The 288,358-nt window shown below is 39.0% G+C and overlaps 1 protein-coding gene and 1 pseudogene across 1 annotated transcript; both read right to left on the reverse strand.

The window, feature by feature from the left end:
* Nucleotides 1–57,541: 57,541 nt before the first annotated feature.
* On the reverse strand, nucleotides 57,542–193,355 carry LOC149167871 (uncharacterized). Its single transcript, XM_089433217.1, has 4 exons — nucleotides 192,906–193,355; nucleotides 192,685–192,795; nucleotides 128,217–128,285; nucleotides 57,542–57,931 (listed from the first exon to the last, which is right to left on the reverse strand). Exons 1-4 carry the CDS (start codon nucleotides 193,047–193,049, stop codon nucleotides 57,881–57,883), a joined length of 375 nt encoding a protein of 124 aa, XP_089289343.1. The 5' UTR covers nucleotides 193,050–193,355; the 3' UTR covers nucleotides 57,542–57,880.
* LOC149167872 (uncharacterized) lies at nucleotides 187,523–191,144 on the reverse strand (annotated as a pseudogene).
* Nucleotides 193,356–288,358: the final 95,003 nt, after the last annotated feature.

Genomic DNA, 288,358 nt, shown 5'->3' on the forward strand with positions numbered 1-288,358 from the left:
AGCATTTTTAAAACTCATCTCATGTTTTTTATAGCTTAAAACTTATTTAAAAATTAACCCCCAATACCTGTGCAACCACACTTTTATGGACAGGGCGCAACTGCGCAGTTTTTTCCGCAGAATTCCACGCAGTGTATGATTTTCTGTGTGGAAAATTTTATTGGCCTGCGCAGGCCTGATTGAAAAAAACCCGCACAGGGCCAACAGCGCATTTTTAAACAAAGTTTTTCTCTAAAAAAACAAATGAAAGCTCAAAATGAAATTATAAACGAATAAAATGAAATTATAAATGAAAGCTAAGTTAAGGAGAGATCTTCTACGTAGAATAAACGGTGCGTGATTTCATCCACTGGTTGGCCCGGAATCAGTCCTAGAATTTTGTCGGTAAAAACTCCTCTCTCTGATCTCAAATGGTAAAAATGCAAATGGTGAAAATATTTTACTTTTTCCCACTTTTATAAGTTTTTTGGAGCTAAAAAATATTGTTTTTTATGTTTAAAACCTTTTTTGAAAGGAAAACTATATTTTTGAGCAATTATGACGAGTTATTGAGTTTAAATGTGCAGGACCCATTACAGAGCGAAAATGAATCATTTTGACATTTTAGCAGACTTTTATCACTTTTCATGCTCTTAAAAAATTACGAAACATAAAAATCATGGAGTCTTATTTTAAGCCATTTTTAGACTCTTTCAAAACGAAAATATTGTCGAGTACTTGCTTGTTCGAACTCGTAAAAGTAAATGAACAACCATCGACTCAGTATAAGCTTACCCCTTTTACGTACTGAGCTAGGACTATTTACGAAAAGGGTATATGTTGACCGAACATGGTCAATAGAGTTCTCTCTTGTATTATTTTATCCTTTTTTGGACCTGAGAGACTAAACTAACGAAAAATAACCTGATGGAGTCTGCTTTGTTGAAAAGTGTGCAACAAGAAATGCTTGTTGAGAATGCAACAAGATGATGGAGCTTAGTGAAAAGAGTCGCCTTCACTAAGTGTGCCCGCAGGCAAATTATGGCGCAAGTTCTATTTTTGGATCCCAGTAGGGATGATCACAGCAGGAGTGACCACAGCAGGGATGATCACAGCAGGAGTGACCACAGCAGGAGTGATCATAGCAGAAGTGATCACAGCAGGAGTGATCATAGCAGGAGTGATCACAGCATGAGTGATCAAAGTCTATTTTTAGACTGGTTGCCAAAAAATAGAAAAGTCAAATATTATTGTCTCATAATAATATTTGGACTATAAACTTGATCTTATTCTCTTGGAGCACTTCAGTTTGAGCTACAGATGTGGCACATGCAGCCTTCAGAAGGAAGTACGCTTTCTTTGTGGGTCATTTGAGTTGTTGCATGCATGACTTCAGTTAAAACTCAATCAGTTGAGTTTGGTGGAGTTGATTGTAGAGTTGATGGAGTTGTGTTCAGTTTGACTTGGTTAAACTAGTTGAAATTAGCCTAACTGCAAATAGACTAATGATGAGTTGTTAAACTAATTATTAACTCATAATGCAACTATAGAATACATCAGTTAACTCAGTTGCATGTCAGTGCATGTTCAGTTCAGCAGGGACAGGTGTTAGAGGATCAGATTGCTATCAGTTGTGACTATAGTTGTGCATGAGGATTTGCACAATCAAAGGGATTGAGTATGCCAATGAATTAGCCAATACCAAGTATTATAGCCTCTGCTCACTTCTTTCCCAGTGTGAGTGATTCTTTGGAGGTTAAATACGAGTTTGGTAAACCATTCTCATTCATTCTTTAGCAAGTATTGAGCTGTGGAGGCAGGCAAGCAGCGGGGGAGATTTGGAGATCATATCTGAGCTGTATTGTGTGTAGCATGTGGAGATAGTACTGAGTACTTGTGAGGAGTATTGTACTATGTATTGTTACATGATTCAATCACTATAATATACAGATATTTGGGGTTTTTAGTGAGATGCTTTACTCGGAAAAATACTGTGTTGATATGTGTGATTGATGCTTCTATGTACGCCTGTGAATGTTTCTGCTTCTGTAAATTGATGATCAACGTAGAGGAGGTTATGTATTATACATGTTCTGCTTATAAGTGTATAATCAACATAATCTCTGTGAATATGTGTCATATTATTCAAAATTTCTACATGGTATCAGAGCTGCTTGATTTGTAGAAGAGATTTTTACAGGATATCAAGCGAGGATTGATCATCGGATCTATTATTCAGAAAGTGTTTACATTTTATTTCTTCAAGAAGAGTCTGTAATCAGGCCAGGTAGCCTCCGGATTCATCCTTCTTTTGGAAGTTTAGATATCCGGTGAATGCCCAGACAGTCAATCTCTGTACAAGAAATACTTTGTTCTCACGAATTCTAGATCGGAAGTGGTTGAGTTTTTGAGCTGGTGGAATTCGAATTTAATTCCAAAGCAAGAGATAAAACTCAGAAATATTAAGTGTGAGAATGGAGATAGTATGCCCTAGTATCTCACGAAGTTCACCCAATGCCGGGATGAGCTGGGAAGTGTGGGGGTGACTGTCGGATGAGGATGGTGAGTCTAGCACTCCTTGACCTTCCTAAGAGTTGGCATAGCTACTAGGACTCGGTGAATGGAAGGGAGAAACTGCCAAATTGGGAACGACTATGGTCGGATTTGATGCAGGAGGATATTAGACGGAACACCAGAGACAGTTCTTCATCTATGCATGATGAGGAGAACTGTGCCTTAGCGAGTAAGGCGAAGAAGGGGAAGGGGAAGGTTTCTCTTTCCGAATCCAGTTCTTCCAATGATGCGAAGAAGGTTGACAATTCGAAGGTGAGATGCTTTCATTGTCATGAGATTGGTTCACGGTCAGGAACCTATATGCTCTTGAGGTTCAAGATGCATGCAAAGCCTTGAGTAGTGAGGCAACTGATGGAGACTTGGTGGTTGAGAGGGAGCGTATATTACCTCTCAACATGCAGAGCCAGAAGAAGTCTCAGACGATTGTGGAGGAACCACGATTGGTGCAGTAGCTTCAGGAGGTTGTGGAGGAGCCACAACAAGGGAAGTTGTGTGGAGATGGAGTAGAGACATATACTCATGCAGAGACCTCCAGTAGGGGGAAACTTCGAGCTAGGTGGGTTGAGGGATCACATGCAGCCATACCTCCAGGTAGGAGGTGGGACAATATAGAGTGATCGTCCCAAGGAGGAGGGGCAGGATCCTTGAGGTACCCAACCTCTTGGATGAGACCTTGCTATGGGAGCCCCGATGTGTAGTAACAGGAACTGACTAATTGGGTAGAGACAGATGCGGATGGAGCGGCAGAGAGAGCGACAGTGCAGGGAATCCCAGGACAGCGCATAGCTAGCAGGCTGCAGCAATGCGAGAGGCACAAGTGTTTTTCACAGTGCTAGGTGGCACAGAGAGGTGTGAAATGGTGCGAGATGCATGGACATGTTGCAGTAGCGCAAATGTCAGAGAGGGAGCACTTGTCAGCAGCAGGTAGAGCTTCAGCATCAGAGGGTGTTTCTAGCCCAACAGGGAGGTCAATTGGGAGGTGCAGTGTGGATGCAATGCTGGGAGATAGAACTAGCAGCAGCACAGATGCAGACAGAGATCAAGTTGACAGAGGCAATAGCAGTCAGAGACTTTGATGACAGAGCAAGTGGACCGGCCAGATGTGTTGCATGGAGAACATTCCAGAGTTACAGGATCGGGTTTGAGAGGAAGCCTTTCTTGTTGAGAGGGAGTGTTGAAAAGTGTGCAACAAGAAATGCTTGTTGAGAATGCAACAAGATGATGGAGCTTAGTGAAAAGAGTCGCCTTCACTAAGTGGGCCTGCAAGAAAATTATGGCGCAAGTTCTATTTTTGGATCCCAGCAGGGATGATCACAGCAAGAGTGACCACAGCAGGGATGATCACAACAGGAGTGACCACAGCAGGAGTGATCATAACAGGAGTGATCACAGCAGGAGTGATCACAGCAGGAGTGATCAAAGTCTATTTTTAGACTGGTTGTCAAAAAATAGAAAAGTTAAATATTATTGTCTCATAATAATATTTGGACTATAAACTTGATCTTATTCTCTTGGAGCACTTCAGTTTGAGCTACAGATGTGGCACATGCAGCTGTCAGAAGGAAGTACGCTTTCTTTGTGGGTCAGTTGATTTGTTGCATGCATGACTTCAGTTAAAACTCAATCAGTTGAGTTTGGTGGAGTTGATTGTAGAGTTGATGGAGTTGTGTTCAGTTTGACTTGGTTAAACTAGTTGAAATTAGTCTAACTGCAAATAGACTAATGATGAGTTGTTAAACTAATTATTAACTCATAATGAAACTATAGAATACATTAGTTAACTCAGTTGCATGTCAGTGCATGTTCAGTTCAGCAGGGACAGGTGTTAGAGGATCAGATTGCTATCAGTTGTGACTATAGTTGTGCATGAGGATTTGCACAATCAAAGGGATTGAGTATGCCAATGAATTAGCCAATACCAAGTATTATAGCCTCTGCTCACGTCTTTCCCAGTGTGAGTGATTCTTTGGAGGTTAAATACGAGTTTGGTAAACCATTCTCATTCATTCTTTAGCAGGTATTGAGTTGTGGAGGCAGGCAAGCAGCGGGGGAGATTTGGAGATCAGATATGAGCTGTATTGTGTATAGCATGTGGAGATAGTACTAAGTACTTGTGAGGAGTATTTTACTATGTATTGTTACATGATTCAATCACTATAATATACAGATAGTTGGGGTTTTTAGCAAGATGCTTTCCCCAGAAAAATACTGTGTTGATATGTGTGATTGATGCTTCTATGTACGCCTGTGAATGTTTCTGCTTCTGTAAATTGATGATCAACGTAGAGGAGGTTATGTATTATGCATGTTCTGCTTATAAGTGTATAATCAGGATAATCTCTGTGAATATGTGTCATATTATTCAAAATTTCTACATACTTGTGTTTTTCTTTCGACTCTCTAAAAATAAAAAACACTGAGATTTACTTTCTCTGGGCTCGTTAAAATTTTATGGTAAAATGAATTGAATTTGTTTCCCTTTTGTGTCTTTTTCAAACTCTTGAAATAAAATAACATCGATTTATTCCTTTGTTGGACTCGTAAAAACTAAACAGTATAGGACTCGTCAAGCATGATAAGACTGAACCATTCCTTCTTAGGGTTCGTTAAAAATACTTCGATGGACTCATTCGAACGATGAGCTTACAATCCAAGCATATGTTATCCTCCTCAAGCTTGTCAAAAATGAAGAAGTACTTGCCAGTAATGGTGGGTGGGGGATTGGGAAAGGTGTCCATTTTACATTATCATTTTTAAAAGATAGCATGTCGCTCTTAAACATGGCACTCTATCACACTCATGTCCGGATTGGGAAATCCATTTTCCTTACAGTTAATGAAACCTCATTGAAAGTGTTCATGGTTTTGGGTAATATCGTTAAGTCAAATGTTTCCAAGTCATTTTCATTCCGTTATGTGTTCAAGAGAAGTTCAACCTCGGTTCAAAACCCCTTTGCAAATTTTATGCCTTCAATCGCATCAGCTATCCTTGAGTCAATCCTTACAAACTATTTTCAAAACTTGACACTATGTTTCATGTCGTAGGCTTTCCTATGATGGATCGCCTCCTGTCGACTTCAGCGCATTATCTAGGAAGTTGATTTAGAAACCTTCAGTACCTTGAAGCCTGATGCCTTAATGGCAAGTTTCTCGCTTTTGACAACAGGTTCTCATCACTAGACTTTGGTTGAACGATTCTATGAGTGTTCAACTTTAGATCACTTATTCACACTTCATAGATTGTATTGGAAGTACTTTGTGAACCATTGTCATTATTGGTGGTTTCTCTCGCACTTGTTAATGGTTCACATCATTGACCAGTAATCAAGTGGTATCTGCCTTGTTCGACTTCAAGACATTCACTTGCATGGTTAAATTCGTGTTGCGAATCGAGAGATGGATATCAAGACCCTGGATCTAGTTTCATCAATCCAGGTTGCAAGGAAATTTTATATTCATGATTATGTAGACAGATGATTGTGTCCATGTTGTGTCTATCATCTATATAACTTTAGTTTTTCCATGTTTGTTCATTGAGTTCACTTTACTCTCATTATGGGAATGCCTACCTCAAAGATGATTTTTGATATATATTTTCATTGTGTTCCTTAAACGTTCCCTGCAAGTTTTTGACCATTGCCTCTGATCAGATCCTTGGAATGATAAAGCGCTTCAATCTTTTAAACTTGTTTTTACAGACTTCGCACTTTAGGGGGCAATCTATTACATGTCAATTTTTTTCCATGACACTTAATCAATTTATGGATATTTTTACCATCTGTGAACATGTTTGAACAAGCTCCCTCAGAAGTCAAACAACTCAAAATATTTTGAAGTAGATGAGAAATTTGAGAAAAATAGTCGGCATACCTTGTTAAGTTGCACCTGTGTCATTTTCTCTAGAGTTTTCCCCAACTGAAAACTTCCAGGTGATGACTATTCAAACTGTAACCCTCATATGATGCATCTTCATCCCTTTTCTCATGGTAACCTAATCCCTCAATTAAGGAGTCTCATCCTCCTCTTGTGAATATGAAACTTCCTCGTCTGGGCCTATAAAATGACTAGAGAGTAGAAGGATTTAGAAGGTCAGAACTCAGAGAATACCAACTTATGATGTTGGTTTGATATTGGAAAGTTTTTCATCTAAGGAGGAGATTGAAGGCATTTGGGAGGGACCTCATGGCATCAAGGCGAAGGTTGTAAGGCTCCTCTTAATCTTTGATTAATACAAATGAACACTTTCTCCCATTGATTTGTCTTATTGGAATGATGCATGGTTTACAATTGTTCATAGTGTTTATTAAGGAAAATTCAATTCCTAATTTCCTTGATCATTAGGTTAAGTCATTTGGATTATTATATCACATGTGCTTTTGATCCTTTTATTGTCGATGTTTGCAAGTATTATCAAGCATTGAAGAGCTGCATCGAATCACAAGAATGGATATTCATCAATCATTTCGTGAAAGAGGTAAGATGCTCATCCATTAGCTTTAATTCTTATAATTCAAATGAGTTTGAATTATGGAAAGACTCAGTTCAATTTTCTTGCTTGTTTCTAGTTTCCATTAAGGATATAGGGAGATCGCTCTTGTCCACAAGAGGGATTGTCCGATGTAACAAATGGCATCACAAATTTTTTGAAAAAGGAACAAGAGGTAATTGTACCATTATGCTCATCAGATGTTCAAACATCTAAGTCATCCATTTCTCCATATCTCTAAAGAATCCTTGACAATCATTCCAAGTTATTTGAGACTCCCAAAGGTCTCCGAGCTATTCTCGATCATGATCATGCTATTCACTTGATTCTAGGGAGTGTTCCTCCAAACATCACACCTTACATATATTCGTATGCTCAGAAGAGTGAAATTGGATGTATGGTTGCAAAAATGCTAGAGGAGAGTATAATTCAACCTAGCCAGAGTTATTTCTCTTCTCTAGAAGTATTGGTGCGCAAGAAGGATGGATCATGGTGTATGTGTCCAGATTACAGAGACCTCAATAAGCTCACTATTAAAGATACATTTCCTATTATTGGCATTGATGAATTGTTGGATGAACTACATGGAGTAATTTAGTTCACCAAGTTGGATCTTCATTCCAAAAATCATCAAATTAGAAAAAAGACAGAATAAATTCTCAAAACAACATTCAAAGCATATGAAGGTCATTATGAATTTTTGGTCATGTAAGTTTTTCCTTACTAACGCACCTTCCACATTTCAAGGTTTGATAAATTCCACTTTCAAACCCTTAGAAAATTTGTGTTAGTATTTTTTTATGATAATTAATCTACAACAAGTCTTGGAAAGATCATGTTCAACATGTTTACAAGGTACTCAAACTATTGGAGGAGAACAATTGTATGAAAAACCCTTCAAATGTTTCTTTGGGGTACAAAAAGTGGAATATTTGGTTCATATTGTATCTCATGAAGGTGTTAAGATAGACCTTAACAAAATTAAAGCCATAAAGGAATGGAAAATCCCCACAACCTTATGGCATCTTCAAGGAATTTTTGTGTTGACAAGGTATTATCACAAGTTTGTTAAGAATTATGGAAAAATAGTAGCACCACTAATAACATTGTTGAAGAAAGATGCATTTTTTTGGACTCCAAAAGAAACTAAGGCCTTAATACTTCACAAAAACCTTTATTGTGGAATGTGATGCCTCAGGAAATGGCATTGGTTTTGTTTTAATGAAGGAGGAAGACCCATTTCTTTTGAAATTCATCCATTCAAGGGAAAGTATTTACACAAACCTATTTATGAGAAGGAAATGTTGGCAATACAACATGCCCTGAAGCAATGGTGCCCTTACCTAATGGGAAGACACTTCAAGGTAAAAGAAGATCATGATAGTCTTAAATACTTCTTCGAACAAAGATTATCTTCAGAAGAGCAGCAAAAATGGGTCATAAATATGTAGGGTTATGACTTTAAAATCAACTATGAAAAAGGGAAGAAAAATGTTGTTGCAAATGCACTCTCAAGAAAGGATGAGAATGTGGAAGCATTGCTCTATGTCATTTTTATTATCCAACCTAATTGGATAAATGAAGAAAAGGATGGAAGGAATAATGACAAAGAGGTGTGGACACTCATTCAGAAGTTGCAGCAAGATCTCAATGCACCTGGTACATTTATCTGGAAAAATGATTCGTTATGGTACAAAGATCGGTTATATCTATGTAAGAACTCCCAACTCATAAAGAAAAGGTTCTTTTGGAATTGGACACCTCTCCTATAGGAGAGCACTTAGGATTTTTAAAAACTTACCATGTGGTAAAGAAGGATTTTTTTAGGATGGCCTTAAATTTGATATTCATACATTTATGGCAGAATGTTTGATTTTACAACAAAATAAAGTTGAGATAATTAATACCTCAGATCATTTACAACCATTACCCATTCCAAGTCAACGTTGGAAGGAGGTCTCAATGAATTTTATTACAGTTTTACTCAAGTCCAAAAGAAAGAGTGTCATCATGGTGGTAGTTGATAGACTTACCAAGTATGCACACTTTTGTGCACTATTTCATCCTTTCAAAGCCAATACAGTCGTTATTGCATTTGTGAAAACAATTCAAAATTTACATGGAAACCCAAAGATTATTGTAAGTAACAGAGATCCTATTTTCACTGGAAATTTTTGGACATAATTATTGTTTTACCTTGGTAATCAATTAACTCATAACTCATCTTATCTCCTCAATCTGATGGGCAAATTGAGATAGTGAAAAAATGTTTGGAAGGATATCATCGTTGCTTTATATCTAATAAACAAACACAATGATAAAGTGGTTACCTCTAGAAAAATGGTGGTATAACACTTCTTCCATACCGTAGCAAAAATGACCCCATTTATGGCACTTTATTGATATCATCCATTGTCCATAACATTATCTTTAAGAGATGATTCTAAGGTTCAAGCAATGGAATATCACATCGAGCATCAACAACAATTTCTCTAACTCTTAAAGGATAACCTGACTCTAGCACATAATCGAATGAAACAACAAGAAGATCATCATCATAGAGAAATATTTTTTTATGTGCGTGATTGGGTAATTTTTTGGCTACAACCATGCAAAAAAATGTCCCTCAAGAAAGCTAAGAAGGATAATTTTCACCCAAGTACTATGGCCCTTACAAGGTGTTGCAAAATATTGGTACTATGGCATACAAATCGGTGTCTGCATCTTTACAAGTACACCCATTTTTCCATGTTTTGTGCTTAAAAAAGGTTATAGGTGACAAGCTCCCAGTTCAAACTATATTGCCAGACCTTGGCAAGGAACGAAAAATCATATTGGAACCTGAAGCAATCATGGAAACAAGAATCTGGTAGCTATGGAATTGAGAAATTTCAGAGAATCTCATTAAGTGGAAGAACTTACTTGTTGAAGATTTAGCATGGGAGGATGATTATTTCATACAAAAGCATCAAGAACTAATCAAGCATTGAGGACAACACTTTTTTGAAGGAAAGGGGAATGTTAGGTCCCTATAATACTAGTGTAGCCCCCATATTATTATTGGTGTGCCCCATAGAAAGTGCCCTTACATTATTATTGTTATGTAGGCCCCAGCTATATTTGACCATTTAGACTCGTATATATACCAAAGAGGTATTGTCATTTGAATCATCCAAGAATTGTTCTTTGTGTGATGTAAAGGTAGGTTTCCCCTTTAAAGTGGCTTATTATCAGGTCGTTGATATAACTTTTCTTATGTTTTTGTGTTATTTTGATATGGATACAAAGCAAGGATAGAGCAATCCAGGAGTCATAATGTTCTATATTTTATTTCGTTTGCATTAATCACACTCTGCTACATATTTTTTATTATATTTATCCATCCCTTTCCAAAAAAGTGATTGATGTACATTATAGAGGTTTTCAAGAAACTCAAATGTCTTGTTACTAGCGAATCATGAGATTCCTTGCGAACTTTTCACTTAATTTTTGAATTTGGGCTTAGGTAAATTTTTCCTTTATACCAAAAAATATCACTTTTCCATTAAATTTTTAAATTTTGAATAAGATTATTAATTATAGCGCATGTTTCTTGCTTTTTTTCATACTCACTTTGAATTTCATTGAGTCATTCTGGAACTACAATTGAAATTGCAAACAATAGTGACTCTTTGTATTTTAGGGAGAGAGCATTTGTTGTTGTGTTGTCTTTTCCTTTCTTATGTAATATCTCTGTATCAAAGGTGGCAAATTTTTCAACCCATTTATGTTGTTTTGTAGAAAGTGTTTTTTGTTGGAGTAGGTGTTGAAGACTATTATGATATGTTTGTATCAAAAACTTACTTCCCAAAAAATATTGTCTCTGTTTGGCTAGTGCATGCATAATGGGGAGCATTTCCTTGTCATGTGTAGGTTTTAGACACTCTTTTATTGAGTTTGTTTCTTTCAAAAGCTATAGGATATCCATCCTACATCAACATTACCCCTATTCCAAAACCTAAGGCTCCACATTTTATTACAAAAGATTTTGAACAATCTAAAGTTGATAGCACATGTGTAGTGGACATAACTTTCTTTAAGGTTTCGAAACACTTTACTACCTTGTCATCCCATTAGAATGAGTTCTTCATTAAAATGTTTGTTAGGGTGTGGATACATGAGCATAGCTTTGAATAAACCTTTGATAATATCCTAGCAAAACCTAGAAATCCCTCTTAAGTTAGAAATGTTAGTTGATCTGGGCCATTGTGTGATTGCTTTAATCTTGTTTGAATATACCTCCACTCCTTCCTATGATATCACATGTCTCATGTACTCTACTCCTTCCTTTATAAAGGTACATTTCAACATCCTTGTGTAGAATTGGTTCTTTTCCAAAAGAGTGAGAAATTGCTCCAAGTATTTCAAATGATCGTCAGATGTCTTACTATATATAAGAATGTCGTGAAAAGAGACTAACACAAATTTACTTAGGGGTGGTCAAAATAATTTATTCATAGTTGCCTGAAAGGTAGTTGGTGTGTTATTTAATCCGAATGGCATTAATTTGAATTCGTAGCACCCTTCATGAGTTCAAAAAGTAGTTGTATCCATTTATTCCAATCTTACTCTGATTTGTTAATATCCTGATCTCAAATCCAGTTTAGAAAAATACTTCGCTTTGTGTAGTTCATCCAATATATTGTCTATAAATGGAAATGGAAACTTGTTTTTAATTGTTATCTTATTCAATCCTCTATAACCAATACAAACACTGAAAGATCCATCCTTCTTCCGAACAAGGAATACAGGAGTTGCATAAGGAATTCTACTTTTTGTAATGATACCATACTTAGTAGGTCTTGGACTATCCTTTTGATTTATGTTTTTTGATGATGGGATGCCAATATGGTTTAATGTTGACAAGATGTTTGCTTTGACTTTGATAATGTGCTCAATCTCTCTTTTAGGAGGTATCTCCAGTGGAAAATCTTGGAATACTTTCTTGTGTTTTTTAATTAACTCTTAAATCTCAAGTGGTTCTTTGCTAACTAATCTCGAGGCCAATATTCCATCTAATTACATTGCACTATATATGTCAGTGCTCCTTTTTGGACCAACTTCACCAGCTGATGGGATGATACAATTTGATTGAAGTGGTTAAGAACCATATAACTTATATTTTTGTCCTTCCCATCTAAACTTAGTATTTTTGATGGTTGGAAAAGTAAGTGCCTAAGGTTTGTAGCCCTTGGACACCTAGGACTCTTGAAGAAGGTGTAACTAGGTTCGATCTTCATATTGACTAAGTAATTATAAATCCATGTAATGAAGAGACAAAGATAATAAAATGTATTTTGTAATGCTTGCCTCATGGGTTTCATTAGCAAGGAGTTTTTATAGGTCAAAGACTTCTTCTTGAATTATTTAGGTATTTGTCATCTTATCATAAATATATAACTTAGAGTCATGTATATGAAGTGTTGTTACACTTGAAAAGAACAATTTATTGAGGTAATTGTATGCTCCAAGACCTTGTCAAGAAGCCCATAGAAGTCGGCTCAACTATGATTGAATATACCCGTTGATGAAGTCGACCTGCCCACAGAAGTCAAGTCGGCCTAGAAGAGGGATACAGTCCCTATATAAAGGAGGAATTGCGGTCTCATTTAGAGACATCAATTCGGTCAAGTTCTGGGATTGAAGTGCGAGAAAAAGTATTCGTTCTGATGCGTAAGGAAGAGGTTATTCAGTGAAGAACAAAGGGAGTTTAGCGTTGTAATAAGGTCTCTCTGTTTTGGGTTTGTACCTACCTCGCATCTCTGAGGTAGGCCGAAGGTCACTTCAAGAGAGAACAATGACATAATGGATCTGCTATCTAATGTCGAAAATAAGTACGAAGAGGAAGGACCATACAGCAGGGAGGAAGGGACTGCAAGGTGTGCAAAAGAGAGACGATATTAGTCTTTGTCTTGATCTCATATATTTCAGGAAAAGGCCGAAATTATACATAGTATGAAGGAGGGTTTCCACAGCAAGAAAAAGACCTTGATGATATGTATCAAGTGTGTACAAAGAAGAACCGAAGAGGAATCTCTAGAAGGCCGAGTCTAAATTTAATGAAGGTTGGAACAAAAATTATTGTAAAGGGCTATTATACTAAGGACCGAGTTTCCTTAGTTCTGGTGCAAAGCGAAGAAAGGAAGATCAACATAAGGAGCCTAGAAGAGCAGTGACAAGGTCTTGGAGGTATACTAAAGTAAAGGGACTAGGGTTTGCAATTTGTCAATCGAAGTTTCAATAAGAGAAAATTGCAGAAGGGTTTTCCTCTCAAGGTGAGAGGTTTTTCCCTGGCTAAGAGCCAACATCTTGTGTTCTTGTCTCTTTTGTTTTGGTAACTATTTGATGAAGTAATGACAATACACACTAATAATAATAAGTAAATATTGTGATAACAAGAAAATGTAAAGTACCTCACAAATAGTTATCATCGTTAGAAGAATATCACTATAACCCAAATGCTCTAGATTCTTCAACATGGGATTGGAGATAAGGTATTGAAGCTAAAGGGAGGGCATAAAAGAGACATTCAAGGATCAAGTTTCAAGAAGGGATCCTAAATTTATGGTTACAGTGGCACTCAAGGATTAGTTTACAGTCATGAATGGAGATAAAATCACCTATATATACCCTTGACATATACCTTAGTTCGATGGTACACAGTATTAGTCTATGTCATACCATAGTGATATGCCATAAGAATCTTCAAGTCAGTGATAAGATCATATCACAATTCCACAGTTCAGTGAATGCTACTGATAAGAAGAATAGAATTCGGATCTCACCATTCTCGCATGCATGACACTACTTTTGCACATACGGTCATCGTTGCGACGACTTGCTTCACACACATGCATGCTTTCTCATTTTCTAAATCATGCACTTATTGTTTGCATGTATGATCATTCACTATTATTTTCACTCATCTCGCCATGCATTCATACTTCTCATGTTTTCAGTCGCCCGTCGGTCGGACTGGGCTTCTTTGGCCCAAACCATGTGTTTAGTCAATTTAGTGTTTCTAAATTGATGTCATTAATTGTCAACCCGGGGCTCGTAAGCTGATGAAGTGAAGGTGTACTATATGTACTTAAGCAACCTCTTAGATCTTTTTGTCGTTTGGGGGTGTTGTTTGTGGTCAATTTATCTTCCTAAGATGGAATGGAGTTTTTATAAACAGATGAGTGAGTGTGTGTGTAAGGTGATTTCTAGATGAGTGAGTGTGTGTTACAGGTGATTTCTAACTACCTTCTAAACTTGCAAAGAAAAAGCTTGAAAGAAATAAATAACTTGAAATGAACTGAAAGCAAAGAACCACTTTCTAATGGCACTAGACACCATTCATGCTGCTGCAAATAAAAAAGGTAAGAAAATCACTTTAAAAACCAATGATAATGTTTATCTCTTCCTAACTCTCTGCTTCCAACATATGGTACTATGTAAAACACGATTAGGAAGTAGTTAGAGATGAGTTTAAAAAGTGATCAAAAATAAGAAAAATCTACTTTAAAGACTAGTTATAATGTTCAGCTCTTCCTAACTCTCTGCTTTCAGCACATGGAATTATGTGAAGCACGATTAGAAAGTAGTTAAAGATTAGTCTAAAAAGTACTCAAAGCCAGCTGTAATTTATTAGTAATCTGATCTCTTAAAGATGAACAATTTATGATAAAGAGACCATCCATATGTTAACATACAACTTTGAGAAACTAAACTAGAAATCAGCTATGAAAATAGAGTAAAGGCAGCAACTTTGAATCTGTCAACTGAAAATACCATCAGATATAAAGCAAATACACAAAGACAAAAACAATCCCGGGTTAAAAACCTACAAAAGAACAATACTGATCAGTTTAAATGAAGGCTGGAAATGAAATGACATAAGATCAAATGGTACACTATCATACATGATGAAAGAAATAAAGATTGCTGAAAGCATGAAAATGAAACCAAACACTATGTACACGGGCTGTCATAGATGGGGGCCCTCCATCCATGCAACCAACTTAAAAGATCAGCTACGAAAAGGTGAACAGAACAGTCTTCTTTTTATAAAACCAACATGTCAAAATACAGTGAAAAGTGCTGTAGGAACAGCCTTCTAAAACAGAGTTTTTATAACAGAATCAGCGCAGCAATTACAATACTCAAAAATCTAATCTACAAGCGTTGGCACACACTTATTTATAAGCACAGAGGCAACTACTCTCTGCGTGAATTAAGCAACTACAGCCTAACCTATTAACTACGCAGCAACACGCAGTCTTAGCTAATTAGCTTGTGCAGCAAACACGTAGGTAACTCCGTGCACTTTTAAGGGAAACGGTCATCATGGGAGACAAATCTATGCTTGGATCCTGTCTTTAGCTGTCCTCGTGGCGTGGAGGAGGTGCCAGCTACGGTTCCGTGTCCCAACTGTTCACGGCTCTCATGCCACCGTTTAGAACTTGACCGTTTGACCGAGGGAGTACCTGCGTTGACCAAGGGCATACGTGACTAGTTTGGCTCAACCAATAGCATACGATCCATGTGTACATCCAACCCAACATGCCCATGTGGCTCGTTCCTTGAGAAGACACGTGGAACATATCAAACAACAAAAAGGCTGTGGAATCTCTGAACAGCTGCGGAATTGCTGAACAGCTACGGAATTGCTGAACAGCTGCGGAAACTTTGTTTATATGTCAAAAATCTAAACCAACAGTAAAACATAAGCAAAGTTAACTAATTATGCTTAGAGACATCAAATGTAATGATCTGGGTGGAAAATAGAGCAAAAGAGAGGGATAAGTGAAGAAAAGTTGTCGGTAATGATGGATAATCAAGTGCAAGTTTGAGGCTCTACACCATGCCTTACCTGGATAGCACTGTGCATTTCTAGAAGCTAAGGCTCTGCCTTCCCTCCAGAAATTGCGCAAGTCTGGACTAGCATTGACCTCGAGGCTTACATTGCACAATTCTTGGATGCAGTGTCATGCTAGCCCCAGAAACTGCACAATGCAGTTTGTTGGTTGCATGTCACTACAGACTGAAATTGCGCATTGCACAGTTTCAGTCCACAGCAGGTCAGGCTGGACTGTGCATTTCGTCGTTCTAGCAGTCAGTCAACCTCCTGACATCCCAGACTGTGCCTTGCGCAGTTTTGGCAGTCAGAATCCCAACCTCCCTGAGAAAATTGTGCAACTTTCACGTTCAATCACACAGGTATGTTGCAAGTCAGTCCTCTAGTTTGTTTTAGTTTTCGACTGACAGATTGCATGCCATGAGTGTTACTATGCCTCCAAGCATCACAGGTGTTCGTCAATCTCTCAACAGCACAAGTACAACGGCTTCCAAGAGATCAGAGTCAAAGACATTGGAGCGCAATTAGGGATGCAGTCAATCAAGTGTTTATGAACTCGCCTATCCACGAAGACATCAAGTTGTTCATGGACAAGGACATCAAGATCAATGGAAACAGTATCACAATGAGTAGCACCATCAGCTGCATCGAAAAGTAGCACACCTTCATGTGACAAATGCAAGAGGAAGGTTGTTGACAGCATAGAGGCAGAACAAAGCTGCAAGTTCAAAGCAAATCAACTCATGAAGAGAGAAACTTTGGAGATTGAGGCTATGAGGTGATGGCGCGACATGAAGATCGTGCGAAGGCAGAGAATGAAACAGATAAGTATTTGCATTTGTTGAAGCAGCAACTCAAGGAAGAACAATAGTTGCATAGGCAAGAGAATGAGTTGCAGCAGGAATAGGTACAGCAAGGGACGCAACATGCACAGACGGATGAAACTATGCCCGTACAAGTTATAGATCCATCCTAGCAGTTGGCACAAGGCAGACAAGGTGAGCAATGTTGTTGATCACATGCAAGGGAATTCAGCAGCATGCATGTCATTGTGCGCACGCATGCGATCCCACCCATTTGGCACACTCACCGAGGCGAAGACAAGGCTGTTGAACATGTATTTTGACAAGTTGATGCACACAACCACCAGCATGTGCTTGGAGATCAATGTAGACACTATGCATCAAGATGTTGTCAGTCTAGTCGAACCCAGGACGACCACGCCCATGCCATTAGACGAGTTGGACGGAGGAGCCATATCAGTGTACCTAGATGCAATGGAGGCAAGAGTTCGCTTCAGCAAGATGTCACCATTGAGCACATAGACACCATCACGAAAGACCAAGATTAGCATCATTTTGCCACCATCAACCATCACAAGGATGTCAAAGAGTTGGTTTAACCACAACAGTCCGAGTGTTAGTGATGTATTTCATGGCTTGCTCAAGCCATTTTGTCTCACATGGATACATGTGCAGTTTGTATGTAATGTCTTGTCAAGTGGAAGTTCAAGTGTCAATAGTTGGATGTAACAGTCATAGAGTAGATGAAAAGTTATGAGGGTAGATGAACTGTCACAAAGGGGAATGTCAAGGGCCACCCCACCCTTTGTAATAAATAGCCCCTCATAACTCATTGTAGAGGCTTTTGGTCAACTAAGCTTCCAATAAGACTATCTTAGAGAGAGCTTGGATAGTATTGTAATGTGCCTTGGCTTCTCCACTGCGCAGAGCTAGTATATCTCTTTGGAGGAGTAGGCGGTTGTGGTTGTAACGTTCTGCGATCGGAACTAGTGGTTGGACATGGATGTATTGTATGACTTGAACTTACACTTCTCAATATAACAGAGCCAGCATGTTTCATGCATATGTCATATTGTATTCCAGCTATCTTGTTTTGTTATGAAACCAACTCAAAAAAAAGATAGAAAAGATAGATCAACGCCTTATAATTCAGCCTCTTCGAGGGGGCAACCTCCTTTACATTACATAAATGAACAATTCTTGGATGATTCAAATGAAAAAACCTCTTTTCTATATATAAGAGTCTAAGGAGTCACAATATAACCCAGCCAACCTAACAATAATAATATAAAGCCACAAAAATAACAATAGAGGGATTCTATGGGGCATAGTAATAACAATATGGGGATAATAGGGGCACAACAATATTAATAAGGGGTACAAATACAATAGTAATGGGGTAATCACTAGTATTATAGGGACCCAACATGCCCCTCTCCTTCAAAAAATTGGTGTCCTCAACGCTTGAGAAGTTCTGGATGCTTCTGTATAAAATTCTCATCCTCCCATGTGGAATCTTCAGCGGATAAGTTCTTCCACTTGATAAGATACTCTGAAATTGATCGATTTCGTAGCTGTCGAGTTCTTGTTTCTGTGACTGCTTCCGGTTCCAATATAATTTTTCCTTCCTCGTCAAGTTCTGGCAATATTGTTTGAACTGGGAGCTTGTCGCCTATAACCTTCTTTAAACATGAAACATGGAAAACTGGGTGCAATCGAGAAGCTGCAGGAAGCTCCAATTTGTATGCCATAGTACCAATCTTTTGCAACACCTTGTATGGACCATAATACTTTGGTGATAATTTATTATCCTTCTTAGCTTGCTTGAGGGACATTTTCTTATATGGTTGTAGCCGTAGGAATACCCAATCACCTACATCAAAACTTCTTTCTCTACGATGTTGATCTGCCTGTTGTTTCATTCTATTATGTGCCAACACGAGGTTACCCTTTAAGAGTTGGAGGACTTGTTGTTGATGTTCAATGTGATGTTCCACTGCTTGAACCTTAGAATTTTCTCTTAAATATGATGTGATGGATGGTGGCTGATACCCATAAAGTGCCATAAATGGCGTCATTTTTGTTGTTGTATGGAAGGAAGTGTTATACCACCATTCAGCTAGAGGCAACCATTTGACCCATTGTGTCTGTTTATCAGATACAAAGCAACGAAGATATCCTTCCAAACATTTGTTTACTATCTCAGTTTCCCCATCAGATTGAGGATGGTAAGATGAGCTATGAGCTAACTGAGTACCAAGACAAGAAAATAATTATGTCCAAAAATTTCCAGTGAAAATGGGATCTCTGTCACTTACAATAATCTTTGGGTTTCCATGTAGCTTTTGAATTGTTTCCATAAATGCAGTAGAAACTGTACTGGCTTTAAATGGATGTGATAATGCACAAAAGTGTCAACTACCACCATGAAGACACTCTTTCCCTCAGACTTGAGTAAACCTGTGATAAAAACCATTGAAACCTCCTCCCAATGTTGGCTTGGAATGGATAAAGGTTGTAATAGACCCGGTGTCTTAATTGTTTGAACTTTATTTTGTTGGAAAACCAAACATTCCACCACAAAATTTTGAATATCTGATTTAAGGCCATCCCAAAAAAATTCCTTCTTAACCCTGTGGTAAGTTTTTAAAAATCCTGAGTGCCCTCCTAAGGGAGAAGTGTGCAATTCCATAAGAATCTTTTGTTTTCGCTGGGAATTCTTACAGAGGTATAAGCAATCTTTGTACCATAACGAATCATTTTGCCAGCTAAATGTATCAGACATACTAGAATCTTGTTGTAACTTTCGAATAAGTGCCCACACTTCTTCGTCATTCTTCCATTCCTCCCTTGCTTCGTTTATCCAATCTTGTTGGATAATAGAAATGGCGCACAACAATGCTTCCACATCCTCATCCTTTCTTGAGAGTGCATCTGCCACCACATTTTGCTTCCCTTTTTTGTAGATGATTTCAAAGTCATAACCCAACATCTCTGTGACCCACTTTTGTTGCTCTTCAGAGGATAATCTTTGTTCTAAAAAGTATTTAAGGCTATCATGATCCGTTTTTACCTTGAAGTGTCTTCCCATTAGGTAGGGTCGCCATTTCTTAAGTGCATGGAGTATTGCCAACATTTCCTTCTCATAAATAGCTTTGTGTAAAAACTTTCCCTTGATTGAACGACTTTCAAAAGCAATGGGTCTTTCATCTTGCATTAAAACAACACCAATTCCATTTCCTGAAGCATCACATTCCACAATAAAGGTTTTTGTGAAGTCTGGTGTAGCTAAGACCGGTGCTTGGCACATTGCCTCTTTAAGATGTTCGAATGCCTTTGTTGCTTTTGGAGTCCATGAAAATGCATCTTTCTTCAATATGTTGTTATAGGTGTTGCTATTCTCCCATAATTCTTAACAAACTTGCGATAATACCCTGTCAACCGGAGAAATCCTCGCAGATGCTTTATGGATGTGGGAATTTTCCATTCCTTAATGGATTTAATTTTGCTAGGGTCTACCTTAACTCCTTCATGAGATACAATATGACCCAGATATTCCACCTCTTGTACTCCAAAGAAACATTTGGATCTTTTTGCATATAATTGTTTCTCCTCCAATAGTTGTAGCACCCTGTCAACATGTTCAACATGATCCTTCCAAGACTTGTTGTAGATTAGTATATCATCAAAAAATACTAACACAAATTTTCTAAGGAATGGTTTGAAAATTGAATTCATCAAACCTTGAAATGTTGAAGGTGCATTAGTAAGGCCAAAAGGCATGACCAAAAATTCATAATGACCCTCATGGGTTCTAAATGTTGTTTTCGGAATGTCTTCAATCTTCATTCTGATTTGATGATATCCTGAATGAAGATCCAACTTGGTGAAGTAAATTGATCCATGCAATTCATCCAGTAATTCATTAATGACAGGAATGGAAAACTTATCTTTAATAGTGAGCTTGTTGAGCTCCCTATAATCTGGACACATGCGCCATGATCCATCCTTCTTGTGCACCAATACGGCTGGAGCAGAGAAAGAACTTTGACTTGGTTGAATTATACCAGCCTCTAGCATTTCTGCAACCATACGTTCAATTTCACTCTTTTGGGCATAGGGATATCTGTATGGCCTGATGTTTGGAGGAACACTTCCTGGAATCAGATGAATAGCATGATCATGATCACGAATAGGTGGGAGACCTTTGGGAGTCTCAAATACCTTGGAATGATTGTCCAAGACTTTTTGGAGATCTGGAGAAATAGATGATTCAACTGCGGACACATCTAGCGAACATAATTGTGCAATTACACCTCTTTGTTCCTTTTTTAGAAGCTTTGTCATACCGTTAGAGCTAATTATCTTTCCCAGTTTCCCTGCAATACCCCTTAATTCAACTTCCTTTCCTTCCGCAGAAAATTTCATGAAAAGTTATTGAAAACTAAAAGCTATTGTACCCAAGGATTGTAGCTATTGGACTCCTAGTACAACATCAGCACCTCCCATTGGAATGGAAAGCATTGGGCTAGTCAATACATATTCTCCCATGGATAGCTTGATATTATGGCACTTTCCCGAGCAATTTATTGTTCCTCCATTTGCAACCATCACTTGACACTCTGGCGCTGGATATAAGAAGCAATTCAATTCTCTTGCTATCTTACAATGAATAAAATTGTGGGTACTTCCTGAATCAATCAACACTATTACCTTTTTCTTCTTGATTTGTCCTTCTATATTGATGGTTTGAGGAGTGGTAATTCCCGCCAATGCATTACAAGATATGGTCGGATTCATTTCTTCTTTATCTAGGCTTTGTTCCTGGAGTATATCCTCTTCTTTTGACCTTTCTTGCTCCTTTTCTTCTTCCTCTTCACAATCTACGTAAAATAATTTCTTCTCAGCACACTTATGACCTTTAGTGTATTTGCTATCACAACTGTAACAAAGCCCTTTTGCTCTTTTTTCTTCCAATTGTTGTGGTGTCAACCTTATAGGTTGTGGAAGACTAGCGGCAACAACACTTCCGTCTTTATAGTTGTGAGTGGTATGCTTCCTGGTTGCCATAATTTTTCTTTCCATTTTTCTTGCTAACCTGAATGCCTTCTCTAATGAACCAGGTTCCCAAAGGCGAACATAATGATGGATATTATCCTTTAAAGACCCTATGAACACATCAATCCTATGCTCCTCTGGAATATCTTTTACCCTTATGTTCAATTTTTGGAACTCCTCAATGTGCTCCATTATTGAACCCTTTTGTTTGAGACTTATCAAATGGATAAAAAAAGTGTTGTTTTTTGTATCCTCATAATGTGTTATCAATTCTTCCGTAAAAATTTCCCAAGTGATAAATTGTTTACGAGAGCAAAGCCATTGATACCATACAAACTGATTTGGTTCCAAATATAAAGTTGCAATACGTACCTTTTGTGTGTTTTGCACATTATTGAGATCGAAAGATTGCTCCATCTGTAATATCCATGTTGCGGGATCCTTGCCATCAAACTTCCTCATATCGATTTTTGGAATATGTTGGGTCTTTGAGTCTATGGAATCATGATTAACATTTCTTTTGTTCTCATCATGAGTTTCCTTTACTACCCTTTCACCATTAGTGACCCTTTCTTGTAGCAACTTATTCATATTTATCTTCAATTCTTCCATGTCTGTCTTCAAATCATCCATCTTAGCTTCCACGTCATTCATCTTAGCTTCTACACCTTTCTTTAAACAATCTATCTTAGCTTCTACGCCTTTCTTTAAACCATCCATCTTAGATTCTGTTCCTTTTTGTGCAAGGGACAGTTGTTGCACTTGGTCTTGTAATTTCGATATATCATGTTGCATTTCTTCCTCTTCTTCATGAGTCATGCTAGAGCTTTCAGGTTCCTTACTAGGTGTTTGAATTTTCTTTCCTCGGGGCATTAGTTACCGATAATAATGCTCTATTATGCCCTTGGAATTCCTTTAAAATAAATTTTCAAACCAAGATTAAGCAAAAATTTAAGAAAATCTACACACCTTTTTTCACTTTGTAGGAGCTCGATATTGTCTCTGATGTATCTCTATACTTTCCAATCATCTAGATCTAAATTTGTGACCTGCAGTAGCCCTCTGTGTCCTCTTTCCAATGCCACAAGTCTGACCCAAATTGGATTCTCCAAGGAAGAGTTATGTGAAATCTCCCACAGTGACTTGACTATAGACTAGTTCAGTAGAGCGAACTTGTACGACGTGCCACGAGTCACTGTTTCAACCTTTGGATCTGAAAAATTCATAAAAGAAACTACAGTCCGTCCTCTTTCTGTACCTTCTTATGAAATTTCAATTCGATCCCCAAAGAGAAAGTTATGACACTTTTCCCCAGGTCACCTGTTTGGAATGTAATTCAGGAGTCTGCAAAAATACCAACTTCCTCAGATCATATCTCCGCAAATATAGAGCGAACAACTCTGAAATTCGGACCCGCGGTTAAGCACGATTTATTCTCAAATGGGTTTTTTTTTTAAACTTCTAAAACGTCGCAAAAAAAGTTATCACTAAAATTCCACGATGACCTGTTTGGAGCAGCGAAACCCTAGAATCCAAAACTCTGATACCAAATGTTATGAAACCAGCTCAAGAAAAATATAGAAAAGATATATCAACGCCTTAGAATTCAGCCTCTTCGAGGGGACAACCTCCTTTACATTACATAAATGAACAATTCTTGGATGATTCAAATGAAAAAACCTCCTTTCTATATATAGGAGTCTAAGGAGTCACAATATAACCCAGCCGACCTAACAAAAATAATATAAAGCCACAAAAATAACAATAGAGGGATTCTATGGGGCACAGTAATAACAATATGGGGATAATAGGGGCACAACAATATTAATAAGGGGTACAACTACAATAGTAATGGGGTAATCACTAGTATTATAGGGACCCAACATGTTTACTCTAAATGGTATATGTATCTGTTTGCTTACGCATGCATGTATGGACTATTTTTTATAAGTATGTATGAATCTTACTGAAATGTGTTGATTGGTTTAACCATCACTTTGGATTGTTAGCTAACTTGCTTTCCAGTTTTTTATGCATCTTTACTCGTGTGTTCCCTTCCAAGCCGCATGCTATCACAGGTTTCCAAGGGGTGCACTCACCCAACTCCTCGTGTCTTAGAACTGTTCATGCACCTTCCTTGTCTCACCGCAGCTATCACACCCTTGCTACCAACAGGGACATCTTACTTGCCTCTGTATGAAATCGTGGTTAAGGCATTACCGTATGACCCACTTCTGGGACTCCTACACCAAACAGTCTGAGGTCTAATTGGGACTTCTTACTGGGGAGATCCCCTGACAAGTTGGCGGGCCCAGCATCGTCAACATTTATGGTGCTAGAAGGAGCGCCAGATAACAATTTGTGTTCTCTCATCCTGTTTTTAACCTTTGCTTATCTATCATGGAGTCTTGCACTCTCCTCCCTCCACGATGTTTTTCGCATGCCGAATTTTTCACCATCACGAGGGAGTTATTTGATCTCTTGTCCACATACACGTATGATGGTGAAGGCGAAGTGGCCTAGCCTGTGTTCTTACATGACTTCCTTGCCTTGCTTCATGAGGAGGATGAATGTTCTGACGAACAGGCCAGTCTGTTGCTTCCATACACACTTCGCGAATCTCCACATCGGTGGTTGTGCATCCTACCAGCAAACAGTGTGCACTCGCTTGAGCACTTTTGTGATCTCATTGAAGATACTTTCTATCATTTTGATATAGAATATCTTGACCAAAAACTATTACAACAATGGAAGGCTCTGCATGAATCGCCTATGGATTTTTCGCAGCGCTTCCGCGATTTGTAGTTTCAAGCTCCAAAGAGCCAGATGAAATTTCCTTATCTTTGGGATAGATTCGAGTATTTCCTTAACAAGTCGACCCATCCCAAGAAGAAGTTCAAGCTCAAACCCTGCTCAGCATACTTCGATGATCGAGTTGCACAATCACAGACAGATACGGTCATTGTCACAAGTGATTGTCTGTCGTCCTCTCATCAAACAGCTCCACCATCACAGAGTGAAGTGGGAGAGCATGAACACACATTTTTTGAACCGTCATGACCTCCCGACATCACTCCTTCCGATTTTCGCGCAGACTTGGTTGTGAATCCCATACCTTGTCACATGTATTTTGTACCTCAACCTTTGTCTTCATATTATGATCATCCTCTGAATGACATTATCTTGTGTTCTTCCATTCCGGACTCTACACTTGTTTTGAGTGAGGATCGATCTATCGATGGAGTTGGTGTTGCACAACCAACATGCGTTGGAATTCATGAAGAGCATGACGGGGAGCTTGAACATCCACCGACAGCAGGGGACCATCCCTGTCTGTCCATACCTCCTCCATTTTTTCTTGACATCCTTAATGATCCTACCATCCCTGATTTTTCATGTGCATCTCCATCCACGGATGCGTCCATTGTTGATCTTTCGTATGACACATCGAATATCAGTCCATCACCTGACAACGAAGAGGACCAATCATTCATTGAAAATCCACTTGATCTTTCATCTGCATTTTCCAGAAACACAGAGGGTGAACATCTTTTCTTATCATCTAACCCTCTGTGTGATTCATCAAATCATGAGGATGCCAACCAACATCCTTAGTTTTCCGATCTTGGTTGTCGTGATCTCTTTACCTCATCATCTGATCATGATGTTGATTCATTTGTTGTTATTCCATCTAAGCCACTGGTCTATGATGATCTATCTATCCACGAAGTCGAAATCCCCTAGACTGTCAAGGCACTTCAGCCCAATCTGATGGTTATGTTAGGCCCTTGTTGCCTTGAGGTTGGTATCACTTCCGATCAGGAAATTTTTCATACACCTGAGGCTCCTCATCACTCATTTGTATGCACTAAAGAACAATCCAACACTCAGATTTCACTTCCTCCACTCGAACTACTCGAACCCATCGCTCATGCATTGGAGGAATCTTAAAATAAAAAGAAAAATTTCGCAACGTAAGTGGTCTACCTTTCTCACGTTTACTTGCATGTCACGGTTAAGGGAATTCATACACTCAACATCTGCACGTAGTGTAGCACAGCACCATGGAAAGTCCACAGAGTGCATGTCATGTGCTTTCACTCTTTTTTGTTTTATGGACGCTTGTAAGCTCGAAGTGTGTTTATTTTCGTTGTTGTATCTTTCACATTTGTTGGTTCGCACAACCGGGTTGCTTGTGGACCAAGCCTTCACCAACATGGGTCAACCAATGCGCTGGTGGCTGCATTGGAAATATCACTTCATGTGATTGGGCCCATGCACCGTTATCTTAGGAGTAGGAGTAGTGTTTACTTTTAGTTTGCTAGCTTGCATGCTTGTTTTCTCTCTTGCTTTGCATGTTTGTTTGTCTGCTTGCTTGTTTGATTAATCACTTTGCTTTCGTATTTACTTCTACTTCTACTTTGCTTTGTTGTTTGTTTGCTTGATTTTGTTCATGGGTTAGTTTTGCATGAAACCATGCATGACTCTTAAAACAAGCTGGGTAAAGTACCAGAGGCCTTGGGCAGCTATCACTACTTGGTTATCTGTTGTCCTACCTCTGTGTGAAGAACTTGTTATTTTTGGTCCATGTGCATCGATGGAAAATACGTATTGTTCAAAGTGAACCTTGGTGAAAACACAACGCTTGCATGCTAACTAGTGTCACCTACTCTAGTCAGTTTTTTTTGGGTTAACCCTTGTCAGCTCAGTCAAGTAGAGTAAGGTGAGGGGGAAAACCTTAACATTAACATCAAAAGTATATAATAAACTACTTCTTTGAAGGAACAACCTCTTCTACTCTCAATAAGTTGGGATCCCTCTTCCGCCTCTGAAATGAATAAGTGTTATGCATAGTTATGAAAATTGAAAAAATAAAGAGTGAAATTTTTCAAAAATGAAAAATGCATAAGGCGAAAGAAGAGAAAGGCTTCCTGTGTAAAGAGGTGATGCAAGTAACTTCGTCAAGGTACTGACCAGGCTCGCTAGCAGTGGAGCGATGCTTGTGTTCCTGGGTGACTCTGTTGGGGTATTGTTAAGGGCTGTTGGCAGCATAGCAACACTAGAGATGAAACTAAGACTTTGACAACTATACTACTTGTGCACCAATATACCCCTCAACCCCAATCGAAACAACTGTGTTGACTTGGCTTGGAATGTGTGTCAATCGACCAAGAGCTTGGCATATGCTACATATTACAATCAAGCAAGTGTGGAAATCAAGATGAACTGAGAACTGAACAATACTTCCGGAGGTGTTAGACTTGTTTTTCACGAACAAGGTCCATTCAGAGGGCTGGAGTTCTACCAGTGTGTCACCAAGTGTTGTAGTGGCTACAACCACTCTCCAAAATTTTTCCTTAGCTTCGTTTTGGAGCCTCCCTACCAATTTTTCACAGCAGTATGTCTTGCCTTGTCAAGTACACAAGCTTCAGTGATTTTCTTGCAAAATGACAGCCTGTCCATCAAATCTTGTTTCATCCCCCTTACAAGTTGTTTCACCGAACTTGGTCCAACTGCAAGCTTGAGCAGCTCCCACAAGAAATTGCGTAATTCTGGAGGGCAACCAGCCTTCCCTCTAGAAATTGTGCAATTATGTCTAGCAACCTGCTCGGCTCCAGAATTGCGCAAATCTACCTATCATTGTTCATTGAGAAAATTGCGCAATTCCTCCTAGCAGGGCTGCTCAACCCAAAAATTGTGCAATCCCTCTCAGCATCCAGTGCAGCTCCCTCCCAGAAATGCACATTTTTCCCCTCAGCTAAGAAACTGGTGCATGTGCAATTGAGTTGACCGGTTCCACCCAAGACCAAGAAATCTTGACTTGCATGCATGGATTGCTTCTCCCAAGGCAGCATGCAAAGGCATCCCTTAATTCAGGGATCTATTCAACCTCGATTTTATCAAAACTCATCAACCGGACGCTACAAAGCTCATTCCTCACATCAACCTTGCAGCTCTGACATCCCACATTGCATCTAGGAGTCCTCGGCACATTCAGCTCAGTTGTCTTTTGGTAAGCCCCGTTTTCATGTCATGCACTTCGTTTCTATCACTTTTTGTGTTTCGCTTTGTGTGAGTGTTTTCTACTTGATTTCAGTAAGCGTTTGTTGTCGTTTTGATGTATGTTAGCTTGTAGAAGCACCGTTTCAGTTATCGTTCACATCTCACCGCTGTCGCACACATGACACTTTTTTTGCACATACAATCATTGTTGCGGTGACTCGCTTCACACATGCATGCTTTCCCGATTTCTGAATCCTGCACTTATTTTTTGCATGTATGATCATTCACTCTTGTTTGCACTCATCTCACCATGCATTCGGACTTCTCACGTTTTCAGTCGCCCGTCGGCCAGGCTAGGCTTCCTCAGTCCAGACCATGCCTTGCCCGGCTAGCACTGTGCATTTCCGGAAGCAAAGGCTCTACCTTCCCTCGAGAAATTGCACAAGTCTGGCTTAGCATTGACCTTCAGGCTTGCATTGCGCAATTCTTGGAGGCAGTGTCCTGTTGGCCCTAGAAACTGCACAATGCAGTTTGGTGGTTGCATGTAATTTCTGACTGAAATTGCGCAGTGCGCAGTTTCAGTCCACAGCAAGTGAGGTTGGACTGTGCATTGCGCAGTTCCAGTAGTCAGTCAGCCTCCTGATAGCCCAGATTATGCCTTGCGCAATTTTGGCAGTCAGTCTCCTAACCTCCCAGCGGAAATTGTGCAACTTTCACGTTCAATCACACAGGTATGTTGCAAGTCAGTCCTCAAGTTTGTTTTGGTTTTTTACTGACATATTGCTTGCCATGCATGTTTGTATGTCTCCAGGCATCACAGGTGTTCGTCTGTCTCTCAGCAGCACAAATACAATGGCTTCCAGGACAGCAGAGTGAAAGACACTATTAAGAGCGCAATTGGGGATGCAGTCGATCAAGTGTCTATGAACTTGCCTATCCACAAAGACATCAAGTTGTTCATGGCCAAGGTTATCAATATCAATGGCAACATCATCACATTGAGTAGCACCATCAGCAGCAGCAAAAGGAAGAACACCTGCGCATGATGAATGCAAGAGGAAGGTTGTTGATAGCATAGAGGCAAATCAAAGCTGCAAGTTCAAAGCAGATCCACTCATGATGAGAGAAGCTTTGGAGATTGAGGCTATGAGGTGACGGCACAACATGAATATTGCACAAAGGCAGAGAACAGAATAGAGGTGGAGTTGCACGTGCTAAAGAAGCAAATCAAGGAAGAGAAAGAGTTGCATAGACAAGAGAATGAATTACAACAGGAACAGGTACAACCGGGGGCGCAACATGCACAGATGGATGAAACTGTTGATGAGCCCCAATTTTGGTACAATTTGGCCTCATTTTGGCCTATTCTACTTGCTCAAACCATTCATTTTTTTATTGCTTATGCATGCATTTCTTAGTTTATTCATGTTGTTTGTAGGAAGAAGGGTAGGCACTCTATCTACGTGACTAATGCATTGTGATTCCAGGTTTTGGCATTAAAAGGGAGCAAGAGACAACGAAAAGGGAGATAAGGAGACAATGAGGTGGCACTGCTGGTTTGTAGGAGAGGATGTCCACGGTCTTGGGACATTCCTCGTGATTCCCACCAAGAACTCCGAGCTCCAATCCATCTCCCCTCCGAGCTTAAGAAGCAGCCAGCTGTCCTACAGGAACAGCAGTTATAACTGTTCTACAGGAACAGTAGTTATGACTGTCCTACAGGATCAGCAGTTAAACTCGAAGTTGGACAGTCGAGCTCCTAAAATCAAGGATATTTGTTGGATCATCATTTTTGTATAAGTATAGAGGCCTTAGCCTTGGATAGGTTGTTGAAACTCTCGTATTGCTATTGTAATTTTGGAGCACAGTTCAGTTTTCGTTCCTTTTTGTAAGCCAATTTGGCATGACATCAGATTATGAATAAAGAAGGCAGTTTGTGATCTAGTTCTGAGTTTCTTAAGGAGACTATAGCTCTCAGGTTAGGGCCCAACCTGAGAGCCATAGGTCCCCTCTGCTGTAGTGTTGTTTCCATTTCATTTCAGCACTTTGAGCTTTTCATTTGCACATGCAATTCGAATTACAGGTTGTTAAGTTGGTCTTTTTCATGAGTTAGATAGGAGTTGCTTATGGTGAATTTGTTTCCACTTGCGTAGTGTAGCAGAGGATAGATATAATCGATTGGAGCTCCAACAAAAAGGTTGTTAAGGCTCACTGCCGTCTCATCTGGGATTGGAGTGCAGTCCATGACTAACCACCAAAAATACGCATTTCTTTATTCCATGATTGCTGCAAACACAGTCACGTTATGTTAGATGCTTCCACATGATTCACACCTGCACCACACTCCTTTACCACAGCTTCATGCACATTCTCCTTCGCGTTTAAATTGCTGTTCATTGAATTTATAAGCACAGATAGTTAGGTTGATGCATTTTCGGTTTGGTGACAGTCATAAGCATTTGTTTCACTTACACTGCTCTCTCTCATTCCATTACTTCATTCTCCATCTTGATCCCGCATGCACACACATCTTCGACCCCTGCTCTGCTCTGTTATCTCCCAAAGTCTTTCACTCCTCACGTACTTCCATTCTCTAGCCCCTTTCATTGACCTAGCCCTCTATCTTCCAACCTACTCCCTACATTCACTCCCTATCCTATCCCTCCACTTCTATAGCCATCACCAGCCTCATTCCTACCTTACACATCTCCCCCTACCATTCCATTACTCCTCCATCACTCCAAACACTCACGGTAGGTCATCCTGTAGCCATTTGTAGACATCATGTAGAAAACAGAGTATCCTGTAGGATCCTCCACAGCCATCCTGTAGGAGGCCACTCTCTCGATTGCTGAGCATCTGAATGCGAGGAACCTCTGTGGATGGATGCTAAGGATCCCTAGGGACCTCTCCTAGCCTCCCCAACCTATCCCACGCTTTCCTTCCTTCTCCATCCCATCTGCACAACCAAACCCTTGTTAGCACAAGATCACAATCATTCCACACACTTAAAGGAAAAATACAAAAACATATCTTTCATGATGCAAGTAGTTTAGATCCATGCATTTGCACTTATTAGAGGTAACAGCAGCATTGGTAGAAGTTTCATTCACATTTCTTGCATTGTAGAGGTTAGACTAGTTAAATTAGGGTTTCCTAGGTTTACATGCTTTGATTTGCTTTCAGTTCATTTTTGTCAAGTAAAGTAGCTTTCCTTTGAGATTAGCTTTCGTCCATCAATTAGCAAGCTTCTTCTGAGAGCCTATAGAAGTTGGCTTGAGCCCTAGCGGACTTGTGCCGGCTGACCAAGTGACAGCTGCGACAAGAGCTAGTACTTGTGCATATAGCACTGTCGCTTCCAAGTTTGTACGAACTACCGGGTTGATAAAATGAGAGACAGGAAGCCCCAGGAGTTGTAGCATTATTGCTACAATACTGGAGCTCACCATCTTTTTGGCGCCGTTGCCAGGGAAGCGTCAGAGTATTAGTAATTGTTGCTTTTCTTCTACTTTCGTACTCTTACTTCTGCTCAGTAGTTTATTTCATTTCCATTCTGCAAAAATAGCTTAGCATTTCCTGCTTTCCTAGATTAGCATTCCCTGCTTTCCTAGATTAGCATTTCCTGCTTTCATAGATTAGCATCTCCTGCTTTCATAGATTAATATTTCTTGCTTTCCTAGATTAATATTTCTTGCTTTCCTAGAGTAATTTTTCTTGCTTTCCTAGATTAGCTTTCCAATTCTGCAATTTCATTTGAGCAATATAGTTAGTTGTAGATCACTTTGTTTCAGTTTTGCAGGTACCAAAGAAAAGGCAAAAGCAATCAAAAAAAGCAAAGTCCTTTCCATTTCATGCCTCGTAGGAACCGAGATAGATCAGGAAAATTCCTACCAAACACCCCCACCACATCACTGAGTCACCCTTCTCTCTTCTTTGGTGACAGTGACCCAGAGGAACCTATAGGTGAACATCCTGAGATATACCAAGACCCTATAGAAGAAGAAGAGTTAGAGACCACTCCATCCGAAGCTATGGCTGACAATAGAGAAGATGAGAGAATAGAAGGAGCTTTCCCCATCCGAGAGACCAATGGAGAGATGAAAATGAAAAACATTAGCCCCTCTGCTTTGCCTCACTTCCATGGACTGACCACTGAGGATCCTGATACCTTCCTATTTGAGTTTGCTATCCTCTGTAGAACCTATGACTATACTGAAGATGAGCAAAAGCTGAAGCTTTTCCCTTCCACTCTTAAGGATGCAGCACTACGCTGGTTCATGGGATTACCTGGGAATAGCATCGCTACTTGGGCTCAGATGAAGCAAGCCTTCAATACCAAGTATAGGGATTATTGTAGGTCCAAGGAAACCAAGGGAGAGATCTTTCGAATGACCATGGGGAATGATGAGTCTTTAGAGGACTATGAGGAGAGGTTCCAACTTAGCTATAAACGGGCCAGGTGCACACTTGACCCTGAATCCCTCAAGTTGGTTCTACTCCGAGGAGTCCCTGAAGATCTCTTAGACACCCTTCACATGTTAGCTGGGGGGGACATTTACCAACTGCCTTATGAGGACATCAAGACTGTGTTTCGAAATCATTCCAGGGCAGCTAGAAAACGAGGTAGAGGAAATCTCCTCTCCACTGGTGTCCCTTTCTCCAAACATGAGTTTACAAACCAATTAGAAGATCTTAAGAGTGAGGTGAGACAGACCATCGCCATGCAGCTGGACACATTCAGGATCCAGCAGAAGAAAGAAGAAGCTGAGAGAGCCTTGGCTGTCTTCTGTCCTAGGTGCACCAGAAGACACCCTAAGAACGAATGTCCATTGCATTCGGTTGAAGTGTGTTTCGTTTGTGAGGAGGACCACCCAACAAATCAGTGTCCAACCTTACCTGGGTTTAAAGCCATGTACCAAGGAACCGAAGCCCCCACTGAACCTCTCTACTTCATCAACCAAAGGAGGCCTCAAGGATCTAGACCTTATCAGCAGGGGATGCAAGGGGCATCTCAAGCTTATTACAACCCCAACCAGTCAACTCCTCTGCCTTCCTGGGGTCCCCCTGCTCATCCTTCATGGTCCATGCCTCCTCCATGGTCTTATCCACCTCAGTACCCTACTCAACCTACTTCTCATCCATATCACTCACACACCCAGTCGCAGCCTCAATGGAGTGCACCTCAGTCGGGGTGGAGGCCCCAGTACAACACTCCTCCCGCCATTCTGCCCCCACCTCCAGTTCAGCCACAACCATTACCTCCTGCTCCTCCAAGGCAACCTCAGATGCCTGCCCAACCGAACCCGAACCCCAACAATAGACAGGCTCAGCAGGTATATACTGGGGAGACCTCATGCCCTACCTATGCTGTGGAGATCCAGGAGATCAATCTTAGATCTGGAAAGACTCTTCCAGATCGCCAACCTCCTCCCCCAGAGGATGAGGAAAACCATCAGGAGAGTGAACCAAAGCCTATTCCACCCTTTCCTGAGAGACTTACAACCACCACACAACCCAACCCAGAAGAAGATGAGCTTCTGGGAGAGCTCAAGCAGTTGTGTGTGAAGATACCCCTTCTCCAGGCCATCAAGGATGTGCCAATCTATAACAAGCTGGTTAAGGAGAAGTGTTTCAAACATCCAGGCAGACAGAAGAAAGATGCTTCAACTATCAATGTCATAGGACAACTGTCTGACCTTATGCTAGGACAAGTCATCTGCCCAAAGTACTTAGATCCTGGAAGTCCTGTAGTAGATGTCCACATCAATGGCGCCATCATACCCCACACCCTGATTGATCTGGGGGCTGCCATTAATGTAATGACCAGGGATACCATGCTCAAGCTCAATCTTCAAGGTTCCTTGAGGAAGACCTCGACAGTACTGCAATTAGCAGATCGCTCCACTGTGACTCCCGAAGGGATTGTGGAGGATGTCTTGGTCTCTATTGACTCTTGGGAGTATCCTGCAGACTTCTTGGTTCTGCAACCAAAGGCAAAGCTTACTGGATATCCCCTCATTTTGGGAAGGCCTTGGTTAGCCACTGCAGATGCCTATATCAGTTGTCGTGCCGGAAATATGACCATCAAAAATGGTCCTATGTCCAAGCAACTTGTCCTATACCCTCCTGCCCAACCCTCTTTGGAGCATGACTTACCACTCTGGTTGGAAGAAGGAGAAGAAGACGAGGTGTATTCAGCACCTCTGTGTACCATAGAAACCAATAGAAGAAATCCCCCAACCGAGGATGATTTGATCGAGAACTTGATCCAAAACCCACCTACCAGTGCCCTACCTTTAGAAAAATTGGTGGAGGATGCCCAAGCTAGCACCTTAGTGGATCTTTGTACAACCAACCCTGTCACTCCCAGAGTTAAGAATGTGGAGTTCGGCCCTGAGAGAGCATTGAAAATCAGCTCCTCCCTATCTCCTTCTCAGGAAAAGGAGCTGTGCAACCTGTTAGCCAGCCACCTAGATGCTTTTGCTTGGAGCTATAAGGAGATGAAAGGAGTCCATCCCTCGGTCTGTACTCATCATATATACATCAAAGAGGACTGTAAACCGGTTAGGCAACCTCAGAGGAGAATGAATCCAGCCCTTAAATACATTGTCAAGGAAGAATTGGAAAAACTGTTGGATGCCGGATTCATCTACCCCATCTCAGATAGTGAATGGGTGTCCCCTCTAGTGTTGGTTCCCAAGAAGAATGGGAAGTGGAGGATCTGTGTAGATTACCGTGAGCTGAACAAAGCTACCAAGAAAGACCATTTCCCCCTACCTTTCATAGATCAAGTGTTGGATGGACTGGCAGGAAAGAAGTTCTTCTCTTTCCTGGATGGGTTTAGCGGGTACAATCAAATCGAAATCAGCCCGGAAGACCAAGATAAGACCACCTTCACTTGTCCTTGGGGTACCTTTGCCTACCGAGTCCTTCCCTTTGGGCTATGCAATGCTCCTGCTACTTTTCAGAGAGCTGTCTTGAGCATCTTCTCGGAGTTGGTCCATGATGCAGTGGAAATATACATGGATGACTTTACTCCCTATGGGGCCAACTTCCAGGAAGCATTGTCCAACCTGGGGAAAGTCCTAACCAAATGCATTGAGATGAACCTGTCCCTCAGCCCTGAAAAATGTGAATTCCTAATGACTGAAGGGACCGTGCTAGGCCATACCATTTCTTCCCAAGGATTGCAGGTCGATCCTAACAAAATTGCTCTCATCAAGAGGGTTCCACCTCCTCAAAAAGTAAGGGATGTCCGGAGTTTCTTGGGATTAGCAGGATACTACCGGAGATTCATTAAGGACTTCAGCAAGTTAGCCTCACCATTGTTTGGTCTGTTGGCAAAAGATGTGGAGTTTAAGTGGACTGACGATTGTCAGAGGAGTTTGAATGAGTTAAAGGACAAGTTGGTGTCAGCACCAATCTTGAGGGGTCCAAACTGGGCCCTACCTTTCCACATCCACACTGATGCCTCGAACAAAGCTATAGGTGCAGCTTTAGGACAAGTTGAGGAAAAACTTCCATATGCCATTTACTTTGTCAGCAAAAACTTGTCCAAAGCAGAGCTGAATTACACTGTAACCGAGAAAGAGTTCTTAGCTGTAGTCCATGCACTGAACAAGTTCCGACATTATATTACTGGTTACCAGACTTTTGTACATACTGACCATGCTGCTATTAGATATTTGATGAATAAACCAGATGTAAATGCTCGTATTATTAGATGGTTACTTTTATTGCAGCAGTTTGATCTAACCATTGTTGATAAACCAGGGAGAGAAAATGTTGTTGCTGACTTCTTGTCTAGATTGGATTTGTCTGCAGAAGAAGATGGGACGGTGGATGACCAGATGCCTGATGAGCATCTGTTTGCTATCTCAGTACTCTCTCCATGGTTTGCTGATATAGCAAACTACCTTGTTTCGGCTCAGTTCCCTCCGCACCTCTCTTCAAAAGAGAAGAGCAAAATCATCAGAAAGAGTGCCTCATTTACATGGATTGGGGGCAATCTGTTCAAGCTTGGCCCCGATCAGATCTTAAGGCGTTGTGTAAGGGAAGAGGAAGTCTTTGACATCCTCCTCACCTGTCATGATGGGCCTTGTGGAGGACATTTTGCATCAAAGAGAACTGCCTTCAAGATCCTGCAGGCAGGCTACTATTGGCCCACACTTCATCAAGATGTCAGAAGATATGTCAGCCAGTGTGACCAATGCCAAAGAATGGGGAAACCGACCCAAAGGGATGAGATGCCTCTCCAACCTCAAGTGACTCTTGAGCCATTTGAGAAGTGGGGCATGGACTTTGTGGGTCCAATCAATCCCTCTTCGAGGCAGAGATCCTACATCATTGTGTGTACTGACTACTTGACAAAGTGGGCAGAGACTAAAGCAATCAAAGAAGCAACAGAAGAGAAGGTGGTCGAGTTCTTAAGAGAGAACATCTTCTACAAGTTTGGCTACCCAAGAGAGCTGGTGACCGATCAAGGGAGCCAGTTCACATCCAACTTGATTGAAGATCTTCTAGCTCATCACAAGATCAAGTACAGGACTTCCACCCCCTATCACCCTCAAGAAAATGGGCAGGTGGAAGTCACCAATAGAGCATTAGAAGGGATCTTGACCAAAGTGGTGAGCAGCAGCAGAAAGGACTGGGCAGATCGCCTGGTTGAGGCCACATGGGCTTACAACACCACTTGGAAGACCACCACCGGCTTCACACCTTATGAGCTGGTCTATGGGAAGAAAGCTTTGCTGTCCATTGAGTTTGAGTATAACACTTTGAGGATGGCAGCTCAGCTGGACCTAGATCTCAGCCATGCACAGCAAGAAAGGTTATTGCAGCTGAATGGACTGGATGAGCACCGCATGCAGGCCCTCCTTCACTCAGAAGTGGTTCAACTTCAGAGAAAGGTGTGGCATGACCAACATCTCCATGACAAGCAATTCCAGCCGGGAGATTGGGCTTTGTTGTATGACTCCAGATTCAAAGATTTCAAGGGGAAGTTGAGAACCAGATGGCTAGGACCATATGTAGTGGAGCAGTGCCATGACAATGGATCTGTCCTCATTCGAACCATTGATGAGGAAGCCATTCCCATGCTTGTCAATGGGCACCGATTGAAGATCTACAGAAGACCTCTCTCAAGACAAGAGTTTATCAGCACTATGGAGAAATCTGTTTTGGTCATAGAGAAGGGTTCTGCCTCCACTGTGGGCATACCCTGAAGAAAAAAAAAAGAAAAAAGAGAAAAAATAAAGATCCTTGGGTGAAAACCTCTCTGAGGCGCCCAAGGCAGGCAGTAGGGGTGAAAACCTCATTGAGGCGCTCCTATTGTCTTTCAAAAAAAAAAAAAAAAAAAAAAAGTTTAAAAAAGATCCTTGAGTGAAAACCTCTTTGAGGCGCTCAGGGCAGGTAGCAAGGGTGAAAACCTCTTTGGGGCGCCCCTGCTATCTTTTCAAAAAAAAAAAAAAAAGAGAAAAAAAAAAAAAGAAAAAAACAATAAGCACAATAAAAGTTTTGCATGCAGATGTTCTATGGAGGAGAAGAAGCCTCTCCACTCCAAGCCAGGGGCCTTCATCATGCTATCAAAGGATGTCATCAACACCTCCTCCAAGAATAACAATTTTTTTCAAGGTATGTGCAATTTTTAACATGATTTGGATCTTCTACAGGAAGATACAGTTTTCTACAGGAACAGACAGTCTTCCTACAGGAAGACGCGGATCTTCTACAGGAAAGTGCAAAATTTCTACAGGAAGCTCTGTGTTCTACAGGAAACTTCCTGTAGAAGGTTGCGACGGCCGAAATGTGTTTCAAATGAAGATCTAGCGACTGAGGAGTGGATTGAATGCATGCATGCCACTGATGGCACCCCCGAACATTGCTACTATCTTGCTCCACCATCCTCGTCGCCATGCAACCAAGATCCCTGCAGCAGCACAACAAAGCAATGAGTTCTCGTGAAAAAACATCTGTCAAAGAAAAACCAAGCACCGAGAGCCATACCACATCCCCGTTATGCATCAGAAGCGCTGGGATCGTGATCAAGAAGCCAGAACCGCCAGCATGCAGCATGCACCCAAGGAGAAAGGACTGTGACAAGACCCCTCGCGGGGATCCTGTAACAGTTCAACCTGCTCGAGTGAATACCGTCCACAGCACCGCCATCCGAGATAAAACACGGGCGCATGAACGCAAAACCATCCACTCCAGCGTCAGAAACCGGTAGCCATGTGCCTCCGGGTCTGTGTAAGCCGCGTGCAGCAGGTAAATCCATCGTCCACAAACTAGAAATCATGTGCAGCCGCGCGCAGGTAAGTGTTCTAATCCTTCTCTCCATCAAATCGCATGGATATTACTTTGATTTGTTTTGCATGGCATAAAGGTGAATGGTTGAGCGGCCGTAAGGCCAGTTGACTGGCCACATCAGCTAGTGAAGGGATAGTCAGATGATGAGGTGGCAGCCACGACAAAAGACACACGTAGCACGCACGTGAAGATTAGTCCCGTCAACCGTGAAACGAGTTTAACCGAAAAGGGCGGCGGCAGATCTGTGGGAATGAATGCGGCAGCATGCGAATGTGCAGGCGGATGATGGGTGACGTCACCCAACGGTCCGGCGGGGACAGCTCACCCCCCGCGCCACGAGCTGCGCCGATTCAAAATCTAATCGGCTCGATTAAGCGTGTATATCCATCAACCTCACTTCAAAACTCGAGTAGCTCCTCTGATTACCTCTACATGTTGATACGCCAAGCTCTCGGCTACCTGAACGCTGGTAAGGCACCTCTCGACCGCTGTCCAACTATAGCTCCCCCCGAAGTCTGCGCACTGCTCCTACAGGAACAGTTTCTACAGGAACGCAGTCCTACAGGAAGCAGTATCTACAGGAAAGCAGTCTCTACAGGAAGGTGAAGTCTTCACGTAAAAAAAAAAAAGGTGGCGGAAAAGAGGTAACCCTGAAACTCCTTCCGCAATTGGTTTTCAAAGGTGGCAAGGTCATTATTCACAGTCTGGTCATAAAAGATATTGGATTGCCGTGCCCATACTATCGCTTCTACAGGATAGAGGTATAATTAGACTGTGGTCTGTGAATTCATTGCATGCTCTGTCTATAAGACCGAATTTCCTTTGTATCTACCGCCTTTGGTCAAAACCACTGTGTTCATCATGCCTGGTGGGTTTATCAGGCGAGAGCCCACTGATTCAACCACATTGAGGAGAAATCAGGCAGTGGTAGAGCTCTTTACACAAGCACATTGGATGTCTTTTTGTGATAAGTTGCAGGGGTACGATGAGGAAGTGGCCGAGGAATTCTTGCAGGCCCTGAGGCCAAAATCCAAGGTGCTGGCCACGGTCAATTTCAGAGGCCTAAGCCTCAAGATAACCCCGCAGTCCATCAGTAGAATCACTGAGCTTCCTATGGGTCTCCCGTGGGATAAAGAAGAACGAAAACAGAGCCAGCAAGCAAAGAAGGAATTCTTTCCACCTGAGGAAGAATTCTCCGAGGATAAGAATGGAGTACGAAGAAACAGTTTGACACCACCTTGGAACGAGGTCAGCTTACAGGTTATGAAATATATTACATGTGAGGGGCGTTATAGCATCGTCTACGGGTACCATTTCCGATTGCTGAACGAATTAAGGCACCGAAGTGAGCTTCCTGTAGAAAAGAAATTAAGCATTCCTTATTTCCTGTTGCAATCTTTAATGGAATGTGCTACGAAGCTGAAGGGTGGCGTCCCAGATCAGGTGGCACACCATGGACTGATCAAGTTGCTTGTAGAGGATGCACTGCACTCCTATAAAGTTCCCCTCTCCTGGGAGTCATTTAGAAATCTAACACGAGATGGGGACATCAAAATGCTGGTCGAAGATAGTGGTCCTCCAGTAGTGAAGACAAAGAGGCAGTGGCCAAAGAAAAGAGGAAACCAGGTCCGAAGACCCCTGCCACGGTGCAGAGGAAGGAACAAAAGAGGAAGCAAGAAGAAAAGGAAGACGAAGAGGAGGGTGACACACCTGTTTTGACAGCAAGAGAACAGAGGATGAAGAGCAGAATGGACAAAGCGGAGGTGGTCCCTGTCAGCCCAAGCACCTCGTCAGCTCCTGCAGTCAAAGCCAAAAGCAAAATCCATGCAGCCAAGCAAGAAAAGGTGGTGACAGTTGCATCTACAGGGAAACAAACGCAGGCTTCTACAGGAAGCCCAAGAACAACGCCTACAGGAAAGCAGACGAAGGCTTCTACAGGAGGCTCAAAAACAGAGAAGGGATCTTCTACAAAAGACCCACAGAGCGTAAAGAAAGGGTCTTCTACAGGAGGACCGAAAGTGGACAAAGTAGGGTCTTCTACAGGAAGCCCGAAAATCACTAAGGAACAGACTTCTACAGGAAGTCTGGAGACAAAGACAAAGGCTTCTACAGGAAGCCCAAAAATTCAAGAAAAAGGAAAAGCTCCTGCAGGAAGCCCAGACGTGCTAAAAGAAAAGGCTCCTACGGGAAGCCCAAGAGCTAAGGAAGATGCTCCTGCAGGGAGCCCAAAACCGGTCAAGGAAGGGTCTTCTGCAGGAAACCCGAAACCAAAGGAGGAGGGACCCTCTACAAGGAGCTCTGAGAGAGCAAAGCACAAGAAAGAGAAGTCTAGCATCCTCGAAAAGAAGGCGGCAGCGGCACTGGCTGCCCTCAACACACCGGCAAAACCCAAAGAAAAAAGAGAGAGGGAGATCCCTCTACCTTCCGAAGCAAGGAGGAGTCAGAGAATGAAAACAGACAAGTCGCAGCCTCCACCCAGCAGCCAACCCACTTTAGGAGACATCCCTACTTCACCCAGTACAAGAACTCCCTCTAAAACACAGGCCACCCCTGAGAAGGGAAGCCCAAAAGTCACTTCCTGGACGCGGAAAATAGGCCAGTCGCCTTCTGAAGCCCGGCTCAAGGAAATGAAAAAGGGGGAAGAAGCACCACCCTCGTCTCCACCTGAGGCAGAGAAAACAGAGGCCCCAAAAATAGAGAAGAAGGAGCAGGTTCTGGGCCCCAGCTCTCGGCCAAGGACAAAGAGCCGGGGCAAAATTGCTCAAGGATGAGCAAATGGTTCAGCTGGGGGGTGATGATGAGCCCCAATTTTGGTACAATTTGGGCTCATTTTGGCCTATTCTACTTGCTCAAACCATTCATTTTTTTATTGCTTATGCATGCATTTCTTAGTTTATTCATGTTGTTTGTAGGAAGAAGGGTAGGCACTCTATCTACGTGACTAATGCATTGTGATTCCAGGTTTTGGCATTAAAAGGGAGCAAGAGACAACGAAAAGGGAGATAAGGAGACAATGAGGTGGCACTGCTGGTTTGTAGGAGAGGATGTCCACGGTCTTGGGACATTCCTCGTGATTCCCACCAAGAACTCCGAGCTCCAATCCATCTCCCCTCCGAGCTTAAGAAGCAGCCAGTTGTCCTACAGGAACAGCAGTTATAACTGTTCTACAGGAACAGTAGTTATGACTATCCTACAGGATCAGCAGTTAAACTCGAAGTTGGACAGCCGAGCTCCTAAAATCAAGGATATTTGTTGGATCATCGTTTTTGTATAAGTATAGAGGCCTTAGCCTTGGATAGGTTGTTGAAACTCTCGTATTTCTATTGTAATTTTGGAGCACAGTTCAGTTTTCGTTCCTTTTTGTAAGCCAATTTGGCATGACATCAGATTATGAATAAAGAAGGCAGTTTGTGATCTAGTTCTGAGTTTCTTAAGGAGACTATAGCTCTCAGGTTAGGGCCCAACCTGAGAGCCATAGGTCCCCTCTGCTGTAGTGTTGTTTCCATTTCATTTCAGCACTTTGAGCTTTTCATTTGCACATGCAATTCGAATTACAGGTTGTTAAGTTGGTCTTTTTCATGAGTTAGATAGGAGTTGCTTATGGTGAATTTGTTTCCACTTGCGTAGTGTAGCAGAGGATAGATATAATCGATTGGAGCTCCAACAAAAAGGTTGTTAAGGCTCACTACCGTCTCATCTGGGATTGGAGTGCAGTCCATGACTAACCACCAAAAATACGCATTTCTTTATTCCATGATTGCTGCAAACACAGTCACGTTATGTTAGATGCTTCCACATGATTCACACCTGCACCACACTCCTTTACCACAGCTTCATGCACATTCTCCTTCGCGTTTAAATTGTTGTTCATTGAATTTATAAGCACAGATAGTTAGGTTGATGCATTTTCGGTTTGGTGACAGTCATAAGCATTTGTTTCACTTACACTGCTCTCTCTCGTTCCATTACTTCATTCTCCATCTTGATCCCGCATGCACACACATCTTCGACCCCTGCTCCGCTCTGTTATCTCCCAAAGTCTTTCACTCCTCACGTACTTCCATTCTCCAGCCCCTTTCATTTACCTAGCCCTCTATCTTCCAACCTACTCCCTACATTCACTCCCTATCCTATCCCTCCACTTCTACAGCCATCACCAGCCTCATTCCTACCTTACACATCTCCCCCTACCATTCCATTACTCCTCCATCACTCCAAACACTCACGGTAGGTCATCCTGTAGCCATTTGTAGACATCCTGTAGAAAACAGAGTATCCTGTAGGATCCTCCACAACCATCCTATAGGAGGCCACTCTCTCGGTTGCTGAGCATCTGAATGCGAGGAACCTCTGTGGATGGATGCTAAGGATCCCTAGGGACCTCTCCTAGCCTCCCCAACCTATCCCACGCTTTCCTTCCTTCTCCATCCCATCTGCACAACCAAACCCTAGTTAGCACAAGATCACAATCATTCCACACACTTAAAGGAAAAATAAAAAAACATATCTTTCATGATGCAAGTAGTTTAGATCCATGCATTTGCACTTATTAGAGGTAACAGCAGCATTGGTAGAAGTTTCATTCACATTTCTTGCATTGTAGAGGTTAGACTAGTTAAATTAAGGTTTCCTAGGTTTACATGCTTTGATTTGCTTTCAGTTCATTTTTGTCAAGTAAAGTAGCTTTCCTTTGAGATTAGCTTTCGTCCATCAATTAGCAAGCTTCTTCTGAGAGCCTATAGAAGTTGGCTTGAGCCCTAGCGGACTTGTGCCGGCTGACCAAGTGACAGCTGCGACAAGAGCTAGTACTTGTGCATATAGCACCGTCGCTTCCAAGTTTGTACGAACTACCGGGTTGATAAAATGAGAGACAGGAAGCCCCAGGAGTTGTAGCATTATTGCTACAATACTGGAGCTCACCAACTGTGCCCATACAAGTTATAGATCAATCCCAACATCTGACACGGAGCAGAAAAGGTGAGTAGTGTTGTTGATCACATGCAAGGAAATTCAGCATCATGCATGTCATTGTGCGTACGCATGCGATCCCGCCCATTTGGCACACTCATCGAGGCAAAGACAAGAAGCAAGTCCAAATAGAGTTGAACATGTATTTTGACAATTTGATGCGCAAGACCACCAACACATGCTTGGAGATCAGCGCAGACACTATGCATCAACATGTTTTCGGTCCGGTCACACCCAGGACAACCATGCACATGCTATCAGATGAGTTGGATGGAGGAGCCATATCAATGTACCCAGATGCAATGGAGGCAAGAGTTCGCTTCAGCAAGATGTCACCATTGAGCGCACGGACACCATCATGGACGACCAAGCTTGGCATCAGTTTGCCACCATCAACCATCACAAGGATGTCAAAGAGTTGGTCTCACCACAACAGTCTGAGTGTTAGTGATGTCTTGCATGGTTTGCTCAAGCCATTTTGTCTCACATGGGTACATGTGCAGATTGTATGTAACGTCTTGTCAAGTGGAAGTTCAAGTGTCGATAGTTGGATGTAACAATCATAGAGTAGATGAAGAGTCATGAGGATAGATGAACTGTCACAAAGGGGAATGTCAAGGGCCACCCCACCCTTTGCTATAAACGGTCCCTCATAACTCATTGTAGAGACTTTTAGTCAGCCAAGCTTCCGATAAGACTATCTTAGAGAGAGCTTGGATAGTATTGTAACATGCCTTGGCTTCTCCACTTTGCAGAGCTAGTATATCTCTTTGGAGGAGCATGTGGTTATGGTTGTAAAGTTCCACTATCGAAACTAGTGGTTGGACACGGATGTATTGTATGACTGGAACTTACACTTCTTAATATAACAGAGCCATCATGTTTCATGCATATGTCATATTGTATTCCAACTATCTTGTTTACTCTAAATTGTATATGTATATGCTTTCTTACACATGTATGTATGGACTATTTTGTATAAGTATGTATGAGTCTTACTAAAATGTGTTGATTGGTTTAACCATCACTTTGGATTGTTAACTAAATTGCTTTCCAATTTGTGATGCATCTTCGCTCGTGTGTTCCCTTCCAAGTCGTGTGCTATCACAGATTTCCAAGGGGCGCACTCACCCAACTCTCTGTGTGTTAGAACTGTTAATGCATCTTCCTTGTCTCATCGCAGCTGTCACACCCTTGCTACCAACAAGGACATCTTACTTGCCTCTATGTGAAATTATGGTCAAGGCATTACCATACGACCCACTGTTGGGACTCCTACACCAAATGGTCTGAGGTCTACTTGGGACTTCTTACCGGGGAGATCCCCTGACATGTTGGTGGGTCCAGCATTGTCAACAAGGTCTCAAAGAAAGTATGATTTCAGTGATGTCAAGGAAATGTTAGTTCATCAATCAAATCTAGCAAGGATCTCATCCTTACCCAGTAAAGAAGATCATTCAAGGAAGCATCAAGGTGAAGATTTCATCTTCACTTTCCAAGTAAGTATCTTTCATTTTATAATCAAGTTTGGTTAAATGACTTCGTATTTGCAAGGAGATCTATAAATTGGTTGGGTCATCGAAATTTATTTCATAATAAAGGGGGATAGATATAGTCCCTGAAAAACAATTCATTGATATGTATGGAAAAGTCTCTAAAGGTCAAGCATTGTTTGAATGCATGGAAAAGGTTCAAGGGAATCATAAGATTCTTATGAAATCAGTCAAGGGTCCTCTCATCTCTATGTAGCAGAGGAGACATTAAGGAGATACTAGATATATTCTCTGAAAATGTAGTAAAGAAGGTCATATCACTTAAACATGATCTACACAAAATTGAAGGTATCAAAGAATGAAGGAATATCTTTATAATATCTCAATTGAGAGATATGGGAGAGATGGTAAGAAGATAATCATCATTGTTCTTAAATGAACTAAAGTTACCTCTTCTGACAACTTGTGGTCTCTATGATAAATAGAAAAAGACAAGTTGAGGGAAAAAGTGTTGAAGCTTAAAGGAATCAAACATTTGCAGAAAGGAAAGGGAGGTTTGCTCCTCAAACAAGACAGAACATTATAGATAAGATTCAATGTTATGGAATGAAAGCTCATATCACTAGAAAGATGGAGGATGCTGAAGAAAAAGGCCAAGGAAAGAGGGAGTAACAGATCTCTACTATGATTGAGATGGTATCCCTCACAAAAGGGTCTTATCATAAGATCCTAAATCTTTTGTTACAGATATGACCATGATAAATAATAAGATGCATTATGGCATCATGGAAGCATTAGAAACAAGATATCGTGACATCACCATGGGAATCATGAAGGACAAAAGGAACAAATCCATGGTAGCCAAACATGAAGGATATAGCTATTGGGAACCTCATTAGACATTGAAGGAAAGGATGAAGTCATCCAGGTCAAGGTTCATCATGCATCAAGTCAAAAAGGAAACATCTGCAAAATGGGGATATGCAAGATCCTCAATATTCTCTGATGGAATCCTCATCAGAGGGTTCATTAATCTAGAGAGGAAGCAAGTGCTCATCAGGAACTCCAACTTGTGGAATTCATGGATGATGGTATAATGACATAAGAGATTAAGCAAATCAAGGGGTTGAAGACACTTCAATCAAGGAAGTTGTTGAAAGAGGCCTAGATTACCTAATGATAAATGAGGTATGTATGCATATGTTTAATATTACAAAGTCATGACGTATGGTTGCAGGTAACATGGATCACTACTTCTATCTTGAGAAACATGATCGAATAAAGGAAATCTCCTCCTCTAATAAGATGTGGAAAGGCATGAGTCACACGAGATGAAATCAACATAATATGTCCTCATTTGAAGTATGAGGTAGTTGACTACAATTAAGGAACTCTGGTTGGAAGCTCCTGGCAATGGAATGTGTAAGAGAGGAAGAGATCCTGAGATATGCAACCATGATAAGGTGATCAACATCCAAAATACCAAGAAGATTTGACTAGGAAGTCTCCTAGAAAGATATGGAGACTCTGATGAGAGTCTGAAAAAGATGGAGACCCTTGACAATAGATATATTTTGGAGATGTGTCAACATATGTGCAGGATGTTGATACATATAGGGAGATGTCATGATGAAGATCCATCCCGTAAGGTACTATTTGATTTAATGTTATGTTTTGATTTATTGAATAATATCTGGATAAGTTCATGCAGGGATACTGGAACAAGAGTTGTAAGTACAAGTACAACTAACATTCATGTGGTGTGGAAATTCCTTAAAGAAGCATGATGAGAAAGAATTATCCATATGAATAAGGTTCCAGATATATACCAAGAAGGCCACTTTCCATGAAGAAATGAATGACATGACGAACCAAGAAGGAAAGAGATTGATGGCTAATACCCTACACGGAAGAAGCTCGACTGAATTTCATGACATCATAAATTGATCAAGGAGCTAAAGGACCCACAAAGAAGTTGTTAATGAAAAGGAGAGACCCTAGTTAAGAGGGAGCTCTGACAAGTCCCTAATTAAGAGGGAGCTTGGGCAAGTCCCTAGCTAGAGGGAGCTTGGGTACATTCCTTCACAGGAATGGACATATCCTCCCTAGATGAGAGGGAGAGATAGACGCAACATTCTTGTCTTCACTTGGGAAGAAAGAATGGAGGATTAGGTAATCAACTGGAATTCAATGCTCTTTGAGGATGTGTAGGGCATCCAAGATAAGAGTAAGCAAGAGGACCGATATTCTTTGAGGGTTGGGAACCCAAGATAAGAATAGTCCTAGAAGGTCATACTCAGTGAACACCCGGGTGGGTATGTACCTTGAGAGACAATGATCAAGGTGTCTATAGTCATTAGTCTCACCAACATTGTGCTCTGATCTAATGAGATATAGAGCTTTCATTCAAGGCCTTGTTGTGGAAACAATGTTGGTTATTACGATTCTATATCAAATGGATTGCCAATTCAATTTCTCTTATGTGAATTCTTCAGATTGAAAATGTCCAAACACCTTGTAATGATGTATGAATACCTCCCTAGTTAAGAGGGAGTGTTGAAGAAAGTGTAACAAGGTTCAGTCTTCATATTGACTAAGTAATTAGAAATCCATCTAATGAAGAGACAAACATAATAAAACGTATTTTTCAATGCTTGCCTCATGGGTTTCATGAGCAAGGAGTTTTTATACGTCAAAGACTTCTTGATGTCTTTAGGGATTTGTCATCTTATCATAAATATATAATTTAGAGTCATGTATATGAAGTGTTGTTACACTTGAAAAGAACAATTTATTGAAGTAATTGTATGCTCCAAGACCTTGTCAAGAAGCTCCATAGAAGTCGGCTCAACTATGATTGAATATACCCCTTGATGAAGTCGACCTACCCACAAAAGTCAAGTCAGCATAGAAGAGGGAGACAGTCCCTATATAAAGGAGGAACTGCAGTCTCATTTAGAGACATCAATTCGATCAAGTTCTGAGATTTAAGTGCGAGAAAAAGTTTGTGTTCTGATGCGTAAGGAAAAGGTTATTCAACGAAGAACAAAGGGATTTTAGCTATGTAATAAGGGCTCTTTGTTTTGGGTCTGTACCTACCTTGCATATTTAAGGCAGGTCGAAGGTCACTTCAGGAGACAACAGTGACATAATGGATATGCTATCTAGTGCCGAAAATAAGTATGAACAGGAAGGACCATACAGCAGGGAGGAAAGGACTGCAAGGTGTGCAAAAAGAGAGATGATATTAGTCTCTATCTTGATATCATATATTTCAGGGAAAGACCGAAAGTATACATAGTGTGAAGGAGGGTTTCCACAGCAAGAAAGAGACCTTGATACTGTGTATCAAGTGTGTACAAAGAAGGACCGAAAAGGAATCTCTAGAAGGCCGAGTCTAAATCTAAGGAAGGTTGGAATGAAACTTATTGTAAAGGGCTATTAGACTAAGGACCAAGTTTCCTTAGTTCTAGTGCAAAGTAGTGCAGAAAGGAAGATCAACATAAGGAGCCTAGAAGAGCAGTGACAAGGTCTTGGAGGCATACTAAAGTAAAGGGACTAGGGTTTGGAATTTTTCAATCGAAGTTTCAATAAGAGAAAATTGTAGAAGGGTTTTCCTCTCTAGGTGAGAGAGGTTTTTTCCCTGGCTGAGAGCCAACATCTTGTGTTCTTGTCTCTTCTATTTTGGTAACTATTTGACGAAGTAAAGGGAATACAACTAATAATAATAAGTAAAGATTGTGCTAACAAGAAAAGGTAAAAGTATCTCACAAATAGTTATCATCGTTAGAAGAATCTCACTATAACCCAGATGCCCTAAATTCTTCAATAAGGACCACATCCACTCCAAGTGGTACGGTGTAAAACAAGGATTCTAAATTGTAGTCCTGAATCTACAATTTAACCTTATGGCATTTTCTTATTCCTTCGATTTTCTTTCCATCTGCTACCATCACTTTCATAATAGGCACCGAATATGTGAAAATATTTTACCTTTTTGCAAGATTTGTGTCAACAAAATTTTGAATGCTTCCTATATCTATTAGAACCATTAAATTTATCTTTTTGATATGCCCTTTTAACTTTAAGGTTTGGAGCTTGGTTATTCCTATAATGGTTGATAGTAATACTTGTTTAACATTGTCATCATCTGGGTATGGGGAAAATTGTTGAGAATCCTCAACTTCTTCAATGTATGATTCTTCACTATCTTAGTCATTTTTTGTTTCACATTTATATATATTCTTGGTATTATTTCCCTTAAAACATTTGTCTCTGGGGTCCCATTTTGTCACCACATTGTTTGCATTACTTTCTATTATTCTTTGGACCTCTAGATTAGGTTTTCCTCCTCTTAGATGTGGTGGAAGGTATTTTGTATTCTCTGTCGGTAGTTTGGGAAATCCTTCGCATTGAATATACTCTTTCAATTTTCGACAATGGTATTCTTTGGACTATTTTTTCTATAGCTTTTGCTTTCTTCTTCCATAATTGTAACATCATGAAATTCAAGTTCATACTAGAGATACAATTTAAGTCCAGTAATATATGATTGATTAAGGCATCATGTTGATAATCTAGGTACTTGTGTAGCCAGTTTTTCCCATTCTCGAGTATACTTTGTCCACGCTTTTTGATGTAGTTTGGTGAGTGATGTAAAGAATTTTTCTTCCTTGATACCTTGGAATCATTTAAATAAGTTATCTTTGAATTTATTCCAACTAGTTGCAAAAGCTAACTTCTTTTGCCACATATACTTGTTATATGCATCGCCTTCAAGATGCATGGATGCATGCTTAATGTTTTTGTCATCACTATAAATATTGTAAATTTCAAAATACTCGTATGCTTGTTGAAACATACTACACGATGCTTCTCATTGTTGTCAAATTTTGAAAATTCAAGCTTTGCCCTTTGTTGATATGTGAAAATCGATTGGTTGGGTTATGGTGGAAATTGGTTATGAATCATTATATTATGAGGATTCAATATATTGATTTGTGGATCTAGTATGGTAGATGAATGCGGAGACTTGGGAGGGCGAGGCGAGCTTTCCAAGTATGTCATATTTGAAGAGTCTTGTTGTCAATTCGTTGTGTCATTCATTGATTGCATGTGTCGACTTAAAACATTCATCACTTGATTGTGGTTTTGATTAACCGAATTCTACAAGTTTGCCTGCTCTATTCGAATGGTGTCATAATTTTGATGGAGTTGATCTTCTAAATAAATTTTTTTCTTCTGTAGCTCTTCATATATTTCATAATTGTGGGTAAGTTTTTCAAATTCGTCCAATCTCTTGAATTCGCTCATCATCATAGTTCAAGTAACTAATGATGTTTTTCGATCTATCTTGACTTACTTTTGAGATTATTATTTTTTTTAAATTATCTATATATGTGTGTGTGTGTGTGTGTGTGTGTGTGTGTGTGTGTGTGACTTAACATAAAATGTGATTGCAACAGATTGTTGCAGGCGGCGAATCGGCATGGCAGCAGGTAGATGAGAAGCGGATCAAGGACAACGAACAACGAGGCAAGGAAATGTTGCATAGCAAAGACAACAAACAATGGGGGCAGGGAAAATATGACGTAGCAAGATAGTTGAATTTTTTTTTTTAATTGGACAATCGTGGCAGTGTCGAGAACCAATAGATAGTGAACAAACAAACAAACAAGAGAACAATGGAGCCAGCGGAGGGTGGAGTCAACCCATGGACAAAATTGTGGGAAGCATGGAGCAATGGGAATGACATTGACAAACAAACTAGGTGGTGTCATGGGCAAGCAAAACAGTGGCAATAGGAAAACAATAATGGTTGTTGCAAGGACTATAGCGAGGGCACCCGACGACAAAGTTGCTCCAATACCAGAGTTAACACATAATTAATATATTCGTATAGTTATCTTATTTTATTAATTTTATACATAACACAAACATAATAAAAGGAGGCAATACCCCTTTCTTAATGGTTTCTTACAAAGTAGCCATTGAAAAAGAGGCTTTACCCTCTTTGCCACAATCAATATTATTTACATTTATTTATTTATTTATAAATATCTTCACCATAATTTAATAAAAAAATTGCATATATCAAACAATGATTATTTTTTGAAGCGAATCTTTAGGAAAATTGAGACAAATTTTACAATGTCTTTCACAAGAATGTTTCAAGTGGTTTATCTCCTCCACAAATTACTTGAAAGAGTTACTACACTAAACCAAAGAATACACAATACAACATCAAGAAACATCTAGCAAGTAGCATGCAAAGGTTTCTCGAAGTAATTTAATGACTTTTGGTTAATGTTAAACATTATTACCAATTAAATTAAAACTTTTTAGATATCTCTACATTCCTAAAGAAATTGACAGGGATATATTTTACCCAAGCTAGATGTTCTCTAATGTCAAGGCGTTTAACAAATGCATGTCTTCAATGACAATTTTTAAGGCCATACATAACATTATTGTGTTCTAAACAAATTCTAAAATAACCCTGGCAAGTTTTCATTATGATTACTCAAATTATTTTATGGAATGTTAATAAAAGAACACACTTCATTGAAGGTCAAATTCCAACCTTTAATAGAGTAGAATAGCACAACATTGTTATATTAATCTTCAAAAAAAATTGATGATTGTTTGTAACCTTCAAATAAGATTCTCAACAACATTCGCTCAATCACAATCTTCAACTCAAATTGCCCAAATCATCACCATTGGCTTCAAGAACAAATGTGAACTCTTGTGCCACACCATATTAAGCAACCAGACATATCAAATATGTCGCACTTCATAAATTATAAAGGCAAACACCCAAAGATAGGACACAATCTTGGAGAGAGATTATCTAACCAATGATATTCCCTAATAGACAAAAGTGTACAAGTGCAATATTCTTCGAATCTTATAATTCCATGTTAGTGTTATTTTGCTCATGCATCTGCATCTTCCAATGCATATGCAATATTCTTCGAATCTTATAATAACTCACTCCTTGGTGTTATTTTGCCCATGCATCTACATCTTCCCATGCATATTTTCTAAATCAAGTGAACAATTTTTGGTTGTAAGCTCACATAAGATCTCTCCTCTGTCCCAGTGTGATAACTATCCATTGTACATCTTCCGTTATTTATATATAGAGACATTCTCACATATTTTTAATATAATAATCTAATAGATTATCATCTATTTTCTTGCATATAGAAGATTTTGGTTTTTTTGCAATTATTTTCCAAATTCTAAATACTATTTTAAACTTTTTCACTCCCTAACCATCAGCAGTTGTAACTCCCCTCAAGATAAAATTTATCAAAAACATTTACCACAACCATGCACTATTGATGTAACTCCCTTGTACAATACATTTATAAAAATATTTATCACAACCACACCTTATAATATTTCATCGACATTCAATATTTGAATATTGTACTATGTATAACATGGAAATGGTTGTACACAATTACCCTAACCATGCATATTTCCCTCTGAAGTCATATTCTCCCTTGCTTCTTGAATACCCCGAGATATATATCCAATCTTGAGCTTTCCCAGATATTTCATAGATCCTTAGTGAATCTAATACCAAAAAGGAGCAGATCAAGTATTTGTACAAGATCTATTTCAAATATGTTTAAAATTGATATTCTATGCACGTTCCCCGCCCCACACACACACATATTTTGGAGAGGAGTTGCTTACACTGTGTGGGGCTTTCAACTTAATTATTTGCAATGGTCTAGATAGATGGAAAAGGTCTAGGAACTTCACTTGTAACACATACAATGGGGCAAGTGTCGTTGACTATGTGATGTGTTCACAAAGCTTAATAGAAAAGATAGACAAAGTTAGTATTGGAGAGCATATTTCGGACTTAAAATCAGACCATAACCCAATTTATATAAGGTTATCATGGTTAGAAGAAAGGCAACATAGGATGAAAACCCAATGCTTTCAACAATCACTATCAAGGGGCAAAATTCTTCTAACACAAGAAAATTGTACTATCTTCAAGACAATGTTAGAGAGAATAATTCGGAAGGAGAAAACTGGTTTCAAAAGCTTCAACCGTCATGAGTTAACAAATATAATTCAAAGTGCACTTGAGAAGTGCAAAAGAGCAAAAAATAGGAAATCAAAATCAAATTGTTTTCCTGTAAATGCTTGGTTTGATTAGGAATGCAAAATGGCAAGGAAAACCTTGAAAAAGGCAGGAAAAGAGAAGATGAATGTAAAGTTATATAAGCAAATACTAAAATGAAAAAATGATGAGTTCATGCAAACAAGGAGAGAAGAGTTAATATATTTAAGCAAGAATAATCCAAAGCTTTTTTGGCAAGAACTGCAACCAAGGAAGAAGCAAATTGAAAATAATATTACAGCCAATCAATGGTTTGAATATGCAAGCAACTCTATGAGAAAGAATCTGAGGCAGAGTCCCCCCTAGGATCAACACAAATTCAAAGCTCTTCACATTACAAGAGATGGAGAATGGAATTAAGACGTTGAAAACAAGAAAGGCAAAGGACTTGGTTGAACTTCAAGCACAGTATCTAAAATGGGGAATGAACGCTCTTGCACCACCCATCATGGAAATTTTCAACATCATCATTCAGCAAGGATTCCCAAGAGACTTGATAACTAGCCTAGCAATACCCCTTTTTAAAAGTGCAGACATTAATAATCCATCCAACTATAGAACAATTATGATCAATCCTTTGTTTGCAAAGTTTTTCAGTAGCATGGTAAAAGACAGAATTAGTAAGTGGGCATAAAAGAAAAGAGGGCAAGAGGACAAGCGGGGTGTAGGCCGAAACATCCTACAATAGATCATGGCATCACGTTGAGACACATTGTTGAAAAGGTTTGGGAGGACAAAGAAGAAGTTTTTTGCTGTTTTGTTGACTTCAAAAAAGCATTTGATAAGTTGTGGCGTAGAATGGAAGAACTTGAAGTTCATGTGCATTATAGAGTCATTGTCCATAGACTTTATGAAGAAGTGAGTCAAAATTAGAACCTCGGCAGGTATTTCAGAAAGCTTTAGAAGTGACATTGGAGTCAAGCAAGGGTGCCTCTATCTCCTACTATTTTTGGTCTATATATTGATAAATTGGAAGAGTGGCTAAATTTACAAGGTGGAGATGGTGTTCGGTTGGGGGAGTTTGTGATAAACTTCTTTTATATTCTGACGATATTGTATTGATTTCTAAATTGGCCCATGGACTACAAATGCACTTATATGCCCTTAAGCATTTTTGTAGAGCAGTGGAGATGCAAGTCAATATTAGCAAGACCAAAATAATGATTTTTTCTAATAAAATGAAACAGAGTCGGCATATTTTCTTCTTTGAAGACAACATTCTTGAAGAAGTAAATGAGTACAAGTACCTTGGGATTGATTTCAACGACAAACTTCATTGGGAGCACTGCAGAAAGAAGAGAATTTTAGGAGGGTGGAATGCATTATATGCTCTTCAAAATAGATGTAGAGAAGCAAAGTTATGGAATTGGAAAACGATTAAAGTGCTTTTTGAACTCCTAGTTTGTCCAGTGATGCTATATGGATGTGAATTGTGGGCTAGCAGCACTCTCTTCTCCAAAATGGAAACAAATTGAAAAAATCCAAAAATGCTTGATCATAAGCAAGTTCAAAATAAAAAAAGTCGGTACCTTATGAGATAATGTTGAGTGAAACATGAGCAACACCCATTGAAGCAATTGCTATGGTGCGGCTCATAAGATATCTAAAAAGAATTGAGCAAATGAGAGTAGGTAGATGGTCTAATGTTATATTCAATGAAGGCATGAGTGAAAGAAAGAAAACATGGATGAAACAAAACTACACATGGATGCAAAAATGGAATATCTACCTCAATGCCTGTCCCACATATAGCAAGGAGCTAAAGGATTTTGTTATGGAGAAGTTTCGTAAAAAGGTATGGGGAAAAGAGTTGGGTAGAAAGAAGAAATATTACATCGAGGAATTCAACCCTGTGTGTGATCTAGAACAAAAAGAGTTCATTGGAGCTAGCATTTCGTGGAGGGTAAAAGTTTTTATTGCTCAATTAAGGACCAACTCACATCAACTTCGGTGTGAATCAAGACGGTGGAAAAGACCTAAAGAAGCTCGGGAAGAATGGGTGTGGAATCAGAAAAACATTTCATTTTGGAATGTGATGCATTCAAAGACATCAAAGAAAGTTATGAGAACATGTTAGCATCAATTTCTTGGCATTGTCTTTTTAGCGAGGGGATTGTTGGAAGGTGGGGCCAGCTCATCATCAATCTGAATCGGAAAAAGATTGAATTGCAAAAAACGAAAAACAAGGAACTAATGGTCTCATAGACTATTTTTAGTCTCGTAAACCTTAAAATTTCATTTCATATATATATAAGAGCACATCGCGATATATATATATATATATCCAAAAACAAATGCAAGAATTTCAACGCAATATATGTCACAACCACATAAACATTTCTACATAAGAATCCAAAATTCCTAAGTATCTCTCACAACTACATAAACGTTCCTGCATAATAATACAAAATTCCTGGTTACTTAGGATTAAACTTGACAACTCATTCTGCTTCACTGAATCTAATTTAAATCTAATATCATATTTTAAAACAAAAAGTTCAATATACATGTGTGCATCATGCCCAACCGTATGATATCCAAAATCTTCTATAAAGCTAATATATTTGTGGTCATCCCTATATCCGTTTTTGTATCCTAGTAACTTATTTTCCTTTTACCGAGGTCCCTGCTTGTGTGGTCAGCATTAGAATCCAGATTGCTCGTCTGCATCACCGGGACTGGACCAACCGAAGGTGCACTTGAGTAACAAGTATTTACTTAAGAGGAACAACTGGTCTCAGGTTTGTCCTGACTACTGCCAAAACATCCGAGATATCCTTTGCTTCAATGATTGATTTATCATGTCACACCATTCCCTAAACTACTTGCATTATGCTATGATTTTCAAATTATAGTAGTTCTAGACGATGCATTTATGGTTACTTTTAAGAATATTACATCTTTCGCGGAATTGCTAACCCACGAGTTCAGTCATAAATGCTTTGCCGAAGAACCTTAAAAATTATCCTCCTTGTCATGATGATAGTAGCATACCTTACCTTCATTATTTTCTTCATTCACACTCATCCTTGATTAAACAGAATTGCATTGAACTGAGATTGATGTATTTTTTTGTTTTTAAGAGTCTTTAAAATGCAAGTTTCAAAATCATAAAAAGCTTCTCTATAAAACACTTACTAAAGGAAAGGGTGAGATGAGCAAAATGATTGGTAATGCCTGGGTTTGAAGAAATTAATGCAACACCCTGGATTTGAAGAGTCACAAGCAAGAGGAGACCTCTCTAATCTTTCTACTTGCACTGGCGCTCCTTTGAACAGAACATGCAAGCATCCCTCGGGCCTCATCTGATTTATGATACTACCCAGATAGATATCACTTTAGAAGATATATCACATTTTAATAGTTTTTTTCATCTTGGAAAAAATCCTTCAGATATTATCATGTTCTTCAAATAATACACTTCATGGATGGCACAACGCCTTTGATGATTCTTTACTATGGAATGAATATATCTTTATGTGCTGCCCTGGGATAAGCTTTAGTATGAACCTACATTTCAGCTTTGACACTTCTTGGATCTTTGGTATACCCTCGTTACAGTGTTATCTGCTTGAATTACTGCCACCTTCAGCCTTCTTACAAAAGCATTATGACTACTGTTATACAATCTCGTGCAATGATCACGGCATCTTTTCTCTTTTACAACAAGCAACAAACCTGTAATGTTCGAAAGCAGCGACCAATTGTGCTCCTATGTTTGAATTTATAATTTAACTAGTAACTAAAAGGGTTGCGAGGGCTTTGTTACAATAATTTTCTCCCAAAGCAATAAGCATTAAAAGCAAACAACATAGACCAACTGTGCTCCTATGTTTGAACTTTGAATTTATAATTTAACTAGTAACTAACGCTTGTGAGGACTTTCTTGCAATAATTTTCTCCTAAAGCAATAAGCATTAAAAAACAACATTAAGGCAATTTTTCTTCCCTTCTGCACCCACATTTTGATAAATTATTGAAAACAAACTTGCATGATGAGTATGGTGAATAAGAATTTCATGATATCCAACCTATTAACATGGCTTGTTTTCCTTTGTTATAAAGTAAGCTGGCATGCATTTATGGGAGGATAAACACACAACTAAGAAAAAGAGCATATTGTCTTCCATCACAAGAGACTTTAGTTAGTGCATAGAAATGGAATTTATGAGTCATTGTCGCAACAGTGTAAATTCTTGGAAATGTCCCAGCATGAATGCATTTTCAGATAGGTCAATAACTCAGATTTTTACACTTGAGACTTCAATAGAAGAGGCTATTATAATAAGACAGTGAAAGTACTTTCTTACTATTTGCAGATGACACTCAAATCCAGCTCTTCAACAAACCTCGAACTTATGTTTAAGTTGTACGGCATTCAAAAAAGAATAACATTTCAGAGGTTTAGAGGACAATTTGAGGCCCACTGCAGTGTACGGTGCACGGATAAATTCCCAAACAGCAATATAGATTGCTCAGAGAGATGGGGATTCTATTGAGTACATGCAGACCTGCACCCCTTTGCTCTTAATTAGCTCCAAATAGTTCTCTTGACTGCTTATATATGATTGGCAACAAGAAACAAACTTTGCATAAAAAATGAGAATCTTTTGAACTACTGATAAAAACTACACTTGAACTCTTTAGTGTCATTTGTATCTGCAAGAGATTACACTTCTCTTATTTTTTATTTACTGCTATAAGTTGAGTAGGTGCTTGTAGCTATGCAAATGTGAATGAGCATTTGGAGAACCATTTTGTTCCCTCTTTGTCATGTGGCCTTCTATTTAGAAAAATTAGGAAATGGAAGGTGATCTGTTCTGCACATGTTGGAAGCATATCTTTAAAGTTTAGACCCGTGTATTTAAATCATATGAATCTACTACACTGAATTTTTTGGCATACTGAAATCTTTTCATTTCGTATCATGTTATCATTCAATTCTTGACAACATTGCACAAACTCAAATCACGATTACATTCCCTCTTGTAATCACATATTTTCTAAGAAAGTATTCCATGGCAGTATGGCTAAAGATGACTTGTAGCTTGTCAAAACCACAATAAAAATCTCATATGTAATGCACATGTTTCATGGTGACAAGGATGCCTAGGCTTAAAATGACTACCTCACTCAAGCCTTGCCAATACAAAGTAGATGCTAAAATTGTATATGTAATCTATCGGTCACCGAAAGGTGCATTCATCAGATCAAACGCTGAATCAACAAGCTGCAAAACAACCAAAAAATGTATTCAGTAAGCCTGCTGATTTCCACCAAACCATTGAATCAAGCTGCAAAAGGAAAAGCCTTGCCAGTTCTAAAATCACATCTTAAAGTGTTTATGGACTTCAACATCTTCCTCAGATATTCGGGGGTATGTAAAAAGTTCATAACCAAAAACTAATTTCTCTAAAAGACACGGCAGGATAAGCTTTACCGAAACTGTTAAAAGTTATGCATGTATAATCCTTATTTCAAACTTCAAGCATCCAATGGATGATTGTCATAAATTATGTGTTTTGACTTGCACAACCAAGGATTTTCATGCATGCCTATATTTTTAGATTGTACTTGTCAATTTAGTATCTGAATAAAAATGTCTTCTTACCTGACATCCTCGTATCTTGACAAAGTATGAAATCTATTGTGAATATCTACCGAATTGGACTCTTCTGTCCACAAAAGGTACGAGTCTTCTAGTTGCAATGCTTTTATTTTAATTTATTCCTTGTCCACCCTTAGTGGATTCCAGCTAAAATAATAATCTAGCTGGTTGACTGAATTCTTTGTTACAAACCTGAGCTGATAACTGCTAATAAGGTGACTAAAATTTTCTCTTCTAATTGAAAAAGATGCCTGTAACTTAAATTTGAGAATAAAATTGGAGAACTTACAGGTGAAACAAAAAACATAATTTTCTGGACCAAAATTAGAAAACTATATCTCTAAATCAATATTATCAGAACTGGCCCAGAACTGGTTGAGCCGACCAGTCTGACCATTATCAGGCCCTAACCGGTCCAACCAGTGGCACCGAACTGGTGCTTTTTCACTGAACCGCCCAATTCTGTGCAACTTCATAAGACATCACTAAGGACCCATGAAACTCAAATTTGTTAAAAAAACAATAATTTACGAGTGGAAGCAACTTAATACTCAACCCTAGGACCCTACTAAAGTCTAATACTATGTGATTAATGGTAATGTTAAAGTATTGAAGTAAAAGTGATTTACTTAAATTAACATTAACATCAACTCTTTCAGAATGTTTGAGAGTGGTTCCAACTTCATTGGATTTCATATGGAGAAAGTAGAATTTTAGTTCCCATTCAAAATTCAGCGACTTTAACAGTTTTCAGGATTGGCAGGATTGCAATGTTTCCATTGTATTCTGTCATGTATGAAGGTGTGGAACTAGCATTTAATCAAGAGCACCAAGCTCTAATGTACCTTAATGTTGGTGGCATTGATTGTTGAATTCCTCTGTCATGGTCTTAGTAAAAATGTACACTTCACTCAAGCAAAATCACTAATTAGGCATGTTAAGCTTTTTCTATCTTATTTTAATGCTTAGAAGATGATATTTGATGATGACGATCCAATAAAGGATGTAGCAGGATTTTTTCTGGACTCTAGAAGCCATTTAGAGCCTCTTTGTTAATGTATTTTTGGTTCAGAGATGGATTGCACTCAATGTATTTTGGTTATATGCACCCTTGCTATATATATATATATATATACATGAAACTTTGCATATTTGTGTTTAATGATTTGGGTTTATATGGATGTACATGAATATAACTTTTATCAAAATTTGAATATTTTATGTATTCTTTGGTCAACCAGTTTTTTTTTCCAGTTCCGGTCTGGTTCCTGGTTTTAGGGTCAACTGGTTTGATAACCAGTCCGATTCTGATAATATTGCTCTACATATAAATCTGAAAATCCATCAGCCAAGAAAACAATGCTAAAAACTGGAAAATAGATTCAGTCGCTTTTATTATTTCAGACAATTACAAGAGATAAAGTAACTTGTCTGGGGATGTGTAGGTGCCAACTCAAGCCTAAGTCTCCAAGGCAGTATGGGCACTACACTTGGCCAGAGAATTAATCTACTATAGAAACCTGTAGAATAGAATCTCCAAAATGCTCCCCTATCTTTGTACTGATGTTTTTAAATAGATTCTTATTCCTTCAACATTAGGCAAAATAACAATAGGACAAGAATAATTCTGAGAATAGTACTCGAGGATATAAAATAAGGTAAAATACTATTTTTGAGAAATGAGAACACAAATCTAGAAAAAGATGAGAGAAGATAAAACAAGATATGATAAGATAATGTTATTAACGTCCAGCTAATGACCACAAATAGGATGTACTGTAAGAACAACAGTTGCGATACAAAGTGGGTGTGCAAAAGGCCCTTCCTATAAAACGCATGATAGAAAAGGATATGCACTATGCTAGATAATATCTATATCCTATTTTCGTTAAGATAAAGTAAGACACTATTTTGAATAAGCATGCCAATTTAGAGAAAATAATACTATCTTAAGAGAAAAAGGGAAGAAATAGTATCCTTAGATGTTCATTATTTATATTTTATCTCTTAATTAGCGTGTCACTCTGATGAAAAATCTGATAAAATAGGCCACAAAACTCATAGAATTGGGATAGGTAGAAATTGGAGGATGAGTAACTCACAAGGACAAAGAAGACTGCCCATCCTGGCCCCAACTGGGTTCAGTGCATTAATTTGTGTACCTCATAGTGTTGCTTGGTGGCTCATGGAGTGTACACTACCCATTTTCTCGTGTGATTCACAGGTTTACATCTCTCCTTCACCTGCATGTATTCCCCTCAAGTTGATCCATGATTGCATCTAGATGTTCCCTCCTCCAATGTGATAGGTACTTGCCTTTGTCAGGCTGCTATGGGTTCCTACAACTTTGTTTAGAGGTTGTTGTGAGTTGGGATAGTGGTTGTAAATGAGTATCTAGAACATTTTGAGGTTGTTTGATACAACAGAGTCATAGCTCTCTCGTGCCCTACCTTGCTCTTTGTTGGGACAACTTCTTGTTTTGTGTTTTGTAGTAAGATTGGGGCTTTGCTAGTAAGTAGTAACCTGTTTCCCTCAGAATTGATGGGGCAGCTTTTACTATTGTAACAGGGCCCTACTTTTCCTTATCGCAGATAGTAGAAAGATGGTCAATCTAGAGGCTCTAGATTCCATTATGACATACATGACTGTGCAAGTAATGGATGATATCAAAATTTAAAGACAAAAACTTGATAGACAAGGTCAATGCTGTTAAGGGGATTTAAATGCTGTCAAGAGGATTTAAATGGCCTATGGGTGATCTCCAGTTTATCACCAATAATCCTTTATCTGGAGTTTAGTACAAAGAAGTGGTCTTCGAGGCTTTTCAAACCACAGGGATTCAAGCAAGTTGAAAGAAAGAGCTGAGAGGTTTGGCCCAACAGTGGGAACAACATCAGGAGGCCACCCATCAAAAGAAGCTTTTTTTTTTATTTCAAACGGCGCACTAGCAAGTGTAATGGGCACCTTGTTGAACCTCCACCTAGGAAGGCAAAGCAAGTGTTGGTTCTTTTTGATGTGAGATTTTCATCGATTGTTAGGGATATTCCTCACTGCTGATCCCTAATCCTCCCTCGCAATTGTGAGAGTTTGATACAGATTTTTCAATAAATGTCAAGGTTAAATCTGTTGCACGACTGAAGAAGAGGGTTGTCATTCTTCACTCTTATGGCGGATGCCCTTGGAAAAGGAGTTTTACAAGTGGTACCCTGATAAGTGGGAGCTTACGCATTGGATGGTGGAGTCCTTCCGTATTTTGAGAAATGGGTACATCTATGTAGTGTTGTACAAGGAAGATGCAGCACAAGCAACGTTTTGAACAGTGTGTAGATGATGATTGGTGATTTAGCATATGTACAAGCCTAGTATGAGTCCATTTTGCATCCAACATAAATTTCTAAGTTGCACAGGGACCCGTTCCCACCAAAAATACCTATGTACCCTGCATTCCTGTGTTCCTGTGTTCCAGGGACTTGTGGACCATCAGGAAATGTCCCCAAACTGCTGGGGACTTCATCACAGGCTTGGGGACTTGTTGGCTGTCCCCAGGACTTCCCAGGCAGATTTCAGAGATGTTTTTGGCAGATTTCAATGATTTTCTGGGCAAATTTCAGGGATGTTCTCGACAGAATTCAGGAATAATCCAAGCATATATCTTCAGTTTTGACAATCATGGCCATTGATGATTGAACAATATAATCATTTGTCCCATCCATCATTTTTGTATTGCATTGAATCTTAATTTGTTGTACAAGTTGCAGCCCAAGGTATGAGTTTTGTATGACGGGTTTCAAATTAGGATTTTGGTGATTGAGAGATCATATTTTCAGTAGCAAAATCACAAGAAGCAGCCTCAATATCAAGAAAATATAAAATGTCAAGTGGGTGTAGCTCGGGTGCTAGGGAGGAGTCGCTCTTTGGGAGTAATTTCTACATGAAAGATAACTGGCTTACCTAGACACGGGTGGGTTTTCCATTGATGTAGTTAGTATCGATCTCTAGTACAGTGAACTAGACCAAAAAAAAAATTAAAATGCAACATTTAAAATGATAATCCTTGTGGTTATTACTTTTGTTCATTCTTATTTATCATATCATCTCAGCTTTTACATATTGTGCATGAGTTTCCAAGTTCAGTGCTTCCACCATCCCAACCTCAAGCATTGTGAAAACAATCAAATAACAGTGACTTGGATTGGGTACTAAATGTTTGAATAAATTTCTATTCAATCCCCTTCTTAATCTGAAATATGAATATATCTCTTTACAGAACAAAAGTATTATATTGGTTTTATATACAACTGTAAAAGTCTGCAAAACCTGTTGAGAAGACAATGCCTTTAATGTTTAACATAATCATCATTAACAATAAATATAAGGAAGAAAACTGCTATAAAGACAGTTCTCTATGTGATAGATCTTTCATGGACCTTATTTCAAATTGAAAATAGTGACACTTAAGTTTTCTAAAGCTAAACCTCATGTCTAGCAGGGAATAATTGAAAATAGTTACATGAATTTCCTAAAGCTAAAGCTTATGTCTAGTGGCCAATAATGGAATATCACTCAACTCTTTTTTAAATTGCTCAAAAAATTCCCTGGGATGCATCCCCCCGTCCCTATCATTCCCCTACCCCAAAAACCAGTGCAACATAGATAGATTGTCCATTTGGTTGACTTTCTTCAACTTCTCAAACACTTCCAAGCATGAATTGATAAGATTGTACAACCTTTAAATTTACTGCTTGTGAGAGAAGCATGGTTCTCACTAAACACCCTAATGCTCATGCTCGTGTGGAGGTGAATATTTTGAGGAATCTTCCTTCTGAGCTAAGTCACGTGACACGAGGACACAAGACACGAAGGACACAAAAATACGAGTATCTGACACCTGACACGGTGACCTCTTGGAGCATAACACAAAGGACATGTTATATATTATATAGTAAAAAATATAATATGTATTAAAAATATAACAAATTAGTGAATTACACAAAATATGAAATATATAAAACATTTACATGGTGATACAATTCAATCATATAACTAAAATAGCATTGAGTGCAATCCATCTCTAAACCAAAAATACATCAACAAAGACGCCCTAACTGGCCTATAGAGTCTACATATCACAAAATCATTGCCTATCTTGGGATCTTCATCATCAATATTTGTTGAAAAATGTAACTAGATTTGTTCTTCATAATTATGAATGTACTTGTATCAATATGTATTTCATGCAAAAACAAAAAGAATGAAAAGAAATTATTATTATTATTATTATTACTAGTTTCTAGTCAAAGCATGTTCTTCATGCTTCTAGGATTTATTGAGTCAAAAAAAAAACTTGTCAAATATGTTGCAGGAAACGGCCCCCAAGGTGGCATCCCTGTACCTGAAATTTCCCGAAACGTCGAAATGCAGCTGAAACACGACTGAACGTCTGGGTGGCATTTCCTTATTTGGAAATGTCGCTAAAACGTCTCTATGGCATTTCGGCCCAATTTTGCCCTGTTTCCGGCCAATTTTGACCCATTTTCGTGGTTTTTTTGCTTCTGCGGGCTCACTCAAGCACACAAGAAGGTCGTGGAGCCCTTCTATGGCCAAAATAGATTTAATATAACACTAAATTTTATGTCTAATCACTTCACAAACTAATTTATCTCTAATCAATCCATGCTCTAGTTCTGCCAAAAGAACAACTTGTTCTATTTTTGTTAATGAAGATGAAGATTAGAATTATAAGATATGTAATTGTACTTGTCATTAGCATATGTCATTTTTCATTTTCAACACATATATAGTCATATATAAAGGCTGATTTTGTATGTAAAGCCTCATGTATAAAGGTCGATTTTCGAATCTTAGATGTAAGGCCTCATTTATAAATGATAATTTTGGATTTTGAATCATTAAATAATCTATGAGAGTTAACGTAGACTGGGTTTTCCTTCTAAAATGTCATTTATATGTCTCATTCTTTTTTAACTTATTTACAAAAAAAATTACACACATCCAAATATATATATATATATATATGGCGTTTCGCCCAATGTTTCCATTTTTTGGGCGCCGCATTTCCAGTCATACCCATTTCGGAAACTTCCAGGCGTTTTGTGCAACTTAGCTTGTCATGTGTCAAAGTTCCATTTGGACTATTTGTAAGAAAAAGAAAAAATTATTTTTGGGTCATTCATTTTGTCCTCAACAAGACCAAGTCGGCCTAACTGGACAAGTCGGCCTAGAAAGTGTTGAAAAGTGTAACTAGGTTCGGTCTTCATAATGACATGTAATTGTGATTTTTGTAAATGATGAAAAGAAAAAAATAAAATTATTATTGTAATGCTTGCTTCATGGGTTTCATGAGCAAGAGATTTTATTTTCAGATGGCTCCCATTGAGAGCCTTTAGGATTTGTCATTAAAGTCAAAGAGTTAATTTCATGTATGAAGGACCCCTCTTGGGCATGTTACAAATGTGTTTAAGTCTATAGGATTGTCTAATTTCCCTCCAAGACAAGCACATGCTTCTCCTCTTCAAGTCAACCTCAAAATGAAATGAAAGGACTCATGTCGGCTCACCTTATGAAGACACACCTATTCGGATTTATAGATCGGCTTATTTATGGACAGACTACTATATATATGAGCGTAAGGTCTTCACATTTCCACAGAAAATTTCGACATCTCTCAAAGATTTTGGGTGAACAATGGCAACAAAGAAGTTTGGATCACAGTTCGGTGAGAAGTCAAGGGAATTTGGATCCCTCTAAAATTTGGATCACAGTGACAGCGAAGAGGATAAGAGACAAGTTCGAATGTCAAGGTATAGAAGGAACTCGGATAGGTGAGGAAGGGACAGCGAGAGTCTTTTCTGGGCTAATCACAGAAACAAAATTTTGGATCTATGAAAGAAGGTCTCAGTGCTACATAGTTCGGACAAGTATATATATAGTAGTCACAGGTCTGTGCTAGTTCAAGTACTATAAAGGAGCTATTATTCAATGATGTATCACAGTGGTTTGGTACTATACCTATGTCATCACAGAAGTAAGGTCTCAATAGTATGACAGCAAGGAGGTCTCACAGTAAAGGAGATCTCAATATGAAGACAGTGATAAGATCTCAAGTGGTGACAATGTCCCAATGCTCAGAAGATTGAAGTGGAAGAAAAGTCAAGAAGAAGGTTGACTGTCAAGAGAACTTGTGTCTTGGTCTTGGAGTGGAAAATAGGTCAATGGTCTTGGTCTTGGTATTTGTCAATTGGAATCTCTATAAGAAGAATTTGTGTTGGTTTTCCTCTTAAAGAGTGAGACGTTTTGGCCCTAGATGATAGCCTACATTATGTGTCTCTTGTCTATTTATGTTCATGCATTGGTACTATTTGATGAAGACGAACACTAATAACGTAAGCAACAAAAAGATCCTAATCTAATGAACTAAAAGGCTCTTACAAGCAGTTACTAATTAAGAGAAATCACCTAATTCATGATGCCCTAGATTTCTCAACATGGTATCGAGTTTCAAGAAAGGCACAAAGCAAGTTGAAGGATATAAAAGTGAAGTCGAGATCTACATAAAAGCATCAAACCCTAGATCGAAGTCTACACCAGCAAAAGTCTTGGGATCCTCTAGTCATCATAAAAAAGACCACATGACCCTCATCAAGTTGAAGAGATCTACAAAGCAAGGTAGCTCGAAGTATAGACATCCAAGAGAAGCACTTCAAGGACAAAGATCACATCATCTTGGAGAAAGTCGAAACCCTAGAAGCATTTATGGGATCTACACTGATTCACCACCGAAGAAGTCGAAGTATCGTGAAGGCTAATTATCCAAAGAAGGCTAAAGACATTGTCATCATCTTCAAAAGACTATAAGGCAAGTGCCCTCTCATTGAAGCAAGGACCCCTCCCTTATCCTTAAGAAGATCATTCGAGGAAGCATTAATACATCTTCATCAACCACCATCAAAGGGATCAATTTGAAGATTTCATCTTCACTTGTTGATCACGTAAGTATCTTTTATTCTATAATCTAATCTAGTAAAATGACTTCGTTTTGCAAGGAGATCTATAAGTTGGTTGGGTCATCGAACTTCTTTGCATGGAAAAAGTAGGATAGATATAGTCCTCGAAGAAAGTGAAGTCATGGATCATATTAATGGAAAAGTCTCCAAACCATCTGAAGGTGAAGCATTATCTAGATTTTGAATACATGGAAAGGGATCAAAAGGCTCAAGGGATTCTTATGAAATCAGTCAAAGGTCCCATCATTCCCTATATAGCAAGATTGGAGATATCAAAAGAGATATATGATAAGTTGGTCTAACTATTCTCTGAAGATGCGATAGGAAAGGTCATATCACTTAGATCTGATCTACACAAATTGAAGATATCAAAGGATGAAGGGATATCTTCATAAGATCTCAACTATAAGATCTAGGGGAGATGATTTCAAATAAGGAAATGATCTCCTTTGCACTAACTGATGAACAAGATAACAAATCTCTACGAGAATAAGAAACCTATTCCATTCCGTTGAGAAATCTAGGGCATTAACAATAGGTGATTTCTCTTCTATTAGTGACTGCTTGTGAATGCTTTTTACTTCATTAGATTAGGATCTTCTACATGTTAGATTCATCAAACAGTAACCAATGCATAAACATGAATACACAAGAGACACAACATGTAGACTATGAGCCAGGGCCAAAACCTCTCACTCTTTGAGAGGAAAAACCGCACAAATTCTTCTTATAGAGATTCCAATTGAAGAATACCGAGACCAAGACCCTTGACCTAGTAGCAACTCCAAGACCAAGACACACGTTCTCTTGTCAAACCTCTTCTTAACTCCTCTTCCACTGAGATCTTCATTATTGCTTTGGTACCGAGATCTTCATCATTGCCTTAACATTGTTTCCTTTAACGAGCCTCTTATCACAGAGATATGACACCTTACTGCACTTTGATATGACACTGAGACAGAGGTACATATCACTGTAAGGTAGCATCTAGTTGTCCCTTTATCTTCCTTCGACTGATTCATTCGAGCCTCTTCACTGCCACTGTGATCCGAGCTTCTGTCTCTCTGTCACCTTAGACTTGTTGCCATTGTGATCTGTGCTTCTAGAGGGATCTGATTCCCTTCAACATTCAGTCACCCATACTGTCTGAAATACAGAGAGACCTTTCTGTGGAGATCTGAAACTGTCTTGTTGTCTTATCCATCCAAAATACAGAGGGATCTGTATTCCCTTTGACTGTGATTACATCCGACCCATTTACTGCACCCATCTGAATCCTATCTGAATTCTTTTCTGCCTTCTCCACCGAAAAACTCAGAGACATGCGAAGTTTGTTCTGTGGTAATGCAAGGAGCCTAGCCTCCTATATATAGTGATTCATCCATATGCTTATGAGCCGACTTGAGCTTTGAATAGATGTGTCTCCTTGAGTGAGCCGACATGAGTCATTATTTCATTTTGTAGGCCGACATAGGAAGAGGACTGTGTGCTTGTCGTTGGAGGGCTATTTAGACACATTATAGAGTCAAATACATTGTTATATCCCCAAAAAGTGTTCTTCATACATGGCATAGACTCTTTGACTTTTAATGACCAATCCTAAGGCTCTCAATGGGAACCATCTAAAATAAAATCACTTGCTCATGAAATCCATGAAACAAGGCTTACAAAAATAATTTTATTTTCTTCATTACATCATTTACAAAAGTCACAATTACATGTCATTATGAAGACCGAACCTAGTTACACTTTTCAACACTCCCTCTTAACTAGGGAGGTATTCATCATGGTACTTGGTCATTCTCAATCTGAATAATTTCTTATAAGAAGAATCAGATTGGTAACTCATCTGTCTAGCATCATATCAACCAGCACTGTCATATAGCAAGGCCTTGACTAACAGCGCTATCCATATGATCAAAGCACAGTGTTGGTGAGACCAATGATTCATAGACACAATAATCATTGTCTCTCAAGGTACATACTCCACCCGGGTATTCACAAAGTATGACCTACTTCGGACTATTTTTATTTTGGATAGCCAGTCCTCAAAGAATATCAGTCCATGGCTACTCTTATCTTGGATGCCCTATCTCATCCTCAAAGAGTATCGGATGCCAGATGATTACCCAATTCTCCATTTTGTCTTCCCAAGTGAAGACCAAAATGATGTGTCTATCTCTCCCTCTCAATTAGGGAGGACATATATATTTCAATAAAGGAATGTACTCATTCCTACACAAGGATTGTACCTAAGCTCCCTCTTGGCTTAGGAATTTCCAAGTTTCTCCCAAGTAAGAAACTTGCTTCCAGGCTCCCTCTTAATTGGGGACCTACAGCATCTCCTCAACCAGCTGCTTGAAGAGCTCCTTCCTTCTATGTCATGAATTTCTTTGTCCAAGAGTCTTCGTATTTTGTGGCTTCTACATAGAGCACAGACCATCCATCACTTTCATCCATTAGTCAATCATGTCATCATTCCTTTCATCAGAAAGTGATCCATCAGTCTTCATCTGACATTGCTTCATCTCATGCTACTTTCTTCATGCCATATTTTCCGGAAGGATCTTACATCCTTTTATATGGTCTTTTTGTAAGTCATCCATAGTTCTTCCCTTTGACAGTCCTGCGTAAGCCCATCCAGATATTTGTTCAAAAATAAGAAATGAATCACTTAAATCAAAATTACCTTTATGATGGTCTTTCATCATGACATCTTCCTGTAGGTATCAACATCCTGCATACATGTTGACACATCTCCCAAAGATATCCATTGTCAAGGGTCTCCATCTTTTTCAGACTTCCATTAGAGTCTTCATATCTTTCCGGGAGATTTCCTAGTCAAATCTTCTTGGTCTTGGATGTTGATTGCCTTTATCATGGTTGCATATCTCATGATCTCTTCCTTCCTTTCTTCACACATTCCATTCCCAGGAGCTTCCAATCAGAGTTCCTTAATTGTAGTCAACCACCTCATACTTCATATGAGGACATATTATGTTGATTTCATCTAGTGTGACTTATGCCTTCCTGCATCCTTTCAGAGGAGGAGATCCTTTTTCCCTTGATCATGCTTCTCAAGATAGTAGTGATCCATGTAATCTGCAACCATACAACATGACATTATAATATTAAATACAAGCATACACACCTCATTTACCTTTAGGTCATCTAGGTTTCTTTCAATAGCTTCCTTGATTGAAAAGATCTTCAACCCCTTTATCTGCTACATCTCTTATGTCATCATACCATCATCCCATGAACTCCACAAGTTGGAGTTCCTGATGAAACACTTGCTTCCTCTCTAGATCAGTGAACCCTCCGATGAGGATTCCATCAGAGAATCTTGAGGATCTTGTATATCCCTATCTGGCAGATGTTTCCTTTTTGACTTGATGTATGATGAGCCTTGTCCTGGATGACTTCTTCCTTTTCTTAAGTTTGCAATGAGGTTCCCAAGAGCTATATCCTTCATATTTGATTGCCATGGATTTTGTTCTGTTTGTCCTTCATGATTCCCTATGGTGATGTCACGAGCTCTTGTTTCTAATGCTTCCATGATGCCACGATGCATCTTATTATTTATTATAACCATATCTTATTAAAGATTTAGGAGCTATGACCAAGCCTTTTGTGAGGGAGACTATCTCAGGATATTAGATATCTCTTAATTCCTCTTTTCTTGGACTTCTTCTCTTTGGCTCCACTTCTTTGGTGATATGGGCTTCTTCTCTTCCTCTTTTGATAGTGTTTCTCTAGGACAATATTTCATGTAATGTCCATGATGTTTACATCCATAACATTGAATCTCAGCTATGCTCTTCTTTCTTTTCTGAGGACCAAAATTTTCAAAACTTCCCTTTCCTTCCTACAAATGTTCGATTCCTTTAACCTTCAACACTTTTGCTCTCAACTTGTCTTCTTCTATCTTGCATAGAAACTACAAGTTGTTGAATGAGGTAACTTTCTTATCCCCATGGACATTTGTTATTTAGAACAATGATGATTATCTTCTTATCATCTCTCCAAGATCTCGCAGTTGAGATCTTATGAAGATATCCCTTCATTCTTTGATACCATCAATTTTGAGTAGATTAGATCTAAGTCATGTGACCTTTATCACATCTTTAGAAAATATTCTTACAAGCTTATCATATACATCTCTTTGATGTCTCCAATATTGCTATATGAGGGGACCTTTCATAAGAATCCTTTTCCATGAATTCAGAGGAAACCTTTTCCATTGATGTGTTCAATGACTTCACTTTCTTCGAGGACTATGTCTATCCTCCTTTTTCATGCAATGAATTTCGATAACCCAACCAGCTTCTAGATCTCTTTGCAAACATGAAGTCATTTTTACCAAATTGATTAAAGAATGAAAGATGCTTACTTGACAAATGAAGATGAAATCTTGAACTTGATCACTTTAATGATGGTTGGAGAAGATGTATTAGTGCTCCCTTTTGGATGATCTTCTTCCAAATGAAAAACCCTTCTTCAATGAGAGGAGAGGTTAGGTCCCTATAATACTAGTGATGCCCCCATTAATATTGTAGTTGTATCCCTTATTAATATTGTTGTGCCCCTATTGTCCCCATATTGTTATTACTGTGCCCCATAGAATCCCTCTATTGTTATTTTTGTGCCCTTATATTATTATTGTTAGGTCGGCTTGGTTATATTGTGACCCCTTAGACTCCTATATATAGAAAGGAGGTTTTGTCATTTGAATCATTCAAGAATTGTTCATTTATGTAATGTAAAGGAGGTTGCCCCCTCGAAGAGACTGAATTCTAAGGCGTTGATCTATCTTTTCTATCTTTTTGTGAGCTGGTTTCATAGCATTTGGTATCAGAGCTTTGGATTCTAGGATTTCGCTACTCCAAATAGGTCATCGTGGCATTTTCGCTATAATTTTTTTTCTGCGACGTTTGAAAAGAGAAAAAAACCCATTTGAGACGAAATCGCACTGAACCTCGGGTCCAAATTTCAGAGTTTTCGCGTTATATTTGCGGAGATATGATCTGAGGAAGTTGGTCTTTTTGCAAACTCCTAAATTAAATTACGCTTGCTTATTGAAAGCGCCTACCTTCGCACACCTCCGTTACTCTTTAGGAGGCATCCGCCCCAGATAAACTACCCACCTTGCAGTGTCCCGCCCTGAGAATCAATCTAGAGAAAGAAGCGGTTAGGCATCCTTAGACGAAAGAGTGGTATTCCAGGATTGATAGTTCCCCACCTCCCACCTATCCCACACATTCGTAAGAGGTTGTCACTGCGAAGCTATAGTCAAGGTGCACGATCCAAACTGGTGACCTGGGGAAAATCGTCATAACGTTCTCTCTGAGCATCGGATTGAAATTTTGTAAAAAGTTACAGAAAGAGGACGGACTGTAGTTTCTTGTATATATTTTTCAGAGCCAAAGGTCGAAACAGTGACACGTGGCACTTCATACAAGTTCGCTCTTCTGGAAAGGTTTATAATCAGGTCATCTTGGGAGATTGTGCATAACTCTTCCTTGGAGAATCCAATTTGGATCAGACTGGTGGCATTGGAAAGAGGACGTCGAGGGCTACTACAGATCGCAATTTCAGAACTGGATGATCCGAAATTATAGAGATACATCAGATTCTAAGTCACCTGACACGGGGATTCGAGACACGTAGGATTCGGGATTCGTGGTGTCGAATTCGGGACACGCTGACCCCCCGGAACAGGACACGTTATATATTATTTTATTAAAATATATATATATAATATATTTAAATATATATATATATATATATATATATATATTAAAAATTAGATATTATCATATTTCTTACACAAATTTTAATTAATGATACAATTTTATTGATTTCGAACATAGATCTTCATCTATAGCTATTAGCATGCATAGTACATACAAAATTCAAATAAATGTCAGTGGTACTGGTCACATAAATGATAAATCTATTAAAAATTTAAATCATGATTCATAATTCATAACTGAAAGACAACTTACAACTACAAGATAGTAAGATAAACACATTGACAACTGTAGTTTTCTCATTAAGTCATCAAATCAAAATGTGTTACATTGGTAGTGTTGGTGCAATGCCAATGACAAATAGAAATAGAAAATATAAAACAACTACAGGTATACAAGCCTCAAGGCATCAATCAGCATCACTGTCCCCATCATCATGGTCCCCACTGCTCTCCTCTACATCCTCCTCCTCCCCTGTATCCATAGTCGCCTTTGCATCTGCTGCTATGGAGGTTGACCCCTCTAAGTCATCAAATCTAACAGGCTCTAGCACTGGATCATTGAGATCCATGTTGGCCAATGCCAACTCAACAATGGTGTCCAGACCCATATCATCAGGAACAGTGTTACTTGGGAGCGGGAGCGAAAGCGGGGAGCGGGAGCGAAAATGGGAGCGGGAGCGACATATTCAGAAGCTCTTGGTTTGGTGCTCTTGATTAAGTACGAGTTCCATACCCTAATACATGACAAAATTCAATGGAAACATTACAATCCCCTAATCCTAAAATCCTGAAAAACTGATAAGTCTGCTGGATTTTGAATGAAATCTAAAATTCTACTTTCTCCATATGAAATCCAATGAGGTCGGAACCACTCTCAAACATCCTGAGTCATTTCATGGTAATGTTAAAAATTTAAGTAAAAGGATGAAAATGAAGATTAAGGAGAATGTCACTTTTACTTTAAGAATTTAACATTACCATGAATAGCATATCAATACTAGGGCCTAGACTTGATTATGAAGCTGCCAAAATGCTCTACTCCTTGCTGCAACAGCACAAATCACTTACCAAATGAAAATATTAATGAGCAAACACGCCCTTTTCATACCCGCGCTGAGCTTAGCAAGTCCTGGAAACCGAACACGTGTCCTAAAATCGCGACACGCCCCTGAAAATCGCGACACGCCCTCGGACACGACGTGTCCTGTGATTTGGACACGAATCCGGACCGAATCGTGTTGGATTCGCCGGATTTGGGATTCGCAGGGGATTTAGGACGAATCCGGTTTCCTAGATCAGATTCAATATCAAGCTCCTACAAAGTGAAAAAAATGTAGTTTTTTTTTTTTTTTTTTTGCATAAGCTTGGTTTGAAAAATTAGTTTGAAGGAATTCAAAGGGCATAGTAAAGCATCATTATCAGTAATTGATGCCCCGAAGAAAGAAAATGCAAACACCTAGTAAGCAACCTGAAAGCTCTAGCATGACTCATGAAGAAGAGGAAGAAATGCATCATGATATATCAAAATTACGAGACCAAGTGCAACAAGTGTCACTTGCACAAAAAATAACAGAATCTAAGATGGATGGTTTAAAGAAAGATGTAGAAGTTAAGATGGATGGTTTAAAGAAAGGTGTAGAAGCTAAGATGGATTGTTTAAAGAAAGGCGTGGAAGCTAAGATGGATGGCATGGAAGCTAAGATGAATGGCATGGACACTAACATAGATAGCATGGATGATAAGATGGAAGAATTGAAGATAAATATGAATAAGTTGCTACAAGAAATGGTCACTAATGGTGAAAGGGTAGTAAAGGAAACTCATGATGAAAACAAAAGAAATGTTAATCATGATTCCATAGACTCTAATGTTGGATCGAACACCCACCATATTCCAAAAATCGATATGAGGAAGTTTGATGGCAAGGATCCCGCAACATGGATATTACAGATTGAGCAATTTTTCGATCTCAATAATGTGCAAAACACACAAAAGGTACGTATTGCAACTTTATATTTGGAACCAAATCAGTTTGTATGGTGTCAATGGCTTTGCTCTCATAAACAAATTATCACATGGGCAATTTTTACAGAAGAATTGACAGCACATTATGAGGATACAAAAAGCAACACTTTTTTTAGCGAATTGATAAGTCTCAAACAAAAGGGTTCAATAATGGAGCACATTGAGGAATTCCAAAAATTGAACATAAGGGTAAAAAATATTCCAGAGGAGCATAGGATTGATGTGTTCATAGGGACTTTAAAGAATAATATCCAACATGATGTTCGCCTTTGGGAACCTGATTCATTAGAAAAGGCATTCAGGTTAGCAAGGAAAATGGAAAGCAAAATTATGGCAACCAGGAAGCATACCACTCACAACTATAAAAATGAAAGTGTTGTTGCCCCTAGTCTTCCACAACCTATAAGGTTGACACCACAACAATTGGAAGAAAAAAGAGAAAAAGGGCTTTATTACAGTTGTGATAGCAAATACACTAAAAGTCATAAGTGTGCTGAGAAGAAATTATTCTACATAGATTGTGAAGAGAAAGAAGAAAAGGAGCAAGAAAGGCCAAAAGAAGAGGATATACTCCAGGAACAAAGCCTAGATAAAGAAGAAATGAATCTGACCATATCTTGTAATGCATTGGCTGGAATTACCACTCCTCAAACCATCAAGATAGAAGGACAAATCAAGAAGAAAAAGGTAATAGTGTTGATTGATTCAGGAAGTACCCACAATTTTATTCATTGTAAGATAGCAAAAGAATTGAATTGCTTCTTATATCCAGCACCAGCGTGTCAAGTGATAGTTGTAAATGGAAGAACGATAAATTGCTCTGGAAAGTGCCATAATATCAAGCTATCCATGGGAGAATATGTATTGAAAAGCCCAATGCTTTCCATTCCAATGGGAGGTGTTGATGTTGTACTAGGAGTCCAATGGCTACAATCCTTGGGTACAATAGATTTTAACTTCCAAGAACTTTTCATGAAATTTTATGCGGAAGGAAAGGAAGTTGAATTAAGGGGTATTGCAGGAAAACCGGGAAAGATAATAAGCTCTAACGGTATGACAAAGCTTCTAAAAAAGGGACAACAAGGTGTAATTGCACAATTATGTTCGCTAGATGTTTCCACATCAAATTCATCTATTGTTTCAGATCTCCAAAAAGTCTTGGACAATCATTCCAAGGTATTTGAGACTCCCAAAGGTCTCCCACCTATTTGTAATCATAATCATGCTATTCATTTGATTCCAGGAAGTGTTCCTCCAAACATCAGGCCGTACAGATATCCCTATGTCCAAAAGAGTGACATTGAATGTATGGTTACAGAAATGCTTTAGGCTGGTATAATTCAACCTAGCCAAAGTGATTTCTCTGCTCCAGTAGTATTGGTGCACAAGAAGGATGGATCATGGCGCATGTGTCCGGATTATAGGGAGCTCAACAAGCTCACTATTAAAAATAAGTTTCCCATTCCTGTCATTGATGAATTATTGGATGAATTGCATGGATCAATTTACTTCACCAAGTTAGATCTTCGTTCAGGATATCATCAAATCAGAATGAAGACTCAAGACATTCTGAAAACAGCATTTAGAACTCATGAGGGTCACTATGAGTTTTTGGTCATGCCTTTTGGCCTTACCAATGCACCTTCTACATTTCAAGGTTTGATGAATTCCATTTTCAAACCCTTCCTTAGAAAATTTGTGTTAGTATTTTTTGATGATATACTAATCTACAGCAAGTCTTGGAAGGATCATGTTGAACACGTTGACAGGGTGCTACAACTATTGGAGGAGAAACAATTATATGCAAAAAGATCCAAATGTTTCTTTGGAGTACAAGAGGTGGAATATCTGAGTCATAGTGTATCTCATGAAGGAGTTAAGGTAGACCCTAGCAAAATTAAAGCCATTAAGGAATGGAAAATCTCCACATCCATAAAGCATTTGCCAAGATTTCTCGAGTTGACAAGGTATTATCGCAAGTTTGTTATGAATTATGGAAAAATAGCAGCACCTCTAACAACATTGTTGAAGAAAAATGCATTTTCATAGACTCCAAAAGCAACAAAGGCCTTCGAAGATCTTAAAGAGGCAATGTGCCAAGCACCGGTCTTAGCTACACCAGACTTCACAAAAACCTTTATTGTGGAATGTGATGCTTCTGGAAATGGAATTGGTGTTGTTTTAATGCAAGATAAAAGACCCATTGCTTTTGAAAGTCGTCCAATCAAGGGAAAGTATTTACACAAAGCTATTTATGAGAAGGAAATGGTGGCAATACTACATGCACTTAAGAAATGGCAACCCTACCTAATGGGAAGACACTTCAAGGTAAAAACGGATCATGAGAGCCTTAAATACTTTTTAGAACAAAGATTAATCTCTGAAGAACAACAAAAATGGGTCACAAAGATGTTGGATTATGACTTTGAAATCATATACAAAAAAGGGAAGCAAAATGTTGTGGCAAATGCACTCTCAAGAAAGAATGAGGATGTGGAAGCATTGTTGTGCGCCATTTCTATTATCCAACCAGATTGGATAAACGAAGCAAGGGAGGAATGGAAGAATGATGAAGAAGTGTGGGAACTTATTCTAAAGTTACAACAAGATTCCAATACATCTGATACACTTAGCTAGAAAAATGATTCGTTATGGTACAAAGATCGTTTATACCTCTGTAAGAATTCCCACCTCAAACAAAAGATTCTTCTGGAATTGCACGCTTCTCCCTTAGGAGGGCACTCGGGATTTTTAAAAACTTACCACAAGGTTAAGAAGGAATTTTTTTGGGATGGCCTTAAATCAGGTATTCAAAAGTTTGTGGCTGAATGTTTGGTATGCCAACAAAATAAAGCTGAAACAATTAAGACACCAGGTCTATTACAACCTTTATCCATTCCAAGCCAACGTTGGGAGGAGCTTTCAATGGATTTTATCACAGGTTTACCCAAGTCTGAGAGAAAGAGTGTCATCATGGTGGTAGTTGACAAACTTACCAAGTATGCACACTTTTGTGCATTATCACATCCATTTAAAGCCAGTATAGTTTCTACAACATTTATGGAAACAATTCAAAAGCTACATGGAAACCCAAAAATTATTGTAAGTGACAGAGATCCCATTTTTACAGGAAATTTTTGGACAGAATTATTTTCTTGTCTTGGTACTCAATTAGCTCATAGCTCATCTTATCATCCTCAATCTGATGGGCAAACAAAGATAGTAAACAAATGTTTGGAAGGATATCTTCGTTGCTTTGTATCTGATAAACAAACACAATGGGTCAAATGGTTGCCTCTGGCTGAATGGTGGTATAACACTTCCTTCCATACTGCAACAAAAATGACCCCATTTATGGAACTTTATGGATATCAGCCACCATCCATCACATCATATTTAAGAGAAAATTCTAAGGTTCAAGCAGTGGAACATCACATCGAGCATCAACAAGTAGTTCTCCAACTCTTGAAGGATAACCTCGTGTTGGCGCAGAATAGAATGAAACAACAGGCAGAGAAAGAAGTTTTGATGTAGGTGATTGGGTATTCCTACAGCTACAACCATATAAATAAATGTCCCTCAAGCAAGCTAAGAAGGATAACAAATTGTCACCAAAGTATTATGGTTCGTACAAGGTGTTGCAAAAGATTGGTACTATGGCATACAAATTAGAGCTTCCTGCAACTTCTCGAGTGCACCCAGTTTTCCATGTTTCATGTTTAAAGAAAGTTATAGGCGACAAGCTCCCAGTTCAAACAATATTGCTAGAACTTGACGAGGAAGGAAAAATTATATTGGAACCGGAAGCAATCATAAAAGCAAGAACTCGACAACTACGAAATCGATCCATTTAGAGTATCTCATCAAGTGGAAGAACTTATCCGCTGAAAATTCTACATGGGAGGATGAGAATTTTATACAAAAGCATCCAGAACTACTCAAGCGTTGAGGACAACACTTTTTTGAAGGAGAGGGGCATGTTAGGTCCATATAATACTAGTGATGCCCCCATTAATATTGTAGTTGTATCCCTTCTTAATATTGTTGTGCCCCTATTGTCCCCATATTGTTATTACTGTGCCCCATAGAATCCCTTTATTGTTATTTTTGTGCCCTTATATTGTTATTGTTAAGTCGACTTGGTTATATTGTGACCCCTTAGACTCCTATATATAGAAAGGAGGTTTTGTCATTTGAATCATCCAAGAATTGTTCATTTATGTAATGTAAAGGAGGTTGCCCCCTCGAAGACGCTGAATTCTAAGGCGTTGATCTATCTTTTCTATCTTTTTGTGAGTTGGTTTCATAACAGGAGATTGCTCCTTTTATAAAGACAACGCTTTTAGATCTAGCTCTCTTAATTATCTTCTCCTTCCTCCTTTCAGTTCTTATTGAGATCATTTCCTTTCTGAGCATAATATGATAGCAACGAACTGTTGACACACTTGAGATGGCACTATATTACTGTCTTGACACCAAACTATCCTTTCTGCAACATTGGCAAGACACTATAATACTTCTCTTTGTTAGGGTCCTATAATAATAGGATTCATAATTTTGAATTGGCTATGATTAGTCTTGTAATATTTTACATACTTTTGCTTTCTGCAAATTGTTTTTCCATATTAAAAATAAAAAATGTAAAGAGGGTAAGTCCTAAAAGAAAAATCAAAGGACTAAAAGAAAAGGATCAAAAAATAAAATAAAATATGAACCCCACCAAAAAGAGATAAAAAAAAAAAAAAAAAAAAAAAATTTTAAAAATGATGCAAATTCAAATGCCACTACTTTTTACTTTGCTTGCAAAATAAGATTGTATGCAGCTTGTCAAAAATGCCACAATCCATGATGGTCAAATAGTTTAATCTTGATTCGTTCATGCTTTAAATTTCATGTTGATAGATAGAGAATAAAGATCTAGACAAACTGTTTAATCTTGGTAAATCAGTAGTTAGGTAGAGAATAATAATGAGCTCATCGGTTTAATCTGAGCCATTGGAAGTTATAAAACTAGAATTAAATAGTTTGTTTATCAAAGAAAAAGAAATAGAGGGTCAGCAAGCTCAAATGCACTCAATAAATGAAGAGAAAATGCTAGGGTAAATAAAGGGTAGGTAGAGGAGATTTTGGAGTGTACAAGGTTGCAAGCTCAAATGCACCTTCATTATGCTTATTCCTATGTTTCATGTGTAGGAGGAATTATCAAAGAGAAAGGTCATTCACTCAAGCTCATTCATTAATTTCTTCTCATTTCATTAAACCCATTACATGTATAAATTATTAATTTCCCTTCATTACCCCTTCATTACTTTTCATTCCCTAATGTTTTTCCCCTTCTTGGTTCCAAAGGACCTTTCCCTCTTCATTTCCCCTTGTAAAAATACCCCTACCCCTTCATTTTACCTTTCCCCCTATTTCATCTCATTTTCCCTTATAATCCCACTAACACCCCCTTATCCTAAGTTTAAAAGGTTAAATGTATCGGGCCCCATTGAAAACCCTCCCGGAGACCCTTTTAACTCAACCCTTATATTATTCTAAAGTCCCGCATTTTATTAACCCATCACATATATTGAATCCCGTAATTACTTTTAATTAATTACATTTCATTTTAAATAAAACCCGACCCCACACTCCAACTCAATGCTCGCAACTCCGCCGCACAATAGCCCTCTGATCACCCACTTTCAGATCCAACGGCCCATACCCATATCGCACGCTCCGATCGTCCGACTGTTAAACTCTCAAAAGCACGCGAGATTCGCGGTTTGCTCTATTCCCTTTTAGCTACGAGACAGCCTGACGTTATATCGCATGCTCTCAAAAAATACCATCCTACACCCAAAAGCGGTGTGATAAGCCATAATACAGCCTCCCCGCGTAGGATGAAACCACCTACTGTTCATACATTAACTCCGCGCCCAAAATTAACCATTGTTGGTTAAAAACCAAAAAGCCGCCCATTTTACCCTTTTCACTGTTATTCTGTTACCAAGCAACCTCTACCTACCAATTCTAAACCCCAAAGTTTTGCTTAACTGTTTTAACCCCACTTACAACCAGAAGACGTTGCAGACTCCAATTTGAAGCAGCATAAAGACTATTGAATCCTTAGAAAGCCTCCGTTGCTCCCACAGAACCCTAACTGCACACCAAATCTTCGTTTTCCAAGTATTCTTGAAAGAACCAGAACGGCCCTGTACTTAAGCTCTGCACAGTGTTTATAAAAGGTTAATCAATTAAACTAATTAAAAAACCTTGCCAAACTAAAAAAACCCACTGTGCATCCAAAATCCCTTTCCTGCAGACTATATTCACCTTTTGCACTATTCCAAAAGTCCTGAGCTTACTCCTTAAGCCAAATAGTCATTAATTCAATAAAATAAACAAAATTATGGCTTCCTAAAGCATTCTGAATGAAAAACCCCTGCAAACCCCTCACCTGGATATTGACCACCTCCCATTGGCCGACAAAGATTTTCAAATTAAAGACACAGTTTCCCCTAGCCATCTATTGAAACTCCACTGCTAGAGTAAAGACAAATTTCTCAACCACAGTGATGATATTCAGTTATGGGAATCAAATTTGCCCAAATACTTGTTCCCACAAGTATACCAGTTCCCTGAAATCATCCACTTATGCCAAATCTGTTATATCCCAAGCCAAAAAGCCATAGTCTCTCCTAACCAGCAGATTTTATTTACAATCAAAGCAGAGTCAATAAACCAAATGTGGCAGGTCCAACCAAAGCCAAATGAGACCCCATTTTCTATTGAAAACCTACTTGAGTTGTACATAAAGCTAGACCTTCCCAAAAGATCTCAAATTTTCTGAACTTTCATCCTAGAAGAGGCTCACATTCCTACAGACAGTCCTCCATACTCGGCCACCATTTTCTCTAAGAGGGCCAGACAAATTGTAACCATGCTCTCTTGTATTCTAGGGTATACCATTGATGAGCATGTAGATGACCCTATACTTGCTTTCCTCTCTATTTTTTGCCCAAGAAAGCCTCCAGCTACAGCGTTCAATTTTGACTAGTTCTTAGCAGACAATCCATGTTCAATTGATCAGATTTCCAAATGAAAGAGTATTCAAATACTCTTTAGTATTGTTCCACATGTTCTTATATTTCCAGTCAACATCCAAAAGCTGGACACTAAGGGCCATCCTAGATCTGTCATCTTTTGAACACCCTTAATCCAAAAGTATTCCACTGCTTTCAGCTACAAGGAGTTCATTGATTCCTTTGTTCACCCAATTGTCAATATGCTAAGCAGTAGCAATCAACCCAGGATCAGTGAGGAGATAAAGAAAGTTTTACAATTGTCCAAGAATAGTATAATAGGGGACTGGTGTTTATACCAAGACCACATTGAAGGAAGGGTGTATGGATGCCAGCTCACTCCCTATAAGCTGCCCAAATATTTCCCCATGAGAATATTTGCATTAGAGTATATCAGGCAGATTATAAACTCAGATGATGTGAATTTTCTATCAGCTAGGAAGAAAACACAGTTCAAAATAAAAAACCAACTTGGTCCTTTTATCTGTAATAATAAGGAGGCTGGAGAAGAAGCAGAAAAATCTTTACAGGAAATGAAGTTCAGTAGGAGTTTCAAATGGCAGTATGACCCTTTAGGAGTCATAAACAAACTAAGACTCAAGTTTAAATTGAGCCCTTTCATGCATGAGTCCAGGCCAGACATTGAAAAATATGCCAACCAGTTAGAGTGGTTGGAAAATACCTTGATAGATATGGAGAAACAAATGGATACTAGTTCCATTCTGCGGACCAGGGAAGAAGGTTCTTGCTTAAGCATAGAATACAACACATGATAGATTTGAAATCATGTATAGGAAGAAGACTAAGCTTAATCCTGTAAATGAGCAAGAAGAGACAGTTGAGACATTTCAAATCATTGATACAGGTACAGTGTTCAGAGAGAACACAGCTCCATCAGTTTCAGAGGAAACTCATCAGCCTTCCACCTCTAATACTTAGAGTATTTACAAACAGCTTAGTATTGAAGTCTCTTCATCCAGCAAACCAATGGATAAAGAAAAAGATATAAAGGAGAAGTATAAAGAAATCAAGTTGAAAAATGAAGCATCGAAAGCTGAAACCTATGCCCAGTGTTTCAAACAGACTCCTAGCAATCAAAATAGGTTACTTTCAGCTTTTGACATTAAAATAGGTAAAATGCAAATGACCTTTTTGCAGCCCACAGTACAGCAGCCTAAGTCATCAGCAGATTACAGAAAGACAGAATTTGAAGTTTTGGCCAGGGATGTTCATCCCATAGATCAAATTGAATTTCATAAGCAGGCAAGAGAAATGATATACTCAACAATGACCAACAAAGCTATGAGTGTACAAAAACTTCAAAATTCTCTAGACAATATCACAGCACAGTTTAAACTAGAGAAGGCATCCTCACAAGCAAAGGATTACAAAATTAAATCATTAAAAGAATTGGTTATTGAGATAGGCTACAATCCAAATGACATCAAGGCAGCAGAAAAGCTCATAAAGAAGAAAAATGAAGACATTGTTGCATTGAAGAAGTAACTAAAGTTGCCTCCTTCTGAACATCCACAGACCAAGGAAGTTCTAGAGAGCCAAAGCCAGAAAGATGAGATGATGGACCTCATTCTCCAATTAAATTCTCAATTAAAAGAAATGGAGAATGAAATGGACAAGTTAGTACAGGAGAAACAGACCAGCATTGAAACAGCCACTGCCATTGTTATCCCTATAGTTACTACAACAGTTCCTTCTACTCTGGCAGCTTCATTGGCCCCAGCAGCTCTAGTAGCTACAGCACTTTCAACTACATCAGCAACAGGTTCAACAACAGCAGCAGCTCATCCTAGTGATGAAGCAAGTAAACTAGTCAAAGCCATGGAGGATATGTCCATCCAAACCACTGAAATAAATAGACTTAAGGAACAAATAAAAATTCTAGAGGATGAAAAGAAACTGGCTCAAATCATGCATAAGAATGAAACACAGAAATCAAACAAGTTGAATGAAAGGTTACAGAAGTTGGAGAAAGAATTAACACTGAAAGAGCCACTAACCCAAGCAAAACAATTTTTATGGGCCAATATCATTGACTCAGTCAATGATATTTGGCCATCTATGCAGGTGATATTTGAACAGAACAATTTGGTCAAAGAGGATGGTGAGGCAATTCAAAGGGTTAGAGTCGAACTTGGAAATATGCCAGAAGAGGCCTCAAGAATAATCCAGTTCCTTAACTCAAAGAAAAAGTATGAATTGCAGGAGCTTGGAATAGCTGATAGAACTGGGACCATACTAGAGGTAAAAAAGGTAATCACCAAGAGGAACCTGATGACACAACTTGAGGATAAATGCCAAACAATGGAGCTAGCAATAGCTAGGTTTATGGTAAAATTTGATGCTTTGAGGCAAAAAGGTCTGCCTAATCCATTGATGATTAATGACATGTTGATGCCACATGAAGACTATGATAAGAAAATCAGGGAAGTGGCAAAAGAACAAGCCAACAATTCCTCTATGAGAGGTATGCCTACAGGAAAAGTCCTTTACCAAACTTTTGAGAACCTCTTTTACCTCCAGCATGAGGTAAAACGTCTTTTTGTAAACAAACCCACTTTTGCAAAATACACAGAAATGATGAAGTCTACAAAAGAATGGTAAATATTTAACTACCAGATGTCGAGACTTAGGAAAAGTTGAATGATTTACTGTAAGAATGCAAGGTAAATAGTGAATACAGAGCAGTCAAAGTAAAACAGCAGATCAGCTTAGTCAATATCAGATGAAAGACAGAGGTTAAAAGTCAAAGGCAGAGTAAAAGGACAGCCAACGTAGAGCAACAGCTAAATAGAGAAAACAGCAAAAGATCAAAACAACAAACAATAAAAGAAGGACAGCTTGCATCAGTTACATATATGTCTCTATCTTCTTGCATGAAGATATTTCTTTTTCCTTGAATAATTCCTTAAACAATTTAGGATATTTATAATAAGTTTTTTGTATAAATACTTCATAATTCGAAGTATAGAGGGGGGATTGTTGAACATTTCTATAGTTATTATTGATCTAAAAACCTGAGGGTTTATTGTAACATTTTCAAGTCAACAGACTGGACTAAGTAATAAAGGCATTGCATTACAGGATTCATGTGTTGGGCCATTTCAGTGAAGTATCTTTCATTTGTTATATTGTTATCTTCTTAAGTATTTCACATACATACATGTTTTCAAATTTGAATGAAATAACTAGAATTTTATTACAGAATTTGTTGAAGTACACTCTGCCTTGAACAGTTATTCATTTTGATGTTTTCTCCTGATATGCAGAGTAGGGAATTCTTAATTGCTCCCTAGTTTCGATTGGCCTCTTTCATTTCCCTCATTATCCAGATTAATGAATCCTTAATTGCTCCTTAACCCCGATTGAAAAACCACTTTACCATCCAGCCTAAAAGATCTGAATTTACTCAGCTACCTTGCCCTGTGAACACTATCATTAGAACTTGATTCAGTCCTGTTTTCTTGACATTTGGACTCCATAGCCCAATGGTAAAAAGACATTTATCTATCCATCTAAATCAAAGATTCCACCACCAAATCAAATCAAAATCCAACCAAGCTTAAATAACTAGCCTAAAATCAATTAATCCAACAAAGTTAAAGCATTGAGAGAGAGTCCTCTCTGAGCAGAAGGCTAGATCCTAATCACAAAAGTAGGTTTGTGGTTACCTCTATCATTTCTTTAAACAACATGACAACCCTAGGGAAATTTTAGAGTGGTAACACTCTTAATGGCAGCTCCTGCACATCACCAAACCGTGGCTTTTATACATCATCTAGCCGAAATTATATAAGAACTTCTTTCATTGTGGAGATCCGAACTTTACCCTAAACAAACCTTCGCTTTCACTTCTATTTAGTCCAAAATGTATACTATGATATGACATCCAAAACTATCCATCAACACAGAGATCAGAACTGTTGTGTGATTGTGATAGGAGTCTGAATTCATCACTGTCCTCTCCAAGATGATGTAATCTTCAACTTTAAAGTACTTCGAGCTACCTTGTTTTGTAGATAACTTGATGAGGATCTTTGTGGTATTTTTATGATGACTATAGGATCCAAAACTTTTGTTGTTGTAGATTGCCTCTTCGATATAAGGTTTGATCCTTCAATGTAGATCTTGTTGGCATTATGAGACAAGTGTTGTCCTTGATGGCAAATCACACAGATGACAGATCATAGTGCAGCAGGTCAGTAGCAAAGAATTGATGATCAGACTACAAAGAATGAAGAAGAAGAGTATATATGCAGGCTCAGAGTATATACGCAGGTTCACTATATACCAAGTAGGGTATACACACAGGTTATACGCAGGTTCACTATGTACCAAGTCGTGTATATACGCAGGTTCACTATATACCAAGTAGGGTATACACGCAAGTTCATATATACAAAGGAGCGTATACACGCGGGATTTCTGATCAAAAGTCGCATATGCGTATGCACGCACTTTCATGCACAGAAAAGCGCGTACATATGGGAAAGCTTATTTTTGGGTCCGTGGTATTTAGACCTATGGTTTTGGTCCTTGGTATTGCGTCCGAAGTGTTGAACCCAGGTATTGGGTCCCTAGTATTGGTTCTCAATGGTTTTGGACCATGGTATTGAGTAAGGCCTAAGACTATAAAAGGAGAGGAAGATCATTAGGCAAAGGCATTCAGAAAGTCTTGAATATCTGATGAAGCATGAGATCCAATATGCAGGTTATGGGTTGATGATGCATTGCTTGATCTGAGCTAAGGAGGAATCTCATCGGTTGATGGAGAACAAGATCTAAGGATAGATCGGGATCAAATGGTTTGAAATGAACTATCTCTATATGGTTGATTATGTTATTCTAGATCTGCATACTAACGCATGTAATGTTCTGAACTGAGTATAATTTAAGTTTGAAATAGCTGCAAGTCATGATTGAATATTTATAGATCTGTACGCGGGTTGGCTTTGGTGAAAGCACGTATGTACGCGGGTTTGATTCATCGTAGTAGCGTATACATTATGAAGTATGATGTTTGAAGTTGCAGTTGGGTCTGATTGTTATTGCAGAGTTTTGTTGTCTGCTCTGTGTTCTGGTGACTGTGTTGTTGATAGGGTTTCAGTGTTTCAGTGATTCAGAAATTGATGATGCTAGTATTGATTGTTTTGTGCTTCAATGATATTGATGGGTCCAGTATGAAAATTGGATGAAACGTGGCCTTCATATTATAGTGTTTTGCTTCAGGAGTATCCAATCTGAAAATGTATGAAATGTGGTCCCTGGAGGATGAAAGGAGATTGTAGGCCGGCGCCTACGTACTAGTACATCAGCTAGTACAAGAGCAAAGGGGGTGGTAGCTCCCTTCCAGTAGCAGCTAGAGAACGAGTAAAGATTGGAGCATTCAGTAGGCAGGCACCTACGTACTAGTAAATGGATCAGCTAGTACAAGAGCTAAGGGGGTCGTAGCTCCCTTCCAGGAGAGTCTAGAGAACGAGAGAAGGTTGTAGCCTTCTGCAGGTAGAAGCCTGTGTACTGGTATAAGACTGCACCAATACAGAAATATTGTAAAATGAAGTTTCTTATTAAAGGAAGATAGAGATGACTTGCAGCAGGTGGTTTTCACCCACATTGGGTTTCCACCTTATATCATGGTGTTCATGTGTGCTTCTTGTGTGTGATGATCTGTTCTGTTTTACTGCACCTGCTTACTGTTCATATGGTTAATGAAGTTCTGATGCACTAACTAAAGATCAACATTTAATGGATTAACTGAATCATAAGTATTCTGGATATATGCTAGTTGCATTAGACACAGTTGTGTATACACGCGGGTTCCATTAACTGAAGTAGCGTATATGTATCTAAGTTGGAAACGAAAAAGTTTTATTGATTTGATAATACTGATTCACCCCCCCCCCCCTCTCAGTATTATTTCCAACAATTGGTTTCAGAGCAGGTCCTTTGGTAGAAGCTTGATCGCTTGAAGGAGATCCGTGGAACAATGGGAAAGAAGCTTAAGAAGAAAGCACCTAAGAAGAAGAAGACATCTCAGAAAGTCTATGACAGTGGGAGCATCGATTGGGGATTATGTGGAAGAAGCACTTTAGGTTCAGAATCACTTCAGAATGAAGATGAACAAGATTTATCGGGTATGAATTTGTTATCCTCTGGTATCCATCCATGTGAAGATGATGAAAGTGATAGCAAAGCAACTGAATTTGCTCTTATGGGTGAGGAAGAAAGATATCAAATAGAGGCAGTATTTAGAAGGCTTACAGACAAAATTAGAGAACAACAAGATCTATTGAACAAAAGGGAATGTGCTTTCAAAGAAGAAGTTACCAAACTAAAAGCTCAGCTAGAGGAAGGAAACAAGGTAAGGAAGTTACTCAAGGACAAGGAAAATCAATGTCAAAAGTTGCAGGATGAAGTGACATCATTAAGAAATGAAGTAAATGAAAGAAGCACAACTATCAAGAAACTCATAGATAGATCCAGTTACTATGAAAGGCTTGAAGCTACGATCCTCTCGCTAAAAGAAGATCTTGAAGAATCAAAGAAGCAGAATAAAGAACTACTCCAAGCTCTTGAAAAACAAGAAAACGTAGTTCTTGAACTAAGACATCAGTTGGAAGAAAAAAGAAAAGTTGAAAAAAGCATGAAGAAGCAGCATCTTGAAAGGGAAGAGCAACTTCAGGGTGAGGTAAATATTCTAATAGATAAATTAGAAGAAAAGGATAAGCTCTTACGGTTTCAAGATAGTACTAAGATCTTGGATGATATTCTTAGTAGTCAAAGGTCTCGTGCTATCAAAATTGGTCTTGGTTTTCATGAATCTATTGAAGGTGAATCTAGTTCAAAAAATAAGACAAGGAACTCTAATGCAAAATCTGAAATGCTCAACAAGGAGATGAAAGGTGGACCCCATCAACAACCAAGGAAAAAAATTCTTCAAAGAAAATCTTTTACTCCTCCAATGAATAATGTTGAATGTTATGTATGTCATAACCTTGGACATGTTGCAGCCAGATGCAGAAGAAGAATGGTTCAATACCGTCACACAGAAAGATCATCATGGTCCAGGTACTTTAAGGGATATTGTTTCTCTTGCAATATGTTTGGTCACAAAGTTGTTGATTGCTACAGAAGGAATATGAAACAGGTAAGATGTTATGCCTGTAACAAGCTTGGACATATAGCAAAGGAATGCAGGAACAAAGTACGGGCACCATACCAAAAGGAGAAAACATCATCACGCTTGAAGATATGGAAAAAGAAGGAAGTTTCGTCAAAAAGATATGGCACCGCACAGACACAGCACAACACAGACATCACAGACTCAGGGGGAGCTAAAAGTGTAAAACTTCAATGTCTGAAATATCATACGCAAGTTTCATAAAGGGAAGTCGCGTATATACGCGAGTTAGACACTGCAAAGTCGTGTATATGTCAGTCTGAGGAAAAGCAGTGGGGACAGGCTCAGAAAAAGGGTCTGATATGATTCAGTCCATTATTTGCTCTATTGGTTAATAGTTGCAGTCTGCTGAGGGTGTGTGGAAATGTCTTGATACTTGTAAGATGTTTAGAAGTGTTTCTATCCTAACTTGATGCTTATTGCTGATATATGCATGACCAGATCTAACAGTAAACAGATGGCACAGGTTGAGGGGGAGCATATGCCTTTAATAATGCATTGTTGGCATTATGGTTAATAGTCCTTGGTGATGATGCTTATATGGCTAAATGATATATCTTGCTATGATGTGGTTATGAGTTGTCCATGATAAAATCTCATATGATTCTTGGGGTTACATAGTTGATGTTCAGATCATATTTGTGGATCGATTCTTAGATGGTGCATATATGATGCTTACATGGTGATTTTCATAAGGATAAGGAGAAGTACAAAGGTTGAATACACAACTTCATTACTTGATGATGAGTCACTCATATGCTACTGTCGTCATATGCATAAATATCATATAATACAGTTATGATGCAGGATTCCTATAGTTCTTGGTGCTCATGTGGATGAGGATTGTTGAAGTTGATGATATAAAGAAGCCTTGACAAAAGATCTTGAGCTCAAGATACATAGCGTTGGATACATGAATGATTACTCAAAGTTGCATTGTTGGAGACATGATGATGATGAGTTCTTACCTATATGTTGATAGGTTGATACTTACATATGTTGATTGATGCAGATATTCCCAAGTGATGATACATGGATGATCTTGTTGATAAGATGGCTATGGTGTTTTACACATATGATATAATGTGAATGATTTTATGATGATGAGTTGATATCTATATGCAGACATACCCTGTCATAGGACATTTACAGGTTGTTGATCTGGAAATGGTTGTACACGAGTTTCATAAGGAGTATCCACGTATATACGCTTGTTTCTGTGGATACAGTCGCGTATATGTTAATTTGAAGGAAATCAGTGGGCCAAACTCAGAATGAGAAGAGTCTAATATGGGCCTGACAGAAACCATCTGGCACAGATGGAACAGGTATAGAGGGAGAACATGATTGCTGGTCTAGATGTTGTTGAAAGATGCTTATGGAGCAGATCATACATTATGTATGATAGTTGCTAATGACTATCATGGTCTTATTTAGATGTTTGGTCTCATGTAAAGGTCATATCAAGACTCATGATGTAATAGTGTGACTCTATCTATTGTAGTCATTTGATGAAATCTCTTCTGGTCGTATAATGTAATCTGTACCCCCACTCTGCATAAGGAAGGATGTTGAAATATTTCAGTCATGTATTTCTTTTATTATCAAGGTCATGTAACGGCCTATGTTGGTTTCCCCACTATGCCTGGGTTGGATGATGTAATGTTCTTGTTTTATCATGTGTAAACTTTTGATGTATCCCCACTTGGTTGGGTGGATGAATCAATATTGGTATATCCCCACTAGGATGGGAGATGGATGTATGTATGAGTCTTTGGTGATAGGAATGTCATTTATGATAGAGTCATGTTCTTTCCTGTAGAACATCTTTTTGCAGACCTTGCTTACAGTCAGGGGGAGCATGAACAACACACTTCAGCAGAGCAGAGACTTCAGCATGTACTCAAAGGGAGCATGGACAGATTAGTACACCTTGGCATATACAAAGGGGGAGCTCATTCAGAAATTTCAGCAGGTACTCAAGGGGAGTATGGTCAGCGGGATGTTTATCAAGGAAAGTGAATATCTTGGTCCGCCCTTTGCCCTTGATGTCAAAGGGGGAGAGTGATTTGGTGTTGTTGCCATCAAGTCCAAAGGGGGAGATTGTTGGCATTATGATGCATGTGTTGTACTTGATGGCAACCCACTCATAGAAGAACATCTCACTTATTTATAACTAGATGAATCTTCAGAAGAGATATCAGATGTGACTGAATGCATGGGATGCAGGATAGCTCAAAGGAATCAGATGATAGTTCTAAGTGTGACAAGTTAGCTTTGCCATCAAGTCCAAAGGGGGAGATTGTTGGCATTATGAGACAAGTGTTGTCCTTGATGGCAAATCACACAGATGACAGATCATAGTGCAGCAGGTCAGTAGCAAAGAATTGATGATCAGACTACAAAGAATGAAGAAGAAGAGTATATATGCAGGCTCAGAGTATATACGCAGGTTCACTATATACCAAGTAGGGTATACACAGGTTATACGCAGGTTCACTATGTACCAAGTCGCGTATATACGCAGGTTCACTATATACCAAGTAGGGTATACACGCAGGTTCATATATACAAAGGAGCGTATACACGCGGGATTTCTGATCAAAAGTCGCGTATGCGTATGCACGCACTTTCATGCACGGAAAAGCGCGTACATGTGGGAAAGCTTATTTTTGGGTCCGTGGTATTTAGACCTATGGTTTTGGTCCTTGGTATTGCGTCCGAAGTGTTGAACACAAGTATTGGGTCCCTAGTATTGGTTCTCAATAGTTTTGGACCATGGTATTGAGTAAGGCCTAAGACTATAAAAGGAGAGGAAGATCATTAGGCAAAGGCATTCAGAAAGTCTTGAATATCTGATGAAGCATGAGATCTAATATGCAGGTTATGGGTTGATGATGCATTGCTTAATCTGAGCTAAGGAGGAATCTCATCGGTTGATGGAGAACAAGATCTAAGGATAGATCGGGATCAAATGGTTTGAAATGAACTATCTCTATATGGTTGATTATGTTATTCTAGATCTGCATACTGACGCATGTAATGTTCTGAACTGAGTATAATTTAAGTTTGAAATAGCTACAAGTCATGATTGAATATTTATAGATCTGTACGTGGGTTGGCTTTGGTGAAAGCGCGTATGTACGCGGGTTTGATTCATCGTAGTAGCGTATACATTATGAAGTATGATGTTTGAAGTTGCAGTTGGGTCTGATTGTTATTGCAGAGTTTTGTTGTCTGCTCTGTGTTCTGGTGACTGTGTTGTTGACAGGGTTTCAGTGTTTCAGTGATTCAGAAATTGATGATGCTAGTATTGATTGTTTTGTGCTTCAATGATATTGATGGGTCCAGTATGAAAATTGGATGAAACATGGCCTTCAGATTATAGTGTTGTGCTTCAGGAGTATCCAATCTGAAAATGTATGAAATGTGGTCCTTGGAGGATGAAAGGAGATTGTAGGCCGGCGCCTACGTACTAGTACATCAGCTAGTACAAGAGCAAAGGGGGTGGTAGCTCCCTTCCAGTAGCAGCTAGAGAACAAGTGAAAATTGGAGCATTTAGTAAGCAGGCACCTACGTACTAGTAAATGGATCAGCTAGTACAAGAGCTAAGGGGGTCGTAGCTCCCTTCCAGGAGAGTCTGGAGAACGAGAGAAGGCTACCTTCTGCAGGTAGAAGCCTGTGTACTGGTATAAGACTGCACTAGTACAGAAATATTGTAAAACGAAGTTTCTTATTAAAGTAAGATAGAGATGACTTGCAGCAGGTGGTTTTCACCCACATTGGGTTTCCACCTTATATCATGGTGTTCATGTGTGATGATCTGTTCTGTTTTACTGCACCTGCTTACTGTTCATATGGTTAATGAAGTTCTGATGCACTAACTAAAGATCATTTAATGGATTAACTGAATCATAAGTATTCTGGATATACGCTAGTTGCATTAGACACAGTTGCGTATACACGCGGGTTCCATTAACTGAAGTAGCGTATATGTATCTAAGTTGGAAATGAAAAAGTTTTTTTGATTTGATAATACTGATTCACCCCCCCCTCTCAGTATTATTTCCAACAGATCTTGATCTTTTGTTTTGATAACCTTCGACTTGCTTTGATGCCTTTCTTGAACTCGATACTTGAGTGTCTCTTTGATTAGATGCCCTTTCTTTGACTTCAGCGCCTTAGCTCTAATACCATGATTTCTCTTATATTAGTGGCTGCCTGTGAATGCTTTTTACTTGATTAAATTAGGATCTTCTACATGTTATATTCATCAAATAGTAGCTAATGCATAAACATAAATACACAAGAGACACAATATGTAGGCTATGAGCCAGGGCCAAAACCTCTCACTCTTTGAGAGGAAAACCCGCACAAATTCTTCTTATAGAGATTCCAACTGGCGATTACCAAGAGCAAGACCCTTGACCTAGTGGCCACTCCAAGACCAAGACACACATTCTCTTGTCAAACCTCTTCCTGACTCCTCATCCATCGAGATCTTTATTATTGCTTTGGTACTGAGATCTTCATCACTGCCTTAACATTGTTTCCTTTAACGAGCCTCTTATCGTAGAGATATGACACCTTACTGCACTTTGATATCACACTGAGACAGAGGTACATATCACTATAAGGTAGCATCTAGTTGTCCCTTTATCTTCCTTCAACTGATTCATTTGAGCCTCTTCACTACCACTGTGATCCGAGCTTTTGTCTCGTTGCCACCTTAGACTTGTTGTCATTGTGATTTGTGCTTCTAGAGGGATCTGATTCCTTTCAACATTCAGTCGCCCATATTGTCCGAAATACAGAGAGACCTTTCTGTGGAGATCTGAAACAATCATGTTGTCTTATCCATCTGAAATACAGAGGGATCTGTATTCCCTTTAACTGTGATTGCATCCGACCCCTTTACTACACCCATCTGAATCCTATCTGAATTCCTTTTTGCCTTCTCCACCGAAAAACTCAGAGACATACGTAGTTTGTTCTGTGGTAATGTGAGGAGCCTAGCCTCCTATATATAGTGATTTGTCCATATGCTTATGAGTCGACTTGAGCATTGAATAGATGTGTCTCCTTGAGTGAGCCGACATGAGGCATTATTTCATTTTGTAGATGGACATAGGAAGAGGACTGTGTGCTTGTCGTTGGAGGGCTATTTAGACACATTATAAACTCAAATACATTGTTATATCCCCAAGAAGGGTTCTTCATACATGACATAGACTCTTTGACTTTTAATGACCAATCCTAAGGCTCTCAATGGGAGCCATCTAAAATAAAATCACTTGCTCATGAAACCCATGAAGCAAGGCTTACAAAATAATTTTATTTTCTTCATTACATCATTTACAAAAGTCACAATTACATGTCATTATGAAGACCGAACCTAGTTACACTTTTCAACACATTCTATAGCTTGTGGTATCTTTGCAAGATAGAAGAAGACAAGTTGTGGGAAAAAGGTGTTCAAACACTTGCCAGAAGTAAGGGCAAGTTTGGAAAATTTGGTCCTCAAAAAGGAAAGAAGAACATAGCTAAGATTCAATGCTATGAGCATTACAAGAAAGATTGACCTAAGCTCAAGAAAGGCAATAACAAGAAAGAAAGAGAAGTCTATTTCACTAAAGAAGTGGAGGAAGTTGAAAGAAGGAAGTCCAAGGAAAAAGAAAAGCATTAGAAGTAAGAGCTCGTGACATCACCATAGGAAACATGAAGGATGTCTGATAGTCAACTATGAAGGATATAGCTCTTGATGACCGCATTAAAAGCTCAAGTAAAAAGGAAGAAGTCATCCACGACAAATCTCATCATAGATCAGTCAAAAGGAAACCTTTGATGGATAGGGATATGCAAGATCCTCAAGATTCTCTGATGGAATCCTCATCGCAAGATTCACCGATCTAGAGAGGAAGCAAGTGTTTCATAAGGAACTCCAACTTGTCGAATTCATGGGATGATGGTCTGATGACATAAGAGATGAAGCAGATCCGGGGGTTGAAACTCTTTTCAATCAAGGACGCTGCTAAAAGAAGCCTAGATGACCTAAAGGTAAATGAGGTAAGTATGCTTGTATTCAATATTATAAAGTCATGTTGTATGGTTGCAGGTAACATTGATCACTGCTCGATCTTGAGAAGCATGATCAAAGGAAAGGAATCTCCTCCTATGAAAGGTTGTCGGAAGGCATGGGTCACACTAGATGAAATCAACATAATATGTCCTCATATGAAGTATGAGGTGGTTGACTACAATTGAGGAACTCTGATTGGAAGCTCCTGGGAATGAAATGTGTAAAGAAAGGAAGGAAGAGATCGTGAGATATGCAACCATGGTAAAGGCAATCAACATCCAAAAGACCAAGAAGATTTGACTAGGAAATCTCCCAAAAAGATATGAAGACTCTAATAGAAGTCTGAAAAAGATGGAGACCCTTGACAATGGATATCTTTGGGAGATATGTCAACATGTACATTGGATGCTGATGCCTACAGGAAGATGTCATGATGAAAGACCATCACAAAGGTAATTATGATTTAAGTGTTCATTTCTTATTTATGAACTAGTATCTGGATGGGCTTATGCAAGGCTACCAAAGGGAAGAACTGTGGATGTCTTCCAAGAGAATCATGTAGAAGGATGTAAGATCCTTCCGAAGAAGAAAGCATGATGAAGGCCGCATAACATGAAGCAAGGCCAGAAGTAAACTGATGGATCACTTTTTGATGAAAAGAATGATGACATGACTGACTCGTGGATAAAAGTGATGGATGGTTTGTGCCCTATGAAGAATTCCCAAAGATGAAGACTTCGTAACAAAGAAATTCATGACATTGAAGAAAGGAGTTCTTCAAGCAACTAGTTGTCCCATCATCTCCACCTGAGGAGCTGTTGTAGGTCCCTAACTAAGAGGGAGCCTGGAAAGAAGTTTCTTACTTGGAAGAAACTTGGAAATTCCTAAGCCAAGAGGGAGCTTAGGTACATTCCTTCTGTAGGAATGAGTACATTCCTTTATTGGAATAGATATGTCCTCCCTAATTGAGAAGGAGAGATAGACACATCATTCTAGTCTTCACCTAGGAAAATAGAATGGAGGATTGGGTAATCATTTGGCATCCGATACTCCTTGAGGATGAGATAGGGCATCCAAGATAAGAGTAGTCATAGAGGACCGATATTCTTTGAGAACTGGGGAGTCCAAGATAAGAATAGTCCTGATGGAACACACCCTGAGAACCCAAGTGCGATATGTTCCGGAAGAGACAATGATGAGTGTCTATAAATCATTGGTCTCGCCAGCATTGAGCTCATATCTTGTGGAGAGATAGAGTTGTTAGTCAAGGCCTTGCTATGTAACAATGTTGGTTGATATGATGCTAAACAAATGGGTTACCAATCCGATTCTTCTTATGATAAATTCTTCAGATTGAGAATGACGAAGTACCATTATGAATACCTCCCTAGTTAAGAGGGAGTGTTGAAAAGTGTAACTAGGTTCGGTCTTCATAATGACATGTAATTGTGATTTTTGTAAATGATGAAAAGAAAAAACTAAAATTATTATTGTAATGCTTGCTTCATGAGTTTCATGAGCAAGAGATTTTATTTTAGATGGGTCCCATTGAGAACCTTTAGGATTTGTCACTAAAGTCAAAGAGTCAATGTCATTTATGAAGGACCCTTCTTGGGCATGTTACAAATGTATCTAAGTCTATAGGATTGTCTAATTTCCCTCCAAGACAAGAACATGCTTCTCCTCTTCAAGTTGACCTCAAAATGAAATGAAAGGACTCATGTTGGCTCACCTTATGAAGACACACCTATTTGGATTTATAGGTCGATTTATTTATGGATAGACTACTATATATATGAGCGCAGGGTCTTCACATTTCCACAAAATATTTCGACATCTCTCAGAGATTTCGGGTGAACGGTGGAAGCAAAGAAGTTCGGATCACAGTTCGGTGAAGGCTACAGTTCGGTGAGAAGTCAAGGGAATTCAGATCCCTCTGAAATTCGGATCACAGTGACAGCTAAGAGGATAAGAGACAAGTTCGGATGTCAAGGTATAAAAGGAATTCGGATAGGTGAGGAAGGGACAGTGAGAGTCTTTTTTGGGCTAATCAAAGAAACAAAATTTTGGATCTCTAAAAGAAGGTCTCGGTGCTACACAGTTCGGACAAGTATATATATATAGTAGTCAAAGTTCAGTGCTATTTCAAGTACTATAAAGGATCTATTGTTCAGTGATGTATCACAATGGTTCGGTACTATATCCATGTCATCACAGAAGTAAGGTCTCGATAGTATCACAGCAAGGAGGCCTCGCAGTAAAGGAGATCTTGATATGAAGACAATGATAAGATCTCAAGTGGTGACAATGTCTCAATGCTCAAAAGATTGAAGTGGAAGAGGAGTCAAGAAGAAGGTTGACTATCAATAGAGCTTATGTCTTGGTCTTGGAGTGGCAAATAGGTCAACGGTCTTGGTCTTGTATTCGTCAATTGGAATCTGTATAAGAAGAATTTGTGCGAGTTTTCTTCTCAAAGAGTGAGAGGTTTTGGCCCTGGCTGATAGCCTACATTCTGTGCCTCTTGTCTATTTATGTTCATGCATTGGTAGTTGTTTGATGAAGAAGAACACTAATAACTTAAGCAACAAGAAGATCCTAATCTAATGAACTAAAAGGCTCTCACAAGTAGTTACTAATTAAGAGAAATCACATAATTCATGATGCCCTAGATTTCTCAACAGAAAGGCACATATTCAACCTCCTGGATGTGTATATATAGAGAGTTGTTCGACTTCATTTGAGCACTAATTCATCTCATCAATTTTTGTGCAAAGAAAGAGAGAGAAAACCAGCGAAAAAGTCAAGAGAAGAAGAGCGAAAGTCAAAGGAAAAAGAGCAAAGTTCAAAGGAGAGAAACTTTGTGTTTTTTTGCTTTAATTTTGCCAAACATGTGAAATTTCAGGACTATTACAAGAGCCAAAAATTTCAGAACTACTGCAAGGCCGAACTTTCAAAGTTTGACCAGATTTGAAGAGCGTTGACTTTGTTAGATTTCACTTGGTTGATGAAGGTTTGAAGGAGGGTTGACTTGGGTCTTGTAGCAAGTCTTAGTCTTGGTTTTTGGGTCTTGGATATATCACTTTGATCTGATTCTATAAGAAGAGAAGTTGTTCGGGTTTTCCCCCTTGTGGGGTTTTGCCCTGACTTGGAACCTACATCTTTGTGTTCTTTGTCTCTTGTGATCTTCATGTTTTATATGTTTTGGTAATTGTTTGATGAAGAGAACATAATAAAAGAAATAAGAAGCCAATAAATATTCACAAGCAATTATCAAGTAAGAGAAATCAATCCTAGTTTGCTAGCCTATTGGTTTCTTAAAATGGTATGAGAGCTAAGATAAAGAAAGGGCAGCTTGAAGATCACTTTTGTTGGCATAGTTGAAGGCATCTCTACAATAGTCATCTCACTTTCAAGACATATCTACAAAGGAGGACACTACTTGCAACAGCTATATTTGACAAGAAGAAGGCACAAGGATCAGCATCATGAGCAATCATCATTTTTAAGAAGACCATCATCTTTGTAGCAACAATCTCTCTCTTTTGACTCTATTGAAAAGTTCTTGCTCGTCACTCATCTTTGAAGCCATCATAGCAACTTGAAGACATTTCTATAGAAGACATCACCCAATTATATCTTTGAAGGTTTTTGGAGGCATCAAGATTCTTAAAAGAATCATCTACATTCTTGGAAGCATCATCATCATTCAAGCACTCCATTGTTTTGACAAGTACTTTACTATACTTCGTCTCTCAAACTTCCACTCAAATGGCATCTATCTATAAGGAAGGCAACAAACTCGATGGAGCCTTTAATTTCAAAGCTTGGAAGAAGAGAATTGATTTGGTTCTCATAGAAAATGAAGTCATGGATCACATTCTAGGCAAAGTTCCAGAACCAGACAAGGACAAGACTCAAGAAGTGGCCAAGTACAATGAGGGAGAAGTAAGGGCTCAAAGAATTTTCATTGAGTCCATTAAGGATCACCTTATTCCCTTTGTTGCAGATTTGACCACATCAAAAGAAGTCTATGACAAGTTGGTAAAATTATATTCTGTCAATACTACAAGTCAGAAAATATCCTTAAGGAATCAACTTTACAAAACAAGGTTATCAAAATATGAAGATTTGGTCTCATACCTTGTGAAAATATCGAAATTGAAAGATCAACTTCAAGGACTTGGAGAAGTCATATCTGATTCTGAGTTAACTACTTGCGTACTCAATGCTCTACCTTCAGATTGGAGTAAGTTTGTGACCAACATCTATTCAAGAAAATATACTCCGACATTCAATGAACTGTGGGCTTTATGTGTTCTAGAAGAAATGAGATTGAAAGCCAAGGATGACACTGAACCCAACAATGAACAGTTTCAAGCTTTTGTTGGTAGATGAAAGAAGTCTGGATGATTTGGAATATTTGAACCTCATCAAAAATACAACAACAATCAGCCACAAGGAGACCGAGACATGTCCAAAGTACAATGCTTTGGTTGCAAAGAATATGGACACTTTAAAAGAGATTGTCTCAAGGATCCTAGGAACAAGAAGAACAACAAAAGGAAAGAAAGAAGTGGAGCTCACATTGCAGAAGAAGAAGAAGCTGAGAAGAAACCTAAAATTGAAGACAACAAGGACCTTTACTATTGAAGAATCTAATGAATAACACATTTGCAAGTAGTTCATTTTTCATAGCAGTTAGAGTAGTAGTTATAGTTACACTTAGAAGATTCTTGGATTCGCAAAGTAGTTATTGTTGAAAAGTGTAACTAGGTTTGTTGTTCATAATGACATGTAACTGTGACTCTTACGTAAGAGATGTAAAGAAGAAAAATAAAATTATTGTAATGCTTGCATCACGGGTTTCGTGAGTAAGAGATTTTATTTTTAGTTGAGGCTCCCATTGAGATTCGTTAGGGATATTGCCATCTAGTCATAAAATTCTAAAGAGTCATTGTCATGTAATGAAGGCATGCTACACATTGTAAAGAGTCATACTTGTCTTTGTAAGTAACCCTCCAAGACCTTGTCACTAGCCCTCGCTCAAGTCAGCCTACAACGAAGAGATAAATCTAGAAGATGAAGTCGGCCTTTCTCCAAGGGATCATGTTGGCCTACTCTAGAGATCATGTCGACATAATGAACATTGACAAACAAGTATATATACCCATACTCAGCCTCATTTGGAGACAAGCAATTTGGGAAGCAAGTCTAAGAAGAAGTGCGAGAAACATACTAGAAGAAGCCTCTACATCAACGAAGCAAGAAGGAAGGATAGTAAAGATTGTCGTGGACTATTTTGGGCTAGTTAACCCTCTCACGTGCGAAGGTAGCAAATCCGAAGGTGTCAAGAGGAGGTCAAAGGATTGTAGCCACATTGAGGTGATTTTGTTTGGGTGGAAGATTTTGCTAGAATAAACTGAGTAGAAGCGTAACGAGTCTCTCTCTTAAGGAGACTATTCAAGGAGCGAAAGTCATCTAGGGTTTCTGTGGTAGAGTTGCAGACCTACAAGAAGAGGCCAAGAATCTGAAGGAAGTCGAGAAGAGGAAGAGGAAGAGCAACGTTGAAGAGGAGGCTAGTGACTTGGTCTTGGGAGGACTCTAGTGTCAAGGGTCTTTGTCATGGTCTTGGTATTCGTCAATTGAAGGTTCTATAAGAAGAATTTCGTTTGGGTTTTCCTCTCAAAGAGTGAGAGGTTTTGGCCCTGGCTGACAAGCCTATATATTGTGTCTCTTGTCTCTTTATTGTTCATGATTTGGTAATTGTCTTGATGAAAATAACACAATAATAACTCAAGAAGAGAAGATCATAATCAAGAAGTAAAAAGTCTATCACAAGCAATTATCATAAGTAGAGAAATCACCTAACTATTGATGCCCTAGATTTCTCAACATGGTATCAAAGCTAAGGTGCTAAAGTCAAAGAAAGGGCATCTAATCAAGGAGACACACAAGGATCGAGTTCCAAGAAAGGGATCAAAGTGAGTCAAAGAATACAAAAGCAAAGGTTCAAGATATACATCATACCGAAACCCTAGATTGAAGAAATCTACTTCAGTAAGAGTCTTGGAATCATCAACAAGGAAGAAGTACAAAGAAAGTCAAAATTCTAGAAGCATTTCTAATCTGCACTCCTTCACCATTAAAGAAGTCGAAGTATCTTGAAGGCTAGAAGGCTAAAGGCATTGTCATCATCTTCTAAAGGTTCCAAGGTAGACTCCCCCTTATTGAAGCAAGGATCTCCTTATCCTTAAAAGAAGACCATCCAAGAAGCATTAAGATATCTTAATCAATCATCATCAACAAAGGGATCAAGTTGAAGATTCTATCTTCACTTAACAAGTAAGTACCTTTTTTCTATAATCTAATCTAGTAAAATGACTTCATGTTTCAAGGAGAACTATAAGTTGGTTGGGACATCGAACTTCCTTGCATGGAAAAGAAGGATAGACATAGTCCTCGAAGTAAATGAAGTCATTGATCATGTCCATGGAAAGGTCTCCAAACCATTTGAAGATCAAGCACTATCTGAATACATGGAAAGGGATCTAAGGGCTCAAAATATTCTTAAGGAATCTATCAAAGATCCCCTCATTCCCTATATAGTCGAGTTGGAGACATCAAAAGAGATATATGATGAGCTAGTAGAACTATTCTCTGAAAGTGCAATAAGAAAGATCATATCACTTAGATTTGATCTATATAAATTGAAGGTATCAAAGGATGAAGTGATATCTCATATCTCTCAAAAGAATCTCAAATAAAAACTCAACTGCAACATCTGGGAGAGATAATATCTAATAAAGAAATGATCTCCATTATTCTAAATGCATTGACTGATGAACAAGGTAACCTCATATCTAATGCCCGTTAGGAAGAGGAAGCTATCCCATTCAGCAACTTGTGGTCTCTATGCAAGACAAAAGAAAACAGGTTGAAGGGAGAAAGTGATAACGGATCAAGTGAAAGGGGTCAAACAGAGACAAAAAGAAAAGGGAAGTTTGGTAAATTTGGTCCTCGAAAGAAAAAGAAGAACATGGCTAAAGTTCAGCGCTATAAATGTCAAGAATATGGGCACTATAGAAGAGATTGTCCTAAACTTAAAAGGGACAATAACAAGAGAAACAAGGAAGAAGCCCATATTACCGAAGAAGTGGAAGAACCTGAGACGAAGAAGCCTAAGAAGGAGGAAGTGAGAGATCTCTACTATGACTGAGATAATCTCCTTCACTAAAAGGTACTCTTCTGTTGTGTAAATTATAGATAGGAAGCATTGAAAATAAGATAGGATGCATCATATTAGAGTATGGCATCATGGTAGAAGCATTAGAAGAGCTTGTGTCATAGGCAACATGAAGGATGTCTGGAACAAAACCTATGGCAATCAACTATGTAGGATATAGCTCTTGGAAACCTCATTGAAAGCTCAAGTGATACTTATGGAAAAAGGAAGAAGTCATCTAGGAAAAGGGTCATCATACATCTATCAAAAGGAAACATTTGTTGATGGGGATACTTTAGATCCTCAAGATTCTCTAATGGAATCTTCATTGAAAGGATCACCAATCACGAGGGGAAGCAAGTGTTTCATCAAGAATTCCAAACTTGTGGAATTCATGGGATGATGGTATGATGACATAACAGTGAAGCAGATCAAAGGAATGAAGTTCCTTCATTCAAAGGAAGTTGCTACAAGAAGTCTGGATGACCCAAAGGAAAAATGAGGTATGTATGCTTACATTTGATATTATGGGAGTCATGTCATATGGTTGCAGGCAACATGGATCAATGTTCTATAATTGAGAAGCATGATCAAAGAAAGGATCTCCTCCCTCAGTTAATTAACAACAATTATTTGAGAAAGGTGAGAATGCTCTAAAGAATCACACGGATTGAGTATAAGATGATCTTAGGTGTTGATGGAGATCTAATCATGGTCGTTGGTTCTCCAATGAGAGATTATAAGAGAAACATGTCGGGATGGAGATAAATACACTTATGATGTCGAGTTCCTTGGCAGATCAAGCTATCCAACTGCAAAGATCAAGCAGGGAAGAAGAGTTCGAGCCAGAAGAGACACAGGAGTGAGAAGGCGCAGTATAAGTGAATTTCGGAGGAGTATCCAGTTCTCGAGAGGCAGTAGCAAGAGGTCGAGTTATTCCACTAGACGTTGTGCAGGGACTGCACAGGTAGCTTCAGAGGGCAATTTAATTTGACTAAGGAGGAGGTCGATTCAGGTGTCGGAGGCCGAGATAATTTTCCAAAGGGTCGGATAATCACTTCTAGCAACAACAACAAGCAAGACGTCTAATTCGGAGGTAATTATAGGCAGTGTGAGTTACAAGTTGCACAAAGGTATTTTCGGGCCAATTTCTTAGCAGCAGTGTGTTGTAGGATTGCTTGTGGAGAAGGGAAAAATTCCCATGATAATTTTGGCCAGATTATTTTGCTGAGGATTGCCAGTTTGGCATCCAGGTTGTACTTAGAATTTTCGTTGTTGCATAATAATAATAAAACCCTTGTCTACTGCAGCGGTTTTCCCACATTGGGTTTCTCTAGGGACTATTGTCCGAAAATATTGGTGTCATTTTATTGTGTGCGCTCTATTTCTCAGTTCCAGTTTTTACTTTCCGTAGTGTTTTTTTGTGAAGAAATTGCAATGTGACTTATTCTTTATTTTGTCGTAACAAAATAAACTGCATAATTTAATCAGTTAGAAGAATAAATTCCAGTGGTTGCATTTCAAGAAAATTTTCACATTGTATTCGTTGAATTTCATGGTTACTCATGTGTTTTCTTCTAGCGTTGCATATTCCGAAAGTAATCGTCTAGCAGTCTATTTGGTTCAACAGCTTCTTGATTTACCGTGGTTTGATTATTTGTAAATTGAGGAAATAACGGTCAATGACTCCTTCTGTTGGTTTCCCTAGTGTTAGGGGGACCAAGGTTATGATTCTCACTACCTCTCGTGTCAGTTTTGTTGTTGCAAGCAACATTTTCATTTCATATGAGGTGAGTCACCAGCTAAGCAAGTTGTTATTGTCCTTGGGCCAATGTTTGCATCAATTGTTGTCCTTGTTGTTGCCCCTGTAATATCAAGTTTGATATTTTTGTTTGTCCATCTACCAGTACATGTAAGAGCTCCTTGGTGTCTGGATCTCCTCGTTCTTCCTTACCCGCCATGGTTTCCCTGTGATTAACCTTATTCTTCCTGACTGTAACATTACTTGTATCTCCCAGAAACATACAAAGCTCATAGGTTTCCGGGACTCCAACGCTCTAATACCACTGTAGCAAGATAGGGCAATTTTTTTATTTTGCAATAGGGTTTCAAAAATTCTTATTACACTACATAACCCATACAAAGTAACATTCTTTCAATAAACAGTGCTTACTACTTCAAGCTAAATAGGGCAATGAAATTCACAGTAATAAACACGATGTATTTGTTCACAGGCTCATCAACGATAGGGTAAAATGATCCATATTCAACAATCTATAACAATTGACAAAACCCTAACCAAAGATTTAACTTCTAAGGATATGCTAAACCCTAAATGAAACCTAGATTTTTCAGTGAATTTATGAGTTTTCCTCAGGTTTGGAGTAGTTTTTTGTCTTAGCTACAAGATCCTTCCTTCTATTAAGAAATCTATGGGGCTATAGTTAGTATGATTTCTCTTAAACTTGATCATTGCTTGTGATGTTTTTTTATCTTTCTTACTTATTAGCTTCTTCTCTTATTATTATGTGATTCTTATCATCAAACAACAACCAAAACAAGAAGATCAACAATACACAGAAACACAGGATATAGGTTGCAAACCAAGGCCAAAACCTCTCCACTTGAGAGGAAAACCCACAAATCTCTTCTCTTCTTATAGATTCTTCAACTGACGAATTCTAAGACCACTAGACCAAGACCAATACCCTTCCAAGACCAAGTTCGACCTTCTTGATGATGTGCTTCCTTTGTCCAAGTCAAAACCAGTCAAATCTCTTCTAGCGGCACAACTTCGACCCCCAGCGACAGAATTTCGGCCTCTACTGCAGGTCTGAAATTTTTGGCCCCTTTAACAGCTACTGCCTCCACACATGTGAGCAAATCTAGGGCTTCGAATGGTTCTCTTAACCTTCGCTTGAGTTTCTCCTTCTTCTAGTGCTTGAAGATGACTTAATAGACCTTCCCTCGATCTTCTTTCTACAATTTCTCCAAGTTCAATCTTGCAACAGCAAAACACTAGTTTCCTTCCTTCGCACATGTGAAAAGAGAGAGAGAGAATAACCCAAACACTTGTCCTTCGTCCTTCTTCCTTGTTTGCTAGCCTTCTTCTTCTTCTCCTTCGCTTGAATGATGAGAGAATGAACGATATCCATAGCAAGTCGAGTTCCCTCCTATATATAGGCTTCCAAGGTGGATGAAATGCCCTAATTGACACCGACTTGGCTTGGAGGGTATTATGACACTTTTAAATACAAAAATAATTCTTTTTACAAGTTACAATGTTCCCGATGGGGTCTTCTTCATATGACAATGACTCTTTTGACTTCTTGATCCTAAGACAAACCCTAGAAACACTCAATGGGTGCTTGACCTCTAAATAAAAGACCTTGAGCATGAAACCCATGCTACAAAAAGTAACAATAATAATTTTTCTTTCATTTACAATATACAATAATCAAAAGCACATTTCATATTTATTAAGACCGAACCTAGTTACACATTTTTCAACACTCCCTCTTGCCTAGGGATGTATTCATAGATGGTACATGGACATTCTCAAACTGAAGATATCTCATAAGAAGAGTCGGATTGGTAAGCCATCTCTTTGTATCATACCAACCAACATTGTCACATAGCAAGGCCTTGACTAACGGCTCTATCTCTCCACAAGATCAAAACACAATGCTAGCAAGACCAATGACTGACAGACACCATCATCATTGTCTCTCAAGGCACATACCCCACCCGGGGGTTCACAAAGTATGTCTTTTTAGGACAATTCCTATCTTGAAATAACACATCCTCAAAGAATTTTCTCTTCGACTACTCTTATCTTGGATACCCTACCCAAGGTTGCGGGGGAGCGGCCCCCCCCTCGATCCCGCTCCCAATCCGCGCTCCGGTCGGGAGCGAGTTGGGAACGCGCTCCCTAACAAAAAAAAATCGCTCCCTGTTTTTTTCCAATTCGATTTAGGGAGCGTCGCTCCCATCACCGGGAGCGGTCGGGGAGCGATCGCTCCGGACCGCTCTCGGGTTGGAAAAAATCACTCCTGTCTAGCGGTGAGCGACGCCCGCAGAGCGTGGGACAAGCGACGGCGGCGTGGAGAAAGGGAAAGGGAGGGGAGGGAAAAAAGGGAGAGAGGGGGGGGGGAATAAATAAACCCTCTCCCTCTCATTATTCATTTCATTTCTAAGTGTGAGAGAGAGCAAGAGAGAATTTGGAGCAAGGAGAGGAGTTTGAAGAGCTTGCAAGGGGAGATTGGAGGCCAAAGAGGTAGGATCTACACTCTAATCTAGCAAAAAAAAATTATGTTCATTGCTAAATAAATAAATTTCTCTATTTCCCATTCCCAATCCATTTTTTTGCAGATTCAAATCTTCAAATTTCAAACATCATGGTTATATTTCTTGGCATTTTCTTCTTCTTGGTTCCTTTCTTGGTTATTATGGTGTTGGGGAGTAGAAAAAGGAGGGATGAACATGAAGAAGAAGGGGATGAAGAAGTGGGTTATAGTGGATTTGATGAAAACCCCGGAGAGGAGTACCTTGGTGAGGAGGAGTTGGAGGAGAGTGAACATGATTCAACTCAAAAAACTAAACAAGACCTAACCCCATTGTGGAAATATGTTACTAAGCCTGAAGAAGGGAAAGGGGGTGGAACCACTAAATTTCACTACCCCCATTGCAACAATAATTACACAAGTTCATACACTCGTGCCAGAAAGCACCTCTGCGGGAAAAGGCCATGGGATGGAGATAAACAAAAAGGAATCAAAACTTGTACAAGTGTGTCAGTAACAGAGAGAGCCAAATACATAAGGGAAGAGGAGGAAGCCCAATACCAATCTAAAAGATCAAAGGGTTTCTTTGAACCAAGCTCACAATCACATGCACAAAGAACTCCTTCAGCATCCTCATATGGCAGTGGATATGGAGGCACAGGCTCACCAAACATCTCCTTAAGGCTTAGAACCATATCAGATTTCCTTGATGAAGGGTGTAGGAATGATGTGGATTTAAAAGTTTACCGGTTTCTCTATGCATGTGGGATACCATTCAATGTTCTTCGATCACCTTATTGGCATGAAATGGTTTCTGCCATAAATGATACCCCTAAAGGATACAAGAGCCCTGGGTATGACAAGGTTAGAACCGTTGGACTTGATCATGAAAAAGCAAAAATATCACATTCTTTGAGTAGAATGACAAATTCATGGACTGAGCATGGGGTGTCCATTGTATCAGATGGATGGACAAATGTAAAAGGCAAGCCATTGATAAGTGTTCTTGCTGTGTCCGTTAGTGGTGCCATCTTTCTTTCAGCATATGATTACTTGGACAAGTTAAAGACCGGCATCAACATTGCAGAACCATTACTTGAAACAATTGACCGTATTGGGCCATACAATGTCATCCAAGTCATCACTAATAATACTGCTAATTGTAAGGCAGCGGGAGCAATTATTGAGGATAAATACCCAACAGCGGGAGCAATTATTGAGGATAAATACCCAACATATTTTGGTCTGGGTGTTTGGTTCACACAATGAACCTTTTAATGCATGATATTATTAAGAACAAAAACCAACAATACAAATGGATTGGTGATTTGTACAAGAGAGGAAAAAAATGATAAAATTTATTACAAATCATAGCAATACCCATGGGCTTTTCTGCAGTCACTCAAGATTGCAGATGTTGAAGATTGCGAAGACTAGATTTGTTAGCTATTACCTCACCTTTAGGTGCCTTTTGAAGGTAAGAGAGTCATTGGCTAGCATGGTATCAAGTCCACACTGGCAGATATTAAAGGAAAGGGCTACAAATGCAGCTGATAGGCAAGGATTTGAACAGGTAGAGGATACAGCTCTTGAAGGTCAGTTTTGGGCACATGTGAGGCAAGTATTGGAATTCACCAAGTCCATTTTTCACATGATTCGTTTTGCAAATACAGATAAACCAGTGATTGGGGAGGTGTATGAGAAAATGGATACCATGTTGGGGCAAATAAAAGATGTTGTTCAGAAAGATGATCCCAACTTGTATACACTGATTCACAATTGTGTGTGTACATGGTGGAATAATTTTAATGTTCCACTACATGCCTTGGTGTATATCCTTATGCCAAAATACTACTCTCCAACTTGGTTGGGCCAACCTGCACCTGGGGGTGGGGTTAGGGTCAAACCCCATATGGATCTAGAGGTAGCTACAGGATACATGGAAGCATTAGACAAGTTGGTCCCTGACAGGGAGGAATGTGCTAATCTGCGTCTTGAATTAGGCAGATACTTCAGTTGCACTGGTTTGTTTGGTTCTTTGCATGCAATGGAAGATAGAGACAGATTTGATGCTCTCACATGGTGGGAAGCATATGGCGGCATGGGACTTTTGCCAAAATTGGCAAAAAAGTTCTCTCACAAGTTGTAAATACTTCTTCTACAAAGAGGTGTTGGAGCACCTACAACTTCATACATAATGTGAGAAGAAACAGACTCAATGAAAACCGAGCAAAAATCTTGGTTTATGTGCACTACAACTTGAGGTTGTTGAGTCATTACTGTGATCGGGCTTATGAGGATCCAACATATAAAATTTGGGACAACCACCCAGAGGACGATAATTTGGAGGATGGCACTATACATCTTGAAGAACTGGAAGCAGAACTTATGAGAGAGGAAGATGAAGCAACAAACATGCCACCCCCACCATCAAGTAGCAGTGCTTGAGTTCCAAGTCTTGTTGCTTTGCTATCGCCACCTCCATGTACATCCTTACCTGGAGGGCATGTGCCTTCTGGTTCTGGTCGTGGGACTATGCAGGAGGAGACTCCTAGAAGACCACCATGACCTGCTTAGAAATTAGACATTACTCGTGGTGGCAAGAGGAAGATGTAGATGATAGATTTACTTGTCTTTTCTAGTTTCTAGTAGTTTTTATAACTATTGACTCTTTCATATTTATTATGATATTTTTTGTAAACAATATATGACAATGTAAGTTTGAACTTTGAACTTTGAAGTTTGAAGTTGGCAATTATAACTCATTAGTAATGAATTATGAATATGATGCTTCGTGAAAGTTGAAAGTTTTTTCATTTCATTTCATTTTATAACATTTCATTTCATGTTAGATATTATTTGTTGTAATGGTTACACTTAGCTTACAAGTACAACTTTGGTGATCAATGATGATAAATGTTATATATTGAATTTTGAAAGCTTGAAACTTTAAGATTGATGAATCATAATTCATGAGACTCAATATGTTGTATGTTACTAACTTGTGGACGTGGTTGTTGAAGATTATGACTTCTAGATGATTGTTGTTATATGATTCAATCTATGTTTTTTTATGTCTAATTCATCATTCTACATGTTTTTGTTGACATATATGCATCAAAATATAAAAAATATATATATTATATAAAAAACACTCTGGGATTCGCTCCCAAACCGGGAGCTTCTGAAAATGTCAATCCCGCTCCCGCTCCCCGTTTTTGCTCCCACTCCCAAGTAACCTTGGCCCTACCTCATCCACAAAGAGTATCGGAAGCCAGATGCTTACCCAATCCTCCATTCTTTCTTCACGAAGTGAAGACAGGAATGGTGTGTTTGTCTCTCCCTCTCAACTAGGGAGGTTATATCAACTAGTCCAAGCTTGTCTCTCAAATACACAAGTTTCTTATTAGTAAGAGAATTTGTCAAGATGTCAGCTACCTATTCATCAGTGGAGATATGGTGTAGCTGCAACACTCCATCTTGCACCAACTTTCGAATGTAGTGATACTTGTTATTTATATGATGTGTCTTTCATGAAATATTGGGTCTTCAGACAACCTTATACAACAGGTGTTGTCACAATGTATCACCGTAGGGTCCATCGGTCCTTCAAACAAGTCAGACCGCAGCTTCCTCAACCAGACAACTTCTCTACTTACTTCACAGGTTGTAATTTATTCAGCCTCAGCACTACTCAAAGGAACTGATTCTTGCTTTCTACTCATCTAGGATATCATGGAGAATCCCAAACTAAAACATCTTCTCCCATCCATCTCACTGCCTCCCAGTCAAAATTTCTATATCCAATCAAGTGGACATCATTCCTCTTATCATACTTCAGGCAGTAGTGGATTGTTCCTCGTAAGTATCTCAGTATATGCTTGACTTCTATCCAATGATCATGCTTAGGCTCTACCAGGAACTGATTGAGAACATTCACTGCAAAACAAATGCCTGGTCTAGTATTTACCAAATACCTCAGTGAGCCAATTAATGTTCTATACCTTGTCGGATCCACGGGGCTTGATTCGAAACTTCTTAGCCTTTTCAAGTTTGTGATCGTAGGAGTTGTTATAGGTTTGCAATCCATCATGTCAAACATTTTCAACATCTTGATCACATACTTTCCTTGACCTAGATAAATCTCATCAGGTCAATCAGGTCCTTGCCAAACTTCCAACCCCAACTAATAGTGCATTGGCCCTAGATCCTTCATATTGAATTTTGCTTCTAGTTGCTTCTTGCACTCTTGAATACGACCTTCTACACCTGCCATGAGGAGATCATCCACATATAGAAGAATGATTACGGGCTCATCCTTCACAACCTTGATATAGATATTCGGATCAGCAGAAGTCTTCGAGAAGCCCAGTCTTTGTAGGTATGCATCCATTCTTGCATACCACACCCTTGGTGCTTGCTTAAGGCCATACAATGCCTTCTTCAACCAGTATACATAAGTCTATCTTTTACTTCAAATCCCAAGGGTTGTTCTATATAGACTTCTTCATCAATAGTGCCATTCAAGAATGTTGTCTTGACATCCATTTGATGGATGTTCCATCCCATTGATGCTTCCGAAGATACCAACGAACATATAGTTGTATTAGTATACCTTGTTGTCGGTGCAAATGTCTCTTCATAATCGATGCCTTCCTGTTGAGAGAAGCCCCTAGCCACAAATCTTGCCTTATATTTATCAATACTTCCATCTACTGCATGTTTAATCTTATAGATCCACTTGGAAGTTACCACAGATTTGTCTTCAGGCCTAGGTACGATCTCCCAAACTCCATTTTTCATTATTGATTGATACTCTTCATTCATGGCATCTTTCCATTCTTAATGTTTGACAACCTCTTCAAAGGTGGATGGTTCTAATTCTATTAACTTCGTCATATAGATTGCATACCCTGAATATCTTTTGGGCTTCTTACTTTCACTTAATGTGCCTTTGTCTGCTCCATGTCCTTCTGCATCTAGAAGAGTGGACTTTAACCAATTAGGTCTCTTTCTGCTTTTAGGGATGATCACAGGTTCACTAGGACCTTCATCTTTATGATTTGACTTCTCTTCCTCCCTGGAGCATTCTTCTTCAAATATTGAAAGTTCTTCATCATCAGAGTCCATCGAGACATCCTTTGACTTCTTGAATGCAATACTTTCATCAAAGATCACATCTCAGCTTATTTCTATTTGGTGTCCTTCCTTTATGTAGATCCTATATGCCTTTGAAGTATTACTATAGCCAACAAATATTCCCTTCATGCATGTAGGATCCAACTTCTTTCTCTTATCCTTCAGAATGTGAATATAAATAGGACAGCCAAATATTCAGAGAAGATCCATGCTTGGTTTCTTCCCAATGAATGCTTCTTCAGGAGTCATGTTGTCTAGTGATCTTTGAGGGCTTCGATTTTAAACATATACAGCAGTCTTTGTTGCTCTGGCCCACAAAAATTTTCGCAAATCTTGATCATGTAACATGGCTCTTACACGTTCTTCAACAGATCGATTCTTTCGTTCAGCAACTCCATTTTGTTCGGGATTATATGGGACTGTCAGCGCCCTCTTATTCCCAACCTCATTACATAAAGCTATGAGATCCTTTGAAGTGTATTCTCCTCCATTACCGGATCTTAGTATCTTTATTCTCCTTTCTGTAAGGTTCTCTACATCAGCTTTGAATTCTTGAAATTTTTCAAATACTTCATCCTTGGACTTCAGCAAATAGATCCAAGTTTTCCTTGAGTGGTCATCAATGAATGTTACATAATATAGATGACTTCCAAGAGACTTTGTAGACATAGGACCACAGGCATCAAAATGGATGAGATCCAGGATTTCTTTTGACCTTGAAGCACTGCTTCCAAATGGTCTCTTAACATTTTCACCTAATGCACATCCCTTGCATACTCCATTATCCTCCTTGAGTTCAGGGATGCCATTCACCATTGAATTTAAAGTTGGTAAGATTTTGTAGTGAAGGTGACCAAACCTTCTAGGCCAAAGTTCACATGGACCTACTTCAATGTGAACCAAAGCTTGAGAAAGAGGAGTCAGCAATTTGAAGAATCTTCCTTCATGAATCTCAATGATCTTTGCATTTTCAATGCTAGAGTTTTTATCCCATACTACAACCTTTCCATCTATAAAAGTGACTCTATATCCCTTATCTTCTAGACATGAAATAGAAAGTAGATTCTTTTGCAAACCTAGAACAAATAGTCGTTGTTGAGATGAATATTTCCTCTATTCTCTAGCTCCAGTGAAATTGATCCAATTCCTCTTACAGGATAGCTCATTTTGTCACCAAGCTCAACAGAGTAGGAAAGATCTTCTTCTTGATAAGGTCTTTAGTTGTTTGTGCTCACCTATCATATGTTGTGATGCTCCACTGTTGATTACCCAAATATTCTCATCTTCAAATGTGCCAGTAAGTGTTGAGAATAACCCTTCGTCCTTTGTGGAAGTCTTGGTCATACTATTCTTGAAGGATAATAGGAGATTCCATAATGCCTTCATTCCTTGCTTGAGATGACTGCTACCATGGAACATTGCTTCAAAGACTTCTTCAAGGATGTAGTGATCCTCATCATGCCCTTAGCCAATCTTAGCTCTATACCATGTTGAGAAATCTATAGGGCTATAGTTGGGATAATTTCTCTTAAACTTGATAACTACTTGTGATGTTTTTTTATCTTTTCTTAGTTATTAGCTTCTTCTCTTATTATGATGTGGTTCTTATACCAAAACAACTACCAAAACAATAAGATCAATAGTACACAGGAACACAAGATATAGGTTGCAAGCCAAGGCCAAAACCTCTCCACTTGAAAGGAAAACCCACAAATCTCTTTTCTTATAGATTCTTCAAATGACAAATTCCATGACCTCTAGACCAAGACCAATACCCTTCCAAGACCAAGTCCGACCTTCTTTATGATGTGCTTCCTTTGTCCAAGTCAAACCCAATCAAATCTCTTCCATATGTACAACTTCGACCCTCAGCTACAAAATTTCAGCCTCTACTACAGGTCCAAAATTTTCAACCCCTGCAACAGTTGTTGCCTCTACACGTGTGAGCAGATCTAGGACTTCCAAGGCTTCCTTTGACCTTCGCTTGGTTTCTCCTTCTTCTAGAGCTTGAGGATGACCTAATAGACCTTCCTTCGACCTCCTTTTTGCAATTTCCCCAAGTTCGATCATGAAGCAGCAAAATCCTAGCTTCCTTCCTTCGCACGTGTGAAAAGAGAGAGAGAGAATAACCCAAACACTTGTCCTTCGTTCTTCTTCCTTCTTTGCTAGCTTTCTTCTTCTTCTCCTTCGCTTGAATGATGAGAGAATGAATGATATCCATTGGAGGTCGAGTTCCCTCCTATATATAGGCTTTCAAGGTGGACGAAATGCCCTAATTGACGTTGACTTCTTAGTTGCCATGTCGACTAGGTCTTGGAGGGTATTATGACACTTTTAAATACAAAAATAATTCTTTTTACAAGTTACAATGTGTAAGATGGGGTCTTCTTCATATGTCAATGACTCTTTTGACTTTTTGATTCTAGGACAAACCCTAGAAGCACTCAATGGGTGCTTGAACTCTAAATAAAAGATCTTGAGCATGAAACCCATGTTACAAAAAATAACAATAATATTTTTTCTTTCAATTTACAATATACAAGAATCAAAAGTACATTTCATATTTATGAAGACCGAACCTAGTTACATGCTTTTCAACACCTTCTAATCCATAAATGGTAGCCGCAGGATCCTGTTACAGGATCTATCCCAAACTACCTTTGTGAATGTGTTGTGCGACTTCAGAAATCTACAAAATGGTTATAGCGGGTCATGCTCCAGCAAATCCCGCTTCAAGGTCAACACTTTCGATCTAAATTTGTCTTTAGTATATGTCAATAACCCAAGTTGCCCCAGAATTAATCATCCGCCAATTTTCAAACCCTTGTGTAGCCAAGTGTGTACCTGACTTATTCTGGTCAACTATAAGAATGTGTCTGGACTCTGCTTCAGTGTTAGTCCGTCTATGCTCTAGATCAATTCACAAGGTTGTACCAAGCTAACTACTCCACAGACATTATGGGATTGCCCAGGAAATACCCTAGGTCAATTCGGGGGTCCCTTCTAGCTTCACAACTCCAGTGTCTGCCACAACATTGTATTTCCAGAATCCAAACCACAGAAGATTCGTCTATCCTGATATTATGGATATTCTATAGGAGAATTTGATCTTCCTTTCATTGTGTTACGTCTCCAATCTAGGGAGTCGTTTTCCCTCAAAAGGATTGGTCCTTGTTGTGCCAGAACAAAGATAAGAAAGAAGAAATGAATTATCAACTATGGTGGAATCTTTCACCACCGGAATTGATAGGAAAAAAGGGTCTTAAAACCCTCAGGGCTAATGCTCAAGAAACAAATGAATTGATTCACACTCGATGATCCAAAATGAATTTATCCCTCTTATATTCATAGATTTCCTAGAGGGGTCTCTTCTTCTTAATTGATTGTGTAATATCCCTAACTCGGAATATTCCTCAAATCCCAGCAAAAACTCCAACAAATATGTGCAAATGATATAATAACACAAAAATGACAAAATAACAGTGGCACATCATATAATAATGTAAACAGGAAATATAAGCAGATACTCAAGAAATGCAGCGAGAAATGCTAAGCCATTTTATTATACTGAGCAATAAAATGAGTACAAGAGGTGATCAGACAAATGGCACCTCGACTTGCGCAAGGAAAATGAAGAAATACTCTTAGAATAACAAGGAATGGCCTCTCTGCGTGGATGCTACTGGAGAACTGCCGTGCTGCTGCTGCTGCTAGAAAACAAATAATGATTTGGGGTTGCTCCCCTCCTTGGAAAATGCTGAAACTCTAGAATCGGGCTCTACTCCAAAAACCCAGAAAAACCCAGAAAGCTTTCCTGGAATCGCCGACCCCCAAAAATCGCCCCCTAGGGGATCTGCACAGTCCCTCAATGCTCTGCGCTGCCACTAAAGAAACCCCACCAGAACTCTCCCTGAAACTCTGCCAAAACCCTCCAAAATGCAAGGGTTGGTCCCCTACTCAATCACTCAGCATGAATCCTCCTGCAAAAACCCCAATCCAACACTACTGCCAAAAAGAACTGCGTCCCTCTCCCAGTGCTGCGCAGTCCTCCAAAATGCTGCTGAAACTGCTGCTAGAATGCTGATAAAACTACCGCTGAAATGCCAAAGGAAATACCTTGCCCGAGCAGGCACTCGAAGTCCCCCAAGGCTAAGGGTGAGATCTCCGAACGGAGATGCTCAATGCACTAAACAGTGCTGCAGACTAGCTAAATAGCCAGCGTGCTCAGAAGTCGAAACGACTAGCTCATAATGCACATAACCCAATGATCAAAATGAGGGGGCTCCTCTCTCTTTTATAGCTTCTGCCTCTCTCAATCCCAATGCTCACCTTCTCCTGCATGATTCCCCTTTTGCCACGTGTTCCTCCCCTCCTGCGTAGTCCTTCCATGTGTCTGCGTGGGCTCCATTTCTGCGTCCCCCTTTTGGCCCCCTTGGCTCTCCCTTTAAGTCACAACGTTGTGCTACTAGGAAGTGAGTTATGTCCCCCTTTCTCACTTTTTTTATTTACAAAATAACTATAGAAGGCAAAATTTAGCAAAATCGAATATTCCAATTAGCTGGGGCTAATTAGGAATATTACAGTCTCCCCCGGCAAAATGTTGCTTGTCCTCAAGCAACTGAAGTGATGGATGTTGTAAGATCTTCTCATTCTACCAAGTGGCATCCTCATCTGGCAAATTCTTCCACCTCACCAAGAATTCTCGGACCGTCCTGCTTCGCAGCTGCCTCTCCCTGGTATCAATGATAGCCTCCGACTGCAATACCAAATGCCCCTCATCATCCATAGGTGGTAGCTCATCTGTCACTGTTACCTGCTGCCCCAATGCCTTTTTCAGGCATGATACATGAAAAATGTTATGAATCTTGCTGCCTTGGGGCAGCTCCAACTCATATGCAACCTGTCCAATCCTACGTATCACCCGGTATGGCCCATAAAAGCGGGGCTTGAGCTTTTCAGCCCCCTTCTGCTTCAGTGAAGACCGTCGGTATGGCTGTAATCGTAGGTAGACCATGTCCCCCACCTCGAACTGCCTCTCTACCCAACCCTTATCGACATACAGCTTCTGCTGGTTCTGCGTTGTAGCCATGTTATCCTTGAGAGCTCGGAGGATATCCTGACTCTCTTGGATCCAAATCTTGGCTCTAGGAGCCTTGCTGTCATCAAACATCACGTCAACAAAAGATAAAGGATGATACCCATATAAGGCATAGAATGGTGACATACCAATGGATATGTGATGTGAAGTATTGTAGCAATACTCCCCCAGATGCAGCCACTTCAACCATGCTCGCTGCTGCCCACAGACATAGTTACGCAAGTAGCCCTCCAACCACTTGTTAACTATCTCTGTCTGCCCATTCGCCTGTGGGTGATAACTAGTACTCGAAGTCAACTCTGTGCCCACCCACCGGAAAAGCTCCTACCAAAACCCGCCCATGAAACTGTTGTCCCTATCACTGACGATGGCCTTAGGAAGACCATGTAGCCTGAAGATCTCCCTGAAGAACAGCTCGGCCACCTGTGCTGCTGTGTAGTGTGCGGATATGGCAAAGAAATGTGCGTACTTTGTCAGTCAGTCAACGACGACAAAGATACAATCCTTGCCCTGTACCGTGGGCAATCCTGTGATGAAGTCCATCGAAATGCTCTCCCATTTCCCCTCCGGAATGGGTAGCGGCTGCAATAAACCCACAGGATGGCTCATCTCTCCCTTGTTCCACTAGCAAACATCGCACTCCCTGATATGCCGAAGTACGTCCTCCTTGAGGCCCTTCCAAGAGAAACTCTCTCTAATGGCCCTGTAGGTTTTGGTAAACCCCTGATGGCCTGCCAATGGTGAATCATGCAATGCCTAGAGTATCTTCTTCTTGAGCTGAGACCCCTTAGTCAAGAAGATCCGATCCTTGTAATAGATGATCTCATCGATCACCCTAAACCTGTCATCTGCCACCTGCCCGTCCAGAATCTCACATGCAAACCTGTCCTTGGAGTACTCTACTAAGAGTCGAGCCCTCCAGTCTGTATCCAAGCTCATGAGAGACAACATGGCTGGTCTACGGGAAAGGGCATCTACTACCACGTTGTTCTTACCCTTGACATACTCAATGTCAAAGTCATATGCTTGGATCTTACTGATCCAATTCTGCTGCCTCTCCTGCAACTGCTTCTGCTCCAAAAAGAACTTGAGGTTGTTGTGATCAGTCCTCACCCTGAACCTGTTCCCCACCAAATACTACTGGTACTTAGCCAATGCATGCATGATGGCCAGCTTCTCCTTGTCGTATATAGAATACAACCTCTTGTGCGGAAGGAGCTTCCGGCTCTCAAAGGCTATAGGGTGACCTCCCTGCATCAATATTGCGTCGATCCCCTCTCCCAACGCATCACACTCCAAAACAAATGGCTACGTAAAATCTGGCAATGCAAGCACTGTGCAGCTGCTCATAACCTCCTTGAGCCTGTCAAAGGCTCGTTGCGCTGTATTCAACCAACTGAATGCCCCCTTCCTCGTTAAATCTGTCAGGGGTGCAGCAAGCTGTGAGAAACCTTTGACGAACTTCCGGTAGTAAGTACAAATGCCAATGAATCCTCGAAGTTCCATCACATTTCTCGACTCCGGCCAATCTCTGATGGCCCTAATCTTCTCCTCGTGGACCCTCACTCCGTCCACTCTAATTATGTGTCCCAAGTATAACATCTTTGTCAACCCGAACTCACATTTGGAGAGCTTGGCATAGAACTGTTGCTCCTCCAAGATGCGTAATACTGTCTCAATATGTTGGAGATGCTCCTCCCACGTCCTGTTGTAAATGAGTATATCATCAAAGAACACCAACACAAACTTCCTCAAGTGACTATGGAAGATGTGATTCATGCACGACTGGGATGTGGCTGGGGCGTTGGTTAGTCCGAAGGGCATCACCAGAAACTCAAAGTGCCCATAGTGACATCTGAAGGCGGTCTTGGGAATGTCCTGCTCCCTCACGCGAATCTGATGGTACCCTGATCTCAAATCAATCTTTGAGAAGAACCATGCTCCTCTCAACTCATCGATCTTGGGTATGGGGTACCTATTATTCATTGTCGTCTTGTTCAGGGCCCTGTAGTCAATGCACATCCTCAATGTACCGTCCTTCTTCTTCACCAACACCACAGAAGAAGCAAAAGGACTCGTGCTCGGTCGGATGTGCCCAAGAGCCCAGCAACTCCTGAATGGCCTGCTCTATCTCGTCCCGATAGGCCTTGGGAACCCTATAAGGGGTAGTAATCACTACCTGTATGCCCTGCTCAAGCTCAATAGTGTGCTCAAACCCCCAGTCCGGTGGTTGACCCCGCGGAATCTCCCCAAATACTATGGCATACCGATCAAGGATGGACTGTATCTCCGGGTGCACTGCCTGCCCTGTAGTCCCTGCCTCCGATGCACGCAGCTCTACTGCCCACTCTATGTCTCCCTTCCGGAAGACTGCCTCCATCCGATGAGCCGAAACAGTCTGAGACGGATACGTATGTTGTCCCCGTATCTTCTCATCATCCCACTCCATCTCTAGGGTCTTCCAATCCGTCGTGACCTTCCCTAGAGTGATGAGCCATTGAACACCGAGTATCATGTTGGTGTCCGGAATATCGACCACGAAAAAGTGGTCAGTCAATGTGTAGGTGCCCATCATCACTGAAAGCTCTAGAACATATCGAACGCACATCATGGTCTAATCTCCTGGGACCAAGACTAAAAACCCATCAAAGCTCTCTGTCTGTATGCCTCTCCGCTCAACCATCTGTGCATCGATGAAGTTGTGGGTCGCCCCACTGTTAACCAAAACTGACGCTCGCTGGCCACGTACCGTCCCTCGTATGCGTAGCGTCAGATACTTGGGAACTCCTTGCAATGCGACAAGGGCCCCTCCGGTGGGTGAAAAGGATGCACCACCTGCTGCTGGGGGTGGAGGTGGCAGGGGTCCCTGTCCATCATGGCTATCTCCTGCCTCCACACCATCCTCGTCATCCTCTTCTCCACTGCTCTCGGAGAAAACCTCAATGAAATGTGCCTTGCCAACAGCACATCTATGTCCTGGTGACCATGGCTCCTGACATGTGAAGCACAATCGCTTCTTCTTCAGCTCCCTCTTGACATCATCGTTAATCTGCACTCGTCCTGGATTCCCCTTTGGAGGTGGAATCCTCGCATCCTTCCGCTTAGACTGGAAAGTCTGTCTCTGGGGGTAAGGTGTCCGGGTCCTGGGTAAGACATCCTGTAGATCCCGAGTCCTGCTGATAACACCTTGAAGGGTGGTCGGTCTAGCGGATCTGACTAGACCCCGAAGTGGTTCTGCTAACCCCTCAACATACATATAGGTCCTCCGTGTCGTGGATAGATCTGGCACCATCACTGAGACCCTCAAGAAATCTGCAATGTAGGTCTCTGGGCTCCCTGACTGTTTGAGCCTTGTCAGCTCAACAAATGTTGCTCTGGATCCCTCCAATCAAATCGCTCCATCAATCTCCTGGTGAACTCAGCATATGTCGTCACCATGGAGTGTCCTACTGTAACCATCCCATGAAACCACCAATCCTGGGCCTCACCATCCAAATGCAATGTCGCCACCTTGATTGCCTCTGTCTCCGACATCCGGTTAAGCTGGAAATAAATGTCCAGCTTCTCCACCCAAGACCTTGCTGAACTGTTTGATGAGCCATCAAACGTAGGCAAGTGGAATCTACTCACTACACGGTCGGTGTCACCATCATGATAATGTCGGTACCCTCTGTGATGGTTGCGGGGTCTACTATCCCGCTGGCGCTGACAAAATCACGGAATGGCTTCCCTGAACTCCTGCCCATAGGCCTGGTACTCTGCAAAATAATCACCCATGTGTCCAGGCTCTGCCTCCTGCTGGGCTACAACCCCCGTGTCTGCTCCTAAGAAAGTGGGCATGGTAGAGTGTGTAGGGGCATGTGAGGCCACCTGCTGCGCAGTATCACGCTGCTCTGGCAAATGGTGGGATGCACGCGATCCCTCACCAACCTGGAAAACCCATGGGCTCTCACGCTGTCTGGCCTCTACTGCCGTGAATCTCTACCCCATCACCTCAATCTGCCTCAACAGATCCTGCACTGATTTGAGGAGCATATCCGCAAATCTCTTCCCGTCATCATCTGCCATTGGAGCCTCCTGCTCTGCGTCCACCACCGGCTCCCTCTGTTCTGCGTCCACCACAGGCTCCTCCTGTTCTGCGTCCACCACAGGCTCCTCCTGTTCTGCGTCCACCACCGGAACACAGTCTCCCTCTCTGTAGGTATTCTCCAACCTACGCCCTGCGTCTCTGTATCTCCGACCTCTATAACAGATATAGGGTTTCTCCCCCAGTGTCATAGATTGCTAGCTCCACAGGCTGAGCTAGATCTATGCTCTAATACCACTGTAATATCCCTAACCCGGAATATTCCTCAAACCCCAGCAAAAACTCCAACAAATATGTGCAAATGATATAATAACCCAGAAATGACAAAATAACAGTGGCACAGCATATAATAATGTAAACAAGAAATATAAGCAGATACTCAAGAAATGTAGCGAGAAATGCTAAGCCATTTTATTATACTAAGCAATAAAATGAGTACAAGAGGCGATCAGACAGATGGCACCTTGACTTGCGCAAGGCAAGTGAAGAAATACTCTCAGAATAACAAGGAATGGCCTCTCTGCGTGGATGCTGTTGGAGAACTGTCGTGCCGCTGCTGCTGCTAGAAAACAAATAATGATTTGGGGTTGCTCCCCTCCTCGGAAAATGCTGAAACTCTGGAATTGGGCTAAACTCCAAAAACCCAGAAAGCTTTCCTGGAATCACCGACCCCTGAAAATCGCCCCCTTGGGGATCTGCGCAGTCCCTCAATGCTCTGTGTTGCCACTGAAGAAACCCCACCAAAACTCTCCCTGAAACTCTGCCAAAACCCTCCAAAATGCAAGGGTTGGTCCCCTACTCAATCACTCAGCATGAATCCTCCTGCAAAAACCCCAATCCAACACTACTGCCAAAAAGAACTACGTCCCTCTCCCAGTGCTGCGCAGTCCTCCAAAATGCTGCTGGAATGCTAATAAAACTACTACTGAAATGCCAAAGGAAATACCTTGCCCGAGCAGGCACTCGAAGTCCCCCGGGGCTAAGGGTGAGATCTCCGAACGGAGACACTCAATGCACTAAACAATGTTGCAGACTAGCTAAATAGCCAACGTGCTCAGAAGTCGAAACGACTAGCTCAAAATGCACATAACCCAATGATCAAAATGAGGGGGCTCCTCTCTCTTTTATAGCTTCTGCCTCTCTCAATCCCAATGCTCACCTTCTCCTGCGTGATTCCCCTTTTGCCATGTGTTCCTCCCCTCCTACGCAGTCCCTCCATGTGTTTGCGTAGGCTCCATTTCTGCGTCCCCCTTTTGGCCCCCTTGGCTCTCCCTTTAAGTCACAACGTTGTGCTACTAGGAAGTGACTTTTATTCTAAAAGTGAGTTATGTCCCCCTTTCTCATTTTTTTTATTTACAAAATAACTATAGAAGGCAAAATTTGGCAAAATCGAATATTCCAATTAGCTGGGGCTAATTAGGAATATTGCAGATTGAGTAAATTTTACTCCAAACCCCAATTTTGGGTTTCTTTGCTTCGCTGCCCCAAAACTCACCTCAAATTGGAAATTTTGGGGTTTTCCCCTTTATTAAGGATTGTAGCCTACAGGGATTGATAGGTTATTTCGTCCTTCATTCATCATTAATTCGTAGAGCACATTACAAATCACAAGATATGCATACCATGTGAAGCACTCCAACTCCAAGTTGGCACATGCTAAGCTCCAAGGTAAGTATGTCCATCAAGCAAGGGTCCCAAGGTGAGCACTCCATAAGACAAGGACCAAGTGCTCTCCTCCAAAGGTTCCAATGCCCCATCACTACCTCATCAATTATGCACTCCTATAGGTCCACCACACATATATGAACACTAAACCTATTACCCAAGTGTCCTCAAGTCAATCACAAGCCTTCGTGTAAGCAAACAAGTGATCCCATGTCACCTAGGGCTCAATACCCTCTTCGTAAACGCTCCAACACTCGTCCAAAGTAGAGATCCTCCCAAGCAAGCCCTCCATCTGGGCCTCATGAAGAATGTCATCATGCCACATAGGTCTCTAATGGGTAAGCTATCTCCAATGTGTCCACAAAGGTACAACCAAGGCTAGGCATCACATCATGCACTCAAGATCATATGAAGCACCCACAAGCAAGTTGTTAAAGTTTTCCTTCTAACAAAGAGATTTCAAAGTACAAAAGGACCAATGATATGTTCCATCAAATTGTTATGAACATAATGTATACGTAATAATTAATAAATAAATAGCATATTGAAGAGACATGTTTCACCATGGATGGAATCACTAGGGTCCTTCATCTTAAATACAAAGAAGTTTTTGACATTTTCCTATAAGAAGATAAATATAACACTACAATTCAGCCAAATAGAATATATAAGCCAAATAAAATTTCATATCCTACTCAACAGTCAACAGACTTAACAATTTTCAAAAATTTAGGATCAATGAGATTATGGTATTTCATTAGATTTGTTAAACACATACATGGAGTAGACAGAATGTGAAAAATAAAACATGAATTGCATTTACTATTCACATTGATGTACATTTATAATACATTGATATGACTAATGGATTCATATTCCAATGTCTCTTGGATTCCCTTTCACTGTTCAGCTCCCACACCTTAACCCTTAGCGGATTAAGTGTCCAGCATTCCCCCCCTTAATCCGAAGGGGTATATACAAGTCCAAGAAGAGAGTTATATCACAAAAATACAACAATGCATAACAGAAATAAGTTGAATGTGCTCTCTGAGATGATGGCATAAGGTGGGAGAACTCACGGTCTCAACTGGCGGTGGTTTAAGGATGACCACCAACACTAGAACGCTTAGTGAAATTCCTGGAACTCTTCCAAATCTAACAAGAAGTTGATGTCTTCTGCTAGAGGAAGTGCTCCTTAATGTTTTGAAGATGGAGACCTTCAACCTAGAAAAGGGAGGTCTGCAACCTGCGGTGGTTTAAGGAAGGCCACCAACCAAAGGAACGATTAGTGTGATTCCTAGAACTCTTCCAAATCTAGCAAGAACCTGAAGTCTTATGCTAAAGGAAGTGTTCCTAATGCTTTGGAGAGGGAGACCTTCAACCTAGAAAAGGGAGGTCTGCAACCTACGTTGGTTTAAGAGACCACCAACCATAGGCATGTTCAGGGGCTTCTGCGTCTCTAGCTACAACTCTGAATCTGGGTATGGCTGTCTCTAGCCATAGGCTGAGGCAGCAGGTTCAGGTTGTTGCTCAGGCTCGCTTGATTTATCTTTGAAACTTGTATCTCCATCAATTTCCCCCTATCAGATATAAGGCGAGAAGATGAAGAAGATGCAAGACTTTTTAAAACTCAAGAACAAATTCTGTGATATGAGCGAAATATCTTCTTGGTTGTTGAAGCCCATTGCCAAGAAGCAATCCATCCAAGGTGAATCTTTGTTCTTGCAGGAGGTTTGTTTTTGAAGCATTTCTGTGAAGAATGAGTGTGTTGACCACAATGCTTGCATGGGTGAAAATCAAAACAGTGATCTTTCATATGGCCAACTCAGTCACAATGTTAGCATTTGACAACTTTTGGCTGTGAATGTGGAGGAGCAGAATCTGGAACAGGTAAAGGTGAGTTGTCATGAAGAAATCTAGCACTTTGAAATTGGATTGGTTTGGTGTAGTCCAAAGCGAGAAGAGAAACCTCCTTGTCATATCTAAAAACAGTTCGGTTTTTGTTGTTGATAATCTCTTCCCAAGGTCTGATGATGGGCTTGGGAAGTGCACACTGAATTTTTGCATCTGCAAGCAAATCTGCGCTTGAAATGGGTACTGCATCAGCGGTTTCTCATTGTTGATGGGAGTCTGTCTCAATCTTGAACAGAGGATTGTTCTGAACAGCAAATGGTTCAGAATGACAACTCTTCTGTTGAAGCTCATCTTGTTGAAGTTGTGATTCAAGCTGCAAAAAATCAATGTTCTTGTGCATTTTGCAGACAGACTTTAATGTCAAAAAGAGTGTCTTTATGGATTTGGATTGTATTATGAACACTAGAGAGCATTAGAGTGTTTAATAACTCTATCAAATCATCAAGTCTGGCCATCTTTCATTGTCAAGAATCAAACTCAGCAAATAAAGGGTGTTGGCTTTGACCATAAATGAACTTGTAAAGACAGATAGATGTAAATGTTAGATCACTGCAATTAAGTAGCGTGATATGAGCAAAATAGTGAAAAGTTCTCTCCATGGAAAATCAAGTGAATTTCACAAGCTGCTCCCAACACTTATACCATAAATGAAATGGGCAACCAATGGTCTTTAATGCACAGTGACTGAAGGTAAGTTTCAGCATTCAATATATATCAGTGCTCCAACATTCAATACATAAAGAGTTTGGAATCTGGACGCATTGCAACTATATAATTCACTGCATAGAATATGCACAAAAAGAATACTCATGCATATACTTCACCGCAACCGACAATAGCTCTATTTTATACAGAACGCACCTCCAATGGGCAAGACTTACTGCTTCATACAAGCCAAACTGTTTGTATCCCTTCGACCTCCAGATCTTCGCACAGGCAACAGAAGAGACAGCACACACAATACAATGTCTAATACAATATTTCCTTAAAGGCATAGGAAGGAGCTTCAAATGGTGATTAAAAGAGGCACATATAAATGGTGATACCTGCATGCTGTTTGTATTCCCTTTGACGCACGACGCACAACATTTAGCTCACATATATATGATTGGAAGGCACACCATATTACATGGCAGATTTATAAACTTCAACCCAGAGGGATCGACCTTTGAATCTTCAAATGATACATCAGATTCTTCAAAGAGGGATCGACCTTTGAATCTTCAAAATAATGATTCAACTCACTGCTGCATATAAGTGCATATAAATATAACTCACTGCTCACTTCATCGCATGGAGACTCAAGCATAGAGAAATTGTATTACATGCAACATTCAACGTTGTATTTCAGATATTCAAGGCATTGTATGATGATTCATTCACTGTTCAACTTCCTTTCCACGCTTTGCAAAATCTACACAACTGGTTCGCTCATACAGCTGGAATCAGGTCCTTGTTAGGCCGTGGAAAGTAGAAAAAGGGAGCGATTTCAAGTTCATATGATAATAGTGAAATTTGTTGCTCGTACACCAACGTCGTCGTTAGATTCCAGGGATATTATTCACACCCTGTGCTTTAGCCTCAACGGGTACTAGCTCTTGGAAGGAATGGCTAAGAATATTTTGTTGAAACAATGGCTTGCTCAACTCTGGCCAAAACTGACTTAGAAAATCTTTTTTTTCTTATACCTTCGCAGGGTAGTCTCAAGCGAGATAAGTTCCACTACCAATGACAAGAAAATCTCGTATGCACTCTTGGAACCTTCAAGACAATATACCATTAATGTGGCAGTCAGCAATCCAACAGAAAACTAGAAATCGTTGTGGCAAGTAATCTAACTCCAGCGAACAGACCATGATGCAGTTGAGCCCAATATTTGATCCTTTGTCTCTCAGACCGAACAGAAACAGGCATCGATATTGAAATTGGTGGTTATGGTTTCTTCAACGCAAAGAGATGAGTTAAAGTTTCAAACAAGAGAGAAGGAATGCAGTTTCTCATGCACAGGAAGAGAAGCTACTATGCAAAAAATGTGTGAACTCTGACCTTGGTTGCAGTGACAGGATCTGGTGACAGTTGGTACAGAGAAATGTATTACGCCCTTGGATTGAAGATGATGAACAGAGTGAATTTACTAGAGTTAGAAATCCAATAATTCCGGCTTTCAATTGTCTGGTCCTGATGGTCTATTGTTATTTCTCTTCGTACCTCTTAGATGCGCACTGGTGATCCTGGCCAAATACGAATAAAACATTTGCAAATTTTGGCACACTATTTCAGTTACACAACAGAGGATGGACGCAAAGATTAGACTAGCAATGCAACAGTGAAACACTACGAAAGACCCTGGTAACGCGCATTGAGGATTTGACAGACTCTGGTAATAGCTAAAATAGTGCACAAATGCCAGAAAACATAACTATCAAGTAACCGTGAAATGGGAGGATGGACAGCCTCCCAGTTTCATTCTTCAACGCATTTACGCAGTATGGTTATCAGTCCAACGCAGAGGACAGAGTATAATGATAGGAAAATTTCTAGCAGACAACAAATTTAGTGGAGCGTTAGGATATCCCTATGGACAGGCGCACAATGAGAATGCTCAAGTTATGGCACACAGGATAGAGACAATAGGGCAGAATTGACAAGCACAAAGAGGCCATAAAACCAGTGGCTCAAACAAGATTGAGCGGGTTAGGAACATACCCGCTTTGATACCATGTTAAACAAACATGGAGAAGACGGAATATGAAAGATAAAACATGAATTGTATTTACTATTCATATTGATGTACATTTATAATACATTGATATGACTATTGGATTCAGATTCCAACGTCTCTTGGACTCCCTTTGACTGTTCAGCTCCCACACCTTAACCCTTAGCGGATTAGGTGTCCAACAAGATTATATCATGTATGAGGGTATGTGATTGGCGTTTAATCAAAAGCACCAAGCCCTATATGTACCCTAGTGTTGGTCGTGTTAATTGTTGAACTCTTTTGTCATGGCCTTAGCAAAAATTTACTTTTCAATCAAGTCAAAATCATTGATCAAACACGTTAAACTTTCTCTACCATATTTTAAGGCTTGGATTAGGTAGTTTGATCAAAATTGGGCAATGTTGACTAATATCCCTAGACAATCAAGGTAGAGGCAAAGGCTAGACAAGAGGAGAAGAATCTAGATTCTAGATGGTTGATGCATCTATATGGATGATGCTTGAATAATTAATCATTGATGTACAGTGGATGCCATATCTATCTTGATTTATATACAAATATGCATATTTTCATATCTTCTACAACTAATTTGGTATTTTGGATGCTTTTTTTGTAATATAAATGCAAAAAAAATTAAAAAATTAAATATATATATATATATATAGTAGACGCTTCCGAGATGCTTCACTTTCTATATTTTTGGAAAATGATGCTTCGCTTCCCAAAAAACGTTCCCACTCCATGCAACGTTGTTCCTAATCCTCAGTAGTAGCTGTAGAATTAATTCTTCAAGTGCAGATCTGATTATAAAGGGTTGAAAAATTAATCATCTTCATCAATAGCAGCATTCCTCTCTTGCACTCACACCTGAGTTTTATGAAGTATAAAGTTTCAGATTTTTTCGTTTAAGGGAAAGAATGTCAATGTTCCATGGTGAACCATCAATGTCAATTGACGAATGGTGGACACTGGAATGATTTGATTCTTTAATATAACAAAAATTATAACAATATGTATGATTATATATAGTATAACATTCTCTATGTATATAAATACAGTAAGTAAAAAGATTTACTGAAAAGTAGAAAAAATTGCACGAGAGCATGACAATTACCCTTGACAAAGCAATGATGGTTGCCATTCTTTAAAGATAAGAAGAGTTAATTCTACTAGAGCTTGGCCATCAAGATCTATCTTACAATTTACCATAAGTAATCTAAACTACAAGTTCGTCATGAGACTGTAATGTCCCCTTGTATCTCATAAGAACACAATATTAATCCAAATACAACATCTATAGGCATCTTAAGCAGTCAGTCCAAAACACTTTGAGATGAAACTCCAATATCCAGAATTAAGTATGCCTGTCTTAGACTATTACTATGGTGAGAAACAACGTCTTGCAGAATAATTCGATGTGTGGCATATTACAAATAGAAGTGTCAACTGAAGGGACATAAAAATCTGCATTATGGAAACAATTGTTCAACAAAATAGCAAAGAAATATTTTGATAACGAAATAGAGCATGCATCTACATGAAAAGACTAATCTATGAACTATGTTGCTTGATAATAAATATACAAAAGAGACGTTAAAGACATAAAATTAATGAAGAATTTTTCCGTACCTTGCCTACTGTTTTCATCTCTCGTGCAATAGGTTTCATGAATTTCCAATTCACTTCAATTGGCCACAGCTATGCAACAAAAAACATCTATAAGTTTTTAAAAATTGGATAAGTACATTAGACAAGAGATCACATACAACCCTTTGTGATTATATAGAGATGCTTTTACAAAATCTACCAGTTGTCACTTGATAACGCAGAGAGATAGATGCATAAAGAACTTTAGTTATTTGGCCAATTATCATATCCCCATTAACTCTAAACTAACAGTAGTGTATAAGAAAGACTCATCTGGAAGCAAATGACTTATTTTTGGATAGAGAATAAATGCAAGTTAGAAAAAATTTGAGTGTGGTCACAAAATAAAATTTTATTTAAATATCCCAGTCATGTCTGTATTGGATGGTAGAGTGTTATGCAAGGAAAGTATGTCTAGAGTGCTACAATGGACATTCCAGAGATAATAAGACAAATATACTAACATTAATGAAGGCAAAATAGGTGGTAACCTCCCATATTATTTATAATGAGAGATGTAGCTCAAGCAGGAACTTCTTGCACAGGTTTAGTGTGAATGTGCAGGAAGTGGTTCAAGACCTTTCTTTAGTAACCACTTAAGAAAAGTGGGAAATAATTCCATCTTCTGATTTCACTTGAAAAATAAAAGAAAAATTAAAGTCTAATGTTTGCAGTTGACTAGTCTTAAGAACCTATGAAATGTTCTAGAAGTTATAAAACATTAGTGACTTAAATTAGGATTTAATTTTAACCATACATCCCATGATTGAGAAGGTGGCAGCTGCAACTGAGGAGATTAGTTATCTTATCTAAAAGCACAAATAGGACAAGATAAGAGAGGCATCACACACATGAGAAGAGAGAAAGAGATTTGGAAAAGGGTAGAGTGCATTCAAGAAGAAAAGCAGATTGCTGAAGTGACCAACAAGTACAGCAGGCTATACAAGCCGTACCGCTGCTGTAGCTATCCTTTGTTTATGCACAGGCCATACACCTTCAGATCTGATTGTGCTGTAGCTATTGAGAGGAGAGAAAGAGCAGTTATTTGTCCAAGAAACGTCATACTGCTGTTGCTGTACCCTCTCTTAGACAGGCTGTTCACAGCTGTTTAAGGCAATCTTATTGACCATACAATTGCTGGTCGAAGCAGGCTACAGAGGTCACCTTGTAAGCTTTGATAAAAGGAATGAAAAGCTGATTAGAAGGTGAGCTCTACCCCTATCATCAGGGCCATCACCCTAGTTCCTAGGGTCCCTCATATTGGCCCCTTGCATCATTAAGAAACCCATGATTGTCCCAACCCCTGGTAGGCGATGAACTGACCAACCTTAAGAGGGTAATCACTACTATATCTTACACATCATGCTCTCATTCCCTAGAGCCCCAAGCAGTTATAAAAGAAAAATCAACAAAAGGCAAAAGGCTTATGAAGAAGGGTGGAAAAACAAAGGTCGGGTTAACTCATATACCAAGATTGCTCCCTCCTACATCTATACACCCAAGTGTGGGCCTTCGTCATCATAGTTACCCTTGTACCATGGCATGTAGCTTGGAGCTTTCCTCTGATGCCCCACTTTGTTTCATCATTATATCACATGACACCAGCCATATGACAGATGTACCATGGACCTGTCACTCCCTTAGAGGTTGAAACCACTTAATAGGGTCCTTGATTAACCTCCTTCTTGAACTTGGAAACACATGTACACTCTAAAGCCCATTATGGAAGGGCATGCCACTATGAAGTGCCCACTTGGTTCCACGACTTGTAAGCTCATTTGCTCAATTACACTATGATTTGTTGTACTCGAAGGTGAAGAGACGCATTGGATCGTATGCAGGATTGCAAGTGGGACTTCATCTTGGGGTTTGGTCTCCCTATACGAGGTCCGAGCCCTCCAAAGGGTCATATTGGCATGTATAGGGTGTGCATTGAGAGCCATAGGCCTCCACTATAGTAGAGAGCAGATAGCCATGCCATGATATCCTTCAGCACCACTCATTGCTCGCTCATATTCCACTTATTTGATGATGATGATGCACCTCGACCACCATGCCCAATCGGCTACACACACGTACACCACACACTTGGCAGTTGATCCAGGGCCCTGATGGGATTGTGTCTCACCATGGGAGACAAAGGAAGGGATTGCACCATTATTCTAGCCCTTCCAAACAGGGTACATGCTTGTTCAATTCAGTTGGAGACCCATGAGGATGATTTTGTGCCCCCACATCCACTTAGGAGCACCACAAGTCATTTGCTTGGAGATCAAGGGGTAGTACGAGTTATTTAGGGCATCGGGAGTATTTCCTTAGGAAGAATCGAACTAGGGTTTGAAGGCCAAGATGATTGTCAACATGATGGTTTAATCCTGTGGAGCTATACAAGTCGAGCTTCTTGTGTAGCGGAGTATTATGGTCGAGGGTTAATCCTGTGGATCGAATTACAGCAAGTCACGTCTCTCGTCCTGTACAAAGATATGAAGTAACTCATGAAAGGCCGAGAATTCATGCACAATAGTATTTCCTATAGCAGCGTTGTTATATTCATCGAGACTATTATCCTTGTAGCAAAATTATGCCCAAGTTCCAGGTTTTCCATTTTATGCATTATTGTGTAAATTCAATCAATTATTGACTAAAGACTTGGCTAGTGTTTCATTGGCAAAATTGATCTATGGTTTATGTGTGAAGTTTCTACTTGTTCTCATTTTTGCCAAAAATGAAAAGCAAAATGTATATGCTTGAAATGTGTTTGACGAAATGTCCCTAAGAAAAATTTGAGTGCTTTTGGCATGTTTAGTCAATTCGAACAGGACATTATAGTGTTCCTTAAGACCATCAATATATATAAAGTGGGCATTACACCAAGCATATGATCTTGGTTGAGATAAAGGATCACGTGATCCTCATGTATCAAGGAATAAGATGACAAAGGAGATGTTCAATGCCATAGAATTTTCAAGAGTTGGAACATAAAAAGGAAGATGACATTGCAAAACAAACTTAGATCCATAGAGATGACCAAATCAAACACAACCACCAATTACCTTATAAAGATCACACAGATTTGTGATCAACTTACAACAGTTGGGAGAAGGTTAAATATGCAAAGTTAGTGAACATGGCATTGAATAGCTTCGAGAAAACCTTCCTAACTTTTAGAGTCTTTTGGATGACTATATCCAAGAAGCGGCTTGAATGGAGTCACTGGCCAGCGAGAAGGATGGTAAAGAGCACCTAGTTCTATTTGGTCAGTCAAATAAGGGCAGAGGTGAAGGGCCTAGCAACAGTAAGGGAAACAATGAGGAGTCAACCTCATAGCCAAAAAATAAGGACTTGAGTAAAACCAAATGCTTTGTTTGTCATAAGCATGATCATTATGCATCATAGTGTCCAAAGAAGAAGGGTAAAGGGGAGTTGCAGCAGAAGTAGGTAGTAACTCTACAAAAACTCAGCTGAATGAGTTTGTTGCAAATTCAAGAAGGATTTCCCAATAATATCTTGCCTTTCTACTAACACGATTCTGAGGAATGTGTGGTATGTGGACAGTGGGGCATCTTGACATGTGAAATCAACCTAGTAGATGTTTTCTACACTGAAGAAGCAAGAGCTAGGAGTACATCTTGAGCTTAGTGATGACGCCAAATTCCTAGTGGCAGGAGCTGGTACTATTCCCCTCTAGCTCAAGTCAAATAACTACATAGACTTTGACGATGTCTTGTTTCTAACAAGTCTCAAGAAGAATTTAATTTCAGTTTCAATTATAAAAGATATGAACTTTGCAATGGAGATCAAGAATCAACAAGTCTTCATCAAGCCAAAAGATTCTAGCCTAGATACAACTCAAGTAATAGGGGTTAGAGAACGTAATTTGTACATGTTGCAAAGTGAACCTATTCGATCCTTGATGCATAATAGCGACAGCTTGTGCGAGTTGTGGCACAAAAGGATGGGAAACTTGCATCATAGGGCATTGCCTACTCTTAGGGAAATAGTCACGGGTCTTTCAGAGTTTAACGTAGCACGGTGTATGTAGAGAGTGCTCGTTTAGAAAACATGCCAAGCAACTTTCCCAATCAGCAAGCATATGCCTAAGGAGATTCAAGACCTAGTGACAAAGGTGTAAAAAATCGATAAAAATATTGCTTATTGCAATCAACCGGTAATTATCTAATGTATTTAATTCTGAACAAAATTATTTTAACTGCAAATATTGAATAAAAACATGATTGCAATATTCACCAAAAATAAACTACGAAAACTCTAACAGAAGAAACCAATCACAAAATGGATACAAATATTTTAGGACAAAACATCCCTAGAAAAACCCTGAAGGGAAAACCAATTCTTCAGATCTTGGGGTTTTATTAATCTTTAGCAAATTTTGCAATTGATAAATATTACAACACTGCTTTCCAAACCCCGACAAAGCTCCGACAAAATATTTCCTCACCTCCACAAGTCAATCTAACCACTGGAAGGCTTACGGCCTCTCTCTGCAACCAAACTCAGCTTTCCCTGCAATCTGCACTATGAATTCCTAACATCACAATGATTTGTTGCAATTCACTCTGCAGTTGGAAATTGCTAAACTGGCAACTCGTACGACCTCTCCTAGCAATCTCATACAACCTCTATATTTGCATAATAACTCTGGGAGAATTTCTCCTCCGATTCTTGGAAACTAGAAGAATACTGATGAAAAAAACTCTGAAAATATTTACTGCTTCAAACTACTACAAAAACCCTCAGTGTCAAACCCCAAACTATCACTACGCCTTCTTCATTGCAATGAATGATCTCCAAGAGTACCCATCGATTTCCTTTATAATCTCTCGTTGAGAAATCAATGGCCAAGATCTAGATCTGAAATGATATAATCAATGACTAAGATCACTTAGAAACTTTACTATCATTGTGTCTTCTTCAATGCAATGAATGATCTCCAAGACTGCCCATCGATTCCTTTATAATCTCTTGTTGAAAAATCAATAGCCAAGATCTAGATCTGAAATGATCTAATCGATGGCTAAGATCACTTAGAAACTTTACTAGAAGTCTCTAGAGGAAAATTGACCATGTCTCAATTATTACTAATTAATTAATTAATTTCTCTAAGTTAAACTTATGAAAATAATTAAAAATTAATTAAGAAATTTAATTAAGAAATTTCCATTCAAAAGGATAACTTGGGCTTGGAGATATTTTGTGTTCTTGTGATCATAGCCTCACTAACACCACCTGAGGCTAGAACGCCTATCTAAGCTACATCAACCAACAAAAGGATGAGGACCAAGATGTTTCGAAGATTGAGCCTAGATCACCAACAATTGCTATAGTACAACAACCTCATGTGCAAAGGGAAAACAAGAGCCCCTTCTACTTCTGTCAGGAGACCTAAATTGTCCACTCAAACATTGAGGGATGTTTAGGAGCATGTTGAGACTCCTAGGAGCACATTCAAATAAAGTAGACCTCTGAAGAAGCTTCTAGACTATAGGGCATTGATGAACAACGTTATAGATTATGTGCCTTCAAACTTTCAGGAGGTAGCAAACCATCATGTATGGCAAGATGCCATGGAGTACACCTCCATCATGAACAATGATGTTTGGGACATTGGGACATGGTGCTAAGATCGGGGGGGAATCAGTGGTGAGAGTAATGTTTTTAAACTCATAATCATAATCAAAATCGATCGAGAGTCAACTTTGACACCAACTCGAACTGGAATTGAATCGGAAGTATATAATTTCAATGACTCAATTTACTAAAAAATATATAGAATACTTAGATTTCAATTAAAAAACATAAGTTAAAGATTCCAAACCATTAGAGACAAATACGTAAATTCTTATCATACATATACCATGTAAGAGAAAATATATCAAAAATTTTCAAAATGGCACGAAGTGCAGCAATACATATCAACAACAAAATACATAATTATTAATCAAGGAGGCTTTAAATGGCCTCTAGACTCCATGAAAAACATACTACAACCTTCTTCAAATTTTGCAAGCTGATTTTGCAATTCCAATCTAGTTTGTCCAATCTCTTCTAATGAGGTCATGCATGGCACAACTTGACCTCTTATACCAGCCAAGTGTTATTTCAACATATGAATCCCCCTCGGGCCTCACCCCTTTTATGCATTTCTTGCAATATTTGAAATAAATCTATAATGTCCTAGGGTGATATTTATTTGCCCTAGGGTTACTATGTTTGCTAGGGTTACAATAAATCAACAAGATTATACAACAATAGTATTCAGTTACTCAACAGTAAGCAACATTGCAATAGCACAAAAAATCCACATTAGTAAATATCTCCAACAGTGATATGATTCTTTCAACCACACAACAGTAGCAGTGAATGTTTATACAATAGTATAATAATTTCATCAACCATATAATGCAAACATGCAATGAATTTGGGTTTTCCACATCATTTATGATACTTCAGCCCAACACTTAGAGTTGATTGCCTAATACATTGAGTTATCCAATTCAATAATCCCTCGACACAGCATTGATGAACAGTGCCAACAATTTATAAACAAGAACTATAGTTATACTATACTAGGTAGGTTAAATCAAATTATCATCCACTATATTCGGCTCACTGTACAGAGTATGGATGGTCCAAATGTAATCCACAATTCTCGTACTGTTAACAAGTTCCAGAATTCCATGTGGGTTGATTGTCGAGCTGGAATAAGGCTCGATCCTTCTGCTCATAGTTAGACGCAACCTTGAATCGCAAGTTACCGACTCAGATTGCAAGATTTGGTACTTGCCAACTTAATACCCCCTAGTTGTGAATCTGTTGTCCTATTTACTCCGAGTAAGGTTTGGCTACCCTACTGTGGCCCCCCACAAGTGGTTGTCTCTCAGACAGGCCTTAAACTAGCTCGAATCTCTTTCAAGTGATTATGATGCCTGGAACAGGACGCGGATTAATTCTTGTGCCAACATGATTCCTTCCATTGTGCCTCACTATCCTCGAGATAGGTCTCGGTACCTAGGAATAACTTTTTCTTAATAACCAATCCAGCAAATGAGCATATGAGAGGATAAACCACAGATCAATTTCTTGCTTGCCCAATACACAGAACGAAACCTTCAACTTGTTGACATAGACTGTCATTGATGTCAATATGGCAATATTCTGGATGAGTAAACAATGATGGGAAGCCATTGGAAAGACAATGGAAACCATTGGACGAGTTCATTGGAAGCTCAGAACAGGAGCAGTCAAAGAAAAGCTAGAGGAAGAAGTTCAACGGAAGAAACAAAGAGGAACACCTAGCGGAGAAGCATAAACAATGGTATCAAAAGCCACAGGAAAGCCAAGTAAGTGTAAGAGCGAGAGATTGAGGAGGAGCCATATCAAGATCCAAAGAAGTCAACAAAGGAGCCAAAAGAGCGGAGGAGTACATAATATAGGCAAAAATCAAGAATACGATGAAGAGTGAATGCACGTGGCTATATTCCAAAAAGCAGGTTTGAAATAGTGACAGTGGTTTTCGGGTGGACTCAAGGCTGTAAGTGGTATTTAGGGCTGATCACCCAATACCATTCATCGACTGACGCATGGCAGGAGAAGGAGAGAGGAAACCGCCTTATCGGGCGGGTAATCCTCGTGCATGTAGCTCACCCGATATCATTATTGAGCGTTGGATCAAATGAATTTTGATCTACAGTGCAAAATCACCGAGCAACTTTGTTGGTCGGGTGTAATATCAACCGTCAGATGGGATGGTAAGATCTATGGTGGAGGATTGAACCGAAAAAGGCAAACATCGAAAAATGTGCATGTGCGAACCCAACAATATATATGTCTAGGTGTATAAATAGTTGAATTATGGCTAGGTGTTTCGGAGCGGGGTTTCAGTGTATTTCATATGTATCCTTGTATTTTGGCTTTAAGCCTTGCCACATTAAAATATGTGATTGCGATATATATATATATATATATGGACCCACGGGACCATTACAATATGATGTATTGTTATATCGCATCTGCCTATCGGAACTCTCATAGCGCAAGTTATAAAGGGCTGTCACCCCCGAACCACTGATTGCGATACGTATGCGGACCCGCTGCGATGTTATAACATGCCCTATTGTAATATCGCGTCCGTCGCAATATCGCAAGCCTTGTTGAAGTTTTTGCCACATTAAAATCCGTCGATTGCGATATAATTGCGGACCCGACTACACCATTATAGCATGGCTAAATCAAATGTCGCATCCGCGGTAATCGCAATGTTCAAAGGAATGTCGATCCGGTGATTGTGATAAGGGTATGGACCCGACGGACTTATTAATAACTGTTTAATACCATATCGCATTCGCTCTGGTCGGCAGTTGGGAATCGGCTATGTTATGTGTGCACTGTGAACCTCTGGAAGCGGCGATTGCGATAAAAGGATGATGTGGCATGTGGGACCTTTTATATGGCTAGTCTCTCTTATATGGTTTCCGTGAACAATTTATGTATATTGTATGAATATTAAAAAAGGGCCTCTCTGATATTTTTTAATATGCAACACTATTGTAATTCGGCCCCTCTTCCACATTAACGTGTCCTGTGTGTATTGATGGATTTGAAGAGACAGAGGAAGCTGAAAGATCAAGCGAGCATTGAGGAAGCCGAAGAGCCAGCGGAGAAAGGAAGACAAAGGTCAGGGGTATCAGGAATATAAAACAGAGAACAAGGAAAGTTTTGGGTAACTGACGAACTATAAGAAGATAAAGGAAGTCGAAATTCTGGCAGAAGTGGAAGGAACAGGAGGACAGAAGTAAGTCATAGGCCCAGCAAGGTTGGGAGCAGAGAATTACAACCAAACAGATCCAGACAGTTTATAGCAGAGGGTTGGTGCCTCAGAACTGAAAGGATTGGTGTCCTTGGCAATTGGTGCTCCTAAATTCAAGCTTGGTGCTTTGACAAGACAGAGTTGGTGCTCTGGAGGTTGGAGCCTCACAAAGACTCCAAGTTGGTGCTTGGCAACTAATTGAAACCATATATATATATATATGGAACACGGAAGTAGATAACAGGAATAGATGCTTTTATTAATGTGATATTTGCAGTAAATCAAGTACAATATATATATATATATATATATATATATATATATATATTGTTTCTACTTCTGTGTTCCAAATATAAATGTTTTTAACTAATATACATAATAATTGAAAAGAAATACTGATTCACCCCCCCCCTCAGTATTTCCAACAATTGGTATCAGAGCGGGCTTCTTCATATCAGCCTAACAGCTTGAAGAAGGATTCTTAGTCATGACGAGAAATCAAGAAGTGTCAGGAAGACCTCCTCTGTTCGATGGCACAAATTTTGGTTTCTGGAAAAAGAGAATGTCCTATTACTTAATGTCCCTTGGACCTGAGGTTTGGCATTCGGTCTTAAATGAGTACATAGCTCCTTCCACTCTTCCAACAGATCAAGACGAGAGGAAAGTCTACATTGCAAATGCAAAAGCCTTAAACTCCATCACTAATGGAATCACTGATTCTGAATTTACAAAAGTCATGAATTGTAACTCTGCCAAAGGAGTATGGGATAAGCTAATTAGCTTATACGACGGGGACTCCAAAGTCAAGAAGGCAAAGCTTCAAACACACAGAAGGCAATTTGAAAGTCTGAAAATGGATGATGAAGATATTGCATCATACTTTCTCCAAGTATCTGAAGTGGTCAACTCTCTTAAAGGATTGGACGAAAACATTGAAGAAAGCACCATTGTTCAAAAGGTCTTAAGATCTCTCCCAGACAGATTTGACTCCAAAGTAAGTGCCACAGAAGAAGTGAAGGATCTAGATACTCTCAAGATGGATGAACTCCATGGAATCCTCATTGCCTATGAGATGAGAAAAGGTCACCCAAGTTCCAAAGATGCAGCATTCAAGGCCTCAAAATCAAAAAAGGGGAAAGAAAGGAATGTCAGTAGTGATGACTCCGATGTTGAATCCGAATTGGCAAAATTTGTACGAACACTGAAGAAAGGATCTAAGCTAAAAGTTAAATTAAAATACCCTCTTATTTGTTTCAAATGTGGAAAAATAGGTCATTATGCTGCAAAATGTCCTCATAAGCATGATAGTGATGATGAAGAAAATTCTAAAAGGATGGTATACAAAAAGAAAGGGTTCAATAAGAAGACTTTCCTCTCTAAGCAAGATAAGTCTGATGAAGATGAATTTGTAGTCATCAAAAAGAAATCAACTAACCAGACCCCTCACCGCAAAGGAGGTAGTGAAAAATCAGATGAAGAAAATGACCATGCTGGAAGCCAAGATGTATTATTCATGGCATTCACAAATGATGATGACTCAGGGCTAGATGGAAATGTAGATGAATTGTTAATAAGCACCATTGAAGAAAATGAGAAACTACGGAATAAAATTATTTCTCTCAAGGTAGAAAACGAGGAAATAAAAATAAGGGAAGATCTCTTGAAAAATAAGCTAAAAGAAAAAGAAGAATCTTGCGAAGAACGTGAAGCCGAAATAGTATCTCTGAGGAAGGAATTGGGGCAAGTTAAAAAGGGTTGGAAAAGCTCTCAAATACTTGACACTATCCTAAATAATCAAAAACCTCAACATGACAAATCTGAAATAGGTTTTAGAGGAGAATCATCAAGTACTAAGAATAATGTGAAAAGCTATGCCGACGTACTTTCCAACAACCCGAAAGAAAAAAGATTATTTCATCAAAGGCTCATCCCAGATCCAAAGAATGAAGAGAGAGTAACTCCAAGGAAGAATGTTGATTCGAATCATGGATGTTACAACAGATACAAAACAGTATTTCATCAAAGGCCCATCTCAAATTCAAAGAATGAAGCGGGAGTAACTCCAAGGAAGAATGTTAATTCAAATCATGGCTATTACAACAAGTACAAAACTATCTTTTTTGGGCATTGTTTCTATTGTAAAAATTTTGGTCATCAAGCTAGACATTGCATGGCTCGTAAGAATGAAACACCAAAACTGAAGGATCAAATAAACAAACCATATGTCTCCAAAGGGCAAGGACAAATCAAGACCTACAATTCTTTTGATCCCTAGGACAAATTTGATCTGATTTGCTCATTATGTAATAATAATGGACACAATGAACAAAATTGCCCACTCAAAAGAGGAAAAACAAGAAGTGAGAATCCCAACACGGATAAATGTGGCCTGGCTCTATGTGCTCAAAATAATGAAAATCATTGGTTTGTGGATAGTGGGTGCTCCAGACACATGACAGGGGACAAAAGGAAGTTTATCTCATTGAACAAAAAGGAAGGAAATGTATCCTTTGGAAGTGGATCCGCCAAAATTGCTAGAAAAGGAACTGTTACTCTTATTAATGGAAAAGGAAAAGCTCAAAATGATATGCTAGTAAACGGGCTCAAACACAACCTCCTGAGTGTTATCCAAATCTGTGATCAAGGACATAATGTTGTCTTTAGCACCAAAGACTATGAAATAAGGAACTCTTCCTCAGGGGAACTTGTGGCGAAAGGGGTTAGAACACCAGACAACATCTACATTCTGAACAAGATTCAATAAGACAAATGTTACTTAAGTCAAACAGATGAAAGTTGGTTGTGGCACAAGCGACTTGGACATACAAGCTTTGATAACTTGATCAATATTAGCAAGATTAAAGCAGTACAAGACATTCCAAAGTTATTCAAACCGAATCAAGGAATATGTGGTCCATGTCAACATGGAAATCAAACCAGAACCAGCCACAAGACCAAGGAGTTTTCCACATCAAAGCCTTTGGAGATCATCCATGCTGATTTATGTGGACCAACTAGAACTCCGGCACTCCAAGGAGAAAGGTACTTTGCTTTATTTATTGATGACTATACTAGAATGATGTGGATATATTTTATAAAATATAAATCCAAAGCATTTGAGTGTTTTAAGAATCTTAAAGCTCTTGTAGAAAATGAAAAGGATTCAAAGATTAAGTGCACAGAACAGATAGAGGGGGAGAATTCACATCAAAAGAATTTAATGAATTCTGTAAAATACATGGAATTAAAAAAGAACTCTCTACTGCCAGAACACCCAAACAAAATGGGGTAGTTGAAAGAAGAAACCGAACAGTTCAAAAAATGGCTAGAACAATGTTAATAGCAGCTGACTTACAGCCAAAATTCTGGAGAGAAGCAGTCGAGTCAACTGTCTATACCCTAAATCGAACTAAATTAGCACCAAATAATGAAAAGACTCCTTATGAATTATGGAAAGGAAGACCTGCTTCAGTAAAATATTTCAAGATTTTTGGAAGCAAGTGCTTCATAAAAATCAATGATGGCTCACCAGGAAAGTTTGATTCTCGGGTTGACGAAGGGATCTTCCTTGGATATTCTACACAGAGCAAAGCCTACAAGTGCTACAATAATCGACTACGGAAAATAGTGGAAAGCATTGATGTAAAGATTGATGAAGACCTTCCAGAAAAAGAAATTGAAGAACATGAAGTTGATCCTCTCATTGAAGAAGAAGAACCTGAAAAAGAAGAAATAGATCAAGAAAAACCCAAGGAAAAAGAACCATCTCAAACCCCTTCAAAGATGAAGTTTCTCCAAAAATATCACCCAGAAGAGCAGATTATTGGCAATGTAGATGAAGGGATGCAGACACGAAGAAGAATGATAAGTACACCAAGGAAAAGTGATGTTTCTCTTCTATCCATGATAGAACCAAAAACATTTACTCAAGCAAGTAAGGATCCTCATTGGGTAAAAGCCATGGAAGAAGAAATGTCTCAAATTAAGAAGAATGAGACATGGGAGCTGGTACCTCGTCCAAAGGACAAAAACATAATAGGAACCAAGTGGGTATTCAGAAACAAAATGAATGAAGATGGACAAATCATCAGAAACAAGGCAAGGCTTGTTTGTAAAAACTATTCACAAAATTGAAGGAATTGACTTTGAAGAAACATTTGCACCAGTAGCTCGTGTGGAAGTTATCAGGATGTTCTTGGCATTTGCTTGCTCAAAATATGTCAAAAGAGTTCGAGATGTCAATGATAGGAGAGTTATCTCACTTCCTTGGACTACAAGTATCTCAAACCACGGCAGGCATGTTTATATCTCAAGCCAAATATCTTAAAGACATGCTTAAAAGATATAGAATGGAAGATTGTGCACCCATGAGCACACCTATGACCACAAGTTGCAAATTGAGCAAAAAAGATGACTCCCCTCCGGCAGATGCAACTCATTACAGGTCAATAAGTGGAGCCCTTTTGTACTTAGCTGCTACGAGACCCGACATCATGCAAGCAGTAGGAATGGTGGGAAGATTTCAATCGGCTCCTAAACAATCCCATTTGTTGGCTGTGAAAAGAATTCTCAGATACCTGAAAGGAAATCCTGATTTTGGTCTCTAGTACCCTAAGAGCTCAACTCTTACCTTGATTGCATACACCGATGCTGATTGGGCCGGAAGTGTCGATGATCGGAAAAGTACTAGTGGAAATGCATTCTTCCTAGGAGACTGTTTAGTATCTTGGCTCAGCAAAAAACAGATATTCATATCACTATCTACAGCTAAAGCCGAGTATATAGTTGTCGCAAATTGTTGTGCTCAAATACTATGGATGAAGGGAGCTCTAAAAGATGTCAACATAGGTACAAATCAACGAACTACCATCTATTGTGATAACACAAGTGCAATCAGCCTCAACAAAAATCCAGTGATGCACTCAAAGACCAAACATATACCAATCAAGTCAACAGATGGGAGTTATCTCTTTAGCATCACTTAAGTTGATTCATAAAGATGTTGCAGGACAAGGGGAGCAGTTCGATAGGGGGAGTCCCTAAGCACTCCTTTGCTATTGATTTCAAAGGGGGAGAGAGAAAGAATATTGCCATCAATAACAACGGGGGAGATTGTTGACCTAGATTGTCATTAATGTCAATATGGCAATATTTTGGATGAGTAAACAATGATGGGAAGCCATTGGAAAGACATTGGAAACCATCGGAAGAGCTCATTGGAAGCTCAGAACAGGAGCAGTCAAAGAAAAGCCAGAGGAAGAAGTTCAACAGAAGAAACAATGAGGAACACGTAGCGGAGAAGCATAAACAGCGGTATCGAAGCCACAGGAAAGCCAAGTAAGTGTAAGAGCGAGAGATTGAGGAGGAGCCATATCGGGATTCAAAGAAGTCAACAAAGGAGCCAAAAGAGCGGAGGAGTATATAATATAGGCAGAAATCAAGAATACGGATGAAGAGTGAATGCACGTGGTTATATTCCAAAAAGCAGGTTTGAAATAGTGACAGTGGTTTTTAGGCGGACTCAAGGCTGTAAGTGGTATTTAGGGCTGATCACCCGATACCATTCATCGACTAACGCGTGGAAGAAGGAGAGAGGAAACCGCCTTATTGGGCGGGTAATCCTCGTGCATGTAGCTCACCTGATATCATTGTCGAGCGTTGGATCAAAAGCATTTTGATCTACGGTGCAAGATCACCGAGCAGCTTTGTTGGTCGGATGTAATATCAACCGTCGGATGGGATGGTAAGATCTACGGTGGAGGATTGGTCCGAAAAAGGCAAACATCAAAAAATGTGTATGTGCAGACGCGATGATATATATGTCCGGGTGTATAAATAGTTGAAGTCCGGCTAAGTGTTTCAGAGCGAGGTTTACAGTGTATTTCATATGTATCCTTGTATTCCGCTTTAAGCCTTGCCATATTAAAATATGCGATTGCGATATATATATACATATATATATATATATGGACCAATAGGACCATGACAATATGATGTATTGTTATATCGCATCCACCTATCGGAACTCTCATAGTGCAAGTTATAAAGGGTTGTCACCCCCGAACCACCAATTGCGATACGTATGCGGACCTGCTGCGACGTTATAACATGCCCTATTGTAATATCGCGTCCGTCGCAATATCGCAAGCCTTGTTGAAGTTTTTGCCACATTAAAATCCGTCGATTGCGATATAATTGCGGACTCGACTACACCATTATAGCATGGCTAAATCAAATGTCGCATCCGTGGTAATCGCAATGTTCAAAGGAATGTCGATCCAGTGATTGCGATAAGGGTATGGACCCGATGGACTTATTAATAACTATTTAATACCATATCGCATCCGCTCCGGTCGGCAGTTGGGAATCGGCTATGTTATGTGCGAACCTCCGGAAGCGGCGATTGCGATAAAAGGATGACGTGGCATGTGGGACCTTTTATATGGCTATAGTCTCTCTTATATGGTTTCCGTGAACAATTTATGTATATTGTATGAATATTAAAAAAGGGCCTCTTTGATATTTTTTAATATGCAACACTATTGTAATTCGGCCTCTCTTCCACATTAACGTGTCCTGTGTGTATTGATGGATTTGAAGAAACAGATGAAGTCGAAGAGTGAGCGCAGAGGACGCTGAAAGATCAAGCGAGCGTTGAGGTAGTCGAAGAGCCAGCGGAGAAAGGAAGACAAAGGTCAGGGGTACCAGGAATATAAAATAGAGAACAAGGAAAGTTTTGGGTAACTGACGAACTATAAGAAAATAAAGGAAGCCGAATTTCTGGCAGAAGTGGAAGGAATAGGAGGACAAAAGTAAGTCATAGGCCCAGCAGGGTTGGGAGCAGAGAATTACAACCAAACAGATCCAGATGGTTTACAGCAAAGGGTTGGAGCCCTTGAGGTTGGTGCCTCAGAACTGAAAGGATTGGTGTCCTTGGGAGTTGGTGCTCCTAAATTCAAGGTTGGTGCCTTGACAAGACAGAGTTGGTGCTCTGGAGGTTGGAGCCTCACAAAGAGTCCAAGTTGGTGCTTGGCAACTGATTGAAACCATATATATATATATATATATATATATATATATATATATATATATATATATATATATATATATATATGTACTTGATTTATTGCAAATATCACGTTAATAAAAGCATCTATTCCTGTTATCTACTTTTGCGTTCCAAATATAAATGTTTTTAACTAATATACATAATAATTGAAAAGAAATAATGATTCATCCCCCCTCTTAGTATTTCCAACACAACTAGACAGCAAGCTTCTACGACGTACCAAAATATGCCATCAATAGAATTGACCGCAAGGAAACCCTAGACGACCTTGTTGTGCTTATGTTACCCCTTTCATAGGCTCTGATTCCAATCGGAAAAGTTATGTAGTACTTCAACTGGTCTTTCTTAAATTCTCCCCAAAATTCTTTCTCCATGAATCAAACAGCGGATGAGAGAAGTTATTGTGCCAAACCAAAAAAGGGTATCTGAGTAGGATGTGATCAACTCCACTGAAACTAGACAAAAGGATTAGATAAGGTGGGATCACCTCCACCGAAGCTAATAAAGAAGAAGGGGTTAAACCCAAAAAGCCTCAGCTCGAGAAAACAAAGATATCAAATCCAAATCGAAGATGCCAAAATGATTCCAACTCTCCTCTATTTATAGATTCTCTCATGGGGTTTCTCAGATATGAGGGGTTGCAAATGTCACCCCCAATTTGGGCATTTTTGCCCCTGTTTATTGGAAAAGTAACTAGGTTCGGTCTTCATAATTATCATTGTACTTATATCAATTTTTATTTCATGTAAAAGGAATAAAAAGAAAATTTATATTATTATTAGTTTCACTAGCCAAATCATGTTCTTCATGCTCATAGGGTTTATTGAGTAAAAGAATCAAAGTTCCATTTGGACTTGTTGTGAGAAAAGAGAAAAATATTTTTATTTTGAATCAAAAGATCTATTTGTCCTCCAGAAGGACAAGTCGGCTTGCCCAAAAGATGTGATTGTTCGCATAAACAAACAACTATTATTGGCACATGTTCTCCTTCATTTTGGCAAGCAATTTTCGTTGATCTTTTGTGACAATCTCTATGGTAGAAAAGTGAGTTTCCTATGGTAATAAATGCGAGTTTCCTAAGGCTAAATTTCTTAAGATGGTGCAAATTTCTTGAGTTTAAAAATTCTGAAATGATGCGAGTTTCCTGAAGTTACAGTTCTAAAGAAGATGCGAGTTTTCGGAGGATAAACTTCTGAAGAAGACATTCACTAATTATCTGTGGAAATGGAATTCAGATCACACATATTTTGAGGCTAATAAAGAAGAAATGAGGCTATACTTCTATGAAGCAATACGAGCTAAAATGAAGACCTATTTTCTGAGTTTTTGATGATTCTCTAGTGGACCATATGGAGGGCTAACTTGGGGCATTTGTGAAGGTACTAGTCTTGGTCTTGGGTCTTGGATATTTCACTTTGATTTGATTCTATAAGAAGAGGATTGTTTGGGTTTTCCCCCTTGAGGTGTTTTGCCCTGGCTTGGAACCTACATCTTTGTATTTCTTTGTCTCTTGTGATCTTCATGTATTGTATTTTGGTAATTGCTTGATGAAGAAGAGAACATAAAAATTTCATAAGAAGCCAACAAACATTCACAAGTAATCATCATGCAAGAGGAATCATCCCTGATCTACTAGCAACATGATTTCTCAACACAGTCAACCCAAGATGTACCCAATGTTGCCCCAAACAATGGATAATTGGGTTTTCCCTCTTTATCAAGACTATAGCCTAGAGGGTTGGATAGGTTATTTCATCCTTCTGTAGGCAATTAAATCATAGGGGGCATTACAAAATCTATTTGCAAATTCAAATACGCAACATTGACATCCCTATCTTAAATTCTCATTATGCAAAGTCCATACTTCAAACTTTAAAGGTCAAACTTGTAGTAGGCTTAAACTTCAAAGTACAAAACTTTAAAGACATATGGCATATCCTAGCTAGGACAGTTACCAAACTAGCTCCAAGCTCAAGTCTCACAAGTTGTTGTTCAAGATTTCAACACTACAAAACTCCAAATGCTCACAAATGCTCAACGACAAAAGTGTGAGGAAAACCCGAGGTGGGGGGGCAGTCTCTTTATAACAATTTTCTAAGGTTTAGAGATTAGGTTTTTCTTTCTATTTTTTCCTTGAAAACTTCAAGTCCCTAGATCTACTCAGTCGAGCAAGTAAGAACTCAACCAAATAGAGCTAGTTTGGTACTGAACCAGCCAAGCAATGCTCTAACTCGGCTGGTTTGGTACCAAATCAATCGACCGAAATAGAGTTGAAGACCGAGTCGAAGCAATCCCCAGTCAACTTAGCTGAGTTTACCACGCCCGAGTTGACTCAAAACATAGGTTGTGAGTTCCAAGTGGCTCTACAAGATCAAGCATGCTGCAAATGGCGACATTGAGAAGTTTAAGGCAAGGTTTGTGGCAAGAGGGTTCTCCCGAAGACAAGGAGTGGACTACAAAGAGATATTCAATCCAATCACCAAGTATAATTCCATTAGATCAGTTATGTCCTTGGTTTTATTTATGGAATAGAGAATACATCAGATGGATGTGAAGATAACTTTCCTTAAAGGAATCATTGAGGAAGAAGTGTACATAAAGCAGCCTCAAGGCTTTGAAGTATGTGGGAAGCAATCTCATGTTTATTTTTCAATGAATACCTTGAGTTAGTTCATGGTGGAGTTATGGCAGGAGCACTGGGTAGCAGCAAAACATTTGCTCAACCATTTGAGGGGCACAGTGAAATATGGTCTGAGATATCTTGGAGATGGTGAAGTGACATTGCAGGGTTATTCAAACTCAGATCGGGCAGGTAGTGTAGCAAACATGAAGAGCACCTCAGCATACTATAATTTGGGATCAATGATAGTATCCTGGTTTAGCAACAAGCAAACTTATATGGCACTCAACTCAACAAAGAACAAAGATCATTTCATATGAGATAGGATATAAACGAAAACAGTTAAACTCCAATGTATTCCCACAGATCAGCAGGTAGTTGATATTCTGACCAAGCCCTTGGCAGAAAGGAAGTATGAGGCTTTCAAAGGCAGATTTGGATTCGTTAAGAATTTTTTCCTTGCTAAGGGGGAGTGTTGAGAATTATAGCTCAGGCAGGGACTTCATCACAGGTTTAGTCTGAACATGTGAGAAGTAGTTCAAGATATTTTCAAAAAATAGCTCTATTTTGTAATTCACTTTAGTAAAAAGTGTAAGTCTTATATTTAATAGTTGAGCCTACAAAGTGTATCTCGTGCATGACTTAGACTAGGAGTAATCTGAAAAATATATTCTAAGCTAGAAGTATAAAGACAAGTCAAGACAGAGACTTTCTTTACAGTTGAACAAACTTGAGCAGTTGAACAGTTAAGCGACTAAGAGAGACAGAGCAAAGATTCAAACAGAGGCAAATCCAGGCAGCAGGCAGCAGTCAAAACAGGTGTCACACAGTTCCATACAGTCATACAGAAGTTCGTACAGTCATGTGGCAGGCCATATAGCAGTTTTCCATTGTTTCTAGTTTCTTCCAGCAGACTGTTCTTTCTCAAGCCGGCTATACAAGCTCAGTTAAAACTCAAAGTGATTTCTATAACCGCACAGTGTTGTTTTTAGTGAGCAGCTAGTACAGGTTTCCTTGCAAGTTGTTCGGAGGAGTAATCACTTGAGTATGTGTAAAATTGTGTTTTGTGCTTCCACTATTTATGTTCCAGCTATTGTGTGATTGATGTTATAGTCGGACATTTAATTTCAGCACTAGTTAAATTCAGCAATCTACTTGTTTGATTAAGATCAGAACGACATTAGTCACCAGCACCTTGGAATTTTTACATTGTCAGGGCATTTTGTCTGGCCAGTACCTTATCTTCAAGCTCTTGAATGCATTGCATGCAGAGGCTATTTTCATGGTTTATTACAACATGTTGTATGACACAAGTGATACAACTTGCATCCTTTCTCTACAGTCCCCCTCTTTATTTAAGCACAGATATACTCTCTAGTTTTTTTAATGGTTCTGTTGTCAATGGAATGGAAGGTTCAGGCTCCTGCTACTACAGAGTGTTTTGTGTCTCCTCTCACCTTGTGATGTTCCTACTTAGCAGTTTTGCTACGTAGTCACAATTTTGAGTTTTGCCAAGGAGGACTTAGGAAAAGTCGGTTAGGAGAACCCCACTTGCAATTTTTGGCTAAGGGAAGTCCCAACTTAGGAGAAGGGAGACATATCGAAAATTTAGTGGATGGTGAGGGCACCCAAGAGGAATACACACCCTTCGAGTAACACGCACTTTTGGAGGGAGAAAAACAAGAGGGGGTCGATGCATGGGACCCACAAGGAGAGAAAGGAGCTCCATGATAAATAGGAGGAGCATGCATCATTTTGGGGCTTTTGATCATTTGACAAACAAACTCTCCTATACGCTTGAGCTGTTGAGCAAAGTCTATGAAGTGTTTGTTCAGCACACAAGATTTCCGAGGGGAGATCTCACCTCCTTCTTCAGTGGACTTCGAGTGCCACCCTAGGGGAGCCTTTGCTACACTTGAAGAGTTGTTCCGGGTGATTCTACAGGGAGATTCGAGTTATCCTTGGAGCAGAATGCACGCAGAAAAGGACCATGCATTCTTGTGGACAGATAGCTTCAGGGAAGAGTTGGTTTCGAGGTTTTAGGAGGACATTTCCTTGGCATTTGGCAGCATTTTTGCAGTGGTTTGGTGGGCTAATTGGGTGGCCATTCTTCAAGACGAATTCTTTCTTTCTGGGCATGCACAGAGGTGTTTTGACTGGGCCTGCATAGTCACTTGAGGAGTACACTTGTTGTGGGAGGTTCGACTAGGAATTTGAGGTTGGGTTTTGCTGGGGTCATAAGGAGAATTCTTGGAGGGCTTTCTCAACATTTTGGGGGTCATTTAAGCAGTAGATTCATAGGGGTGCGAATACCTAGCTAGAGGAGGAACTTGCACTATTTGGGGGTGTTTTTGGGAGATCGAAACGAGTCCAAACCCTTTTTGGGTCTTTGTAGGTTTGGTGAGGAGAGCCCAAGGTTAATTTCGCAAAAAATTCTAAGCACTCTAGAGGGGTCAAACTCCAGTTCCTCTCCAACCAGCAATAGAAGAATTTTTGGGCCAACACAGGGGTTGAAGGAACAGTACTTCCTATCATCTAGGCAACACATTTCATCACCTAAGACTTGTCTAGCTTGCTTTTGCAAGCCCAAGTACACCTACTCCATACATCTTTGTACTCTCCTTGATATATTAATAAAATGGCTCAGCTTGGCACAAGTTTTGGCAAATTTATGGGTGTCTAATTGCATGTTGAATTTTGTGTTGCATATGGTGTTTTTGCTTGATTATCATTGTTAAATTTCTAGTAGGAATATTACAGTGGTATCATAGCATCGGTCTTGGCTCAGTCGTGGTGGAAATCTTCTATGACCACAGAAGAGAAGCAAAACATTACCTATAGGAGGCATAGATATAGAAGTCCAGATAGGGAGTTGGAGATCACACTTAATACTGAGGCCCTAAAGCAGGAGGTAGTGGAAGCAAACATGGTGGAACCAGTGAGCAAAGAGGAGGCAGCGTTTAATAGCTTCTTGAAGACATACCACTGTTAACTAAAATTAACATGGTTTTAGAGCCCAGGTGAAGACAAAGCCCAAGAAAGAGTGAGAAAAGTAATCACTAAGGAAAGTTCTTGGACAAGAATATTGGTCTAGCTTCAATGACGACTACATCATACTTCAAATCCGAGGACAAGCTCAAGGACAATTCCAACTATCATGCATGGAAGATGACTTTGCATTTGACTTTAAAAGAGAATGGTGCTATGGACTATGTAAAGGGAAGGGTGGTAGAGCCTCCTTCAAATGCACCTGCTGCTGCAAAAACAAAGTACAAGAAAGGTGAGGTCAAAGCTAAGAAAATCATTGTAGAATCCATTCAAAAGCATTTGGTTGCCTATATATTTGATTTGGAAACATCGAAGGAGATGTATGATAAGTTGGTTGGGATGTTCAAAGTAAATAATGCAAATCAAGTCCTTTTGCTCAAGAACAAGTTGAAAGACATCAAGATGGATAGAGGCAAGTCTATTCAATCCTACTTCATGAGGATTACCAAAATCAAGAATGTTTTATCTATTAGAGAAGTTGTTGGTGATAGGGAGCTCATTCTTATTGCACTTGGAGGTCTTATAAGAGCATGGGATGTGTTTAACACCACCATCCTCAACAATGATAGGATTCTGGGTTTTGATGAATTACTGGCTAGATGCACACAAGAAGAAATAATGATGATGGAGAGAGATAAGCCCTCAAATGGAAATGATCCTACTACTTCCTCCGCTCATGCTAAGAGGAAGAACAATGATGGTCCAAAGAAACAAGGTCAAGGATTCAAGTCAAGATTCAAAGAAGGAAGAAAAGGAAGATGTTACAATTGCAACAGGTTTGGCCACTATGTTAGAAAGTATCCTCACAAGAAGGATACTCCAAGGGATGATGACAACAACAACCACAACAACTGCAAAGGCAATGGCAATCAAAGGAACAACAAGTTCAACAATAAAGGAAATAGGAATGCTCCCGTTGCTTGATATGGAAATGGTCGTCCTCCCAAAAGATCAAGAAATTCCACGTATGAGGAAAGTAATATTGTAGAAAAACAAAATGCATTTTATCTTATTTCCGCTTTATCTACTGCCTCTCCTCCAAATACATTAGATCATTGGCTGATTGATAGTGGAGCCTCAAGGCACTTCACTAGGTATAAAGAGGCCCTGTCGAATTTGGTTGAAAAGAAGACTAACTTGCAAATCATACTTGGAGATAATGCCACCTATCCCGTAAAAGAAATTGGCATTGTCACTCTTCACTTGAACCAAGGTCAAACCATTCATCTACAAGAAGTTATGTATGTACCCGATTTGAAGAAGAACTTCGTATCTATTTCTGCGATGGAAGATAAAGGCTGCAAGGTAGCATTCATTGATGAAAAGGTACTTCGACAAAGAAACCCTAAAGATGCATTTTCCATTTACACTTGGATTTGGTTGATGGTCTTTATCAAGTTGGAGGAAGTCCTTTGGGAGCCATGTCTTGTGACACTTCTCTTCAATTTGAATTATGGCACCGGAGATTTGCCCACCTTCATTACAAAGCCTTACCTGGGGTAAGGATGGTCACAAGTATGCCCGATTTCAACATGAATCATGAAGGTGTTTGTCAGAGTTGTGCAGCTAGGAAACTTACAAGGGGACCATTCCCTTCAAGCGAAAATCAAACTTCTGATATTCTTCAACTAATCCATTATGACCCATCTGGTATGTTGCACGTAACATCATTAGGAGGATACTTATATTATGCTATCTTTGTGGATGACTTCTCTCGCAAAACTTGGATATATTTCTTGAAAAATGATGAAGTATTCAAATGGTTGCGTGCTTTCAAAGCCTTGGTGGAGAATCAAGCAGGGAAGAAGATCAAAATATTGAAGACCGACAATGGGACCGAATATGAATCAAATGAATTCAATGACTGTTGTAGAGAAAATGGCATTAAGAGGGAGACCACTATTGCATACACTCCTGAGCAAAATGGAGTTGTTGAAAGAAATAATCGAACGATCATGGAAGCCACCTGTGCCATGGTTCATGATCTAGGTCTACCGAAGTTCTTATGGGGAGAAGCTGCAAATACTGCCGTATATGTTCAAAACAAGTGTCCACATCAAGCTTTGAATTTCAAGACACCCGAAGAAGTTTTCACTGGTAAGAAACCTGATGTTTGTCATTTTAAAATATTTGGTTGTCCCGTGTATTTTCATGTGCCTAAAGCGAAGAGAAACAAGTTGGGAGAATGCAGGAAGAAAGGAAAATTTGTGGGCTACAGTGAAAAATCAAAGGCATATAGAATCTATGTGCCCAGTCAACGAGATGTGGAAGTAAGCCATGATGTTACATTCGATGAAGATACTACTCTTGGGAAAGCCAAAGATCTCCCCATTCCAGGAAAAGAGAATGATAATACTACAGGAAAGTAGGATGAACCTCCGTTCGATGAGCGTATGCCCAATGTTGAAGGTCCGATGGATCCCACTAATCCAACTCCTAGTGATCCCTCTACCTCAAGGAAAAGATCGTTGTGGCTCAAAGACACTCTCAAAGATGCTGAAAAGCATATTGCTCCAAGAGGGACATTTCATGAAAGTATGAAGCCCACCAAGTATCAAGGGTACCTTGTTGCTATGAGTACTATTGTTTAATCTGAGCCTTGTACGTTTGAAGAAGCCATGAAACACTAAGTATGGAAGGATGTGATGAATGAGTATGAATCCATCATGAAGAATGATGTCTGGGATGTGGTTCCTAGACCCAAGGACAAGTTTGTGGTCACTTTAAATGGCTTTACAAAATCAAACATGGACCTGATGGGAGTGCTAGAAATACAAGGTCAGGTTTGTTGCTCGAGGCTTCTCTCAAAAGGAAAGAGTAGACTATGATGAGATATTTGCAACCGTTGCCCGATATACCACTATCCATTCAATTATAATTCTTGTTGCCTCTCAAGGATGGATCTTACACCAAATGGATGTGAAGACTACTTTCTTGCATGGCTCGCTTAAGGAGGAAGTTTACTTGGAACAACCGGAGGGGTTCGAAGTATATGATCGAAGAACACACGTATGCAGATTGAAGAAAGGCCTCCATTGGTTGAAGCAAGCCCCCAGAGCTTGGTATGAGAGGATTGATAGCTATCTTATGAAGCTGGGATTTACAAGGAGTGATGTTGACCATAACCTATATTTCAAGGTTGAAAATGACAAGCCTCTCATTTTGGTCCTTTATGTGGATGATCTCTTTCTGATAGGTGCAGACCCTCTCATTTATCAATGCAAGAGGGAGTTGGCTTCTAAGTTCGAGATGAAGGACATAAGATTGATGCACTACTTCCTAGGCCTGGAGGTTTGGCAAAAGTTAGGTGAGATTTTCCTTTCTCAAGGAAAATACATTGTGAAGTTGCTCGAGAGATATGGGATGGTGGATTGCAAGTTTGTGTCTACTCCGATGGAACTCAACTTCAAGAAGCTATGTGGAAGTGTTGTTGGGCCCAAATTGGCAAATCCTTCTGAATATAGACAACTTGTGGGGGCCCTGATGTTCTTGGTAAACTCTTATCCTGACATATGCTTCGTTGTGAACACGTTGAGTAAATTTATGGTCAAGCCCCATCACATACATTAGATTGGTGCTAAGAATCTCTTGAGATATCTCAAGGCACAATCTATTATGGATTGAGATACACTGCCGGGAATTTGAGGTTGCATGGATATACAGAAGCTAACTGGGTTGGCAGTGTGGTGGATCATAAGAGCACGTATGGATGTTGCTTCTTATTGGGGTCTGCTTCAATTTCTTGGATGAGCAGGAAGCAAAAATCGGTTGCACTAAGCACTGTTGAGGCCGAATACATTAAAACTAGTATGGCCTGTTGTGAAGTTGTTTGGTTGAGGAAGCTCTTCAATGAGCTATTTGAGCACATTAACCAAAGTGGGATTCGCCTTTCAGAGAATCCCATGTTCCATGATTTCTCCAAACACATTGATATCAGGTACCACTTTATCCGGGATATGGTACAACGAAGAGCAATAAGGCTCCAACACATCGGGACTGATAAGCAGGTCGCAAATATCTTCACAAAGCCTTCGAGGAAGGTCAAATTCTTAACCTTCCAAGAGAGACTTGGAGTAGTGGAAAGACCCTCCCATGAGGATCCCGCTTGAGTTGGACATTGAGCTCTAGGAGCTCCTGGGGGCTTGGGGTACTTCTTCAAGCTATGAGCGACCATAGGGTGAGTGGTTCACCTTCCTCTATGTGGTGCGCTGTGTACAAGGTGAGTCGTTCACCTTCCCCTGTGATACCCCATGGTGACATGTGCGTAGGGTAAATGGTTCACCTCCCCCTATTAGACACGTGTGTAGGGTGAGTGGTTCACCTTCCCGTAAGATTGACATATGCATAGAATGAGTGGTTCAACTTCTCCTATGGAATATGAGCAAGATGAGTGGTTCACCTTCTCTTGTTGATGCCCAGCATACATCCTACCCATGTAGTATGGGACTCATGGGAAGTACCTCTCATATGGCCAATGAGTTGGGAAACGTGGACAGGGACCATACCACTATCAATGGACGCATCGTGTAATTTCGTACTCCCTATGTCTAGGATGAATGGTGTTCAATAACTTCATTTGGGATCATTTGAGGTTCTACCTCTGGACTGACTCTTGTCAGTGGAGAGAGTTAAGGTCTTGTGAATCACTCTCGATCAATTCTTCTTCATTATTACTTCATGGTTCAGCAGAATAAAGATGAGATGACAGAGATGGTACATGACGACAGATGGATTAGCAGGTGGAATTCTCCCTAGTTGAGAGGGAGTGTTAAAATTGGAAACTAGGGCGAAATTCCACCTTGGGGCAGGGCATTTGATGGAGATGATGATTGCATTGGATTCCTCTTTTCAAGAGGTCCAAGATTGATATAAAGATCATCTCATTCGAACAAGCAGAAGTGTGATTTTGTATTTATACCCGCACATGTGCAAATTGTTCAAGTCGGCCTCATCATCATGTAGGCTCAAGAAGCCCAATGGATGTATCTCTTCACCCATAACAAATTGTATAAATATAAGAGACCTCACACCTCATTTGGCACATTCATCACTCGCACAATCTTCTCTCTCTTCATCTAATTGGTTTGTACAACGATTGGGCAGCTTCTCTCTCTCATGCGTGTGGCAAGGAGGACATGTTTCTGGGCAGAATTACAAGCCAAAATTTTAGAGTTCTAGGACAGGTTTGACCAGCGTTGACCAAGTTTTGCTACGTTTCTAGGGTCAAAAGTTCGATTTTTCTAGGCTGCATCTCTGGGCACAAAAACAGAGAAATTCTAGGATGTTTGACTTGCGTTGACTTTAGGGTTCACTGTTGTAACTTGTTTGACAGCAAAAAAATTACAGCAGTTTTCTCTCTCCTTTGACCAAGTTGTTTTGGGCTAAATTCGTCTCCCTGATCAGGCCAAGTTTGACTAAGGAAGATCGAGTTGCTTTGAGGACGATTTGTTGTTGTTTTGACCAGCATTGACTTTCTGGTTAGGGTTGAATTTTGACTACAGTTGACTGCAGAAATTTACAAGACTGTTTTGACTTTGTATTGGGCAAGTCAATTTCACTTTTGTACTCTTTCTCTTTGTTGAAATTTTGATATAATAATAAGAAGAATTGATCAAAGGGTTTTCCCCACATTGGGGTTTTTCCCTGGCATCCGCCAAATCTAGTGTCCTCTTGTGTTGGCTTGTCTTTTGCATTTTGTTTCATGTTCTATCTTCTTTCATTGTCAATGTAATTATTGTGATTGCTATTGGAAATTGGAAATTGTATTTGGGCTTGTAAGGAACATTGAAGTAAATTGTGCTAAGCATAGAACATACCATTGTTAACTAAAATTAACAGTTCCACCTGCCATTAAAGATGAAATTCAAGACGTGGAACAAGAGGCATGGTTGGAACGTAGATTCATCGCCGATGTAGATGTGGAAGCTAAGGTGGATGGTTGGGTCCCAAAAAATGGCAGCACCGCAACTTGGAACACTAGATACATGCAAACTATCAACATTTATTGGCAACTGAAAACGATAATAGGGAAAATCTTGGTGGAGCACATAGAAACTTACCAAGGAATTATGTTATGCATAGAACTACAAAGATAGACTAAAAATCTCAATGATAGAGTCTTCTCCATAGCAAAAAGATAGTTGATCTAGATTTTATTGCTTCAGATGAAGAGGAGGATCATCAAGACAATTTAGGTGGATTCACTGTCCAAATATATGATCTTTAATTCCATTTTTGCGAAGGTGTCTATTATGAGCAAGGTTGCAAATCTAGAACTAAAAGTTATTGTAAATGATATTAGGAAGGTAGATAGATATATGGTGTGTTATCAAGACAGTTTTATTTTGAAGTTCAGACACTACATTAAGCCAAACTCTCTTGCGTTTCTACTGGTCTGGTTTCCTTTGTGGCAGACCAGTAGTAATAGCTTTTTTTGTATACTACTGGTCTGGTTTCCTTTGTGGCAGACCAGTAGCAATAGCCATTTTTGTATACGATATAATTTCCTAGTAATAAAAATCTACCTAATTAAACAAAACAAAACAAAAGCTTTCAGCTTTCAAAAGTCTAAGCCCGCAAAAAACCTTGGAAGAGTGGTATCTAATTGTAATATCCCTTAGTATTATTTGCATTAAAGATTAGGGGATTTTCTCTAGAAAATTAAAACATGCATTTCTATACCCAAGACAACATAAATTTGCACAATTTCACACCATAGAAATTACTAGCAAATTAAATAAAATTTGTAATGTAAAAACCCAGAAATTAAATAAAATGTTGTTGCTCTAGCAATTTTTATTAATGGATTCTCAAAAGACAATTTACATAAATTTCTGGAGATGGAACCTAGTGAATGAACTCTAAAAATGTTGGTCCTCGAACTTTTGGGTAATTCGGCCCTCCAACTCAATAAATCAGCCTTCTTGAAAATAGTGATTTGGTCGTCCTTGCTGGTACAAACTCAACCCTATAATTGAGATAATTCGGCCCTCGTTGGAGACCAATAAATTACATATCTGGTTGGAATAGCATGGCTCCTCAATTGATATAACAATTCAAACTACCTGTACGATCAATGATTAGCTAGTGTGACTTTACAACCACCGAAACCAAGGTGTGTATTTCAACACCAAAACCAGGGAATATAATGAGTGTTTCTCCTCACACCATAAGCTACTAGAGCTCTTGGAATAATTATCAAAATACCAATACTTAATCATACCCCAATGAATTCCCATCTTCCTTTTTATAACTTTCCCCCTTCAAAATACCATGGATGGCATAATACTACCATGGATCGATGATTGGAAAGAAAATGGAGATTCGTGCTAGGGTTATGTTTCTTTCAAGGTTCAAGTGACGTCATCGAAGATTGAAAGAGTGTAGAATGGATCATGGCTCTGCAAAGGAACCTTTTTTCATCCCCCCACAATCACTAGGACCCTGATCAATGCGATGGCGTCGCTCTCAGCCCTCTACAAGTTGCCGAACAGGGGGCTTTAACGTCCTTGTCTCTGTTGCAAAATACAAGAGACTCCAGCAAACATTTGGCTGGCCTTTCAAGCAATTCGTATGTGTGACTAGTCTCCCCTCAACTCAGTTAGAATGTATCAATCTTTAACATCTATAGTCTTCAACGGTGGCTTCTTTAGTAATCAGATCAGGTATGGCGGGATCTTTTCAGATTCGATCATGCTATGGGAGGTGGATTTTGAACAACAACCCCCAGGGAGTGAAGAGCATGCCTTTTTTCCTCTTGTAACCGATGGGGGTTTTCAAACTAAACATCAAAGTTGATTTGTGTAAAAACAAAATCAAAAGGGTCCCCTTTGCCTCTTACCCTCAGATCTAGCCAAAAGACCTAAGATACCGGAAACGGCTCCCTGGCAAGCCAAAACGCCGTTTTACGTATCAGATACGTATTCACCCCAGAAACGGCAGAAAAACGGCTAAAAAACGTTTTTGGTGATTTGGATACGTATCGAATTTTTTTTTGCCGTTTTTCAGGCGTTTTCAAGGAAAAAACCTCCCGTTTAAAAAAAATTGATACGTTTCAGAAAAACCTAAAACGTATTTCGAAATTTTCAAAACATATCTGCAGTTTTGCATCTTATTTAGCATGATTTTCAAAGCTGTATTAATAGCATTAACATATAAGAGCTGTACCAAAAATATCGACTGCAGTCCCTGACATATATAATAGCTGTATGATGGTCCTGGTTATGCTTGTTTGCCACAATTGTTTTTCATTTTGATACGAACAGAATCAACAGATGCTCATGCTCATTGCTGAGATAATGAGAATTCACCCTTTTTTGTTTATTGTATTCTAGCAAAAGTTCTTTAAAAAATTGGAGTTTTTACCTGGGTACTTGTCTGCCCTTCTAATATCAAACATGGCATTGTCTTTAAAAGTTTAAACTTTAAACCTCCCAGATTACTGTATCTTGCATTTCAAGCTTATGGTGTCCGTCTTTTTAAGTTTTTATCTGATGATTGAGCTTGTACTATGGACTTGGTCAACACTAACACCCATGAGGACCTGAGGTTCAATGAGGTTTGTCAATCCTCAAAAATTATTTTAGGTTCGTTGAATCTGAACATCATGATTGAATTTCGTCAAAGTTGATCAAACCTTGTGACATGGGGTTATGGTTTACTTTATGGTTATTTGTAGATATCCCTGAAAAGGAGTAACAGCCACAGGTGTGTCACTGTGTTGTTCTTTTAAATGCAGTCGTATACAACTTCAAATAGTTATCTGATATTTAATTTGTTTTAGAATATTTCATTGGTCATGGATGGGACCTATGGTGTTCGTGGTCACCTACTATGTCACTAGATAGTAGAAACAAGAAACAGGAAATGAGGACAAAACCAGAAACGGGGTCAGACGATTTTGGGGAATAAGAAATGTGCACATCCACAGGCATGTGCAAGTCTGTCATGCATATAAAATTGATTACTAATGTAGTGTCAACTGTCAAGACGAGAATGAGAATGAGAACAGGAACGGAAATTGGAATGAGAAACAGGTTTAGGAAATCACATTATTGGCAAGCAATAGCATGAAGCATCCTGTAGGTCATAGTAGAATCATAGAATGCCTTTGTCAAAAATGATTCTGATCACTATTTGTTTTGTCACTTGTGTGTTCAATTTCATACTATTGGCATGGTAATCCTGCGGTCCCACGAATTCTCTCAATCATTTCTTCAATTCGATGGAATCTTCATGTTGAGTCTCCCCAACAGTGGCTGCTGTTCTTGCTTCAATGTTCGCTGTCCTTCCAGAATCTGCCACATTGGCACCGGATTGTGATGAACTGAACAGTTACAGAAGTGATAAAACTGAAACCATGACGAGAGATAGACCTAGAGCCATGACTATCTTGATTCTTAATACCTGCAACATTAAATTTCAAGTGGGAGCAGAGAGTTGGTAAAATAATCTACATTCTGTCATTCTCCTGTCATAAAGCATTGTTTTCCTATTACTTAACTGGCACAAATCATGAATCATGAATCATGATAGATCATAGATGATAATTTAGATTCTGAAATATGAATGGTAATATGAATTTTTTATTTTTATATATATATATATATATATATATATATATATATATATATATATATATATTTATTATGTGCCGTTTCCTGCCATATCGTATCCAGATTTTTTGAAAATTTGCCATATCCGTTTCAAACCCCGTACCCGTATCCGTTCCCGTATCCGTTTTCTGGTAACTTAGCAAAAGACAAGTAGATCGTGATAAACTTCAGTTCTTAGTTCCAAATCTACACTTCTATGGATCTCCTCCCTACTTTCTTTCTCCAAATCTAGACAAAGGACAAATAGAAAAAGAAAAATATCAGATCTTCTTTAAAAATTTATATGGGAATACATTTGTTCGATGAATCTGGGGCTTGGATTCAGTGAAACACCAAAGGCAAAGCATTCAAAGTGATATGGAAATATCAAAAGCACTCCAAGTCTTGTTATATGAAGGAAAAGTGTACTAGGATTCCCTCCAGTTGCAAGATTATTGTGTGGCAAGGGATTCCACCAGAATAATAAATTTGAGGATGCAGGGTGGAGATACGAGCTTCAGAAACTCTAATGGATCAATCTCATTCAAGGATGCAATGAAAAGGAAGACTGTCATTGCATCTGATCAAAGCCAAAATTTGTCAGCACCTTACATTATCAAGTAAATGGACAAGGTACCAGCAATGAACCTAAAAACCCCAAAGGTAAAATCGTATTTTGCTGCTCTACAAACCAAGGCATTAATATGTAGGTTTAATGGTTTCAACTTTCTAGCAGAAACCTAAAGAATTATATTAGTGGGTGTTTTCTTCTTAGACACCAAATTGTGATCTTTACTTATGCTCAAAAGGGTTCTTCATAGTACAATTTGACATGGAGCAAGAAAAGGAAAAACTTCTAAACGAAGGGCCATGGTTTTGGTATAGAGTTGGACTTTTCATTACTCCATGGTTCCTGGAATTTGACGCTACACGCATGGTAGTAACAACAATGCCAGTATTGGCGAGGTTACCAAATCTCCCTCTTCCCTTCTGGCACCATCAGGTTGTTAGTTTATGGTAGCAAGGGACAGGTGATCTAGTCTCTATGATGTCTAAGAGGCTAAGGAACATGAGATCTCTAAAACCCACAAAAGGTTTCACAAGATAAGACTCAGAAACACCTTAATTAAATTAATTATCCAATGATTTAATTATTTCCTAACTTAGGGAAGTTGGCTAATTAAAGTTAATTAATTAAGGTAATTCGATTTTGCTCTAGAAACTTTTATTGATGGAGTCAAAGTGATCTAAGCCATTGATCGGGATTAGATCTTGGTCGTTGGCTGCCCAACCGAAGATTATGAGAGCAAGTCGAGAGCTTGGAGAAGGGGCATCAAGTAATATTTGAGCAATTTGACTACCTAGTTGCAGGTATTCAGCAAGACACAATTCAAGCTAGGGAAAGCATCTGAGCGAGGGACCAACAGAGATTTGGGAGCAGAGTTTTCAAAAGAAAATTTCTAATGTCTGGGAGACATGAGAGAGGAAGTTGAATTATCTGTAGAGGATATCATGCAGAGCAGTGCGAATTGCCAGAAACCCTAGTGTGAGTTGCAGGAAGAGACTCGTTTCAATTATCAATAACCTGATCAAGGTCGAAATGGCAGATCAAATTGATTCTAGAGGTAGAGGGAGACTAGACGTCCCATTTGGAGGTAGATCCGGGGTTGTACGATTTTATCTTGAGTAGCAATGCACATTTCCCAGAAGCAGTGCGAATAGCCTAGGAGAGTGCGAGTTGCCAAGAGAGAGGCCAGATCAATTATAGAGGAAGACAAGGGTGTCTTCCAATTAATTTTGCCAGTTGAAAATTGTCGAAGCCTTGCCAGTTTGGTAGGTAGATTATAGTACTCTTGAATTTGCTGAAGAATTAATAATAAAACCCTCATCTGTTGCACTGGTTTTCCCTTCAAGGTTTTTCCAGGGACATTTGTCCAAAAGTATTGGTGTCAATTTTTGTGTGTGTGCATCTATTTCTTAGTTTCGTATTTTTATATTTTTGCAACTTTTTTATTGTGAAGAATGCATCAGTGATTTAATTGTTGTTGTATTGAGGCTTCTGTGATCCATATCAAGTTTATGAGAGATTCTTCGACGTAAATCACATGATATTTAATTTGTCGACGCGTTTCGAACCAACCAGTGTGGTTCATCGTCAGGACAAGTTGAATGAACAGATCAAGCAAAGCGAGTTAAATAGATAGAGCAGACCTCCAACGGCTATATTCTGACAACGGCTAGATTTGACCAATTAGTTAGGACAGGAAAATAACCATTATCAATAAGATAAGTTACCCCTGTTAGTTATAAAATGGACCCCTTTTTTTTTAAATATGTATTAAAATAAATTAACTTAATTTAATAGCTAGTTAATAAAGATTTTATATCTAAAAATTAAAAGTAATTAAATATATAAAAAATATATAATTCAAAAGGTTGTTTCATACCCTTATTTATAAATAAATATTAAAATAAATTGATTATAAACTAGTTTAATTCTAGAATAATAATTAATTTATAAAGTAATTTAAGGGTATTATAATAATGATATTATAAATATATATAAAATAATTCAAATTAATGGTAAGTGATCCAAGTTACCCCGGTTAGTTATAAAATGGACCCCTTATAAATATGTATTAAAAATAAAATAAATTAACTCAGTTTAATACTTCATTAATAAAGATTTTATATCTAAAAATAGAGTATTAGTTATAAAAGTAATTAAATATATAAAAAAATATAAGTCAAAGGGCTGTTTCATACCCTTATTTATAAATAAATATTAAAATAAATCAATTATAAATTAGTTTATTTTTAGATTAATAACTAATTTATAAAAGTTAAATAAATCTAGAGTAATTTTAGGGGTATTATAATAATGATATTATAAATATATATAAAATAAAATAATTCAAATTAATGGTAAGTGATCCAAGTTATTAAATCTGAATATTAGAGTCGTTAGTCATAAAAGTTATAAATATGAATAATTAGTTATATTTATATTGAAAAGGGACTGTTTTAAACACTTATAAACATATTTAAAATAAATTAATTAAAAATAAATTAATTTCCAAATTAATATTCACAAAAGTTAATATATAAATATTAAAGTAATTTAAGGGAAGAAAAAATATTTTAATATTTAACATAAAAGGTAATTTAAGGGTTAAGATTATCATAGATTCATTACCAGACTATTATCTTTATTAACATAAAAAACGTCACCAAAGGCCACAAGAAACAGAAAACCAGGGGAAATCTATAAACAAATAAACAAGAGGGGAAGACAGGAAGACAACGACTAGGAGGAGAGGGCTAGGACCCAACAACTACTTATCTTCCAGCCATCCTCCCTATTGAGATTGTTCGGTCTATTTTCAATCTCAAGCGCTACCCTAAATTTTCGGTGATGGAATTGGGACACTCTAGCAATAACACTAGCCTCTTCGATACAGACATGATGATTGGTTTTCTCCACATGCTCCGCTAAAGCAGAAGACTTGGCCCTCCTATGTCTAAGGTCAGTTGTGTGCTCACTAATCCTTTGATTAATGGAGCGACCAGTCTCACCAATATAGGGGGTCCCACATGAACAAGGAATAATATAAACCCCTTTCATGTCCTTGGGGTTGATAAGATCCTTCACTGATCTGAGGGACCTACGATATGAATAACTAATTATTCATATTTATAACTTTTATGACTAACGACTTTAATATTCAGACTTAATAACTTGGATCACTTACCATTAATTTGAATTATTTTATTTTATATATATTTATAATATCATTATTATAATACCCCTAAAATTACTCTAGATTTATTTAACTTTTATAAATTAATTATTATTCTAAAAATTAAACTAATTTATAATTGATTTATTTTAATATTTATTTATAAATAAGGGTATGAAACAGCTCTTTGACTTATATTTTTTTATACATTTAATTACTTTTATAGCTAATACTCTATTTTTAGACATAAAATCTTTATTAATGAAGTATTAAATTGAGTTAATTTATTTTATTTTTAATACATATTTATAAGGGGTCCATTTTATAACTAACCGGGGTAACTTGGATCACTTACCATTAATTTGAATTATTTTATATATATTTATAATATCATTATTATAATACCCTTAAATTACTCTATAAATTAATTATTATTCTAGAATTAAACTAGTTTATAATTGATTTATTTTAATATTTATTTATAAATAAGGGTATGAAACAACCCAGCCCCATGAGGGTAGGCGAGTTGGTAATTGCATGGCAGTGTAGTTCGTTTGTAAGGCGGACTCCGTATTTGAGGTCACGAGTTCAAATCCCCCGGACTTACCTTGGTGACGCGTTATAGTGGGCAGGCGCGAAGCCCAGAGGTTATAGTGGTGGCGGCCAGAATCGACCCCGTGTCACGCGAGTTGCGACGCTGTCACAGTTGCCGATTCCTCTGACATAAAACAAAAAACAAAAACAAAAAAAAGGGTATGAAACAACCCTTTGAATTATATTTTTTATATATTTAATTACTTTTAATTTTTAGATATATAATCTTTATTAACTAGCTATTAAATTAAGTTAATTTATTTTAATACATATTTAAAAATAAAATAAAATAAATAAAAGGGGTCCATTTTATAACTAACAGGCGTAACTTATCTTATTGATAATGGTTATTTCCCTATCCTAGCTAACTGGTCAAATCTAGTCGTTGTCAGAATATAGCCGTTGGAGGTCTGCTCTATCTATTTAACTCGCTTTGCCTGATCTGTTCATTCAACTTGTCCTGACGATGAACCACACTGGTTGGTTCGAAACGCATCAACAAATGAAATATCATGTGATTTACGCCGAAGAATCTCTCATAGATTTAATTGTTATTTGTTGAATTAATAATTCAGAAGACAAACAAACTACTAGTAGTTAGAAGATTAAACTTCAGTTGTTGCATTCGAGTAATTTTCACATTATATCAAAGAGACAAAGATCATATTAGAGGCTCTAGAAGCAAAGGAAGCGAGATTATGCAGATTCAGAGGGTGATTTGAAGCACAAATTACAAATCTATGTAGGCCAACCAAGCAGTGCAAATTGCTAGAGGCAGAAATTCGATTTTCAGTCCAAGGTGGAGAAAAAGTTCGATTTGCCTCAGGAGCAGTAGCAATAGGCAGTAGGATTATCAGAAAGGGTTTCTGGTGAGCAAATCAGATAATTCACAGAGCAAATCCAGCGCAGTGATTTTGCAGCAAGTGTTTTGCAGTAGTAGATCAATGCGGGTGTTGGGTCCCTATAATACTAGTGATTACTCCATTACTATTGTAGTTGTATCCCTTATTAATATTGTTGTGCCCCTATTGTCCCCATATTGTTATTACTGTGCCCCATATAATCCCTCTATTGTTATTTTTGTGGCTTTATATTATTATTGTTAGGTCGGCTAGGTTATATTGTGACTCCTTAGACTCCTATATATAGAAAGGAGGTTTTGTCATTTGAATCATCCAAGAATTGCTCATTTATGTAATGTAAAGGAGGTTGCCCCCTCGAAGAGGCTGAATTCTAAGGCGTGGATCTTTCTTTTCTATCCTTTGTGCGCTGGTTTCATAACATTTGGAATCAGAGCTTTGGATTCTAGGGTTTCGCTGCTCCAAACAGGTCATCGTGGAATTTTCGCTATAACTTTTTTTTTGCGACGTTTCAGAAGCTAAAAAAAAAACCCATTTGAGAAGAAATTGTGCTGAATCTCTCGTTTTCAGAGCTTTTCGCTCTATATTTGCAGAGATATGATATGAGGAAGTTGGTCTTTTTGCAGACTCCTGAATTACATTCCAAACAGGTGACCTGGAGAAAATCATCATAACTTTCTCTCTGAGCATCGGATTGAAATTTCGTAAGAAGGTACAGAAAGAGGACGGACTGTAGTTTCTTGTATATCTTTTTCAAATCCAAAGGTCGAAACAGTGACTCGTGGCACGTCGTACAAGTTCGCTCTACTGAACTAGTCTATAATCAGGTCATCTTGGGAGATTGTGCATAACTCTTCCTTGGAGAATCCAACTTGGATCAGACTTGTGGCATTGGAAAAAGGACACAAAGGGCTACTACAGGTCGCAATTTCAGAACTGGATGATCCGAAATTGCAGAGATACATCAGATTCAATATCAAGCTTCTAAAAAGTGAAAAAAGGTGTGTAGTTTTTTTTAAATTTTTGCATAAGCTTGGTTTGAAAAATTAGTTTGAATCGGTAATTGATGCCCCGAGGAAAGAAAATGCAAGCACCTAGTAAGCAACCTGAAAGCTCTAGCATGACTTATGAAGAAGAGAAAGAAATGCAACATGATATATCAAAATTACGAGACCAAGTGCAACAAGTGTCACTTACACAAAAAGCAACAAAATCTAAGATGGATGGTTTAAAGAAAGATGTAGAAGCTAAGATGGATGGTTTAAAAAAAGGTGTAGAAGCTAAGATGGATTGTTTAAAGAAAGACGTAGAAGCTAAGATGGATGGCATGGAAGCTAAGATGAATGGCATGGACGCTAAAATTGATGGCATGGATGATAAGATGGAATAATTGAAAATAAATATGAATAAGTTGCTACAAGAAATGGTCACTAATGGTGAAAGGGTAGTAAAGGAAACTCATGATGAGAACAAAAGAAATGTTAATCATGATTCCATAGACTCTAATGTTGGATCGAAGACCCACCATATTCCAAAAATCGATATGAGGAAGTTTGATGGCAAGGATCCCGCAACATGGATATTACAGATGGAGCAATTTTTCGATCTCAATAATGTGCAAAACACACAAAAGGTACGTATTGCAACTTTATATTTGGAACCAAATCAGTTTGTATGGTATCAATGGCTTTGCTCTCATAAACAAATTATCACTTGGGAAATTTTTACGGAAGAATTGACAGCACATTATGAGGATACAAAAAGCAACACTTTTTTTAGCCAATTGATAAGTCTCAAACAAAAGGGTTCAATAATGGAGCACATTGAGGAGTTCCAAAAATTGAACATAAGGGTAAAAAATATTCCAGAGGAGCATAGGATTGATGTGTTCATAGGGTCTTTAAAGGATAATATCCAACATGATGTTCGCCTTTGGGAACCTGATTCATTAGAGAAGGCATTCAGGTTAGCAAGAAAAATGGAAAGCAAAATTATGGCAACCAAGAAGCATACCACTCACAACTATAAAGATGGAAGTGTTGTTGCCCCTAGTCTTCCACAACCTATAAGGTTGACACCACAACAATTGGAAGAAAAAAGAGCAAAAGGGCTTTGTTACAGTTGTGATAGCAAATACACTAAAGGTCATAAGTGTGCTGAGAAGAAATTATTCTACATAAATTGTGAAGAGGAAGAAGAAAAGGAGCAAAAAAGGTAAAAAAAAAAGGATATACTCCAGGAACAAAGCCTAGATAAAGAAGAAATGAATCCGACCATATCTTGTAATGCATTGGCAGGAATTACCACTCCTCAAACCATCAAGATAGAAGGACAAATCAAGAAGAAAAAGGTAATAGTGTTGATTGATTCAGGAAGTACCCACAATTTTATTCATTGTAAGGTAGCAAAAGAATTGAATTGCTTCTTATATCCAGCACCAGAGTGTCAAGTGATGGTTGCAAATGGAGGAACAATAAATTGCTCTGGAAAGTGCCATAATATCAAGCTATCCATGGGAAAATATGTATTGACTAGCCCAATGCTTTCCATTCCAATGGGAGGTGTTGATGTTGTACTAGGAGTCCAATGGCTACAATCCTTGGGTACAATAGCTTTTAATTTTCAAGAACTTTTCATGAAATTTTCTGTGGAAGGAAAGGAAGTTGAATTAAGGGGTATTGCAGGGAAACCGGAAAGATAATCAACTCTAACAGTATGACAAAGCTTCTAAAAAAGGAACAAAGAGGTGTAATTGCACAATTATGTTCGCTAGATGTTTCCACATTGGAATCATCTATTTCTCCAGATCTCCAAAAAGTTTTGGACAATCATTCCAAGGTATTTGAGACTCCCAAAGGTCTCCCACCTATTCATGATCATGATCATGCTATTCATCTTATTCTAGGAAGTGCTCCTCCAAACATCAGGCCGTACAAATATGCCTATGCCCAAAAGAGTGAAATTGAACGTATGGTTGCAGAAATGCTAGAGGCTGGTATAATTCAACCGAGTCAAAATTCTTTCTCTGCTCCAGTAGTATTGGTGCACAAGAAGGATGGATCATGGCGCATGTGTCCGGATTATAGGGAGCTCAAAAAGCTCACTATTAAAGATAAGTTTCCCATTCCAGTCATTGATGAATTACTGGATGAATTGCATGGATCAATTTACTTCACCAAGTTGGATCTTCGTTCAGGATATCATCAAATCAAAATGAAGATTGAAGACATTCCGAAAACAGCATTTAGAACTCATGAGGGTCATTATGAATTTTTGGTCATGCCTTTTGGCCTTACCAATGCACCTTCAACATTTCAAGGTTTGATGAATTCCATTTTCAAACCATTCCTTAGAAAATTTGTGTTAGTATTTTTTGATGATATACTAATCTATAGCAAGTCTTGGAAGGATCATGTTGAACATGTTGACAAGGTGCTACAATTATTGGAGGAGAAACAATTATATGCAAAAAGATCCAAATGTTTCTTTGGAGTACAAGAGGTGGAATATTTGGGTCATATTGTATCTCATGAAGGAGTTAAGGTAGACCCTAGCAAAATTAAAGCCATTAAGGAATGGAAATCCCCACATCCATAAAGCATCTGCGAGGATTTCTCGGGTTGACAGGGTATTATCGCAAGTTTGTTAAGAATTATGGGAGAATAGCAGCACCTCTAACAACATTATTGAAGAAAGATGCATTTTCATGGACTCCAGAAGCAACAAAGGCCTTCGAGCATCTTAAAGAGGCAATGTGCCAAGCACTGGTCTTAGCTACACCAGACTTCACAAAAACCTTTATTGTGGAATGTGATGCTTCAGGAAATGGAATTGGTGCTATTTTAATGCAAGATGAAAGACCCATTGCTTTCGAAAGTCGTCCAATCAAGGGAAAGTTTTTACACAAATCTATTTATGAGAAGGAAATGTTGGCAATACTCCATGCACTTAAGAAATGGCGACCCTACCTAATGGGAAGACACTTCAAGGTAAAAACAGATCATGATAGCCTTAAATACTTTTTAGAACAAAGATTATCCTCTGAAGAGCAACAAAAGTGGGTCACAAAGATGTTGGGTTATGACTTCGAAATCATCTACAAAAAAGAGAAGCAAAATGTGGTGGCAGATGCACTCTCAAGAAAGGATGAGGATATGGAAGCATTGTTGTGCGCCATTTCTATTATCCAACCAGATTGGATAAACGAAGCAAGGGAGGAATGGAAGAATGACGAAGAAGTGTGGGCACTTATTCGAAAGTTACAACAAGACTCCAGTACGTCTGATACATTTAGCTGGCAAAATGATTCGTTATGGTACAAAGATCGCTTATACCTCTGTAAGAATTCCCAGCTAAAACAAAAGATTCTTATGGAATTGCACACTTCTCCCTTAGGAGGGCACTCAGGATTTTTAAAAACTTACCACGGGGTTAAGAAGGAATTTTTTTGGGAGGGCCTTAAATCAGATATTCAAAAGTTTGTGGCAGAATGTTTGGTTTGCCAACAAAATAAAGTTGAAACAATTAAGACACCGGGTCTATTACAACCTTTATCCATTCCAAGCCAACGTTGGGAGGAGGTTTCAATGGATTTTATCACAGGTTTACCCAAGTCTGAGGGAAAGAGTGTCATCATGGTGGTAGTTGACAGACTTACCAAGTATGCACACTTTTGTGCATTATCACATCCATTTAAAACCAGTACATTTTCTACTGCATTTATGGAAACAATTCAAAAGCTACATGGAAACCCAAAGATTATTGTAAGTGACAGAGATCCCATTTTCACCGGAAATTTTTGGACAGAATTATTTTCTTGTCTTGGTACTCAGTTAGCTCATAGCTCATCTTATCATCCTCAATCTGATGGGCAAACTGAGATAGTAAACAAATGTTTGGAAGGATATCTTCGTTGCTTTGTATCTGATAAACGGACACAATGGGTCAAATGGTTGCCTCTGGCTGAATGGTGGTATAACACTTCCTTCCATACAGCAACAAAAATGACCCCATTTATGGCACTTTATGGATATCAGCCACCATCCATCACATCATATTTAAGAGAAAATTCTAAGGTTCAAGCAGTGGAACATCACATCGAACATCAACATGTCCTCCAACTCTTAAAGGATGACCTCGTGTTGGCACAGAATAGAATGAAACAATAGACAGATCAACATCGTAGTGAAAGAAGTTTTGATGTAGGTGATTGGGTATTCCTACGGCTACAACCATATAAGCAAATGTCCCTCAAGCAAGCTAAGAAGAATAATAAATTATCACCAAAGTATTATGGTCCGTACAAGGTGTTGCAAAAGATTGGTACTATGGCATACAAATTGGAGCTTCCTGCAACTTCTCGATTGCACCCAGTTTTCCATGTTTCATGTTTAAAGAAGGTTATAGGCGACAAGCTCCCAATGCAAACAATATTGCCAGAACTTGACGAGGAAGGAAAAATTATATTGGAACCAGAAGCAGTCACAGAAACAAGAACTCGACAGTTATGAAATCGATCAATTTCGAAGTATCTTATCAAGTGGAAGAACTTATCCGCTGAAGATTCCACATGGGAGGATGAGAATTTTATACAGAAGCATCCAGAACTACTGAAGCGTTGAAGACAACACTTTTTTGAAGGAGGGGCATGTTGGGTCCCTATAATACTAGTGATTACCCCATTACTATTGTAGTTGTATCCCTTATTAATATTGTTGTGCCCCTATTGTCCCCATATTGTTATTATTGTGCCCCATATAATCCCTCTATTGTTATTTTTGTGGCTTTATATTATTATTGTTAGGTCGGCTAGGTTATATTGTGACTCCTTAGACTCCTATATATAGAAAGGAGGTTTTGTCATTTGAATCATCCAAAAATTGCTCATTTATGTAATGTAAAGGAGGTTGCCCCCTCGAAGAGGCTGAATTCTAAGGTGTGGATCTTTCTTTTCTATCCTTTTGTGAGCTGGTTTCATAACAACGGGGCAAGGAAGAGAAAAGCACACAGAGAGGGAATTTCCAGAGATTCTCCAACGGTTTATAGTTTTCGAGTAGCAAGGAAGGAAGTTGTGATTTCCAACAAAAGAGACCATTACAAATAGTTTGATTACCAGTGTGAGTTACACAATTAGCCACTGTGTGTTGCAAAGGTTGTTGATCATGTGTCAGTACTAGTTCGGAGGTAGAGCGAGCAGCTTCAGTGTTCAGCAACAAGTAGTGACACTGACAAAAAAGGGTTTTCGGAGGCAAGATCGAAGTCCCGAAGCAATATTATGCAATCCAGTGCAAGTTGCAGGATCTAGTTGCAAGCAAGAGTGCGAGTAGCAGGAAGTAAGCCGAGTTAATTTGTCGAAAGGTGAAGGAGATTTCCAACATCTAGTTCTCCAGTTTATTTGAGTTTTGTAGAGATGGCCGTAGTGGGACTCGGAGACCAGGACAAGTTGGACGGAGCCTCCAACTTTGGCATCTGGAAGGCCAAGATGCAATTCCTATTAGATGAGCACGGTCTGAAGGAGTTTGTTACAACAATTATAGCTATACCGACATATCCTATCCAATTACTTAATTACAAGAAGGATATGGCCAAGGCGAGGAGGATGGTTCTAGACAGGGTTCAGGCTCATACCAGTAACCATCCTGCATATTGCAGATAAGAATACAGCAAAGGAAATGTGGGATGCCATCACCAAACTATACCAGGATTCGTCTAAGAATCGAAAATGATTCTCAACAAGCTTTGAACAATCAAAATGCAGAAGTGTGAGAACGTTACATCCTATCTCACTAGAATTCAGGGTGTCATAGATGAACTTGCAGTTGTTGGAGACAAACCATCAAATAGTGAGCTGGTGCGCACAGCACTCAATGGGTTCTCCAAGGAGTGTCATACATTCGTCCAAGTGATTTTTGGGCAAGTCACACTTCCTCGTTGGGAGCGCCTATCGAGTAACTTCACTCAGGAGGAGCTAAGGCTCAGCCTCATAGATGGTACTACTAGCAGTAGTGGCAAGGGAACGAAGGTGGAGAAGGAAGAAGAGAATGTAGCCCTTGTAGGAAAAGGAAAAGCAAAGAAGGGCCCCAGTCAAGGGCAAGACTCAAAGGGAGAAAAGAAGAAGAAAGAGCTATCGAAAGTCAAGTGATTCGGTTGTGGTGAGTTTGGTCACTATGATACCCAATGTCCGATGAGGAAGAAGGACAAGAGGGGAGAACACCTTCCTAGCTAACAGGGAGTGTTAGTTTATGGTAGCAGTGGACAGGTGTTCTAGTCTCTATGATGTCTAAGAGGCTAAGGAACATGAGATCTCCAAAATCCACAAAGGGTTTCGCAAGATAAGACTTAGGAATGCCTTAATTAAATTAATTAGTCAATAATTTAATTATTTCCTAAGCATAACTAAGAGAAGTTGGTTAATTAAAGTTAATTAATTAAGGTAATTCGATTTTGCTCTAGAGACTTCTATTGATGGAGTCAAAGTGATCTAAGCCATTGATCAGGATTAGATCCTGGTCGTTGGTTTACCAATAGAAAATTATAAGAGAAAGTTTAGGGCTTGGAGAAGGGGCATCGAGTATCATTTGAGCAGTTTGACTACCCAGTTGCAGGTATTTAGCAGGTGCAGTTCAAGCTAGGGAAAGCATCGAAACGAGGGATCAATAGAGATTTGGAAGCAAAGTTTCCTGGGGAAGATTTCCAGTGTCTGGGAGACAAGAAAGAGGAGGCTAAATTATCTATAGAGGAGGTTGTACAAAGTAGTGTGAATAGCCAGAAACACCAATGCGAGTTGCAAGAAGAGAATCATTTCAGTTGTTAGTAGCCCAATCAGGGTCTAGAAGGTAGAGTGAATTGATTCCAAAGGCAGAGGGAGACTAGACGTCTCACCTGGAGGCAGACCTGGGGCTGTACGACTTTATCTTGAGCAGCGATGTGCATTTCCCAGAGGCAGTGAGAATAGCCTAGGAGAGTGCTAGTTGCCGGGAGAGAAACCATATTAGTTACAAAGGGAGACAAGGGTGTCTTCCAGTTAATTTTTGCATGTTGAAAATTTTTGAGGCCTTGCCAGTTTGGCAGGCAGATTATTGTACTCCTGAATTTGCTAAGGAATTAATAATAAAACCCTCATCTGCTGCACTGGTTTTCCCTTCAGGGTTTTTCCAAGGACATTTGTCCAAAAATAACGGTGTCAATTTTTGTGTGTGTGCATCTATTTCTCAGTTCTATATTTTTATATTTTCGCAACCTTTTTTTATTGTGAAGAATGCATCAGTGATTTAATCATTATTTGCCAAATTAATAATTCAAAAGACAAATAAACTGCTAATAGTTAGAAATTAAAGTCCAATTGTTGCATTCAAGGAATTTTCACACAAATTCTGGAGGATATTGAAAATGTGTTAGGTTAATTCAAAAAAATGGACTTGGACTGAACAACGAAAGTAATATTTCCATTTGCTATAATATGTGTACAGATATACCCTACCAAAGGTCTCCCTAATTGTATTCATTTAAAACATGAAAACTTTCAGTGGACTCAGGTGTTAGATTATGAGAATATGGCATTTAGATGTCGTACATGTTTTCAAACAAGACACCTGCAGAACACCTATCCACAAGCTCAAAGACCTTAAAAAGAAAAAGAGGTGTGTTGCAAAGCCAAGGGGTTGGCAGTTTTCTGACACTTCTGAAGATGAAGACGAAGAACCCATGGAAAATACTCCAAATACAAATGCACTAACACCACCTGGTAACCAAGCAAATGGAGAAGCTAGGAATATGACAGGAATCGTGATTCATAGTCAAAAGGGTCCTAAATTTATAGAGATCATAGTAGCAGAGTAGCAGAAAGCGGAAAAACCCATTAAAAAGGAAACATGGAGTATAAGGAGACCCCATGTCTCCGAGAGCTCGGACTCAGACAAAGAAGTCCGACTAATGGCAGCTGGAAATCAACTGGCCATAGTAACAATCACTCCCAAACAAGGAGTCTCGCAAAAAGTTCAAAAAAAGAAAGGAAAAAAAGGGAAACTAAGTGACAATTATCACAGTTAGCCCCGACAAATTTATGTAATTTCTAGAGTGCCTTTTTTACTATGCATCAACTGACAGGCTAACATGACCAAATGCTTACCAGCAACTGCATAATATAATTTTGTTCCTTGTTTTCAGGTTGAGTAAAATTAAGACTTCTTCCTTGGGAAAAAAATAACATGGGTCGTCGATACACCATGGGTCATCAAAATATCATGGATTTTCTCTTTATATCTACTTTTAATTTAATTATTCATTTCACTTTTTTTATGTGGTTTTTCTCTCCAAGTGAAAATCAACAATTAGATCAATCTTCTTGGAAAGGGGCATTACAGTCCTCCCTCCCTGTGATTGTTTGCCCTCAAGCAATCCAGAACCTCCATATTGATACCAAGATCCCAAATTTGCTTGTAAAATTCTCCAACATATATTTGTTGTACCATCCTAGCTACATTACTATCATATTCTGCCATCCCGCGAAAGAACCTACTATAATGTACATCATCCTCCATTAAAGTCCCTGGATCCCAAAGCCACATTATGAAACTGACATTCCTATTACTTGAGAACTTCAACCCAGTATCAGTTCATTTCTTTGCATCCTAAGTTCTAACATTGTGCTCACCCTGCAGCAAATTCAATAGCCTAACATACTTGTATCGGTGTGCAACTAATGCCAATGAGAGTATGCAGTCCAACTCCCCAACAAAACTTGATGTCATATGCAAATATATTGAGAAAGGTGGAAGTTATAACTCCACGTCTCTCATTATGACCCTTTCCATATCTAACATCTTATGACAAAAATACGATTCCAAGTGATCTTTTTTACCTACAAAAGCAAACTCAATGTCTGGGAAATTTTCCAATTCAGTCATCAAATTTCAGTCCAGCAGGGCATATTGAGATATATACACAAAGGAACTTGGTTTAGGAGTAACACACTTGTAATCATGCCAAATAAAGAAAAGTGTTCCTTGGTTTTACCAATCCCCATGCAGCTTGGATGCTTATTATCTTGAAACATTTGCAAGGCAGCATGACCTGTAACATCAATTTTCAGAAATCGGGTCTTTAAACTCTGTCAATTTTCATTGGTGTGGTGTCATTTTCCTTTATTTTAATAGTGTCGAAATCAAGAAGATGGGTAATTGGCTTCATGTCATCTTCAGTTTTTGGAGGATGTAAATATTGAAGTTTCACATCATTGAATTCCTCTTCAAAACTGATGTAGCAATGGACACAAACTTCTGATTATCTAGATTACAAAGATTTAAATGGTACTTTGTATCCACCTTTGTTAATTTTAGATAGCAATGGTATGTTCTATGCTTTAGCACAATTTACTTAAATGTTTCTTATCAGCCCAATGACAATTTCCAATTATCTTCAGTAGCAATCACATTAACTTATACACATTGACAGTAAATGCAGATAGATCATAAAAACATATGCAGAAGACAAGCCAAGGCAACAGAGCACAAGAAGTGGTAGATGCCAGGGACAAACCCCAATGTGGGGAAACCCTTTGATCAAATCTTCTTATTATTCTTCAATAATTCAATAGAGAGAGAGTACAAATATCATAAATACATGCCCAAACAGTTTTGCCAAATCAGCAGTCAATGCAGCCCTAACTAGAAAGTCAACGGTGGTCAAAGTTGCCCCAAAATGTCCTCTACTTAGCTCGATCAACAACAGAAGAATGCGGCCTCCAAAAAGGATCAAAGCCAACCCAAAACAAGCTTGGTCAACCTAGTCAAAGTCTGCTATAAATATGCGATCAAATCAAAAAGTTAACGCAGCAATCAACTCGGTCAAATAGTCCCCAATCACCTCGAAATCCATTCCAAAGAATGCGGCCTACAAAAATCAAAATTTTGCCCCCAAAACAGAAGTTGACGCTGGTCAAATATTGTTGGTCAACACATGCCCTAGTCCTGAAATTTTTGGCCTTCAAAACCAGTCCAGAAATCTACCTTCCTTCCACACGTGCGAAGAAGAGAGCCTCCAAGTTGTACAAACCAATCAAGAGAGGAGAGAGAAGATGATGTGATGAGATGAGTGATGTCCAAATGAGAGAAGGGTCACTCCTATTTATACAATTCGTTGAGGGTGAGGAGACACGTCCATTGGGCTTCATAAGCCTACATTTCACTGAGGTCGACCTTGACAATTTGACCATGAGAAAGAATAAATTCAAAATTCCATTTCTACTTGTCAAAATGAGATGATCTTTATATCAAAATTGTACCTCTTGAAAAGAGGAATCCAATGCAATAATCATCTCCATCATATGAGTTGTCCTAAGGTGGAATTTGGCCCTAGTTGCCAATTTTAACACTCCCTCTCAACTAGGGAGAATTCCACCTACCAATCCATCTGTCATCATGCCATCCTATCATCCCTGCCCTGCTCTGTTGAACCATGAAGAAATAATGAAGAGAAGTGATCGGGAGTGAGACATAAGATCATATCACTCTCCACTAACAAAAGTCAGTCCTTGATCCCAGATCAAGTTGTTGGACACCATGCATCCTAGTCATAGGGAATACGGCAGTACACGATGCATCCATCGGTAGTGCTATGGTCCCTAACCATCTTTTCCCAACTCATTGGCCAGATGAGAGGTACTTCCCATGAGTCCCAGACTCTATGGGTAGGATGTGTGTCGAGGAATCAGCAAGAGAAAGTGAACCATTCATCTTGCTCATATGCCATAAGAGAAGGTGAACCACTCATCCTATGCATATGTCAATCATAAGGGAAGGTGAACCACTCACCCTATATGCATGTGTCCGGATAGGGGACGGTGAACCACTCACCCTACACACATGTCAATCATAATGGGTCATCACAAGGGAAGGTGAACCACTCACCCTGTATCTAGCGCACCACTAGGGGAAGGTGAACAACTCACCCTCTAGCCGCTCATAGCTCCAAGAAGTACCCCACGCCCCTAGGAGCTCCTAGAGCTCTATGTCCAACTCATACGAGACCCTCATAAGATGGTCATTCCACGACTCCAAGTCTCTCTCAGAAGGTTAAGAATTTGACCTTCCCCAAAGGCTTCGTGAGAATGTCTGCAATTTTCTCATCTATTGTAATATGTTGGAGCCTAACTGCTCCCCGTTGTACCATATCCCAGATAAAGTGGTACCTGATATCAATGTGCTTGGAGCAGTCGTGGAACACGGGATTCTCTGATAGACGAACCCCACTCTGCTTGTTGCAAAAGATCACGGTGGTATCCATCACGTGCTCAAATAGCTCATTGAAGAGCTTCCTCAACCAGACTGCTTCACAACAGGCCATACCCCGCAACAATGTACTCAGCCTCGATGGTGCTTAGTGCAACCGATTTTTGCTTCCTGCTCATCCAAGATATAAAGGCAGACCCCAAAGAGAAGCAGCACCTAAACGTGCTCTTACGATCCACCACACAGCCAGCCCAGTCAACATCTATATATCCATGTAGCCTCAAATTCCTTGAAGTGTATATCAGTCCATAATGGGTTGTGCCTTGGAGGTATCTCAAGAGATTCATGGCAACAATCCAATGAATGTGATGAGGTTCAACCATATATTGATTCAACGTGTTCATAGCAAAGCATATGTCAAGATGAGAGTTGACCAAAAAGATCAAGGCCCCCACAAGTTGAGAATACTCAGTAGGTTTCGCCAATCTGGGCCTAGCAGCACTTCCACATAGCTTCTTAAAGTTGAGTTCCATCAGAGTAGTCACGGACTTGCAGTCCACCATCCCACATCTCTCAAGTAGCTTCACAATATATTTTCCTTGAGAAAGGAAAATCTCACCTGGATTTTGCCAGACCTCCAACCCTAGGAAATAATGCATCAATCCTAGGTCCTTCATCTCGAACTCGGAAGCCAACTCCCTCTTACATTGATGAATGAGAGGGTCATCACCTGTCAAAAAGAGATCATCCACATAAAGGACCAGAATGAGAGGTTTGTCCTTTTCAACCTTGAAGTATAGGTTCGGGTTAGCATCGCTTCTTGTAAATCCCAGCTTCATAAGATAGCTATCGATCCTCTCATACCAAGCCTTAGGAGCTTGCTTCAACCCATAGAGGGCTTTCTTCAACCTACATACATGTGTCTCACGACCTTGAACCTCGAACCCTTTGGGTTGTTCCACATATACTTTCTCCTTAAGCAAACCATGCAAGAAGGCAGTTTTGACATCCATCTTATGTAGGTTCCATCCTTGCAAGGCAGCAAGGGCTATAATCGAACGAATGGTGGTATATCGGGCAACTGGTGCAAATATCTCATCATAGTCTACTCCTTCCTTTTGAGAGAAGCCTCGAGCTACAAATTTGGCCTTGAATTTCTCAGCACTCCCATCAACTCCATGTTTGATCTTGTAGAGCCATTTCGAAGTGACCACTGACTTGTCCTTAGGTCTAGGAACCACATCCCAAACATCATTCTTCATGATCGACTCATATTCCTCGTTCATCGCATCCTTCCAAACCTATTGCTTCACAAATTCTTCAAATGTACAAGGCTTAGATTGTACAATGGTACTCATGGCAACTAAGTACCCTTGTTACCTGTTTGGCTTCTTGCTTTCATGAAATATCCCCCTCGGTGCAGTATGTTTCTCAGCATCTTCAAGTGTATCTTTGAGCCACAAAGGTATTTTTCTTGAAGTAGAGGGCTCACTAGGAGGTGGATCAATGGGATCCATTAGACCTTCAACATCGGGCATTAGTTCATCGAACAAAGGTTCATCTTGCTTTTCTGCATCAACATCATCATTGTTCTTCCTAGAAATAGGAGGATCTCAAATCTTTCTAAGAGAAAAATCTTCATTGAAAGTGACATCATGACTTAATTCCACTTCCCTTTGACCAGGCACATATATTCTATATGCCTTTGAAGTTTCAATGTAGCCCACAAACGTTCATTTCTTCCAAGATGCATCTAGTTTGTTTATTTTCTCTTTTGGCGCATGAAAATATATAGGCAACCAAAAATTCCAAAATGAGCAACATCAAGTTTGTTACCAGTGAAAACTTCTTCGGGTGTCTTGAAGTCCTAAGCTTGATGTGGGCATTGGTTTTGGACATACACAACGGTTTTGGCAGCTTCTCCCCATAAGATCTTCAGAAGACCTTGATCATGTAGCATAGCACGGGTGGCTTCTATGATAGTATGATTCTTCCTTTCGGCAACACCATTTTGTTCAAGAGTATATGTGATAGTGGTCTCCCTCTTAATTCCAGCTTCTCTACAATAGTCTTGGAATTCATTTGACTCATATTCGGTACCATTATCGGTCCTCAATATTTTGATCTTCTTCCCAATTTGATTCTCGACCAAGGCTTTGAAAGAGCAGAACCACTTGAATACTTCATCCTTCTTCTTTAAGAAATACATCCATGTTTTGTGAGAGAAGTCATCCACAAAAATAGCATATAATACAAATATCCACCCAAAGATGTCACGAGCAACATACCTGATAGATCAGAATGAACCAATTGAAGAATATCAATGGTTTGAGTAGCACTTGAGGTGAATGGTCCCCTTGTATGTTTTCCAGCTTCACATCCCTGGCAAACACTTTCATGATTTAAGTTGAATTTGGGCATCCCTGTGACCATCTTCCTTACATCAGGTAAGGCTTTGAAATGAAGGCGAACAAATCTTCGGTGCCATAATTCGGATTGAAAAGAAGTATCACAAGTCATTGCTCTCAACGAACTTCCTCCAACCTAATAGAGACCTTCAACCCTGAATCCAAGAGTGAATGCATCTCTTGGGCTCCTTTGCCAAACACGAACCTTCCCATCAATGAATGTCACCTTAAAATCTTTGTCTTCCATTGCAGAAATAGAAACTAAGCTCTTTTTCAGATCAGGTACATATAGCACTTCTTGCAAATGAAGAGTTTGACCTTGATTTAAGTGGAGAATGACGGTCCCAATTCCTTTCACGAGATAAGTGGCATTATCCCCAAGTATAATCTCTATATTTGTCTTCTTTTCAACCAAGTTTGAGAAAGCTTCTTTATACCTAGTGAAGTGCCTTGAGGCACCATTATCAATCAACCAATGGTCTAATGTATCCATAGGAGAGGCGGTGGAGAGGGCAGAAATAAGATTAAATTATTTTTGCTTTAACATTAACTTCATCATATTTGCAGTTTCTCGACTTCTTAGGAGGACGACCATTTCCATTTCAAGCAGCGGGAGCATTCCTCTTTCCTTTGTTGTTGAACCTATTGTTCCTTTGATTGCCATTTGCCCTTGAAGTTGTTGTTATTGTTGTCATCATCTCTTAGAGTATCCTCCTTATGAGGACATTTTCTAGCGAAGTGGCAAAACTTGTTGCAATTGAAGCACCTGCCTTTCCTTCCTTCTTTGAATCCCAACTTGAACCCTTGTTCTTGATTCCTTGGACCAACATTGTTCCTTCTCTTAGAATGAGCGGAGAAGGCAGTAGGATTGTTTCCATTTGAGGGCTTTTCTCTTTCCATCATCCTTATTTCTTCTTGAGTGCATCTGGCCAATAGTTCATCAAATCCCGGAATCCTGTCATTGTTGAGGATGGTAGTGTTGAACACATCCCAATCTCTTGTAAGGCCTCCAAGAGCAATAAGAGAGAGCTCTCTGTTACCAGTGACTTCACCAATAGATAGGAGATCATTCTTGATCTCGATAATCCTCATGAAGTAGAATTGGATGGACTCTCCTCTATCCATCTTGATATCTTTCAACTTGTTCTTAAGAAAGAGAATTTGATTTGCACTATTTACTTTGAACATCCCAACCATCTTTTCATGCAACTCCTTAGATGTTTCCAAATTATAAATATAGGCAACCAAAGGCTTATCAATGGAATCAACAATGATCTTCTTAGCTTTAACCTCACATTTCTTGTACTTGGTTTGTGCAACAATGGATGCATTTGAAGGAGGTTTTGCTATTCTTCCTTTGACATAGTCCATGGCATCATTTTCTTCTAATGTTAAATCCAAAGTCATCTTCCATGCATGATAGTCAGATTTGTCCGTAAGCTTGTCCTAGGATTTGAAGAAAGATGTAGTTGTCATTGGGACTAGTTCCAAGTCCTTGTCCAACAGTTTTCCTTAGTGATTGCTTTGCTTCACTCTTGCTTGGGCTTTGTCTTCACCTGAGCTTTAATACCATGTTAATTTTAGATAGCAATGGTATGCTCTATGCTTTAGCACAATTTACTTCAATGTTTTTTATCAGCCCAATGACAATTGTTGAAACCACTTAGCCATATTAAACACACACAGCAAATTAACACACAATAATCAAACCAGCAACACACAAAAGACAAACTGGCGGAAAAGGAAGAGAGCCATCATGTGGTCTCTCATGCTCATGTATTTCTCTCATATTCAAATAATTTAACAATACATTTAAATACATGAGCAAGTGGTCTTAAGATAGTGCGTCTATCTTAAACTCACTTGGTTGAGACAATTTTTCAACTTACACACTAATTTAGGAGAACTAGTTGGAGAGAATCTCTCCTCCTAACTAAACTCCTTAGTTTGAGAAACTAACTCTCATGATTTAATTTATTTGGATTTATAATTGTTTTTAAGAGAGTGAAGCTAACATTTCCCCCCCCCCAATGATAAATCCAAAAGGAACAAGGAACCATGTTCTAAGTTCTCAAGTTGCTCCTCAAAAATCATTTGCCTGAAAAAACCGCCAAATCTTGATGCTGAAGAAACTGCAATATGAAGAAACTATGAGTTAGTTGCATGACTGATTCATCTCTGAATGACACTTGACAACTCCATCATGTGCCAAGCCGCAAAAGGATCCAACTGTCCTTTGCTTGAAAACAGAATCCGATGTCCACTGACACAATTTGATGAACGCCCACTGGCGTATTTGCTGATGATGATCATCCACTGGCTGAAGTTGTCGAAAAACAACTCAATGTTGCTTTTGCTATGATGAAAGTTGCTCACTGCTGCTTTTGTTTTCAATCGCCCACTGGCGAATTTGTTGATGCTCACTGCTGATGAAAAATGCCCACTGGCTGCTTCGTTGATGTTCTCGAGACTTTCAGACTGACAACCACTTGTCAATTTCGTTGACATTTCCCCCCCTTTGTCAACTGAAAGGAGAGACAATCTTCTCCAAAATATATCTGAACTCCCCCCCTGTAGGTGTAGGAGTGTTTCACTGTTGTACTCCCCCGTTCAACTGCACGAGAGTACCATCTTCATTTGACTGTTAGCTGGAATATGTGTGAGTGAATCCGATTGTAGAACTTGTACAATCTTCTGGCTGTGGATGACCATTCCCAGGGATCAATCCATGAATAATTTATCTTTAATCTGGCTGGTTGTCGTTGGTTGCAGCGTTTCTCTGATGCGTGATTCTTCTTGCCACAATGGTGACAAGGATGGAGATCAAAACACTGATCTTCCAGATGACCAGTACTTTGACAATGAGAACATTTTGGTTTGTCTGCAACTTGAGTTTGCACGCATGTCTGTTTATCTGCAACTTTCTCATGGCTTGTTGATGGTATTTGATCAAGAAACCCTGCACTGATGAACTGAATGGGCTTTGAATAGTCGGGGATATGTAAGTTGTCATCATCTTCGACATATCCTAAGCCGCGTCGATTTCGATTACTTTGGATTTCTTCCCATGGCTTGATAATGGGTTTGGAAGAAAGTTGAACTAGAACAACTTCAACACTTGAAGTTGGTTGGATGAATGAAGTATGATCAGTTGTCTCTGGATTGGTCAAAGACGTGGAAGCAACACGCTTCTCTTGCAACTCATTTCTCTGCAGTTGTGACTCCAGTTGAAGGAACTCAATCGTTTCATGTGCATGTTGAAGATGCACTTGAATGTCAGCAAGAGTGGTTTTGCTTATCTGCACCATGTCGCCATCTAATGATAACATTAAATTGTGAAGAATTAGGATAGCTGAATGTGTGTCGTCGTGTTGGCTTGCTTACTTTGAAGTCGGGCTCGCTTGTTGTAGAAGTCGGGCTTGAAAAATTGCTGAGTTGATCATTGAAATGACAGGTTCGCTTGTTGTGCATTGAACCGTCGCACTTGATTTGGTTACTTGACACGCTCACTTGATCTTAGTGTGCTTGCTGTAGACACATGCTTGTTTTGATGCTTACTTGAAGATTAGAAGTCACGCTCGTTTGATGATGATTGGCTGCTTGATTATTTTATGAACACGCTCGCTTGTTTTATTGTTTTTACTTGAAATACTCCTTGGCTTGATTGTTTTTAATGACACGCTCGCTTGTTGATGATTGTTGTACTTGCTTTAAACACTTGTTGTCTTGAACGCTTGGGTGATTACTGCACTTAGTGATGCACTGAATGTGCTGAAAAATGATGGGTGTCGAACACTGTCGAAAATGCACCCAGATGACAAATGATAAATTCAATGTTCAAGTAACAACTGACTTGACTTAATGATGGACTTTAACAAATCATATGAGGGTGTCGGTTACAACCGAAAATGCACTCGGACAATTCAGTTAAAACATTGCAAGTGATACAGAAAGTGTTCATAATGTTGATGTCGTTTGGACTTGAAATGCTTGAGTGTGTAGCGTCCTTAACTTGATGGCATGAATTAGCTGTTGTGAAATGTTGTTGCGGAATATTACTTTTATCAAGTCGATGATGTGATGCTTTGTGCTTGTGTACTTATGTGCATGTTGTTGTTTTAAGCATAATACAAAGAGATCATTTGAACACAAGTCATGCACATGCATTCATTACACACCGTGTACCTAAGATCCCCTTATTCAATTTCGGGCGGATCTAGGACACAAACACCACAAAAAATATGTCTTTATTAAATAGTGAATTACATCAACCTTCACCTTCACAACATCGTGAATGAAATTTCGCAAACAATGAGAATGCCACGCTCACACAGCCCCTTGTCTTCAAAACTAAAAGTATACTCTGCTAAAAAGCTTTCTTCAAAATACAACAATGAGCTTTCTTTTAAAAATCCTCACTTATCACTCCAAATTTGAAAAAAATGTCGTATCTCCCCAAAATAAAAATTAATGCACCTGATGCACTAATCATTTTTCTTATGTCACTGGATCTTCAATGTGTCAGGCGCATTCACTAAGTCTCCCATGCTCTCAATACGAACAATTTCATTCAAATTTAATTCAATATAGAGTATGCAATTTGATACAAAAACTCCATTGCTATCCCTTTGAAATCTAACAATTCAAATGCCAAGCATTTAATTATCCATCAAATCGATTCTTTCTCAACCATAAATACCCTATTACCATCATATTCCCTTCCAAATCGACCAACAAAACAAGTATTAAAACTCACCAATAAATACCCTGCTCCCACATCCTTCAACTCAATACGTTGAACAGAACTGGACTTGCATAAACTAATGAAAAGCCAAATCGTAGAGCTAATGGTCTTCATTCACTACACATCGTAATTGGCACAGCTAACCTATTGGTTCTGCTCTGTGTCTCCAAAAACTTCTTGGAATTTTGCCACTGAACTGCATGCACCCATCCTCAATTTTCGTATGGACTCAATACGTTGTGGCCAGGGTCCCGTGAACAGCGGGCCTATTTAGAAGGAACCCCAAGGCTATGCTCTATGAGATGAAGTCAATGGATGAGAATCATGCCAGGGAGCTCTTTTGTTTTTTTCTACAAAAAGTTCGGACAGATCATGGGTAAAAGATCACGGGAGACAAAGTAGTTATCATCAGAGATTGAAAGATCAAGAGAGGGAAAGAAGATTAAATGAAATCGATGAAATGGTCAAGAATGTGACTGTCAAGGATGCACAGAAATCATTTGTTAGCATTTGCCATCAACTGCATAAAGCTTTGGCATGTCTCAATGAAAATAACCCCCTTGCTCAAGTGAGCAGTGTAGTTGGCCTTGTTAAACAGATCTTTGCGAGTATTCTGGCTGCATATGTTGATCGAAACACGTGGAGTGGTAATCAGCAGAATCAAGACAAGAGTAGTGCATTTCAAACTAGATGAAGAAGTTGGTTCATTGTTTTGTCACCGCTATGTCTACCAAGTAGAAAAGCCAACTTCTGATGATAGGCTGAAGTTCATCTCAAAGATTGTCGATGCTTTTCTTAGCATACCTGACCAAGAAGCTACCCAAAGGCCACAAAAAAAATGTCCCTCTTCCTGCACTATTAAAGGTGTCGAAGTCAGAAAGGGGTCCCAGTGAGAGTGAGCTACGGTCTAAGGCAGAGGCAGAGGAACATACCATTCGTCGACTCCGAATGTGTCTTTGAGATGTTTGTAACAGACTTCTGTATGAAAAACGGTTCAGTATATTCCACTATCCTGTTATGGATGAAGATGCTCCCGATTATCATTGCATGGTTCAAAATCCCATGGATGTGGCTACTTTACTGCAGCGTGTGGATAGTAGGCGTTACTTGACATGCTCCGCATTCTTGCAAGATGTGCAACTTATTCCTGTCAATGCAAAAGCATATAATGGAGATGATTATAATGGAGCTAGGATTGTCAACAGAGCATATGCACTAAGAGATGCAGTTCATGGCATGCTTTCTCAAATGGATCCAACTTTGGTGGCCTTCTGTGATTCAATTGCTTCTCAGGGTGGGCCAACTCGCTTTCCAGAGGATTCAGCAACAACATTTCATTTAAATCTTGTTGTCCAACAAGTTCATGTTACAAGAGCAAGTGCTTGCTTACGCAATGTTTAGCTTGCAATGAATGTTTCACAAAGTTATGAAGTCTTGAAATGTTCAAAGCGTAACAATGATATTGATCAAGGTGAAGCTATCTAACTTGGCTCTAACACATGAGTTTCTCGGGCCGCAGTGGTTGTGTGGGATGATCCCAACTCAATATCGATGCTGCAGAACACGGTTACGAGGATCCCTGGACTCCTAAAGCTTGATCAACGCACCCTCTTTGACAGACAATCTGGTGTCCTTTTTTCTCTGCAAAGACACAACAATCTTTCACACATTAAGCTATATATTCTCACTCAGTAGTAAACTATTTCTTGCTAACCTATGCACATAATAATGATTAATTATTCAGAATTCTTCCATCTCCCTCGACTCTCCCTTGGAGTCAAACCTATATTGGCTCTGATACCACATGTTGAAGCCACTCAGCCATATTAAACACACACAGCAAATTAACACACAATAATCAAACCAGCAACACATAAAAGACAAACTGGCGGAAAAGGCAGAGAGCCATCATGTGGTCTCTCATGCTCATGTATTTCTCTCATATTCAAATAATTTAATAATACATTTAAATACATGAGCAAGTGGTCTTAAGATAGTGTGTCTATCTTAGACTCACTTGGTTGAGACAATTTCTCAACTTACACACTAACTAGTTGGAGAGAATCTCTCCTCCTAACTAAACTCCTTAGTTTGAGAAACTAACTCTCATGATTTAATTTAGTTAATTATTTTATTTGGATTTATAATCGTTTTTAAGAGAGAGGCTAACAACAATTTCCAACTATCTTCAGTAGCAATCACATTAACTTATACACATTGACAGTAAATGCAAATAGAACATAAAAACATATGCATAAAACAAGCCAAGGCAAGAGGACACAAGATGTGGCGCATGTCAAAGACAAACCCCAATGTGGGGAAACCCTTTGATCAATAGTTCAGCAGAGAGAGAGAGTACAAATATCATAAATACATGCCCAAACAATTCTGCCAAATCAGCAGTCAAATCAGTAGTCAATGCAGCGCTAACCAGAAAGTCAAGTGTGGTCAAAGCTGCCCCAAAATGTCCTCTAATTAGCTCGGCCAACAGAAGAATGCGGCCTCCAAAGAGGGTCAAAGTCAACCCAAAACAAGTTTGGTCAACCTAGTCAAAGTATGTTGTAAATCTACAGTCAAATTAGAAAGTCAATGCAAAAGTCAACTTGGTCAAATAGTCCCCAATCACCTTGAAATCCATTCCAAAGAATGCAGCCTGCAAAAATCGAAATTTTGCCCCCAAACCAGAAGTCAATGCTAGTCAAATATCGCTGGTCAACGCATGCCCTAGTCCTGAAATTTTTAGCCTTCAAAACCAGTCTAGAAATCTGCCTTCCTTCCACACGTGCGAAGAAGAGAGCCTCCAAGTTGTAGGAACCAATCAAGAGGGGAGAGTGAAGATGATGTGATGAGATGAGTGATGTATAAATGAGAGAAGGGTCACTCCTATTTATACAATTCATTGAGGATGAGGAGACACATCCATTGGGCTTCATGAGCCTACATTTGACTGAGGTCGACCTTGACAATTTGACCATGAGAAAGAATAAATTCAAAATTCCATTTCTATTTGTCATAATGAGATGATCTTTATACCAAAATTGTACCTCTCGAAAAGAGGAATCCAATGCAATAATTATCTCCATCATATGAGCTGTCTTAAGGTGGAAATTGGCCCTAGTTTCCAATTTTAACAACCTTTGACAATTGTATACTGTCATTGGATAAGGCAACTTGAAAGTAGGCAAACTCAGTGTAATTCTGATACAACCATGCCAGAGTAATCTTGATAGTTGTGTTTTTCAAGAGCTATTGGCCACAATTTTCAAGGCTTCCATCAAATATATAATTCTTTACATGACATGCACAATGAGTTCTTGTCTATTGCTTCTTTGCCAAGTTCTTTTGACGTCGTTTCTCACAAGCATTATCTTTGTATCTGATCGCTCCCAAATCAGTGCCTTCAACAGGCAAAAAACCACCAGTTAATAAAGTATGTTGCTTAAGCTCAGGCATAGATGGAATTTGCAGTAGACCATGGCCCATTGCTAGTTTCTCTTCCTCCAATTCTTTCCACCTGAAAATATAGAAACAATGGTGCTCTTGTTTATGAGAGTAATCCTAGCATTCTGTTTTCTCATAAATGCATGGACTAAAAGCTTCAGCTACCTCAAATATACTCTGTACCTCCTTGAGACCAGAACCAGAGCATGTTGTTGGCACTCTTTGTTTTGAATATCTAGGACTGGAGGAAGACCCATCAGTAGATGAACCAAAACCCAATGCTGATGATGTTGGCTCCAAGGCTAGCAGACAGCTAGAGGAGGATGCCTGATGACGTGAAAAAAGTGTTAGACACTGCCTTTGAATTCTCTAAAGCTGGATTACAGCTAGAGGATCCCTGAATAAGCTTTGCATGTTTCCTTTCCTCCAACTTATGCACAAATTAGTGTTGATAATATTGGTATCGGCAAAATATCGACGAAGGTCCAGAAAACATCTTATCGGAAATATCGGCGAAAATATTGACAAAATATCGGCAAACATAACCAAAATATATATATATTCAAATTTTTCAGATTTTTAAACCTATAAAGCAATAACAGCATGAAATAAACACATTGGCACATAAATATGAAGAAAGCACTAATATATATGATGTAGTGGATGTAAAATAAAAATGATACATCAAAGGTGATACCAAATCCTGCTAATCCCTGATAATTATCCAATCAAGGACTCAAATGTGGAGAACCAATACAAAATAACATCACATATATAAAAGTATCTCATCATCATGAGTTATAAACTTATATGTAACAAAACAAATGAAACCAGCAGTTATCTATCTGAGACCAGTGCCCTCTCCCTAGCAACTATTTTTCTGTCTTTTTCAGCAATTGCTTCAAGAGATTTTTGTATAACCTCCACACTAGAAACCGCACAAGGCGTTACATCATGTGCAGGGAGTCTAGCCAGATGGTATTTCAATCGCCTAACCCTTCCTGACATCTTGGTCCCACACAATTTGGGTGATAGATATGCCCGATTTGTCCCACCATCAGGCTCCCCATACTCCCAAAATGGATCTAAGGCTTTTGGCATATTTGCAGTGAACTAATTCAAACCTAGGGCACCAAAGAAACAAAAAATTGGCATTAAACCCCCCAACACAAAAAATAATAAGTAATAACCACCTTATTTAAAAAAACAATTACTACATTATTTGCAATGTGAATGAAAAATGGCAATAAGAGGGTGTATAAGAAAGTTGGAAAAAAAATGAAGCTTGTTGTCCAAATATGGAGAAAACCCTTGCATTGGCTCATGGGCATGAAAATCATAGCAAATGGAAAAAAAACAAAGAAGTAAAATGTTGGTAGGCAAAGAGGCAAGAAATCATAACCCTAAATCTATGAAAAAATCATTAACATAGGGGTTTTTAAGAACATACTTGTTAATGGAAGAAATGAAGATTATCTCACTGTTCTTCAATATTTGATCAACAAAAAATTTGTTGTTTGTGGCGATAGTGGCTATTCAACTCTCAATTCCTCCTTGACAACAAGCACAATGCTCTCCCCTTCCTTCTCCAACAATCAGAAAACAAAAATGAGCAAAAAAATCCGAATTTGGCCTTTTCTAGCCGCGGCCCAGCCGGCCCGACAATTTTTTCGATCATCGTGCGGTATTTTCCGAAATATCGGCAATATTTCGGCTCCCCGAAAATATCGCAATATTTGCAAAAATCACCGATATTATATACAATGGCACAAATTGACATAAGTGATATACACCGTGGTTTGTAAGATCTTGCTTTCCTTCTATCCGACCAATTTTGAACTCCAAGCCTTCGACAACATGTTGAACAGATTCAACATCAAGGCCAGTATGTTTTAAGTTTCCACAAAGCTCATAAACCTCATCTTTAGTGGCAGCATTTAACTCTACACATCGATCCAAACTATTATCAACATGATCAATTCTCGAAGAAAGGTGTCGTTTTGCTGCCATGATAAGTGTAAAAACTTGTTCAAGTTGTTTGCCAACATTTACACTTGCCTCTGATAGGCTACATCTTGTAGCAAACATCATATCGGAAAGCTTCCACTCCTTCCACCAAATGTATCCATAGCCTGCAACTCCAATCACAATAACATGAATCTTCTTCCAACTGGCCTTCTATCTTGAAAAGGTTTTTTCCACATTTTGGCTATCCCTCTCTCGCAAATATTTCGACAACATTGCTGACATGAACTTAGATTTCCCTTGTGACAACTCAAAATCTATTCACTAACTTTGTGATGACATAGGATATTATATTCTTGGGATAAGCATATATGCATGCTTTATGGTGGAGACTGAGAAGCATTCCATTTTCAAATGCCAATTTTCTATGACATAAAGAACAAATATTAAAATTTGGCATCTCTTGATCTGCTACCCTTTTCAAGGCCTCCCTTTGATATCTAATAAGAACATTGAATTTCATTGGCTAAAATTCCAATCCTTCGTGTAAGACCTGTCTGGAACACAAACGGTTTGGAGGCAGCTCATGTTTGGAGCAAGGTTACTTGGAAGCAGGAGCGGGGGGGCGGGAGCAGAAGCAGGAGCGCGGAGCAACATTTTCAAAGGCTCCCGGTTTGGCAGCGAATCGGAAGCAGAGTTTTATATAATATATATTTTTATATATTTTGATGCATATATGTCAACAAAAGCATGTAGAATGATGAATTAGATATAAAAATCATAAAAACATGGATTACACCATATAACATCAATCATCTACAAGTTATAATATTCATCAACCACATCCACAAGTTACAAGTTCTCATTTATATAGCATGTAAGGGTGTACATAACCAAAATAGCATCGAGTGTAATCCATCTCTGAATTGAAAATACGTCAACAAATAGACTCTAGATGACCTCTAGCATCCAAAAAAATCATGCTACAACAAATAGCTACATATCATCGAAATCATTGTCTATCTTGGGATCTTTGTCATTAATATCACCCTCTAAGCAGTTAACATAAGATAGAAAAAATGTAGCATGTCAAGTCAAGATTTTGTTTGAGTGATGGGTACATTTTTAGTAGGGTCATGATAGAGGAGTTCAACAACCAATGTCACCAACATGAAGGTACATAGAGGGCTTGATGCTCTTGATTAAATATGAGTCCCACACCCAAGTTACATGACAAAATCCAATGGAAACATTGCAATCCCCCCAATCATGAAATCCTGAAAAACTGATAAGTCTGCTGGATTTTGAGAGAGATCTAAAATTCTACTTTCTCCATATGAAATCCAATGAGGTCGGAAACACTCTCAAACATCTTTAGTCATTGCATGGTAATGTTAAAAATTTAAGTAAAATGATGAAAATGAAAAGTATAGGAAAATGTCAACATTACCATGAATTGCATATCAATACTAGGGCAATAAGCTTGAATATTAGGCTGCCCTACTCAAAAAGTCGTGTTTCTTTGAAAAAAATTGCATTTGTAACATCTTTGTTACAAAAATTGTGAGAAAAAACAGGGGGCGAATTTCGGGAGAGCACTCCCAGGTCGCTCCCGCTCGGAGTGCGCTCTGGGAGCAATTCTAAGGGAGGGGAGTCGCTCCCCACAACCCTGGTTTGTAGGCATGTAAAGTCCTGCCACAGAACTCTTGCCGTTGTACCATTTAAAGGCTGGTTCGTTTACTGGTTGACCATCTTCTGAAGACTGCCAATCCATCCTCCCGTAATTCATGTATTGCATATATAGTTATAGCGCATGTCTCACTTGCAGTTGAACTGTGGTTTGTGGTTATTTTACGAGATAGCCTTATCATGAAGTTCCCATTTATCACAAATGTTGGAAAAAATCAGGGATTGTCTGTTTAATGCCATGTTTGATACAAAACCTGCTGAAAAATGTGGACGTGTAGGTTTGTACTTTCGCGATTAGGTCAAAATCTATATTTTTCAGTTCTCTGATCTCATATCAGAATCTACTCATACGTAGAACAAAATACAGGTAATGCCCAAAGTAGGTGTGCATTCTACAGTTGGATATCAATTATGCAGATACTGTTCAGAATGCAGATATTATGAATTATATGGCTGAAAATCATTTTATTTTTCCAGAAATCACTGTTTGATTGTGTAAACTGCCACTTTCAGTTAAGATGAACATTCACAATCAAAGGAAAAACTGTAACAATCACACAGATAATCAACTCTACATGACTGTCAATTGGGTATTGATTTTAGCTCCGACAGTTAGGGAGGAGAAATATTATCCTTCCCACCGAGGTTCAAATTCTACTTGTGACATGTTTTGCTCTTCATGGGTCAATTATTGGTGAGGCTGTGAGCCATGAGGAATGTCATACCCTTGCTTATGTGCTGGAGGGCGGTGTGCTTGGTTACATGTATTAGAAAATAAATAAGTCTGCACGACCACAAATTTATGCAGATACATCAGAAAATACACCCACATCAATCATAAATAATATAATGATGAACATAGTGATCAACGACTTAGCAAATTCTAGAGGATCAAACATGACAGGCAGTATGAACAATTACAATCAAGAGCAAGAATAGAAAGTCGCTATCTATAACTTGTTTAAGAGATCATTTTCCAGAAAACCATTCTCGCAAATTTAACTACGGAACCTTCAAAAGACCTCTAGCGCTATGTAAACAGGAAAGGACAATCCACTTGGTGCAAATACTACGGAAGATTATTTGTATAAAACATATATATTATATAGTCTCGGAAAATGAAAAAGGATTTCAACGATTAACTGGATTCATATTTGTGGACAAGAGCATGTTGTTTTGAGGACTGGACATATATTGCAAGTTCCATCCCTGTCCACTCCAAAGTTGGGCAGCAGTAGCCGGAAACGGGCGGAACATCGTTAGGATATGTTGCCTGAACAATACCTTTCGCTACTCAACAACAGAGATATCGGATATCTAGTACTATCCCCAAATGGTGCTATGAGAAAAATAATTGTAATCCTCTTTAGGAAATGGGAAAAAGATAGCGATTCATATAAATTAAAATCTTAAAATCATGGCAAAGTTTATCTAAAGATATAGTTAAATTTACAGATGCCCGATAAAAAGACTTTTGAACAAAGCCACTTCCACTTAGGTTAAGAAAGGAAGCTCGGTCCCGAGACATGGGATAGATGTGCGTTAGGCATTTGCAGGTCTGCCTCAATGACACCTTAAAGAAAGAACAAGTTAGAGAAAAGAAAATTAGAGGGCATTTTTGTTACCTGTAATCCGAGCACCTTGATGGGCCTTATTTGACCTGGAACAAGGCAATCAGGCCCTGCTGCCTCCACAAAAGCCTCGCTTGCCAGTCCCTTCCCAATGGGGTCTGGATGCTGCAATGCCACCAAATTCAATTCAATTCAATTCAATGGCGCCCCGTGAATAAAAAAAAGATTCCTCCAGCTGCTAATTGTGTGAGTGTAAATCGAAGATGCATGCATACCTTCATAATGCTAAGTGCATAACTTGAATTGGGAGTGTGGCGAACAGCGAGGACAGGTGCTTGAGATATTCTGGGAACTGACCTCCCTTTCGCAGAGGCCCTCCATGGCACATCTTCTGCCAATACTTTCCTCCCCGATTCCATATCATCTAATCACCACGAGGAAGAGGGTGGGTGATGCTACTTGTCCCGACTCCCGAGTGTGGCAGAGGAAGCAATTACAAAATGAAGGGGGAACCAACTCAGAATCAAGCTGGGTTTTATGATAGATGAAGGAGATCGAATGGAAATGAGAGATGTTTGAATTACAAGGAAGAAAACACTAGGCAATAATGTGCACAATCAATCCAATCCAATCCTATGGTGGGCTCTCTTCCGTCTATACAACTTAAAGGTAATCTGTTCCTTCTAATGAGTTATCCATGGATTTGGAGTTTGGATCACTTCGGATATTTAGTCGTGGTTATCGTCGAACTGTAACTGGTTAACTTCATAAGGTCAACTTAAGTTGGGATTTGTACACGATTATGATCGTTCAGAAAACTTAATTCTCACGCATTATATATAATGCGTCATTTTCTCCTTTGGACAAATTTAATAAGGCGTCATTATCTAGTAGTCTTAAACACGAAGACAGTTCAAATTAATATCAGTTTTATTTTGAAAGTGGTGATTTTATCTAACACAATTAGTATACATTTATTTTAAATTAATATTAATTAAGAAGATCAAGTGGGGATTTTATCTAACATAATTAGTATATATTTATTTTAAATATTAATTTAATATAAGTTAAGAGGATCAAATTTTTTCATGTAAAAATTTTTTTAGAGTGTAAAATACAATGTTTTATTTTTTGCTATTTAAATTGTATTTTTGAATATTATATAAAATATATATATATACTTATGAGACTATTTTTTTCATTATTTAAATTGTATTTTTGAATGTTATATAAAACATATATATGAGACCACCTAAGTTTTAATCATAAAAAAAAAAAATTTCATTACATGCATTAAAAAAAATTGATATATAATATATACATAATTGACATTAAAATATTTTACGCTAGTCTAGATCCATCTAAACTCCGGATCTATCAAGTGCCGAGAGGGATCAAATCTCGAGGTGCAAACCTCTTTTTTGAGTGCAAAACTTGAGGAAAGGTTTGCGCCTCAAGAGCTTTGATCCCTCTTGGCACTTGATAGATCTGGCGTTAAGATGGATCTAGGCAGGGGTTTGAGTCATATGCATCACTCTATCTTCTCCCACCACTCTCTCTCTCTCTCTCTCTCTCTGCCCTCCAATCCTCTTTCTCTCTCTCTTTGTCCTCCAATCTCTCTCTTCCCCATCACTCTCTCCCTCTCTCCAACTATGTTACTATATCCCTCCCTCTCTCCTTCTCTCTCCCCCCTCCATCTTTGTGTTTCCCTCTCCCTCTCTTATCCTTCTCTACCTCTCTCACTCCTCTCCCCTCTCCTTTAGTTTATCTCCATCTCTCCCTTGTCACTCCCCACTATCTCTCCACCTCTATCACTTTGTCTTTGTTCTTCCCTCTCATATATATCTAGATTTAATATATATTATATATTATATCACAAATTTAATATTGTATTAATCCAAAGTTATTAAAATTAATAATATTAATATTATAATATATTAATAACTAACTCTCATCAACTCTTATGTGAAACTGGACATTGAAAAATGCCAAAAGAAGATTGGGGAAAGAGTGTATTTTTTGCATTTTTGGTGGAAACAAAGAAACGTTTCATTTTAAAGTGTGAGGTCTTCAAGAACAATAGGGACAATTATCTAAATATCTTGAGAGCTAGCTCTTGGGATAATTTATTCATTGAAGGAGTTGTTGAAAATTTGGGAGCTCTCATTGTCACCTTGCATTTCAAAAATCAAATTGCGAAGTAGTATTTCCCATAAGTTATCTTTAACCTTGTAAATGTTAAAATTTCTTATACTTCTCATATAAAAGAAATTTATAAAAAAAAATAGCAAAGATGACATGACTTTTAAAATCACGAAAAAAAAAAAATGAATTTAATTTCACTATGTATTTTAAGTAATTTTTCAAAAGATTATTTCAATTTATTATTATATCATGTTATAAAAATATTTTAATTATTTTTATATGTTCAAGTACTTAATTGCATGTAATATAGTTTATTTCTTAACTATCTACCATCTTGTAGATTATTTTGGGTAGTCAACCTTATGTAATTGATTTTGGGTGTTTAATCTTAATTTTCACATCTCACTTAATTATTTTGGAACATGATTAGAACTCTAAGCATTTGTTACTTTAGCTTCTTCTTCTTCTTTTTTTGTTCTTTGTCAATTACTTTTAAGTGCTTATATATCCCTTTCGAGCGTACAGTTTTTGGATATCAATTGTCTTAATTTAGCCTTCATTTGTGCTTTTAGTTGTTGGAGATTTCTTCTTGGGTTTACTTTTACCGCGCTTCCTTGGTTTTTGTGTATTTTTAGTTGGATAATATTGATTTTTTTTGCTTTCTTTTTGTGCCTTCTCTTGGAAAAATGCAAAGTGATAGCTTATTAATTTTCATTTTCGTTTTTTCTTAATACTTGCTTGTGAACCTAATTATTCTTTCTGTGTTCTATAATTAGATATTTTCATCAAACAAATATCAAGAATGAAACAATAACAATAGAGGACACATAAATTAGGCTCTTAGCTAGGGAAAAACCCCTCCAAGGGGAAAACCTAGAAAACTCTTCTCTTCTTATAGAATTTGTTTCAATTGAGACACAAAGACCCAAACCTTAGACCAAGTCCTTCTCCAAGTACGAAGTCAACCCTCCAACAAGTCCTTCATTGATTCTGCACCAACCAGCTTCAATACAACAACTTGGATCCTGCAATTTTGGCCTTGCAGCTTCTATAGAAACCATAATTCACCTTCCTTCTGAGACCTTCCTAGAGCAAGACAACTCCTCCCAAGGTCAATGAGGTCAAGGTAGGGTATTCTTCCTTCCAACTACAAGATATTGCACTTCGTCCTCCTGTAACTTAGACCTACAACTTCGGCCTCCTTTTGCAACACCAGAAACCCTAGAACTTTGCACGTGTGAGAGAGATAGAGCCCAAAAACAAGATTTTTCGTCATTTTTTCTTCTCCTTGACCTTCACTCCCCTTTTCCTTGCTTCCCAACTATAGATTGAATTATTTATGAGAGATCGAACTTCTTTAGTGAGTGTGTTCTAAATGAGGTCGAACTGCTTGTTTATATAACCTTCTCAAGGGGTATAATTCCCTCCTATAATCCAACTTGTACTTCTGGAGATTCCAAGACTTTCTAGATTCAGGAATAATTCTTTTTTCAATTACAATTTGCCCAAAAGGGTCTTATAAACATGGTGTTGACTCCTTTGACTCATGACAATAAATACTAAGACCTAACAAACAGTAGAAGCATGAAGAACATGCTTTTACCTAGAAGACCATCAATAAAGTGCATGAAACCCATGCTTTAATAATAATACATTTTTCTTTTCTTCTCTTGTTTGTTACATAGGATACATATTGAAATGAGTACAACAACAATTATGAAGACTGAAACTAGTTACATTTTCAACACTCCCTCTTAACTAGGGAGGTATTCATAATTGTACAACATCATTCTCACATTGAAGAGACCTCATAAATAGAGTTGGATTGATAAGCCATATTGTAAGCATCATCATCCTGACCGTCATTGTCTCTAAGGCCTAACTAGAGAAGCTCTTCTTCATTCAAGAGCACTATGTTAGGAGGCTTTATGTGTGATACTGCACTACCGCTACAAGGCGCATACCCCATCTAGATGTCCACAAGGTATGTCCTTTTAGGACTATTCTTATCTTGGATCTCCATAGTTGAGTCCTCAAAGAATATCAGTCCTCTTCGACCACTATTCTCTTAAATGAATGTCTCATTCTCAAAGAGTGTCGGTACCTTTCATTTCTTGGATGTTATATCCTCAAGGAAACCACAGATGCTTATCCAATCCTCTGTCATTCTCTCTTCATCACTTGGAGAGGAGAATGCACATGTGATGTTCAACATCACTCCCTTTCAAATCAAGAGGACATCACAATTATCCCATTTGATTGGAGAATCGATCCTTGCTCTTATTCAAGGAGATTCCTTTGCTTCCTCTCAAAACTGAGGAGATTCCAGACTTTCTTTTTATTTAGGAAGTCAACACCACAAGCCTTATAGCTTGTCTTCATCATAGTATCAGCTACTAGTTCTTCATATCTACCTGGCTCCCTCTTTCCTTCACATCTCTTGTATCAACTAGCTTTCTTTCGAGGTATCATGGAGCCATCTCGACTCTTCGTTCTTGTAACCAGATCCAAGTCATCTCTTTTTGCTCATCACTTTCATATTTGAGATGAAGGCATTGCATTGATCTTTTCTAAACTTCAAGTTAATCATAGATTCCTTATGAAAGTGATCTCTTTTGACCTTTGAGTTATCTTCTCACATTGTTACCTTCCAAGATGTAACATCCCTGGCTAAAAATCCATGTAAAATATATATAAGACCACAATGATGGGACATGTATTCCAAGCTGAAAGGTGGGAAAAACATCCTAGTGGGTGTTCATTTGGTTTATTATGGCTAAGGAAATTGGAAAAGGCAATGATAAAGGCTTTGGAAAGGCATGAGGCATTAATTGGCATATTATTTATGAAAATAAAAGAAATTAGGAAAAAAGGGAGGTGAAAGGTCACAAGTTTCATGTGAGGAGGAAAATGAAGGAAGATAATAGAAAATGAATAAAGTAGAGGTATCATTGATAAAAAGGCTTCTGAGGATTAGTGGGCAGGCTTGGTCAGTGTAAGCTTAGTCATATCAGTTTTGGAGCTCTCTCATTATTCTCTCTCTCTCTCACTCACTCTTGGATGTTGATTTTTCTTAGAGAACTTTGGAATTGGAGCAATAAAGGCAAAAGAAGGAAATAAGAAGGAAGGTGCAAGCAAGGAAGAGTCGAATCAAGCAACTACAACAAGATTCTTTGAAGGTATCGATTTGCATGTGTATTTTCCTTGCTAGATTTGGCATGCATGGCATTGCATGTGGTTGTTTTTTGTCATGGAATGGGTTTTGCCAGGTGTGACAGTGTTTTCAACCTAGCCTTGCCATTTCTTGATATCCTTCATGAGATGGGTTCTCATACTTCGATTGGGTTGGATTGCCGGATGGATTTGAAGATGAGTAGGGTGGATATCTGAAATGACAAACACATGACTTAGTGGTCCCTCAGCCAGAATGTGGATCACAGCAAAGCCATTAGCATAATAACCCCTGAGCTAGACTGTGCGTTGCGATAAAGCCAAAATTGTGTGCCTCGGTGGGCCTAGGAATCCTTGTCGGTGAATGGTGGGATATACGGTAAAGTCAAGAGTTGGATTGCTCTCCGTTGGGCCTAGTAGCTCGGGATGGGATGTACGGTAAAGCCTGAAGAGTGGGTCTCTGTGTGGGGCCTAATGATCCCTGGATCAGACTGTGGATTATGGTAAAGCCCGAGAGACTAGGAGGCACTCAAATTCCTCATGATGTAGGTGGAGAACTCTGGTAGCATCCATGCTTGTTTGGTTCTTTTCGGTTGGTTATGAGTCCCACATTCATGCTTGAATACGGCACGAGGGTGATTGGCTGAAGAGAGTTTTGGCTCAGCCAATCTACGGTTGGGTGGAACGTGGTAGTCCCATCTTCGATTGATTTTGCATTCATTAATGATAAATTCATTCCCTTGGTTTTCATGTGTAAATGTACTGGTTTATATGTGGATTTTATGGCTGATATATTTAAGTTATTTATGTTGTGACTATGTTGGTTATATGTATGTTTTATGATAGTAGCTATGTATGGCTCTCAGTATGTTTTTACTTGTAAGTGAATGGACAATGTATCTATGACCTAATAGATGATAATGCAGCAAAATACATGAGGGAACAATGGTGTCTAGCGATTCTTAGATAAGTATGAGATCCCTATGCTTAATTTTGTTGTTTACACATGTAGATTACATGTTTGCGACATGTTTGACGAAATGTCTGTCATGACTAGTAGGGGTCTAGTTAAGGGCTTGTTTGACTAATTACTTATACTTCATTGTTTCCCTGTTATTTTACTGCTCTTAAGATATCATTCCATTCTGGGCAGTGACTTAAGCTCGGAGTTGGGAAAAGTGGCTCAAATCCTGGGGACATTGGCACATAACTGGACAAATTAGTCCTTGGATGCTGGCATGCAGGCCTGTGAGAGCGTCCAAAGGTCCCTGGACGCTGGCATGCCCATAGCATGAGAGTTTCCAAAGGTCTGTGGACGCTGGCATGCCCATAGCATGAGAGCGTCCACAGGGAAAGTGATTAGAAGTTTTAGTGGCACCCAGGGGAAAGTTGCCTTAAGTGTTGGCATGGTTCTCAGGGGTCCTGTAGCTGATGTGGAAGGTATGTTTGTTGTGTTTTCATCAATTCCATTCCCTTAGGGCCACATAGGAGTTCGAATCCAACCATAGTAGCCTCTCGTCGCATGTTTTCCTCGGTTGGTTGGTTATTGGGTAGACGTGGGAGGAGGGTGTTACAGAGTGGTATCAAAGCCAGGTTAACCCCTCGGACTAGATGGGATGTGTTTTGGTCATGCATTCATGTCGGTTGCATATGTGTTGCTTATGCTTGTAGTTCATGTGTTTGTTGCATTTACATGGTGTTGACCATGGTTGTAGTGTTGTCGTCATGTGAAGGTTGATGGTGTTGTTGTGGAATGTGTCGTCATGAATGTATGGTTGTATATGCATTTGTTATGCATGCATTGTCATGGTGAAGGTTGTTGTGCATGAGGTCATTGTATGAAATTAGGTCATCATGATGATATTAGTATGTTATGATGCTAATGTGTTGGCTGAGATCGAGTAAGAGATGCAGATCATCGAAGTGAAGTTGCAGCATTGGACCTCAAGGCAAGAGCATGTCATCATACAGGTATTGTATGTTTGGCATGTAGGTATGTTAGTTATTAGATTGTCATATGAATTAGCGTTATATGCATTAGGTTTATGTACATGTCTATTGATGTTATGGTTACATACATGATAAATGCTAGTTGATCAGTGTAGTCATATGCACATGTGTCAGATAGTTATGAATGATAGTAACATGTGGTTGTATGCATTGCTATTGTTGTTTTATGTTAGATAACTTGAGGATTATGTTATATGTTGTCAATGAGTATGTTATAGGTTAACTTGTTGTTGTTATATGATAGCTAGCTTGATGATTAGGTTATATGTTGCTAATGTGTGTGATATATAACTTGTTGTTGTTATATGCTAGTAACTTGATGATTAAGGTTATTAAATTAAGACCTTGATGTTATATGTATCCTACTAAGTTGGATTGGTCTGTGCAAATGGTTAGGGTTATTACATTCAGGTATGAGTCGACTTATTTGTGACATTGTGTTGTACTAATCTAGACTAATCGTACATATGTGATTGTTATGTATAAAATCTTGTAGATTCACAAGCTCATGCAATTTACTATAGCACGGGACAAGAATCTACTTCTACTTTCAACCAGCAGAAGCCAATAGATTGATGAAAACAATATGGAACAAGAAAAAGAAAAATCAATGGAACATAACACAATAAGTTTTCTTGGGGAAAGCCACTACTCAAAACCCCGATATCTATATTGAATATATCATAAATATGAGTGAAGATACAAATCTTGTTCTCACTAGAACAATTCCACACAAGTATGCTCAACGCAGCTCACAAGCTAGCTCAAGTTAAATCCTTAGCCTATTCAGCAACTCTCCAAGCATCTAATCTCTTGCATATTTCCTAGGATGAATAGCCTATATTTAAACGAAATTCATGCTTCCAAAATTGCGCAATCCAAACATAGGACCAATCTCTGATTGCATGCATGATATTTACACTCCACTAAATAATACCACTGATAGTACATTGTCCTTGCACTCTAGTCTCAATTGGGTCTTTCTCTGAACTAACATGCACAAGTTTCTCATGAGGGAATATTCAGTTAACTGGAGTAGCACTAGTGCACCAACTGACTGTTAGTCTTCTATTAGTTCCAAAAACAATTTAGAACTAATTTAACTGAACTTAACTCGGTAAATTGAGTGATCTAATTTCCAACTCTATTTAAACTCATACTGGACCCCTAAAACTTAGGGCGAGAACATATACATGACTACTGAAAGACTTCCAACTCGAAATTCCTAATATAATTAAGTTAATTAAACTTAATTGACTATTTACAAATGGCTATGAGAATAGAATTCGATTTTAATTCTCAGTTTAATTCAAGGACAAATTACACTGGAATTTTTTGTTGCCATTTCCCAACACTCCCTATCTCTATGAAACTCGAATTTACATCTTGACAATGCCTTCGTCAAAATGTCAGCATATTTTTCCTTCATGGGAATGTACTCTAACAACATAATACACCTCAATACACAATCTCTGAGACGATGATATCAGATATCAATATGCTTGGACCGATCATGAAAAATTGGATTTTCAAAGAGTTTGATACAACTCTGATTATCGCAGTAAATCACAGTTGGATCCATATGCTGACCAAACAAACCAACCATGATCTTCCTCATCCAAATGGCCTCACATGCTACCTGACTCGCAGCCATGTACTCTACCTATGTTGAATTGAGTGCAACTGATCTATGTTTCCTACTATACCAAGAAATTGTCGCTGACCCAATACCAAAGATCCCTCATGATGTGCTTTTCCTATCAGATGGACTCTCTGCCTAATTTGCACTGGTGAAGCCTTGAAGCTTCACTCCCTCTGTCGCCTTCCAATATAACTTGGTAGGCTTAACAAACGATTGACTAAGTTGGTTAACTACATAACACATATATGGTCGAGTATTCACCAAGTACATGAGTGAACTCACATACTGCCTGTAAACAATAGCTTCCATTACCTCTCCCGAAGTAGCATCCTCCTTCCTCCAATTTCCTACTAGAGGAGTCTCCATGGGTTTGTTGCTCTCCATGCAGAATCTCCTGAGTGTCTCATTGGCATACTTTCCCTGAGACATAAACAACTACCCATCTCCCTGACATAACTCCATGCCAAGAAAGTAATGCATGAGCCCCATGTCCTTCATCTCAAACTCTCTTGTAAGGTCCTCCTCACAAGATTTGACGAGTTGATCATCACCTGTCAGTATGAGATCATCAACATAAAGTACAATGATCAACAATTTACCATCCACCACTATGTGGTATAGGTTCGCATCCACTTCACTCTTCGTGAAGCCCAACCCGGTGAAGTAGCTATCTATCCTAGTGTACCAAGCATTGTTACGAAGTATGGAGTCATACTCCTCGACCATGGCATCAACCCAAACCGGTTGTTGCACTGCTTCCTTAAAGGAAGATGGCTCTACCACAACACATTCGCCCATAAGAGCCATGTATCCAATGTACCTCTCAGGTGACCTCCTCTGCCTATGCTGAGAAGTGGGTGCTCCCACATTCTCTCGTGCATCATCCAACAATCTGTCATCCTCTTTAGTGCGCTTTCTTCCCTCTCTGGAAAACTTTGCCTGATTGGATGTCTCCACTCATGGATCCTCTGCATGTGGCTGCTCCACATCAATCTAAGGCTCCTCAACGTTAGGAGTTAAAAGCTCCTCATCTTCATGTAGCTCAAGTTCCCTCTCAAGGGAAACTTACATGGCCTTCTCCTCATCAAATCTGACATCCCTGTGAACCATTGTCATCCAGTTGGTCGGCAAGTACACCCAATAGTTGTGAGGTGTATCAGTGTACCCCACAAATATCCCCAACTTTGTTGTCGGCTCAAGCTTTTTCCGTGCATCTTTGGTCACATGGAAATATACCGATGACCCAAAAATCCTAAAGTGACCAACATATAGCCTCTTACCGGAATAAGCCTCCTTTGGTGTATTCATCTCAAGTATCTGATGTGAGCTACGATTCTGAACATAAACCATTGTGTTGCATGCCTCAACCTACAAGTGTAGTGGTAGGCCCTGATCACGCAACATTTCCCTTGGTGCCCCTACTATGATTTTGTTCTTCCTCTTAGTCACCCCATTCTGTTGAGGGTTATGGGGTGTCGTCAACTCCCGTTTAATCCCTTAAGCTGCACAAAAGTTCTTAAACTCATTTGAGACATACTCACCACCGTTATCACTTCGTAGAGATTTAACCTTATTCCTCGACTCTTTCTCCACCAATTCTTTAAAGTCACAAAACTTTGTGAAGGTTTGATCCTTTTTCTGCATGAAAAATATCTAGCATTTACGAGAAAAGTCATAAACAAAAATAACATAATACCTGTGTTTGGTCTGGATGCTATCGAGAATGGTCCACACACATCTGAATGGACTCACTCTAGAATAGCCTCTATTCGACTGTCTCTATTGTGAAAGGAAGACTTGGTGTATTTTCCTAAAGTACACCCCTTGCATGTATCAACTTGCTCAAACATACCTTTGGGAAGACTGATAGAGATCTGTTGCAATATCTTCAAAGCCCCATGATGCAAGTGGCCCAATCGCCTGTGCCACAACTCACCAACGTCTCGAATCTGCAGCCTTTTTTCTTTTGTGCTCAAAGCAACACACTCCTCTACCTCCAGCTTATAGAGATTATTCACCTAAATCCCTATCTTCTTTACTTGACCCGTGGCTATGTGTTGAAGGAACACCCTTCCTTTCGAGAAGATCACATCATAGCCTCTATCCTCAAGCATGACAACATATGCAAAGTTATTATTCAGCCCAAGCACATAAATAACATTCTTCAAGGTGAGTGGAGCCCCATGCTCCCTTTGAAAAGTACTCATGCCCAATCCAGTAACACTATACTTCCCGTCATCACCCATCTTGATATGCATCTGTAGATCTTTCTCCTCCAGGTCACTGAATAATTCTTTGTTACTAGTCATGTGGAATGAAGCTCCATTGTCTAAGTACCATACACTTCCCAACATTGATGACACCATGCATTCAATGAGGGAAAATTCCAATTAAAATTAAGAGGCCAAAGCCTCACCCATCGCTCCTCCTGAGGACTTCTTCTTGGACTTCTTGAGTGGACAATTTGTAGCAAAATGGCTCAGCTCATGTCAATGAAAGCACTTAACTTTCATTATGTCTTTCTTATTACCTTCATGATAAGAATCTGATTTGGAATGGGAAACTTTCCCTTTCCCCTTCTTTGCCTTAATTACTAAAGCACAATTCTCTTCATCATCATTGTTTGATGAAGAGCCATCCCTGGTGTTCCTACTGATCTCCTCCTGCATCAAATCGAACCACAGTCGTTCCCAAACCAACAGCTTCTCCCAACCATTGACAAAGTCCTGATAACTATGCCAACTCTTTGGGAGTCCTAGAAGAGCAAGACTCACCATATCATCCTTGACAATCGTGATTCCAACACTTCCATGTTCATCACGACATTGAGTGAACTCGGTCAAGTATTTTGGAATAGTCTCGCCTTTCTCCATTTTGATTTTTCGAAGCTTGTCCTTTAGTGCCAATTTCCTTTGGTCACTGTTGTTCTGATACAAGTCTGTTAATGCTTTCCACATAGCATACGAAATTTCCTTGCCATGGAGACTCGAGACAATGTGGTCTCGAACTCCCTCAAGGATTATCAACCTCGCCTTCACCACACACTTCTTCCATTCGACCAAATTCTATGCATCCAATGTTGTTGGCTTAGGAATTTATTGACCAATGAATTCCTTAAATCCATTATCCTCTAGCACAACCTCCATTCTATCCCTCCAGGCTATAAAATTCGAGTTGCCTTCCAAGGCATACTCAAGCTGCAAATTGTAGAATGCCATTTGTCAATCTTGAAGTATGTATTGCAAATTCGAATTTCACCTATAACCCAAAACTCAAAACTTCAAAATCTCCTCTAGTATACTATTCTCAGCTCTGATACCATGTAGAAAATCTTGTAGATTCACAAGCTCATGCAATTTACTAAAGCACAAGACAAGAATCTACTTCTACTTTCAACCAAGGGAAGCAAATAGATCGATGAAAACGATATGAACAAGAAGAAGACAAATCAATGGCACATAACACAATAAGTTTTCCTGGGGAAAGCCACTACCCAAAACCCCGCTCTCTGTATTGCATATATCAGAAATATGAGTGAAGATACAAAGCTTGTTCTCACTAGAACAATTCCGCACAAGTATGCTCAACTTGATGTTTGAGTGTTTGGTGTCTATTATGTCCTCTAGTTGATTTATTTAACATGATATGTTTGCAAGTTGGGTGAATTCTTGATTGATCACATGATATGGGTATGTGTTCAAATGATCTTGTTTTAAGATGATTGTACTAACCATATGTGTTGAGATAGCTGACATGTACTTGAGTGTAAGTAGGTGATAGTTGTAACATTATGTCTAATGAATATGGGTTTACTATGGATTATGACATGATTGTTAGTCTTGGTAAAGGTTGATTTCAATTTGGTAGATATGATTGTCTTGATATTTGGAACATATGGTTGCCATGTGTGAGGTATTAGCATGACGAGGTAATAGTTTATGTGTTTATATAACTAATAGTTGGATGATGTGATAGTGCATAATAAGACTCAATCGCAGCAAGGTAATTGGTAAAATAAAATATTTGGGTAGGAATTCCTTTGGCTATGTTTGGAAACCCTAATTCCAAACGAATGAGTGCTTTGCATGCAGGAATTCTTCTTAATCTTGACTTTGTCTAGCATTACGGGGATATATGCTATATTCATGAACATGTATTTGACAGGTCTCTAGTTACAGGTGGATCTGTCAAGGGAGTTGACATCCTTTGAGAGAAGGCGTGGATGTGTTTAGTTGCAAGGTAGCGTGCTTGACACAACAAGGTAAGGTAACCAGTGTATTGCTATGTTTATTTATGCATTGACAATTATGTGTTGATGGAAGTATGATGCAAGGGATTGTATGGAAAAGGAATTGCATGGATCATGATTATTAAGGCTAATATGTGTGTGTGTGTGTGAGACAAGATCGTTAGGGATCATTCTTGTGGAGAAATGATTGCTTATGCAGGTGAATAACATGAAGAGGCTCCTAGCTTATGAGGAATCAAGTGGGAAGAGTAGCCTGACAAATATTTGAGGTCAATATCATGTGGATGTGATTTGATATTATGTGCTTGTACTATGTCTATATTTATTCTATGACATGTAATGCTGAAGGATACATCAACGGAATGAAAGCAGTGTGGTCTACGACATGCTGGGACAAGCATGGATAAGATACTGGAAGCAAGGTTGCTTGGTAGAGATTGTGTGGTTTAGGATATGTGGTACTATTGTTATGCATATGTTGTATATGGTGTACATGTTGCATATGTGATGTTGTGCGCATGTGGTGTTGTGTATATATAGTGTGTGTACATGTTGTTTATGCGATGTTATGTACAGGGTGGTACAGATAGTGTTGTGTGAATGTTTTATATGCAATGCTAGGTATAGATGGTGCTATGTACATGTTGGATATGTAGTGTTGTGTGCATATGGTGTTGTGTGCATGTTGGATATGTAGTGTTGTGTACAGATGATGCTATGTACATGTTGGATATGAAGTGTTATGTACATGTGGTGTTGCGTGCATGTTGTACATGTGATGCTACATACATATGGTGTGGTGTGCATGATTGTACAAGTGGTGTTGTGTGCATGTGGTGTCGTGTACATGTTGTACAAGTGGTGCTATGTTTAGGTGGTGTTGTGTACATGTCGTGCATGTGGCGTTGTGTACATGTGGTGTTGTGCATGTGGTACTATGTACATGTGGTATTGTGTGCACGTTGTACATGTGGTGCAGTGTACATGTGGCATTGTGTACAAATTGTGCAAGTGGTGATGTGTACATTTGATGTTGTGCACACGTAGTGCAGGTGGTGTTGTGTACATGTGGTACTGTGTACATGTTGTACCTATGGTACTAGTGTACATGTGGTATTGTGTTCATGTCATACATGTTGTGTTGCGGGCATGCGGTACTATGTACGTGCATTGTGTAGTGGTGGTATCGTGGCATGTGTACTCGTTGTGTTGTACACTAATTGTAGATACATGTATTGTGTGGCGTTTTACTTTGGATGTAAGTGTATGTATTGTGTGGTGGTGTACACTGGATGTAGGCATATGTATCGTGTTATGTTGTACACTGGGTGTAGATGTATGTGTGGTATGTCAGGTGTAGGTGTATGTATTGCATGGTGTTGTATGTCATGTCTGGTTGTATGTGTGTGATGTGCACTATGTGTATGTGCACGTGGTGTAGGAGAAGGCACTGGGCATTTGTCTGGTGTGGCAACCGATTTAGTGTGCATACGGAATAAGGACAAAGGTGGAAGCTAAGGATTGATTAAAGGATAAGTATCAATATTTTATTTCAGTTTTATTATGCATGTGATTTATGATTTTGATCTATGAGGGTTTTATTTTGAGCTAACTTGATGTGATATGTCTATACATGATGATTTGGTCGAAGATGCTAGTTTGACTTGTTGTAATAGGAAATTAGGATTACAAGTGTACCTTGTGATGAGCTACCAATGAGGTATGATTTGAAGTTATTTCAATTTATTTTAAATCTGATGGAAGTTAAGTGCTTGGAACAAGAATGAATGAAATGCCTAGTTGGTTGGTTGAAATCGACTTCAAGAATTAGCAGAAGCAAAGAAAGGAATTGGAACAAGCAATAGTATGCTAGTAGAGCATTCAAGAGTAGGGTCATTGTGGGACATTGGTACCCAATAGTGTCCATTGATTTACATGAGCATGTTATAACTGGTATGATGGTTTTAAGGCAGGGTTATGCCTTGGTTTTTGTGTCTTCTGATGCGAGGAAGTCTTGCCAAGGGATGGACTACTCGGGATGGGGGTGCCAGCGGAACTTGGAAGGTGTGTGGTTGCATGGAAGGGGGTAACCGCATTTCCCGAGGGATTGTATAATAGAGAAGGGAAGGGCGGGGATATATTTTTTTTGGTCATTAACGTTGAAAATGGAATCAAATGCAGTTGCGAGTGTGCCAAGGAACAATGAGCCGGTAATTGTTCATTGAGAGGACAAGTGGAGCAGGATTGTAGCACTGGACATTGGATGCAACTTTGACTTTGATAGTGATTATGGACTTCCTAGGAAGGAGGTGAATCCCGATATTACTTTGAGGGTGGAGATGTGAGCCTTTGGATTCCCTTGTTGTGGATGTAGGCATCGTATCCTTTTACTTGTTGGTTGAGAAAATGTGTATATGTGTATATTATTGTAAATATTGTAGCGAGCTGGTTTATAAAGCTCCACAGATAGTATGGTTATTTGCTGGGTGAAGCAAATGTGTATGTGCATAAGTATATGTGGTTATTGTAAATACCATAATGAGCTATGTTATAAAGCTCCAGTAAATGATATGATTGTCATGTTTCAATAGTGGTCATTGTAAATACTGCAACGAGTTGTGTTATAAAGCTCCATGGGCAGTATGTTTTGTTTTCAAAAATCTTGTTGTTTATAGGTGTCATTGAACACTAAGGACGATGTTCCCCCAAGGGGGAGGGTTTTGTAATAAACCTGGCTAAAAATCCATGTAAAAATATATAAGAACACGGTGATGGGACACGTATTCCAAGCTGAATGGTGGGAAAAACATCCTAGTGGGTGTTCATTCAGTTTATTATGGCTAATGAAATTGGCAAAGGCAATGGCAAAGGCTTTGGAAAGGCATGATGCATTAATTGGCATATTATTTATGAAAATAAAGGAAATTAGGAGAAAAGGGAGGTGAAAGGTCACAGGTTACATGTGAGGAGGAAAATGAAGGAAAATAATGGAAAATGAAGAAAATAGAGGTCTCATTGATAAAAAGGCTTATGAGGATCAGTGGGCAGGCTTAGTCAGTTCAGTTTTGGAGCTCTCTCATTATTCTGTCTCTCTCTCTCACTCTTGGACGCTTAGAGTTTTCTTAAAGAACTTTGGCATTGGAGCAAGAAAGGCAAAAGAAGGCAATAAGAAAGAAGGATAAAGCATGGAAGAGAATGATCAAACATCTACAACATGATTCTTTGTTGGTATCAATTTGCATGTGTATTTTTCTTGCTAGATTTGGCATGTGTGTTGTTGCATGTGGTTGTTTTCTGTCATGGAATGGGTTTTTCTAGGGGTGACAGTTTTTTCAACCTAGCCTTTCCATTTCCTGATAGCCTTGATGATATGGGTTCTCATACTTCGGTTTGGTTGGATTACCGGATGGATTCGAAGCTGAGTGGGGTGGATATCCGAAATGACAAACACATGGCTTAGTGGTCCCTAAACCAGACTGTGGAACACGGTAAAGCCACTGGCCTAGTAACCCCTGAGTCAGACTATGGGTTGTGGTAAAATCATGATTGTGTGCCTCGGTGGGCCTAGGAATCCTTGCCGGCGAATGACGAGATATACAGTAAAGCCAAGAGGCGGATTTCTCTCTGTTGGGCCTAGTAGTCCCAAGATGGGATGTATGGTAAAGCCTGGAGAGTGGCTCTCTGATCCAAAATGGATCCTAAAATTTACCCTATGTCTTAAAAAAATAAAAAACTATCGCATGAGAAAAACCTTTACAAAAGGTGGATTACACTATCAGGCAAGAAAAAACACGTGGAAATGGTGAAAACAGAGCCTATCGGAGACCAAAACAACAATGCACAGGAGCTATCGGATCTGGCCAATCAATGGTCCAGATCTGATTGGCATATCGCAATTGGTGGTGACAGGGGGAGTTAATCGGGCGTGGCCTTTTGGAAATTGTGATGGCGATCAAGCACGATTAGACGAGGACTATTGATCAAGCGCATAGATCTGACAGTCCAGATCTACCCGCGCTATATCGCATTGCTCGTATGCATGTACAAAGGGACTTAACCCGCGGCCCGGAGGATCGACGATATGCGATTGCGATATCGCAATATCGCATCGCAACTACATAAGGGGTGATGCCAAGGAGGTCAACGACCATGCGATGCGCCGATAACCAATAAGGCTGATTGGCGCAATCGGCAATCGAAAGCCAAAAGCGATATGCAACATGCAATATGCCCGAACCCGAAAGGGTTAGGAATGCGATATTATAATATTTGAAGCCCGATATGGGGCGAATTGTCGGGTTTTTCTGTGTATTTGGGATTTTTCATAATAAACCCAAATACAAAGGAACCCACGACCAAGCGACTTGCAATAGCGATACAAAGGTGGACCCGATGGAGTTTAGGGCGGAATTAATAATATTTCAGGTCCGATAAAAGGCGTTTGGGTAAATTTTTATAGTGTTTTTGTGTATTTCTCTATGTAAACAGAGAATGATTTTTTTGGGATTTCTAATGCGCCGATTCTCCCTTCTGTTACAAAATAGGTGGCCACCATCCATGAAGACATTTAACAATGATTGTTTAACGCTCAGAGGGGATTTGAGTGGACAGAGGCCGGGAGCCAGAGAGCCTGAAAGGGAAAATGAATAAACTAGCGCCAATTGGCTTAAAAGCCACAAAATGACAGAGACAGAGAAGGCAGTGCTAAGATAGAGAGAAAACAGAGAAAGAGAGCGAGAGGGAGAGTCTGTGTACTCAGAGAGACTTGAGCGATTCAAGTTGACCCTATTGTTTTGTTCCTGTTGTGTTGAGACTCAATTGAGCTCACATTTGTAAAAACTCTACTCTTAAAGACATAATAGAGAGGTCCTCACTGAAGGCTGGACCAAGAGACGTAACACAGGAGTTTTGGGTGAACTCCTTGATTATTTTGTTGTGTTAAGTGTGTGTGTCTATTATGTTTTTCTAACTGCTCATTGTCTATATTATTCGCAATCTTATCAATCCGTTGCACTAAATGATATAGGAAAATCCTGCACATGAGTTTGTAATACCTTAATATTAGTCTAAGATCTCATTTTCAGATCAAGTGGTATCAGAGCTTTAGGTTTGTTAAGGTTAGACAAGCTTGTGTTGGATTTTGAATGCTAACTAGGTCAAAGCTCAAACTAGGAGAAGGAGAACTTGTTGAGGCTAATCCAGAGATTGGGAGAGTCTATTCTCAGAGGAGAATGGCAGAAGAAACTCCACGGGAATCAGAAGCCCAATTCATGGAAAGTTTTATGGCCATGCGAGCCATGGTGGAAGAGATGTATCAAGAGTTTAAGAAAGGTCGAGGTGAAAGCACTTCAACACCTCAACCAGATAAAGGAGCAGAGGAACCTCTTCTAGTTGCCCATCCAGAAGGCAAAGGAAAAGAAGAGAGGCCTTCTCCACCATCTACTCCATCATCACCTTCATCATCCTCATCATCTTCTTCACATAAAGCTAGCCCTGATAAGAAAAAGAAGAAAACTTCTTTAATTAAATTAGATGTAAAGTTTGATTTGCCAATTTATGATGGAGAATTAAATGCAGAAAAGCTAGATAACTGGATTAGACAGATTGATGTATATTGCAGGGTGCAGAACATTGATTCAGAAAGGAGAAAGATTCAGCTGGCTAGCCTTCGCCTTGGAGGAACTGCACTAGTGTGGTGGGAAGGCAAGACACAAGCTGATCTGAAGAAACATGGTAAAATTCTTTCTACCTGGAATGAATTTGTTTCTGCCATCAAAAAACAATTATATCCTCTAGCTTATATGCAGCAAGCAATGATGAGTTGGAAAACTCTTCGCTAATTAAAGGGCCAAAGTGTACAAAGTTATACCCAGGAATTTAGAAAAAGAGCTTTAACTCTAGGCATTTCTCTAGAATCACCTGAAACTTTGTTGAAGTATATAGGTGGTTTGCATAGCTATTTCAAGCACACCATTCTCATGTTTAATCCCACTAGCCTAGATGATGTATCAGTTCAGGCTACACATCTAGAGGCTAGAGGCAAGAATGTGAATCCAGAGATTGGGGGATCATCAAAACCATCTGCAAGCAAGAACAAGGAAAAGAAGAAGCTAAAATGGAAGGAGAGGAAGACAAACGTTGTATAGAAAGACAAACCTTCATGCACTCACTGCAAGAAGGATGGGCACGATGATGCACATTGCTGGTCTTTGCATCCGGAGCTGAAACCTAAAAAGTTCGGTGGTAAGAAGAAGAAGACTGTTGCTGCTATTCAAAATGACTTGGGGTCAGACTCAAGTGATGAAACAACAGCCATGTTACACTAAAATTTGTCACCATGACTATTTGCAGTTAGTATGGCTCCATCAACTGTCATACTATCCTCCTTGGCAAGCCTCATACCTCTGCTCTCCATGTCAAACTCCAAGAAAGAGAGAAAGTCATTAAAAATCTATATATCTCTGGGTACGCAGTTTCTCTTAGCCTTACCTGCGTGTACGCACTCCAAGTTCACAATACCTGCGTACTTGTACGCTCTGTCTGTAAAGCAATGGGTTCGTACTCCTGTAAAGGTCAAAAGGCGCAAGTTTCACTCCAAAAAAGTTACTTGTGGTCATTTCTAGAGCATTATAGAAGCTTGTTTGACGTGTATGAAGCGCCTCCAGATGGTTCATGTATCCCTACCAAAGAGGAACTTATCCCATCAAGAGGGGAGCTATCCCATCCAAAGAGGGGCTTATCCCATTGATGGTGGACCTGAATAACTTCCTCTAGAGCACTATAAATACAGGCATTGGGCCAGAGGGAGGGGAGGTTGAAAGCTGAACATTCCTAAGGGTAGATGCTGCTGGAATTAGGACTCCCTTGTAAAGCTTGAGAGGAGAGATTCCCATCCTTTCCTAGCCTTATTTGAGAGTGGGTGAGCTGATCAAAGTAAAGGAAAACTCTTGCTGGACCCTAGGAGGGACTTGCACAACACCAAGGCTCAGGTTGTAATGGTTCCTTTTGTTTCCACTTAATGCAAATGAACTCATTTTTCTCAATAGATTGTTATTCATGATTTGTTTCATATACTCCTTGGTCTGTATGATGGATATGTATTGTTTCATGAGTTTATCAGGTGCTATTTAATCTTTTGGCTTGTTAGTGAATGCAGGTTTCGAAGAGAAGGAGGAGCTCATCTGGATCGGCGAGGCTGGACTACTACAAAGCGTTGGACTAAAGGTATGTTAAAATCACCTGATTACTTGTATTCTCAATGCATGTTTAGAGAAAGGTAGTGTTTATTTGTCTTGTTTGTCACTAGAAAGCTTTTGCTTCTAGGGAGGTCGGTTGTGTCCGCACTGTCGACTCTTTCCGCATGACAAGCCACAACCACAAGTATAAAAGGTAAAATTTTTGAAGCATCTACAAGTAATTCTACACAATCCATTGATAATGAAGATAATGAGAGGAAAAGGCATGAGCTTTTTCATATTAGAGTTATTTCCAAGCACCAAAAGATTGATACTTTATTTGATAGTGGATCACAAGTAAATTTGATTTCTGAAACAATTGTAAAGAAGTTGGGCTTACTAACCACACCTCACAAGAAGCCATATCCATTAGGTTGGGTATGTGATAAAGCGAAGCTACAAGTGACTAGACAATGTAAACTTAGGTTTGGTATTGGGTCAACATCTGTAGATGAGGTTGAGTTAGATATAGTTCCCTTGGATATATGTGGTATTGTTTTAGGAAGTCCTTACTTGTATGATAGAAAAGCCATTTTCTATAGAGCTGAAAATAAGTATCAACTCCCTAAAGATGGAATGGAATATAGTGTAAGAGCTCATAAACTCAAAAATAACTATTCTCTCATAAACTCAGGGCAGATGAAAAGAATTGTAAATTCATGCAAGCAATTTTTACTAATGGTTTTAAAGGAAAAGAACCTTGATAAAACCAATGTATTTGAAGGTTGTGATGCTAAATACAAAGCTGATTTAGTTAAAGTTGTTTCATAATATGATATCCTATTTCAAGAACCTAAAGCTTTGCCACCCAAAAGGGAAATAGTACATGATATTCATTTACAGCAAGATGCTCCATTACCTAACATCGGAATGTACAGGTTATCCACTTTAGAGAATGCAGAGATCAAGAAGCAAGTACAGGAGCTACTTGATAAAGGGTTCATGAGACCAAGCACATCACCATGTGGATCTCCAACCGTATTGGTGAGAAAGAAAGATGGTTCGTGGAGGATGTGCATTGATTATAGAGCACTGAATAAAATAACGATCAAGACTTGTTATCCTCTTCCTCGCATTGATGATCTATTAGATTAGTTGAAAGTAGTAGTTTACTTTTCCAAGTTAGACTTGTGTAGTGGCTATCATCAAGTCAGAGTTGCAAAACAAGGTGCATGGAGGCCTGCTTTCAAGACAAAGCAAGGGCTGTATGAATGGCTGGTTATGCCTTTTGGATTAACTAATGCTCCTGCCACTTTCATGAGAGTTATGAATGATGTACTCAGACCTTTTATTGATGATTTTGTAATTGTATATTTAGATGAAATTCTTGTTTTCAGTAAAACATGGGAAGAACATTTGAAGCATGTAAAGCAAACTTTAGATGTTTTGAAAAGAGAAAATCTCTATGTGAAGTTATCAAAATGTGAATTTGGCAAAACATCTTTAAATTATTTGGGTCATATTGTAGGGGGTGGTGAATTGAAGATAGATCCCTCTAAGGTTGAAGTCATTGTGAACTGGCCTAAACCCAAATCTGCTACAGAAGTTAGGAGTTTCCTAGGAGCAGCACAATATTGGAGAAAGTTTATTGCTAACTTTTCCTTGATTGCAACTCCCTTACATGCTTTAACAAGATTGAACAAGGTGTTTCAGTGGGGAGGCAAACAACAGAAAGCCTTCGACACCTTAAAAGAAAAAATTAGTACAGCACCAGTACTAGCACTGCTAGATCTTCAACAAGCATCTGAGATTGAAACAGATACCAGGGACTATGGCATGGGAGCAGTGTTGATGCAACACGGTAAACCTATATGCTATCATTTTGAGACATTTAGTTCTGCAGTAGTTAATTATCCGACATATGATAAAGAATTGTATGCATTAGTGCAAAGTGTGAAAAAGTGGAAACATTACCTAATGGGCAAAGAAACAACTATACATACAGATCATCAACCACTTCAACATTTGCACTCACAAACTAAATTGCAGCAATCAAGACATTATAGGTGGATGGGTTTCCTACAGCAATTTCTTTTTTTTTGTAAGCAATGGTAGTACCTTCCTTTTCTATTTATAATAACCAGTTGAAACAAATACATCGTTCTGGTGGCCTCAACTTGCCCAAAAGGGAAACCAAGTCTGTTGCCCACCTGAGTTTTCTATAAGCCATCCGTAACAAAATTTAATCAGTCTTTCCATCCAAGCTATATGCACTGTGCATCTAAAAACACTTAGCATGCTGAAAACTAACATATAGACGTCTAAAAAACTGAGTTAGCCACTAAAAAATCAGAATAAACTGTGAAGGATTAGTCCTTCCGGTCATCAATGACCAAATCTGCATTAACAGGTGCCACCATGGAGTCATTGGGTGCTTGAGTCATCTGTATCAACCTCTGCTGGATCTCATCCAGCTTGTTGTCTTGCATTATCATGATGACCTGCAAGTTTTTCAGTTCCTTTTTAATATTCGGCATTCCTTAGGCTATTGTTGCCACTTCTCCTACCACCTGCTCAAGAGCCTTCGCTAGAAGCTGTTTTAACACCCAGTACACATGAAGGGCTTGCCTATAAAGCGTCATATGACCTCTGGTGTTGCCTGGGTCATGGATGATGTCTGCCCATTCCTCCATCTCAGGATCTAATTCCTCTTCCATTACATTATCTTCCATTTCTTGGATTAATTGGTAGATGTTCGCATCCGTCCCTTCTCGATAGGCTTTACTTGCCTCCTGGACTGTGGTCCTCATAGATCTCCTCCCACGCCACTGACTTGTAGGTATCAAGTTTGGCTGGTCAGCTCTGTTCGGTTGGCTCTGTCACCCTCTGCCTCCACGTCCCCTTCCTCTACCCAGGAGTCCCATTTTCTCCTTTATTGTCGCCTGTTTGCAATTTTCATCAGCAGAAGTTAGATTTCGATGAGTTACAGACTTCCCATCATCCTTCATTTCCTTATCCCTAATCCCTCCTACCCTACTCCAATCGTCTCCATTGTTATGAAGTTTCCATTGATTCTCTCCTCCCGGATAAAGGAAGGTGAGTAAACCCTCTGTCATACTAACCATCGCCTTGGCCAGGTTCACAGTTTTCTCGGCTTGACTCTCTGTCCCCCTACTACAATTCGCCGGAGTATTTGCGCTCTGGTCCTTGTTTTTTCTCCCCAGGTGGCCCTCTGGTTCGCTCATCCTCCACCCATCTTTTGCAAATCCCTGCTTACCCCCTCTTTTGCTTTACTGTGCATGGCAGAATATAAAGCTACCCCGCACATACACTCCTCCTCCTCGGCAGTTGCCATGAAACCCCTCTCTTCCATCATACTATGCAAGTCAGAGAGAAATTCAGGAGGAAGGCCAAAGGAAACATACCCGAGTTCACGCTTTCCTGTCGAAGCTCCCAATGCCTGCGCAGCACCATGCTCCTCCTCCCTTCATCGCATACTAAGTTTCCTTCTCCCCTTTGCCACCCTCAAGTAATTTAACCCATCTGGCCCACATCCCATCCCACTACCGCCGCCGTTTCTGTCCTTCTCTCTCCCCCCACTCCTTCCACTCCATTGTCTCGGAGCTCCCGCTGACATGCAGGACGCCACCATGGCCTTTTGGTCAACACTGCGGACAGTAGGTGGCTGTCCTCTCTAGCCTCTCCCACGTGCTGTCCCTCTTTCCTTACTTTCCTTCCTTCTCACCCCGATTGGGGGAGGGGTTCCTACATCAATTTCATCTTGTCATCAGATATAAAAAAGGCATACATAATAAAGTTGCAGATATGCTATCAAGACCAATCATAAATGCATCTACTATACTTAAGCATAACTCAGTAATGCATAAAAGCTACATTGAACAACATGCTCAAGATGTAGATTTTAAAGATGTATATGTAACTTTGAGTCATGGAAAACAAGTAGAAGAATTGGATTATTATGTTAAGGACCAACTCTTATATCATTTGGGAAAGTTATGCATTCCACAAACTGAAAGAATTAACATAATCCGAGAAGCATATACTTCTCTAATATCAGGTCACTTTGTTGTAAGTAAAACAGTTGCATAGTTGCAAAGGTTTTGTCATTGGCCAAGAATGCATGAAACGGTTTCTAGATATATTAAAAGGTGTACCATGTGTGCTAAAAGCAAGCCCAGCAATAGAAAAATAGGCTTGTACACTCCACTTCCAGTTCCTTCTCGTCCTTGGGAAAGTGTTTCCATGGACTTTGTTGGGGGATTGCCAAAATCTAGAAAAGGTCATGATTATTTATATGTTATTGTGGATACGTTCAGCAAAATGTGTATCTTGATACCTTGTAACAAGCAGGTTACAGTTGAACAAACAACGAAGTTGTTCTTTCAGCATGTATGGGTTCATTTTGGGTTACCCACTTCTATTGTATCTGATCAAGATACCCAATTTGTTGGGAAGTTTTGGTCAAGTCTGTGGGATTTGATGGACACCAGATTGAAGAAGAGCACAACATTTCATCCACAAACTGATGGTCAAACAGAGGTGGTCAACAGGACAGTGATCTAGTTGCTTAGAGGTTATTGCAACAAGCATTCCAAGCTTTGGGATGAACATTTGCGTTATGTGCAACATGCTTACAACCGTGCTAAGCACTCTTCTACTCAGAGATCTCCTTTTGAGACTTGTTTTGGTTTTATACCAAAGTCTCCCTTGGATTTTGTCTTTAGTAAAGACATAATCGTTGATGGACACAGTGATGTGGACAAAGCAACCAAGTTCATTGAATAGATCCAAGAAATTCACCAAGCAGTGCAGGAACGGCTACAAAAAAGCCAGGCCAAGTACAAGGCAAGGCATGACAAGCATCGAATTGAGCATAGCTTCCAAGTTGGTGATCAAGTCTAGCTATACATCAACAAAGACAGAATGCAAGGTGAAGGTAAGAATTTGAAGCCAATAAGGTATGGGCCTGTTGGGTCCCTATAATACTAGTGATTACCCCATTATTACTGTAGATGTACCCCTTGTTAATATTGTTGTGCCCCTATTATTCCCATATTGTTATTACTGTGCCCCATAGAATCCCTCTATTGTTATTTTTGTGGCTTTATATTATTATTGTTAGGTCGGCTAGGTTATATTGTGACTCCTTAGACTCCTATATATGGAAAGGAGGTTTTGTCATTTGAATCATCCAAGAATTGTTCATTTATGTAATGTAAAGGAGGTTTCCCCCTCGAAGAGGCTGAATTCTAAGGCGTTGATCTATCTTTTCTATCTTTTTCTTGAGCTGGTTTCATAACATTTGGTATCAGAGCTTTGGATTCTAGGGTTTCGCTGCTCCAAATAGGTCATCGTGGAATTTCGCTATAACTTTTTTTTTGCAACGTTTCAAAAGTTGCAAAAAAAACCCATTTGAGAAGAAATCGCGTTGAACCTCGGGTCCGAATTTCAGAGCTGTTTGCGCTATATTTGCGGAGATATGATCTGAGGAAGTTGGTCTTTTTGCAGACTCCTGAATTACATTCCAAGCAGGTGACCTGGGGAAAAGCGTCATAACTTTCTCTCTGGGGACCAAATTGAAATTTCGTAAGAAGGTACAGAAATAGGATGGACTGTAGTTTCTTTTATGCATTTTTCAGATCCAAAGGTCGAAACAGTGACTCGTGGCATGTCGTACAAGTTCGCTCTACTGAACTAGTCTATAATCAAGTCACTGTGGGAGATTTCGCATAACTCTTCCTTGGAGAATCCAATTTGGGTCAGACTTGTGGCATTGGAAAGAGGACACAGAGGGCTACTGCAGATCAAAAATTCAGATCTAGATGATTGGAAAGTACAGAGATACATCAGAGGCAATATCGAGCTCCTACAAAGTGAAAAAAGGTGTGTAGATTTTCTTAAATTTTTGCTTAAGCTTGGTTTGAAAATTTATTTTGAAGGAATTCAAAGGGCATAGTAGAGCATTATTAGCGGTAACTGATGCCCCAGGGAAAGAAAATGCAAACACCTAGTAAGGAACCTGAAAGCTCTAGCATGACTCATGAAGAAGAGGAAGAAATGCAACATGATATATCAAAATTACAAGACCAAGTGCAACAACTGTCCCTTGCACAAAAAGGAACAGAATCTAAGATGGATGGTTTAAAGAAAGGCGTAGAAGCTAAGATGGATTGTTTAAAGAAAGGTGTAGAAGCTAAGATGAATGACGTGGAAGCTAAGATGGATGATTTGAAGATAGATTTGAAGATAGACATGGAAGAATTGAAGATAAATATGAATAAGTTGCTACAAGAAAGGGTCACTAATGGTGAAAGGGTAGTAAAGGAAACTCATGATGAGAACAAAAGAAATGCTAATCATGATTTCATAGACTCTAATGTTGGATCAAAGACCCACCATATTCCAAAAATCGATATGAGGAAGTTTGATGGCAAGGATCCCGCAACATGGATATTACAGATGGAGCAATTTTTCGATCTCAATAATGTGCAAAACACACAAAAGGTACGTATTGCAACTTTATATTTGGAACCAAATCAGTTTGTATGGTATCAATGGCTTTGCTCTCGTAAATAATTTATCACTTGGGCAATTTTTACGGAAGAATTGATAGCACATTATGAGGATACAAAAAGCAACACTTTTTTTAGCCAATTGATAAGTCTCAAACAAAAGGGTTCAATAATGGAGCACATTGAGGAGTTCCAAAAATTGAAACATAAGAGTAAAAGTTATTCCAAAGGAGCATAGGATTGATGTGTTCATAGGGTCTTTAAAGGATAATATCCAACATGATGTTCGCCTTTGGGAACCTGATTCATTAGAGAAGGCATTCAGGTTAGCAAGAAAAATGGAAAGCAAAATTATGGCAACCAGGAAGCATACCACTCACAACTATAAAGACGGAAGTGTTGTTGCCGCTAGTCTTCCACAACCTATAAGGTTGACACAACAACAATTGGAAGAAAAAAGAGCAAAAGGGCTTTGTTACAGTTGTGATAGCAAATACACTAAAGGTCATAAGTGTGCTGAGAAGAAATTATTCTACATAGATTGTGAAGAGGAAGAAGAAAAGGAGCAAGAAAGGTCAAAATAAGAGGATATACTCCAGGAACAAAGCCTAGATAAAGAAGAAATGAATATGACCATATCTTGTAATGCATTGGCGGGAATTACCACTCCTCAAACCATCAAGATAGAAGGACAAATCAAGAAGAAAAAGGTAATAGTGTTGATTGATTCAGGAAGTACCCACAATTTTATTCATTGTAAGGTAGCAAGAGAATTGAATTGCTTCTTATATCCAACACCAGAGTGTCAAGTGATGGTTGCAAATGGAGGAACAATAAATTGCTCGGGAAAGTGCCATAATATCAAGCTATCCATGGGAGAATATGTATTGACTAGCCCAATGCTTTCCATTCCAATGAGAGGTGCTTATGTTGTACTAGGAGTCCAATGGCTACAATCCTTGGGTACAATAGCTTTTAATTTTCAAGAACTTTTCATGAAATTTTATGTGGAAGGAAAGGAAGTTGAATTAAGGGGTATTACAGGGAAACCGGGAAAGATAATCAACTCTTACGGTATGACAAAGCTTCTAAAAAAGGAACAAAGAGGTGTAATTGCACGATTATGTTCGCTAGATGTGTCCATAGTGGAATCATCTATTTCTCCAGATCTCCAAAAAGTCTTGGACAATCATTCCAAGGTATTTGAGACTCCCAAAGGTCTCCCACCTATTCGTAATCATGATCATGCTATTCATCTGATTCCAGGAAGTGTTCCTCAAAACATCAGACCGTACAGATATCCCTATGCTCAAAAGAGTGAAATTGAACGTATGGTTGCAGAAATGCTAGAGGCTGGTATAATTCAACCAAGTCAAAGTTCTTTCTCTGCTCCAGTCGTATTGGTTCATAAGAAGGATGGATCATGGCGCATGTGTCCGGATTATAGGGAGCTCAACAAGCTCAATATTAAAGATAAGTTTCCCATTCCTGTCATTGATGAATTACTGGATGAATTGCATGGATCAATTTACTTCACCAAGTTGGATCTTCGTTCAAGATATCATCAAATCAGAATGAAGATTGAAGACATTCTGAAAACAACATTTAGAACTCATGAGGGTCATTATGAATTTTTGGTCATGCCTTTTGGCCTTACCAATGCACCTTCAACATTTCAAGGTTTGATGAATTCAATTTTCAAACCATTCCTTAGAAAATTTGTGTTAGTATTTTTTGATGATATACTAATCTATAGCAAGTGTTGGAAGGATCATGTTGAACATGTTGACAGGGTGCTACAACTATTGGAGGAGAAAAAATTATATGCAAAAAGATCCGAATGTTTCTTTGGAGTACAAGAGGTGGAATATCTGAGTCATATTGTATCTCATGAAGGAGTTATGGTAGACCCTAGCAAAATTAAAGCCATTGAGGAATGGAAAATTCCCACATCCATAAAGCATCTACGAGGATTTCTCAGGTTGACAGGGTATTATCGCAAGTTTGTTAAGAATTATGGGAGAATAGCAGCACCTCTAACAACATTATTGAAGAAAGATGCATTTTCATGGACTCCAGAAACAACAAAGGCATTCGAACATCTTAAAGAGGCAATGTGCCAAGCACCGGTCTTAGCTACACCAGACTTCACAAAAACCTTTATTGTGGAATGTGATGCTTCAGGAAATGGAATTGGTGTTGTTTTAATGCAAGATGAAAGACCCATTGCTTTTGAAAGTCGTCCAATCAAGGGAAAGTTTTTACACAAAGCTATTTATGAGAAGGAAATGTTGGAAATACTCCATGCACTTAAGAAATGGTGACCCTACCTAATGGGAAGACACTTCAAGGTAAAAACAGATCATGATAGCCTTAAATACTTTTTAGAACAAAGATTATCCTCTGAAGAGCAACAAAAGTGGGTCACAAAGATGTTGGGTTATGACTTTGAAATCATCTACAAAAAAGGGAAGAAAAATGTGGTGGCAGATGCACTCTCAAGAAAGGATGAGGATGTGGAAGCATTGTTGTGCGCCCTTTCTATTATCCAACCAGATTGGATAAACGAAGCAAGGGAGGAATGGAAGAATGAAGAAGAAGTGTGGGTACTTATTCGAAAGTTAGAACAAGATTCCAGTATGTCTGATACATTTAGCTGGCAAAATGATTCATTATGGTACAAAGATCGCTTATACCTCTGTAAGAATTCCCAGCTAAAACAAAAGATTCTTATGGAATTGCACACTTCTCCCTTAGGAGGGCACTTAGGATTTTTAAAAACTTACCACAGGGTTAAGAAGGAATTTTTTTGGGATGGCCTTAAATCAGATATTCAAAAGTTTGTGGCGGAATGTTTGGTTTGCCAACAAAATAAAGTTGAAACAATTAAGCCACCATGCCTATTACAACCTTTATCCATTCCAAGCCAACGTTGGGAGGAGGTTTCGATGGATTTTATCACAGGTTTACCCAAGTCTGAGGGAAAGAGTGTCATCATGGTGGTAGTTGACAGACTTACCAAGTATGCACACTTTTGTGCATTATCACATCCATTTAAAGCCAGTACAATTTCTACTGCATTTATGGAAACAATTCAAAAGCTACATGGAAACCCAAAGATTATTGTAAGTGATAGAGATCCCATTTTCACTGGAAATTTTTGGACATAATTATTTTCTTGTCTTGGTATTCAGTTAGCTCATAGCTCATCTTAGCATCCTCAATATGATGGGCAAACTGAGATAGTAAACAAATGTTTGGAAGGATATCTTTGTTGCTTTGTATCTGATAAACAGACACAATGGGTCAAATGGTTGCCTCTAGCTGAATGGTGGTATAACACTTCCTTCCATACAGCAACAAAAATGACCCCATTTATGGCACCTTATGGGTATCAACCACCATCCATCACATCATATTTAAGAGAAAATTCTAAGGTTCAAGGGGTGGAACATCACATTGAACATCAACAACAAGTCCTCCAACTCTTAAGGATAACCTCATGTTGGCACATAATAGAATGAAATAACAGGCAGATCAACATCGTAGCGGAAGAAGTTTTGATGTAGGTGATTGGGTATTCCTACGGCTATAACCATATAAGCAAATGTCCCTCAAGCAAGCTAAGAAGGATAATAAATTATCACCAAAGTATTATGGTCCATACAAGGTGTTGCAAAAGATTGGTACTATGGCATACAAATTGGAGCTTCCTGTAGCTTCTCGATTGCACCCAGTTTTCCATGTTTCATGTTTAAAGAAGATTATAGGTGACAAGATCCCAGTTCAAACAATATTGCCAGAACTTGACGAGGAAGGAAAAATTATATTGGAACCGGAAGCAGTCACAGAAACAAGAACTTGACAACTACGAAATCGATCAATTTCGGAGTAGCTTATCAAGTGGAAGAACTTATCCGCTGAAGATTCTACATAGGAGGATGAGAATTTTATACAGAAGCATCCAGAACTTCTCAAGCGTTGAGGACAACACTTTTTTGAAGGAGAGGGGCATGTTGGGTCTCTATAATACTAGTGATTACCCCATTACTATTGTAGTTGTACCCCTTATTAATATTGTTGTGCCCCTATTATCCCCATATTGTTATTACTGTGCCCCATAGAATCCCTCTTGTTATTTTTGTGGCTTTATATTATTATTGTTAGGTCGGCTAGGTTATATTGTGACTCCTTATACTCCTATATATAGAAAGGAGGTTTTGTCATTTGAATCATCCAAGAATTGTTCATTTATGTGATGTAAAGGAGGTTGCCCCCTCGAAGAGGCTGAATTCTAAGGCGTTGATCTATCTTTTCTATCTTTTGCTTGAGCTGGTTTCATAACAAGGCCTTTCAAGATACTTGAGAAATTTGGTGAAAACGATTTTTGCCTTGATTTGCCAGCTTATATGCATATATGTTCAGTCGTTAATGCAGAGAACTTGAGATTGTATGAACCTTCGTTGATTGAAGATCCTGAAGAGCAAAGTTAGTTGCCTTCTATTGATGATATGTTGCCTGAATATCTCAATGAGTTGCAGGAAGACACAATTTTGGACAGGAAGGTCAGAACTACGCGCAGAGGGGATGTTGAGTACCAGAGAATCAGACTCAAAGGTTTAAAACCAAGTAGTGTACAATGGATAGAGATTGGACAAGTGAGGAAGCTGTATCCTCTCTTGATTGATGCTTAAAAACCAACTTTTGGTGGTCCAAAAGCTTTTCAGTGGGAAGGCATGATCCAAAATGGATCCTAAAAACCCTCTAAGTCTTAAAAAAATAAAAAACTATCGCATGAGAAAAACATTTACAAAAGGCAGATTACACTATCGAGCAAGAAAAAACATGCGGAAATGGTGAAAACAGAGCCTATCGGAGACCACAACAATGCACAGGAGCCGTCAGATCTAGCCAATCAACGGTCCAGATCTGATCGGCATATCGCAATCAGTGGTGATAGGCGGAGTTAATCGGGCGCGGCCTTATGGAAATCGCGATGGCGATCAAGTGCGATTAGACAAGGACCATTGATCAAGCGTGCAAATTCAACGGTCCAAATCTACCCACGCTATATCACATCACTCGTATGCATGTACAAAGGGACTTAACCCGCAACCCAGAGGATTAGCGATATGCGATTGCGATATCGCAATATTGCATCGCAACTACATAAGGGGTGATGCCAAGGAGGCCAGCGACCATGCAATGCACCGATATCCGATAAGGCTGATCGACGCAATCGGTGATCGGAAGCCGAAAGCGATATGCAACATGCGATATGACCGGACCCGAAAGGGTTAGGAATGTGATATTATAATATTTGAAGTCCGATATGGGTCGAATTGTCGAGTTTTTCTGTGTATTTGGGATTTTTCATAATAAACCCAAATAGAAAGGAACCCACGACCAAGCAACTTCCAATAGCGATACAAAGGTGGACTCGATGGAGTTTAGGGCGGAATTAATAATATTTTAGGTCCAATAAAAGGCGTTTGGGTGGATTTTTACAGTGTTTTTGTGTATTTCTCTGTGTAAACAGAGAACGACTATTTTGGGATTTCTAATGCGCCGATGGTCTCTTCCATTGCAAAATAGGTGGCCACCATCCCTAAAGACGTTTAACAATGATTGTTTAACGCTCATAGGGGATTTGAGCAGACAGAGGCTGGGAGCGAGAGAGCCCGAAAGGGAAAACGAATAGACCAGTGTCAATTGGCTTAAAAGCCACAGAATGACAGAGACAGAGAAGGCAGTGCTAAGACAGGGAGAAAACAGAGAAAGAGAGCAAGAGGGAGAGTCTGTGTACTCAGAGAGACTTGAGGGATTCAAGTTGACCCTGTTGTTTTGTTCCTGTTGTGTTGAGACTCAATTGAGCTCACATTTGTAAAAACTCTGCTCTTAAAGATGTAATAGAGAGGTCACCACTGAAGTCTGGACCAGGGGACGTAGCCCAAGAGTTTTGGGTGAACTCCTTGATTATTTTGTTGTGTTAAGTGTGTGTGTCTATTATGTTTTTCTAACTGCTCATTGTCTATATTATTCGCAATCTTATTGATCCGTTGCACTAAATGATACAGGCAAATCCTGCACATGAGTCTGTAATACCTTAATATTAGTCTAAGATCTCATTTTCAGATCAATCTCGATGTAGGGCCTAGTGATCCCTGGATCGAACTGTGGATTATGGTAAAGCCTAAGAGACTAGGAGGCACTCAAATTCCTCACGGTGTAGGTGGAGAACTCTGGTAGCATCCATGCTTGTTTGGTTCTTTTTGGTTGGTTATGAGTCCCACATTCATGCTTGGAATATGGCACGGGGGTGATTGGCTGAAGAGAGTTTTGGCTCAGCCAATCTACAGTTGAGTGGAACATGGCAATCCCATCTCCGGTTAGTTTTTGCATTCATTAATGAGAAATTCATTCCCTTGGTTTTCATGTGTAAATGTACTGGTTTATATGTGGATTTTATGGCTGATATATTTATGGTATTTCTGTTGTTACTATGTTAGTTATATGTATGTTTTATGACAACAGCTATGTATGGCTCTCAGTATGTTTTTACTTGTAAATGAATGGACAATGTATCTATGACCTAATAAATGATAATTCAACAAAAGACATGAGGGAACAATAGTGTTTAGCGATTCTCAGATAAGCATGAGGTCCTTATGCTTAATTCTGTTGTTTACACTAGATTACATGTTTGCGATATGTTTGATGAAATTCCTGTCATGACTAGAAGGGGTCTGGTTAAGGGCATGTTTAGCTAATTACTTCTACTTCATCGTTTCCCTGTTATTTTACTGCTCTTAAGATATCATTCCATTCTGGGCAGTGACCTGGGCTTTGGGCCGGAAAAAGTGGCTCAAATCCATGGGACACTAGCATAGAACTAGACAAATTGGTCCCTGAACACTGGCATGCAGGCCTGTGAGAGCATCCAGAGGTCCTTAGATGCCGCCATGCCCATAGCATGAGAGCGTCCAGAGGGAAAGTGATCAAAAGTTTCAGTGGGACCCAGGGGCAAGCTACCTGAAGAGTTGGCATGGTTCTCAAGGGTCTTGTAGCTGATGTGGAAGGTCTGTTTGTTGTGTTTCCATCGATTCCATTTCCTTAAGGTCACATAGGAGGTCTAATCCAACCATTTTTGTCTCTCGTCGCATGTTTACCCTAGTTGGTTAGTTACTGGGTAGATGTGGGAGGAGGGTTTTACACAAGGTGAACACGTCTTGACTACATAGTTGCTAGGTACTAGATTTTGAGCTTCCCTCAATACTCATTTATTCATATAGTTGAACTTGCCTCAACTGTCATCATGTACCCCTGCAACATCCTTCTAGGTAGCAAAACAATATGTTAACTAGATAACCAACAATTAAAATGAGTCTTACCTCATCATGATGACCTTCTCATACTTCCAACATCCTCATCAACTATCTCCACTTGAAACTTTCTTCATGCATCAGAGTGCCCAAGGATCAAACTTGATTACCAAGTTAAAAAAATGTTCCAAAGATTGTATCAGATGTTAATCAATGTTGTATATTCTAGAGAAATTCTTAATTCTATGTTCATCCTAGAGTAAGTCAAATTCTTCTTTTTCAAGCATCATATTATATAATTAAGCATATTTTATGACCAACTTTCTTTCCACAAGATTCTATACATATGAATCTTATCCAAAGTTTTACATCCAACATGCATTCTTGTGCTTTCATGCAATCATCTAGCTATTTTCCCTAAAATGAGCCTACAACTTGACCCATTGCATTTTTTCATTGCTTTAATAGTATTGATTCAACATTACATGGAATGTCTACTAACCTTGTCATGATACTTTTTCCAAGGACCTTCCAAAATGATGGTCCTTCCTAGATCACGATGATCCAATTAAGCAAGATGACAACTTCTAACATAATTTTAAATAATACCTGGATGAACATTATGAAAAAATTGTCTATTTGTCCATCTATCTAGATGATCTCTAGAAAGTAACTTAATCATGTAAATTCTAAATATGCTACTACTGTTGGCTTGATGGGGCCTAACACAGGTTTGGAGTTAATTAGCCAAACAAATCCCTATACTACTGGCCCTTTCGACAACAACCCACGGAGCACGGACTAAGGTCTCACCTAAAGCAGTATGGGGGGATATTGGAACCAAGTTTCTGCACCCTTGAGATGTCTGAGGTGTCACTGTGGTCCAACTACGAATCAGCTTCATGCAGGTCCCTTCGCACACTCTCCTGACCTGGGGTATCTTCGCGATCAGTTATAATTATCTTCGCGCATCCCTATCCAGGGACTGCGGTGCTTTCGCGCTGCTAAGGCAACGATCTGTGCTAGTTCCCCAAATTATACTATGGATCTTACTTATCTTCCTTATAAGAGTTAGTTAAATTTGCATGAACAGATACTTATGTTCAATTATTCAACACATTCATATAAGTTCGCACAACAAATAAACAGTAAACATGCAATTCATACCCAATATACTTTAATGCACAAAACAAGAAAAGATACACAAAATGATAAGAACTTCTCTTTATTAATTCTTCAATGGTTACAAACTCGACTCACCCTGCACACTCAGTTGCAGGGGTCCGCACAATCAACTACGGACTACTAGGCCTCTGCGCACTCACCTACAGAGCCTTCTCCTACGCTATGACCCAAAGACTCGACCTTTTACTTAGACTTCTATTCCATCCAGATCATCCGTCCATTCTATTATATTTTTCTTTACAACTTAGAGCCTCGCTTTATTTATACAATCCCATGGTCCGCGGACTATGGGTAGATCTCTCAAGCTGACATTACATTACAAAAGTAAGGGCGGATAACCCTATGAATCAAATACAATCTTTGTGCTCTGCGCCCATAAATCGTGGAGTCTTTACATTGGACTTATTCAAAACTTGGGCTTTAAGCCCCAAAACCTGCCTTGGGGGATCCCGCACCCAACAGGCCCCCAACACAAACATCGTGACTCGCGCTCGAGTCACTCGGTCGGTGCGGAGATCTTCGCGTGGAGACCTCTCAATTCTGCTCGGACCACTGCGAGGTTGGTAGTGAGCAGAGCCACTGCCTTCAAGACTTTCTGGGGCTAGTTTGATGGGTGGGCCACCTATGTAAGGCTTCAATCGACTACCATTTACTTTGCTTGGGAAGAGTTCGTCATTCATTTTTACCAATTGCACCGCGCCGCCATCTGTGACTTCCTTAATAACATATGGTCCCATCTAATGCATTTGGAGTTTCCCTGAGAATTTATTGAACTTGCTGTCATATAACAACACCAAATCATTCACCTTAAACGTGTGCAACTTGATATGTCGATCATGCCATGCCTTTTCGTGTTGCTTTTGTACATGCTGATGAAATCCTGCCAAAACCACTTTTCTTCGAGTTCTTCCAGCTGCGTGATCCTCTCTTTCAGGGCTCCGCAATCCATCATACCTATGAGTTCTGCTATGCGTAAACTAGGCACGATATATTCCATCGGCATACAACTTCCACTCCATAAACCAGCCTGAAAGGCATTTGTCCCGTCAGTTTCTTGCATGTTGTCCTGTAAGCCCATAGTACTGCGGGGACGTGCAGGTCCCAATCACTTCATTGCGCATTGCATGCTTTTGTTAGCACGGCCTCCAATACTTTCTTAAACACCTCGATGGTCCTATTAGCCTATGGGTGATACGACATGCTTTTCTGATGATACACCTGAAACTCTTCCGTCGGTGCGCTGATCGTTTCATTAAGGATATGTGTACCATGAGTGCTCATTAAGATCTTTGGGCAGGGCTGCACTTTTTCCCAACGTGTCAGGTTATCAGTTGCGGTAATAATATATCTTGCGCATGTCATTTCTTGCGGTTTGATGGGTCCTACAAAGTCGATCACCCACTTTTCAAAGGGCTGCAGTGTCATTTGCAGATTCAAAGGCATCTCGTCCCTCCGTGATGGCTTGCCCATTCTTTGACATACATCACATGCCTTGCAATGTGCTTTTGAATCCTGATGAAGGGTTGGCCACCACAACCCTACGCAGAGAATCTTTTGCGCGGTTTCTCTTCCTACGTAATGACCTCCCTCGGGGCCCCCATGACCGTCTGTGAGGATACCGCTTCGTTCAAACTTTGGTACATACCTTCAATGTATCTCATCATTCCCCATCTTATACAAATGTCTTGAGATGAAAAAAAAATATGTCGCATGCACCACTAGTTCCTTCTTTTGCTGGACAGAGTAACCTTCCGACGCAGTTCCAGTTGTTAGAAAGTGGATTATATCTTCAAAGTGTCCATCCGCTACACGCACAGCAAAAAGCTGCGCGTCGGGTAGTCCTTCCTCCAAACTGGTAGGTTCCTCCCCTGTCTCAATGCACGATAAGTGATTTGGTCTCGTGTTTAACTGCCTAGGCTTCACAACAACTTCGAAATAATATTCTTGGAACAATAAGAGCCACCTGCATATGCGCCCCCCAACACAGGCTTACTGACCAAGTATTTCAGTGCAGAATGATCTGTGTACTTCTTGAGGTGTCCCCCCAACAAATAGTGCCGATATTTCTGGAGCGCATACACCATAGTCAGTCCCTTGCGTTCAATGGTGGAGTAGTTCTTTTCTACTTTAGATAATCTGCAGCTCGAGAACGCGATAGGGTGATCCAATCCTTCTCCACCCTCTTGTGTAAGTATGTCCCCTAACGCTATACACGATGCATCAACATGAACATGAAATTCTTTCTTCCATTTCGAGAAGACAAGAATTGGTGCAGTTACCATCTTCTGCTTCAATATATCCAGGCTTTTCTTACAGTCATCGTCCCAACAAAACGTGACATCCTTCTTTAGTAGTTTTTCCATTAGCACGGTGATCTGAGCATAACTCTTGATAAACTTTCTATAGTACCTAGTGTGTCCCAAAGTAGCGCGTAGTTGTTTTACACTGCGCGGCGCTTCCAAATTTAGAATTATTGAAATTTTTGCGGGGTCTACCATCAGCCCCTGTTTACAAACCACATGCCCCAGCAGGTTCCCAAAAGGAACAAGAAACATACATTTCTTGAGGTTGAGCGCGATTTGGTATCTTCGACATGTATCCAACATCAAGCGTAGGTTCACTACATGGTTCCTAACCAACCCGAATACAATCCAATCATCAAAATAGACCTCTAAGAATTTATGAATATATTCCCTGAACGTCGCAACAACTACGCGTGAAAAGATAGCTGGCGCGTTCTTCAATCCAAAAGGCATGACCGTATATTGAAAGCAACCCCACTCCGTTATGAAGGTTGTCTTGCTCCTATCTTCCGGCGCGATCCTAATTTGGTGGTATCTCGAGAACACATCGGTGAAAGAATATGCCTCCTGACTGCCTACATTGTCCAATACCTCATCTGTGAACGGGGTTGGGAACGGATCATGAATGCACGCATCGTTCAATTTTCAGAGATCTACATCGTCCTTATGTTTCTTTTCCTGTACCACCATCGGAATTACCCAATCAGATTCTTTGACAGGCTCAATAATGCCTGCAGTGAGCATCTTATCTAACTCTACGCGGACCTTCTCCTTGTACTTGTTTAAACGATACAGTCTATGCTTCACTGGCTTCGCGTCAGGTTTTAACGTGATCCTCATTACTCCTAAGTCTCCAATTATTCCCTTTAAGTCCGTGAACTTGGTTGGAAATAGGTCCTGATACTCGCGGAGTAATCCAATGACCTTATCTACTGTCGTAGCATCCCAGTAGTCCCCAATATTCACAAATTTTGGTTCCGCCTCTGTACCAATGTTTAATTGTTGAGTCTTTACTAGCACAGTTATGTCAGGGTTCTCGATTTGTGGTCCTTGAACCTTGTGCTAGCCTTCTGTCTCTAGAATATCAATATTCCTCGGATCTTCGTCCTCTTCCTCAGTAGTTGCATTATAACACTCCAGTGTGCAAGTTAACTGGGTAGCCTAGTCAGGCTGAGTCAATGCTTCCTACTCCTGTGGCATTCTAAAGATGGCTGCCTTTACTTCTTGTAGCGCTTCATTAATACTCTCCCATCCATCATTAAAGTTAAAGGTCATCACAAATCCTTGGTGCAGAACATCCCATTCATTCGTCCCGTGCTGAAGCTCTGTTTCTATATATAGTTCATCGGTATAACATCCAGAGTGTGATAGATGTTGAGCCTCAAACCTGCACCTTCCTATACACCCTCTCAGCCTTCTTTTTCCACTTACTTCATCCACCAAGCTGTTAAATCATTGCATTATGGTCTAAAAAGAGCTTCTGACATGGTTTTCTAACTATGCTTATGACTGTTGTTTGGTTTAGATTTTTGTTCAGGCAGCTGTGGAAACTTGTCAGTTTCCGTAGCCAACACAGGTTTCCGCAGCCATTTTGTTAAAGGCTATGCTACAGGTGTCCTATGAAGAAATGAGCCACATGGGCAAGCTACAGGTGACGTGTACATGGAACGTGTCCCTTCAGATCAGCCAAATCATCCATAAACGGTCACGGTCAACAAGGGTCATAGGCAAAGCCAACCAAGGAATTTAGCGGTGGCACGTCTCTGTTTTGAGCACGTGAAGGTTTACGTGGCACAGTCCTCAGCTCATGGAGATATCGGCACCCCTGGAGATCAACCCCGTAACCTGAATCCAACAGCTACCACTCCGAGGATTTAATGGACATGATGACCATTACGCTAGATCTCGGGCTGAGGAGATCTACGTGTCTCTGGCAACGCAGTTAACAGCATAGGATTTAGGAGTTAGTTACATCACTTTTCATTATAAATAACGCGTTGATAAACGCTGTGTGGTTAAGCTTTTGAGATGTAATTTTGACTGTTATTATCACCCCACTATACTCTGTTTTACGTGTTTTGCTGTTGCTTTAATACATGAGAAGACTACTTTCCTGAGCTTGTTTTTGTGATTGTTCCTTAACTGGTTGAGGTGGCAGAGGGCCCCTGCGCACTAAAGCTTTGTATAGTTATCATTTGATTTTATTATGTTTCTGCTTTCATAATTATTAGCTTGTATATAACATGTTGTTTTGATGTTTTTAATTCACTGTTGTTTACATTTTCATTTATGTTTTATTATAGCTGTCAGCTGATCAGTGCTTTTCTATAGGTTTTCTTAGGCAGCCCAGGCAAATTTTCATCTTTTTGATAACTACTGACATATGAGATCATCTTGTCCTTCATGCTAATTTTCATTTTCTGAAGTTTAATTCCAGCACTGTCATTTTTCAAATTGTGTTTTGCTTATTTATTTTTCTGCTACTTAGACATCATACTACTCATTTGTTTATGGTTTCTTTCTATAGTCAAGTGACTCTATTAGTAAGGAATCAGAATATTACTTATTGTAGTGTGATTTAGTTTGCTTTCTTGCAATTTAGATATCATATTGCTTAACTTGTTCATGATTGCTTCCCATAAGGCAGATTGAGTTGAAGGGTAAAGGATCAGAAGAGTTGAAGTAGTGTGATTAGTTTCCTTTATGCAATTTAATTTCCTACAATTTAGATATCATATTGCTTAACTTGTTCATGATTGCTTCCCATAAGGCAGATTGAGTTGAAGGGTAAAGGATCAGAAGAGTTGAAGTAGTGTGAATTAGTTGCTTTGCTTTCAGTCTTTGAGTTGCTTTAAGTTCAGTTTTTACTTTCTTTTTCATACAGCAGTAAGGATACTGGGCTATTGTCATTAGTTCACTGTTTGATACATTTACTTCCTCTTAAGAATTGATTTCATTACAGTTATTTTAGAGCTTTCTTTTTGAACACTTTTAAGTTTGAAAAATCACTGTAGAAATCACCATTACCATCCATACTTAACTTTCATTTTCGCCATCACACACTAGGGAACCCATAAAAGATAAATCCAAAAACAAACTAAAAAAACTCAAAAACGACAAAAGACTAAGAAAATGGTTATCTTGTACATATAGTACACTTCACTTCGTCAGTTTACGAATCCCGGATTGACATTTTAATCAGCAATTTAGAACACACTAAATTGACCAAACATTTTGGCGCCGTTGCCGGGGAAGTGAAACTAGGTAGCCAATTTCTTAAAAAAAAAAATTTCAAGGAAGGAAAATTGATAACCTCTCAAAGTATGCTCTCCTCTTGCACTTAATGTGATTTGAAGGATCATAAAAGAGAAAGTTATTGGTTTAATAGTTTCTTGAGTATGCTCTCTTCTTGCACCTAGAGTGACCTGGAAGATCAGAAAGAGAATTATTAGTCTGACTTGAAGAAAAATAAAAGTGATATGCATAGAGCAAGAGATTCTAGGGGAAGGTTTTTAGCTAGAGCCAAGAGTTCGATTTTCACAACTCCTTCTACCTTAAGGAATAGACAAGAGACACCTCCATCATCTCCAACCTACACTCCTAGCCCTAGGATTCCTGGAATTCAAGAGACAGTAGTTGAGTTAGGAGACTCTTCCTCACCATCCATCGAATCTGAATTAGGAAAAGATCTTTTCTTTTCTTCTACAGGAAGACACATTGTAATTGAAGAAGTAGAATCATCTGAGGAAGAAGAGGGAGAAATTCCTCCTCGTTCGCCATTAATAGAGGAACCAGAGGACTCTGAAATCTCTGAGAAAGCTACCATGACAGAAGAGGGAGTTAACGGATTTGGTAGAGGTAGAGGTAGAGGAGGGGGAGGAGGAAATAATGGAGGAGGTAGAGGTAACAATGGGGGAAATAGGGATGGAGATAACTCATTTGGATTTCCTATAGTCGATGAGGATTCTTGAGCAACAATGAAAAATATTTCACCATTTGTCCTCCCAAACTTTCATGGGTTAAGAAATGAAGATCCTGAAACATTTCTATTTGAGTTTGAGGTCGTGTGTCGAACCTATGATTATCTGGATGAATCTCAAAAACTCAAACTGTTTCCTTCAACATTGAAAGGAGCTGCTTTGAAATGGTTCATGGGATTACTCACTCAATCCATTAGGACTTGGAATGATATGAAACAAACATTTCTGGATAGATACATGGATTATTGTATGCCTACCAACCACAAGGATGAAGTATTTAAAATGGTACAAAGAGAAGATGAAAACTTGGAGGATTTACTTGAAAGATTCCAATACAATCTGAAAAGAGCAAAAATGAGTAACTTAGATGAGGAAACCTTGAAAGCCCTTCTATTAAAATCCATTAGAGATGAATGGATAGATATTTTGAACATGATGGGAAAAGGAGACATATCTCAACTTCCACTTCATGATATAGCAGAACTGTGTGTCCATCTCTCAAGAGGAAAATCTAAAACTGGAAAAGGGCCTAGAGATCCTTCTCTCATCAGAGCAAACAAATCTGCAACTGGATCAGTAAGTAGGGCTGAGATTGGCAATATGCTTGATGAATTCAAAACTGATATCTTAGGGAGTCTTAGTGAGCAACTAGACACTCTTAAGATACACAACAAGCAGAAAGCAGAAGCTGAGGCTTTGGCCATCTTTTGCCCAAAATGTAGAAAAAACATGCTCTCAGGGAATGTCCCTTGGATGCAAAAGTTGTAGAAACATGTGCGATTTGTTCAGGGAATCATGAGACCAAGGACTGTCCTTCAATTCCTGGGCTCAAAGCTGTCTTTCAAGAAGATCCAAATACAATTGAGTCTCTCTGTTTTGTTGCAAGGAGACCTTTGCAGGGGCAACAAAACCAAGGGTTTAACAACTCTATGAACTTTCAAACCCCACCAAATTGGAATCCTTGGCAACAACCTTGGTCCCAACCTCAAAATCCTTTTCAATCATGGGTACAAGGTATGCAAAATCCTTATGGGAGATTTGCTCAATTTTATTAATATCCTCCATCTTTTCAAAACCAACAAGCTCCACAACTTCCAAATCAAAACCCACAACTATCATTGCCATTTCAACAACAACAACCCTCTCAACAGAACCCAAATTCTCAACTCTTGCTTCCATTCCAACAAAAATCAATTCAACTTCCTTCTCAGCCATTGCCAAACCCCAATAATAAAAACCCTCAAAATGCTTACATGGTAGAAGGTCAACAATTTCCTGCCTATATGATTGTTCCTCTCAATGATGTACAACTCAGATCTGGTAGAGTTCTAGATAAACCTTCTATAGATGCCCAAAATCAAAGCATTTCTGAGGAAGAATGTCTTGAAGCCAATAAGGGTTCTGAAGCATCTCTTCAAAACCAAAACACTCAGAAAGAAAAAGAAAAAGAGCTAACCCCCACAACTCCTATAGTTGAGAAACCTGCATCTTCATCCACACCTCCTTTTCCTGAAAGATTACAAATTGACAAAGGGGTGGAAAAACAAATCTTGTTGCCTGACTATGATTTTCTAGATGAATTGAAGAATGTCTGTATCAAGATTCCCTTGTTACAAGCCATTAGAGAGATTCCTATTCTAACAAAAACAATAAAGGAGTTGAGTCTTAAAAGACCAGGAAGGAAACCTAGAGACACAAGAAGAATCCACCTGGTAGGGAAAATTGCAGACATCATGATGGGAAAAATTACTATGCAGAAGTATGTAGATCCCGGTAGTCCAATTGTCAAAACACATATCAATGGGGTTGAAATTCCAAATACTTTGATTGATTTAGGGCTGCTATCAACATTATGAGTAGACAGACTATGGAACAATTGAAACTTCCTAATCTTCTCTTTACACCTACTTTACTGCAACTTGCAGATCGATCAATTATTAAACCAGATGGTGTATTAGAAGACATTTCAGTCTCCTTAGACTCTTGGGAATATCCAGTAGATTTTATGATTTTAACCCCCAAGAGTAATTTAGGAGGACATCCTCTCATCTTAGGAAGACCTTGGCTAGCCACAGCCAGTGCTTTCATCAGTTGTAGGTCTGAGGATATGTATATTTTTGATGGTAATTCGACAAAGAAATTCAATCTGTATCCTCCAGCAAAAGCAATTACAGAAATAGGAGATAATGAGTGGATTGATGATGAAGATACTATACAACCTGTCTTTACCATTTCTGAAGTTAGTGAAGATAGTCAAATTCTGAACACATTAGAAAACTTTGAAACATCTTCAGAATATGACCACACACAATTTCAGTTAGATTCTGACATTGAGTATTTATCTTCTAGACAAATGTCTCTTTTCTCTATGGAAGAGTTTGGTAGTTCCGCCATTGAGATCTTTCCAGGAAAAACATTGAATATCAACAAAAATTTGGAAAGATCACAACAGGAAGAACTAACCAAAATCTTGAAAAAACATTCTACTGCATTTGCATGGGAATATACTGATATGAAAGGTATTGACCCTAAGACTTGCATTCATCACATCTACATTGAGGAAAAAAGTAGACCAATCAGACAACCTCAGAGAAGGATGAATCCAAACCTTAGGGAGATAGTGAAAGAAGAGCTCCAAAAGTTACTTAATGTAAACTTCATTTATCCAATTTCAGATAGCCGATGGGTTTCTCCTTTGGTTATAGTACCTAAAAAGAATGGTAAATGGAGGGTTTGCATTGATTACAGGGAATTGAACAAAGCAACTTTGAAGGATCACTTTCCTTTACCCTTTATCGATAAGGTATTAGATACTTTAGTAGGCAAAAAGTATTTTTCATTTTTGGATGGTTTTAGTGGTTACAATCAGATTCAGGTAGCACCTGAAGATCAGGACAAGACCACATTTACCTGTCCATGGGGAACTTTTGCTTACCGAGTACTTCCTTTTGGATTATGTAATGCACCCGCAACATTTCAAAGGGCAGTACTAGGAATCTTTTCCGATCTAATCCATGATTGTGTAGAGGTTTATATGGATGATTTTACAATTTATGGTGATTCGTTTGAAGAGGCATTAGAGAATTTGGAAAAAGTCCTTATAAGATGTAAAGAAACAAACCTATCATTAAGTCATGAAAAATGCTTTATGATGTTTACTGAAGGGATTGTTTTAGGACATCATATTTCAGGGGATGGGATTAAAGTTGATAGATCAAAAGTTGAAGTCATCTCCAAGTTGCCTATTCCAAATTGTCAAAAAGATGTTAGAAGTTTTCTTGGATTTACTGGATACTATAGAAGATTTATTGAAAACTTCACCAAAATAGCATCTCCACTCTTCAAATTACTTACAAAAGACTGTGAATTCAAATGGGATCCTGATTGTCAATATGCATTTGAAACTTTGAAAACAAGAATATCTGAAGCACCCATTTTGAGAGGGCCGAATTGGAAACTTCTTTTCCATATTTCCACAGATGCTTCAGATACAGCTCTAGGAGCTGTGTTGGGACAAAAGGATTTAGTTCCTTATGCCATTTACTACACCAGTAAAAATTTGACTCCCACTGAGTTAAACTATACTGTGACTGAGAAAGAGTTCTTAGCTGTTGTTCATGCAATCATAGTTTAGACACTATATAACTGGCTATGAAACTTTTGTCCATACTGATCATTCTGCAATTAGATATCTCATGAATAAACCTGTTACTAACGACAGAGTTACAAGATGGCTCTTACTTTTACAAGAATTCAATATTACTGTGTTGGATAGACCAGGAAAAAAAAATACAGTAGCTGATTTCTTGTCTAGAATCCAAAATACTAATGAAGATTCTCCTGTAGAGGATAAGTTCCCAGACGAGTATTTATTTGCAATAACTACTAAGACTCCTTGGTATGCAGATATTGCTAACTATTTGGTTACAGGGAAGCTACCTCCACATTTATTTCCTAATGAAAAGAGAAGAATTATTCAGGAGAGTTCGAATTATTCATGGATTTCTAATGAATTGTTTAAAACAGGGCTAGATTGTGTGATCAGAAGATGTGTTCGGGAAGATGAAATGCCTGACATCCTTAAGGCATGTCATGATGAACCATGCGGTGGACACTTTGCTAACAAAAGGACGGCCTATAAAATCCTTTCTTTAGGATATTATTGGCCTTCCCTTTTCAAAGATGTAAAAACAATATGTCAGAAGGTGTGACAGATGCCAAAGAATTGGGAGACCGACTCTTTCAAATGAAATGCCATTACAACCACAGGTACTCATCGAACCCTTTGAAAAATGGGCTTTAGATTTCATTGGACCTATTAATCCACCATCTAAACAGAAAAAGTATATATTGGTATGCACTGATTATGTCACTAAATGGGTAGAAGCTAAAGCATTGCCTTTTGCCACTGAAAATTCAGTTGTTCAATTTCTTTTTGAGGATATTTTTACTCGTTTTGGTGTCCCAAGAGAAATTGTGACAGATCAGGGAAGTCAATTTACATCTAACTTGATGGAGAAGCTGATGGAAGAATACAAAATCAAGCACAAAAAATCTACTCCTTACCATCTGCAAGCAAATGGCCAAGTGGAGTCTACAAACAAAGTTCTTGAGAACATCATCACCAAAACTGTTCATCTACATAGAAGAGATTGGGCAGAAAGGCTTCCTGAAGCCTTATGGGCCTACAGAACTACATGGAAGAATACAACAAGACATTCTCCCTATGAACTTGTTTATGGGAAAGAAGTCCTGCTTCCCATTGAGTTTCAAGTCAAGACTTTCAAGATGGCAGTCCAGTTGGGGATGAATCTATCAGAAGCCCAAAAGCACAGAATGGAGCAGCTGAATGAGCTAGATGAGATCAGACAAGAAGCAATTTTAAGGACTGATCTAGTTCAACATCAAAGAGCTAAGTGGCATGACAGATACATCAAAGAGAGAAAGTTTCAAGGGGGAGATTGGGCATTACTGTTTGATTCCAAGTTTAAAGACTTCAAAGGAAAATTTCAGACTCATTGGCTTGGGCCATATGAGATTGACAAAGTCTTTAACAATGGAGCGGTAAGAATCAAGACCATTGATGAATTTCAAACTCCTCTCATTGTGAATGGCCACCGATTGAAAATTTATCATAAGCCACTCTCAGAAGAGGAATTTGTCAAAATGTTCCAAGAGAATTCTGCAATAAGGCTGGTGGAGAAGAATTCTTCTCCCCCACCAGCCTAACCTTTGTTTCTTTCAGTTCTTAATATATATATATATATATATATATATCGTATAAGCCTGAAAACCAATCATAGATTGGCGGTCTTATACAGAAAATGTAGAGTGAAAATCAGGGACACCTAACACTCTATATTTTCCAAAAAAAAAAAAATCTTCTCTCTTTCTTTTTCCATCTTCACTCCACTTCATTTGCCATTTTTACTCCATCTCCATCTCATTCTCATTTCCATTTCATTTCACTCCACTTCATTTTCACTCCATTCCACTCATTCCATTTCATTTCATCAATAAAAGTCCCTTTCAGGACTATTTTCATTCAGTTAGTTCTTCTCTAACTATATTTGTTCAGCTAAGTGGGTGCTGTCTCAGTTTCCGCAGCTGGAAGCTGTTTCCGCAACCAGAAGCAGTTTCCGCAGCCAGAAACGATTTCCGCAGCCACCATCACTCTGTTTTCAAATTTACAGTCAACTCTTAGTGCAATAATCATGAAATGCAGGTGTAATTGAGCTGAAGACATGGGGCATCTCCAAGACATCAAGGAAGAGCAATTGGTTAGAAGCCTTGAGCAAGAAATGACAAAGTTTCCAAAGGTATGAGCAATTTTTTTTATTATCAAATAACATTTCAAGTCATAATTACGCATAGTTATCAAACCATAAAAAGTTCTACTACGTGCAATGATTTGATACGATGGCTCCATTAAACCACTTCTATTCCACGATATCACTCCACACAACTTGCATTCATTTCTCCAACAGTCTCATGATTATTTCGAGTTTAAACTCAAGATTGACTGCACTTTCATTTATTACCCGTACTCTTGAGACGTGACCTATTTCGTTACGGTTCTTCTTAGCCGCATTTTCTGCAGCCGTCCGTTGAGACGTGTAACATTTCATACACAGTCATCCGATTCAAAAGAATCCCGACGTTACTCCATTCGTTTACCACTCCATTAATACCATAATCCTCACATGCATCCGCATTTTTATGAAATCGTTTACTGCTGCTCACCCTCTGTTCGTCCTGTAATTCAGGTATTTCCATTCCCTGTTCTCCATTTTCGATTGCAGCCACTACAGTTATCCTAAACCCCGATTGCAGCCACTACAGTTTATACTAAACCCCGATTGCAACCACTACAGTCTATCCTAAACCCTATAACCGAGCCATTTTTTTTTTCTCTGAACCCTCACACGCAGAGGAGCTCTCAGTTGAAATTCAAAACAGAGGATGGAAAAATTACTGAGAGCAGAGCCAGAAGGACCGAAATACTTGGAAGGTTATCCTCAAACTAAAGAATTGCTGAAGAAAGCCAGATGGTTACGATTTATCCAAAAGTTTAAAGGCCATAACAAGGAGGTGCCCAAAGCTTTTGCACGGTCTTTTGATGGTCAAACAGTGGAGATTGGAGACTTGAAGCTCACGGTGACTGAAACCACAGTAGCAGCTGCCACAGGCCTACCTCAGGAAGGTGAGAGGTGGTTCAAAAATAAAAGTGTGGACGATCAGATATGGAGAATTATGCTACAAAACCAAGGTATGGATACCACTGTGTTTACAAGAGGCATCCCTGTTCATGCACTAAAAGAGGAATGGTCTAGTCTGCTGTTAGTTATCCAAAAATTTATCACGTGTGAAGGACGTTTTGGTTCTATGTATATGTATCATGCTAGACTGATGATGCATTTCTTAGAGGGTCACACTCTTAATTTGCCTCATTTTCTACTGTTGAGTTTGAAAAAGATGAGTATTACAGTTCAACAACACATAGGCAACATTGAACCTCATCTATATCATCATGGACTCATAAAAATTCTTATTGAGGACCAGCTGAAGAAAACTAAAGATACTTGGGAGCAATTCTTGATAAGAAACTACTTCCAAGAGCCATCTGAGGCCTCTGGAAGTAGTCCACCAAAGATTCCAAGAAAAAGTAGGAGGAAAGAAAAGGATACCACAAATCCAAGACTCCCCTACTACAGAAACTCAAGAAGAAAAAGAGAACAGAATTAAAGACAAGAAACAGAAAAAAGGGAAAGAAAAAAGGACCATTCAAGAAGTCTACCCCTCTCCTGAGAAATCCATAGAGGAGGATCATCAAACACTGTCAGAGAGATTAGTACATCTTCAAGAACAAGCTGTTATAGCAAAGAAAAAGCAAAAAGGAAAACATAGTACACAAGAAAAGAGTACTAGTCCATACTTAAGGAGGAGCACTAGGCTAAGAGGAAAGGGGAGTAAAACCCAAGAAAAACAGCCTCACTTTATCGATTTAGGTCAGCTAAGCATTGAATCAAGTCCTCCACATGATGAAAGCTCTTTTTGGCCAGAAATAGAGAGCAGTCCTCCTCCTCCACCAGATTTTGAGCTTAGTCCGAGAAAGACACCTGAGGTAGATCCCAATCAGTAAGAGGTATATAACTACCTGGAATCCTTAGAACAATTAGCTGCAGGTCTGAATACCACTCTGCCACTAGATGCACAAGTTCAGTCCTTGAAACAGGAGGTATTTGAATTAGAAGTCCTAAATAGGCATATCAAGCAGGAAAATGAAGCACTCAAAGAGCAGAGCAAGGTAGATAAGATTATCCATGATAACACTATGCTCCATTTATGGCTGTGGCAAAAGAAAAACAAGAAACTGAAGAAAAAGTGCAAAAAGTTAAGCAGAGCATTGATTAATCTCAAGTTCAAATGTCTAGTCAGGAAACCCAGGATGATGTTAGCACCAAAGAAGAAGAAAAGAGGGCTAGATGTCCTAGCAGAAGCCTCAGAACATATGGATTAGAGGGAAATGACTAAATTTTGGTTGCATGAGGACATGCAACACCTTCACAGTGGGGGTATGTTGAGCCTCAAACCTGCACCTTCCTATACACCCTCTCAGCCTTCTTTTTCCTCTTACTTCATCCACCAAGCTGTTAAATCATTGCATTATAGTCTAAAAAGAGCTTCTGACATGGTTTTCTAACTATGCTTATGACTGTTGTTTGGTTTAGATTTTTGTTCAGGCAGCTGCGGAAACTTGTCAGTTTCCGCAGCCAGCACAGGTTTCCGCAGCCATTTTGTTAAAGGCTATGCTACAGGTGTCCTATGAAGAAACGAGCCACATGGGCAAGCTACAGGTGACGTGTACATGGAACGTGTCCCTTCAGATCAGCCAAATCATCCATAAATGGTCACGGTCAACAAGGGTCAAAGGCAAAGCCAACCAAGGAATTTAGCGGTGGCACGTCTCTGTTTTGAGCACATGAAGGTTTACGTGGCACAGTCCTCAGCTCACGGAGATATCGGCACACCTGGAGATCAACCCCGTAACCTGAATCCAGCAGCTACCACTCCGAGGATTTAATGGACATGATGACCATTACGCTAGATCTCGGGCTGAGGAGATCTACGTGTCTCTGGCAACGCAGTTAACAGCATAGGATTTAGGAGTTAGTTACATCACTTTTCATTATAAATAGCGCGTTGATAAACGCTGTGTGGTTAAGCTTTTGAGATGTAATTTTGCCTGTTATTATCATCCCACTGTACTCCGTTTTACTTGTTTTGCTGTTGCTTTAATACATGAGAAGACTACTTTCCTGAGCTCATTTTTGTGACTGTTCGTTGACTGGTTGAGGTGGCAGAGGGCCCCTGCGCACTAAAGCTTTGTATAGTTCTCATTTGATTTTATTATGTTTCTGCTTTCATAATTATTAGCTTGTATATAACATGCTGTTTTGATGTTTTTAATTCACTGTTGTTTACATTTTCATTTATGTTTTCTTATAGCTGTCAGCTGATCAGTGCTTTTCTACAGGTTTTCTTAGGCAGCCCGGGCAAATTTTCATCTTTTTGATAACTACTGACATATGAGATCATCTTGTCCTTCATGCTAATTTTCATTTTCTGAAGTTTAATTCCAGCACTGTCATTTTTCAAATTGTGTTTTGCTTATTTATTTTTCTGCTACTTAGACATCATACTACTCATTTGTTTATGGTTTCTTTCTATAGTCAAGTGACTCTATTAGTAAGGAATCAGAATATTACTTATTGTAGTGTGATTTAGTTTGCTTTCTTGCAATTTAGATATCATATTGCTTAACTTGTTCATGATTGCTTCCCATAAGGCAGATTGAGTTGAAGGGTAAAGGATCAGAAGAGTTGAAGTAGTGTGAATTAGTTGCTTTGCTTTCAGTCTTTGAGTTGCTTTAAGTTCAGTTTTTACTTTCTTTTTCATACAACAGTAAGGATACTGGGCCATTGTCATTAGTTCACTGTTTGATACATTTATTTCCTCTTAAGAATTTATTTCATTACAGTTATTTTAGAGCTTTCTTTTTGAACACTTTTAAGTTTGAAAAATAACTGTAGAAATCACCATTACCATCCATACTTAACTTTCATTTTCGCCATCACACACTAGGGAATCCATAAAAGATAAATCCAAAAACAAACTAAAAAAACTCAAAAACGACAAAAGACTAGGAAAATGGTTATCTTGTACATATAGTACACTTCACTTCATCAGTTTACGAATCCCGGATTGACATTTTAATCAGCAATTTAGAACACACTAAATTGACCAAACAATAGAATAGGTGCACCCACTCTGGTTGTGGCTTTTCCCCATAGGCCTGTGTCCACTTAGCCAGATGCATGCCCGGATCATCCTGCCCATCGTATTTATCTGTGAATCGTAATTTAGGCTTTCCAAACCATGTGCGCATCATCCTTCTACATGCGCGCCAGTCATCAAAATTTCCTTTATGCGTACCCCACCATCTTGTGGGCGTAGCATGCAGTACCCAATTCAAGGATTCGAAATGTTGCTTCTCTGCCACCTCTCTCTCAAATCTTTCCAAGAAAGCATCTACCTCACCTAATCCATCATAAGTAGGCAAATCTCTCATTTTCGTTGATACAGATTGCAGTGATATTGTCATCATATTACAGTTAAGTGTGGTTACCTCATGCAACCTGTTCTTGCCATCACTCTATCTCCTCATCCGAATTTGAAGTATAGGAGCTTTCGCGCTCCCATGAAATTTGTCTGTCTGCAGTGGGATTTACCCAGTCTTGTTCTCGCGTAGTTATCTTCTAGATGCAGTCTAAGTCGTCATCGCTTTCATAGTCACACACTGGCTCAATGTAGCGTGATCCCTCAGCAGGGTCCAAGGGTATCACTACGCGCAAAGAATTCTTCTCAAAAATCATCTTGCACTTCTTCAGGTTAATCACCCCATTCATGTCACTAGCCCAATTGATTCCTAAGAGCGCGGGGTATGGATTGCTATCATCAACAACCTCTATCACCTCAAAGTCGGCTAGTGTGCTTGCTCCTTCAATATCCACTGTGATTCCCTGCAATCGCCCCAGGGGTATTATCCTATGTTGGTTCTCCATGTGCAACTAGATAGGAGACCACTGCAGCGTCGGCCTCCCCATGCGCTCCCACGTCTTCTTCGGTAGGACGTTCGTGTCTGATCCTAAATCTAGAATTACTTGGTCCATCTCGTATTCCCCAATCTACGCGGTTAACCTCATTTCTCTTCCTGTTTTGGTCTTATGCTTTCCGATCTTCCGGGCTACGCACAGTTCTCCTCTCCCAGTCCCAACACATCTGTTAATGAGTTCCTGTAATCCCTTGACCACCTTACTGTCACGTAATAGCTTCATACATGTTTCCAGGAACATCGTGAGCATCGATGGGTCCATTTCTAGCTCCAGTCTGTCTTTTCTTCCTGAAGTGGAGGCATCAATGAAGCTCTTCCTAGCTTCCATAAAGGTTTCTCGAGCGCACTCCAAATCAAACTTTGCTTCATTCGCCAGAGCCTTACGAACCCAAGTACTTTCTTTGGGTTGTTTGCCTTTATCATCTCCCATCGTGATTCCACTTTGAAGCATAATATTCACATTAGGTTCTTCCTCATGCGACTCAGACCTCATCATTTGCAGGTTCTGAGTCGGGGGAGGTTGTAGCTCTCTTTTTTCACGTATCTTAGCTATTAGCGTAGGACAATCTTCCGTCTCATGATTGAATAAGGTAAAGTACAAACATGATGGACGTGTCAGATTTGTACAATCACGGGCATAATGCTCTGACCCTCCACAATTGTAGCATATCAGTTGTTTGCGACCTCTCCCAAGCCCTCCTCCACCTCGGCCTCATCCGTGCCCCTAGAATTCGGTTCGCGCCATCCCTGCGCCCTGGTCTAGGGGCCGCGTTTTGGCCTGAACCCTATAGGTAGGAGTTCTATCCATCATTAGCTCTTAACTTCTACATGTACACTCTTCATGTCCCACCAATTTACAGAAATTACATAACAACTATTGTGAATTCTATGTGTACTTCTGCAACAGATGATAGTTGTCCGTAGCATGCTTTCCTCCTATTTGACAAGTCGCGCATCACTAAGTAGGCACCGCGCTCATTCTTGCTTGCGCTTCCAGTCTTAATGGCACTGTTCCTCCTCCCACGAGGTAATTCACAAATATTGGGTAGTGGTCTTTATCATGACCCTGACCTTTGCATTTCACACACCACACCTCTTCGCGTGCGCCTGGTCGAACTGTTCTACCTTGTTTCAGACTCTGCATTTTGAGGCATAAGTTTTTCAACTGCGTGTGGATCTGCTGAACTCCCAGGTTAGGATCCTATATTGGGGTCTCATGCAGCCTCATCACAATCTCTAAACCTTCTGCCCGAGTTGTCAACCTTTGCTGCGATAGCGTGTTCCTCAAATGCCGCGATAATGATGCTACGAACCATTCACGGTGCTGCCCATCCATTAGAGTCATGTTAGCTTCGGGAACTGTGCACTTCAGCCTTTGATCCAACTCCCAAGGAGTCTCGCCTGGTAGCATCGTGATCTCTTTGAACCCAATGATCAACTGTGCTTCTGACTTCGGCCTGCTGAACTCCCTAGTTAGTGCAGCTTGGATAACCGCGATTCCCGCATTCAGATTATCACTTGAGTGCTTGATGTACCAGGTCAGCGCGAGATCCTGCAGAGCACTAAATAATGTCACCTTCTTAATAGCATCATCTGTAACTCCTTGCACTTCCCATACAGCTTTCACAACGAACCAAAACTAGTATGGATCTTCATTTCCCACTCCCTTGAACACAGGCAAGTTTATCGAGCTCGCCATATTAAAATGTGGTGGTGGCAGAGGTGGTATGGTTGAAGACGGAAGCGATGACGGTGAAATCGACAGTGGTGTGTGTTATAGACATATTTGGGCACTGCAACCCCAAACTCATATGTACATAAACTAAGGGCTCTTTAATGATCTAGGTGGATATTGGTGGCCACCTGCCAAGTCCACCTGGACCCCCACCATTGTCTTTCTCAGCATTTTCAGTTTCCTTAATTGTAGCGCAACTTACTATTTTTAGCAGTTTTTCGGGTCCTGAACTTCCGGAGCCGTTTTGAGGCCCTAAACGATGTTTTTTGGGGAATCCGGGGGCAACATGGGTCCATTCCATGGACCCATGTTGCCCATTCCAACAATGATAATGCTCGAATAGATCTTTCTAATGAGCTATTGTACGCGTCAAACGAAGATCATATGCCAAAGTTACGACCCCGGGAAGTTGATGTACCAACTTACCCCAAACGAGGCCCACAGTTTGGCGTTTCATCTCCTAGGGTTAGGTTTTGGAATGTTAAGGGTTTTTCCATTGTTTCTCAACAATAAATAGGCCTTCGAGCCTCATTGTAACACAGTTCAGAGGCATGTAGCCATCACATCTCTTCTCAGAGATAAGCTACCATCGCCCTAGCTGGTTTAGTTCCATTTCCGGTTGTAAGCATATTTCAGTATTTTCCATTAATGAAATGAAGTATTATTTCCGCTGCATCTTTGTGTATATGGCTATCTCTGTAATTTTTTGCGTTCCTGTTTAAATCCGGATCACTTAAGTCCCTAAAAGTGTTGTTTCTCACCCTAAAGGATCATGGTCAACTAATTACATCATTTCCCAGAAGTTCCACCTGAAAAACTACTCAGAACTGGCCAAAATTGGACCATACAGATTGCTCCATGGGCAAGGTGCAATGCATACTGACTGCCTAACTGGCCAGGTGCGATGCATACTCAAATGGCCTTCTGTGGGGTGCGATGAGCGAGAATAGAAAAATGGTAGAGACAATTTGCAAGGTGGATGATCATGGAATCTTCAAGAAACTTCTCCCGTGACACTTGCCTCTCTGAATTTTCCCAGGGATGAGTAAGAGATCACGAAATCTCCAAGTGGAACCAAGAACTATCAGTGGAATGACACTAATAAAAAACCCAGAGCTGACTCACACCCTTGCAAGACATCTATAAATGGATCCCTCATCTGAGAGATCTGGAGGCTGGAATTTTGTATTTTGTAAGGAAGTGTTGTTGGTTTGTTGGTGAGAAGAGACATTGCATTGTTGGGTGATTTGCTTGTTCATGAGGTGAAGAGGGCTTCTACAACTGGGAGGATGATGCTGGATCAGACAGCTGGGTTGTAATCCTCTCTTACATTACTATTAATAAAGTTCTTTGAGTTTTCCTCCATATGATCTCGTATTTGTGAATCTTATTGTTTATAAATGCAATTGTATGGTCAATGTGTTTCTGATTCTGCATTGTTTATGATGTTTTAGATAGAGATGCTTTGATAGTTTGCTGTTACTTTGACTCTACAGGTACTCTTTGAAGCAGGACAAGTAGGAGAGGAGTGGCAAATTCTATCAAGGAAAGGAGAAATCAAGCTAGGATCAAAGTGGAAGATCCAGGTTGGTCCTCTTTTCTTCTCTTCCATCTATCACACTTAAAGGAACTCTTGAAAAGCTTTCATTGTTTGTTTCTAAGATAGCTACCCGTCTTAGTGGGACTAGTAGTTCGAATCGACACTAGTTTTCCCTGAAACAAAATGGCGACTCCACTGGGGAACAAATAGTTTGTTTTGTTTGTTTATTGTTTGCTTTATAAACTACAAACGGAGCCTAAAGTTAGCCAGCTAGCCTTCGAAACACCTTTGCTATGCAATTGCGAAGTAGATAAATGCTGCTTCAGTCAATCTCCAGGTTGGTTTATGAACTAAACATCTGACTTACAAAGCATCCTAAGTGCCCTTGTGGTAGCTCAGAACCTCATCAGATCCTACCCTTATGCTTTGTGTTTACTGTCCATCATTACTCAGCCTAAATCATTGAACTTAGCTACAAGTTTTGAGCAAAAACCAAGCTCAGTTTCGCTCCCTGGCCCATCGCACTGTCTGTAACTGTGCAACCTGGATGCATCACACCTCCCGTGTGTTGCAGGTGAGATGCATCCCTGTTTCCCTGTGTTGCAGGTGCGATGATTGAGTGAACTGTTTTTCTTCTCTGAAATTTGGTTTTTTCTCTTTGTTTTCATCTTTATTCAGTAGTTTTGTTGTTCATGATCAGTACCTTCTTGCTGTAACCATCTTCCTTCACATTATTTCAGCCTCTAACAGTTAGGAATTGTAAATGTTTTTGTGTGTTTGTTAATCATTTATAATCTTCCTTTGTCGAAAGTAGCCTAGTCGAACTGTCGTTTTTGATGCAAGTGTCATAACTGTCATTCTGAATCAAAAGAAGAGTGTCGTAAAGTCTTCCTCTTTTAGATAGTTGATTGTACTTTTGTCATTGTACTTGATTTTGAAATTATTAGTATTTTAAGTGTCAAAAATAGTTTTCAATTCGAAATCGAAAAGTGTCGTCTTAGTCTTCCTTTCATTTTGAAAAGAAAAATTGTTAGTACTGTCGCTTTGAAAGAAAATAGTTCATATTTGTACTTAGCTTTCTTTTTGTCATTCACACATTAAAAAAGCGGAAAACAAATAAATGCATGTACATCTGCATTTTTACTGCTTGTGAAATTTGGTTTAGGAAAGTGCATTTAGTGTGTGCTCTATGCTCTCTGCTGAAAGAAAATCATTATCTTCTTTCCTTTATATCTAGGATTTTCATTTCTAAAAGAACATAAACGACTGTTTATCATTTTAGACTGCATATTTAGGAATTTCACATCTACATCACGCGGTGAACCTTGAAAGACAAACTTCTAAGCAAGATCAACTCTAAAATAAACCTCAATGAACATAAAAATGCTTTGGAATCTAACGCAACACATCTAGAAGCCTAGGCTAGAGACGTGTTTCAGCGTCGTAAAACCTGGTAACTATCGTTTTCATCGAAGGTTGGATGATTCTTCCTCTTTGATACGACAAGTGCCAGTACGAAATTTTGCTCCCTGTACTGTCAAGTATATATTAGGAGACCACAATAGGCTGATATCCTTTATCCTTAGGAAGTCGTGTCTGCCAACCTATCGATCGTAATGCACTGAACACAGCATTCGGGAAGATTGACTGCCATACATAAGTCCTTGGTAATTTCTCTATCATTTATCACCAAGGTGTATTTTGTAGTTTTACAATCGATTTGGTAAACCCTCTGTCTAGACTTCCAGAGCACTCACTTTTGTTCCTTTTCGACTCCTTAAAAGAAAAGGTTCATTTGAGCACTTGTCACTTCAGGCTCATTAAAAATCGAAGGCAACTAGAGTCACCTTTAGCTTTTTCTCGAGTCTTAAAAATTGAAAAAGCAAGTTGCGTCCAAGTGTCTTTAAAATTTATTTTAAATGGAATAACATCCTTGTTCCTACGTTGATTTGAGGTTGAGATAATGGAGTCTACCAATCAAGGAATCCCCCTTGGAGGGAATCCTAGTCCCTTCTCCTCTTGGGGAGATATTGGTTCTCCATATATGGCTACATTGTCCCTTCCAAGAATCACAATCGGCCTGCTGGTATGGCTTTTCTCGGCCTCTGTCATTCAAAACACTGCAATTCCTCAACAATCTAATTAGCAACCAGATGAGACTGAAGTTACCCCTTTGCCTTCTACTTCATTTGTTTCTCCTTCCCCTTCTTCCTCTTTGCTTGGTGAAACTAGTGACACTAAAAACCAAGTAGCTGAGAAGAAAAAGAAAGGGAAGGAGAAGAAGAAGAAGCCAACTAAACAAGGGAACACCAATGCATCGTTTGGCAAAAATCCGCACACTAAAGTTTCTAAACCAAAAACTCCATGTGTAATCTGCAAGGATAGAAATTACCATCGAGATTTCCCTTTCATCCCGCGGATCTTGAGGGAATGGTCTCCCCTGTTGCACCATTCGGTGTCATCAACCCCTGAAAGTCAGGTTGACAGCACACCATCAACTAGTGAGAACAAAGTCAACAGACAAAAAGGAAAAGTTAGAGTTCCATGTAGGTTATGTGAAGGTGATCATACTCTTCACCGTTGTCCTTTTCTGGACGAAGCCAAAAGCATTTTGGATAACCGTCCTACTTCACCGCAGCAACTTCCACCTGGATACAAGAAACTCTTACCAAGTCCTTCGCTAGTTGAAAACCCGATTGACATAACTCAATTGTCAATCGAATCACCTATCATTGAAAGTGAACCTTCTGAGTCCATACCAGATCAAAGTCAACTGGTTGAGATGGCAGTCGACCCAGTCTTTCCTTCAGGAGATCCACCTTCAAATGATATAGTTTCCAAAAAGGATGAAAACGACACCGTTCAAATTCTTTTTGTCGATACAGAGTCTAATGAAGTTGGGGGCAATTTGCCCATTTCTTCACAATAGGAAGAGACCCCCCCAGTTCATGAAACTTATCTGGACATTTATTCGGTACCTCCTATGAGCAGTATAGTCATTTTCTTTGATTGGAATCAACTAGCGAAACCTCGCCTTCCATCTAATGTACCATTCCGAATCATAGTACAAGTTTACAAAATGATTGTGTGCGGCACAATCATAGATGAAGGGGCTTCGCTGAGTATCCTTTCCTCAACTGCTTGGAAAGCGCTTGGTTCGCCATCAATTTTTCCTGAAAAACAAAATTTGTCAGGCTTCAACAAAGGAACCAGTCGACCATTAGGGATCCTTCCAAAGTTACCGATAACTTTGAGAAAGAAAGTCGTTTATTTGAACGTGATGTTAATCCAAGGTCCACTAGATTACAATCTACTCCTTGGACATGATTATGTATGTAGCATGGAAGCCATTGTTTCCACATTCTTTCGAGTGATATGTTTTCCACATGAAGGCAGACTGGGGCAACTTGTCGACCAACTTTCATTTCCTAGTTCAAACACAACTATAAATCAACCATCATCCCTAAATGGTCTCTTCGCATCAACAATGTCTCTTCCATCTTCGTCCCATCCACCTAATTACCTCAAGTAGTTTGATGAGTGTGATGAAGATTAGGGGGCATGCACCCTAGTCTGCTTCGACAGGCGAACCTAGAGGAAAAGAGATATTTTCTTGAAAGGTCATAATACTTGGACCGAATAACATTCCCATATAGGTTATGTGATCAGTTTGACGTGATTATTTCCTTTGTACGATTGTGAAGCTTATAGCATTCATCTTCGTATGTTATGTGATTGGGGCTCACAGCAATCACCTTCGTCCATTTCGATGGGAAAAGCAAAGGAAGAGTTTTTGTCCGTCGACAGAAACAATCTTGCCTAACCGCAGGAAATTCCATTTGGTAACCTAGAAACTCTCCTTTTACTAAAAGACTTGGGGGCATGCAAGTGAAAAGCGACCTTTGATTTTCTTAGTTTGTAATTTCTTAACGCTTTAACCTCGTAGCTCGGTCGTTTCTAGCTTACATAAAAAGGTCATGAGCACATGTTATAGTAATGATCAAGCTCATTAAAAAATAAATCTACCAAGAGACATTATCAAAAGACTGGTAAGAGCAATCTTCCCGCAAGGTTCAAGCTCGTTAAAAAATCAACCTGCAATGAGCAATGTTTCCGCAAGGTTCAATCTCGTTAAAAAATAAACCCGCCTAAGAGCAATGTTCCTGCAAGGTTCAAGCTCGTTAAAAAATTAACTTGCATTGAGCACATGTTGGCACAAGGTTCAAGCTCATTAAAAAAATAAACCTGCCTTTGGTAAATAACCTTTGTGATCGCTTTGCTGTTTGCCCTTTGTGAATTTTGGTTGTGTTCCTTCCGTCACCTTCATTTCATTCGACCGACCATACGCTTGCACTTGATTGTTTACCCTTTTGAGTAACATCTGTGGCGAGTGATTCTGATTGCCACCCTCTTCACACTGACATGTTTTGAGAAGTTCCAAACTTACCTGGAACCAACTGCTACCCAGAAATACCACTCATTCCTAAAAAACGAGTCTCTTTTAAACTCTTTTTAGACTCGTTAAATATACAAATATTTTCGAGCTATTGGCCTTTCCAGCTCATTAAAGTAAAGGGAACACCATCCCTATCATATATTTTAATCTTTTTGGACTTGAGGGATTATTAAACAAAAATATCGAGCGCTTGTCTTTGTCAGCTCGTTAAAACTATCGAAAATTCATCGCTTTCGTATTATTTTATACTTTTTCGGACTTAAGGGATTATGCCACAAAAAAGGACTATTGGAGTCTCCTTTTCGTCCCTTTTCAAACTCTCTAAACATGAAAAGGACCAAGTTATCTTTGTCGTTAAACTCGTTAAAACAATAGCGAAAAACTTGTCCACCCAGACAAGAACGAGTCTCACTGACGCTAGGCTCGCTAAACACAAAGCGACAGGTTTGCCCGAAGGGCAAATTATAGACCAAGCATATGTTATCCTCCTCAAGCTTGTCAAAAATAAAGAGGTACTGGTCAGCAATGACTGGGGAAAAATGGGAAGAAAACTTGAAGAACTCTATTGGTAGCAAGTTGCTCTTGAACATGACACTTTCACTCCATCACCGTGATTGAGTTGGGTTGGGTTTTTCCGTTCACCGTCACCATCGGTCCGCTGTGCCATCCATAGGGCTAATGCTACCAGTCCATATTAGTGTCGCCAATATGTTCAAGAGAAGTCATTCAGAGAATTGACCATCCAACAAACGTCTCATCCACTGCATTACATCCACGCTTCATTTTTTCATGACCGCCATTCCTGAACCTCATATCATCAAATCATTTTCACCTCCACAAAAATCATTTGCTCCATTTCATGTCGTAGATGTGGGATACATCAAGGCCCTCCTACGACAGGTCACTTCTTGTCGACATCAGCTCATTATCCAAGAATTTGACTTAGAAATAACCCTTTTAGTACTTTGAAGCTTGCATGCCTTAATGGCAAGTTTCTCACTTTTGGCGATAGTTTTACATCAATGACCTTCGACCGAAAGACTTTGCGTGGTGTTCGACATCGGCTCATATATTCACACCACATGAATTGTACTATAGTACCTTGCAGGTCATCATCATTATCGTTGATTCCTCTCGCGTCTGTTAACAGCTCACATTATTGGCTAGTAATCAGACGATGTCTTTCCATGTTCGACTTAAGAACATCTTTTCACATGGAACGACTTGTACATCGAGCGAAGATTGGACGAGTTTTGAGGACCCCGAATCTAGTTTCATCCATCCGGGCTGCGATATATTCAGGAAAATAAAGACATCAATTGTACACATAAGCTGCACAGATAGTCATCTAAACTAGAGAAGATGACTCTTCATGTGAAGAATCACTAGTCTGCAACAACAGACGATTGTTTGTCCTATGTACATGAAAATGAATTTATAAAGCTGAGCATGGGAATGCCTGCCTCATCTAGATCATGAAAATAATATGATGATGATTTATTGTATTGTATCTTATACAGGTCACCTTCCAGTTCGAATAACTCGGATCCTCATGAATAAAGCATTTCACTCGACATCAAAAGATTTACGACCTCATGCTTTATGGGGCAGCTGTTATAGACATATTTGGGAACTGCAACCCCAAACTCATATGTCCATAAACTAAGGGCTCCTTAAGTCCATAAAAGTGTTGTTTCTCACCCTAAAGGATCATGGTCAACTGATTACATCATTTTCTAGAAGTTCCAGCTGAAAAACTACTCAGAACTGGCCAAAACTGGACCATACAGACTGCTCCATGGGCAAGGTACGATGCATACTGACTGCCTAACTAGCCAGGTGCGATGCATGCTCAAATGGCCTTCTGTGGGATGCGATGAGCGAGAATAGACAAATGGCAGAGATAGTTTGCAAGGTGGATGATCATGGAATCTTCCAGAAACTTCTCCTATGACACTTGCCTCTCTGAATTCGCCTAGCGATGAGTAAGAGATCATGAAATCTCCAAGTGGAACCAAGAACTATCAGTGGAATGACACTAATAAAAAACCCAGAGCTGACTCACACCTTTGCAAGACATCTATAAATGGATCCCTCATCTGAGAGATCTGGAGGCCAGAATTTTGTATTTTGTAAGGAAGTGTTGTTGGTTTGTTGGTGAGAAGAGACATTGCATTGTTGGGTGATTTGCTTGTTCATGAGGTGAAGAGGGCTTCTACAACTGGGAGGATGATGCTGGATCAGACAGTTGGGCTGCAATCCTCTCTTACATTACTATTAATAAAGTTCTTTGAGTTTTCCTCCATATGATCTCATATTTGTGAATCTTATTGTTTATAAATGCAATTGTATGGTCAATGTGTTTCTGATTCCGCATTGTTTATGATGATTTAGATAGAGATGCTTTGACAGTTTGCTGTTACTTTGAATCTACAGGTACTCTTTGAAGTAGGACAAGTAGGAGAGGAGTGGCAAATTCTATCAAGGAAAGGAGAAATCAAACTAGGATCAAAGCGGAAGATCCAGGTTGGTCCTCTTTTCTTCTCTTCCATCTATCACACTTAAAGGAACTCTTGAAAAGCTTTCATTGTTTGTTTCTAAGATAGCTACCTGTCTTAGTGGGATTAGCAATTCAAATTGACACTAGTTTTCCCTGAAACAGTGTGGGTGGGGGTGGTATGCACGGAATCCTCTACCTTATCAAATGGATTGCACTTTGTGGAGATACCTTCACGAGCTCTTCCTCATCCCCTCATGGAGGTGAAATCAAGGGGCTAGTCTTTAGTTCCACACTTCCTTCATTTCTGTAAATTCTCCCACTTTGCGTAGCCTCAAAGATCAATGTAACTACATAATCCGCTTTTCGCACAATAGCATTTTAATACAAGTGTTCAGAGACTTTACGTAGTCACCTCATGGTCCTTTGAGAAAGCATCGCTCTGCCTCGCTATAGCTAACCGACGTATCTACTGCGAACTCAGTAATGAATCCTCCTATAATACGATCGAGCCAGTGATCAACAATGCATGCGATCTTATCCTCTGATGCTTCTAATCTACACACCAACTCTGGGGTCCACACAATAGGTCCGTCGAGCTTCCACCTTCCTTGGCTATCTGCTAGCTTCGCGATCCACTCGTATAACTCAGTAGGGAACGACGCGAAGAAAATTTCGTGGATCTTTGTGTACAGGTAGCAATCTAACCACTTTTCCTTCATTAGTCGTGGTTTCTTGTTCTCCTGCGCCACAAATTCATAAATTTTCCTATCCAAACACCCTTCAATCTCCTTCTTAGTTGGATTCCAGTGATGCGACATTAGAGATATCTATGCAGATTCCAGTCCCACAACGGAACCATTTGTTGGCTTGATGGGGACTGACCCAAGTTTGGAGTTAATTAACCAAAAAAATCCTTGTACTACTGGCCCTTTTGACAACAGCCCGCGGAGCGTAGACTGAGGTCTCACCCGAAGTAGTATGGGGGGATGTTGGAACCAATTTTCTGTACCCTTGAGATGTCTGAGGTGTCACTTTGGTCCAACTGCGAATCATCTTTGTGCAGGTCCCTTCGCACTCTCTCCTAACTTGCGATATCTTCGCGATCGATTATAATTATCTTCGCACAACCCTATCCAGGGACTGCGGTGCTAAGGCAACGATCTATGCTAATTCCGCTAATTATACCGCGGATCTTACTTATCTTCCTTATAAGAGTTAGTTAACTTCGCATAAACAAATACTTATGTTCACTTATTCAACACATTCATATAAGTTCGCGCAGTAAATAAGCAGTAAACATGCAATTCATACCCAATATACTTTCATGCACAAAACATGAAAAGATACACAAAATGATAAGAACTTCTCTTTATTCATTCTTCAGTGGTTATAGACTCGACTTGCCCTGCGCACTCAGTTGTAGGGGTCCGCACACTCAGTTGCGGACTACTAGGCCTCTGCGCACTCAACTACAAAGCCTTCTCCTACCCTATGACCCAAAGACTCAACCTTTTACTTAGACTTCTATTCCATCTAGATCATCTGTCCATTCTATTCTATTTTTCTTTACAACTTAGAGCCTCGCGCTATTTATACAATCCCATGGTATGCAGACCATGGGTAGATCTCTCAAGCTGACATTACATTACAAAAGCAAGGGCAGACAACCCTATGACTCAATTACAATCTTTGCGCTCCGTGCCCATAAATCGCGGAGTCTTTACATTGGAAATATTCAAAACTTAGGCTTTAAGCCCCAAAACCTGCCTTGGCAGATCTCGCGCCCAACAACTACTACATGATTCGCTCTATGTTGTTATACATAATCAAGACTATCAATGAATACTATCTAAAGGAAAGGTTAATCTTCATAGAGAACCTGATAGCCAATGTGCCTTATTCAATAGTAAAGATCCTTTACTTCTTCCTTCTTCGGCTTCTTCTTTGGTTCTTGTTAGGTTCCTATACCAATAGGTGTCATATATCATGATTGACTTTGTTTAGCTCTGAAATATGTACATACCTTTGCTTGTTGCAAATGTTTTCCATATTTGTGAAAAATAAAAAATTAAAAAATGTAAAGAGGGTATACCCTAAAAGAAAAATCAAAGGGTAAAAAGAATAAAGAGAAGGTCAAAACATGAAAGAAAATGAACCCCAACAAAAAAGAAAAGACCATGAAAGTGTGCAAGTCTAAATGCCACTACTTTTTTAACTTTGTATAATAAAAGATTGTGTGCAGCTTGTCACCTATGCCATAATTCATGAGTAGTCAAACAATTTAAGCTTGACTAGTTCATATTTTCAATTTCATGTTTTAGAAATAGGGAATAACGATCTGACCAAACAGTTTAATCTTGGTAGATAAGTAGATAGGTAGAGTGAATAAAAGGAGCTTAACAGTTTAATCTGAGCCCTTGGATGAAATAAGTGTAGATTTAGATAGATTGTTAGATGTAAAAGAAAAGAAAAGTTTGATAAGGGTTTGCCAGTCTAAGTGCACCCTAATAAAGAAGTGAAAATGCTAGGATAAAGTAGGTAGGGTAAGTAGATGATGGTTGCAGAATACATGTGTGGTGAATGGTTAAGTTTAATGCTTAAATCTTTTGCTTTCATCACTTGGACAAAGCACATCTGACATTGGAGACAACACATCAGGGAAACAAAGTCAAAACTAATTAACTTCCCTACTCATTTCCCTTAAATTTTCACTAATTCGCTAAGTGCTAAAGGTAATTGCCAAAGTAAGAGGGGCTGAGGGCATTTCTCTGACTATTGGAGAGACCAGACCCTCGGCCCAATAAATTGGAATACCTAAAGTACTTAAATCCCCTTCATCAACATTTACCCCTTCATAAAATCATTCATTCCCTTAATAAAACTTTTCCTAAGTAAAATCCTATTTTACTTGGGAAAATTAAAACATTTTATCCCTAAACCCTCATATTCAATTAGCCTAAGTTATAAATGTTGTATGATGAATACATTTTCAGAAACATTTAACTTAGCGCATTTCACATTCCATAAGTCATATTAACTTTCAACTTGTATTATTATTTAACTCCCTAAAACGAACTACCCACGCCCGTATTATTATATAAATCCCAAATATTTACGTTTCCCATCTCGCAGTTAAATATAACCTTAATAAAGTCGATAAACAGAATTAATTAACCAATCTGTGGTTAATTAAGGACCTGACCCCCGCCATGCTAAAACAAGGATTAATCCTTATGATTAATTAATAACTTTTCGGACCAATTGCTTTGCCCCCGATATGATTAAATGCTTTAATTAATATTGGGCCCGCCCTCTGTTAACCTTCCGCCACTTCCCGTTGCCGACCACCGTTCGATCGGATCCCTCAGATCCAATGGATATTGCTTATATCGCACAAGCCTTTTGGTCGACCTTTAGCGTGCGATGTGAGCGGTTTCCCAAACAGTGTCGATGCTACGTGTCGAAAGATGTGTGGAATCGTGCGACCCTCCTCCAAAATCACTAGCCTCCTAAAAGCTGTGTGATGAAAACCAATACCGCTCCCGCTTACTGCCTCCACTAAGCGAAAAAGATGTCCCATCAGTCAGTTAAAGCCAACTGTCGTTTTTGTTTACCCACCAATATCAACCATTTACCCATTTAAACACGAAAACCTTAGTTTTGCTCGTTTTCACCTGATTGTGCAGTGAAAACATATGTAACCCAGCTTCGCCACCTGAAGCCTCTGTTAACTGATTCGAGCATGGTTTACCTCTCGAAAAGAATTCTGGACTCACTCCACAGACCTCTCAAGCTCAAATGAAACCTTTTCGACCTCCCTTGTAAACCAATGCTTTCTTAACAATTTGTTTTGTTTTACAGGTGATCAGAAGACCACAACCTTGGATAAAAAGTTTTAATACTAGTCATAAGACCTGTTTACTCTGGGACTATTATCAAATCTATTCAAACAGAGATGGAGAATAAAATATATAGTTAAAAGACAAGCAGATGAAACATGGAATTAAATGATTTACTGTTGAAACAGACAGTAAAAACCTAAAATATACAGTGAAGTTAAAAGGACACAGTAAAGAACAGTCAAAGTGTATCAGGATTAAAGAGTATCAGATTGAAGACCAAGTCAAGTAAATCAGCTAGCATGAAGATAAACTATAGGGAAGACAATTACAAAACATAGCATACAAATTCATGTCAAAGTGAAGACAGATGAAAAACAAAGCGGTAAAAGTAAAAAGTAAACAGTAAACAGTAAAAGTAAACATGAAGACATTAAGGGTTAAATAAAGATGAAAACACTTTCACCAGCTACAATGAAGTTTATCCAAAGTAAAAGTGAAAAACAGTTGAAAGGAATTTAAGGTTAAAAGATGAAATCAGAGCAGAAATGGTACATTCTTCAGAAATTTCTTGTTTAAGTCATAGTTTTGTAGAAACTATTGTGGCCAATCCAAGAAGTATTTTGAGAAACTGGAGGAGGTTTTTGTTCCTAACAGGCCAATATACAAAAATGTATCTCACTTTTTACATAGGTGTTACCAAAAGGGAGATAAGTGCATGTTTTCACAGCCTATTTTTCAGTTTATGCAAAGTTCTATTTTTGACATCTTTTTGCAGAGAATATTGTGAACATATGGAGCTGAATTTTGGGAAACTGAAAGAAGTTTTCTCAAAAGAATTCTTATCTACAAAAAACCTCTTTCACTTTTTACATATATATCACAGATTTAGATATACAAGCGTATAATTGGACCCTAAGTTTGCATAATTTCTGGGGCAGAATGCAGAAAGGAAGGATGCAGTTAGTGACTGGGATGCCTCATCATCAACTAAGAGTTGCTATCAAATTCGACTTTCTCTTCTTTGTCACCATAAATCCATAGAAATATTGCCAAATAGATTCATCAGTTTTGAATGTCCTTTATTTAAGTTCTATTAATGTAAACAGTTGGAGATATTTGTGAAACTAATCTTGATATTTTTTCAAGATATTTCAGTTTACAATTAGTATAAATACTTCTTCATTTGAAGTATTTTGGGTGGATTCTTAGACATTTTTGTAGACAATATACTTTTGGAATTGAAGTGATGTTGAACAACTCTTGTATGGCCGGCTGAACAAAGTAGTAAAGCAAAGGACTTTTACAGGATACATGTGTCAAACGAGAAACAAATAAGTATTCTATATCTTATGTTTTTACAGTTTTCTTGTTTAAATATTCATATGTGTTTCATATCTGAATGATAAACGAAAAATTATATTTCAGAAAGAGCTTTACTGCATTCTGTCTTTAAAATCGTTTATATTCTTAATGTTTTCTTCCAAGCTATCATAGGTAGGGAATTCTTAATTACTCCCTGCTTTTTAGTTTATCACTGTGACCATTTAACAAAGAATTCTTAATTGCTTTTTGTTAATGAGCACCCACTTTCCCTCATCTTGAACTTTTTTGAAGGATTCTTAATTTCCCTTCCTCCCTTTCAAGACCATTTCACCCTTTTAAGCTATTATTTGTATCTTATTTAGCTATCTTGCCCTGTGAAGCCCTCCTTTGTTGAATCAACCTGATTCAATTAAGCCATCCTCAGTTGACTCCATAGCCCAATGGCCTGAAATACTTTGTTCTATCCATTTGCTCCTGAATTCCACCACCAAACAAAATCAAAATCCCCCAAGCTTTCATAACTAGCCTAATATCCCATAAACAAAGCTAAATCATAAAGAGAGCGCCCTCTCTGAGTACACACTGGCTAGATTCTGTACTTAAAAGATTGGCTTGTGGTTACCTCTGACCCCTTTCCTTCTAACAACTTCAAGGAAAATCTGAGTGATAACATACTCCACTGGGGAAGAACAAATCCTTAGTTAAAATACACCTTTGAGAAAGCACTAAATTAAATATTTTATGTATCTTAAAGGAATGATTTGAAGTTATTTACTATTTTTCTTTAGAATTGTTTTACAGGTTTAGATCTGATCTATGATGGTGGACAGTGATCAGACACACAAAGGTTAAAATCATCCACCTGGCGACTCCACATCAATTTCACAACTAAGACTCCACTGGAGGAATGAACCTGAAAGAACAATACGAAAAGATTAGGCTTTTAACTTGGATTGTTATCCAAGACATTATGTTCTTTCTAAATTGATAGAGTTTTCCAATGTATATTGTATTTTAGAGAAGATTTTAGATTAATTTTTTAATTATTCTCTTTTGAAAATTGTAAATATAAAATCTCCTTGCACATTTGAGCATCATTCTTTTGACTCTTTTGATGATCAGTTTCCAATCAAGAAGCCCCAAATAATCAAGACTCCATTGTTCAAAGATCCAGAGCTTCAAATTTCAGAGCAATTCCACAACCAAATAATCCATATTCCAAAGCATTAATAGTGATACACGATGACAGGGTTTGTGGAAAATCTTTCATTTCATGAAATTTTAAATAAATACAGGGATGAGTTTAATGAATTCAGGGATGAGTTATCAAAATTTCAGCTTGATGAAGATTTTTTAAGAGTTGTGTTTAAATTGGTCAAAACAAGAAAAAACTCTCATAGAACTAATATGTGTTTTCTTAATTTAGTTGCTAAAAAATATGAAAATGAAATTAAACTTTTGCATTCTCAAATTCAGTCATATAATTTTCGAGATCCTAAATAATTCTTACAAAATCTTCCTTCTCCAAACGATGAGGAAATTGTACTACCTTTTGATTTGTAGATTGAGGATGATTATGCTTTCAAGAGCAAGACTAAAGAAGTAGTTGCAGGGTTTAGTATTGAGGATACAACTGATAAATTAGACAATGAAGGCCCAGAAGAAACTATCACACTTTATGCTTTTGTTGATCCTATAACAGATTATATGGAGGTTCTTCTCAACTCAAGTTATTTAACATGTTTTCTCTATGAGGACCAAATACATCAGTAGTGGCCTTTGTATATCACAGTTTCGATTATGTGGATACATGATCAAATTATGCTTCTGACTTTACCGACAATCAGTCAAGCAGTTTATTTGTTTCTGCAGTTGCTTGATTGGCATTTTTGTATTATTTAATTCAACCTGATTTTCAATAATATAGAGTAGGTAGGATTTAATTAGATTATGAAATAAATACTAAAAGATTTGAATCCAATCAAAAGGCCCTAAGATCTTGATGATTTACTAATTTGGTTTGAAGGTTGCAGCACCTTTTAGTTTTAGGTTAGATCTCAAAGTTGTGCAAGAAAAGTTTAAAAAGATTTTTAATAAAAAGACCAAGGTTGAAGATTCCTACCTAAGTGACAAGGTGCTAAAGTGGGATTCAAGAAGGGAGAATAAAGGTTTGGTGTTGAATGGATGGTAATTTTGGAGTTGAAGCTCGAAGAGAAGGCCCTAAGCTTTAGAAATATTACTGTCATACATACCAATAAAGCAACATGGAAAAGGAAATTGCAGAGCACAATCAATGTCTTTCAAGGGCTATTGGTCTACAGTTCTTGACTTTCCACCAGTGAAAGCCATCCCCAAGTGGAGTCACTATTAGGTTCCTATACCAATAGGTGTCATATATCATGATTGACTTTGTTTAGCTCTGAAATATGTACATACCTTTGCTTGTTGCAAATGTTTTCCATATTTGTGAAAAATAAAAAATAAAAAAATGTAAAGAGGGTATACCCTAAAAGAAAAATCAAAGGGTAAAAAGAATAAAGAGAAGGTCAAAACATGAAATAAATGAACCCCAACAAAAAAGAAAAGACCATGAATGTGTGCAAGTCTAAATGCCACTACTTTTTTACTTTTGTATGATAAAAGATTGTGTGTAGCTTGTCACCTATGCCACAATTCATGAGTAGTCAAACAATTTAAGCTTGACTAGTTCATATTTTCACTTTCATGTTTTAGAAATAGAGAATAAAGATCTGACCAAACAGTTTAATCTTGGCAGATAAGTAGATAGGTAGAGTGAATAAAAGGAGCTCAACAGTTTAATCTGAGCCCTTGGATGAAATAAGTGTAGATTTAGATAGATTGCTAGATGTAAAAGAAAAGAAAAGTTTGATAAGGGCTTGCTAGTCTAAGTGCACCCTAATAAAGAAGTGAAAATGCTAGGATAAAGTAGGTAGGGTAAGTAGATGATGGTTGCAAATAAATGTGTGGTGAATGTTTAAGTTTAATGCTTAAATCTTTTGCTTTCATCACTTGGACAAAGCACATCTAACATTGGAGACAACACATCAGGGAAACAAAGTCAAAATTAATTAACTTCCTTACTCATTTCCCTTAAATTTTCACTAATTCGCTAAGTGATAAAGGTAATTGCCAAAGTAAGAGGGGCTCAGAGCATTTCTTTGACTATTGGAGGGACCAGACCCTCGGCCCAATAATTTGGAATACCTAAAGTACTTAAATCCCCTTCATCAACATTTATCCCTTCATAAAATCATTCATTCCCTTAATAAAACTTTTCCTAAGTTGTACTAGAAGCCACCCCCGTATTTTGGATGGCCCTGGCATGGATACCTCGGAACATATTATCAAAATTGCAGCAACTTTGCAATAGATACCTATGGGCAGGGAACCAGGACAAACGTATATTTGCCTGGATAGGATGGAACAAGATCGCATTACCTAAGAAATGGGGAGGTTGGGGGCTGAAGGAGCTTCCAATATTTGCAAAAGCACTGGCTGGAAAAATGGGCTGGGCCCTTCTGACATCACAAAGTCTTTGGACCAACATTACATACCACAAATATATCTGGCCTCTCAGCATCCTCGATTGGGCAAGGCAGCCCGGTTGGAATAAAACAGGCATTTCCTCGATATGGAAGGCCCTCCTACACTCATTCCCACTCATTAGAGACAACCTGGTATGGCGCATCAGAGCAGGCAACAGTGCTAGAATTGGACTTGATCCCTGGTCTGGTAGCGGTGGCAGACATACTCTCCCTCAAGATCTTATAGCAAATCTCTCTGCTCAAAACATAAAGGTAATATCTCAGATCGCTGACCCTGATCGATCGGATATCTTCCAACAAGCATGAAAATCTGCGCATCAATTAAATCTTCCGTGAAGATGGCATACAATCTGGGATGAATACAGAGAGGCCTTAGTGGAATCTCACATTCGCATCTCGGAGGGCCCGGATGAACTAGTATGGCACCGAGCGGATCATGGAGTATATACCCCCAAGGATGGGTACATACAGCTCATTGAGCACAGGAAACCTGAAGCTAATGCAAGCTGGTGGCAGAGCTTATGGAAATTCTCCGCCTCCCCTCGATCAAAGCTATTCAGCTGGTGCATACTGAGGAACAAAATCCCCACAGGAGATCAGCTCATGAAAAGAGCTATCCACGGTCCCACCTGGTGCGTTCTCTGCAAGGAAGACTCGGAAACAATTGATCATTTATTCCTGAAATGTCGGGCTACTATAACCATGTGGAGAAATCTCAGGCCCCACACAAACTATGCAGGAGATTGGGCTGGATTGGACATCATTAGTGCTTGGAACGAATGGGAAAAGAATAACAGAGGGACAAAAATGATCAATCTGCCCATTATCGTAAATTGGGCAATTTGGAAAGCACGGAACAGTGTCATATTTGAAAATAAGCCTATCCACTGGCCCTTGCTGGAGGCAAGCATTGTAGCTGCCCTGAGAGAATTACCAGACCCTTCCCCTCCGAGATCCCGCCAACCTGTCCCGCCTCCTCCCATAGACCCTAGCATGCCATGGGCATACTTCGATGGCGCTGCCAATATACAAAGCAGTGGAGGAGGGTTCATCCTTCACATAAATGAAAGCCATCACTACAGAATTAAAGCTGGACTGGGAGCCGGAACAAACAACTATGCTGAGCTCATTACCCTTCGCCACCTTCTTCACTTTGCATTGAGGCACCATTGCACTAGTATCAATATTTTTGGGGATTCTCAGATCATCATTAATTGGATAAATGGCACTGCTACTTGTCACATGCACTCTCTCAGCACTATTTTACATGAAGCACTCGAACTCAAATCAGCATTTAACCATATATCTATCTCTCATATCTACAGGGAACATAATAAGGGTGCCGACAAACTTTCCAAGGAGGCAGCGTTGATGGACAGGGGATTATGGGAGATCACAGAGGTCATCAATCAACAGGAGCATAAATTTTACCATCGGCCATATATAGATCCAGGATATCCAACCCTGGATCAGCAAATAGCACATTAGCATCTATTTTGTTTTTTGACAACAGCTCTCTACAGACATATACTGTTTTTTGTTTATATATTTTGAAGACTCGAATAGCATACTGAAGTATACTGACAGCATACCCTGCGTGGTAGTGCAACAAGAAGCAACTGAATATATCATGTAAATAACAGACTCTCATGTAAAAACTGATCATCAATGAAATATTTTATGATTTTTCCAGAGGAAAAAAAAAACTTTTCCTAAGTAAAATCCTATTTTACTTGGGAAAATTAAAACATTTTATCCCTAAACCCTTATATTCAATTAGCCTAAATTATAAATGTTGTATGATGAATACATTTTCAGAAACATTTAACTTAACGCATTTCACATTCCATAAGTCATATTAACTTTCAACTTGTATTATTATTTAACTCTAGAACGAATTACCCGCGCCCGTATTATTATATAAATCCCAAATATTTACATATCTTGTCCTGCAGTTAAATATAACCTTAATAAATTCGATAAACGAAATTAATTAACCAATCTGTGGTTAATTAAGAACCCGACCCCCGCCATGCTAAAACAAGGATTAATTAATCCTCATGATTAATTAATAACTTTTCGGACCAATCACTTTGCCCCCGATATGATTAACTCCTTTAATTAATATTGGGCCCGCCCTCCATTAACCTTCCGCCACTTCCCATTGCCAACCACCGTTCGATAGGATCCCTCAGATCCAATGGATATCGCTCATATCGCACAAGCCTTTTGGTCGACTTTTAGCGTGCGATGTGAGCAGTTTCCCAAACAATTCCGATGCTACGTGTCAAAAGATGTGTGGAATCGCGCGACCCTCCTCCAAAACCACTAGCCTCCCAAAAGCTGTGCTATGAAAACCAATACCGCTCCTGCTTACTGCCTCCACTAAATGACAAAGATGTCCCATCAGTCAGTTAAAGCCAACTGTCGTTTTCGTTTACCCACCAATATCAACCATTTACCCATTTAAACACGAAAACCCCAATTTTGCTCGTTTTCACCTGATTGTGCAGTAAAACCTATGTAACCCAACTGTGCCATGTGAAGCCTCTGTTAACTGATTCGAGCATGGTTTACCTCCTGAAAAGCATTCTGGACTCACTCCACAAACCTCTCAAGCTCAAATGAAACCTTTTCGACCTCCCTTGCAAACCAATGCTTTCTTAACAATTTGTTTTGTTTTACAGGTGACCAAAGACCACAACCTTGGATAAAAAGTCTTAATACTAGTCATAAGACCTATTTAATCTGGGACTTTTATCAAATCTATTCAAACAGAGATGGAAAATAAAACATATAGTTAAAAGACAAGCATATGAAACATGGAATTAAATGATTTACTGTTGAAACAGACAGTGAAAACCTAAAATATACAGTGAAGTTAAAAGGACACAGTAAAGAACAGTCAAAGTGTATTAGGATTAAAGAGTATCAGATTGAATACCAAGTCAAGTAAATCAGCTAGCATGAAGATAAACTACAGGGAAGACAGTTACAAAACAGAGCATACAAATTCATGTCAAAGTGAAGACAGATGAAAAAACAGAGCGGTAAAAGTAAAAAGTAAACAGTAAAGGTAAACATGAAGACATTAAGGGTTAAACAAAGATGAAAACACTTTCACCAGCTACAATGAAGTTTATCCAAAGTAAAAGTGAAAAACAGTTGAAAGGAATTTAAGATTCAAAGATGAAATCAGAGCAAAAATGGTACATTATTCAGAAATTTCCTGTTTAAGTCATAGTTTTGTAAAAACTATTGTGACCAATTCAAGAATTATTTTGAGAAACTGGAGGAGGTTTTTGTTCCTAACAGGCCAATCTACAAAAACCTATCTCACGTTTTACACAGGTATTACCAAAAGGGAGATAAGTGCATGTCTTCACAACCTATTTTTTAGTTTGTGCAAAGTCCTATTTTTGACATCTTTTTACAAAGAATATTGTGAACATCTGGAGCTGAATTTTTGGAAATTGAGAGAGGTTTATCTCAAAAACATTCTTATCTACAAAAACCTCTTTCACTTTTTACATATATATCACGGATTGAGATATAAAAGCATATAATTGGACCCTAAGTTTGCAGAATTTCTGGGGCAGAATGCACAAAGGAAGGATGCAGTTAGTGACTGGGATGCCTCATCATCAACTAAGAGTTGCTATCAAATTCGACTTTCTCTTCTTTGTCACCATAAATCCATAGAAATAGTGCCAAATAGATTCATTAGTTTTGAATGTCCTTTATTTAAGTTCTATTAATGTAAACAATTGGAGATATTTGTGAAACTAATCTTGATATTTTTTCAAGATATTTCAGTTTACAATTAGTATAAATACTTCTTCATTTGAAGTATTTTGGGTGGATTCTTAGACATTTCTGTAGACAATATACTTTTGGAATTGAAGTGTTGTTGAACAACTTTTGTATGGCTGGCTGGACAAAGTAATAAAGCAAAGGACTTTTACAGGATACCTATGTCAAACGAGAAACAAATAAGTATTCTATATCTTATATTTTTACAATTTTCTTGTTAAAATATTCATAAGTGTTTCATATCTGAATGATAAACGAAAAATTATATTTCAGAAAGAGCTTTTTGCATTCTGTCTTTAAAATCGTTTATATTCTTAGTGTTTTCTTCCAAGCTATCATAGGTATGGAATTCTCAATTGCTCCCTGCTTTTTAGTTTATCACTGTGACCATTTAACAAAGAATTCTTAATTTCTTTTTGTTAATGAGCACCCACTTTCCCTCATCTTGAAATTTGTTGAAGGATTCTTAATTTCCATTCCTCCCTTTCAAGACCATTTCACCCTTTTAAGCTATTATTTGTATCTTGTTTAGCTATCTTGCCCTGTGAAGCCCTCCTTTGTTGAATCAACCTGATTCAGTTAAGCCATCCTCAGTTGACTCCATATCCCAATGACCTGAAATACTTTGTTCTATCCATTTGCTCCTGAATTCCACCACCAAACAAAATCAAAATCCCCCAAGCTTTCATAACTAGCCTAATATCCCATAAACAAAGCTGAATCATAAAGAGAGCGCCCTCTCTAAGTACAGATTGGCTAGATTCTGTACTTAAAAGATTGGCTTGTGGTTACCTCTGACCCCTTTCCTTCTTCTAAAAACTTCAAGGAAAATCTGAGTGATAACAGTTCTCTCGTTTCTTCATATATGTGAGCCTTGCTTCTTTCCTTCCTTATGTTGTTTTATTGACTTGGACAAACTCTCTTAAAGTGTCCAAACTCATGCACTTAAAACATTGAACTCTACACATGTCTTTCTTCTTGGAATTTCCAAACCTCCCTTCTTTAGCTTCTTGACTCGGGCTAGAAATGCTTGAGACTGCTCATTTTATCCAACGTCATCTTTGAACTTGATCCTTGATTCTTCCAGAATGCATTGAACCCACAACTCATCAAAGGGAGTTGAATCTTTCTTGAAGTAGATGCTTGTTGCAAAGCTGCTTTTTTCTGGTGGTAATGAATTTAGTACACAAATGGTCACCTTCGAATAAAAAATTGATGGTCTCTTAGCTAAAAGACCTTCATGAGAAAAGATGTCATATCCTCGTCCTTTGATTTCTTCATTCTATATAACTTATTCCACAAAGACATATTTTGTCCTGATGTACTTACAGAGTACAAATTCACTAACTTATCATACATAGCCTTGGAAGTTTTCAAGTTTGCAATAAATGGAAGAAGTGAAACTTTAATGGATTCAACTATGATAATTTAAGCCCTTACTTCCCCTTTCTTGTATTTTGCTAGTTATTGTTTCTTGTCTTTGCTAGGTTTAGTGGTTTCCCCAGTAACATTTACCATTACTTCTTGTTAGTCAATCATTTTCTTCCATGCAAGATAATTTGATGCTCCAATGAGCTTATTGCTCTCCTTGTAGAAAGAACCCATATGACCTGTAGATTCAGACATGATGTAATAATGTGATACTTACTTGATAGCCAAGGTTTTCCTTAATAATGTCTCCAACCTTCTTGATACCTTCAAGATATTTGAAGAGACTTCCTTGAAAATATTTTCCTAGGATTCCTCTAACAACGACTTCCAAGATCCTTGACGCTTCCTTCAAAGAGGTCTATCAATGAGTCTTCACCTAGATCCTTTTCTTAAGACACAACCTTCTTGTAGTCTTCATTTCCAAGATTTCTTATTATGATACCTTTATTCTATATCAATAGGTTTTCCTTTTCCCCTTTACAATCCTTCCTCATGTCCTTCTAGCTGCCTTCCTTGTTCACCTTAGCTTTGATACCATGTTGGAAAAATGAAAAGTGGCAACTTAGTAATTATTAATTTCCTTTTTCCTTAATACTTGCTTGTGAACTTAGTTATTCTTCTTGTGTTCTTTAGTTAGATCAATCATAAAACAAATATCAAGAATGAAACAACAACATAGGACACAAAAATTAGGCTATCATCCAGTGCAAAACCCCTCCAAAGGAAACCTGCAAAACTCTTCTCTTCTTATAGAATCTTATTCAATTGAGAAACAAAGACCCAAACCTTAGACCAAGTCCTTCTCCAAGTACCAAGTCAGCCCTACAACAAGTCCTTCCTTGATTAAGCACCAACCAAATTCAAACTGCAACTTCAACATGCCAACTTCAATACTGCAACTTTGATCCTACAATTTCAACCTTGCAGCTTCTATAGAAACCCTAATTCACCTTCCTCCTGAGACCTTCCTAGAGAAAGACAACTCCTCCCAAGATCACATGGTGAAGGTAGGGTATTCTTCCTTCTAGCTACAATATACTGCACTTTGTCCTCTTGCAACTCGGACCTGTAACTTTGGCCTCCTCTGCAGCACCAAAACCCCTAGAACTTTGCACGTGTGAGAGAGATAGAGCCCAAAAACAATATTTTTCATCTTTCTTTCTTCTCCCTAACCTTCAATCTCATTTTCCTTGCTTTCCAGTTACAGATCAAATTCTTTCTGAAGAGGAACTTCTTGGGTGAGTGTGTTATTAATGAGGTCAAACTGATTCTTTATTTAACATTCTCAATGGGTTGAATTCCCTCCTTTCGGCCAACTCGTAACTATTATGGTTGACTTGTACTTTTGTAGATTCCAGGACTTTCTAGACTCAATAATAATTCTTTTTATAGTTACAATTTTCCCGGAAGGGTCCTATGAACATGATGTTGACTCCTTTGACTCATGACAATAAATCTTAAAACCTAACAAACTCTAGAAGCATGAAGAACATGATTTTACCTAGAAGACCATCAATAAAGAGCATGAAACACATGCTTAATACTAATAAATTTTTCTTTTCTTATCTTGTTTGTTACATAGGATAAATATTGAAATGAGTGCAATAAAAATTATGAAGACCGAAACTAGTTACATTTTCAACGCCTTTTATTTTATAAATTGATTGAAGCTTCATGTGTGTTGATCAAATAATTTTTTTGTTAATTTATAAACCTACAAAAGAAATGCCCCATTTTCACCAAACCCTACAACATGCTCCTTCATTCTTATAGATTAATGGTAAGATTGTAAAAAAATGAAAAGTAGTAGCTCAACCTCCCTTAACGGGTCGGTTCCTCCTCTGACATTTACTTGTAATTAAATAGACATCTTACCTTCAAGTTTTAGGTTTGTCTCAAACATTTAGTTTCTAGCGCTTAAGTATACTTCCTTGTATATGTGTTCTTAGGTTTCTCTGTCTCCATCGTATTCCCCTCATCAAGGGGGTGCTTCTACTATTTTATTATCGGTTTTTTAAATCTTAATCATTGGTTATTTTGGGTTCTTCATTACTCCTCTTGGATTGGATTACTACATCTTATGGTAGTCTAGATTTCAACATTTTGGCTTTGGTCGAGATTCCTTTCTAACCCTTCCCCATTAAAAAATGATAAAAACTTATGGGGTAGGAGGGACATCCTTCCATTTAGGGCATTTATTCTTAGAATTTTTTTGCATTGGGTATTCATGTTCTTCTTGTGACTTAATAGTTGGTGTTCGTTATTATTTTTTCGCATGTATAATTTTGGATATTTGAAAATATTTATCTTTTTTTTTTTTGTAGGAGAATAACACAAACTAGGTGGGATTAGAAGCTTAGCCCCTTCTCTTTCAAATAAATATGCAGTTGCTTGTTGTGTGCATTTTCCTCTTATTGTTTCAAGTGGCATTATTAGGACATATAGCTAGGTGTTTTTTAACCCACCTAGGGAAATTAAAACACTTCTCTGCTCATATCTACCTCTCCCAATGTGAAAAGGAAAAGCTAGTATATAAATCATTATTTTTTTAAGTTTCCATCTATATTTTTGCGTTGCAAAGAAACAAAAATCAATTTAATCATTTACTTATTGTATTTTCTAATGAGGTTAATCTAAAGAGGAAATAAATCAATATTTGTTTATTTATTTATTTGCTTTGATCAACTACTATTGGATTAGTCTAAAATGGGTCTAAAACTCTATTGGGACAAGAAAAAAGACTTCCCTCCAATTATAGTTCACATAATGCAAATAAATCCTAAACTTGCTTAACTTCCTTTGGTCATTTCCCTTGCATGTTTTCTTAGTTTTATCTAAAATGCAAGTGGTCACATCATACTTACTAAGATTAGTAACCTTATCTTAAATATCATCATTTGGCATAGTTTAGGCCTTCGACTAAGCGTGGCATACCCAATCCGCTATGTACTCGTGTTGCGGTGACGAGGTACTCCAAAAACATACCCAATTGCCTATTTAAACTATAATCGACATCATAGCATAGAACTTATAGGCAATTATAATTTAGTAGCAAAAATAACATTGCCAATTATCATTCATTACCCATATACATATTTGGCCAATTCAACACATTAACCGTATTTTATGATTAAACATGGAATAATAACATCTATACCTGGGGAATCATAGGAGCATACATGCCAAAGCTTTCCCATAAAAACAATTGCATTTCTTTTATGGTTCTAGTATCTTATGTGATACCCACAATGCCAATTACAACCGCTTGACACAATTGAGAATTAATTTAATTAATATAGGTAGAAATATTCCCTTTGCGTTACAAATGATGGTTGTAATAACCTTAAAATTTGCATTTGATTTTTTTTCTTTTTCTAGACTTGTATTTCCATGAGAAAGCATATAATTCTCAGTTACAGGAATACCCACAAGCTTTATTTATCAACATATAATAATAAATACCAAATTACTTATATATTGTATGTTGCACTTGGGAAAAAAAATATATGGGAGCACTTTTTACTCCCATTCATATGCAACAACTTATGTAGGTGTCCCTGTGCTAGACATTAAAACAACAGGGGCGAATTTACTAGCTATGGCTTTGGTTCTTCTCACTCAACCCAAACTCTAAAAATCTTAGCTACAAAATTAATATTTCAACGTCTTCGTCCTACAACAATTCCATCAAGCGACATCTCTTCCCTCTTAGACCTGCATAACACAAGGAATGTGATCTCCTTATCTACTAAATAGTCCCCTAAGTTATCCCCTTTCCCCCCAAAGCTCTAATATGGGTTGGTTAGGAATCACTAATACTACTACTATGAACTAAGGAATCTTAGTTGTAATTATTTTAAGCTCTTACTCAATCATTATCTATGAACTTAGTCATAGTATTCCCACTCCGACCATAATGCAAACCCATTGCCAACACTAGCATAGAAATGATAAAAAGAACGAAACATCCAGAGGTTTAGTGACTACCTTCCTCAAATCTTGTGTCAATGCTAAGCTTGCATTGGGAGCATATGGTTTCACATAATGCTTTGGAAAATAAAAATGTGAGACACAAGAAACAAAGGATATGAAGGTTTGGGGAATATACACTTGTAAGTAGCAATAAAATAATATCTCTCGGCTCCCTTTACTTCCCTATACATTAGTTCTTGCACACATGGTACTCCTAGGAAGTTATGACCTTAGGTACACATTTTATTATGCTATAATTATTCTATATTAATTCCAATACAATTGTATTAGCCCTGGTGAAAATTCCATGTAATAAAAGTTAATAAAGGAAAAATAATAACCATGGTTGATGGGACACTTATTCCAAGATGAATGTTGGGCAAGACATCCTAGTGTGGGTGTTCATTTGGTTATTAATGGCTAAGGAAATTGGCAAAGGCAATGGCAAAGGCAAAATGACATTTATTTATGAAAATAATGGAAATTAGGAGAAAAAGGAGGTGAAAGGTCACAAGTTGCATGTGAGGAGGAAAATGAAGAAGAATAATGGAAAATGAAGAGAAAAGAGGCCTCATTCATAAAAATGCTTCTAAGGATCAGATGGTAACCTTTTGTGAGTTCAGTTTTGGAGTTCGCTCATTATTCTCTCTCTCTCATACTCTTGGATACTTGGAGCACTCTTGGAGGGTGTGGCATACTTGGATTTTTGGAGCAAGAAGGAAAAGGAAGAGCAGGAAAGTGCAAGAGGACATCGAGATCAACAACTACAAACAAGATTTGCTACAGGTAACGAGTTGCATGGATGTTTTCCTCACTAGTTTTGGCATGCATGGAATATGCATGTGGTTTGCTGGTTATGATCTGTCATTGGCATGGAGGATGGCCGAGATTGACAATGGATTGCCTAGCCTTGCCATTTCCTGGATAGCCATGGAGATTGTGGTTTCATTTCATTGTTTTGTTTTGGTTGGTTCTCATGTTTCCTTAGCTTGGGTTGAGTTACTAGTTCTTGGAGCCTTGGTTGGACAAATGCTCTGGAGCCTTGTAACAGCTTGGGTTGAGTTTCTAGTCCCATAGCTTTGGTTGGAAAATTGATTTGGAGCCCTTGATTGGTTGAGTTACTAGTCCTAGAGCCTTGGTTGGAAAAAACGTTCTAGAGCCCTAGAAGGCTTGGATAGAGATCGATCGGATGATGGTTTTGTGATGTCTGGTCATGAGGTGGAATCACTATTTGACGGGTTGAGGTGGATGGACTATAGAATCCCTGGATGGTTTTGGATTGATGTGTTCTATGAGATCCCACATTCATGCTTGGAATATTGAAAGGGGGTGAACGAATGAAGAGAGTTTTGGCTCAACCATTCTACGGTCGGGTGGAACGTGGAAGTCACGTCCCGGGTTTGGGTTTTGCATCATCAATATCAGGTTAGTTCTCCTTGTATTTCGATGAGCATTATACCAGTTTATATGTGGATCATATGGTTGTGATTTCATTGGTATTTCTGTTGCTATTATGTTGGTTATGTATGTGTTTTATGACAATAGCTATGTATGGATCTCCTCATGTTTTTACTGGTAAATGAATGAACAATGTATCTATGACCTAATGGATGAAATGGAAGTTTATGTATTGAGATATCAATGCTTCTTAGCGATTCTCAGCTAAGTATGAGATCCCTATGCTCAGATTTGTTGTTTACACCTGTAGATTACATACTCGTGATATGTTTGATGAAATGCCTGTCATGGCTAGTAGGGGTCCAATCAAGGTCTTATTCAAGTGATTGCATTTGTACTGTCATTTCTATGTTATTTAATATTCTTAAGATGTCATTCAATTATGGGTAGTGAGCTGGGCTTTAGGCCTGATAAAGTGGCTCAAATCCCAGGGACGTTGGCACAACAATGTGAAAAATAGTCCTTGGACGCTGGCTTGCAGGCCTGTGAGAGCATCTAGAGGTACCTAGATGTTGTCATACCCATAGCATGAGAGCATCTCGAGGTCAAGTCGTCCAAAATCTCAGTGGGACCTAGGGGTTGATTGGCAGCAAGGTTGGATTGGTTCTTGAGGCTTCTAATGTTGATGTTGAATGTCTGTATGGTGTGTTTCCGTCAGTTCCACTTCCTTAACGTGACTTAGGAGGCCGAATCATATCATATTGGCCTCTCATTGCATGTTTACCCCGATTGGTCGGTTGCTTGGGTAGATGTAGGAGGAGGGTGTTACAGAGTGGTATCAGAGCATGGTTCACCCCTCAGACTGGATTGGTTGTGTGTTGGTCATGCGTGCATGTCGGTCATGTGTGTCTCTTACGCTTGCATTCCATGCGCTTGTTGCATTTGCATGATGTTGATCATGGTTGTAGTGATGTCATCATGTGGAGGTTGATGTTGTTATTGTGTAGTGCATCATCATAAGTGTATGACTGGTTACATGTTGTTATATGTCGCTTGCATGTATCATTCGGTATGCTTGGTTACATTCTCATATGTTTGGTTACATTCTTGTATGCTTGGTTACATGTATCATTCTTGTAGGTTTGGTTACAAGTATTGTTCGTTTATGCTTGATTACATGTGTTTATGCATGTGTGTGGTTGGTTACGCATTGCTTATGCATGTTAATGTTTGCATATGGTCAAATATACAATGATGTAATGGTTGTCATCATGCATGAGATTGTGGTATGCGTTGTTGATAAGGTCATGCATTGATGATTGGACCCTAGCTAGAATGATGGTTGCATGGTTATATGCTTATGTGTTATGTTTCTATATGTTGTCATGATTATGTTATACATGTATCACGCTGATTTGTTGATCTTGTAGACAAGGTATCCTCCCCGAGCTATACTAAGGTACATTGGTTTATTGTGATTTGGTTTAGCTGACATGATATACCTTGCAGGAAGAATATCAAATGGCTAGCAAGATGGTAGACTACAAAGACTCTCCCTATGAATCAAATGAGCAATATGGTGTTGGGAATTCTTCCAATTTGGCAGATACATTGAGAAGCTTAAAGGAAGAAATAAGGAGTTGTAAGGCAGATAATGACATAATCATATAGGCACAGGAGAAGCTAGCAGAGGTAAATGCAGTGATACTTTAGAGTTTGTCAGATTTGCAGTGACAGGGACCACTTCAGATCAACCATGAGCAGGAGGAAAAAACTAATGGGGCATATGGTAGTAGGTCGCATGGTGGTCACAGGTCAGATAAAGATGGCATGGTTGGAGATGATAGATTGTTGGAAAATTCGGATAGGAGAAGGGATATACATAGGTACCATTCTAGTTTTGGTTCTGGCAGGCATGATGATCGATATCGTTATCATCAATACATGAGGAGTGATAAGGGATACTTGCCAGATGAGTTTAAGAAATCAAAGCCTGCAACATTTGATGGAGAGATAAAGAAATTATAGGATGCAGAGGCATGGTTTCTTGGTATGAAAAAGTTCTTCACGTTGCATGATTATTCAAAGAACATGAAATCCAAAGTAGCTACTTTCAGTCTCAAAGGTAAAGGAGACATTTGGTGGGAAGATGTGAAGAATTTTAAGGGTATACATGAAGAATACTTGACCTGGAATGAGTTTGAGCTACTATTCAAAAGGAAGTACCTATTAAAGAGATACTTTGATGACAGGGAAAAGGAATTATATGAGTTGAGGATGGGATCTATGACAAATGATGAGTACACTAGCAAGTTCTTGGAGCTACTAAGGTATGTGCCTTACCTCAAGGAGGAGAAGGCCAAGATTCAGAGATTCACTAGCGAGTTACCGATGGCATTCAAAGATAGGATTGAGTTTGACGAGTCTAGATCATTGGAGGAGGCCATATGAAAGCTAAAGTATTGCTACGAACAATTGAAGCTAAGCCAAATTGGAAGGGTAATGCAAAGAAAAAAGGAAAATGGAACAATAAGCGAGTAAGACCACATGATTCAGGTAATAAAGAGAATGATGCACCACCCAAGAGGTTCAATTCATTAGATAGAGGACAGGGACATCGATCCGGGGAGAAGAATAAGGAGCTTGTGTGGCGTTGGACTTGTGGAGGAGATCATCGTAGGAGGGATTGTCCATAGTATTAGGGTGGTAGGCCTCAGATATACAATGCACAGGATGCACATACTATTGGGGATGTTGGTAAGAGTGTTCCTCATATTTATGCAACATTGGATAAAAAACAGGCAGACCATCAAGCATCTATCATTGAGATGGATGGTAAGCTTTGTGATCAAGTTATTTCTATTTTGATTGACCTTGGATCTAATTATAGATATGTTGGTCCTGAATTGGTGGATAAGTGTGGTTTGAGTAAGGAATTGCATGCATAATCTTGGTTAGTTCATTTGGCTACAGGTACAAAGAAGCGAGTTCATCATTGGGTAAGAGCTCATGCATTTGATTTGAATGGTATGTTTACAACAACACATTTGAATGTATTATCGTTGGGATTACACAATATGTTGTTGGGAATGGATTAGTTTTACCTTCATAGAACCAAGGTGGATTATTATGAAAAAGCTATTGAGTGCTTGGATGACAATGGGGAACAAAGGGTCTTACAGGGTAAGAAGAAAGCCACATTAGTTAGGATGGTGATAGTTATGCAAGAATAGCGTAGTTGCTGAAAAGGGTGTGTGTTATTTGCAGTACACATTTCTAGTGACAAGGGTAAGGAAGTTGAGGATGTATATGTTTTGAGTAGGTACCTAGTTCTACAATAGTTTCAGGATGTATTTCCTGAGGACATTACATAGTTGCCACTTCACAGGGAGGTAGACTTTTCCATTGAGTTGGTGCCAGGGGCAACTCCAACATCAAAAGTACCTTACAAGATGAGCACACATGAGTTGGTAGAGTTGAAGCTACAGTTGAAGGAAATTTTGGACAAGGGGTACATTAGGCCAAGTGTATCACCTTGGGGTGCACCAATATTACTTGTGAAGAAGAAAGATGGTACTGTCAGATTATGAATTGACTGCAGGTAGTTGAATAAAGTAACCATCAAGAACAGGTATCTGTTACCAAGGATTGATGACTTGTTCGATCAGTTGAAGGGAGAAATAGTGTTCTCGAAGATTGATATGAGATATGGATATCATCAGGTACACATCAAAGAGGAGGACATTTACAAGACAACTTTCTAGACTAGGTATGGGCATTATGAGTTTGTTGTAGTTCCATTTGTCTTAACTAATACTCCAACTACATTTATGTGCTTGATGAATAGTGTGTTGCGTCCATATTTGGATAAGTTTGTTATTGTGTTCATTGATGATATATTGGTATATTCTAAAAATGAGGAAGAGCATGTCGAGCATTTAGCAGTAGTGTTGAGGTTGTTGAGAGAGCATCAGTTGTATGCTAAGCTCAGTAAGTGTAGTTTCTCTCAGAAGAAGGTACATTACTTGGGACATGTTGTCTCCAAGGAGGGCATTGTAGTAGATCTAGAAAAGATAAGGGCCATCATGGAGTGGGTAGCTCCTAGGATTGTAGATGAGGTGAGATATTTCATGGGTTTGGCAGGTTATTATAGGAGGTTCATTAGGAACTTCTCACAGATTGCTTATCCTATCACGTCGTTGCAGAGGAAAGGTAAGAAGTTCGAATGGACATAGGAGTGTGAGGCTAGTTTTGAGCAGCTTAAGTAGTTGTTGACACATGCACCAGTGTTAAAGATTACAAATCTTGACAAAGAATTTGTAGCATGCACAAATGCTTGCAAGAAAGGACTTGGTGGAGTCCTTATGTAGGATGGACAAGTGGTATGCTATGAGTCACAAAAATTGAATGAGCATGAACAAAACTACCCCACATATGATCTTGAATTAGCAACGATCATACATGCATTGAAGATGTGGAGGCACTACCTTCTGGGTAGGAGGTTTGTGTTCATGAGTGATCATAGTGGTTTGCATTATTTATTTGACCAACTGAATCTGAATGGTAGGTAGGCTTGGTGGTTGGCTATGATCAGTGAGTTCGATTTCAAGATTAGATATATCAAAGGTAAAGAGAACATGGTGGAAGATGCTCTTAGCAAGTGGATACAAGTAAATCACTTAGCAACTAGGAGCTCCCATGGGACAAACTTACAAGATAGGATCTTGTAGGTAGGTCAAGAGGAAGTTAGATATATGGAGATTATGCACAGTTTGCAGTGGAGTAAAGGTACAAGTACATGTACAGGTTGTTAGTGTCAGTCTTGTTAACCTGTCACCTGGATCAAATATGATTTTACTATGCTTGTCCAGACTATCAAAATCAATTTTTTTATGTTACTAGGTTTACATAGCAAAATTTTGTCATTGTTTGGTCAGTCTAAAGAGGAAGTCGATCTTTTGGAAATTCACTCATGCTGGTCACCTATCACACTTACGAAGGTGTCACAATAAAAATGGGTTAGTCATCATCATCATTCCATTTGGTCTCAGGTCATTCATTAGGTCGCTAGGGTTTCCAAGTCCATCATTTTCATGAAAAAAGCCAGGAGTGAATAAAACATGAAAAAGAACTCTTGAGAATTTATTTTTGAATTTTCACACATTCATCATACTCTCATGTTCAAAAAGTTCCAGAAGAAGGAGCTCCAGCACTCAGGAAAGTAAAAATTAGCTCAGGTTTTCATTGGTAAAGGTAACTCTGTTTTCATAAAGTGAAAAATTAGTTTTTAAAGGAGGATGTGTCCCATTTCTTAAAAAAAAAGTGAAGCAACTTTCCCTATATAAACTAAAAAGCCCCCAAACTCCTTCATTTACCTCCTATTCACTCTTTATTATCGAGCTATCCCGTCCAAGTGAGCAAAAAGTGAGTTTCCTAGGTAAATTTGGCAAAAAAATTTAGGTGCTGCACTGCACTCAAGAGGCCGGTGCTGCGCTCAAAAGAACTACGCTGCACTTTGGCGCTACATGCAAGACAGAGAGCCCAGAAATCCTTCAAAACTCTCCCAAATCTCAATTTTTCACTTGCAAGCTTGATTTTATTGACTTCTAAGCAAAGGGACAAGTAAGTACACCATCATTATCCCTCTTTTGCTTTTCCAAATTCATCTCATGTCAATGATTCTTCAAGTTAGGGTTTGTAGTGAAATTTGCACGGGAAATGATAGGGTCAAAATGGCCATCTTTATTTTTGGTTTCTAGAACATGTAAAATGATATCCTACACCTGCATGCATGTTTAATAAGCAATTTTAACCATTTTACCCACCTCAAAACAAAGTTTTAGCACTCAAAAAGCAAAACCCTAGCTCATTCCTAGAGGTTTTTGAGCAAGTTTCATTATAAACCCTGTTGTTTCCACTTGCAAGAAAATCATTCTTCCACTGTTTCTCCACTCATTTTCATCAGCTTCCAAAGTCCATTTCACCTTTCCCTAGACCCCTCCATCATTTTGTCAAAAACCATCTTCATATCACTTCATTTCCATTCACACCTCACATTTTATCTTTCGTTGCTTGCTGCTAGGACTTTGTGTCATCATGGAGGCAGAATATTCGCCAGAGAGAAAGAAAACATAAAGGAGGGAAGATCCTCAGATATGAACCATCAAACTGTAATGCAATCAACTCCTATCCTTTCATCAAATAATGCTTTGAGGATGTCCATTGCCTGGAATTTTGTAAAAGGGTGAGCGAGGTGGGATTTCATGAGCAATTAACAGATTGGGTGGCAACCGTGATGAAAGGAGAAACTACTGTCATTGTTGGTGTTGAGTTCAGTTTTTCAGTGACCTCCATCTCACTTGAAATAGGGTTACCGGACAATGGCGAATATTGGTTCAAAGGAATGAGCCTAGATCTTGAATACTACAAGCCTTTCTTAAAGATGCCATACAGAGAAACACATACTCACCTTATTCCTTTCAGATATTTATTGGAGAAATATGCCCCTTTGATGAAGATTTTCATGAGGTTCTTCACTTGTGAAGGTAGATTATCCAGGTTGTATGCTTATCATATTCACCTCCTGATGCATTTCACCTCTCAAAAGTCACTCAACATGTGTAACTATCTATTCAGTAGCATTTCCAAAATGTCTAAACTAGCATTTGCACCAGATGTTGCAAAGGAAACGCCGTAAGGCATAAAATGCATAAATCCATTATCCATGTAGTGTGTGCATTATTGAAGAAGGTGGATATCTCTAAATTTGTTAATTTGTTGCGAACATTTATGTTGTTGCATTGCTAATTTATTTAGAATCTACTACTACCTCCTTGGAATATAATTGTAGATATGGGTCTCCTGATCTCTTGTAAACATTCTAATTTGATGATTGTTATAGCTATACATCCCATGAATACTATGGAGATTTTAACGCAAACCCTAAAGCATAATGAACAAAATTGATGCGGCTATGAATTTTTCAAACCTTCAGTCCTCTGATTGTGAACTCTAAGCCACATTTCAAGTTTACCAAAGCAAACCCCAAAGCATAATGAACAAAATTGATGCCGCTATGAATTTTTCCAACCTTCAGTCCTCATCTGATTTTGAACTTTGGCAAGAGACCTTTTAATAGTAGGCTAAAAGATTATTTTGAATGTCTTACAAGTCACAAGTGGGACAGGGGACTAGTTCGTTATGGTATATGGGATCCAGATAATTATCAAAATGGATTTACAATGCGGAGAAAAGATTTGCAGGAAGCTTGAAGCTTGAATTCAATGCCGAGGCCACATCATGTAAGAGAACGAAATATATGTAATTGACAAGTTTAATATAATAACCGATGAGGGGAGGTTCCCCTAGTTAACTTATGACACCAAATCAAAAGTTGAATTTAGTCGTTGTACTTCTACTTCATTGAAAAGCTTGTATGGAGATGAGATTGATGCATGATTAGGTTATTTTTCCTTCTCAACTCTGTATGTGGAATTGGGTTTTCTAGCTTTGAATAATGAGGCAAGGGAAGTTTTCATGAATTGTAGATTGTAGGTTATTTTAGGAATAAAGACATATCTGTTTGGGAAATGGCTGTGTCATGTTTGATTGAATTACACATCATTGAGACTTTACTAAAACATCCAATAATATTAACATTTATTAGAATTTTGATGATTTGCCTTATTTTGAAGTGACTCCAAAATGCTACACATGATCATTGTTCACAGTGTATTGGACCATAGTCTTTGATAAAATTGTTTTACAACTCATGCAACTGCTACTGCCTCTTTAATTCTTTTCATTTGAAAATTGCACCATTTAAGCTCAGCCATATTCTGGTGATGGAACATATAAATTTTACTGTACAATCCTCCCTGCTACCATCTCTAAATCCTACAAGTACTTAGCAAGGCTCCCCACACCCCACCATTTAAGCTTAGCCATATTCTGGTGATGGAACATATAAATTTTACTATACAATCCTCCTTGCCACCATCTCTGAATCCTCCATGCACTAAGCAAGGCTCCCCACACTCGAAAATCAATTTTCAAGGGAATATTTTTAATAACAGCATGTGCATCATCCAGTTTCCCTGCAAGACGAGAAGATCGACCATACAGGCATAATGATATAGCCCAAGTGTGATACAATAAGAACAAACTGGCAATATCGTTTCAGCTAAATTTGGTGAGCTCAGAGGTTTGTTTGCCTCTCAAGCCCAATTATTCATGCTCTAGAATCTGAATTGGGCAAAATTTACTGATCCAATGTTGTAAAGTTGATGATCGTTGAGAAAAGATCCATGAACATAAGAGCAAACTTCATGATTTGATGGGACCAAAATCCACATAGTCCAAGTAATTTATCTATCATTCAAAAAGGATTTTTATTCAGATGACTGAACATTGTCCAAGTAAACTTATCATTATCATTCAAGAAGATTTTTTGAGAGAAGGGAAAGTGCTGCAAAACAAGTAATTCGTTTTCAAGCCATTATAAATATGTCTGTCTAGAACAGTTGGTTAATCATGTTTTTTTTTTTTTGATCACACAAACACAAACAAACCATGTAAGAGCTTCTGCAGTGATATCCAAGATGCAGAAGAAGACCAGACATATTATAAACACCGCACATTTTTGAAATTTTAGCAAATAGGAAGAGTTATGAAGTTTTTCTTCATGACAGGATATATTATTCTATACATAGAAGGTACATCAAAAGTTAATTCAACAGTCAAAATACAAATTTGACTATAAGGGTAGTTCTTCAGTCAAGTAGTGGAAATTGGCTAGCTTTGAGGCAAAAACCGTGCAGACAATGTGTGCTAGGCATGCTTTTGAAACTTTTGAAAGCCAAGTTTTAACACAAAAGGTAGATTTTCTTTCCAATGACAATAATCTTCACCATGCTTCTGCACTACACACCCTTTTTTCCATCAACACCTTCGGCAAGATGAACTACTAAAGCATAATAACTGCATGCTGCCATGTTTTCAGGTTTGACTATTTACATATATGTACACCCAATGCGGAAGGGCATAATTTTATAGCACAAGAATTTTGGATAACTAAACTGCAATAGAAAAACAAGAAAGTGCCTTCTCTCAAGAACACAGTCTCCTGTCAAGGGAAGTCACTTGGAAAGGGATCACTCACATTTGCATACAGAAGGAAAAGCATGAAAATAAAATGCTATACAACAAATGGCCATAATTGATGGATAAATTTTGCACAGTGCCTAGGAGGCCCATCTCAAGGACTATCAAGAATCAAATGATCCAATGGCAGCCATGTCATAAACTTGAAAGGGATCTGTTTCAACACCATATTCCATCAAAGTTCTGTCTTCCAGTTGATCATCATGGTCATACACAAAATCAGGAATCTCAATCTATCCCTTCCTAATGTAATCCCAGATAAATTCTAGACGATTTACATACTTCAGTTTCCAGTATAAACAGCATAACACATAAAAAACTGTATGAGCACATCTGCAACAATAGATCTAATGAATTATTTGAATCAAAATACAAACTCAACTTAATACTCACCCTGAACTCAAGAAGAAACAGCCAAGGGTTTCAAAAAACAGTCTTGACTGAAGCCCTGAATGTAGGAAATACACCAACTCAAGCCTTTCCTTAAAAGCCAGAGGAAGTTATTCTTAGATCAACCACAAAGTAGACACACCAGGGCAGTTTTCACTCCTTTGAACAGAGGTATGAATGTAAACAAGACAGTAAGGCCCTTCAAGTATTTCATTTGAGATCTTATTTTAAACATATTTTTGTAGCCTACAAGAGGAGCTGCAGACATAAATATAAACTTCATCTCTTAATGGAAGGCATGGATAATCTGAAAAGGGATATATATGGTAGAGTCCAAATTTTTATTGCTGATTTATTTAACATGCTTCAAAAACAATTCATAGTTTATATAAACGGAAAAAATCCCAATCTGAACTGAATTGAAATAGCAAACATGGAATGGCAATAGGTTCAATGGAGCAATCAGTTTACAGACAGAACTCAACCACTAACAATCCACTTTGGAAACAAACCACCTTCACACAATAAACTAATTCGACTGAATTTTTAATGTGCCAACCAATTGGTAAAAAACATTGAGCTACAAGAGGTGCCATTACCAGACAGCTTAATAAACTTATCAAACACAATAATCCTTTTGTAGTATCGATTAATAACCATAAAAACTAAAACCTTAAAAGTCTACTTTGGAAATTTCAAGATGGCTCAGGGGTCACTACAATATAGTTGTATCCTTGTGGTAAAATGGAAAATCGAATTGTTCATCGATTTCAAGATGGCTCAAGGGTCACTACAATATAGTTGTATCCTCATGGAAAAATGGAAAATGAAATTGTTCATCGATGGCATGGAATTGAAATAGTGTTGGCCTAGGTTGAAGATATGGCATAGTGCTTGGATATAGATACAAAGAAGAAAGAGGAAGAATATATTGCAAAAATGTTAAACAAGACCTTATATTATTATGCACGCAGAAAATGAAACCACAAGCATAAAAATTCTAGGAGAATTTATGCAATGGCAACTACAATAGAAGTATAGATGAAGATACAAAGGGAGAAAGAGTGGAAGAGGAAAAACCAAATTCTATGTATTAGAGATGGAAGAAAACTCTTAGCCCAACACCAATAACTTCTTCACTCTACAAGCAATATGAACTCTTAAATATATTCTTCTATCCAATATGATGTCTTAAATATATACTATTGTCTGAAGCATACTTTTCTTAGACAAAGTTGCTCACAAATTCGCTACCTAAACATTCATTATCATTCTATGAATGTGTTCTGATAACATATTTCTATAGATATGGGTTGCATCTACTCTTTTCACGGTTTGTATATTAGTTTATATGCCTTCGTCTTACCTTTGGGCAGGCGCAACAGGCACAATATCAGTTCAAAAACACAGCTTAATAATGCAGCCAATCCAGTCATTCGGCAAGGTTGGGGCCTTATGCTTTTTAGTTTTCTGTGTTAGTTTAAACTAATACCAAGGAATTCAATTCTACAATTATATTATATGGGCAGACAGAAAGACCCATTAGCCCTGATTTTGCAGTATATGAAGCCCACATTTCTGGGCTATCTAATTACTAATGTAGGTGGACTTGGAATAGAGATGACTGCTAAAATCTAATTATCACTGTAGTTTGACTTGGACTGGCATTACTTGCCAAATGTTTGGAAACTTAGGCTATCTAATTACTAATGTAGTTGGACTTGGAATAGAGATGACTACCAAAACCTAATTATCACAGTAGTTTGACTTGGACTGGCATTACTTGCCAAATGTTTGGAAACTCAAAGGAGCAATCTGGTCGAATAGCAAGAGACTTTTTTGGCAAGTTTTAGACTGAAGTTTGTTGTTTCACTTTCAACTACATTTCAGTGAATAATCGCTGGGTGAAATTCAGAATCGAAGGTCAATTACCAGTAAATATTGATCCTACCGAAGGTATTTGGGAAATCGGTAATTAGAACTCGCAATTATTGGTACCACTAAGATAAATGAGATAGCATAGCATCGTTGATAAGAAAAATCCTTGATATGATAGCTCACAGACTATGTTAGAGTAAAGCGAATAATGTAGGTGTGCCATTAATAAAAAAAAAGACCAAGTAATTTCGACATGTTCAGAAAAGAAACCATATATGACACAGTTAACCAAAAGAAGTAAAGATTACAATGAAGATCAGGGCATCTTGCCTTCAAGGGAGTGTTTACTAAATTCTCAGGATTAAACATGTGGTCCTATGCTCACTCAGAATGGTCCTACTCCTATGCTAGCTGGCAGCAAGGTATGACCTGGTTTTTTATTATGGCAGACCACACCTAATACTGTTTGTAACTTTTTTTACAATATTAATACATAAGTAATTTAGATTTTTTAAAAAATTCAATGTTAGGGCATTACATTTAGACAAAGTTGCTCACAAATTCGCTACCTAAACATTCATTATCATTCTATGAATGTGTTCTGATAACATATTTCTATAGATATGGGTTGCATCTACTCTTTTCACGGTTTGTATATTAGTTTATATGCCTTTGTCTTGCCTTTGGGCAGGCGCAACAGGCGCAATATCAGTTCAAAAACAAAACTTAATAATGCAGGCAATCTAGTCATTCGGCAAGGTTGGGGCCTTATGCTTTTTATTTTCTGTGTTAGTTTAAACTAATACCAAGGAATTCAATTCTACAATTATATTATATGGGCAGACAGAAAGACCCATTAGCCCTGATTTTGCATTATATGAAGCCCACGTTTCTAGGCTATCTAATTACTAATGTAGTTGGACTTGGAATATAGATGACTGCTAGAATCTAATTATCACTGTAGTTTGACTTGGACTGGCATTACTTGCCAAATGTTTGGAAACTTAGGCTATCTAATTACTAATGTAGTTGGACTTGGAATAGAGATGACTGCAAAAATCTAATTATCACAGTAGTTTGACTTGGACTGGCATTACTTGCCAAATGTTTGGAAACTCAAAGGAGCAATCTGGTCGAATAGCAAGAGACTTTTTGGCAAGTTTTAGACTGAAGTTTGTTGTTTCACTTTCAACTACATTTCAGTGAATAATCGCTCGGTGAAATTCAGAACCGAAGGTCAATTACCAGTAAATATTGATCCTACCCAAGGTATTTTCAAGGTATTTGGGAAATCGGTAATTAGAACTCGCAATTATTGGTACCACTAAGATAAATGAGATAGCATAGCATCGTTGATAAGAAAAATCCTTGATATGATAGCTCACAGACTATATTAGAGTAAAGCGAATAATGTAGGTGTGCCATTAACAAAACAAAAGACCAAGTAATTTCGACATGTTCAGAAAAGAAACCATATATGACACAGTTAACCAAAAGAAGTAAAGATTACAATGAAGATCAGGGCATCTTGCCTTCAAGGGAGTGTTTACTAAATTCTCAGGATTAAACATGTGGTCAGAGCTCAAACAGAAATATACCAGGAATAAGCCTAGGCCATGAGATTGAAAATCTATAGGCATCTACTCCCATCACAGACATTAGATCAATATCCTCCTTCAAAACCCACATGAAATTTTGCATCAGGTTGATACCCAAATCATCTAGGAGTTTAACTATTGATACATTAGTATGAAAACAACAATAATGGGGTTGGACATGCACATAAAGCTTGAGGATGGCTTACAAGTAGCCACTGCATATAGGTTGTCCTAGTGACATTTACTGTTCTTAGATTTGCAGATAATAATACCTTGTAATGACGGTATTGATCAACAACTACATCTGCATTACCTCCATCCACAGTAATCCCTCAAAATACAGTTAAAACAAACAATAGCTACTTCCAGCCTTGGCCTTCAAAGTCCCAAAGTAAAGTAAGGAACTGAGTAAAATGCAAATGAAGGGATGAATGAAGATATGTGATGAAACAGACCTTCCCTTCCCTGTTGAGTTTACCGAGGCCATTCTCAGGGCGAGGACCTGTGAGAGTACCGTTACACTACTTATCCAACAACCCCATTGCTCTTATTTCTCCCTCTATGTAAACAGATAGGGTTATTCAGAGTTAGTGATACTCAAATCCTAGCAACCGAAATGGGAGATACCGCTTACTTGAAATTTAATAGCATCATGATGGAGGGTTACGAAACCTTAGCACTTCTATTGATTCTGAAATTGCCCACTAGGTCAACTGAAACTCTTGCCCCTGCCT

The sequence above is a fragment of the Pinus tabuliformis genome, chromosome 5_1 (assembly GCF_031772625.1).
Source record: "Pinus tabuliformis cultivar Carrire ecotype Pingquan chromosome 5_1, CPIR1, whole genome shotgun sequence".
NCBI classification, from domain to species: domain Eukaryota; kingdom Viridiplantae; phylum Streptophyta; class Pinopsida; order Pinales; family Pinaceae; genus Pinus; species Pinus tabuliformis.

Excerpts from the sequence above, each read along its gene's own strand:
- LOC149167871 (XM_089433217.1), bottom strand. The coding sequence starts at position 193,049 with ATGGAATCGGGGAGGAAAGTATTGGCAGAAGATGTGCCATGGAGGGCC. Across the intron at positions 192,796-192,905 it reads ATGCACTTAGCATTATGAAG|CATCCAGACCCCATTGGGAA; the intron begins GTATGCATGCAT and ends GTGGCATTGCAG. Across the intron at positions 57,932-128,216 it reads AGATGAAAACAGTAGGCAAG|CTTGTTGATTCAGCGTTTGA; the intron begins GTACGGAAAAAT and ends GTTGTTTTGCAG.